The following is a 262986-nucleotide window of genomic DNA, read 5'->3' as shown; positions in this document are numbered from 1 at the left end:
AGGTCACTTCTGATTTGTTTAGTGTATATTTCTCTGGGGCTATTGTAGCCATTTTAGTATTTTGTTCTCTCCTTCATCTCTTCTTCTCTGGAAAGAATGACAAGATGGAAAAACTCACCTCAACAAAGAGAACAAGAGGCAGTACTGACTGCCAGGGACCTAATCAGTATGGACATAAGTAAGATGTCAAAACTAGAGTTCAGAATAACAATAATAAAGATACTAGCTGGACTTGAAAAAAGCACCGAAGACACTAGAGAATCCCTTTCTAGAGAAATAAAAGGACTAAAATCCAATCAAGTCAACATAAAAAAGGCTAATAATGAGATACAATAAAAAAAAAATGGAGGCTCTTGTAGTGCCTGGGTGGCTCAGTTGGTTAAGCGACTGCCTTCAGCTCAGGTCATGATCCCGGAGTCCTAGGATCGAGTCCCACATCAGGCTCCTGGATCAGCGGGGAGCCTGCTTCTCCCTCTGACCCTCTCGCCTCTCATGCTGTTTCTCTCTCTCTCTCTCTAATAAATAAATTAAATAAATAAATAAATAAATAAATAAATAAAATCTTTTAAAAAATGGAGTCTCTAACCACTAGGAAAAATGAGGCCGAAGAGAAAATTAGTGATATAGAAGACCAAATGATGGAGAATAAAGAAGCTGAGAGATAACTAGTGGATCATGAAGAGAGAATTCAAGAGATAAGTGATACCATAAGGTGAAACAATATCAGAATAATTGGGATCCCAGAAGACAATGAAAGAGAGAGGGGGGGCAGAAGTTATATTGAAGCAAATTATAGCACAGAACTTCCCTAATCTGGGGAAGGAAACAGGCCTTTAAGTCCAGGAGGCGCAAAGAACCTCCCTCAAAAAAAAAAAAAATAGGTCAACACCTTGACATATAATAGTGAAGCTTGCAAATCTCAGATACAAGAAAATCCTGAAAGCAGCTTGAGATAAGAGGTCCATAACCCATAAGGATAACATTAAACTGGCAGCAGACCTATCATCAGAGACCTGGCAGGCCATAAAGGATTGGCGTGATATATTCGGGGTGCCAAATGAGAAAAATTTGCAGCCAAGTATACTTTATCCAGCAAGGTTGTCATTCAAAATAGGAGAGATAAAAAGCTACCAGGACAAACAAAAACTAAAAGAATTTGTGATCACTAAACCAGCTCAGCAAGAAATATTAAAAGGGCTCCTTTAAGCAAAGAAAGAGCCCAAAAGAAACACAGACCAGAAAGGAACAGAAACAGTGACTTTATAGGTAATTACAGTGTCACTAAAATCATATCTTTTGATAGTTACTCTGAATGTAAATGGACTAAATGCCCCAATCAAAAGACACAGGGTATAAGATTGGATAAAAAAAGCAAGACCCATCGATATGCTGTCTGCAAGACACTCATTTTATTTCATTTTTATTTTTTAAATTATTTTTTAAACATTATATTTATTTATTTGTCAGAGAGAGACAGAACACAAGCAGGAGGAGTGGCAGGCAGAGAGAGAAGCGGGCTCCCAACTGAGCAAGAAGCCTGACTCGGGACTTGATCCCAGGACCCCAGGATCATGACCTGAGCCAAAGGCAGATGCTTAACTGACTGAGCCACCCACAAAACTCATCTTAGACCCAAAGACACCTCTCGACTGAAAGTGAGTGGGTGGAAAACCATTTACCATGAAAATGGTAAATGACATCAAAAGAAAGCTGGGGTAGCAATCCTTATATCAGAAAAATTAGATTTTAAACCAAAGACTATAGTAAGAGATGAGGAAGGACACTATGTCATAATTAAAGGATCTATCCAGCAAGTAGATCTAACAATTGTAAATATTTATGCCCTAACACAGGAGCAGCCAATTATATAAACCAATTAATAACAAAATTAAAGAAACACATTGATAATAATACAATAATAGTAGGGGACTTTAACACCCGACTCACTGCAATGGACAGATCATCTAAGCAAAAGATCAACAAGGAAACAAGGGCTTTGAATGACACACTGGGCCAGATGGACTTCACAGATATATTCAGAGCATTCCATCCTAAAGCAACAGAATACACATTCTTCTTGAGTGCAGATGGAAAATTCTCCAGAATAGATCACATACTGGTTCATGTATCAGGTCTCATCTGGTACCAAAATATTGGGATCATTCCCTGCATATTTTCAAACCACAATGCTTTAAAACTTGAATTCAATCACAAGAGGAAATCTGGAAAGAACTCAAATACATGGAGGCTAAAGAGCATCCTACTAAAGTATGAATGGATCAACCAGGAAATTAAAAAAGAATTTTAAGAAAATCATGGAAACAAATGAAAATGAAAACACAACTGTTCAAAACCTTTGGGATGCAGCAAAAGTGGTCCTAAGAGGGAAATATATAGCAATACAAGCCTTTCTCAAGAAACAAGAAAGGTCTCAAATACACAACCTAACCTTAAACTTAAAGGAGCTGGAGAAAGAACAGCGAATATAACCTAAACCCAGCAGAAGAGAATTAATAAAGATTAGAGCAGAAATCAATGAAACAGAAACCAAAAGAACAGGAGAACAGATCAATGAAACTAGGAGCTCGTTCTCTGAAAAACATTAAAAAGATCAATAACCCCCGCCCAGACTTATCAAAAAGAAAAGAGACAGGACTCAAATAAATAAAATCATGAATGAAAGAGGAGAGATCACAACCAACACCAAAGAAATGCGAACAATTATAAGAACATATTATGAGCAACTATATGCCAACAAATTAGGCAACCTGGAAGAAATGGTTGTATTCTCAGAGACATATAAACTACCAAAAACGAACCAGGAAAAAAATAGAAAACCTGAACAGACCTACAACCAGCAAGGAAATTGAAGCAGTAATCAAAAATCTTCCAACAAACAAGAGTCCAGGGCTGATGGCTTCCCTGGGGAATCCTACCAAACATTTAAAGAAGAATTAATACCTATTCTTCTGAAGCTGTTTAAAAAAATAGAAATGGAAGGAAAACTTCTAAACTCTTTCTATGAGGCCAGCATTACCTTGATCTCAAAACCAGACAAAGACCCCACCAAAAAGGAGAATTACAGACCAGTATCCCTGATGAACATGGATACAAAAATTCTCACCAAGATACTAGCCAATAGGATCCAACAGTACATTAAAAGGATTATTCACCATGACCAAGTGGGATTTATTCCTGGGCTGCAAGGGTGCTTCAACATCCACAAATCAATCAATGTGATACACTACATTAATAAAAGAAAGAACAAGAACCATATGAGCCTCTCAATAGATGCAGAAAAGCATTTGACAAAGTACAGCAACGTTATTGATTAAAACTCTACACAGTGTAGGGTTAGAGGGAACATACCTCAATATCATAAAAGCCAAATACGAAAAGCCCATAGCCAATATCATTCTGAATAGGGAAACACTAAGAGCTTTTTTCCTAAAGTTAGGAACATGGCAGGGATGTCCACTAACACCACTGCTGTTCACCATAGTACTGGAAGTACTAGCCTCAGCAATCAGACAACAAAAAGAAATAAAAGGCATCTGAATTGGCAAAGAAGAAGTCAAACTCTCACTCTTGGCAGATGACATGGTATTCTATGTGGAAAACCCAAAAGACTCTGTCCCAAAATTGCTAGAACTCATATAAGAATTCAGCAAAGTGGCAGGATATAAAATCAATGCACAGAAATCAGTTGTATTTCTATACACTAGCAATGAGACAGGAGAAAGGGAAATTAGGAGTTGATTGCATTTACAATTGCACCAAAAACCATAAGATACCTAAAAATAAAACCTAACCAAAGAGGCAAAGAATCTGTACTCAGAAAACTATAGAACACCCATGAAAGAAATTGAGGAAGACACAAAGAAATGGAAAAACGTTCCATGCTCATGGATTGGAAGAACAAATATTGTGAAGATGTTAATTCTACCTAGAGCAATCTACACATTGAATGCAGTCCCAATCAAAATACCATCAACTTTTTTCAAAGAAATGGAACAAATAATCCTAAAATTTGTATGGAACCAGAAAAGACCCCAAATAGCCAGAGGAATGTTGAAAAAGAAAAGCAAGCCTGGTGGCATCACAATTTCGGACTTCGAGCTCTATTACAAAGCTGTAATCATCAAAACACTATGGTACTGGCACAAAAACAGATGCATAGATCAATGGAACAGAATAGAGAGCCCAGAAATGGACCCTCAACTCTATGGTCAACTAATCTTCAACGAAGCAGGAAAGAATATCCGATGGAAAAAAAGACAGTCTCTTCAACAAAGGGTGTTGGAAAAAGTGGATAGCCACATGCGAAAGAATGAAACTGGACCAATTTCTTACACCATACACAAAAATAGACTCAAAATGGATGAAAAACCTAATTGTGAGACAGGATTCCATGAAAATCCTAGAGGAGAACACAGGCAGCAACCTCTTCAACCTCAGCCACAACAACTTCTTGCTAGACACGTCTCTAAAGGCAAGGGAAACAAAGGCAAAAATGAACTTTTGGGACTTCATCAAGATAAAAAGCTTTTTTTAAAAATTTTTTATTGCTATGTTAATCACCATACATTACATCATTATTTTTTGAAGATAAAAAGCTTTTGCACAGCAAAGGAAATAGTCGAAAAAAACCAAAAGACAACCAACAGAATGGGAGAAGATATTTGCAAATGACGTATCAGATAAAGGGCTAGTATCCAAGATCTATAAAGAACTTATCAAATTCAACATCCAAAGAACAAATAATCCAATCAAGAAATGGGCAGAAGACTTGCACAGACATTTCTCCAAAGAAGACATCCAAATGGCCAACAGACATGAGAAAGGGCTTAACATTGCTCGGCATCAGGGAAATCCAAATCAAAACGTCAATGAGATACCACCTCACACTGGTCAGAATCGCTAAAATTAACAAGTCAGGAAATGAGAGATGTTGGTGCAGGCTGGTGCAGGCACTCTGGAAAACAGTATGAAGTTTCCTTAAAAAGTTGAAAATAGATCTATCCTACGACCCAGCAATTGCACTACTAGGAATTTACCCCAAAGATACAAATGTAATGATCTGAAGGGGCACCTGCACCCCAATGTTTATAGCAGCAATGTCCACAATAGCCAAACTATGGAAAGAGCCCATCAGCAGATGAATAAATAGAGAAGAGGTGGTGTATATATACAATGGAATATTACTCAGCCATCAGAAAATGAAATCTTGCCATTTGCAATGACATGGATGGAACTAGAGGGTATTATGCTAAGCAAAATAAGTTAATCAGAGAAAGACAATCATCATATGATCTCACTGATATGTGGAATTTAAGAAACAAAACAGAGGATCATATGGGAAGGGGGGAAATAAAACAAGATAAAATCAGAGATGGGGACAAACCATAAGAGACTCTTAATCATAGGAAACAAACTGAGGATTGCTGGAGGGGAGGGGGGTAGAGGGATGGGCGAACTGGGTAACGGGCATTAAGGAGGGCATGTGAAATAATGAGCACTGGGTATTATATAAGACAGAAGAATCACTGAACTCCACCTCTGAAACTAATAATACACTCTATGTTAATTAATTGAATTTAAATAAAAAAACTAAACACAAACAAAAAAATTGTTGAATAAATAATCTGTGGAAAAAAAGAAATCATAGGTATATAGATGATAGATAGATAGATAGATAGATAGATAGATAGATAGATAGATAGATAGATAGATAATAGATAGGGTTATGTACTGCTAAAAGAGACAGGATATGCTGGCCAGCCCAGAACTACTGTGGGGTACAAGAGTATCAGAAGAGTGAAGAATGACTTCAAGATTTTGGACTAAGCAACAGGAGAAGTGTAGCTGTCATTAATTGAGATGATTTAGAGGGAGGAAGGAATCTCAGAAGCTCACTTTCAGAATGTGGAGTTTGAGATGTTACTAAATATTCAATTGGGGGTTGTCAAATAGGTGGTGGATGTATGGTCTGATTCTGGGGAGAGGTTCAGCTTAGAGGTATAAATGTGGGAGTCCTCAGCAGAAACGTGGCATGGAAACCTGCAGGACCTATTGAGATCAGCCAGGCAGTGAAGGTAAGTAGAAAGGAGAAGTCCAAGGCCTGGGCCTCACTGCATGTCAACTTTCAACAGCCTGGGTGATGAGATGAGGTGGAGCCAACAAAAGAGACTGGAAAGGAGCACCAGAAAGGTAGAAGGCAGAGAATGGAAAATCCAGTGAGTGTGGTGTCCTGGAAGTCAAGTAGGGAAAGGATTTCAAGGAAGAGAAATGACTAGGAAATGACCTTCCATTAGCAATAAGGGAGGAAGATATTGGTGACTTGACAGGAGAAATTTCATTATAATGTGTTCCAAAATAAATGGCAGGAGAGAAATTAGAGCATCTGCGTATGGACATTGCTTTTTTCTTTTTCTTTTTTTTTAAGATTTTATTTATTTGAAAGAGAGAGAGCCCAAGCAGGGGGAGGGGCAGAGGGAGAGGGAGAAGCAGGCTCCCTGCCCGCCCCATGTGGGGCTTGATTCCAGGACCCTGAAATCATGACCTGAGCCGAAGGCAGACACTTAACTGACTGAGCCACCCAGGTGCTCCCGGACACTGCTTTTTAAGCATTTGCTGTGACTTCTATACAACATCATGCCTATAGTTAAGGAGGTGGTGCTGTGCACCTTAAAATACAGGAGGCTACCCTTGCCTGTGCCCACCCTACCCAGCGGTTCTCACTTGCATGTACCCAGTGAGATGCACTATGCACAGAGACAGACAGAGCAGGCACAGGCAGAGCGTTGGTGGCCAGCCTGGGACTGGGGCTGCTGTTTCTAACGCTGCTCCTACCCATGCTGATTTCTTCAAACCAAACAATTGTTGTAACACTTTCAAGGAACTCCTCCCAGAATACCTCAACTGCCCCAAATCTGGCTAATGCCACCACCGTGGCAACTGGGAGTGCTCTGCAGTCATCAGCCAGTCTCTCTATGATCTCCATCTTCCTTCTACATCTCTACTGTCAAGAGACTTGGGCCAAGAAACATCTACACTTCCCTGTCTTCTAAACCCAATCCAAATGGCGGCTAGACATCCACTGTGACAGGGGAAAAACAGGTCTTCATTGAATCTGCTAATTCCATACCTTCTTTTATTGACAAAGAAAATACTGAGGATCCCAAATTTGATTGGTTTGAAGAATATGTGAAGGGTGTATTGTCTAGGTGATGTCTATTAAATCTACTGGAGTTTCATGTATAAGATGAAGAGACAAATTCCAAAATTAGTTAAGAGATGATTTCTTTAAATGTGGCTTAAGAAGTATGGACATGTAAAATTCTACCTTGAAAATGAGAATAGATTTTATCTAACCTAGATATAAAGGATGGGATGTGATCCAGTTTTCATTTGGCTCATTAAATCTTTAAGGCCATGAAATAGGCAATACAAAAAGCTTCCATGATTCTATTTATATGTACATTAGAAGGAATTTCCAGATGTTGCTGTAAATCCTCAATGCATTGTTTCAGCAGTCCTAATTTAATGCATATGTACTCCAGATAAAGTTTTATATTGTTAAGCTATCACCGTCTCTTGGGAGCGGAACTCTTTCTTCTGAGACTTTGGATTTGACATTGGATTTGATTTTTTATATAGTAACTGACATGTTCCAGGGCAATGATGGATTGGAATCTACCTCAGATTGAAGTATAATGAGTACATTTTGCTTATATACTGATCACTTATTCCTGTTCAATGAGAGTGCCAGATTCATTTACCTAAACTGATTCCAAAGAGTCGAAGTACATTGACCTCAAGTAATTCCAAAATGCTTTTTATTTATGCATATGTTGAAAAAAATTATCTGTTGTGAAGGTAAAATTGACAAATCTTGAAATTAAAAAGGCAAAATATATGCAGGAACCAAACCATAAATCAAGTATTTGGGAAGTAAAGACTGGAAGCTTGCTTACATTAAATTCCAAAAACTTTTATGCTCTTTCTGTTAACATATGTATTTTTTAACTCTGAATCAGAATAGCCACATTTGGAACACTTTCTGTTAGTCAATATTTTTATATAGAACTAGGTCCTGAGTCTAAGTGGGCTTGATTCCGGTAAGTATATCTTTTCACAACTGCCTCGATGCACAGAAAGTTTTTTTAAAAACAGACACTGTAAGGACTTTTGTTTGCATGGTCACCCACTAATGCTTAGATGTTCCAATATCTTAATATGGCCATAGTAGTCTTGATACCTGAAGTCATTTTTTCCCCATCTTTAGGAACCTACACCAAAACAACCATGTCCAACAGATGTCAAGCTACTGTGTGTGTGAATGAACATTCTGTTTTGTTTCACACCTGAATGCTATACATCTATTTTGGATTATATATTGTGTTTGTGTATTTATGCTTTGATTCATAGTAACTTCTCATGTTATAGAATTGATTTGCATTGAACATAAACTGTAAATAAAAAGAAATGTCTGGAAGAGAAAAAAAAATACAGGAGGGTAGACCTCATGTTAAGTATTCTGATGACCCCCCCCCAAAAAAGAGGGGCACCTGGGTGGCTCAGTCGGTTAACGTCTGCTTTCTGCTCAGGTCATGATTCTGGGGTCTGGGGATCGAGCCCTGCATTGGGCTCCCTCCTCAGCGTGGAATCTGCTTCTCTCTCCCTCTGCTCCTTCCCCCTGTTCATGCTCTCTCTCTCTCTCTCATGCTCCCTCTCTCAAGTAAATAAATAAAATCTTAAAAAAAAAGAAAAAATTAAAGAAAAGGGACATAAGGAAACTTTTGGAGGTAATATATATGCTTATTATATTGATTATGGTGGTGGTATCACAGGTATATTCTCATATAACTCATCCAATTGTGTACATTAAATATGTAAAGTGTTTGTATATTCACTATATAGCAATAAAATGGCAAAAAATAAAAGAAAAAAGAAAAATAAAAGAATTTGCTGTAAAAGGAAGAAAAGAAATGGACAACACCAGTATGAGAAGTGGAGTCAAGGGAGTTTGGGGTTTAGCTGTTTTTTACAGGGGAGAGAAATAACAGCACATCTGCACGTTTATGGGAATGATCCAATCAAGAAGGGAAATTATGAGGCCACAGAAGAGAGAGCTGGGAATGGTAGACCTGTCCTTGAGCATGTGTCACCCCTGACACATGAGACCTAGGCCCTGTGGGCTCAGGCTTCGCCAGCTGCAGAGGCAGCCCATCCACAGGCCAAGGGAAGGCACCACGGATGGGCACAGAGACAGATAGGTAGGTACAGGCGAGAGATGGTGAATGTTCTCTTCTGATTGTTTCAATGATCTCAGCAAAGCCAAAGAGGAAGGAGTGTTGGAAGTTTGAGGAGAGTGGAGAAAGTATGAAATAACCTAGGAGAAAGAGTGAGAGACTGCATTCAGGAAGCACGGTGTGGTTGCTGGACAGAAGGAGACAGTACGAAGATCTGTGGTCCCCAGTTTCACATGAGTCCAGCTAGTGTGGTTGTGTGTTGTTGAGTTGCCTGGGGGCTCGCATAGAATAGGTGGAGTGTTGGAGTTAACTAGGGTTGTGATTTATCTAATGAGTACCACATGAGATGTGAGAAAGAGCAGAGTTGAGAGTATATATAAAACAGTGACCCAACAATGAACATGAGATTTAACTAGGATAGGCATGAGGGACAATACAGCAGGAGTAGGATCAGTGGGTAGAAAGAAGGTCCAGGTAGGGTCAGAGAATGGTGAAGCTGGGGTACCGGAAGGGGAGAGCTCAGAAGTTAGAAGATGACGCTCAAGTATAGAATCCAGAATCTGAGATATGTTAGGCTGCGGTGATTGGTAATGACAAGGCCACGGGTATGGCCATGGCAGTGAGGGACTGTGGGTAGAGGGCTCTAGTAACTATGTAAGCCCAAAGTTTATTTTATTTTTCCAAGAGGAGGGCTCAGATGGCATTTAGTGACTGAGCTATGTGACTTAGGTGCTCTGGGTATATATCTGCCTTGCATATCCTTCCAAAAAAAAGCCCTTTTGAGCGGTTCATGTTTCCAAATTATACACTAGAAAACCAAAGAGAACACATGCAAGTACTTTTTAAATGGAAGAGGTATTTCATTCCTCCCAAATGTGCAATCATGAATACTTGAACTAGAGCCCTATTTAGTTTGCAAGGCAAACATGTTTTTATTTTTCCTGCCTGGCAGGTAAGAATTGGTGTTAGGGTTGTGTTACATAAATATTGCATTCACTTTCTTGTTTTTATGTTATACAAAATGGAATCACTTATTCACCATGACTTTTCCCCCATAAAACTACTCACGAAGTAACTAGCGCACAGAGCTGAATAATAAATCAAACACTCTAAGTAAAACCTGGGTATTCTCCGCTCTCCTAAATCAACAGACTTGGCTTTGACATGTTATAGGAAAAATAAAGCTTCTCAGACAAGAGCTTCTACTCTTGAAAATCAGTAAGCAGGTGTGAAACTGTTACGAAGGTAGAATGATCCTGACCACTATAATATATATCAGCACTGCGTAGGTCCTAAGAGGGAGACATCATTACTTACATCTTTATTAAACTTCTTTCCTCCATTTGTTTATCCATGGTCTATAATACCTTGTTGGGACAAAACTGGGCTAAATTTCCTGACACTCAACAAGGCTTTTTTTTTTTTTAATCAGCAATAACCACAGGGTGCTGAGCTTTATTCTTTTCACCAACCAGGTCAGAAGGTGCTCCCAGGGCACACATGGGATTTCTTGGCATTCTCTGCAGGGACAAGATGAGCCTGAAGTGTGTCTGAAGCCCTGTGGAGTCCCCAAGGCCCCTGCTCCCTTCATGTTACCCTAAATGCCAAACACAGATGCATAGAAGGTGTGTGAAAAAGGAAGAAAAAGAAAACAAAATAGTCTGTGACTTTCACTGTGAAAAATCACAGTAATATATTTTGTTTTATCTTGGAGGGAGCCTCTTTGGGTCAATCTGTTGATGAATTCATTGCTTCTGAGTGCATCAGTTGGGATGGAAGTGTTCATTTATTTGAACAGACAGCCTCCCAAAGAAACACTGTTGACCCTATCTATCATATCTCTGACTTGGGCTTTCTTCCTCTCTTGAAAAATGCCCCTCCTGACAAAATAGGCCGATTTCCCCAGAGTCTGCTAGTTGCTTTTAGTGGGAGTGGGGTGGGTAATTTCATTCCTGTGGATTATGCTTAATAAGGTCAAATTTAGCCTTTCGTGAGGATTTTCAACTTCTCGTCTTGCTCATGTTCCCTCCATCCTGCCCATCAGGGCCCTCTGACTGCACTTGGCTCACTTTTCCTGCCATAATTAAACCACAAGACCTACAATGCAGCACAGTCCTAAAGAGGATGGGCTCAATACCTGGATTGCCGGGGGGTGGGAGGGGGGGTGCTTCTCAAAACTCTGCCTCTTGGACAAGTGACTTAACCTCTCTATGGCACTTTCCTTACCTGAGAATTGTCCATAAACAACAGTATGAGTAACCAGTAAAATACATACACGACTGCCTAGCACCTAGCGGGCATTCTGAGAGTTAGCTATTTTATTGCCAAAAATATATCAGACATAGGTAGTTGTGGCGGTCAGCGTCCCCCAGGGTGAGCAATCCAAGAGAAAGAGAAGACTCCCACACACACATTCTGAGAGGAAGAGAGAGAGAGGCCAAAAATAGTATTGGTCTTTTAAACCTAATTTTGGAGATGACATTCCATCTCTGCCATGCTCTATTCCTTGTCATCAAGTCACTAAATCGAACGCACACTTAGGCTAAGAGATTACACAAAGGCAGGAACCACCGGGGATGGCCTACCATACGGCAGATTGTGAACTGATTTGGAAAGTGTCCCTAAAGTATTTTGCTTCTACATATATAGAGAGAATATTATTTTTATCAATGAGAACCAGTTTCTAACATCTACCATCTTGATACCATACAAACATGAGTTTTGCCAATAAAAGCCCGTATTTAACATCCAATAAGCTAATTGGCCAAGACCCGGTTGATGGAGGAGAGAGGTTAGCAGAGAACCTGGCTTTTTCCAGACAGTGCTGATGACCATTGTGAAATACCTGTGAAACAGCATGTCAACTGATCACCCCTGGAAATACAGTTTAAACGAATTGGCATGTACATAATAATATGCTGACCACACTGAAGTTGTATTTTGTTTTGTTTTGGTTTGGTTTTTTAGAGGGGGGAGGGGCAGAGGGAGAGAAAGAGAGAGAATCCCAAGTAGGCTCCACACCCAGCATGGAGGCCAACACGGGGCTCGATTTCACATGGTGAGATCATGACCTGAGCCGAAATCAAAAGTCGGATGCTTAACTGACTGAGCCACGCAGGCACCCTACACTGAAGTTTTTTAAAGTAAATTATAGACTTTATAACACCTTCCTGTAAGATTTTCTGTAAGCCCTACTAAAGGCCTACATCCACGAAAACCCCTAATTTTAAAAAATATGGCTATAAATAAAAGCATAAAGGAAACAATAAAAAGTAAATGGTAGAACTTACATATTTTTCTAACTTACATGAGTCTCAAAATGGAAAATCCAGACAAGTGGAATGTCTGTGTTGAATCTCACTGCACAGTACCTCAAAGCTGAGAAAGTATTTTGTTGACTTAATAAAGCTCCTTTGGCAGTTCAAACAGCTGTGGTAGCATTTCTGCTTCAGAGAGTTCTGAGGAGTTGGTCTTCCATCAGTTCTCAAATACAACTGAGGAAAAGGGGGACATCCAAAACTGATACAATGGGAGTAGCGTGAAAATAATCTTTAAGTTTAAAAACAAAGCTTTTAAGTAAATAAAAGCATATTATACATGCTATAATCTCAAATATATGGAGAGAAAAGCCTGAGTAATAAAATTTTACCTTTCTTCAATTTTTATTATTTCTGAAACAAAACTAAAATTGGTAGTTTTACCAATTGCTGTTTTACCAATTGCTGAGGCAAAGAGAGGTTAAGCGACTTGCCCAGGGTCACACAGCTGATAAGTAGCATATGGGATTTGAAACCAGGCAGTCTAGCTCCAGTGTCAGCCCTTTTAGCCTCCATCCTCTGCTGCCAAGGAAGAGAGTAACAGAAGGAAGCGAAATAAGGGAATTCTACATGGAAGAGGTGGCCTTTAAACTAAATATTTCCACAAGAATAAAATCCTGTGTAAGAGAGCAATTTCTCGGTCCGGGCTAAGGAAGCTGCTCCAGTTTGCTCTCAGGAGCTTTTGTTCCCTGAGAGCAATTTCTTTTTTCCAAAATGGTGTGAAAATGTCTGCATCAACAGAAGTCCCACATCATTAGTGTTTTCCACTAATGTCACAACTGAGAGGGTTTGTGGGAAATTTGGAAAATCAGTGAAGAGCAAGATAACAGATTACAGCAATTTACCATTATGGTTCTAGACATTATCTTCTCCTGGAAGGCAGTCCCAAAGGTCTTAATCGATACAAATTCCTATTTGTATTCTCAGTTTCAGGAGATAAGAACAACTTTCATATTATGTACACATCTGTGTCAGAAAGTAAGTACCCAGATTTTTCTGATACCAAGCAACCTTTTTATAATCAAATTCAGCACTGTCAAATAGAACTTTCTGTGATGTTGAAAATATTCAGCATTTTGCTCTATTCAATATAGTCGCCACCAGCCCCATGTGGTTATGGGACACTTGAAATTGACTGAAGAACTGAAATTTTTATCTTATTTTAATTAACTTAAATTTAAACAGCCACACATGGCTGCATAGATAGTAATATGAATTCAAATTCTCCCAAAACTTCTGGTGTGGCCCCAGAGGATGAGAGGTGTATAGACTGGTCAGTTGAGTTCTCAAGAATTGTAGCTTTGTGGACTAATGTAACAGGCAGGATTTGCTTTGAAACTGGAAGTGGCTTGCCATAGCAATTTCCTCAAGTTCAGGAAATATAAAGTTGGAAGATAACTGAATTCCAACTTCCAAGCTTTCTAGAGTGAATTTTAACTGCCCTTTGACATTGAAAGTCCAACATGGAAAAGCTCTATGCAGGGGCGCCTGGGTGGCTCAGTTGATTAAGCACCCGACTCTTGATTTTGGCTCAGGTCATGATCTCAGGGTCCTAAGATCGAGCCCCAGGTCAGGCTCTGCACTCAGTGGGTTGTCTGCTTGAGATTCTCACCCTCCCTCTCCCTTTGCCCCTCCTTGTTCTCTCTCTCTCTCTCAAGTGAATAATTTTTTTTTTTTAAGAAAAAGCTCTATTTAGGGACACCCAAGTGGCTCAGTTGGTCAAGCAACTGCTTTCGGCTCGGGTCATGATCCCAGGGTCCTGGGATTGAGTCCTGCATCAGGCTCCCTGCTCAGCGGGGAGTCTGCTTTTTCCTCTCCCTCTGCCCCTCCTCCCTGCTTGTGCTCTCTCTCTCAAATAAATGAATAAAATCTTTAAAAAAGCTCTATTTAAAGCATGTGTATGTGTGTGTACATGCATGCACACATGTAGTTTAATAAACAATTTTTTGAAATTCAATATCCATGTAAGTAGAGGACAAGTTGTACCATAATTTTGAACTTTGGAGTTTGGAAGAGGTGTTCACTAATGGGAAAAATGCATCATTTAAATGCAATCACACTTAGTTCTGAGTGTTATCAGTCCACACCCCAGGATCAGTCTACATCTGAAGCTGTCCTACTCATGTTGATATCACATACAGGTGTAAGCATTAGGCTCCACTGTGCTTTGCTGAAGAGTCATGTCTATGCATTTACATATGGAAACACTGATTATTTTATTATAAATTATTTTCCCTTTAGCTTTCCTTTATCATGTGTGTGTGTTTAAATTATGTGTGTAGGTAGGTCATCTTATCTATGGATTTTATTTTAGGATCGTAAAGGGAGCATTATCAAATATTTGCAATAAAAAGGATACTTAGGGTTTCCAGTCTTGAGAGCTTTTGCCCTGGCATGTGCTGGCCTGCTGCTGGCTTTGCTGGTCCTCATGTCAATACTCCAAGCATGTTGTCATCCTTGGAAACCCTCACTTCCAAGTAGGCACCACTTCCTTAGGAGTTTTCATCCACACAGAGCTGTTGGTTAGTTTAGACCCTCTGTTTCTGCTCAGGGTACAGGCTCTTGGGATGTGTGGGCATTTTCTAATAATATATATATTCCCCACTACCCCCTAAATTTTCTTAAGGACATCCTGTAGTCAGAAGAGATCATAAATTTCATTGTCCACATTTGATTTGATTATTTATAATCAAATCAGTCAAAGATTCACCTGAGGTGACAATGTTTAATTTTTAAAAACATATTCCTAAAGCTCATGTATTCTTTGAGCTCAAAGTATGATAAACACTGGTCTGTGTTTGACTGTTAATAAGAGAGACCTATGAAACTGAGACCAGATAAATCTATGAGGAAAAATAACTATGACTTGATTTTTGTTTATTGTATCCCAATCAATATTCACGTCATTTTAAACTATTTTTCTTTCTTCCTTTCTTTTCTTCCTTTCTTCCTTCCTTCTTTCCATCCTTCTTTCTCTTTATTTCCTCTTCTTTTCTTCTTCTCCTTCTCCTTCTTCTTTTTCTTTTTTTTCTTCTTCCTCCCACTCCCCCTCTTCTTCTTCTCCTTCTTCTTCCTATTATTATTTTGGTCTATGTCAGAATGGATATTTTCCTTCTTTTCTTTCCCAGAGTCCAGTTTGTATTGAACTTTGCCATTGTGGTTCTGCATTCCATCTTTCACTGGCTACAAAATACTTCAGTCTCTACTATACTTCTTTGAATCAGCTCTACTCTCATGTTGGCTCCCTCATTCATGAATTAAGTAAGTTTTTGATTCATGGTTATTCTCTATGTGTGTGGGAGTCATGTTATTAGCTTTTGCAATCTATGCTTGGAAAGTTTGGAAGGTCACTGAGATGTCCAATTGGAGTCACTTGCTGGGACTAACTAAACTGCCTTAGAATTGCACCACATGGGCTGCTTAAGCCTAGTCATGTGTCAGTGGAATTTCCTTCTGCTGACTCTCCTCCTCTGCTTCCTTTTCTTTTCGTTCTGTGTATTTGTTTTTCTTTCTTTTCTTGGCCAAATCTGTTAAAATGTCCACATCTTGTCTAACTCGCATTTGGGGACATTTCTCCTTTCATTACTGCGTCCAGGAACTAGTGGGTAAAGGACAATTGTATGCTGGAAAATGTTTGACAATTGGTTCTTTGAGGTGACATAGGGGCTGATTTTCCAGTGTCTACTGATTTCTACGGTATAAATACTTCCAATATGGCCAATGATAAGCTAGCAACGTGTTGTCAATGAATGCAAAGTTAGGAAGAGCTAAACACAATCTTGTAAGCCAGTGCAGCCAGCTGCAGCACAAAGTGGTCATATTCCTGAGTGTATTCCTGAGTCCTTAGAAAATAGTGGTTGGGCCACATTCTCTTCTACAATATGGTCCAGGAAGTAGTGCATAATGGACTTCGAGCACCCTGTGTATATGTGAGTCTATGACTTACATGGCTGATGATTTACTCCTCATTACTGGCAGTAATTATTATAATAACTGAGAGTCTGGTTTTATCACTTGCTCCCTTGGTAATCTCCCTCATGAAGATGAGGATCAATTTTCTGTGGGGTGAAATGTGACAGACAGAGAATATGGTCTGTTAGCCTGTTTTGTTTCTCTGTTCATCTATTTATGAGCACAAATTGATAAGAAAGTATTTTACACCCACTGAGAAGGAGAACAGCTCTTTGAGATCTGACCAGGGAGTTTTGTGTTTCTGTGTTGGCTGTTGACCTGCACCTGTGAATGAGAACTGAAAGTACAAATTCTCTGATGCCTGTGTGTCTATCACTGAGAAGTCTTTATACCTCTTTTTGATGAAAGGTGAAATATTAATAAATTAGATTATAAAGCATTGATAAATTAGATTATAATGTCCTTAAAAATGGGATCTGGAGCAATTCCTTAAAAGATTCAATCTGCCAAAACTCAATTTGAAGAAATAATGTTGATATTAATAGGCCTATATCTATTGAAAAACTGAATAAATAATTAATAACCTTCCAAAACAGAAAACTACAGGTCCAGATGGGTTCACTGGTAAATTCTAAAAACATTTAAGGAATAAATTATACTAATTCTTTACAATCTCTTTTGGAAGATAGAAACAGAGGGAGTACATCCTAACTCATAGTATAAGGCCAGAATTATCCTACTACCAAAACCAAAGACATTACAAGAAAACTGCAGACCAATATTTCTTATGAAATAGATGCAAAAATTCTCCAAAAATATTAGCAAATCAAATCCAAAAAAAAAAAACATAAAAATAATTATATACCACAACCAAGTGGTATTTATCCCAGGTATGCCAGGCTGGTACAGTATTTGAAGATCAATTGATATAATCCATCATATCAATAGACAAAACAAGAAAAACCATATGATCATGTCAATAGATGCATGAAAAATATTTGACAAAATCCAATACCCATAATAATAATAATAATAATAATAATAAAAACCTGTCAGGAAAGTAGGAATAGAGGGGGAACTTTCTTACCTTGATAAAGACCATCCTACAGATAATATTATACTTTATTTTTCAGATAATATTATACTTAATGGTGAGAAACTTAAAGACTTCTCACCAAAATCAGGTACAAAGCAAGGATGTTGTCTCTCACTATTCCTTTTCAACATTATACTGGAAGACCTTGATAATACAGTTAAGAAAGTAAAATAAAAGGTATACACATTGAGAAAGAAGACAAAATCGTCTTTGTTCATAGATGACATGATCCTCTATGTAGAAAATCCAAAAGCGTCTGAAACTAAGTGATTATAGCAAGGTTTTAGGATACAAGGTTAATATTAAAAAGTCAACTGCTTTGAACCAACTTATACCAGAAATGAGCAAGTAGAATTTGAAATTTAAAAACATAATGCCATTTATATTAGCAACCCAAAATGAAGTACTAAGGTATAAAATTAACAAAATATATACAAGATCTACATAAGGAAAACTACAAAACTCAGATGAATAAAATCAAAGAATTAAAAACAGTTGTCCCCTCTTATCCACAGGGAACACATTCCAAGACTCCCCAGTGGATGTCTCAGACCACAGACAGAACCAAACCCTACAAAGACTACGTTTTTTTTACTATAAATACATATGTATGATAAAGCTGAATTTATAAATTAGGCAGAGTAAAAGATTAACAATAACTAAAAATAAAATAGAATAATTATAACAATATGCTGTAATTAAAGTTATGTGAATGTACACTCTCTCAAAATATCTTATTGTACTGTACTCACCCTTCTTGTGATTATGTCAGATGATAACATGCATACGTGATGAGATACATAAGATGAATACATGGCATTGTGATGTAGCATTAGGCCACTATTAACCTTGTTTTATTTTTTTAAACATTTTTTTAAATTATGTTCTATTAGCCAGCAGATAGTATATCATTAGTTTTTGATGTTATTAAACTTATTTTAATCAAAATTTTAGAGATGTAGTAGCCCTGGGAGATGAGAAAGTCTAGTTCAGTTGTGAAAAAGGGCAGTATGCATACAGTGGCTCAGGCACCTATTAAAATGCAAATGTTGCAGCCTTACCCCTTCACTTCCTTCCTAGCAGTTCTTATTTAGTAGATCTGGGATGCAGCCTGTGGTGAGCATCTTTAAAAGGAGTCAAGGGTATAACTATGTACATGAATGGCTTACTTGGAGTAAAAATAAAGATTATCTAGATCCTAGGGTGTTAGTCCTCATTTGAGGACCTATGGAAATGACAAGATTTTAGAAGGAGAGAAACCTGTGAACCATATAAGGAGGTCTTCAGTTTTGAAATAGAGGGTCTGAGCAAGTGGTAAATGATAGTGTGGAGAAGCCATATAGGAGAGTGACTTGGACCTAACTTGATGTGCCTAAGCAAGATCTTCAGAACTACCAGTAAATTGGTTTGGCTAAAGTAGAGAATATTTGGGCAGTGGTGATTTAGTGAAAAGTGCTTTAGGTTATAGAAAAACATCCTATAGAATAATAACAAAACAAAACAAACATTAGATGGGAGAAATTGAAGGACATAATAATAGCTAATGTTTACTGAACATTTGTTATGTGCCAGTCACATTCTAATTACTTTACGTGTATTAACTCTTTTGGTCCTCATGAAAGCTGTAGGGTGTTTAATCTCCATTTTATAGGTAAAGAAAATAAGGTCAAGACAGTTTAATATATCCAGATGTCACACAGACACCGGTTAAGATGTTAATGTCCAGCCGGGAGATGATGAGGGTTTGAAGTAAAGCATTCTAATGAGTGTTAAGAGCAAAAGACAAATTTGAGAAACAGTAAAGAGAAAAAATTATAGAAATTATAAATGATTAAATTGGTGGAGAGTGAAGGAAAGATAGGATCTGAAGTTGACCAGCAATTGTTTGGGCTACTAGTTAAAGAGTACTGAAAGAGGAGCCTACCAAGCATGCAACATATGGTAGGCCTGTGTGTATGTGTATTTGTTGAGAAAAGGATTTGAGAGTAAATAAAAGTTAATTATACATAGGATAAAAATTTCCTACTGAGGTGGAGATGCTTCTGGATCAAACACATGGGAATGTACATAGGAAATATGAGTGAAGAGTTCTTGAAGCAAGTGGCACTGCAGTATAGGTGTTATTGAAGCCAAGGAATGCTTTCAATGATAGTAATAAAATACCTGACCAACAGTGACAAGACAATAAAGACACTGAATCGTATCATAAAACAGAAGTTTTGAAGGTGGGCAATTCCGGATTTGGCAAGGTGGCTTGATGGCCCAGGCTCCCTCTCTACTTTGCCATCTTCAATATATCGGTTTTTGATCTTGGGTTTGTCACTCATGGTTGCAGGATGGCTGTTGGCAGATCCCTGAAACATACATCTATAAACAAAATTTAAAAGTGGGGGAGGGGATGGCACCAGCATGTTCTCCTTGCCTGACTTTTTTGTTGTTTTCTGATCAGAAAGTACAATCCTTCTTAGAAGCACTTAGATACTTCCCCTTAGGTCTTATTGATTAGAACTTGATTCCTTGCTCCTCCCTAGCTCAAGAGAGTGTGGGAAAACAGGTATATTGAAAAGTAAAATGAGATTGTCATTGCTGCTTTAGATTAATAATCATTCATCCCCCAGGACTAAGCATATTCTATGCCCCCACCCTAGGAAAAAAAAAATCAGGGTTTTGTTAGAAGAAGAAAGCACAGGGAGGATGGTCTGGGTACTTAAACAACAGTATCGGTCAAAGAGTAGATGAACTCACCCACGGACACCATTTAAAATCAATGGGAAAAAAGTTGAGGACAGAGGATGAAGTCCTGAGGGAGAGTAATATCTAAAGAGTAATTAAGAGGTAAAAGAGAACAGGATGAGATCGCAAAGGCATAATCTGAAAATGTCCACTCTCAGTTGAGAACCTCAGGTCTCTATAGCATGTCTTCAGGAAAGCCTGTAAGAGGACAAGCAGTAATTGAAATGGATCTTGAAGACTGGATATCACTGAGGCAAGCAAGCCGGGGGAAAAAGAAATTCCAAGTAGTGTTATGTAAAAGCAACATGGAAGATTTCCTGTGTGCTTAGGTACACAGCATGCACTCTAGTCTGGCTCATGTGAAAGCATTTGAGTATAAGCTACATTCTTTTGAGTAGGGGGAAAATCTGATCAGAACTGAGGGCTAAGAAGATTACTGGCCATCTGTGTGTTGGGTGGATTGGGGTGAGGAGAGATTAAAGACTGTTGGAGAGGGATAACAGTAATTCAGGGGGAAGGCATGACAAAATGACTGAAGTAGGGCAATGAGAGTGCGGACAGAACAGGAAGACTAGGAGACCTTGTGGAGATAGAATTGGGAAGTCTTGGTGATAGTTGAATGTGGGAGGCTCATATCTTTCCCTCCTACTTTAAATGCTATTCATGAAGACATGAACTGTATTAAAGTTTGGAGCCTGGATGACTGGGAGGATGTTGATGGCATCAGCAGAAAGAAGGAAGACAATAGGATGAGCAGGCTTCAGAGGGAAGAGTATGCGCTCGAATTTGGACCAGTTGGGCTTGAAGTAACAGTGATGAACCAGATATGGGCCTTTGGAAATAAAGTTCTGGAGATCAGGAAAAAGATTAGAATTAGAGGCATAGTTTTGTAAATTATCAGACTAGAAATGACAGTTGAAATCACCTAGGGACAGAGTATAAAGCAAGGAAATTTAAGGTCAGATACAGGTGGGATCAGATACAGGTGATCACTATCACTATCACATGCCTACATCTAGAAGGCATGAGAAAAAGAGTTGGGATTATAATTAAGGAAAAAGGACCTGCCAGAGAGACTGGAGAATGTTCAGAATAGCACAGTATCATGGAAAGGAAGGGTTTCGAGGGGAGAGTGGCCAGCTTTATGAGTCAGTTTGGGAGGTGTCCTGAAAGACTATAGAAAACTAGTGGGAAGATTTACAACATCCTTTCAACACAGATGGGAATTAACTTCTTTTTAAAAGAATCTGGAAGAGGCGTGCCTGCTGACTCAGTTAGTAGAGGAAGCAACTCTCAACCTTGGGGTTGTAAGTTTGGGTCCCACGTTGGGTGTAGGGATTATTTAAAAATAAAAATCTTAAAAAAAACAACCTGGAGGAAAGATTCCATAAATTCTCCTCAGATTTTTTCTTTTTTAAAAAATTTTTTAATGTTAAGTAAACTCAATGCTACACGTGGGGCTTGAATTTATGACGGCAAGATCAAGAGTGACATACTCCACTAGGCACTCTAGATTTTTTTCTTGGTTAATAAGTGATGTGTTTTTAATATTCTAGAATATCGTTTGTTGTGCCTTCATTTCCTTTACTTATTACTCACAGAAAATGAACAGCTGGTACTTGTTCTATGGTGACTGAGGTTGAAGGATTTGTAGGAGATGTGTGGGGCATACAAAGGAAGCCTCTAATGTTGGGCACTGTACATGTATTAACTCGTGTCTCTCTTATAACATACTTCCAAATTAGCTACTCCTTTCCTTACATTAGTGATTTAAAAAAAAAAGAAACTCAATCTGAGTTTCAGAGAGATTAAATAACTTGCTAAAGTTTGTACGTTACAAATCAGTGCAACTGGGGATACAAATTCAGATCTGGATCTAAAGCCAGTGCTTTTCCCTAATCTATGTCATTTGTTTGAAGATCATTTATTAATTTTTTTAAAGATTTTTATTTATTTATTTGACAGAGAGAGACACAGCAAGAGAGGGAACACAAGCAGGGGGAGCAGGAGAGGGAGAAGCAGGCTTCCCACGGAGCAGGGAGCCTGATGCAGGTCTCGATCCCAGGACGCTGGGATCATGACCTGAGCCGAAGGCATATGCCTAATGACTGAGCCACCCAGGTGCCCCTGAAGATCATTTATTAAATAGATCCTTGGTCTTCTCTTAACTTAGTTTGGAGATTGCTGTAGGATTAGGCTTGAGTCTGATTTGTTCTTTGAGGGACCTAAACAAAGAATCAAATTAAAAACAAAGTGTGAAAGAATTGTGAAAACACTAATCTTTTTTTCCTCCTCAGCCAGAAATAGTTTACCCAAAGATTGTTAAGTTACTTAGTGGCAGTTAACTTAGTGGAACTTACTACTTCATCCATGGTCATTGGGAAGTATTTGGGTATTTACCCTCTCCCTCCTTGGCTACCACCTCTCCTGGGATCATCAAACTTGATTTTCTCCCATTTTTGGTGGGGTAGCCAATTCTCTCTGATATAGTGAGTCTAATTTTACATGGGGATTAGGTTCTAGAAGAAGTACAATAGGCTAAAAATAAGTCAAATGGGTCCAAAACATCCTGGAAAACTCTACATTTCCCATAAAATACAGTATAAATGATTTTTGAATATTGAACTTGGAGTGTGTATGTGTACATATGTGTACATATATTTCATATGTATATGAAATATAAAAAAAATAAAACTTTGTAGTATTTTTCATTTGAGAAATAAAGAGAAGAATGATTTTGTCCTCCACAATTTGTAGAGTAGAATTTTAGAGTAGACTTCCCCCTACTCTTTCTGACAGAAAGCATCATTGCCTTCTGCTAATTCTCTTTCCCAAGACTGAGGAACTGAGAAAATTTGTGTTTCCCTTCCTCTAGATAAGATTTAGTAGGATTCAGAAGAGAAATTCTGCAAGTAGTTGTTATACAATTTTCATAATGATTACAACAGACTTTGTTCATAACAGTGATGACAAATGGAGCTGAGCTCTCTGCGGCTCTGAAGTCAATCTCAAAGTTAGTGTCTCTGGGGACTGTTAGAAATTCTGTCTTCCTCAAGTGCAGTCACAGGCACTGCTCACTGGTAAAGATATGGAATACATCAAGTTTTGAGAATTCAGCTGCCTTTAATATCTTTTAACTGTGACTTTCTTGAAGTGTAGTGCTGTTAGCACGGTAACAATCTTGGTGGATGATGACCTTCTTCATTGGAAAAAAAGCATTTTTGGTGTCTAGGAGGGAGGCTTTGGGAGAGTTTACATGTAACAGTGAGGGAGACCTGTGGGACCCTCCTCTCAACACTGGAGGGAAAAGGGAGGGCAGACACAGCCAGACTGTTCTCATATTCCTCTGCGGATGTTAATTCCCTAATTCCTCTTTCACTTTTAGCTTCTCTTAAAGCTCTTTTTACCCCTTTTCTCCCTCTGTTGCTAATACTGAGTAAGGGACAGGCAGGGCTAGGTAGGGAGAGATAGGTAGGGGGCTATGTGATCAGGCTCACAAAAATCCCAGAAATGCTGAGGCCTAATGAAACCAGAGATAAGGGAACATAACCAGACCACCTGGTTTGTCTTAAACATCAGAGACAAGATATTCGAAGGAGAAGTAATCATGGTGCTATCAGTGGTAACATCAAGAAGATTTAAGTTCCCCGGTCAGTTTTCTATAAAAGACTGACCATAAAAGCCCTCTGTGGCAACCCACTCGGGACCCCGCTCCCTCTAGAGAGCGTTCTTTCTGTTCTCCCCTTCACTTAATAAACTACCACTTCACCCTTTTGTTTCTGTGAGATTCATTCCTCGACTCCGCAAGACAAGAACCCCGCAACATTCCTGGGGCATTGACCGGGAAAATCATCCCACTTCATCCATCAGAGGATAAGTAACATGGACTCTGTCTTTATGTTCTGAGAGACTTATCTTCCCTGCTTTGCCCTCTTGTCTTATAAAACACAGGCACCTGTCGGCCATGAAGAACAACTAGCATGGCCCCTGGTCTTAAAGACTCTAGTAACAGGCTTCTGGGAACTACTCAGTCAATCCCCCTTCCTTGAGGGAAGGGAATGTTGGTCCCATCCTAACCAGCTCACTTATCCTCTAATTTCATACTTTTTTTTCCTCAAATGGCTTCTCCTTTTCTCTGGGAACTTTACGTTTGTACTAGGGCCTCGTCTACTGCTAGGTCATCAAGTACATAGGAGAAAGGATGCTCGGGCAGTTTACTGTCAAAAATAAACCAAACACTTAATTGGGCTTTTGCTTACAGAGCCTTGGGTGCAAACACAATGAATGAGGGTTCCATATGAGAACTCTGAAGATGCACATGACAGAATTCTCCCTAACTAATTTCAGGCCTCATCTGGGGAGTGCACATAAGGACTGGTCATCCAGTGCTCTGAGCCTGCCCCTGGACATCATAAATGACCATGGGGTTTCTGAGACACATAAAAGGGTGGGGACCAGCCCTGGAGGTCACAGCCCAGGGAAGCCTCCTCCACAAGCAGCACATACCTGCCCACAAATCCCTAGATAACAGTTTGCACCCTTGACTATGGTTGAACTACCTAAAAGATTATATTTCATTCAGTTCTAGTCCAGTGGAGGGGGAGGGTCGGGTGCAGGTCAGAGTGGCTATTCCTGCCGGCCAGACTTTCTGGCGTCCTAGGGTGCTAGGCCACTCTCTCACTTTAGGGCAAGTCACCAAGGGACGCCTTGGCTAAGGGACAAAGAGCTGATATGCAGGGATGCCTTCATAGTCAAGTCTCTATAACAGGTGCAGGGTAGTACCGGAATCGTGAGATGGGAAATAAGCTATCCTTCGCGGGGACTCCTCTGGACTATGTACTGCAAAATTGGGTAATTTCCCCTTGTAAAATTTTTCTAGTGTCTTCCATGGGTTAAAAATGGCAGGTTCTTCAAGGCAAGGTAAAATAAGGCGTGACCTTTGCTGCATGACCTCCAAGGCACGGTCTCTTCTTCAGTTCCCAAGGACTCTCCCTTTGGGATGCATTTTAACCCACGGGAAACAATTTGGATTGCAAAGTTTAGGAAAGGACTAAGCTCTGGTAACACTACATGGCCTCAGTGGGATCCATCAGTTAGATCTCTTCTGCAGAAAACAGGGCTTTACATCAGGACCCTGGCCTAAGAGCCTCTTGCACAAATGTGTTTGCCCAAACATGTCTGGCTAGTAAATGTCCTCCTGACATATTGGCTGATAATTATCCAAATAGGCCTCCTCAGAATAAACCCAGGTTGCTGGAGGAAACACAGGCCCTCCCTAACAAAGGGGACGCTGACTCTCTCTTCCTCACTGTTCCTCCTAATAGATTTGGGGGCTTCTCCCTCATTCATTTCTTGGGTTAATGGCTATAATTGGAGACAACTGTCTCTGGTTAGTCTACCTTAGGATGGGGACTTTACAGAATATTCCCAAGCAGCTGCCGAAATTCCCTTTGTTTTGAGGAAATTCCCTGTTTTCTCCAGCTGGACATGGACTGCCTAATTCCACTTGTTGGTGGAAAAACAAACCAACAAAAATCTTCGTCTGCTCATTTGTCTGAGCTGACAGGCTTTTAGGACCAGGAACCTTCTTTCTCCACCTTCTGGCAGCACTCTGCCTCTTTGGCCTCCCCCTCCTCCTATTTCTGCACCACCTTGGATGCAGCCTGCATACACCGCCCTTCAGATTTCCCCACCACGGTCTCAGGTAAAAATTAACAATGGGGAACAAACTGACTTTTAACAGAGGATCCAGGTCGAATATAGTTTGGTATCTAAACTAACTTAAGTTTATTGGTTTAATTAAGATGATATGTCTTTAAAGTTATCAGTATTAAATATGAAACTTTTATTCTACCAAGATTTACTGAAGGTCAAATAAACTCATGTTGTCTCTGTTGCTGTTTGTTAGCAGAAAGATTAGCAAAATTGTCTGTCCCAAAGTTTTCATAGGTAATTGTTAAGATAGCTTTCAAAGTCTTTGGTAACCTGAAACTTTAAAGGTTTGCTTGGATGATAAGTGGGATTAAATTCACTGGACATCTATGTCTTTTCCAAATAAAATAAAGTGCTAAAGCATTGATTACTGGATGTAGGTTTGTGCTTTTGACTTACTATTGCAAAGAAACTAAGGATATTTGGGTCTGTTGGTAAACATGCTTTGTGCTCAACCAGTTGTAAATTTGCTGTCTAAAGAGTTTTGGTGTAACAGTTCACAATTGGTTACTACTTAGTTTTCACTGAACACTAAGGTTTCTAAGAGTTAAAATTCTGCTAAATGGAATTAAGGCTGATGGAAATAAGGGAAACAACTCTGTATGTAGAAAAGTAGGAGATGTGTAAGAAAAGTATAAGGAATGGGAATGCATTTTTATTGAAGGTAAAAGAAGGTAATTTAATCCTAAATGAGAGCGGTTGTTTGGAAAGAAATGGCTTGGGACAAAACCTGAATGCAAAGGAAAGTTGTAGAAGGTTTGTGAAGGGAGTCTTGGGAAAGGAATTTTAGGTGTGGTCAGGATGGACGAAGATTGAAGTAAATGGATTTTAAAAGTGCATTGCTATAAGATTGGAAGTCTTCTTTTGGTTAAAAGACAAAGTTTTCTTTAATTGTTGGTCTGTTCTTGATACGGAAATGTAAACAAAGTTGTTTTTCTCTTTTCTTTGTCCAGAAAAACCAGTTTCTATATTTTGACTTTATCAGGTCTTTAATGATCCCTAATCCTATTTAGACATGTGCTTTAAAACTTTCTAAGGTGTTGGGGTGCCTGGGTGGCTCAATCGGTTGAGTGTTTGCCTTTGGCTCAGGTCATGTGTTACAGAATTTCTTTTCCTTTAGTGCCAGCCATTCTTGGTCATACTGCTTTGAAAAATGAGGAGGCAGACCAGACGAAGAGTGGTGGGCAGCAAAGCAAAGTTTACTGATGATAGACATTAAGGAGGGCACGAGATGTGGTGAGCACTGTGTATTATATAAGCCTGATGAATCACTGACCTCTACCTCAGAAACCAATAATACATTATATGTTAATTAATTGAATTTAAATATAAAAAATTGGAAAAAAAGAATTTACAAAAAAAAAAACAAAACAAAGTTTATTGAGTGATGGTAAAGTTTATTGAGTCCAAGTACAAAGCTCCCAAAGAAGGAGGAGACCTGAGGGGGTTGCTGATTGCACATTTAAATCTAGGGTTTTTATGGGCTCTTTGGCATGGGCTGCTTTAATCTGATTAACCCCCATGTGCCTGTCACCCAATCAGGTTTTTGTCCATTCACATGGGAAAGGGTGGAGGGCTCCTTCCAGGGTGGTGTAAAATCCCTATAAGGATGGTTTCCTCTTGGGGGGGGTGGGGTGTGCTTGTCTCTGCCTGCCTTTTTTCAGATTGGCATTCATCACTAGGACTGAGCTACCTCAGGCTCCCTGCTCAGTGGAGAGTTGGCTTCTCCCTCTCCGACTGCATCCCCCCACCATGTGCATGCACACCCATGAGCGCATACTCTCTCTCTCAAACAAATAAAATCTTAAAAAAAAAAGTTTTCTAAAGTTTTAACAAACTTCTCCAAGATTTAAATCATAAATCAATTCTTGTTGACTAATTAGGCTTTTTTATTTGGTATGTTGCCTTCTGGTATAAGGTCATCATCACTCGATATTCTGATTACTGAAGTGTTTTGTGTCATGGAAATAACTGAATTTCCTTGTCAATTAAATCACAATGACCTCTGATATCAGATCATTAACAAAGTCAATTTCTGAATTAGTAACATGGTACTAAATGAACTAAAAAGATGATTATAGTTTTGTGACTCTTGTTTGAAACATTACTGGTTCTTTAATGTTTGCTCTTCCAGATTAAGGAAACTTTCTCTTAAGATATCTGTGACTTATAGAAATCTGATAAAGTATTCATTTGTGAACAAATTCAAGCATTTAACTGTTCTCTGTACCTGAACCATCTGAAATTCAAAAGGTATTCTTTCTTCCATGGCAATCATAGTCATTTACATAAGTTCAATAAGAATCTATTCTCCTTATAAAAGGATACCATTGTAAACATTGGTTATTTTACCAAGTCTTTGACTGGAATGTTATATTTGAGAGAGACATGGATAGAATCAGATATGATCAAACACCTTTAAGGAACTAAGGTTTACTTTATGAAACATGGAACCATAAAGCCTCTTGGAAGTGTTGGCCTAATCCCTTGCTTACAGAGTTCCCAGTAGTCTTACCAGGTGAGTAAAGAATGTCACTTCCTGGCAGGTGCAGGAACATCAAGATATATTGGGGACCAGGGGCGGAGCAAGATGGCGGAGGATTAGGAGACCTGGATTTCGTCTGGTCTCGGGAATTCAGCTGAATATGGATCAAACCATTCTGAACACCTACGAACTCAACAGGAGATCAAAGAAGAGAGTAGCAGCAACTCTCTGAACAGAGAAGCGACCACTTACTGGAAGGTAGGACGTGCGGAGAAGTGAATCCGAGGCGATATTCGGGAGGATAGACGGCGGGGGAGGGGACCTCTGTCGGCTGCTTCTGGCAAGTGATAGAGCCGCGGAGCACAAAATCGGACCTTTTAGAAGTTGGCTCCGCTGAGGGACGTCGCTCCAGTGGCTAAGCGGGGGGTGGGACCCTCGCGGGACAGTGTGGTCTCAAGACCCTTGGGGTCACAGAAAGACCGGGGGTGCCGGAGTGCGGCAGAGCTCCCAGGTATCGGAGCGGGGAAGCCAGCTGCAGAGACGGAGCCAAGGCGCAGGCTCTCAGCTCGGGGTTGCCATAAACTGTGATTCACAGCACAGTCGGGCCACTGCTCCTCCAGCAGGGACCCAACAAGTGGCAGATCCGGGGAGACTCCCATTCCTCCCCCAGGAGGAGCGGTGCGGGAGTGCACCGCAGGGATCTGCTGGGTTTGGAGACTCCACACGGGGTCAAGTGCCAGAGATAGAAACGCTCGGTCACAGGCCGGGTGAGCACGGAGTGCAGCCGGAGACCGGGGAGACGGGAGTGAGAGCTTTTCTCTGGGGGCTCACTGAGGAGCGGGGCCCCGAGTTCTCGGCTCCTCCGGGTGGAGATTGGGAGGCCACAATTTTCGCCCTGGTCCTCCAAAGCTGTGCCGAGAGCTTGCAGGGAACAAAAGCTCCTGAGAGCAAACCAGAGCAGCTTGGTTAGCCCAGACGGACAAGGGCGGGGCAATTCCGCCTCCGGCAAAGACATTTGGGAACCACGGCAACAGGCTCCTCTCCCAGAAGATAGGCACGAACAGCCAGCAAGCCAAGACCAAGTTTACCCATCAAGGAGAATGGGACAACTCCAGCGCTAGGGGAATACTGCACATAGAATTCATGGCTTTTTTACCGTGATTCATTAGTTTTTCAAAGTTAATTTTTTTAACTGGTTTTTTTTTTTGAAATTTTCTTTTCCCCTTTTTCAACCAACATCTTATCAATCCCTTTTTTAAAAAAACATTTTTTATTTTTCATTTTTAAAGTCATATTTTATCCCTTCATAGTAGTTACCCTTATTTTTGGCATATATATATAACATGTTCTCTTTAAAATTTTGATATACAGTTTCTTCTAACAGATCAAAATATACCCTAAATCACTAGTGTATGGCTCTGTTCTAGTCTCCTGCCTGATCACACTCTCTCCATTTTTTTCTTTTCTTTTTTTTAATCTTCTTTTTTCAAACAACTTCTTATCAATTCCTTTTATAAAATCTTTATAATTTTCATCTTTACAGTCATCTTCCATCCCTTCATTGTATCAACACTTATTTTGTACATATATAAGTCTTCCTTTAAAATTTAGGAGGCACTTTTTTCTAACAGACCAAAATACACCCAAAACCTAGTGTGTGACACTGATTGATGCACTAGCCTGATCATATTTGATCATATTCTGTTTTTTTTGTATTGTTCTGTTTTTGTTTTTATCTTTTTCTTTTTTCTTTCTTTCCCTTTCTTTTCCCCTGGTTTCAGGTCTTTTCTGATTTGTATAGAGTATATTTGCTGGGGATGTTGTTAACCTGTTAGCATTTTGTTCTCTCATTCATCTATTCTCCTCTGGACAAAATGACAAGATGAAAAATATCACCTCAGCAAAAAGAACAAGAGGTAGTACCGTCTGCCAGGGACGTACTTAATATGGACATTAGTACAATGTCGGACCTAGAGTTCAGAATCATGACTTTAAAGATACTAGCCAGGCTTGAAAAAAGCGTGGAAGTTATTAGAGAAACCCTTTCTGGAGAAATAAAAGAACTAAAATCTAACCAAGTTGAAATCAAAAAGGCTATTAATATGGTACAATCAAAAATGGGGGCACTAACTGTCAGGATAAATGAGGCAGAAGAGAGAATCAGCGATACAGAAGACCAAATGATGGAAAATAAAGAGGCTGAGAAGGAGAGAGAAACAACTACAGGATCACGAGGGCAGAATTCGAGAGATGAGCGATACCATAGGACAAAACAACATTAGAATAATTGGGATCCCAGAAGAAGAAGAAAGAGAGAGAGGGGCAGAAGGTATATTGGAGCAAATAATAGCAGAGAACTTCTCTAATGTGAGGAAGGAAACAGGCATCAAAATCCAGGAGGCACAGAGAACCCCTCTCAAAATCAATAAAAATAGGTCAACACCCCGACATCTAATAGTAAAACTTACGAGTCTCACAGACAAAGAGAAAATCCTGAAAGCAGCTCGGGAGAAGAGATCTGTAACCTACAATGGTAGAAATATTAGATTGGCAACAGACCTATCCACAGAGACCTGGCAGGCCAGAAAGGACTGGCATGATATCTTCAGAGCACTAAACGAGAAAAATATGCAGCCAAGAATACTATATCCAGCTAGGCTGTCATTGAAAATAGGAGAGATAAAAAGCTTCCAGGACAAACAAAAACTAAAGGAATTTGCAAACACGAAACCAGCCCTCCAAGAAATATTGAAAGGGGTCCTCTAAGCAGGAGAGAGCCTAAAAGCAGCATAGATCAGAAAGGAACACAGACAATATACAGTAACAGTCACCTTACAGGCAACACAATGGCACTAAATTCATACCTTTCAATAGTTACCCTGAATGTAAATGGGCTCAATGCCCCAATCAAAAGACACAGGCTATCAGATTGTATTAAAAAACAAGACCCATCAATATGCTGTCTGCAAGAGACTCATTTTAGACCCAAAGACAACCCCAGATTGAAAGTGAAGGGGTGGAAAACCATTTACCATGCTAATGGACACCAAAAGAAAGCTGGGGTGGCAATCCTTATATCAGACAAATTAGATTTTAAAACAAAGACTGTAATAAGAGATGAAGAAGGACACTATATCCTATTTAAAGGGTCTATCCAAGAAGATCTAACAATTGTAAATATCTATGCCCCTAACATGGGAGCAGCCAATTTTATAAGGCAATTAATAACAAAAGCAAAGAAACACATTGACAACAATACAATAATAGTGGGGGACTTTGACACTCCCCTGACTGAAATGGACAGATCATCTAAGCAAAAGATCAACAAGGAAATAAAGACTTTAAATGACACACTGGAACAAATGGACTTCACAGACATATTCAGAACATTCCACCCCAAAGCAACGGAATACACATTCTTCTCTAGTGCCCATGGAACATTCTCCAGAATTGACCACATCCTAGGTCACAAACCAGGTCTCAACCAGTACCAAAAGATTGGGATCATTCCCTGCATATTTTCAGACCACAATGCTTTGAAACTAGAACTCAATCACAAGAGGAAAGTCAGAAAGAACTCAAATACATGGAGGCTAAAGAGCATCCTACTGAAGAATGAATGGGTCAACCAGGAAATTAAAGAAGAATTAAAAAAATTCATGGAAACCAATGAAAATGAAAACACAACTGTTCAAAATCTTTGGGATACAGCAAAGGCAGTCCTAAGAGGAAAGTATATAGCAATACAAGCCTTTGTCAAGAAACAAGAAAGTTCTCAAATATGCAACCTAACCCTACACCTAAAGGAGCTGGAGAAAGAACAGCAAATACAGCCTAAACCCAGCAGGAGAAGAGATATAATAAAGATCAGAGCAGAAATCAATGAACTAGAAACCAAAAGAACAGGAGAACAAATCAACGAAACTAGGAGCTGGTTCTTTGAAAGAATTAACAAGATTGATAAACCCCTGGCCAGACTTATCAAAAAGAAAAGAGAAATGACCGAAATCAACAAAATCATGAATGAAAGAGGAGAGATCACAACCAACACCAAAGAAATACAAACGATTCTAAGAACGTATTATGAGCAACTGTATACCAGCAAATTAGATAACCTGGAAGAAATGGGTGCATTCCTAGAGATGTATCAACTACCAAAATTGAACCAGGAAGAAATAGAAAACCTGAACAGACCTATAACCACTAAGGAAATTGAAGCAGTCATCAAAAATCTCCCAAAAAACAAAAGCCCAGGGCCAGACGGCTTCCCAGGGGAATTCTATCAGATATTTAAAGAAGAATTAATACCTATTCTCCTGAAACTGTTCCAAAAAATAGAAATGGAAGGAAAACTTCCAAACTCATTTTATGAGGCCAGCCTTACCTTGATCCCAAAACCAGAGAAAGACCCCATCAAGAAGGAGAATTACAGACCAATTTCCTTGATGAACATGGATGCAAAAATTCTCACCAAAATACTAGCCAATAGGATCCAACAGTACATTAAAAGGTTTATTCACCATGACCAAGTGGGATTTATCCCTGGGCCGCAAGGTTGGTTCAACATCCGCAAATCAATCAACGTGATACAATACATTAACAAAAGAAAGAACAAGAATCATATGATCCTCTCAATAGATGCAGGAAAAGCATTTGACAAAGTACAGCATCCTTTCTGGATCGAAACTCTTCAGAGTATAGGGATAGAGGGAACATACCTCAATATCATAAAAGCCATCTATGAAAAACCTACAGCGAATATCATTCTCAATGGGGAAAAGCTGAAAGCTTTTCGCCTAAGGTCAGGAACGCGGCAGGGATGTCCACTCTCACCACTGCTAGTCAACGTAGTATTAGAAGTCCTAGCCACAGCAATCAGACAACAAAAAGAAATCAAAGGCATCCAAATCGGCAAAGAGGAAGTCAAACTCTCACTCTTTGCAGATGATATGATACTGGATGTGGAAAACCCAAAAGACTCCACCCCAAAACTGCTAGAACTCATACAGGAATTCAGCAAAGTAGCAGGATATAAAATCAAGGCACAGAAATCAGTGGCATTCCTATACACCAACAAGACAGAAGAGAGACAAATCAAGGAGTCGATCCCATTTACAATTGCACCCAAAACCATAAGATACCTAGGAATAAATTTAGCCAAAGAGGCAAAAGATCTGTACTCAGAAAACTATAAAATACTCATGAAAGAAATTGAAGAAGACACCAAGAAATGGAAAAACGTTCCATGCTCATGGATTGGAAGAACAAACATTGTGAAGATGTCAATGCTACCTAGAGCAATCTACACATTCAATGCAATCCCCATCAAAATACCACCCACTTTTTCCAAAGAAATGGAACAAATAATCCTAAAATTTGTATGGAACCAGAAGAGACCCCGAATAGCCAGAGGAATATTGAAAAAGAAAAGCAAAGCTGGTGGCATCACAAGTCCAGACTTCCAGCTCTATTACAAAGCTGTCATCATCAAGACAGTATGGTACTGGCACAAAAACAGACACAGATCAATGGAACAGAATCGAGAGCCCAGAAATGGACCCTCAACTCTATGGTCAACTCATCTTTGACAAAGCAGGAAAGAATGTCCAATGGAAAAAAGACAGTCTCTTCAACAAATGGTGTTGGGAAGATTGGACAGCCACATGCAGAAGAATGAAACTGGACCATTTCCTTACACCACACACAAAAATAGACTCCAAATGGTTGAAAGACCTAAACGTGAGACAGGCGTCCATCAAAATCCTAAAGGAGAACACAGGTAGCAACCTCTTCGACCTCAGCCGCAGCAACTTCTTCCTAGAAACATCGCCAAAGGCAAGGGAAGCAAGGGCAAAAATGAACTATTGGGATTTCATCAAGATAAAAAGCTTTTGCACAGCAAAAGAAACAGTCCGCAAAACCAAAAGACAACTGACAGAATGGGAGAAAATATTTGCAAATGACATATCAGATAAACGGCTAGTGTCCAAAATCTATAAAGAACTTACCAAACTCAACACCCAAAGAACAAATGATCCAGTCAAGAAATGGGCAGAAGACATGAACAGACATTTTTCCAAAGAAGACATCCAAATGGCCAACAGACACATGAAAAAGTGCTCAACATCGCTCGGCATCAGGGAAATCCAAATCAAAACCTCAATGAGATACCACCTCACACCAGTCAGAATGGCTAAAATTAACAAGTCAGGAAACGACAGATGTTGGCGGGGATGTGGAGAAAGGGGAACCCTCCTCCACTGTTGGTGGGAATGCAAGCTGGTGCAACCACTCTGGAAAACAGTATGGAGGCTCCTCAAACGGTTGAAAATAGAGCTACCCTACGATCCAGCAACTGCACTACTGGGTATTTACCACAAAGATACAAATGTAGGGATCCGAAGGGGTACGTGCACCCTGATGTTTATAGCAGCAATGTCCACAATAGCCAAACTGTGGAAAGAGCCAAGATGTCCATCGACAGATGAATGGATAAAGAAGAAGTGGTATATATACACAATGGAATATTATGCAGCCATCAAAAAGGAGATCTTGCCATTTGCAATGACGTGGATGGAACTGGAGGGTGTTATGCTGAGTGAAATAAGTCAATCAGAGAAAGACATGTATCACATGACCTCACTGATATGAGGAATTCTTAATCTCAGGAAACAAACTGAGTGTTGCTGGAGTGGTGGGGGGGTGGAAGGGATGGGGTGCTGGGTGATAGACATTGAGTAGGGTATGTGCTATGGTGAGCGCTGTGAATTGTGCAAGACTGTTGAATCACAGATCTATACTTCTGAAACAAATAATGCAATATATGTTAAGAAAAAAGAAAAAGCAGAAGATAGCAGGAGGGGAAGAATAAAGGGGAGTTACGTCGGAGGGGGAGACGAACCATGAGAGATGATGGACTCTGAAAAACAAACTGAGGGTTCTAGAGGGGAGGGGGAGGGGGGATGGGTTAGCCTGGTGATGGGTATTAAAGAGGGCACATTCTGTGTGGAGCGCTGGGTGTTATGCACAAACGATGAATCATGGAACACTACATCAAAAGCTAATGATGTAATGTATGGTGATTAACATAACAATAAAAAAAGATATATTGGGGACCTTGTGAAGAAGAATTCCCCCAAGTCTATATGTATTGTAGGCATGTCTGATGGCAAGTACTTGGCTTGGCTTCTGGGCTAGAGACTCTACTAAAAGTTCAATCTAGATTCCTTACAAAAGTTCCAGCAAAGGAGACTTTAAAAGATCTATATGGATGGGGTGCCTGGGTGGCTCAGTCGGCTAAGTGTCTGCCTTCGGCTCAGGTCATGATCCCGGGGTCAGGTTGCAGGATCATGCAGGGCTCCCGACTCAGCGGGGAGTCTGCTTCTCCCTCTGCCCCTCCCCTGCTCATGTTCTTTCTCGCTCTCTTTTTCTCTCTCAAATAAATAAAAGTAAATTTAAAAAGATCTATATGGCCAATTGCTATTCTTGCTGACCTTATGTAAGTAATTAGGCCAGGTTTGTTAAAACTGGACTTGTTTTGCAAACAAATTAGTTCTCATTTGGCTATCTCTGATTAAAAATTAGGGTTACTATAGAGCAAAATTTGTTTTAATAACCCACCTTTGTGGATGTTAAATTCCAGTTCTGTCTTTTTTTTTTTTTTAAAGATTTTATTTATTTATTTGACAGAGAGACACAGAGAGAGAGGGAACACAAGCAGGGGGAGTGGGAGAGGGAGAAGCAGGCTTCCCGCTGAGCAGGGAGCCCGATGCAGGGCTCAATCCCAGGACCCTGGGATCGTGACCTGAGCTGAAGGCAGATGCTTAATGACTGAGCCACCCAGGTGCCCCTCCAGTTCTGATTGTCTTTAAATGATTGTTGTTTGCCTAAACTAGACAACTCGAGGTCCGCTTCAAAAAATTGCCCCAAAACTCATGTAGAGACAGTCTTTGGGCCTGTTGCTCTATGGGCCATTCAAAAGGATCCCTCAACCTCCTTTGAAGATACTTCCACTTTTTTTTTTTTAAAGATTTTATTGATTTATTTGACAGAGAGGTAAGAGAGAGTGAGCACAAGCAGGGGGAGTAGCAGGCAGAGGGAGAGGGAGAAGCAGGCTCCCCATCAAGAAGGGAGAAGTAATCTTGGTGCTATCATGGTGGTAATATCAAGAAGATTTAAGTTCCCTGGTCAGTTTTCTATAAAAGACTGACCATAAAAGCCCACTGTGGCACCCCATTCGAGACCCCTCTCCCTCTAGAGAGCTTTCTTTCTGTTCTCACCTTCCCTTAATAAACTATCACTTTACCCTTTTGTATCCACAAGATGAGATTCATTCTTCCACTCCACCAGACAAGGACCCTGTAACCCTATAACATCAAAAGAATCCTGAGGAAGTCATTGACAGGCATGCTCTAGAATTTACACATTAATTCATTCAGGTCTATTGCCCTATCATGCTCTTTCCCCTTACTTTGCTTTATTTTCTCATAAAATTTACTACTTGCTACTTGATTTTAAAAAATAACATTTTTATGGAGATGTAATTCATATATCATACAATTCATCTATTTAAAGGGTATCATACCCTGGTTTTTAGTGTATTCACAGGGTTGTGCAACGATTACCACAATCCAATTTTAGAACATTTTAATCACCCCAGAAAGAAACTCTGTACCCATTAGCAATCACTCCTCATTACCCCCTCTCCCTAGGTTGGCAACGACCATCCATTTTCTGTCTCTGTGAATCTTTGTATTCTGGACGTTTCAGAAAAATGGAATCATACAATATGTGGTCATTTGTGACTGTGTTATTTCATTTCATGTAGTGTTTTCAAGGTTAAGGTATGTATGTAAGCATGTATCAGTAATTCATTTCTTTTATTGCTAAATAATATTTCATTGTATAAATCCATTCATTAGTACATGGACATTTTGCTACCTGAATTAATGTTTATTTTCTGTTTCCCACACTTAACTATGAATTCTATGAGCATAAGAACATTTTTTTTACCACTTTATGCCTAGAATCTTGCCCAGCATCTGACAATGTCATGAGATCAATACATTTGTTTAATGATCTAATCATTCATTCCCGTAACCAACATTTGCTAAGCAACTCCCCCCCCATTTGTGTTCAACATTGGGATCGTCTTCAAGAATCTCATAATCTAATGAAGTACCACCTGTGCAAACAAATAATTAAAAGAAGATGGATTCTAATAAAGGGTATGGACAAAGCAGGGTGCATAGACAAAAGGTTCAGGTTTGCTTGAGAGACTCAGCAGGACTTCCTAGCAAAGAACTTCATCTGAGATTTACAAAAATAGGACGTTGCCAGAGTGAGCCATCAACCACGAGGGTATTTAAGGGTTTTTAAGCAAAGTCCAGTAGCAGTGCTGGAACTCTTGTGAAGTGGGGAGGCATCCCACAGAGGATGAACTGGGCCAGCAGGCAACGTTCAAATCAGAAAGAATTCTATATGCTCAAAGGATTAAGGATTATTTTTCCAGATCCTGAAGAAACTGGCAAAAATGGTGGTATCTGAGGGTGGGCTGTGGAACTGAAACGAAGAGTGGGAGAAAGAGAGACTGGCAAACTTTTAAAAACCAGACACATGTTCTTTCCATTAAAAAATGCATTTAAAATGTTCTGCTTCTGATGATGGGAATCCACTGTATAATTTTGAACAGGACGTGCGGGAACGTTTCTCCGGGGGTAGCGGGAAGTGAGGCGGGCAGGCAGCCGGCTAAGAAGGGAGTGGCAACCAGGATCGTTTCCTCCTCCTTGGCATCCCCGACACTCGCAGTCAGTAACTGTGGGGTGACATGTGGAAACGTGTTGGAAACACTGACAACCCCCAGGAGTGAGTGGGGAGGGAGGCTAGGGCGGGCGCTGGGTCGGACTCTCAGTGCTGGGAGAGACTCTACCCTCTGGGGGCGGGTTGGGGGAAACACAGCCTCAAGACTCTTCCTGGCTGATGCAATCTGCGAGAGCCCGCGATCTCGGCTGCTAGAGGGCCAGGCTGCCATCCCGCCCGCCACGTGTAGCTGCCGCCACCCCGGCCGCTTCCCCAGGCACTCGTTCCCGCCGCCCCCGCCGCGCGCACCCCACGAGGGCTGGGACGCACCCGGCTTGCCCTCCGCGCAGTTGCCCCGGTCCCCACGGCCCACCGAACCATGAAGGTAACTGCTTACGATTTTGGCTGTATTTTACAAAAAACCGTGTGTGTGGATCGAGCCTGCGATTCCTCAGAGACACAGTTGGCAGAGAGGGGACGGAAGAAAGACTACCGTGGTGTTTCCACGCAAACGTTTTTCGGACTTTCTTTGTCGGTCCTCGTTGGTCGGGACCTTCCATTCTTTTCTTTTCAAACTTGCTCGCAGGATGTGCCTCCTCAGGCTTTTTCCCTACTGCATGGGTGAGCGGAGATGAAAGGCTGCTCGCAGCTCCCTTCCCTACCTGTTTTTTAAGTTTGGAAAGGAAGAGGAAGCTTTTTTTTTTTTTTTTTCAATTGCTAAGATGCACAGGAGGTGGGGGAATTTGGGGGAAGAGGTCTTGGGGTGTTTCTGGCTGTAAACAGGGGTTTCCTGGTGGGTGTATAGAATGAAGGAGGGAGGTGCAGAGCCAGGGGATGAGGGTGGGAGAAGGGAGGGAAAACTGCCTCATCGCTATTAAAAGCAGAAGGTTTAGTCTTTTGCTTGTGGAAATTAAAAGCATCTACGAGTTACAAATCATGTTAGCCTAAGGGCATTCTTTTATTAAACTAAGTGAGCCGCGCTAATGGTTTTCGTTCTTATGCTAATCAAGGATAATTAGCCCATCGGCCTATTCTGATGGTTTAGGTGTAGGAAAAACACGGGTGTCTTCCTGTTCTTACACTTTGGAAAACTGCAATGACGTTAAAAACTGACGAGCAGCTTTTTTAAAGGAAAGTGAAGAGGAACCGGTAGCCCTGCCATCTAACTCTCTTGGGAAGCGGCTCCTGGGCGGCTCAGTCAGTTAAGTGTCTGCCTTCGGCTCAGGTCCTGATCATAGGGTCCTGGATTCGAGCCCCGAGTGGGGCTCCCAGCTCAGCGGGGAGCCTGCTTCTCCCTTTGCCCCTCACCCCGCTGGTGCGCTTTCTCTCGCAAATAAATGAATAAAACTCTTAAAAAAAAAAAAAGTCTTGGGTGGAAGAGGTAGGCAACCTGAACTTTTACGAGAAATAAACCCACGTTTCAGCATTTTGAAGGAGGAAGATTGAAGTAAGGTTCTCAACTGCGCTTATCCACAAGCCATCCCAACCCACAATTTCACTTACAAGAAGTAATATGTAAATGGTGCCTCTTTCACCAAACAAAAATTTCTGCTAAGATTAATCGGGAACTGCGTGAAAACACTGTTTTGTGTTAAAACGAGATCATGCAATTGCACCACAGTGAACAATTTAGCAGCCTTTCCTTCCATAGTCAGATATTCTATTTCTGCCCTGCTCATTCCTGTCTAATTTCAACTGAAAAATACACTCTGATCACATTGAGGGTTAGTGAGTAATAGGAGAGAATTATGAGAATAAACACTCTTGCTTTTCCAGGTTTCCCTGTGCTATGTGAAGTTGTAGTTGATTATACATTTTTGTAAATTCATGGATGCTTTAACATGAGTCCAAAAACCCCTATCCCTTTTACAAGGTACTTTTATAACACAGGAAACTAGAAGATATTTTCAAGTAGTCTCATATCTCTTTTCTGATATTTTACTGAGATTGGGAAAGAAAAGATTGTTTTCTAGGCATTGATGTGGGGAAAAAGACAGAAGAAAAATTATTAAATTTCCTTACTACTTAGAGCTCACTGGCAAGTCCTTGAAACAGGCAGAGTGACATTCCTCTAAGGACTCAAAAGCCTCAATGTTAATACTTTGCTAAGGGCAAAAGGCAATACCGACCCCCCCCCCCGCCCCCAACCAGGATCCTGTAAATCTACTTTAACATATAAAAATTCCTTTAGAAATTTCCTTTATCTCTAAACCCCCCAAGATACGTGTTGGCAATCATCCCCCAACCATATGGCCCACCGATATACATCTGCAGGGTCTCATGACTAAGGTTTTATTAGACGGTAATAAATGACCTCTTCCGCAACAATAGCTAGCCCCCTCAAGGTCCTGGAAACCTTGCTTCCAAAATTCCTTAGAGATTTCCATGATCCCTAACCCCCTCCCAACTTGAAAGTATATAATGGGCCGCTCCCCATGACCCCAGTGCAGCTCTTTCTGCCCACGGGTCCTGTCCCCTGTGCTTTCATACATAAAACCACCTTTTCGTACCAAAGACTTCTCAAGAATTCTTTCTTGTCTTTTTTTTTTTTAGATTTTATTTATTTATTTGACAGAGACACAGCTAGAGAGGGAACACAAGCAGGGGGAGTGGGAGAGGGGGAAGCAGGCTTCCCGCCGAGCAGGGAGCCCGACGCGGGTCTCGGTCCCAGGACCCTGAGGACCCCGAGATCACGACCGGAGCAGAAGGCAGACGCTTAACAACTGAGCCACCCAGGCGCTCCAAGAATTCTTTCTTGTTATGACAAAAACTTTTCTACCTTCCTCTCACCTATTATTATTATTATTTTTTAAAATTTTATTTTGTTATGTTAGTCACCATATAATACATCATTAGTTTTTGATGTAGTGATCCACGATCCATTGTTTTCGTATAACACCCAGTGCTCCGTGCAGTACGTGCCCTCCTTAATACCCATCACCGGGCTAACCCATCCCCCCTCCCCCCTCCCCTCTAGAACCCTGTTTGTTTCTCAGAGTCACCTATTATTATTTTTTAAATGTTATTTGCACTTGGCACCAAGATAGGCTCTGTCCTTGACACATTTTCCAGATGTGGCTCCCTTCCCGGGGGAGCATATATTTTAAGATGGACACATAAAGCATGGGCTACTGAATAAGAAAACTAGCATATACATCAAAGAAAATTTGTATAAGAATAGTAAGTACATATTATGATTGACTAAATTAGGGTGGAGATTGAAAAGAGTCATATATCTAAAGGGACAGAGACAAGAGAAGTCATTGTTAGGGATGTATAGTCAAGTGAAGGAAGTGAGAGAGTTTGACTGGCAGCAAGGGTAGAGAAGGCTGTTTGTGTGTGTGCAGAGGGTAGGACCTGGGGCCTGGCAGGGAGAGTGGTTTACTTTTCAGACCCAGGATGTGGCCCCTCAGGCAAGACTCAGGGATGCATATCTAGTGCAGCAGGCCCAACAAAAGGGCATTGGTAGAAACTGGTGGTGAGAAAAAAGGAAAAAGGGAGGGAAAAATAAAAGACAAGGATTTATTTTGGGCTTATATTTCATTTAGTGAGTTTCCATAATAAATCATTTCATTTGATTTTAAAACTGCAGAGAGAAAGGAAGGAAAGAAAATTTTCCATTTGTGTGCAAGAATTTCTCTTGCCCAGTCAGCTCATTGAACCCCCAAGAAGGTCTAATGATTTGAAATGGGTTTAAAACCTTATGAAAGAAAGTTGAAAACAGTCATTTGATTATTACAGAGATTTATGTTAAGAATGAAAAACAAGTTGTGGTTTCTTTCCGTAGCTGTGTATTTTTTTCATTGTTTTCATAATTTTAGATTTTATCCCTTATTTCAGGTCAGGCCTGTTAGTTCTGTAGGGGAGGAAAAATAATTTTCCCTCTACCCTTCTAGGTTCTTGGCTGAGACCCCCTTGTCATAAAACACAGGTTAACCGGAGAAAAACAAACAAACGTTTAATAAATGTGTACCTCCTGTATACATAGGAGATATCCAGGAAAAGTAACTCCCCAAAATGGCCCAAGCTACCACCTTAAATATCATCTTCAGCTAAAGACAAAGGAAAGAGGTTAGGATGTGGTGAGAGGGGAGCCAGGCTGGGAAATTTTTAGGCAGAGCACAGTAAGCAACGTAAGGTTGCAGATTTAAATCAGTACTTTCTCCACTGATAAGTGTTTTGACACTTAGTTATCCTTCTCTTCAGAGAAGAGACAGCCTGTACAGAGGTGGGGGTCTCCCTGAAAAATGGAGGTTTCCCTTATAAATGTAGATTTCCCTCAGAAAATGGCAACTTCCACTCTGTTTTCAGAGATTGTCCTGTGTCTGAGACCTCTCAAAAATAACCAGTCCAAAATAATTATTATGCCAACGAGGCAAATTTTTGGCATGGCATATTCTACTCCCTTTCAGCTTATTTCTAATATCAAGATATAAACCAGCAAAGTGAACAGCTTGATAGTAGTGTTATTGACCTGAGAGGTCTGGGCTTATGAATAACTATTTCTGTGCGTCAGTGAAAATTTGTTTCCAAACTGGCCATCTTCAGTGTTTGGGTTGGTTATATCTTTTGGGGTTTCATGTTGTCTGCTTCTTCAAATGACCTTTTCTCAGTGTAAGAAGATGGAAATTAAGAGCTTTCTCTTTTTCCCTTTAGGCTTGGCAACCACAATTCCTATAAATAACAGATGCCACCCTAGGGAAACCCAGTGGAATGTTCACCCATCTGCCTAAGGGGATTTGGTTATCATATGATGGAGAGAATCTAAGACCGTCCATGATAGACATTATTATCCCAGGCATCCTCTACTTTCTATATGGTACCATCATTCTTTCTGAGCACAGGAGGAAACTGGTCTGCTCACTTTACAGTTGTTAATGTGGGCAGTCGGTGTTGTAACTTTATTCCCTCAACAGCTGTCCAAATGCACTAAACATTTAACATAACATATGGTAAACATTCCTACTGATAGGCTTTCCGGAGCCTCTGTAGCCCATTTGGTAATGCATGTTAGTGCCCATTCAACTAACACCTCTGACACTGGATTCTGCATAAATCAACTGAGACATAAATGTGAGGTTCAACTCAGGTTTTTTAAGTGTTTTAAAATTAAGCATTCGGGATGCTCTGATTTACAAATATAACTTTGCAAATATTTGCAAACATCTTAATCCTAAGATCTGGTCTGATTCACAGCAGCAGTAGTGAATGCAAAGGCAAAAGCAGAATCGATAACATCAGGGTTCAAGTGCCAATTGCACCTATGCTTCTGATTAGTCCTCTCAAATCCACAAGCTGAAGAATATTACCTCTAGAAATTGAGCATTTTTATTTTATTTATTTATTTTTTTCCTTTTTTTATTATGTTATGTTAATCACCATACATTACATCATTAGTTTTTGATGTAGTGTTCCATGATTCATTGTTTGCATATAACACCCAGTGCTCCATGCAGAACATGACCTCTTTAATACTCATCACCAGGCTAACCCAGCTTCCCACCTCCCTCCCCTCTAGAACCCTCAGTTTGTTTCTCAGAGTCCATAGTCTCTCATGGTTTGTTTCCCCCTCCGATTTCCCCCCTTCGTTCTTCCCCTCCTGCTATCTTCGTCTTCTTTTTTTTTTTTAACATATAATGTATTATTTGCTTCAGAGGTACAGATCTGTGATTCAACAGTCTTGCACAATTCACAGCGCTCACCATAGCACATACCCTCCCCAATGTCTATCACCCAGCCACCCCATCCCTCCCACCCCCTGCCACTCCAGCAACCCTCAGTTTGTTTCCTGAGATTAAGAATTCCTCATATCAGTGAGGTCATATGATACATGTCTTTCTCTGATTGATTTATTTCACTCAGCATAACACCCTCCAGTTCCATCCATGTCGTTGCAGTGTCCACAATAGCCAAACTGTGGAAAGAGCCAAGATGTCCATCAACAGATGAATGGATAAAGAAGATGTGGTATATATATATATACACAATGGAATATTATGCAGCCATCAAAAGGAATGAAATCTTGCCATTTGCAATGAGCATTTTTGTTTTAAAAATAACTTAGAGGGATGCCTGGGTGGCTCAGTCATTAAGCTTCTGCCTTCGGCTCAGGTCATGATCCCAGGGCCCTGGGATGGACCCTGCTCCCCGCCCCCATAGGGCTCCCTGCTCAGTGGGAAGCCTGCTTCTCCCTCTCCCACTCCCCCTGCTTGTGTTCCTTCTCTGGCTGTCTCTCTCTCTCTGTCAAATAAATAAATAAAATCTTAAAAAAAAAAACTTAAATAAAAATAACTTAGAAATTAGATCACCATATTTATCCAGCATAGCCCATCACATAAATGTTTTTCTATTGTCATATTGGCTGTGCCTTTTTTTTTTTGTGAGAAAAGCTATTTTGCAAAAAGTGCTTCTTGTGTTCCGTGATTAATGGGTAAGAGAAAATCTTAAAAAAATATTCATGCTTCAAAAATACAGAAAAAAAGTCAGAGAGGGAAAAGGGAAGACAACTTAAAAAAAATAGAGGAAATTATATTACCAAAAGCAATAATCCAGAGAAGTTGTACCGAAAAACACTTGATTCTTTGTCATTAAAAAATTGTCTAATACTTGTAAAATCCAGCTTGTTCCCTTAACACCTGTCATATTGTTCATCGAAAATGAACCAGTTTATTAGTTCTTTATTTTGATAGGTAGATCTGAATATTTGATCAATTGCATTAATAGTCTATCCTAGCCTGAGAAATACTTTTAACTATTTTAACTGTGGATGGTTATTTGCCTTGAGAAGCACTAAGCACTAAGAAGCCTAGGGTGTAATTAGAAGATTCAAATTCTGATTCCTTAAAAGTCTAGACAGAAGGAGCACCTGTTGGAATGTTCTAGGCCAAACATGCCACAGATAACTCTTATATGACCAACAAAGATTTCAATAGAGTTTGGGCATGAAGCCAAGGATGGATTTGCACAGGGTGATCGCTCAGCTGCTGTTAGCATTCCACCACTACATTAAAGGGTGATTTTGCCTCGTACATTTTATTTTAGCTGATTCATATTCACAGTTATATTGTTTTGATTTTAGTACTAGACGATAGTTCAGGAGTCTGATATCACAGTAAATGTTAATTTGAATTTTGAAGATTAAAAAGTAGAGTTAAAATGGAGCTATAAAGTTTACTGTGAAAGCATAATGCATTCTTCAGGGATTCGATGGTTTTCAACGTTGTGAAACTTGCAAGGTTAATGCTGGTGTTTATAGAAGAAATACCTCCAAGCTTGAAGAAGGACTTCTTTGCTTAACTAAGATAATGATGCTTAGTATTTCTAAATGCCATATAAATTACATAACATTGAATTGTAACCTCAAAACATTTGTATGTTTTGCATTGCAGCTATTATTAACCTTATTTTACAGACAAGGAAAATAAAGATCAGAATACAAGAATTACTTAAGATCACAAAGAGCAGAGCATAATAGAAACCAGCTATTTTGAGTTCTAGTCCAACATGCTATCCACTTTACCAGTGCTTCTAGGATCTCTTGGGTCTGATATCACATGGGAAATCTTATGAAAGGTATAAACAATCTTTCCGGCAAAATGAACAAACATGCATAGGCATACAAGTTTGCATCTCGGTTATTTGTTATTAAAACCAGGACAATAGAGTCCATATAGCATGGGAAACTGAGGGAAAATACTGAAATGATCTAGTTGTTTAGAGCAGTAGAGAGCTATTCGTTCTTGCCTCTATAATCAGCTGAGATATGAAAATATATAAAAGAGCCACACTATCCTTTGAATATTGAAAAACCCCAAATAATCACCTGCCTTTAGCTCAAACAGAAAGGCAGTTTCCTTGTTTTTTTAGCAGCATGTGAGTTGTCAGTTTCTTTATGTTTTATCTCATAAAGATCTAAGGTGTATAGTGTAGGAGAGGAATAAAAACTTTTTATCTGATACCCTCTTAGGTTCTGTACCTGGGGCCATTCAAATTAGACTGACAAAAGATAGATTAAAGAGAGGAGAACAGGTTATTAGTTCATGCAGCATACATGCACATGAGAGAATTTCAGGGATGAATAACTCAAAGGGGTGGCCTGTACTTTAGTGCTTATATTGCATCTTCACGAAAAATGATAAACTTGTAGAAAAGTAACAAGGATAAAGGCACAGGTTTTAGGCTTCCAAGTGCATCAAACTGTGGGCAGGTGAATACATTGGGGGAATAATCTAAGGGGATTAGGTTTGTTTGTGCAGGTCCATCTCACTGCTGACCTTCTGTCTTAATGCTGTCAAACTTTCTAAGAAGTATCTGCTTTTCGTCAGAGAAGGGCAACTCCAGGAAGGCTTCTTTCTGCATCTCTTGGATCTCAGTTGCTGTTAGCTCAAAGTAATCCTTATGTCAAAAGGGCATATTTTGATCCCTATACTATTCACAGAATAGAACTTGATTTATAAAATCTGCACCCTGATAGCTTTGATCTCAATCTAGTTTTGAAGTGCGTGCATGGTTGTTTGGTTAAACAGGGTTAATACATAATTTTTTAGTAGAGTTTAATAGTTTTGGGTGCCTTGTTTTCCCATCTCTTAGATATAATTCCCTACCTGTAGTGCCTGTCAAAGGGGCAGGCCTACAAGGCCATGTTCCTACCAGGTGACCCCACCTCAGCCACAGCTGATTGTAGCAAGGGTGGATATTTGACCCAATGTTGACCACCTTTTACTTCTTTCTTATTCTCTTGTCCTCCCCATTCAATGAAATATCCTACCCTGTGGATTCTCTTTTCTCCCTATCTATATGTTTAGTAAAACATTTTGATTATACTTACCCCAAAGGATGGATCATTAAATTATTTTAAAAGTAAGATCATATTTTTCCTCTGTGTTTGCTGGAAAGTTTTTCCTCAGTTGAAAAGATGGAATTCTTATTTTCCTTGTTATACCAAAATTACTTGAGGCGCTCAATTAAGCTAGTGAATCTCATAAGTCCCAAAACATATCATATAAATATATTAACATATTAACCAAATATTTCAATCCTAAATCAGTTTAATTATACAATTTAATTTAGCTTAAATAGATAATTTAATTTAGCTTAAGTTAAACTGAGTTAGTGTTGAAAAGGATATCAGTTCTTTTTAAAAAATTTTTGCTGTTGTTCATATTTGTTGTCAACTAAATAAATAAGAAATAAATGTAACATTATATATCAGTTATGGTATGTAATAAATTTAACTTGAATTTAAGATACCAATAGTGTGCTCCTATAGACAAAGAATGATGGATCTCTGAGCTGTATTATTTCAAATATTAAATATTAGAAATATTTTAAACTGATATTATTGAAAATAAATGGGTTAATAACAACTAATAATTTCATACTAAAATAATTATCTCATGTAATTAAGTTCCTATGGTTGCAAATGACCCCTCATTCCCAGCTTCAAAGTGTTGTCCTTTGACAGCAAGAGGTAGACTGATGGGCTACTGTAAATAATGTTCTCAGAACATAGGTCAAGAGGAAGGAAGGTGCCTGGTTGACCAGCAGGAATGACGTTAATGTTAAGAGGCATGCATAAAATTATTAAAGGCACATAAAACTCATTGACATCCTTTAGCTACATATTCACAGAATGACTGACATTACTAATAGAATATTCGCCCTAATGTTACAAAAGAAAATGCCAGTTTAGTTAATAATATTGTACTTTATGTGGCACCTGGGTGGCTCAGTCAGTTTAGCATCCAACTCTTCATTTTGCCTCAGGTCATGATCTCAGGGTCTTGGGACAGAGTCTCGTGTTGGGCTCTGCCCCTCCCCCCCAAGTGTGTGCTCTCATGCATGCTCTCTCTCGCTCAAATAGATAAATAAATCTTTAAAAAAAAATAACATTGTACTTTAAAACCAAGCAATGAAAACATACATAATGTTACGTGATATATTTTTAAAAAGCATAAAGACTCGTGGCAAAAAAATAAGCATAAAGACTCGTGGCAAACAAGTCAACATAATCAAGCATAAATGGTTGATGTGTATAACTGAAAGGAAAAAAAATAAATTAATTATCAGGAAACTTTAAATAGTGAATATGCTAGGTGGCAGAACTGCCCACAGAAGATTTGAAAAGTCTTGGTTGTTGAGGTATTTAAGTGGAACAGAATTGAAAGCTAGAAAAATAAACTCGAAAGAACAATCCTTTGGCAGAAGTAAATGCCTAAAATGACCTAATATTTTTCTCTCAAAATTCCAGTATTCAATGAACACTGCCTCTAAGTGCCTCTTTTGTTGGATTTGTTTGTCAGTGTATGCATTCATTAGATTGCTTAAGAACGGCATTGTTCACAACAACAAAAAAAAAACATGTTGAACAGTATTGGAATTGGTTAACATTCCCAGACACATGACTTTTTTTCTATATTCTAAGTCAGTTCCTTGGGCTGTGACAGGGGAGTTTCCCATTACAAACTGTTGAAATATGAAAACAGTAGTGATTTAGCAGAATGGCACTGCTGGGTTTATTTGTTAGGAATTTCGTGGTTTTCAGTTCATATTGCTATGAATTTTCCCAGAAATATTTATAATCTGTTTACGCTTACAGTCTATTTGCAATCTACATAGTTTCACCACTGACATTCTGTAAAAAATCAATCAGGAAATAACAGCTACATAAAATGAGTTTGGCAATAGGCGTTAAAACATGTAAATACTTACTGTTCTCTATGTGTTTATCTTTTGGAAGTCAGTTAAAGTTTTGACTCCAAACAAATCTAGATATGGAAAGATGTAGCTGCTGTTTGAAAATGAAGAGGTGAAAAAACACAATTAATTTGACCTATGAAGCCTAGAAATAGTAGATGATTTAACTCAGCTAATATTTGTGAAACACCAACAATGGTGCAAGGTTCATGCCAGAGGAAAGGAAAGGTGAGTGCAAAGAGATTGGGTATGATCAATTGTATGATATAAGATATAGGATATCCTAACTTCAAAATGTAACCCTACTTTTCCCTTTCCACCTTCCACCAATGTTCATTTCCCTGTGAAAAAAGTCACTGTTCTCAAAAAGTCCCTGGGGAGTGAGCCACATAGTGAAGGGTGTGCCGGAGGGTATAGATGGGGAGAAGCATAAATGGGGAGAAATGGGTTAGGAGCGAATATGTAGAAATGTAAGTGCTCATTCTGAGGTACAGCACCCCCCCAATTATGACTAGAGGAGTGCACAGATTAAAAAAGTGATGGGAGAACAGATTAGGAAAAAGACCTCATGCACTAAGCTAAATTCAGTAGACAATAGGGAAGTCATAGAGGTATTGAAGTGAGGGAATGACATAATTAAAATAGTGCCTTAGGAAAATTCAGGTTGAGGCCAGTTGAGAAACCTGAAATAATTCCAACAAGAGGCAACGAGAGCATAAATCTCTCTCTCAAAATAAATAAATAAATAAAATAAATTAAAAGTAAGATCATATATGGTCTTCTATATTTGCTGGAAAATTTATTTTATTTTATTTACATTCAATTAATTAACATAGAGTGTATTATTAGTTTCAGAGGTAGAGTTCAGTGATTCATCAGTTGCATATAACACCCAGTGCTGATTATATCACGTGCCCGCATGAGATAGGTTTAATGGTTCAACATCATTGTTAATACTTAGTTTAATTGGAAATGCCTGTATTTACTTGTAAATGTGTGAAATGACGTATGAACAAGAGTATTTATTGCAGCAATGTTTATTATAACAAAAGATTAGAACTCACCCACATACTCATCAGGTGTGAAAAAGAATGATGTAGGGGCACCTGGGTGGCTTAGTCCTTAAGTGTCTGCCTTCAGCTCAGGTCATGATCCCAGGGTCCTGGGATCGAGCCCCAAGTTGGGCTCCCTGCTCTGCGGGAAGCCTGCTTCTCTCTCTCCCACTCCCCCTGCTTGTATTCCCTCTCTTGCTGTCTGTCTCTCTGTCAAATAAATAAATAAAATCTTAAAAAAAAAAAAAGAATGAGGTAAAAAAATCAGTGGAGAGAAGAATGAGGCTCTCTATATATACAAGAGGAAAATCTCCATGAGACTTTTCACTGTATCTGTTTATATATTGTTTGATTTTTGACACGAGTTTATTATATTCAAAAATTAAAGAAAAAAAGAAAAGGAAATGCCTTATAGTGGACTTAACTTGACTCTAAAGCCATTATCAAGAAAATCTGAAATTTTGGGAAATTCAGAAATACCAGAAATACTGGGTAATTCAGCATAATTCAGTTAAGACCAAGGATATATATATCTTGACAAAATTTCAAACTGTTGTGTTTAATTTTAACTAACTGAAAATGCTCTATTGAGAAGGCAGGTTAAACATAATGCGCACACCCAAGTTTACGTAACTGTTTTATTAAGAGTATACAAACTCTTCTTTAAACCTAAAATTTATATATTAGCGACCAGCAAACAATGATTGATTCAAGTTTCACTTGGTTAAATACTTATGTAGCTCTTAGTAAGGCTATCAGGCTTTGACCTAGGTTAATAGGCAAATGGAAATGATTCAAGCATTATTTTTACTCTTGAGAAATAACCATTCAGGGAGAGAAATGTGTCCCTGACAACAGAAGTCTGCAAAAGGTACAGAGGTGCCTAATGAAAGATGAGTCAGAGAAATCAGGAAAGGCTTTCCTGTGGAGATGAAGTTGGAGCAGAACCATGAAAGGCGGCCAGATGAATGAGGAAGTGAGCTCCTCTTAGGCACATATATCTTCCACTTTCATCCAACCTCAGACTTCTGGATGTAGGTTCAACCACTCATTTGCTGACCATAGAAGACCGTGAGGAAACATACCAGACCACTGATAAACACAGACAGCCCTGAGTATCCAACATCCTCCAGGAAACAAACGGTTGAAACTCACAACATTGGCAACCTGGCAACCAGTGAAATGTTAGACCTTTGCACAGTGCTCTTATGCACCTTCACTCTCTCTTAATGCTCTGTATTTTCTGCCTTGACTCAACCCTCACTGGAACCTGCCACCCAAATTTGTCCACAGTACCCTTTGCAACTCAATATTAGCACATTCCCTTTCCCTAAATATATGCTGCTCCTCCTGGCCTTAGGTGGGGTCACTTCCCTACCGACCTCTAGGGGATGTTACTCATTTTCTCCACCTTCTTCTCTCAGAATTGGAGGGGTGCTGATCTCCTTTACTGTGCCCAGTGCTGTTTCCACGTCAGGCTCCTGTGAACCCTCTTTCTGCTACTCATACCATCAGTCTGTGATAACTCATCTTTTCCTTGTAACTGTCACTGAAAGACAGCCTGGTCATTTTGCCCCCATTATGCACTGAAGATTTTAGCAGTTGGTTCCTGCTTCTCTCTTCCAACCCAAGTCTTGTTTTTCTATATTATTTCAGGGTGCCTAGATGGCCCATTTTCCTTTCTGGTATCTCAGTCACTTTAATTTCTCATCTCCTTTAACTTGCTTCATTTCCCAGATGCCACCCACATCTATGGCCATACCCTGGACTTTTGAATCACACTAAATTACAAGTCCTGTGGGTTATTTTTGTGCAAGATATAGCTGACATTTGTACAATTCTCTCTATTTTAGCTGCCATGTGCCCAGTTCAAGCCACTGCCTTCTCTTTACTGTGTTTCTTGCTCACTTCCATTTCCCACCCCTAATCTGTTCTCCATGGAGCAGAGTAATGACATCGTTCATCTGCTTAAAAGAATTTCTGAGCCCCTACCTGTTATGCTTTGAATAAAACCCAAAGTCTCCACTTTGCTCTAGAAGTCCCAGAGGGATCTAGCTCCTCTCCCCTTTACAGCCTTACCTTGTTACCACTGTGACCACTTTCCCTCATCCCCTCAAACTGTTTCTTCAAGGCCTTTGCACTTGCTGATCCCTCTGCTCAGAACGTCTTCTCCCTACTCCTCATCTTGCCAGCATCTTATCACACTGCCAGCTTCAGACTGAATGTTGCTACTTCAAAGAGACCCTTATGACCCCCTGTGATTTCCAGTCTTCCAGAGCATAACTGCAATCTACAATTATTCACTGGTATGATGATCATTGTGGTTTTGGGACTGATGTTTGACTCTCCCACTAGATCATACATTTCTTGAGGGGAGGGAACATAATTGCTTCTTACTACTATGCAACTGTATGTATTCCAATGCCTGGTCCATTATATGTGGTTGGTGAGCATGGTAGCCTGCATAATAGCCCCTCAAAGATGTTTATATCCTAATCCTCAGAAACTTCTTATCATAAGGGAGATTTTGCAGATGTGGATAAGTTATGGATCTTGAAATGGGGAGATTATTCTTAATTATCTAGGTGGGCCCAGTGTAATCACAAGGGTCTTTACAAGAGGGAGCAGGATGGTCATGGTCAGAAGGAGATGTGATCATAGAAGTAGAGGGGTGTGTGTGTGTGTGAGAGAGAGAGAAAAAGAGAGAGAGAGTTAGATTTGCATATGCTTCACTGCTTGCTTTGAAGATGGAGGAGGAAGGGGCCATGAACCAAGGAATAGAAGTGGCTTCTATGGCTTCTAGAAGCTGGAAAAGGCCAGGAAATAGATTCTCACCCTGCAGCTTCCAGAAGGAATGCAGATCTACTAACACCTTGACTTAGAACTTGTGACTTCTGAAACTCTAAGATAATAAATTTCTGTTCTTTTAAGCCACAAAATTTGCAGTAATTTGTTACTGCAGCAATAGGAAATGAACACAGATTTTGGTACCTGGAAGTGGGGTGTTGCTGTAACAAATATCAAAAAATGTGGACGAGGTTTTGAATTGAGCTTTGGGCAGAGAATGGAAAAACTTTAAGGAGCATGATAGAAAAAGCCTAGATTGTCTTGAAATGGATTGTTGGTAAAAATATGGAAATTAAAGTTTCTGCTGGTGAGAACTTGGAAGGAAGTGCGGGACATGGTAGAGAAAATATATAGAATCTTACAGAATATCTAGAAAGTCATAGACTATTGGTAGAAACATGGATGTTAGAGCACGGCTGATGAGGGCTCGGATAATATTGAGGAACATGTTCATGGAAACCAGAGGAAAGGGGATCCTTATTATATAGTGGAAGAAAGTGTATTGGAATTGTGTATTACAGTTATATGGAAAGCAGAACTTGTACGTGAGGAAGTTGGATATGTAGTTGAGATTTTCCAAGCAAAATATTGGCTTTTTTTTTTTTTTAAGATTTTATTTATTTATTTGAGAGAGAGATAGCAAGGGGGAGAGGCAGAGGGAGAAGCAGACTCACCACTGAGCAGGGAGCCCGATGTGGGGCTCCATTCTGGAACTCTGGGATCATGACCTGAGCCAAAGGCAGATACTTAACCGACTGGCTTTCAAGCAAAATATTTACCTCCTTCTTTCCATTTCCCTCATAAGGATTACCTCAGAGACTGTAAAGCATTTCCTGAACCAATAATTGAAGAGTGCCCACCATGTAAGCATCAGGCACTGCTGGAGATCTTGAAGCCATGAGGATGAAGAGCTCGCAAAGTCACTACCCTCATGGCCCTTGCAGGGAAATGATGTGTATGGTGGTAGCTGTAAGCACAAACTGGGGCCACCCTGGAGGTGTGTGAGTCCTGGCTTTGCTCTTGAATGACCTCTGTCAAGTTATTTGTGCCTCAATTTCCCCATTTAAAAAATGGTGGTAATAATAATACCTACCTCATAGAGATGTTGTGAGGATTACATAAAATAGCAAGTATAAGTGCCTGATCCAAAATAGTTCTACATAAATATCATAATTTACTCTCATTTGGTACCAAATATTTCAATTAGTGGTGTAATAGGAAGAAATAAAATGAAATGATGTTAAAGTGACACCGTTGAGGGGAACCTGGGACTAATTCATGCTGGCTGGTCAGGGAAATCTTCCCAGAGAAGGTGAACTCTGAGGCAAGAACTGAGTACCACATACACACACACAAAAAACTAGAGGGTGATCTTGAGATAGAGTGTCCCAGGTAGAGGGAGTAAGAAATGAGACCTACTGGGTTCTTAGACTTCTCTATTAGTTTGACATTAGACCTCCAAGATTGATCCTCTAATTTTTTTAAAAGATTTTATTTATTTATTTGTGAGAGAGATAGAGAAATCACAAGCAGGGGAGGAGGGGTAGAGGAGACGGATAGGGAGAAGCAGACTCCCTGCTGAGCAGGAGCACCCGCCCCCTGCTTCCCCGCAAGATCATAACCTGAGCTGAAGGCAGACACTTCACCAACTGAGCCACCCAGGCACCCCTATCCTCTGATTTCTAAATTTTTTCTCTTCTTATGTCCAATTTTTGGGTTGGGATGATTTCATCAGTGTTATATTCCAACCTTTTTTTCTAAAATTTTAGCCTTTATATTTCTAAAATTCTCTAATTATTCTTTTAAAATTTTTTTAAAGATTTATTTGAGAGAGAGATTGAGTGTGCATGCACACAGGGAGGAGGGGCGGGGGAGAGTCTTTTTTTTTTTTAAAGATTCATTTATTTGACAGAGAGATAGAGAGCACAAGTAGGCAGAGCGGCAGGCAGAGGGAAAGGGAGAAGCAGGTTCTTTGCTGAGCAGGGAGCCCGATGCGGGGCTCGATCCCATGACCCTGGGATCATGACCTGAGCCGAAGGCAGCCGCCCAACTGACTGAGCCACCCAGGCGCCCCCAGGGGCAGAGTCTTAAGCAGACTCCTTGCTGAGCACAGAGCCTGATGTGGGGCTCGACCTCACAACCCCGAGATCACAAACTGAGCTGAAACCAAGAGTCGGATGCTTAACTGACTGCACCACCCAGGTGCCCCTCTAATTATTCCTTTTAAAAAATAACATCATGTTCTTGTTTCATGGATGAAATATCTTCCCTATATTTCTGGGAAAATTAACTGAAATTTTTTCTTCTGGTTCCTGCATTGCCTCTCCCTCACAACCATTTTGTTTCTGTGTTTTTTGGTGGGGGTTGGGGGGAGGTTGCCTTTCATGTTAGTAGGCTTTCCTCAAATATCTGGTGACTTGTAGCAATCTATATTTAAGAATGAGGCATGAAGAATCCTATAGGAAGCTCTGTGGTATGCTTGGCACCTTCTCTGGTTGTTTCAGTTATACGACCACATGGAAGTGACCAGGCCATTTTACTGGAGCACTCCAGTCTTACCTCTAGGTATTTTCTCAGGGTGTTTTTGCAAGAAGAATCATGCACAGAATCTGCACAGGACTTCCTGCCAGTGTTCTACAGGCCCACCAGGGGTAGGGAACTAGAGAGAGGTTTCATCATTTTCATCATTAAGTGGGTTTTCACTTAATCCCCTGACAACAGTGTTTAGATTCCCTCAGACCTGGCTCTTTTCTGCTCATGTATCCAGTGAACACCCCTCCCATTTCTTGCTGGAATCTGGAAGGGGTAGTTACCCTGTGGTGCTGGGCGTAGAGACCCAGATGTAGGTGTGTGTGAACCTCCTATGGGTGACACAGGATGCCAAATGAGACAGTGACCTCCATGGAGGTTCCAGTGCTGAGCACGGAGCAACAGGTACCTCCACATTCCAAACAGACATGTTTGGTATACCCAAAGAATTTTCTGAACAATAGCAAAACCAATTCTGCAAACTTTAGCTCCTTACTTATCTCTAAGTTATATTTAAAAGAAGTTTGGAGAGGGGCACCTGGGTGGCTCAGTCAGTTAAGTGTCTGCCTTCCACTCAAGTCATGATCCCGAGGTCCTGGGATTGAGCCCCACGTCAGGCTCTCTGCTCAGCAGGGAGTCTGCTTCTCCCTCTTCTTCTGCCTGCCATTCTCTCTGTCTCTCTCTCTCTCGCTCCCTTAAATAAATAAATAAAATCTTTTAAAAAAAAAAAAAGTCTGGAGATTGAGCAGGTAAGGAAGAAGAGGATTAGTTGGGAAAAAAAATTGTTGGCCAAGCAAGTGTACTTGCCATTTCCCCTTCTTTACCCCAGAGGAGGGAGGGAGTGATTTTTCCATCTCTCCAACACAATACTCACCAAACATTTTATGAGGATTTGTGGGTTCCTTTGCCTTAAGGGCTGGAGTGGAGCCTGGAGACTCTTGAGAGCACTTGATTTGTGTTCCCTGGCCTGTTGGTGTTGGGGGAAATACCAGGCTGTGACTCTCCCCGGGGACAGTCAAGGCTGGCTGATGCTGCCTATGATGATGGGACAGTCAAGAAAGGGTTTGCCATGAGCTATGTGGACATTGAGGAGAAGAGCCATATTGAGATCACCTAGACAGGACTCTGTCCAAGAAGGCTACTTACTGGGGCAAGGGGAGCCCAGCTATCAGAGGCTGTGCAGGGCATAATGCCAGAGCTGGAGCTGAAGGGGCATCATGAGAGGTGAGGCAGAGTGTGCATCATTGCAGTAGGGAACGGTAGGGCAGAGGCCTTCTCTGGTGGTGGGGATGAGGGAAGAAGGGTGTGTGAAGAATCCATAAATGCTCCATGATGGTAAAAAAAAAAAAAAAAAAAAGCATTTGAGCATTTGCCTCTGGAGGGGCGAGGGAGGTAGGATTATAATGGTCCCAGATAAATAAGGCCTTTCCCATTTCCTCTCACTCATGGTCCAAACATGATCCTGGGGGGATCCAGAAGCAGCAGCGGCTGGGGAGAGGAGAGGAAGTAGAACAAGGGTTTATAGTAATAATATCTACCTTTTAAAAAAATTTTTTTATTGTTATGTTAATCACCATATATAACATCATTAGTTTTTGATGTAGTGTTCCATGATTCATTGTTTGTGCATAACACCCAGTGCTCCACGCAGAATGTGCCCTCTTTAATAACCATCACCAGGTTAACCCATTCCCCTACCCTCCTCCCCTCTAGAACCCTCAGTTTGTTTCTCAGAGTCCATCGTCTCTCATGGTTTGTCTCCCCCTCCAACCATCTTCTTTTTCTTTTATCTTAACATATGCTATGTTTGTTTCAGAAGTTCAGATCCGTGATTCATCAGTCTTGCACAATTCACAGCGCTCACCATAGCACATACCCTCTCCAATGTCTATCACCCAGCCACCCCATCCCTCCCACCCCCCACCACTCCAGCAACACTCAGTTTGTTTCCTGAGATTAAGAATTCCTCATATCAGTGAGGTCATATGATACATGTCTTTCTCTGATTGACTTATTTCACTCAGCATAACACCCTCCAGTTCCATCCACGTCGTTGCAAATGGCAAGATCTCTTTCCTTTTGATGGCTGCATAATATTCCATTGTGTATATATACCACTTCTTCTTTATCCATTCATCTGTCGATGGACATCTTGGCTCTCTCCACAGTTTGGCTATTGTGGACATTGCTGCTATAAACATCGGGGTGCACGTACCCCTTTGGATCCCTACATTTGTATCTTTGTGGTAAATACCCAGTAGTGCAATTGCTGGATTGTAGGGTAGCTCTATTTTCAACTGTTTGAGGAACCTCCATACTGTTTTCCAGAGGGGTTGCACCAGCTTGCATTCCCACCAACAGTGGAGGAGGGTTCCCCTTTCTCCACATCCCCGCCAACATCTGTCGTTTCCTGACTTGTTAATTTTAGCCATTCTGACTGGTGTGAGGTGGTATCTCATTGAGGTTTTGATTTGGATTTCCCTGATGCCGAGCGATGTTGAGCACTTTTTCATGTGTCTGTTGGCCATTTGGATGTCTTCTTTGGAAAAATGTCTGTTCATGTCTTCTGCCCATTTCTTGATTGGATCATTTGTTCTTTGGGTGTTGAGTTTGGTAAGTTCTTTATAGATTTTGGACACTAGCCGTTTATCTGATATGTCATTTGCAAATATTTTCTCCCATTCTGTCAGTTGTCTTTTGGTTTTGCGGACTGTTTCTTTTGCTGTGCAAAAGCTTTTTATCTTGATGAAATCCCAATAGTTCATTTTTGCCCTTGCTTCCCTTGCCTTTGGTGATGTTTCTAGGAAGAAGTTGCTGCGGCTGAGGTCGAAGAGGTTGCTACCTGTGTTCTCCTTTAGGATTTTGATGGACGCCTGTCTCACGTTTAGGTCTTTCAACCATTTGGAGTCTATTTTTGTGTGTGGTGTAAGGAAATGGTCCAGTTTCATTCTTCTGCATGTGGCTGTCCAATCTTCCCAACACCATTTGTTGAAGAGACTGTCTTTTTTCCATTGGACATTCTTTCCTGCTTTGTCAAAGATGAGTTGACCATAGAGTTGAGGGTCCATTTCTGGGCTCTCGATTCTGTTCCATTGATCTATGTGTCTGTTTTTGTGCCAGTACCATACTGTCTTGATGATGACAGCTTTGTAATAGAGCTGGAAGTCTGGACTTGTGATGCCACCAGCTTTGCTTTTCTTGTTCAATATTCCTCTGGCTATTCGGGGTCTCTTCTGGTTCCATACAAATTTTAGGATTATTTGTTCCATTTCTTTGGAAAAAGTGGGTGGTATTTTGATGGGGATTGCATTGAATGTGTAGATTGCTCTAGGTAGCATTGACATCTTCACAATGTTTGTTCTTCCAATCCATGAGCATGGAACGTTTTTCCATTTCTTGGTGTCTTCTTCAATTTCTTTCATGAGTATTTTATAGTTTTCTGAGTACAGATCTTTTGCCTCTTTGGTTAAATTTATTCCTAGGTATCTTATGGTTTTGGGTGCAATTGTAAATGGGATCGACTCCTTGATTTGTCTCTCTTCTGTCTTGTTGGTGTATAGGAATGCCACTGATTTCTGTGCCTTGATTTTATATCCTGCTACTTTGCTGAATTCCTGTATGAGTTCTAGCAGTTTTGGGGTGGAGTCTTTTGGGTTTTCCACATCCAGTATCATATCATCTGCAAAGAGTGAGAGTTTGACTTCCTCTTTGCCGATTTGGATGCCTTTGATTTCTTTTTGTTGTCTGATTGCTGTGGCTAGGACTTCTAATACTACGTTGACTAGCAGTGGTGAGAGTGGACATCCCTGCCGCGTTCCTGACCTTAGGCGAAAAGCTTTCAGCTTTTCCCCATTGAGAATGATATTCGCTGTAGGTTTTTCATAGATGGCTTTTATGATATTGAGGTATGTTCCCTCTATCCCTATACTCTGAAGAGTTTTGATCCAGAAAGGATGCTGTACTTTGTCAAATGCTTTTCCTGCATCTATTGAGAGGATCATATGATTCTTGTTCTTTCTTTTGTTAATGTATTGTATCACGTTGATTGATTTGCGGATGTTGAACCAACCTTGCGGCCCAGGGATAAATCCCACTTGGTCATGGTGAATAAACCTTTTAATGTACTGTTGGATCCTATTGGCTAGTATTTTGGTGAGAATTTTTGCATCCATGTTCATCAAGGAAATTGGTCTGTAATTCTCCTTTTTGATGGGGTCTTTCTCTGGTTTTGGGATCAAGGTAAGCCTGGCCTCATAAAATGAGTTTGGAAGTTTTCCTTCCATTTCTATTTTTTGGAACAGTTTCAGGAGAATAGGTATTAATTCTTCTTTAAATGTCTGATAGAGGGCGCCTGGGTGGCTCAGTTGGTTAAGCGACTGCCTTCGGCTCAGGTCATGATCCTGGAGTCCCGGGATCGAGTCCCGCATCGGGCTCCCCGCTCAGCAGGGAGTCTGCTTCTCCCTCTGACCCTCTTCCTTCTCGTGCTCTGTATCTCTCATTCTCTCTCTCTCTCAAATAAATAAATAAAATCTTTAAATGTCTGATAGAATTCCCCTGGGAAGCCGTCTGGTCCTGGGCTTTTGTTTTTTGGGAGATTTTTGATGACTGCTTCAATTTCCTTAGTGGTTATAGGTCTGTTCAGGTTTTCTATTTCTTCCTGGTTCAATTTTGGTAGTTGATACATCTCTAGGAATGCACCCATTTCTTCCAGGTTATCTAATTTGCTGGTATACAGTTGCTCATAATACGTTCTTAGAATCGTTTGTATTTCTTTGGTGTTGGTTGTGATCTCTCCTCTTTCATTCATGATTTTGTTGATTTCGGTCATTTCTCTTTTCTTTTTGATAAGTCTGGCCAGGGGTTTATCAATCTTGTTAATTCTTTCAAAGAACCAGCTCCTAGTTTCGTTGATCTGTTCTCCTGTTCTTTTGGTTTCTAGTTCATTGATTTCTGCTCTGATCTTTATTATTTCTCTTCTCCTGCTGGGTTTAGGCTGTATTTGCTGTTCTTTCTCCAGCTCCTTTAGGTGTAGGGTTAGGTTGCGTATTTGAGAACTTTCTTGTTTCTTGACAAAGGCTTGTATTGCTATATACTTTCCTCTTAGGACTGCCTTTGCTGTATCCCAAAGATTTTGAACAGTTGTGTTTTCATTTTCATTGGTTTCCATGAATTTTTTTAATTCTTCTTTAATTTCCTGGTTGACCCATTCATTCTTCAGTAGGATGCTCTTTAGCCTCCATGTATTTGAGTTCTTTCCGACTTTCCTCTTGTGATGAGTTCTAGTTTCAAAGCATTGTGGTCTGAAAATATGCAGGGAATGATCCCAATCTTTTGGTACCGGTTGAGACCTGATTTGTGACCTAGGATGTGGTCAATTCTGGAGAATGTTCCATGGGCACTAGAGAAGAATGTGTATTCCGTTGCTTTGGGGTGGAATGTTCTGAATATGTCTGTGAAGTCCATTTGTTCCAGTGTGTCATTTGAAGTCTTTATTTCCTTGTTGATCTTTTGCTTAGATGATCTGTCCATTTCAGTCAGGGGAGTGTCAAAGTCCCCCACTATTATTGTATTGTTGTCAATGTGTTTCTTTGCTTTTGTTATTAATTGCCTTATAAAATTGGTTGCTCCCATGTTAGGGGCATAGATATTTACAATTGTTAGATCTTCTTGTTGGATAGACCCTTTAAGTAGGATATAGTGTTCTTCTTCATCTCTTATTACAGTCTTTGTTTTAAAATCTAATTTGTCTGATATAAGGATTGCCACCCCAGCTTTCTTTTGGTGTCCATTAGCATGGTAAATGGTTTTCCACCCCTTCACTTTCAATCTGGGGGTGTCTTTGGGTCTAAAATGAGTCTCTTGCAGACAGCATATTGATGGGTCTTGTTTTTTTTTTTTTAAAGATTTTATTTATTTATTTGACAGAGAGAGATACAGCGAGAGAGGGAACACAAGCAGGGGGAGTGGGAGAGGGAGAAGCAGGCTTCACGCGGAGCAGGGAGCCCGATGTGGGGCTTGATCCCGGGACCCTGAGATCACGACCTGAGCTGAAGGCAGTCGCTCAACCAACTGAGCAACCCAGGCGCCCCAATGGGTCTTGTTTTTTAATCCAATCTGATAGCCTGTGTCTTTTGATTGGGGCGTTTAGTCCATTTACATTCAGGGTAACTATTGAAAGGTATGAATTTAGTGCCATTGTATTGCCTGTAAGGTGACTGTTACTGTATATTGTCTGTGTTCCTTTCTGATCTATGCTGCTTTTAGGCTCTCTCTTTGCTTAGAGGACCCCTTTCAATATTTCTTGGAGGGCTGGTTTCGTGTTTGCAAATTCCTTTAGTTTTTGTTTGTCCTGGAAGCTTTTTATCTCTCCTATTTTCAATGACAGCCTAGCTGGATATAGTATTCTTGGCTGCATATTTTTCTCATTTAGTTCTCTGAAGATATCATTTCAGTCCTTTCTGGCCTGCCAGGTCTCTGTGGATAGGTCTGTTGCCAATCTAATATTTCTACTATTGTAGGTTACAGATCTCTTCTCCCGAGCTGCTTTCAGGATTTTCTCTTTTTCTCTGAGACTCGTAAGTTTTAGTATTAGATGTCGGGGTGTTGACCTATTTTTATTGATATTGAGAGGGGTTCTCTGTGCTTCCTGGATTTTGATGCCTGTTTCCTTCCTCACATTAGGGAAGTTCTCTGCTATTATTTGCTCCAGTAAGCCTTCTGCCCCTCTCTCTCTTTCTTCTTCTTCTGGGATCCCAATTATTCTAATGTTGTTTCGTTTTATCGTATTGCTCATCCTTCGAATTCTGCCCTCGTGATCCTGTAGTTGTTTCTCTCTCTTTTTCTCAGCGTCTTTATTTTCCATCATTTGGTCTTCTATATCACTGATTCTCTCTTCTGCCTCATTTATCCTAGCAGTTAGTGCCCCCATTTTTGACTGCACCTCATTAATAGCCTTTTTGATTTCAACTTGGTTAGATTTTAGTTCTTTTATTTCTCCAGAAAGGGTTTCTCTAATAACTTCCATGCTTTTTTCAAGCCTGGCTAGTATCTTTAAAGTCATGATTCTGAACTCTAGGTCCGACATTGTACTAATGTCCGTATTGAGTAGGTCCCTGGCTGACGGTACTACCTCTTGTTCTTTTTGCTGAGGTGATTTTTTTTGTCTTGTCATTTTGTCCAGAGGAGAATAGATGAATGAGAGAACAAAATGCTAAGAGGTTAACTACGTCCGCAGCAAATATACTCTATACAGATCAGAAAAGACCTGAAACCAGGGGAAAACAAAGGGAAAGAAAGAAAAAAGAAAGAGAAAAAAAAAAAAAAAGATAAAAACAAAAACAGACCAATACAAAAAAACCAGAATATGATCAAATATGATCAGGCTAGTGCATAGATCAGTGTCACACACTAGATTTTGGGCGTATTTTGGTCTGTTGGAAAAAGTGCCTCCTAAAATTTTAAAGGAAGAAAGACATATATGTACAAAATAAGGCTTGATACAGTGAAAGGATGGAAGATGACTGTAAAGATGAAAATTATAAAAGATTTTATAAAAGGAATTGATAGGATAAAAGTTGTTTGAAAAAAGAAAGAAGAAGATTAAAAAAAAAAAGGAAAAAAAGGGAGAGAATCTGATCAGGCAGGAGACTAGAACAAAGCCATACACTAATGATTTAGGGCATATTTTGATCTGTTAGAAGAAACTGTATCTCAAAATTTTAAAGAGAGAACAACTTATATATATATGCCAAAAATAAGGGTAATGACTATTAAGGGATAAAATATGACTCTAAAAATGAAAAATAAAAAATGTTTTTTTAAAAAAGGGATTGATAAGATGTTGGTTGAAAAAGGGAAAAAGAAAAATTAAAAAAAACAGTTAAAAAAATTAACTTTGAAAAACTAATGAATCATGGTAAAAAAAAAAAAAGCCATGAATTCTATGTGCAGTATTCCCCTAGCGCTGGAGTGAAATCTCCCGTTCTCCTTGATCGGTAAACTTGGTCTTGGCTTGCTGGCTGTTCTTGCTGATCTTCTGGGGGAGGGGCCTGTTGCCAAGGTTCTCAAATGTCTTTGCCGGAGGCTGAATTGCCCCGCCCTTGTCGGTCCGGGCCAAGCAAGCTGCTTGTGTTTTCTCCCAGGAGCTGTTGTTCCCTGCAAGCTCTCGGCACAACTTTGGAGGACCAGGGTGAAAATGGTGGCCTCCCAATCTCCGCCCGGAGGAGCTGAGAATTCGGGGCCCTTCTCCTCAGTGCGCCCCCAGAGAAAGCAGTCACTCCCGTCTTCCTGGTCTCTGGCCGCACTCCGTGCTCACCCGGCCTGTGACCGAGCGTTTCTATCTCTGGCACCCAACTCCGTGTGGAGTCTCCGAACCCAGCAGATCCTTGCGGTGCGCTCCCGCGCCGCTCCTCCCCGGGGAGGAAGGGGAGTCTCCCTGGCTCTGCCGCTTGTTGGGTCCCTGTTGCAGGAGCAGTGGCCCGACTGGGCCGCGGATCACAGTTTATGGCAACCCCGAGCTGAGAGCCCGCGCCTCGGCTCCATCTCTGCAGCCGGCTTCCCCGCTCCAATACCTGGGAGCTCTGCTGCACTCAGGCACCCCTAGTCTTTCTGTGACCCCAAGGGTCCTGAGACCACACTGTCCCGCGAGGGTTCCACCCCCCGCTTAGCCACTGGAGCGACGTCCCTCAGCGGAGCCAACTTCTAAAAGGTCCGATTTTGTGCTCCGTGGCTCTGTCACTAGCCGGAATCGGCCTACGGAGGCCCCTCCCCCGCCGTCTATCCTCCCAAACATCGCCTCGGATTCACTTCTCTGCACGTCCTACCTTCCAGTAAGTGGTCGCTTCTCTGTTCAGAGAGTTGTTGCTACTCTCCTCTTCGATCTCCTGTTAAGTTCGTAGGTGTTCAGAATGGTTTGATCCCTATTCAGCTGAATTCCTGAGACCAGACGAAATCCAGGTCTCCTACTCCTCTGCCATCTTGCTCCGCCCCCTAATATCTACCTTTTAGTGTTATGAGTACAACATGTGTGTGGAACTAAGGGCCTGATGGAGGATGCATCTGATAGATGGTGGTTGTTACTACGGAATGTGTTAACTGTTCATATAAAGAGCATCTTGTGTTTGTCAGTGTATGGTCATGTCTTTTTGTCAGGTAACACTGACCTACAAATGAATTAACTCTCAAATCTTTGATGACTCATTTGATGGGAACAACAGGTTCATAAGCTAGTTTATAAGGACTCCTAGTTCTTTCACTAAAATGTGTGTGTGTGTTCATTACCTAACAGGTATTAAATAATTTGGGAATTTTATGGTCTGAATGTGTCTCCCCAAAAATCACATGTTGAATCATCACCTCCAAAGGGGATGATATTAGGAGGTGGGGCCTTTGGGAAGGGACTAATCCTTCATGACTAGGATTAGTGCCTTATCAAAGAGGCTGTAGACAGATCCCTTGCCCCTTCCTTCATGTGAGGACACTGAGAAGTCTGTAATGCAAGAGAGGGCTCTCACCAGCCATGCTGGCGTTGTGATTCTGGATTTCTAGACTCTAGAACTGTGAGAAAGAAATTTCTGTTGTTTATAAGCTTCCAGTCTGTGTATTCTGTTAGAGCAGCCCAGATGGACTAAGACAGTTTTCTTTTTTTTTTTTTTTTTCCCTCTTCTCTTCATGCTTTCCTTTGATGTGTCCCTGGTAAAATGTAAACACACACTACATTCATGGCAGAAGATTACAGAAGTAAGGAAGGGGCATGGAGTGGATTTAGAGAAAACCTCACAGGTTTTCAAGTTGTGACTAATAGGAACCATTAAAACAAAATGTACCAAAGATATAGCATAAATCCACGCCCTCTACAATTATATTTCTTTTTTTAAGATTTTATTTACTTGAGAGAGTGAGAGAATGAGCACGAGGTGGGGGGAGGGGAAAGGGAGAGGGAGAAGCAGACTCCCCACTGAGCAGGGAGCCTGATGTGGGACTCCATCCCAGGACTCTGGGATCATGACCTGAGCCCAAGGCAGATACTTAATTGACTGAGCCACCCACGTGCCCCTACAATTATATTTCTTACACAGTTTGTCCATTGGCTGTCTTGAGTGGATGGAAATGCTGCTGAATGTCTCATTAAATAATCCAGAGATCTCTAAGGTTGGTGATATCTCTTAGGGTCAAGAAAGCAAAGCACTGAGGATGCTTCCCCGCTGGTATGGAACATGCCTCAACACCACAAGCACCACACTGCATGAAAGCTGACTTTGAGGAAGAGTACAAATCATACTCACTAAAGGCAGAATCTTAGGGGATATTGGCTCTTGTCTCTGTGGCTCCAGATTTAGAACAGTCTCATATTGAAAGAGTCCTCCATCCTTGAGAACTGTCCATTCATGCCTACATATGTGAAACATGATGGGGGGAGACTGGAGGCTTTGGAGTGAAAACTGGCCTGCCCTCCCTTGTCTGCCATCTACCATCTGGGCTGTGTGTAGAATCGCTCTGTTCACTGCTCCTTTTTTTTCTGTGTCAGGCCCCAGAGGGCTGGAATATGCTCCCAAAGGGCACCCTTCTTCCAGTTCCTCTTGCTCCAACTGATGCTATACATTCTCAGGAGGATGATATCACCTGTAAATTCTTGAATCAAGTGCCTTAAAAAGATTCTCCATTGCCCATAGAATAAACTATTGGCATAGATGTTCCTTAATAATCCTCACACTACCTCCCCAAAATAATTCTCATTAATCTCCTTTATCTTCTATTTTGCCCAGCTTCCTGTGACTAAACCATACTTCCTTTGTACTGCTATCTGCTTTAAGGATGTATGGTGATGCTGAATTGCAATGTAGACCTGTTATAGGCTATTTGGTCAGAAATAATTTATGACCAATAAGCTATTATTCTGATTATTTGAAGTAGTTGGAATCACCACAGCAAAAAAACACGAGGTAAACATAAAACACACGTATGCTAACACTTTTAAAACTGTCCTTTTTTATGGCAGAAGATAGACTGGCAGAGAGAGTGCAGTTCTTTACTATTGAGCCTATTTTTACACAATAGGTGATTGCATTATTTTAAAGTCATAATTTCTGCTTTTACTTTATAAGCTAATCCCATTCAAATGCACACCGTGAATTGGTATTTAAAAGCCATCAGTGGCAAAACTTTTGCATATTAGAAACCTTATATCTATTTTGTAAATTGAGACTGTCATCATCTATTGGGCTTACTTATAGTGGAAAAAAAAAGTTTGCTGTCATCATTAGTGAGAAAGAGCTTCCATACCAATTTTTTCAAGTAGAGAAATAAGTTAACCAGACTTATTGAGGAAGCAAGTTTTAACTGACTTGAGGACTGTACCAGATCCAAACAGTAAAGGATCTCCAGTAGAAAATTGCTCCAGTAATCTGAAGAAAGGCTAAAAAAACAGTGGGCCTCCTACTACAATGGAAGAAGTTCTGGCCACATGGAGTGGTCAGTTTGCCAAGAGGATTTATGGATCATCTAAGGTCAAATCACCACTTCTCAGCCAGGCAGCAGGGTTCTAAGGAAGCCATGCCACAAGGTTTGGTTTATAGAGAAGTGAAGTATCTACAGGTCCTTTCTTCTAAAATTATAGATAATTCTAGTTTCACAGATGCCAAATTTTCTCTAAATACCTTCAGATTATATTGATGAATCTTCACTGTAATTATTAATTATAACTAACATAAATTGAGAATTCACTAGGTGCCAGCATGGGCTTTATGTGAATTTCTCATTCAGTCTTCATGAATAGCATTTCACAAATGGAGAAAGTTCCAAGGGGACTACCCAAGCAAAATATCTTGTTAATAGATAAAGGCAGTTTTAGTTAAGTAGGGTTCAATATATCTATGACACAGAGCCTGAACAAATCACCTCATTGAAAATCTATTTTTGGGGCACTTGGGTGGCTCATTCGGTTAAGCGTCTGCCTTCGGCTCGGGTCATGATCCCAGGGTCCTGGGATGGAGCCCCGCATCGAACTCCCTGCTGGGCGGGAAGCCTCCTTCTCCCTCTCCCACTCCCCCTGCTTGTGTTCCCTCTCTCACTTTGTCCCTCTCTCTGTCGAATAATCTTTGAAAAGAAGAAAAAAGATTTTTCAAAGTAGAAAACATGACATTAAAGATGTCATATCATTACATTTAAAATAGTTAACTGTTATGGGTTGAATTGAGTCCCCCAAAAAGATATGTTGAATTCCTAAACTCCAGTACCTGTGAATGTGATCTTACTTGAACATAGGGTTTTTGCAGATGTAATCAAGTTAGAGTGAGGTAAAACTGAATTAGGAGGGGCCCTTAATCCAGTATGACTTGTGTCCTTATGAGAAGAGGGAAATAGAGACACCTGTAATCTCCCCCTCGGAGACTGAAGTGCTAGCTGTGAGCCAAGCAACACCTGGGGTTAACAGAAGTTTGAAGAGGGGCAGAGAAGGATTTACACTGCAGATTTTAAAGGAAGCCAGGCCCTGCCCACACCTACCCTCTAGAACTGAAGGACAGTGAGTGAGTGAATGAGTGAGTGAGTGAGTGAGTGAGTGTGTGTGTGTGTGTGTGTTTAAAGATTTATTTATTTATTTTAGGAGGGGTGGGGCAGAGAGGGGGAGAGACACTCAAGCAGACTCCACACGGAGCAAGGAGCCTATTGTGGAGCTCGATCTCGCAACCCATGAGATAAAATCAGGAGTCTGATGCTTAACCAGACTGAGCCACCCAGGTGCCCCTTTGTGGTTTTAAGCCAGTCAGTTTATGGTACTTTGTTACAACAGCCCTAGGAAACTGATACAGTAACTCTCTATATATACTACAAAGATTTATTCATTTTACTTGGTTAAAGGGGCTTGGCATTAAATAGCCCAAGTAATTCTTTTGTCAAGATTTCTTTCTGGTTCATCTTTCCAGAGACATGAGATGGGGCTTTCTCAGGGCAGGTGAAGCTGTAGCTCGTCCATCTGTGCCTTCCCAAAGGCAAGCAGAAATATGTAAATAATAGGTATGCAGTTTGTTTGATGAACCAAACTGGGCCTTTTTAAAATTTTTTGTTAAAAAAAAAAGAAACAATTAGGGCGCGTGGATGGCTTAGTCAGTTGAGCATTGTCTCTTGGTTTTAGCTTAGGTTATGATCTCAGGGTCATGAGACTGAGCCCTGCATCAGGCTCTGCATTCAGTTCGGGGTCTGCTCGAGTTTCTCTCTCCCTCTCCACCCCCCCACCATGCTCTCTCTCTCTAAAATAAATAAATAAATCTTTGGGAAGAAAAAAGCTAGATAGATATTTTTAAGCTTTTCCCCCATATAATATTGTCCTGATCATTAATATACCCAATCAAAGGGCCACCTATCAGTGAAAAAAAATCATTTTTAAACTTATAAAATAGAAATATAACAATAGCTAACATTTATTGAGCAATACCAAGATGCTAAGTACTGCTGAGTCCTTTATACATAGCTTCATGCTGTATCTCATCACTGCCTTATTACTTACTCTGATTTTAAATATGAGACTCAAAATAGGTAATTTGCCAAAGGTCATGGAGATGATAATTGATAGAGCCAGGGTACCAACCCTCCACTAGGACCAAATATATGACAATGCTCAAATCTGCACCGGGACCAGAGCCACATGTGGCTATTAAAGTATAAAAGAAAATTAATTAAAATTAAATAAATTAAAAATTCAGTTCCTTAGGCACACCACCCACGTTTCAATGCTCAGTAGCCACATGTGGCTTGGTGCAGGTACAGAACATTTTCATCACTGTAGAGAGTTCTATTAGAAAGCACTGGTCCAATCCCTTAACAGAATACATTGAAAACCCATGTTACAGCCAGTTAAGGGAAGAGAAGGAATAGTAGAAGGAAGAGAACAGAGGAGAAGGAAAGAGAAAGATTTAGGGTTGAGGGAGAACCTTTCAGTGAAGAAAGAAGCCTACCTCTAGGGGTAGGGTGGGCTCTGAGAACATTTTTAGTCTGTTACATTGTAAATGTTGGCAGTGGAAATTCCAAAGCATATTAAATATAGACTTTTTAAAAATTAGAGAGCTACAATTTAACAGATAAATCTCAACTGTGTGCCTGGCATTGAGTGAGGGCGGACTGCTAGGTCAACAAACAGGCCTAAGTTACCATCATAAAAATTAGAGAACTATTAATCCAATAATTAGAATAAAGTATGACAGTTATTTTGAAGTGGAAAAAATTCTATGGAAATAAATAGCAGAGGGGCCCATGGTAGCCTTGATAGGGTTCAGGAGTGCATCCCCGAAGACAAAGTGCCACATAAACTGAGAAAGGAAGGATGAGACAACCATCCAGTGGCAGAGGGGTGTTTCAGGCAGATGGCCAGCTATGAGAAGGCCTGATTCTAAGAAGGACTGAAACAGTTACATGTGTGGCTGCAGACGGGGAGAGCAGCAAAAGGTGAGCCAGGGCGTCTGGGCAGGAATCAGAATTTGGGATGGGTGGGGGAGCTTGCTAACATATTTTGTCATAAGGGTCGTGTAAAGCTTTGAGGATTTTTTAGCCAAGAAGGGGTACGTTCAGATTTGCATTTGGAGAAGATCTGTCTGGTTGCCATGCTAAGGATGGTTTAAAAGGAAGCAAGGCTGAAGATGGGGAGGCTACTTGGAAGCTGCTTGGTACTCGGATGGCAGTAATGCCTGGAGAAATGGTGACTGTCAGGATATTTGGAGCTAGAATGTGTAGACATTGGTGATCACTGGGTTGTGTTTGAAGGACAACCTTTAGGTTTCTAGTTAGGGCAACTGCGTGGAGTAGGCATGGAGTAGGCATCTGCAACCTACAGCCGACTGGCCAAATCTGCTCTGTCTTGTTTTTGTAAATACAGTTTTATGGGAACCCAGCCATGCACGTTCTTTTGCATACTGTCCTTGGCTGCTTTGAAATATATTGACAGAGCTGAGTAATTGCAGCACAGACCACATAGCCCTAAAGGCTAAAACATTTACTATTTGGCCCTTTAAGAAAATGCCAACTGGGATAAATTGTCATTGCTTTCATTTATTGAGGGATTAACACTTACCAGACAATGTTCTAAATAATTTTCATACGGTATGTATGTTATGATACTCCATCCCAATTGGCAAACATGAAGTGTTGCTATTGTCCCATTTTAGAGGCACAGATGTGACATTCTTACTCACACCCGTAGCTTGTTACCACCCCCATAACAGGGACTCATTAAATGTTGACTTCTAAACCAGACCTCTTGTTTGAACTTCGGATAGGCATATCTCTAACAGCCAGTCTCAGAGACAGCCCCAAACTCAATATGCCCCAAACCAGACTCCTGCTTGTCCCCCCAAACCACATCATCTTTCAGTGTTCCATTTTTCTTAGCGAATATCACCAACCAGAAGAGCAAGCCAGACTCGAAGGAGCCCTTCTTGGCCCTTCTCTCTCCCTGTCCCTTCTCTTGTCCATTCTATCTAAAGATTGCTGAAATCTGAAATCTGGCTGCTTCTCTTCATTTGGATCACCTACCACCCGCCAGGTCCATCTTATTAATATGATCATCATTTATGTGGGTTCTGTAACAGCTTTCTCATAAACCCATCTCACTCCACCCAGACCCTCCTCTAGTCTTCAAACTGCAGCCAGAGTGCACTTTCAGTCCTGTCAACCTCCACGTCCATTCCCCACCTAACCTACCCTTTCGACGGCTTTTCTTGTTCTTAGGATTCCCATCCGTTTTTTCATTGTGTTTTTATGTTGTTTCATTGTTTTTTAATTACTCTACAGATAACTGATAGGAAGGCAAAATAATTCTTGTCAATATACATGAAATAAATGCTGAAGGTCAGGGTTCAGTGAATTTAGCTTCCCAGTTGTAGAAGAAGCGAGTTTTATGTCCATTACTAATTCATGTCACTGTTTCTGACCCAGAAATGTGTCTGTTCTTCGAGCAAGTTTTAACATCTGCCTGGTAACTTCGTTATAGGAGTTAATACAAGACTAAAGGCTATAATACAAGTTCATTTTATATGCATATGACAGTCATGCTGTCATATGCATATAAAATGCATTCCCTTTATCAGGGAAATTATCTTCTAACAACCCTAACAAGAGTGGTTGGCTCTCTACCAATGCTCCCAGTCTCACCCTGGACCAAGCACCCTCTGTTTGTCTCCACTCCAGCCCGGGCTTTCTCTTGTCTCCTGTAAGCACCACGTTCCTTCCCTTCTCAGAAATGTCCTTTCCTGGAATTCACTTTCGGCCCACATGTTTTTCATCCCTTCTTGTAGTAAATACTTTTTTATCCTCCAGGTCTCTAGTTAAGGATCCCTTGCTGGAAAGCTTTTCCAGACCTTTCCGAGCAGGATGCATTCTATTGTTAGAGGCTGGTAAAACACAGGTAGTGCTTGTTACTTTTGCAATTTTACATTTGCAGGATTAGTTGATGCTTTTTAACACAAGTAACATTTTTCTATATGACTAAAGGCAAAGCATGATAATAGGATGGAGGTATGCTCACACTGCCTCCTCATCACCTAGCCCAATGCCTTCGCCTTTGCAAATGTTACATACACAATAAAGATTTTAGACAGATTTTTGGCTGTAAGTACTTACTGCTCAAGAGAGAGGTGGACTGAAAAAGTATGTATTTGGGAGCCATCACCATATAGGGTTAGCCATGAAGATGCACAGGAAGCAAAACCATTGGGCCGAGCAAAATGAAGGCTATTAGGAACCTGGTTCAGGTGGAATAACTGGACTGGAGTCCAACTGTAGCCACTTGAAGTGGGAGAACTAGAAGCAGTTAATACAGATGGCACTTGCACAAAGTTGGCTCTGAAGAGATGAGAGGTATAAGTGACATGGTGGTAATTCTTTAATAACCTCATTCTTGTATTATATGTGCTTTCTCGACTGAAAAGCAAGGATTTACAAGTGACATTTAAAATAGCAAGAAAATTGGAGCTGTGTAGTATCTACCTTTAAAACAAAAACAGGCTTATAATGCAATCTGGTGTAGTCAGTTAAACGTAGCTTTTGAATGCAAATAAATTGTTAATAATTCTTCAACTAAGGGTTTCTTATTTTTAGGCATGGGGACAAGGTTGGGAAAATGGCAGCGCTAGAGTTTACTTAGTCTGTACTTTTTAAAAAATTCGATTTTAAATTTCTTCAAAGAGACTGGTTTCCAGAGACCTGTGACCTGCCTGGGCTGTATGGTCTTTGGAGCTTCAGACTCCACCCAAGCATAAGAGGCTTTTCTGTGCCTTTTATGAAAGGAAGGGAGGAAGGGAGAAATGAATGTTGCTTTCTGAGTTGATAAGATTAGAGCTATATTGTCGTTAAGGCTGTATGAAATCAATTCTAAAACCAGACCAGATTTAACCGCTCTTACCCAGAGTAAAGGGCCCTCCCCCTTTCCAAGAACAAATCAGCCCAAGTCACCACTTCCTATTAATTCTAAAGCCCAGAAAAGCTCATAGTTTAGGCTGACGTTGCCCTGGGAGAACACAGCAAAGGAGGCAGTCGCTTCCCTTTCCCTTTCAAAGGTCGCTTTATCAGCTCTTTCTAAATATTGCTTTCACCGGCTTACATCAGAAAACTGTCAGTTCGATTGGGAGCTCTTGATAGACTATTTTGCCTTAAAACACTAAATGGGTGGGTGGATCTAAGTAGCATCGAGGTCTCTGGGCAGAAGGAGCTCTTAGAGATGTGAGCCTGGTAGCCCTGCACCACCCCGCAACAAATCCAACTTGAGTAGGTGGCGCAAAGAAATCTAAGACCCAGATTCACGTTCTTCCTCATCAGTTTGCGCGTGGGGGTCGGTGGCAGAGGAGAGCCAGTGCACAACTGCCAGTCCTGGGCTGCAAACTGCCTTTAGTCGGTTCGTCCAAGGAAACTCTCCCCTAATGTAAATTAATTTACCCCAAGGTTGCGTTCACCTTGGCGGAGAGGCGTTTCCGGGCCGGTTCACCCAGGGGTTGTTTGGTAAATAAGGATGTTCACGAAGTGCCTGCATTTGGAAAGGCGCTGGCCTGCGGCGCGCATTCCCGTGCCCCAGCCCGGGGCCAGGTGGCGGGGACGAGGGCTCTGGTTTTACCCACAGAAGAGTGAGAAGGACCAGACGGGTGGAGGCTCCTCCTCCAGGGATGCTGGAGGGACTGCGTCGTTCCCTGCGCCTCGCCCTGGCGCGGGGCCCCCGGCGGTGGCAGCCCGCGCCGCGCAGTCAGTGCGCGGGGTCTTGGCCGCGCCGCCTGCTTTCGCGTCCAGCCGCGCGCCGCGTGCCGCCGCCGCTCTCCGCAGCCCCGCGCTCCCGGAGCCTCCCCATGGCCAGCCCGACCCGTGCCGCTGCGGCCCTCGCCCGCCAGGTACCCGAACCCGGGTGTTTGTGGAAGGGGGGCGGATTGGACCCGGGGTCTCCGAAGCCAGCCGGCCTGGTGGGGCGCATCGCTGGCGTTTCCTTCAGAATCCTGCTTCGCCGCTCATCGCCGTTCCGTCTCCACCCAGGCGTTTCCTCTCTCCCCAACCCTAACCGAAATATAGACCTCCAGCCGGCGAACTCCGCTTTGGGGAGGCCCCTGCCGGCCCGGTCTAACGCCCAGCCAGTGACCCGCTCCGGAGCTCGGCGCGGACAGCCACGGGGAACGTGAGGGTCGCCATGGAAGCCGCCTTGGGGGAGGAGGGAGAAGCGGAATTTCTGGGCTGCCACAACTGACAGCCACATACTGCGTGCTTTGGCTACCCCCAAAAATTTTGACCGCAGCCTTCTGCCTCCTTGGATCCCCGCCCCCCCGCACGTAGCTATATAGCAGATTAGGCTTTTTTTCTATTTTATTTTATTTTTAAAGGTCTGCGCCGTTTCCCAATTCGTCCCACTTCCACTGTGTCCCTAAGTATCTTTTAAATTACTTCCTAATTCCCTGAGGTTTTGTCCTTAACCCGTGAGGTTTGGTGTCGATGCGCCTGCATTGCAGGACCCTGCCCTTGGAGAAAATGGTTCATTCTCGTCCTCATCCCTTTTCCAGTCTTGCTATTGTGCGCCAGTGATTGACAGGACCACGAGGCTGAGCGCGCCCAGGAGATTTTGCGATAAATGGCTGAAAACCCTAGTCTAGACTATTTACTCGGATATAAGGGGGACAATTACCTTCTTGTTCTTTGCTGGTGAACCCTGGCTCTGTAGGGCGACCCTGGAATTTAACCAGCCTGCCCTAAGCCAGCGGTGGAGGACGGAAACAGCTGGGTAGAAAGTGAAGGACAGCACTCCCAGGACGCTCTCCTTTGGGGCTGGTGCCTGGGTGCTTGATCCTCCTGCTCCTGTTTGCTTGGGTACCTGAGCGGAACCCGCGGTGTGATGGTGAGTGATACTGATTACCCCAGGCCGCAGTTACCCACCTGGTTGTACTTAATGAATTTAATTCTTCTTTAAGGACTGCAATAACGGATGCTCCCCAGAATGTACAGGAGAAGCGGGATCAAAGGAGGTGGTGGGGACGTTCAAGGTAAGTTATTTGCCGGAGGTTAAGTGAAACAACAATCAACTGAATGAATCTATTTCCTGTTGAGATTTGGGCAGTTTTCACCCGGTGCGTTATATAGCATATTTAGATATGGTGCCATACATTTTAAATTCCATTCTTGTTGGGGGAGGATCATTTGGGGATCATGTGAAGTATGGGGATCATCACTGGGAGGATCATGTGAAGTGATATCTTCACATCTAAAATTACCTAACGGTTGTTTATTTCATTTCATGAATCGTAACTTTTTCTTGGAAAACAATTAATTTGTAAATATTCACCTAGAGGTTTATCTGATTGTATAAATAAGGATAACCCTTCACTAGTGGAAAAAGTTACACTTATAATTTTTCTCTTTTAAGGCAACACCTAACATTATGCCGTAAATGTGTTGTGTTTCCTTACTTTCTTTCTGAATTATGGGTTTTATACATTAAATAACCTCATAACTTCCCAGGCGACTAATAAGCAAAGGAGAATCTTGTAAAAGCACTTTGAAAATCATAAAAATGCAACTGTAAGGTGTATTATTATTTTCTCTATGAATCTTTATCTCCACCCCACCCCACTGCTTCCCACCAACCGTGGAGGGTTTTGCGTCTCTTTCAAGTCTCCCTCCTCTCCTGCCTATTTCAGTCACTCACTGTCAATTGTCATCCATAGCACAGAGTGTCCTAATGATCTCACATCCTGGCAGGGTTCAGAGAGGGAGTGGAAACTTGACTCATCAATTTCCCACACACCCAGCTCTTACTATGTGGTAGGCATTGGAAATCTGAGGATAAATTCAAGGTAAGGTCTCTGCTCTCAAGATTAAAAAAAGAAGAAGAAATAGATAGATTCAAATATAGTAATTTCCTTACTAAAATAAGTCATTGAGTTTTTATTTGTCCATAATATTCCTGGTCCTTTAAAGATAATATCCTCTGTAGCCTTATAGCTGATCTAATCTACTCTGCTAGTCTATGAAGACTAAGTTTTAATACATTCTGGGGACGTAGGTATTGAGATATAGATTCTAGAAAGAATGAGATAAAATGGACTATTTGTACACTCTCAGGGTTATTTTATATAGTAGGTATATTCCTCAAAGGGTATATAGACAAATGCGATTTTTCCCTGAAAGGCCTTTATATTTTTATACGTAGAGAATTTTTACAAAGTTAAAATTAATTCATAATGTTGGGGCCCCTGCGTGGCACAGTTGGTTGAGCATCCAACTCTTCGTTTCAGCTCAGATCATGATCTCAGGGTCAGGGGATTGAGCCCTGCGTGGCGCAGAGCTCAGCGAGGAGTCTGCAGGAGTTTCTTCCTACACCCCCCCACCCTTCCCTGTGCTCGAGCTCTCTCTCTCTCTCTCTCTCAAATAAATACATCTTTTAAAAAATTCATAATATAAATAATCTATTTGTTGAATTTAGATTTCTGTATACTAGGTTTTAGTTAAAAGGGGGTGTACTGACATTCTATGCTTGTATTTACATATTAAAACATGAGTTGTAATGGTTGTATTCACAGTGCATATATAATGAGGAAATGAAAAGTGAGATTGATAATTTGGGGGGGAATGGTGGGTTTTATAGGACCATTTTTGCTTTTGACAAAAAGCAAAGATATTTTTTCTTTATTTACTCCATTTGTATTTTTAAATTGCCTTTTGAGTTTCTTATGGGTAATTTTCATATTGCATCCCTTCCCCCATTTTGATGCAGTCATTTTAAAGTGTGGGTGCAGTTTCCCAACAAGGCCCAGAAATGAGGTACCTTATTACTGGGGAATCCTACAGAATCTTTCTATGAACTCCAGAGCCTTCTTTGTTTCAAAGATCAGCTGTCTATTTCTTCACTTTCCCCTGCTTTATAGATCTCCACAGAATGTGACACTCCAAATCTGTAATTCTCTTCTTCATACCTTTCTACTAGATTTGATTTGATTTTTTAAAGGATTTATTTATTTATTTGAGAGAGAGTGAGCAAGCAAGCTGGGTGAGGGGCAAAGGGAAGGGAGAGAGAGAATCCACAAGCAGACCCCCTGCCCTGCTGAGCACGGGGCCTCATGCAGGGCTCAGTTCCAGGACCCTGAGATCATGACGTGAGCCAAAACCAAGAGTCGGCCGCTCAACCTACTGAGCCACACAGGCACTCCTCTATTAGATTTTAAAAGAATATCTCTAAAAGATAATGAACATAGCACCTAAGGCTTTCCAAATAGATTAAGAAAAATGCACTTACTGTAGAACAAAGTTATGCATTTCCTGATGTAATGCAGAGAGAGCTTTTAAACATTTAAGTATTGTGTCCAATGCAGAGAAGTACGGATATGATATTGAGTGGTGAACAAGAGATGTGGCCTGAATGCTGGCTAATACAGTGCTCAGGTGCAACCAGGTTGCATTAGCCTGCTCCGGGCTTTCCCATTTCAGAGCAGATGGTTACCCAAACATGAATTTTGAGTTAGGAAGTTGTTGTTTTTAATATGCTTTGTTTTTGTCAATATTTCTTGTCATCTCACAATCTAGTCATTGTGGCCTTCCAAATTCTTCCACAAGCATCTGGCCTGAAACATCCTGACTTTGAAGTCATCAGAGAACATGGAGCACTGGAAGGAGACAGATTAATTATGCAGGAGAAAGTATCATTTTACAAAGACTGTTATTTTTATCCATCTTTGGAAAGGAAATGTAGAAAAAGGTTTCTAAACAGTGATAAAAACTGTTTGCAAAATTTGTTTCTTTATGCCAAAGATTTTTTTCCCCTTAGAACTAGATTTCACATCTACTCAAAACCGGTCACGAACCTTCAGGTAGTATTGGTTATTTTTGAATTTCATTCATTTTACTAATTGCTTTGATTTAATATTCTTAGGTAATTTCTCTTGGAGTTTAGGTTAAAAGCCATTAGTGTTAGTTTCCAGAATTACAGAATTTTTTTTTTTTTTTTTTGAGAGAGAGAGAGCACACGCACATGGGCGGAGGGTTGCCTGGATGGGCAAAGAGAGACGGGGAGAGAAAATCTTAAGCAGGCTCCACACTCAGCATGGAGCCCTCCCTGGGGCTCCATCACATGATCCCGAGATCATGACCCGAGCCGAAATCAAGAGTCGGATGTTTAACCGAGTCACCCAGGCACCCCAGAAATTGTTTTAAGTGAAGGAAAGATGAAATTCTGAAGGCACTCAGTTGTGTATTACTTTAAAAAAACTGCATGTAGGGCAATCCTTATTTACAAATTAGAAAGTTAGAGGGTTGCTATTCCTATCATTAATAAGTCACATCTTACAAAAGCATGTAGTCACTAAAATAGAATACCTGGTAATTTAATCATTTGTATTCAGTTTCCAGGAACTTAACTAGTAGTATCAAGTTATAATTACAAGAGCACTAAGTCCAGCATAAAAACACCTTATTCTATATCTTTGCCATTAACTAACTTGATCTCACAGGGCCAGTGGATCACTGTAGGTTGTCCTGGAGATATTTTAAGGACAGAGTTCAGAAAAGTAAAAATTATATATTGGGCCATGGTCATTCTTAAAGTTGGTTCTTTAAGGATTTGTAATAACAAAAGGGTCTTTTATGAAATACAGCAAGCACACATGATTTTTTTTAAAAGATTTTATTTATTTATTTGACAGATAGAGACATAGCGAGAGAGGGAACACAAGCAGGGGGAATGGGAGAAGGAGAAGCAGGCTTCCCACTGAGCAGGGAGCCTGATGCGGGGCTCGATCCCAGGACCCTGGGATCATGACCTGAGCCAAAGGCATTCACTTAATGACTGAGCCACCCAGGCACCCCAGCACCCACAATTTTTATAAAAACTATAGCAGTCTGTTATGTTGAGATATCCAAAACCATGAAGATCAATGCATGTTTAGTGAAATTTAGAACAGAATTATTAGCACATATTTGATATGTATAATAGTTACTGTGCTAAATGAGAGTCCAACATAATCTAAAGAAATGACTCCCTTTTCCAATTGTTCAAATTATTTAAAAGATTTTATAGAGCGAAACCACACATTTTGGGGGTTGGGATGTCCAAATAGAGGGGTTGTATGGACAACTGCTAGGTAGTTTGAAAAGCTGAGGATACCACCAGACTGCCGGGCCAGATGGGATGCTCCAAACTTCCTTCTGGAGGAAGTTTCCACACTTCCTCCTGGAGGAAGAAAGGAGTTGGGATAAACTGGCTACACCACGTGTCCAGTGTTACAGATGGAGGAAATTATGGGGAGAAAAAAGAGGTGAGGATGGGAAGGCATCTGTAGCCAAGTGTAGTCCTTCCATGTTAAACAGAAGCATATAGACAAGAATGCTTAAGAGCTGGTCAGTGTTCAGGCGCTGGTCAGAGTGTACTCCCAGTACAGCCCACCCATGTTTCTTGTTGACAGATGCTGTTTGCAGTTCTCTGACCTGCACTGCTAGCCCTCCTTGCAGCTAGATAGATCAGTGTGACACTTTTCTGACCAATAACACATATGGAAACTCCTGGGAAAATTTTGCTCTTGTGATCAGAGGAAACAGACTTGTCTGCTGTTACCCTTTCCTCCCCTGTCTGTGGACCTTGGAAATCACTAAAGCTGAAGCTACAGCCATAATGAGCTTTCTTTTGACTCTGATGAGAAGGCTCAGAAAATCACAGGGCCTTGAGATTATGGGGTACTGCCAGGCCTGGCTCCTCCAAACTTACATGAGAAAACCAATTCCTATTTGTGTGTTTGACTTACTTGCAGCTGAATGCATTGCTAAGTGATAAGTAAAAGGTTAATGCAGGACGTTAGTGAGAGGTAGAATTGAACAAAGAAGTTAGTGCCATACTTGGGATACTTGATTTTGCAGCTAAAATATTTGGGCTTATCTGTGGCCATTATTCTATTCATGGACATTGAAGATTATGATCAAGCATGTGATTATGTTCAGAAAGAGTAGGGAAAGGGAACTTCATGCTATAATGACCAAGAGATACAGGATAGTTGCTACTGAGAGGGTAGTAGAAATTGAGGAATCAGACTTATTAAAGAGATTCTTGAAAGTCCAGGTGTCTCAATTACTGATAGGGGAAACTGAGGGCTGGGAGAATGTTGTTGAGAATGGTAAATTATCTTGAAAGTAATGAAGATGTAAAGAAAATATAGGAAAACATGCACAATGAATTTGTTAATGGAGGTCATGTCTGGGAAGTGGGAACATGGTGGCCAGGGTACTAGTTGGAAATGTTATTGACATTTATTTTTTGAAAGTTGGGAATTTTATACTTTTATACTTTTCATTTTTCTTCCCTTTATGGTAGAATTTTAAATAATAAACATGCATTCCTTTTATTAGATGAAGGATTAAGAAGTAAAGTAGAATGTAATACGGTGTCAGAAATAGGGATCAAATTTTGGAGGAAATATGTGCTCTATTTTAGATACGTTCAGTTTGAGATAACCAAGGTCCTGTGATTACAAAATAATGTATGGCTTTTGATAAGAATTCACAAATTAGACTTGAATCTCTTACTTAAGTGGTTCTCAGCACTTCCAGTGCCTTGGAATCTCCTGGAGAGCCTTCAGTGAAAATTGATGTGAAGTCCCACTCCTGAGTTTCTTTTTTTCCGGAGTTTTTGTGCATCTTGGGTACAGCATGAGCAGTGGTATTTCCTTAAGAAAAAAAAAAAAATCTTCCCAGGAGAACCAATTCAGTAGCCAGTGTTGGAAACCATTGCTCTTCAGGTTGCTGAAATCTTCAAGGGAGATAGTGTGGTGTGGTTCTGAGCCCCGAGTGCCCAGTTAGAATCACTTGGGTAAGTTTGAATAACCAACCAACCACTTCCCTGCCCTATCCCTCTGAGATTCTGGTTCAGTTCTGGAATGGACTGTGGTTTAGTGTTTTTAAAAAGCTTTGTAGTTAAATCCAATGTGTAGCCAGGGCTGAGGATCTCTGATGCGGAGGAGGAAATGTAGAGGCTTAAGGAAAGAGCTCAGTGTTACCCAGATTTTTGTATTTTACCACCATTAAACATCTCCCCCTTCCTGCTTTGCTCCTTCATATTTTTAAAAAATTAAGGAAGCATGGTAGCCATGTCTCTAGTATTATCCCTGATGACTACTTCAAATTGCCTGGAGTAAAGGGGTAAACTGGGGTTATTTTAATTGCTAGCAGCCTCTTTGGTGAAGATTCCTGGGGAAATAAGATGGGGTACAGTCTTTTTTTTTTCCCCAAAGATTCACTTATTTAAGAATGAGAGCATGTGTGAGTGGGGGGAGGGGGAGAGGGCAAGGGAGAGGGAGAGAGGGAATCCTCAAGCAGACTCCCTGTGGAAACCAACGTGGGGCTTGATCCCAGCGCCCCGAGATCATGACCTGAGCTGAAATCCAGTCAGACTCTCAACTGACTAAGCCACCCAGGTGCCCCAGACAGGGTACACTCTTGATTGCGCAGAGTCAGAACCCATGGAGAACTGGAATCTTGGTCATTATAGCATGAAGTTCCCTTTCCCTACTCCAGCAGCCACAGTGCCTCTGTGACATCTTGTGCCCCTCCATTTCCCGCACATTTCCTGAATTCCTGCCACACTGAGCCTTTCCTGTTCCTTGAACATGCCAAGTCCATCCCCGTCTCGGGACCTGGGCCCTTGCTTCCTCTGCCTCAAATACTTTGCCTCTACATATCTTCATGGCCTTCCTTCTTTCTTCATTCAAATCTCCGCTCAAAGGACACCTCATCAGGGAGGTCATTCCCAACCTTTCCACGAAAAATAAGCTTTTTCTTCCCCACTCTATCCTTTTAAGCAGCTTTCAGTTTCTTCATAGCACTAATCACCTCCTGACCTCTTTTTATCCACTTATTTCTTTATGCTGTTTTCCCTGCACTAAGAGAACAGGACTTGTTTTATTCCCGGAGATTCCTTTGGGCCCATAGCAATAGGTGCACAGTAGCTCAACAGATACTAGGTTGAATGAGTAATACTTGCTCACAGTGGCTACTTCTGTCCATGGCTGATGGTGAACTTGCCTGAAAAGGAGGGGCTGGGCCACAAGGCATTTTTTTTTTTTAATCTCTTGTGCGTGCTTACTGCAGTGCCTGTGAACAATTGTGCTGGTACTGAGTGAATAAAAAGGCAAAATACTAAGAATAATAAAGCAGATAAGAAAGAGCAAGGGAAGGAAAAATAAAAAAAGATCACCCTACAGTTGTTTGATATGAGGGGAGTCTTGTTTTTAAATATTATGTAGATTGTTATTGATATACAATATATATTCCAAGGCCTATTGTTTTCATGGCAGGTGGTTATTTATTGGAAAGCTTAGAAATCCTGAACGGTATAAGGATCATGTGTAGTTGATTTCTTGTTGATTAGCTCATGGGAGAATTGGTTTGCTAATGATAGAAATAACGGGGAAGGTGATTTTTATTTTACTTTTGAAGAACCATGCAGAGTAATGGTTCTGTCATTGGGGGGAAAGGCTAAGGTCTGTTGCCTTTGCAATATTGAAGATGTACCCCAATTCAACAAGTAGAAAAAACTCACGTCTTCTACTCACACTCTCACTTCTCCATTTTTACCTACTCTCATCTTTCTGTTTTGGGTCTTACTACCCGCCCCTGTTATTGAGAAACTTTTATTAATAGTCTTAATAGGTGAAAATTTGCATTGTTTGTGTTACTGTATTGATATGGTTACAGATTTTTCTTAGCCCAGGACTAAGAAAAGCCACTTAAAAAAAGCTAACTAAAGCAAAGTCCTAAGTGCTTCATTGTGCAAGAATACTGTGAAATCATTCATGTAATGAAAAGTTTATGTTAGAATTTTACTCACTTTAAATCCTGGCCATCTTCTGCAGATGAGTGTGTCATCTATAGGGAGTACATCTGAAATCAGCTGAATGTTATTTTGAGTATTTAAGATAACTTGTACTGTATTTTGTGTGTGTGAGGCACTGCGCTAGGGTCGGAGATTTAACTGGAATATCTACTCAGTTCTTGTCTAAACAGTCTCGAGGGACTGGCAAACTTTTTAATGGGTCAGATAATAAACAGTTTAGGCTTGAGGGCCATAAGGTTTCTGTCATTATTAGTGGACTATGCCATCATTAAAACTAAAAGAACAGTTTAGACTGTGTTCCAATAAAACTTTTATTTACAAAACAGACCGGAAGGCTGCATTTGGCCTGCAGGTGAAATTTGCCCAAATCCTACTTGAGGGATGAGGTCTAGAAGATAAAGGGAGAGAAATGGGATTCAAGGAGCAAAATAATTGAGCTGGAGTATATCCCTTTAAATAAATTATATTTTTGCACTCCATGAAAGGTTTTAAGTTAAGTTACTTACTTGAATTAAATAGTGGTAGAAGAAAGTCCATTTGCCCACAAATTTGGCATTTTATTGGCATATTCCAAACTAGCATTACTAAATCTAAAAATTACAGTAATATATTGTCTTTAGTGCCTTAGGCTTCCCTGTAATGTGAGCTTTCTTGTTGTTTTAGAATACATTCAGGTGAATATTATTATAAAAATAAAACTGATTATCATTTATAATATATCAAATGACTAAGGCATGTGTAAGGCAGTGAATTAATCAGAAGGAATTGGATTTTTTTTTTTTTTAAGAGAGCGTGTGCATGAGGCTGGGAGTGGGAGGGGCAGAGGGAGAAAGGGTATCTTAAGGAGGCTCCATGCCTAGCATGGAGCTGACGCGGGGCTTGATCTCATGACCCGAGATCATGACCTGAACTGAAATCAAGAGTCAGATGCTTAACTAAGTGACTTGAACCACCCAGGCGCCCCTGGATCAGCTTAAATATAAGGATAAGAGCTGATGATCTAAAGGGAACTCCTGTACTTGATTTTGGGGGACAATGAGTACTTTTGTAGAGTTTGACCTTCCTTACATCCTGCTAACAAGTTGAACCTGTCCCTGGTTAATATTGTCTTTTAACTGATCAAAAAGCTCCTTCCCCCCGTGGTTTTGTCAGCAGTCTACAGCTGTCGTGAAGTTAGAGATGGTGCTCTGATTCGTGTGTGTGTGTGTGTGTGTGTGTGTGTGTGTGTGTGTGTGTGTGTGTGTGTGTGTTGGGCCATTTCTAATGGGCTTTGTGGAGAGTTGGTGTAATGCTGTGTGAAGTTGTTCCCTATTACTCTTATTTATCTTTCTCTCAAGAAGAGGCCCTTTGTTCACTGTTTCCTCAACACAGAATAGAGGATTTATATCTTGGTGTTCATTCTCTACTTCTCTGTTTTCAAAGAGGAAAACATTTGTTTCATTCTGCTCCTTTCTTCAATGATGCACCCAGGGGGTTTTGAAGCCTTATGCCAAGAATTCTTTGAGGGAGTTGGAGTACAGCACCAAGAGATTCAATTCTTAATGACTTGAATTTTAGTTTAACAAATCATTATGAGTGTTGCTATCATTGTTCTGGAAGACACCCCTAAGCTCATTCCTCAGTGCTCAATAGGAGTCCTGTAGTGAGAGCAAAGAAGGCATGTGTTCTCCTTTTTCCATTATTTTACCCCATCTGCTATTTTGTCCCTGTTTCTAAATATCGTTGAATTTGGTTCTGGTCTTTATTAGGCAGTGTATAGCACAGAGATTTCAAACAACAAGCCAAATTCTGAATGCCAACATGACTTGTTTGGCTCATGTAGTGTTGTTAAATTTCTGAGTTCATTGCCAGCATTTAAATGTCAAATGATTTCACTTTTTAGTGGCCGGTGGCCTAAATTTTGTCTTTTCACCCTCTGTATCATCCAGCTAGTGGATGTTCATTAACTTTTCTCTAATGGTGTCGATTTTTCTTCCCCAGGCTAAAGATCTAATAATCACACCAGCCACCATTTTAAAGGAAAAACCAGACCCCAGCACTCTGGTTTTTGGAACTGTTTTCACGGATCACATGTTGACGGTGGAGTGGTCCTCAGAGTTTGGATGGGAGAAACCGTGTATCAGGCCTCTTCAAAACCTGTCATTGCACCCTGGCTCATCAGCTTTCCACTACGCAGTGGAAGTGAGTACATGGGAATCAGTGATGGTGATGTATGAGATCTTCACTGTGAGTAGGGAGTAGCTCTTCCCGCTAAAATAGATTTTGGACAGAATGGGCTTTATCATAGTGACTTGAGGAAATCATAACTGTCTTTAAAACTTTTCCCATAGACAGTTGGATTGAAGGTAAGTCTTAACAACTAATCTTTTAGATAATCTTGAACTTTCCATAATGTCAATTAAAAAATCATTTGCAGCAAATGCAAGGACAGTAGGTAAGAAAATTTGCAAGCAAAAATCCAGCACTGTTAATATTTTACTAGTCACGTCTCAGATCTTCTAATGACCGAGAAGGTGTCATTGAGTACCGTATTATAGTTAGATTTTAGTGCTTACTGCATGTTTTTATGACCAGCATTAACTTGTAGGTATACGTGTTAAGAGACATGTAATTAAATGTCATCCTTCAGGCATGAGTGGAGTAATTGTGAGCATAAAATATTAAATATGTGGAGAATGCTTTCTCTAGTCCTTGTCAGGATACACACTGAGATCCATGAGACACTCCTCATTCCCTTGACCCGCATTTTATTTTACTCATTTTTAATGTGTTGGACATCTTTCCCAGAATATTGGGGTGCTGGAAATAAGCAGTGGCCTACCTATTAAGGGAGTAAAAGTAGTAGATATTCATAACAGTAATGATAAAAATTACTTGTGTTTATTCAATTCCGGCACTGTGCTCTGCACCTTATATGGGTCATCACGTTTAATTATTTTAAGTGAGAAAACAGTTAAGCATTCAGGGTCTACAGTCAGACTTCCTGGCTCAGATTCGGTGTCTGTTGCTCCCTAGGGAGCTCTATGACTTGGGAAGCTTATTTAAAATCACTCTGTGCTTCCGATTTCTTTACCTATAAAATTGAGGTAGGGATAATACTTACCTCATAGTGCTAGTAAAAGGATAAGGTAAGGTAATTTTGTGTAAGCGTATACAGCTATGCCTGGTGCATAATGAGAGCCCAGTTGTTAGCTGTTGTTGTTAATCCTTACAGAGCCTTATCTGTTGTAGGAGCATGTTCAGAAAAGTGAACTTTCTCAGCCAAGATTACACAGTATTAAGGGAGGACACAGGGTTCAAATGCTGAGTTCCTACTCCCTGCGACATCACTCCTAAACATATATACTAAAATTCCGAAGAGGCCTGTCCAGTTAACGTGGTCAAAATTATAAATTTGAATAATTTGGAAACCTGTTCGATGCCCAGATGTATTCACGGGCTGTTGCATCTTTAGTTTCTATTCCCAGCTGTGTGTCTTCAGCGTTGGTGGTATAGTGGTGAGCATAGCTGCCTTCCAGCTGTGTGTCTTCACTGTATCAACTTGGATGAGTTCTTTGATTATTTGCTCCAAGCCGCAGTTTCAACTATAAAATAAGAGTGGGTATATGCCTGTGTCATAGGGTATAATAAAGAGCAAATGAAATAAAGGAAGGGCCTAAAAAATCGAAAGAAGGAATATGGCAAATCTTAGGGCAGTGGTCTCAAACATAGTACATGTCCTACCCTCAGAGTTTCTGATTTCCCCTGAATTCCCAGGCCATGTTCATGCCACTGCTCCAGGGGCCACACTTTGAGAACTGGTGGCCTATGGGAAGTACATGAGAAAGGATTAATGTGATTTTTGAAAGCTAAAAACAATTTTGATGGCCACTGGCTTTTGACAACTTGTTGGAAATCTAATCAGAGGAGTTAGAAAGCTAGTTTGCTTATTAGTTTTGCCAGTTTACATTTTTGTGACCAGGAGAGTTTAAAACATTTTTTTTTTAATTACCATTATCCTTTGTCAAATGAAAATTGAAAACTTTTCTATATTATTACTGTTCCACTTACAATGTAGATACAAGAAATGTTTTGCGTGAAGAAGTGGATTGTATATTACATCAGTTGTCGATTGCAGTGTAACAGATTAATGGCTTAAAACAACGACCATCATTTTGTTTTTATCTTCCATGATTCTGGGGGTTGATGACTAGGATGGGGTAGGTGGTTCTTGCTTGGGGTCTCACTTGCAGTTTCTGTCAGATAGTGACTGAGGTTGGAGTCAGTTCAAAGGCTTCCTGAGTCCTGTCTGGTGCCTGGGTGGGGAAACTCAGAAGGATAGGGATGAAAAGCTGAGGCTCTGCCAGCATCCCTCTTTCTCCATGTGGCCTGTCAAGTATGGTGGCTTCAGAGTAGTCAGACTGGGTACATGGTGCCACGGGCTCTAAGCTGTGTGTCTCAAGACACTGAGCCCAGATGGAAGCTTCTAGTTCTTTTTATGTCCTAACCCCCAAATCACACAGCATGACTTCTGTCATAACTATCATCCTGGCCATCACAAAGTCCTGCTCAAGTTCAAAAAAAGGAGATACACCTTTCTTGATGAGGAATGTTGAGGTTCCAGAAGATCATGTAGGACTGAAAATATTGTGTGGCTATGTTTTGGAAATACAACCTGTGATATGTATCAGCGATAAATGGGGAGGTAGAGGAACGCATTTAGTTTGCTTTTTGTCAGATTGGGCTCTTAGGTTTAGCAGGCAAAATATTAGGACATTGTCATAGGGATTTAGGAAATGTGATTGCCTTGTGCAGAGAAACTGGATCCTGGAATTTTCTGAAGCATTTCAGTCGATTTCCTATTTATTTACTTGTGCAATGGATGCCGAGGGTCTACTTTGTTCCCTGGGACTGTGCGGTGTGCTTAGGATAGGATGACAAGCAAACTGCCATGATGTTGCCCTCAGCATATATTTTTTTAATCTTTTAACCCCCACTAACAGGCAGATACTTTATTACAAAAATTTTCTTCCCAAATGTGTTTGAAACATTTATGTTTCAGGCTTTTTCACAGGTATGACTGTTTCTCTTATACTGACCCACTTATGGACACTACAGTATTGGATGCCAACCTGATTTTGAAGTTCAAAAATAGTTGTAGTTGTATTTTTTAACCCCAAAGCGAATATATGAGCAGTCTTCTTAAATATCGTTCTCCTCCATTCATCAGCCCTATTGATTTTAGAATCCATTTTATTTTGAGACCTGCAACTACATGTGGTTTTTATTAATTATGAGAGTATTCTTTATTTTTATTTTTTAAAGATTTTATTTATTTGATAGAGTGAGCACAAGCAGGGAGAGCCACAGCCAGAGGGAGAAGAAGTTGACTCCCTGCTGAGCAGGGAGCCCGATACGGGGCTCCATCCAGGACCCCGGGATCATGACCTGAGCCGAAGACAGATGCTTAACTGACTGAGCCACCCAGGCGTCCCATGAAAGTATTTTTTAATAGATACATATGTGAAGATTTCAAATAGCGAAATATGAAACATGAGTAGGGAACTTGGACAAAATATGAAACTTGATAATAGTTCATTTTCAGGTTGAAACAGTCAAAACATAGTTTGACAAAAAAATGGGTAACATGTACTGTTATTTAATGAATACTTAACAAATGAGTGCTTTAGATTGTATATATCTCTAATACTATAATTTTGCCTTTTTTTAGTCTTTTTTTTAAAGATTTTTTAATTTACTTATTTGACAGAGAGAGAAAGAGCACAAGCAGGGGGAGCAGCAGAGGGAGAGGGAGAAGCAGGCTCCCTGCTGAGCAAGGAGCCCGATGCGGGGCTTGATCCCAGGACCCTGGGATCATGACCCGAACTGAAGGCAGACACCTAACCAACTGAGCCACCCAGGTGCCCCTAGTTTTGCCTCTTTTTGAAACTTTATGTAAATGGAAATATAAAGTGTGTGTGTGTGTGTGTGTGTGTGTGTGTGTGTGTGTGTGTGTGTCTATTGTTTGAGCTCAATATTATGTAAGATTTATTCATCCATGACCCACACGAACATCAGTGGGGCCTGGGACAAAAGTGCAAACAGAAACCTGGTGGTTCACCCACTATCTCTTCCTGTCCTGGCTCCATCCTGTGCCACAAGGAGCCTCACACACATATGTGTAGATACCTATACTATGTGCAAATGGATGAGCCTTGGCCATCCGTTGGTCTTAGGCATGGGCACACCAGTGGTGCTACCAGTTTTCAGTAGGATGAACCTAAGGAGAGTCATTCAGGCTCTGAAAATGGGATCAGGGCCATTTGGGCAGGGAATTCCAGGGAAGTGGGTACTTGGAGCCTGGTCTGAAAAAGGAACTCAGGGTCCAGATGATGACCTGCCCCAAGCAAAGGTCACAGCTGGAGGAAGGCAGAGATGAGAAGCCCTCTAAAGTATGGGGCTCCTTTCAAGAGGTTGCCAAGGTAAAACACTTCACATTAACACCAAGACCATATTTTTCTTTTTCACTGTGTGTTGACATTTGCAGTAAGACTCTGACACCAGCTTCTGCTAGTTAGCCATTATATTCTTTACTGCCAACTGTTAAAGTATAAAGAACATCAGCTTTACCTAAGAATGTTCTTGGTGAAGTGGCAATAATTATTAATTTATTAAATTTTGACTTGAGTAAATGTCATTTCAATCTGTGTGATGAAATAGAAACTTTGCCTAAAGCACTTCTACATCCTTAAATACTACTACGGTTGTCTTAAGGAAAAGTAATTGTGTGATTTGTGTGTGTGTGTGTGTGTTGTGAGCTGAATCAGCTGCTTTTTTCAACTTAGAACCATTTTACTTGAAAGAACAAAGTATAATTATACAGAATTGGGCATTTTGCAGGTGTCTTCTTGAAAATGAACAAAGTGAGTCTGCCACTTCAAGCAAAACAATGGACTATATTTGTTGCCATTGATAAAATTCTAGCTTACAAGTAAAAATTAGGATTTTGGAAAATTTGTATCCACCACCACAAGCTTGAGCCTTTCCACCACTAAAGAGTTTTTTGATGATGTTAGTAGTAAAATTAACAGATTTTTAAAAAATGCGTTGTATGAAAAAGGTGTTAACCTTTGGAAGATCTGCATAACTTGAACTAACGTTTTCCAAATAACCATTGCATGACATTACAAATTTATGTATGACTTAAGATCCATTCAAAACACAAGATAGACTGTGATGGCTTTTGATGTGTCAGTTTGGCTAGTCTGCACTGCAGTCCCCAGAATTTGATTTTTAGTTTCCTTCTAGTTAGAATACCTACAAGACATTCTCTTGTGAGTGATGGAGGACAGAGGGAGGCATGACCATTGTATTGCATACACATAACCACCTTCTAGGTATTCAATCAAACACCCATCTAGGTGCTGTAGTGAAGGAATTCTGTAGATGTGATTGAAGTCCCTAAAAATCTGACTTAAAGTTAATCAAAAGGGAAATTATTCTGGGTGAGCCCGACCTTAGGACTTCTGTGAGGTAAGAGACTCCACACATAGCTAGACCTAGCTTTCTTTTCCTTTGTCTCTCCCTTTCTGATAGCCTGAGCGTCCCAGCCTGCTTGTCATCTTCTCTCCCTGATGGCCTGTCTTACAGATTTGGGATTTGCTTAGCCAGCCACCACAGTCGCGTTGGCCAATTTCTTATAATAAATCTGGTAATAATATAGGTATCTCCTGTTCTGCTTCTTTAGTTGAACTCTGATACACTATTGGATTCTAATAAGTTAGCAGAGTATGAAAACTTCATTGATAGGGTTTCAAATTCCACATTGCAACTAACCTTCAAGGAACCACCACAGGTCAACTTTTGAAGTGGTATCAGAGAAGAATAACCACAGGTATCTGAAAAGGCTATCAAAAATACTTCTCCCTTTCTCAAGTGCGTATCTGTGAGATTGGAATTTTCTTTGTATACTTCAACCAAAACAATATATTGCAAGAGCAAAAGCAGGTATAAGAATCTAGTTGTCTTTCATTAAGCCACCCATTAAAGATTTACAGTAATGAAAAACTGCCACACTTAACAATAATCCTTTTGGAAAATATGGGTAGTCTTCATTAAAATATGTTAAACATGTCATGGTTTATTGTTAAATAAATTTAAATGGCTCACTTCTAATTTCTCATATGATAATTATTGATAGAATAACTGCATATATAAAAGCTTTTGGGGGCCTTCATAATTTTTAAAAGTTTACACTTGATCTTAGCCAAAAGGCCGAGAAGCAATAATAATTTTTAAAAGTTTAAAGACCTCCTGATGCCAAAAGATTTGAGAAATACTGTGTAAGCTTATACCGAGGAATAGTGCTGCTAAGTCATCGGATGTATCTTTAATTTTATAAGAAAAGGGAAACTATTTTCTGTAGTGGTTTTACCAATATTTATACCCACCAGCCATGAATAAGCATTCTTACTGTTCCAAAACCTTGTCAACTCCTAATATGGTCAGATTTTAAAATTTTAGCTACTTCTGTGTAATGGCATCTCATTATTGTGATACTAATTTCCACTACTCTAAGAGGTTGAACATCTTTTCATAGGTTTATTGGGCAATTGGATATCTTATTTAAAGTGCCTATTCAGATCTTTTGCTCACTTTTCTATCATGTCTTTTTGATTTGTGGAAGTACTTTTTGCATCTGTGTTGCTTAATGAGATTATCATATAATTTTTTTTAAGACTTTTATTTATTTTTTGACAGAGAGAGAGAGAGAGCGAGAGAGGGAACACAAGCAGGGGGAGTGGGAGAGGGAGAAGCAGGCTTCCCACTGAGCAGGGAGCCTGATGTAGGGCTCGGTTCAGGACCCCGGGATCATGATCTGAGCTGAAGGCAGATGCTTAACGACTGAGCCACCCAGGTGCCCGAGATTATCATATAATTTTAACGTATATTTGAACCTACATCAGGTGCATACAATTTTAAAATTAAGGTGAAGTAAATGGAACCCTATGAAGTTATTTTCTTTATGCTCCAGTTAAATTTAAGTTAAAAAGTTATTTTGTTTTGAATGTACTAATTAAAATTTATTAATTTTCTTAAAATTAGATAAAATTTAATTTTGTTTTGTATTTGCTAACAATATAACCTCACCAGCTTTACTTTAGAAAGAATTTGTATGACATTTTGCTTACTATGTCTTTTTGTTTCAGGTGTGTTTCAGATGTTCTCAGCCGAGTCCAAAATCTGACAACCTTGTCTTTTAACTGAAGCTTTACTCCTATTCCATTTAATAAGTTACATATTTGCATTTAAATCTAATTTAGTGCTTTGAATTGTGCTACATGATTTAGATTTCTTTTCTCACGTGAGCTGAGCTTTAAGGCTAAAAGCTTCTAAGGGCCCAACTATCCTTCCATTCAACAAATTTTCTAAATTCCCTTATTTTTCTTCTTTGACTCGTACTTTATTTGGTGATGAGTTTCTTCCTTTCCAAAATGTTGACATTTTGTCGTCCTCTTTCTGATCCTGATTTCTGGTTAATGGTTGGAAGTGTGTGAAAAGAGCATGCATTCTGCAGGTGGTGTGTGCAGGATTCTGTTTGTCCGCTAGGTTAGTTTGCTGTTCCTGTTGTTCAAATCTTCCATATCTTTGCCGAGTTTCAGCCTGTTTGTTCTGTCAGTTATTTAGAGAATGAGTGTTAAAATTTCCCACTAAAATTATAGATTTTTCTCTTTTCTCTGCGTTTATCAGTATGTAGCTACTTCAGAAGAGTCTTTTAACATCCCTGCCCAGTGATTTGTCTGGCGTGGCATTTTGAGAAAGGTGGCCTGGCCCTACCACGGGATGGTCTTGGGCTGCTTGGCTTCTGTGATTGGGGTACTAAACCAGCCCTGGTCATATTTAGATTATCTACTATCCAGAGTCTGTATGAGCCAGATTAAATGAAAGGATGCATGTGTGTTTAGGGCGGCAGGAATGAGTTCTTTGCGTCCATTTTCATTGACTGGGCTGTTAGCTCATGTTGCGTGATTGGAGATGTATTCTCCCCACCTCCATGGAGCTGTTATTTGGCAATATGGCTCCTGCTAAGGAAAGGATGACTTTGAATTCCTATCAGATTTTGGTACTAAAAGAATTTCTTTTTAACCCAGCTATAGTAACCAGACTGTCAACTGTTGGCTTCTCTAGATTTGGAGATCTTTGGTCTATGTCAACAGCTTGGCATGATGAAGAATATGAGTGCCCATAGAAAAGTCAGTCTTTTAAACACAGAGATTGTTTTCATTTAGTTATCCCCTAAGATTTATTTCTCTTTTTCTCTTTAGTTGTTTGAGGGATTGAAGGCATTTCGAGGAGTAGATAATAAGATTCGACTGTTTCGGCCAAACCTCAACATGGATAGAATGCACCGATCTGCTGTGAGGGCCACTTTGCCGGTATGTAAATTTAGGAGTTTCTTTTTTGTTTCTCTCGATGTAATGGGTCACTGTGAATTTACCACAAAACAAATCATTTCTGAATACAGTTGACCCTTGAACAATGCAGGGGTTAGGAGCACTCACCCCCAGGCAGTTGAAAATACCCCCAAAACTTAACCAGGATCCTACTGTTGACTGGAAGTCTTAACCAAAACATAAACAGTTGATTAACACATATTTTGTATATATTATAGACTTGATTCTTATAACAAAGTAAGCTAGAGAAAAGGAAGTGTTATTAAGAAAATCACAAGGAAGAGAAAATACGTTTACAGTACTGTACTATATGAAAAAAAATACACATGCAGATGGACCTATGCAGTTCAAGTCCATGTTGTTCAAGGGTCAACTGTAGTTAGATCAATATTCGGTACAAACCACATGAACACTTAAGTTACTTCTGATCTACTTTGTAATCAGTGAGGTAAAAATACAAGCAAATAAGCAATACCACTTGGCAGTTCCACAGTCCGTTTCTTCGTAAATGTCCATGGGGTGTTAGTGTGTATGTAAGAGATAATAGGATAAGGAAGAAAAATATACGTTAAACTAAATTCAATAAAATTTGAAGACCCTATGAAATTATAATATGTGAAATGGAAAATAGGGTGTGCCACACAGATATTTTGGGAATATTTTGCCTAATTGCTTGGGAAACTAGCAAGTTTGCAATGATTTAATTATTTAATTTACCCCAAGCTTTATTTTTTTTTAAGAAAATGATACCGAATGGTTTGTCATGGCCATTGGTGACTGTCTATAACATTGTTTTGTAAAGAGCAGAATTCATTACTTGGTGGGTTGGATTTAGATCCTAAGGCTCATGTCTAGGTAGGAGGTGTCTTAGATTACTTCTCTTCCCTGAGACGTGACCAGGCTGCCTTTCTGAACTGAAGGAGTCCTTTTCTGCTTTTACAAATTCTGTGTGCCTAACTTTTAGGAGCCTAGCCCTAGCTGTGCTTTGAAGAAGCCCAACTAACTACTCCTTTTTAGCCGGGCTCTTCCTTCTCTTCCCTATTTTTGTAACCCATGCTCACCCACCTCCTTCAGAGGCCATAATATAGTGCCAAAAGGGAAATGAAGGTAAGTTCTTTGGACTAGTTTCACTCTTGTGCCATTACAGACAAATTACCAGGAAATACTTTAAAGTGGGGACAGAAGGAAAGGGAAGTAACATCTTTTGGACCACAGATCTGCCATAAACTGTGTAATGTGGGTATACATTCCTTCTCTGTTTAATCATAACAGTGAACCTCAAGAAGGTATGGGTTTAAAAAAAAAAAGGTATGTGTTGTACATTTTAGTAGCACCTTTGTACCTCACTCAAGCCTCTAGAGCATAAACGACTTGCCTAAAGTCACAGAGTAAAGGGACAGGGCAAGAAATTGGGTGCAAGTCTTTAATTCCTAGTCAAGTTCTATTTCCACTAAATTCTCTGTGACTCAGGGTGATGATGTGTCCTATATGATTGGCAGTCCCGATTTCCTATATTATTGTGCTGTGATTGCTGTTCTAAGTTCTCATTTAAGTAGCCAATTCTTGGTATCATGGGTTCTACTTGGATGTGTGTTTCTGACTCATTTCAACCTTGCACAACCCATGACATACATCTCTGAAAGTATGTTTCTTTGCCCTGTTAAGTGAGTAGAAACTACTTATTTTACAAACTGTCGCCCATCTAGTATATGAAAAGCTTTTTCTCCTTAGAAATAAACTGCTCTTTGCCTTTGCCCATTTTCCTATTGGATCATTTGTGTCTTTCTTACTCATTTTCAGACTATCTTAACATATTCAAGTTATCATTGGTTAATTATGGGTTATGAATAACTTCACCAAATTTGTTGCTCCTCAGCATGGAGTCTGCTTAAGGACTCTCTCCCTTCTCTCTGTCCCTTCCCTCCACTCTTGTGCATGTGTTCTCTCACTCTCAAATAAAAAAATCTTAAAAAAACAAACCAATGCTTTTCTACCTTAAGGTTACAGAGGTATTTTTAATTTTTACTTTGTAAAAGTCTTAATGTTTTATCGCATTTAAATGTATAATCCAACTGTAGTTGATATTTACTATGGTAGGAGGTAGGGATCCACTGTTTTATCTCCTCCACGTAGATAATCCATCATCCCATCACAATTTTGGGGTAAAAAAATGACAGAAAAAGATTCTTGTTTGGTTTTATTATTACTTTTTTTTTTTAACAGTTTAAAGCTTTCATGAGGATCATTACTTATTGCTACAGTGGAGGAAAATCCCACTCTTCATTATGTTTTCCATTCCTTCAGGTATTTGACAAGGAAGAGCTTTTAGAGTGTATTGAACAGCTTGTGAAATTGGATCAAGAATGGGTCCCCTATTCAACATCTGCTAGTCTGTATATTCGTCCTACATTCATCGGAACTGAGGTACAAACTGACTCCCTGTTTCTGGGTGGGCAACTTATCATCATTTATTCATGTGTGACACTTCTAGTATATGGTTTGAAATAGCCCCCCAAAACGTCATAAATGACTCCTTTCTTCTGGTTATCAAGACCAGGTGTCAGCAAACATTTTCTTTCTTTTTTTTTTAAGATTTTATTTATTTATTTGACAGAGAGAGAGATAGCGACAGCAGGAACACAAGCAGGGGGAATGGGAGAGGGAGAGGAAGGCTTCCCGTGGAGCAGGGAGCCTGATGCAGGGCTTGATCCCAGGACCCTGGGATCATGACCTGAGCCAAAGGCAGATGCTTAACAACTGAGCCACCCAGGCACCCCAGCAGACATTTTCTTTAAAGGGCCAGGTGGTAAATATTTCAGGCTTTGTGGGCCTTATGGTTTCTGTTGCAACTCAGTTCCACCATTGTGGTACAGAAGCCGCCACAGTTACCAGTGTAAATGAGTCAGGAATGAGCAATGAGCAAGGCTGTTTGCCCTTCCTTAATCAAGATTCACCAATATTTCCTCATATTTTCCCGAGTGTCCTCAGAGGCATTCCTCAGTGTAATGTCTCTTGTCTTGGCAACAGTTCTCCAAGGCAGAAGTGGTAATGGTTTTGAAATTTGGAGGAGGGAGAGCTGCTGCTTTTTATTTTCATTTTCCTGAAGTCTTGGGATTACCAAGGAGTGAGAGTGGAAAACTCTTCCCCCACAGGAAATATTGAAAATGAAGTTCACAGTGGGAGTTAAGGAAGGAACTTGAGAGCTAGAGTTGTAGCTTTACACATCATGCCCATAAGATCTGCTGGTAGGTCCCAGTCTACTGGTGGGTGCCCTTGCCAAAGAAGGGCATGCCGGGAGTAGCTAAGGCCGTTTGTGTGGGTTGAGGATGCCTTTTAAAGACCCTTTCACTTGTCTCCTTCCTCTTCTAGGCAGCTGTGGTTTTATGGAGAGTGGGTGGTATGGAGGGATAATTGAGGCGGGGAGATTGAGTGTGGGTGGGCGATGAAGGGGCTGTGGCATATGGAGATTTTTAGGAATAGGGAGAATGAGATGGCACTCTTGCTATAGTCTAGCCATTCTGCTTTCTACTAGGTAATTGTATGCTTACCAGGTTCTCTACTCTGTCATCTGAATGCAAGAAGTACGGAAATACATAAGGCCATAGAATAAATACCCAAGTGGTCCTTTGGCATCCTTTTGATGCCTTTTGAAAGACTATTAAGAATCTAGATAATGAATTTCATGAATTGCAGTCTCCCTAACAAATTTGGAAGAATTGGGACAATTAAAAAAGTTATCTACTCCTTATGTCTCTGACATTTTAATATTAATGAAGTTTTAGTTTTTAATTTTATATTTTTATTTATATATTTTTAGTTTTTATATTTTAGGATAGGAAGAAGCAATTTTTAAAGTTTGTTGAAACATTGTTACTACTCTGGAAGCACTGTCTTGCATTTATTCTGAAGTATTTTCCCCCTCTAAGATCAGATTCTTCTATTCCAAGTTTGTTGAGAGTTTTTTTTATGAATGGATATTGAATATTGTTGATGCTTTTTCTAAACGTCTTGACATGATTATGTGGTTTTGTCCTTTATTCTATAGTTATGCTTGTTATATTCATTTTTTGGTGTTAAAACAACCTTGCATTCCTGGACTAAAATCCTACTTGGTTACAGTGAATAATTCATATTAGATCTTGTACCAGTTTGCAGGTATTTTGTTAAGAATTTATGTCAATTCTCCTAAAAGGTATGGGTCTGTAGTTTCCTAGCATATTTTGTTCTGTGAGTTAGTAAATTGTTCTGATTCCTGGAATCCTTTAATCTAGAGTTAGACAAGCTTTTAAACCTGATTTTATAGTCTAGCATGTTGTCACAATAATCCTCTCTATTGGTGGTCTTCAGCTTTTTGCATTTGAATCACCCAGGTTTGTTTGATTAATTGATTGATTATTTGATTGGGGGGGCAGAGGGAGAGGGAGAAACAGAATCTTAAGCAGGCTCTACCCCTAGCATGGAGCCTGATGCGGGGCTCGATCTCACAACCCTGAGACCATGACGAAATCAAGAGTTGGATACTTAACTGACTACTGACTGAGCCACCCAGGTGCCCCCACCCAGGTATTTTTTTTAAATACACATATTGACCCCTATTCCCAGAGATTCTTGTTGAGTAGGTCAGAATGGTGATTCTGATGCATGCCCAAATTTAAGAATCTCAGTGACAAAAGCCTTGCCAACTAGTTCTCTCCAACTACACTCTTTCAACTTACCTATTTGATTATGGTTTGGAATCAAAAATTTTTTTAAATCTGCTTTACAAGCAGTAAGTTAAGAATCAAAGGAAATAACTGATATCATTTGGTAAGTCAACATTATTTATATTTGGTACATTTATATCAACTAGAATTTTTCTAATTAAAGGTACAGGCAGAAACCAATCACCTATAATTCAGAAACAAGCATAATGCAAATAATGTTCAATAAACCATATGGATTTAAACATTTGTACACCACACAGATGTTCTACAATCTAGTCTGGTAAATTATCAGGCACTGTCTTTTCATGGTGGCTGCATTTGATAAGTGAGGTGCTGGCTGGAGGATTAGGCCCAGTGGCTTCCAGTCTACTGGGCCCCTTTCATCAGGGGTGGCTAACTTTGGCTGGCCTTTTTATGTTACTTGGGTTCATGATGGCTCTGTCTTGTCACTGGCTTCACAGAATAGTTGCAGGTTCACCTTTGTATCAGTTGTCTGATGTTTTGGTCTTGTCTACTGCTGGCTAACATCCACATTTTTCTTTCATGTTCTTTTTATGTTTAGATTAATTGATTAAGTGGGTCTTCGATCCAAGAGGTATTTTGACTTCTTTGAATGAGCAAATAAATATATGTCGGGGTAATTTATTAAGTGATATCACCCCCTCCTTGATCTCATGTGCCCAGTTTCTATTCTTGGGAGTGATACTCCCTTGTGTGTATAGAATATTCCGTATTCTACAACAAACTCATTTGTACTGAGCTCCAGTCCAGATCCAAATAATCTAAATCTGTGGAGCCAGGATCAGAGACTCTGCATTTAACCAAACTCTCCAAGGATTTCTTAACTACTTTCAAGGGTATCACCATCTTAAGCCTTGTGAAAGAATTAAGTATATGTCTAGCAGTCTTTAATGCTTTATTTGCTCCTGGGTTTGCAAACTGGCACCTGGTAGAAATATTTATATCTTTGAAAGCTCAACTTCATCCCATGGGCAGGGTGTTGTTTTCACTTTTAGGGGCCATGATATAACAGTCTAATATTAATTATTCCTTGTCACGCCCAGTATGATTTGGTAGCAGCCATGTAATAAGAGAGTGGTTCTACTCTCAACCTACGAATTTCATTGTTTGTAAAGTATTCTGCTTCTTCACATGTTTTATAATTAACACCCTTCATTTTGATTAATTTACATAGGTAATACTTATGTATGAATGTTTTTATGCAATTCTTCATATGTCTTCCAGCTTTCTTTGATAATAATTGGATCCATTGCTAAAATCCTTTTAGATTTAGGATTATAGTAAACAGAATAGTATTTTATTGGAACATTTGTAATTAGCTATTAATATATAACCAGTGGGTAGCGCTTGCCAATAAAAAATACCAGGCTGCCAGTGGGTGAAAATTAAAAAAAAATTTTTTTTCCTATATGGTTCATATTATTAAACAAAATACTAAACATTAATACATAAACCTCTTGTAAAAAGTTTAAAGAGTAAAATCATTCATGTTACCAAAAGATTTCTCATTAAAAAAAGAATTTCCGTATCCCTTTAGTATCTTCTGAAATTTTTATTTAAAAGCTTTTTTTTTTTTAAGATTTTATTTATTTATTTGACAGAGAGGGAGAGCGAGAGAGGGAACACAAGCAGGGGGAGTGGGAGAGGGAGAAGCAGGCTTCCTGCTGAGCAGGGAGCCCAACTGAGGGGCTCCAGCCCAGGACCCTGGGGTCATGACCTGCCCGAAGGCAGTCGCTTAACGACTGAGCCACCCAGGCGCCCCGAGGTAGTTAAAAACTTAAAGAGAAACTAAAAGCTGGAGTGCTTCAGACTACTGCTGATTATGTGTCAATTGGAAATTAAGATAAAATCTGAAAGCCTAATATTTAAATAAAGAACATTTACATGAACAGTTTCTAGATTTTCCCTTTATCAGACAAAAAGTAAAATTACATGACTGTCAGTTTCAATACTGGATACCAAACAGCCTTACATCTGAAGAAGCTGGGTTTTGCTGATTTTAACATCTGTTTTATCCAACTTCACTCTCTTTAGTAACTCTAAGCAGGTACAGCTATATGAACGTACAGACACAGGCTTTATTTCCTTAGTGATTCTAATAAGTGTACAAGTGCTTTGTCCTCAATCTATACCAAAATAGGCACGAGCATGAATTCTGAAATCCCGTGTGATCATGGCGTTTAGCCTTTCACTTTTCCAGTTTTTCTCAGTATCCTCTCGTCCCACTGGAGGTGATTGGAGAGATGGTGGAATGAGGCAGCACTGAATAGCAGCAGGGCTGAGAATCTGTGTCACGGAGAAGGGTCAAGTCTGATGGTCGAGAGTCAGCCCACTCAGCCCCTTTGACCAGGTCCCAGGCTGATGCCACAGATCTGCAAGCTACCAGCAGATTGGGCTTTTCCAGCTGTACGCCTAGACAGATTGACCTTGGCTCATGTGGAAGGTGAGGAATCCCTTATATTCCGTTAACTCATACTTCTACATTCAGAGCGCCCCTAAATAAATTTCTGGAGATGAGCTCCACTAGTGAAGCAGTCTGCTTTTGGTTAATTCCAGGCTCGGATGCACAGAATACAATCTGAACAGTGCAGAACATTTTCATTCACTTCACATAAACAACTTTCCCCATTCACAACTTCTGGAAATCTTTCAGTATGACATTTTCATTAAAGCTCGCATTTATAAAACTCCTGCTGCCAAATGGTCCACTCCTTGTTTTCTGGTTCACTGCACAGGGAGCTTAAGGACATAAATTTCATAGACATATCTTTCTTTTCCTTTTATCACCTTGTAAAATCTTTATATTACACATATAATGTAACCTATAATCATAACAGTTCCCATGAAAAGAATTCCCTTTACTCACTGCCTTTATTTATGCTTATATAGCTTGTATCTTACCATCATTTCTCTTCACAATTAGCCTCTATAAATGAAAGAATCTGAAAAGATTTGAAAACTAAGTATAGCAGCAATTTGTGATCATATAACTTGTGTTTTGTCCACACTTTTAATGTACTCTTTTGCAATCCTATTTGAGATATACACACATATACATATATATAGTCATTCATTCATTCCACTGCTTATAAACAATATTAAATTCTCATTTACATAATGCTTAACATGCTTCAGATGAACAGCCCCATCTAAGTATCTTCAAACCTTGATTTTTAAGGTTATTTGCATTGATTGTAACCTGTGATAATCAGCTTGTTGTTATCAGCTACCGTTCACTCCTACCAATGGACAGCCTCATGAGGCTGTTCTTGTCCATTTCATCATTACCACAGGAGATGATTGTTGTTGTTGTCTTCATTTTTACTCTTGCACTTGTAGTGCAGCTGGTTACTGCCTCTTGGTTCATGGCACTTCCCATCATGGGCACTGAGGTCTCGCTCTTATTCCCTTCCATCTTCATTCCCTACTCTCATCTCATCTCCTCCCCACCCTTCCCCCCAACCCCGGCAATCATCAATCATCTCATGTATTGAATGAATATTCTTTTAGTTTGTGTGTTTTTAAGTATTTCTTATTACTTTGTATGCCTGGCATTTTAATTTCTAGAAATGGTTTTGTTCTACAGGTCTCCTATTTCTGAACGTTTTCCCAAGGCATGTTGTTTTTGTTTCTGCACAGGTTACTGTGTGTCTATCCAGTCCATCACTTCTGAGTGCTGGAAAGTTCTCCATGCCAGACACCTGCCACACCTATCCCAGTTCCCTTACCGGGATTCCATTCCCCTGTTACCTTACATAATACTGCAGGGAGAGTTTGACAATATACAACCCAGGGAATTCTTGAAAGAGTGTTTCCCAGCAAGATGCCCTTGGCCCATCTTACTTTTGCAATCCAGGAAAGTTCTGCTGCTTTTCAGGGAAGTCCTGGTTCTTTTTGTTGAAATACAGTGACTTGTCTGATACTGTCACCAACCCCTGGCATTATGAAGCTCTCCTAAGTATCAGGCATGGTACTTGGTGCTTTCCGTGCACTGACGACAACCCTGTGAGTAGGAGCTGCTGGTGTCATTTTTGAGATGAGGAAACTGAGCCCCAGAGAGATGAAATAAGAAACCTGCACTCTTGGGGGTGACTGGGTGGCTCAGTAGTTAAGCGTCTGCCTTCGGCTCAGGTCATGATCCCAGGGTTCTGGGATCGAGCCCCGCATGGGGCTCCCTGCTTGGCGGGAAGCCTGCTTCTCCCTCCCCCAACCCCCCTGCTTGTGTTCCCTCTCTGGCTGTGTCTCTCTCTGTCAAATAAATAAAAAAAATCTTAAAAAGAAAAAAAAAAGAACCCTGTGCTCTTAGCCTCTCTGCCACGGGGCTGGGTTTAGGGAAACAGTGATGAGCAAAAGCCACATTTCTGCTCTCAGGGAGCTAGCTCAGTGTCTGGTGCAGCAGTCACTTTTCATAATAGAAACCCACGAAATGAATGTGTATGGACAGAGGGAGGTCTGTGCTGTGGAGAAATGGGCTGTGGCTCAATAACAGTGGTTAGTGTGGAAATATAACAGGGCCACCAAGATCTTCCCCATCTTGTTCTAGTATCAGTTCACCTTGTGTCTATTTCCTTGCCTTCTCTGAGCTAACAGCTTTCCTGCTCTGAATTACATTTGACCTAATCACTCCAGGTATTACAATATGTTATATATTCTGTACTACATAACATACACTATCATACAATACACACACGTGTTACATAACACACTCCTACATCTTACGTTCAGTTACAATACTTTCAAGTTTAGGAATATCAGTTCTCACATGCAAACTTGCCCATCTGTTCCTGGGACTTTATTTTTATTTAAAATAATTTTTTTTAGCCTGGGTGGCTTAGTGGGTTAAGCGTCTGCCTTTGGCTCAGGTCATGATCCCAGGGTTCTGGGATTGAGTCCCGCATCAGGCTCCCTGCTCAGTGGGGAGTCTGCTTCTCCTTCCCCCTGCTTGTGCGCTCTCTCTGTCTCTCTCTCTGACAAATAAATAAGTCAATCAAAAAAAAATTGTTTTAATTCAGGTTTAACTGTCAGATGGAGAGCATAATGATCTAATACTTGCATATATTGCAAATTGATCGCCACAATAAGTCTGGTTAACAAATACATACTTAGTTACAAATTTTTTTTCTTATGATGAGAACTTGAAAGATTTACTCTCTTAGCAACTTTCAAATGTACAATACAGTATTATTGACTATTGTCACCATGCTGTACGTTACATTCCCAGGACTGATTTATTTTGTACCTGGAAGTTTGTACATTGTGACCCCCTTCCACCCATTTCTCCCACCCCCTGCCTCTGGCGACCACCAATCTGTTCTCTGCATCTATGAGCTTGTTTTATGTGTGTTTTCATTTTTATTTTAGATTCTAAATATAAATGATATCATTCAGTATTTGTCTTTCTCTGTCTGACTTATTTTCACTGAGCATAATGCCCTCGGGGTCCATCCATGTTTTGTTTTGCAAGGCTGGATTCCTTTTTTCATGGCTGAGTAGTAGTCCATTATATATACACACCACATTTTCTTTATCCATTCATCTATCAGTGGACACTTAGGTTGTTTCTGTGTCTTGGCTACTGTAAATAATGTGCGGTAAGCACAGAGTTGCTTCTGTCTTTTTGAGTTAGTGTTTTTGTTTTCTTTGGATAAGTACCCAGAAGTGGAATCACTGGATCATATGGTATTTCTACTTTTAATTTGTCCGGGAGTCTCTGTACTGTTTTCCAGAGTGGCTGCACCAATTTACATTCATACCAACAGTGCACAAGGGTATTTTTCTGGGATGTTAAAGGAGTGATTTGGAGGAGGGAAAACTATCTGGCAACAAACTCAAATAGTACCAAAGGTATATAAGGGTAAAGAAGCTTCCTTTCCATTCTCGTCCTGATCCAGAGTTCCACAGTGTGCCTCCTTTCAAATAATTCCTGTGGCCAGCTTTTCTTATATCCTTCGAGAGGTGTACATAGTCATACCTCTACCTGCATACATGTGTTTATACATTAACTATTATCTTTCTTTTTATAAAATTTGTTTTGCTCAGGTTCCGAAACTCAAAGATTTTTACACACACATTCACACACACACACACAGACAGTTTAAAGAAAAGAATTAAATATTAAAATCTATGCACACAACACCTAGTTAACATTAATATGGCTAATACAGTTGGGATTAGAAAGTAACTAGTACAATTGAAACCTTTTGTATACGTTTCTCTGTTGATTCCCTTTCCTTCCCCAGAATCAACTAACCATGGTTAGCTATGTAGTAGTTCATTCTTTTTTATTTTTTTTAATTTTTTTTAAAAGATTTTACTTATTTATTTGAGAGAGAGAATGAGATAGAGAGAGAGAGCACGAGAGGGGGGAGTCAGAGGGAGGAGCAGACTCCCTGCTGAGCAGGGAGCCCGATGTGGGACTCGATCCCGGGACTCCAGGATCATGACCTGAGCCGAAGGCAGTCGCTTAACGAACTGAGCCACCCAGACTCCCTGTAGTTCATTCTTTATTTTCTCCTCCTTTTACCTCCTGCCCCGAAATATGGGATTGTTTTACTATGGATGGACAATTGGCATATTTCTAACTTTTGGCTATTATAAATAAAGCTTCTGTGCACATCCTTGTACATGTCTTAGGATGGACATATGTACTTGCTTCTCTTTGCTATTTACTTAGGAGTTAAGTTGAATAGAAGGATATTCGCATGTTCTGCTTTACTAGATACTGCAAAACAGAGTTCCAGAATGCTTATACCAGTCTATTCTCCCACCAGCAATGTATGAGAATTCTATTTGCTTCCTATCCTTGTTAACACTGGTAGTATCTTGGGGTGCCTGGGTGGCTCAGTCATTAAGCGTCTGCCTTCGGCTCAGGTTGTGATCCCAGGGTCCTGGGATTGAGCCTCACATCGGGTTCCCTGCTCCGCGGGGAAGCCTGCTTCTCCCTCTCCTACTCCCCCTGCTTGTGTTCCTTCTCTTGCTATGCCTCTCTCTGTCAAATAAATAAATAAAATCTTAAAAAAAATAATGCTTGGATTATTAAAAAAAAAAAAACCAACACTGGTAGTATCTTGTTAATTTTACCCATTCCGATTTATGTAGTCTTTGTGTGGTTTTAATTTTTATTTCCCTGAGGACAAATTATGTTGAGTACCTTTTCATATGTTTATTGTGTATTGAAAATTCTTTGGGGAAGTACCTGTGCAAGTCTTTTGCCATTAAAAAAATTGATTTGTCTTTTTAATTTTTTAAGAGTCTTTATATATTCTAGGTATAAACCCTTTGTCAGGGATATATTTCACAAGTACTAATTTTCCATTCTGTGACACATCCTTTGTCAGATAAATGTATTGCAAAGAGTGTTCTAGCCTGTGGCTTGATTTTGTGTCTAGTCTTGCTTTTTCACTCTCTTACTGGTATATTTTTAGAAAACAGCAGTATTGGGGCACCTGGGTGGCTCAGTTGGTTAAGCATCCGGCTCTTGGTTTCGGCTCAGGTCATGATGTCAGGGTCGTAGGGTCAAGCCCCACATTGTGTTCTGTGCTCAGCACGGAGTCTGTTTGAGGTTGTCTCTTTCTCTGCCCCTTCCCCGCTTTCTAAAATAAATAAATAAATCTTTTTAAAAAAGAAGTATTTTTCATGTAATTATACTTTTTTTTTCTATGTATTTTGTGGCTTTTATGTGTTCTAAAGAAATCCTTCCTTACTCCAAGGTCATACTTATGTTTTAGAGTTTTGCTTTTCCATTTAAATGAAATCCATTTGGAAGTGAACTTTGTATGAAGGACTCAATTTTATTTTTCTCCATATGGATACCACATTATTCCATTACTGTTTACTGAGTGGTCTGTCCTTTCTTTCCTGATTTACAGTGCCGGCTGTTGATATGTTAAGTTTCCATAGAAGAAGGCTATTTTTGGCTCCCCAGCTGTACTTTCTCTCTCTCTCTCTTTCTCTCTCTCTCTCTATATATATATAGATTTGTGTTTTTGTCTCTCAGTCTCTTTTTTACATAAATGGCAGGCATCCTATGAACAATTTTGTTTGTATTACTGTTTTTGCATTTACAATTTGTCTTAGAGATTCTTCTGCATCAGTACATATGGATCTACCTCTATTTTACCCATTTTCTTAGCTGGAAGGTATTCCATCGTACATATATATCACTTAATTGAATACAGGATGCCATAAATTATAAGTCACCCATTATTTTAATCATTGAAATGGAAAAACATTGCTAAACTATGATGCAGTATTTTCCTGACAATCCTGGCTGATTCATGAATTAATCATACCATCGTTTTATTTATTTATTTTGTAATGTGTGTTTCCAGGGGACATCTGCAATTCTTCCTGCCGTCATTTGTACCGCTTGGCTTGTGATAGGCATTTTTATTTTTGCATGTAGCTTAATAACAAAAACTAACACAGCTTTATCTTCATGTGGATTTCTTCCTACCAGAGGTCCCATGAGAAGACTGGCTGTTGCCTTGCAGGAAAATACTCAATTGCACTTGTTCCATGTTACTTACTACAAATATTTGTTTGACCAACATCAAATATATGTCCAGCTCCTGTTTTTGCACTTTCTATTCAGTAATTTTTCTTTTCAGTGCCAGATCATACTGTATCTTTCTAAAGACATTTTAAATGGCAAACTCAACATGTATGGTATTTCCCATGCCAGCTTTTCCATGAGTGCTACTTCGTCAATAGCAGTTGTAAAATGCTGAGTCTGGATTGCAGACACATTAAATGTGAGGAAAAATGGACATCTTAGAATCAATGAAATATGGTAGCGTAATTTATGCAACCAGGGTCCTGTTCATCAACCGTCATGTTGATAGAGCAAACATAAGAACTATTATTAGTAAATTGAATAAAATGAGACAGTTAAATTTGGGAAACTTAAAAGTGCAGGCTTCCTTCAAGGAATTTATGTTGTAAGCCTATCCCCTAGTTCATATCAAGACATATATTCAAGGATATTTATTGCAACTCACAAAATTTTCTGACAGATTGGATGTGAATATGAAAGAAAGGTCAAGTTTTCCTTTGGGCCAGAGCAACTGGGTAGTGACCATTTGTTGGGATGGGGAAGAGTGAGGGAAGAGGTTTTTCTTGTGTATTTTGTTGGAGCAATGATGGTTAGAATCTAGAGTTCAGTTTTGAGCATGATAACTTAAGCTCAAGTTATCAAGTAAGTGGGCAGATCTATAAGTCTGGAATTTGGGGGGAGAGTTTGGAATTTAAGTAATACATTCTAGTGTTTAACATATAACAGCTTTAGAGTCAAGGGTCTAAGTGAAGTTATTAAGAAATCTAGATACTGATGAAAAGAAGGTGAGGACTAAGCCCTGGGGCAGGCCAACATTTAGAAGAAAGGGAGATAAAAAGGAATCAACTAACTAAGAAGTCTGAGAAGTAGCAGCTTGTAAGGTAGAAAGAAAAAACAAGAGGGCTTGGTATACCAGAAGCCAGTGAGGGACATGGAAGCAGTGATCAGTTGTGGCAAATCCTGCCCACAGGACCAGAGAGGTGGGGCCCAGGAACTGACTATTGGATTTGACAACATGAAAGTCCTCGGTGAGATATGGTTGTCCTGGAGTGGGACATGTGATAAAGGGAGTGTGTTTGTTTTAGATGGGAGACACTACGACATATATCTAAGCTGATGGAATGATCCAGAGGAAAAGGAAAATGGATTGTTAAAATATTGAAAAGATTTCCCAAGCTTTTCTTCTGTCTTGGTTCAACTTCTAAGGGTGATGGTACAGGCAAGCAGCGCTGTGTGACTAGATGACGGGGACAGAAGTAAAGTGCATCTGTTTCTCTGCTCCACTGTGATGCAGAACGCCCCACAAGATTTGTACATAGTCGCCATCACAACCTCCTTTCCCCTCCTTCTTTCTTGAATCCACAACATTCAGACTTTTGACCCCCTCCACCCCAACTCCCACTGAAATATGCTTGTCAAGATCACCAAGGACCTCCATGTTGCCAAATCCAATAGTCAGTTCTTGGGGCTCCCTTGAGTGTAGCATCCTTTCCCTTGCTCCAGCCCATTCAGGATCTCACTTGGTTGGCTGGCTTGGGACTGGCCTATTTGGGGAGCAACTTCATTGCAGTTGTCAGCCCCCTGTGCTGGCCTAAGGTGTCTCTCTGTTCCAGGCCCATTGTGCGCTTGGCCCAGTCAATTGAAACAAACTTGATGGAATCACAAAGTCAAAGTCTGAGCGCTGAGGCTAGGTCAGTGAAGAGATCCTGGTTTTAAGGCCATTCTTGATACAAGGAAAATGCTCCTGTAGCATTTTCCTGTCCTCTAGAGAAGGGGTCAGCAAACTTTTCCTGTGAAGTCAGGCAGCTACTCATCTCTGCCTTTGTGGCACAAAAACCTCAATAGGCAACGCATATATGCATGAGTGCCTGTATTCCAATAAGACTTTAAAAAACAGGAAGCAGGCTGAAGTTTGCTGACCCCTGATCTAGTCATTTCAGAAAGGGAAATGAAGCATGGTTTTTCTAAGAATGACTCATTCTGGCTCTTCCTGGGTACTTCCCTATCAAGTTTTCTTGAACAGTTGTTTAACAATCCATGCTAAAATTTCAATGTAGGGTTGATTTCAGATATACTAAGCTGTATTTCCCGGGATGTTGGTATAATAACCCTGTGTTTTCCCCAAGTGCTCATTCTCCACAATTTCAACATTGAGTGTTGAATGTAGTTCCATGGTCCCATCTACAGTCATCTTAATGTCACCTTCATGCTTTGCATATTGGTACATACTGAATTTCTATACCACAATTACTGTTATAAATGAGTATTTTTAAAAACAAAAATAATTGCTGTTTGTTGGATACTTGAAAAAGAGGAGGTTCTGGGTGCTTTCCACAGTTTATCTAATTTAACTCTTACACTGATGCTATAAGCAGTCACTATCACTGCATTTCTGTAACCTTTGACGGGTAGGTGTTCTTTTTCCCTTATCTTAAGTTTTCTTTTAACTATGTGCTTTCTAAATTTTAAGTTTATTCTTATTTAAAAACTGAAAAAGAATGCTAGCCTTCTTTTTTCAAGTGTTAAATATATACTATCTCTCTCTTTGAACAGGCCTGAGATTCCCCTACCCATTTTATAGCAAGCCTCAGAAACTTCTGGACTTTAGCTTCCCTCATAGTATTCTTTGAATGTCTACATATGAATTCTGTTAGTTTAGAGGTCAGCACTAAAGGAATTAAGGCAGGGGACAAAGGAACATTTTCTCTTTGGTGTCAATGCAACATAGGAGGACTAGCGTCAGTAGTTCAGATATGGCAAACAAATCATCTAGGTTGTTTTCAGAGCTCCTTTCTATAAACAACTTCTTATAAGATGAAGAGTCATTCAACAGATATATAGTAAACCTGGTATAACAAGGCACAATGCTCTGTAGGGGATGAAGATGGCCTTGCCCTTCACCGAGTGTGCAGATTAGCTAGAGGTAGAGAATTAAAGAGCTATTTGTAAGCAGGTGCAATGGACATTTTATCTAAATGCACAGAAGTGCAGGGTGCTGTAGTAGCATGTAACACAAGTACCTAACTTTGTGAAGGGGGCTCATTTTCTGAAATGACATTGGAATTGAGATTGAAGGGTTTGTATTACTTAGGAAAGAGAGGGGATGTCTTAGTCGGCTCTGGCTGCCATAACAGAATACCAGATTGAATGTCTTAAACACTAGAATTTAATTTTCTCACAGTTCTGGAGATGATCTGGAAGTTCAAGAACAAAGTGCCAGCAGGGTTAGTTTCTGGTAAGGTCTCCCCATAGACATCCACCTCGCTGTGTCCTCACAGAGCCTTCTGTGTGTGTGGAGGGAGTGGGTTGGAGAGGGAGTGCAGAGCTCATGCTCTAATGTCTCTTCCACTTCTTAGAAGGATACCAGCCCTGTTGGATTTAGGGCCTCACCCCTTCTCAACCGCATTGGACCATAATGACCTCCTTAAAAGCCTTAGCTCCAAATGTAGTCACACTGGGAGCTGGGGCTTCAAATTGGGGGTAGACATGTTTCAGTCCATAACAGGGGAGGGGGAGAGTGTTCCAGGTAGGGCGAGTAGTTCAGGAAGACATGTAGAGGCAAGAAAGTGAGGAGGTTTGAGCATGAGATGCATAGAGTGTGAGGGCCGTGCTGAAGGCTGAGGTAGCAGGAAGTGACGCCCTGTCTTGAACTCTTTCCAGAGCAAGAAATCTTGTGTACTTCACTTATCGTTTTAAACTTTGATATTATAAAAAGAAGTCTGGATTAAGAGTAAAAGATCTAGAGCATAATAACTGAGACCTTGGGCAAATCATTTGTTTGGAGCCTCAGTTTCTTCAACATAAAGACAGGAGTTATAACCCTTAACTTCCTGGCTTGTTGGATTAGATGAGGCATTAACTGTGAAATGTCTTAGAAAACAAAAACTGTATAATTATTGAGGATTTTTAAATCATTCACCAAATCAACTAGTTTTTCCTACAAAAACTGCATAAATTTGTTAGCCCTCCGTTTTGTAACTCACACACTCAAGGCCTTGCGTGGACCCGTGGTCCTCTCCATATCTTTATAGCACCCCTCAGTCCAATATTTACTGTTTTCCCCTCTAAAACAAATTAGGCTCTTCTTGGAGTTAAAAAAAAAAAAAGTCATGCCACTCTTTTTGAAAAAATGTTCCTGTTGTTCCCACTTATCTTATTTCTTCTGTCCCGTATTTGTCCTGCTTAAACAGAATTATTTTCTGCTGTGCTTCTCTACCTCCCACACCACAACAAGGACTAACTAGTACCTTTTCTCAGCTCCTGGGACACTTCCTGCCATCATTCATATAAGCTCTGAAATTCTGCCTTTATACACTAATTTTCTAACTCACAAGTGGTGATTTTCACTGGAACACATCACTTTATTTTTCATCACACCCAAGTATCTTGTTATTTTGTGCAAAATATACAGGTACTTAATACCTTTATATATGTATTTGTGAGGTAGTATGATGAGTATCTTTTTTGTACACATCAGAATTTTGACTTAAGTCAGTATGGTCCCTTGAGAAGTTATATAATTTGCATCTGTGAGATTTTATATTCCTCATTTCCCATGACTTTTATTTTTTTAAAGCCCTCTTCAATTCCTTATATATTGAAATAATCCAGGAAACTAGAAAAAAGAATAAAAAAATGTTCATAAGGAAATGAGACTTATTGAAACATTTACACAATTTATCAGGTGTTCATATTTTCTCTTTATGTGGCTTTTGCTTTATTTGAACAGAAGCCTGACTAGGTCATCATAGAAGTATGTTTCCTAGCATTTAATTCATATTATAGAAGAAGTTGCTCTTAATTGTAGCAGTAGCACAGAATTTAAATTGCTTTCCAGGATAGAAGGGAGAATTAAGACAAAACAGATAATGGTTCCTGAGGCTAGAAACAGACCCAGTCCCCAAGCTCCTCCCAGTTACCTTTTATTTATTTTCAATCTTGCAGCAGTATGACCATTTGTAGTAAAGTCACAGAGTTCTTTTCATGAGAAGATGATCAATATAAGTAATTATTTAAGGATGAAGGTGGCCAAACTGTGATCGACACTAGTACTTGAAATGCTTGTAAAAAAAACATGAGTTGGCTTTGCTTAAATTTCAGAAAATAAAAGCTTAGTACACATAAACATGTTATCTCTCAGCATCGAAAACTTCTCATCTATAATTTATCTGCTTGCTAAGAATAAGTGTTACTTAAAGGTTTATTGATTTTTTTTTTTCCAGAAAGAGATTTAATGCATAAGATTATTCCGTTTTTCCATCTGTGCTCTCTACACCACCATCTAGTGGAGTAAATGCAAGTTGACCTGTCAATTAAAGTCAGGGGAAGGAAATGAGTAAGATGAAATGTATCCCACAACAAAATTTCCATGATGATGTTAAATTGCTTTTGGTAAAATGCAGGTTGTGAAAAATACATGAGTTTAGAGTGAAAAAAGTCCAGACATTTGTGTGGTATCTAATAAAATGCTTATCAGTTTGTCCACAAATAAGCTATTTTATTCAGAAACTTAGAAGCTAGATAAATCACTGAGGCTTTGTGCTGCAGATTGCATTTCTAAGTTATGTTGGGAAGCTTCTCTTTATTACTCAATATGAGGGTCCAGAAACATTTTCTTTTAAGTATTAAACTTCAGAGCTCCTCTGATAAGAATCATTGTGTTTACTTAACTAATAGGGTTCATAAAAGTGTAGAGGTAAGTTAGTCAATTTTTATCAAAGCTGGGAAGAAAGACAGGTATGTATTATTATTCTGAAGGTTTTTCTCCCAAACAATGAAATTAAAAAAAAAAAAAAAAGGCAAATGAATCTTTAAGGCTTTTCACTCTTTACTGGTAGGGGAGTCCTGTTTAGCCCCAACTAAGAACAAATCCAAACAAGTAAAAAACCAGAACCTGTTGTTTCTTGCTGACTGTGGCCATCCAGGCCTTTCTTGGTCTCATGTTCACATGGAATGCAAATGGAATCATCTTCCCATTTTCTGAGGGTTGCGTGCCTTTCAGATGGCATCAATGTGCACATATACAAATACATTTTTTATGCCCATGAATATTTTACCTACCTGATTTTTGATGATCTGGGCATAGGTAGTGAGTGAGGGCCTTGGGCCAATGGGTAGTAGAAGGGAGATAGAATGAACTTCAGAAAAAAAAAAAAATCCTCAGACCCACTTTAGCCAGTTCATCAAACAAAACAAAAGCCACACAATCAGCTGGAGTTGAGTCTCTTCTTATTCTTACCATGACAGACTCTTACCACCATCTAGTCAGACAGGACTCTGCTGAAGACTGGACATAAGCACTTTATATCCTGAGACTGTCATTGTAATAGTTCTGGACTTGTTTTCTTATTCCTGATGGTCTTGAATCGCATAGAATAGCACAGTGACCTTTTTTGCTTTTATAATACACAACCCTCAAAGCTTTCAGTCTTTCAGTTTTCCTCCTTAGTAAACAACTGAGTAATTACTTATAGCTGTTTTGTGCTGGAGACAACATAGTTTTGCATGGTTAGCTTATGATTTCACAGTGTTTGTGGGGAAAGACCATGTTCCGTCGTTGTCATTCATGACACAAATTCCTGCGTCCTTCATCCTCTGGCTTTTTGGGAGAATATTGATCTCATCTGGTATCTTTGCCTCTAGTAACGCTCCGCTCTTGCTGTCTGCTGTCTGTGACCAGGAGGTATAGTAATGGCACACTCACCTATACTCGCCACCTGCGGGAGGCCCTGGCATGTCTTGAAGTGGTTAGTAATCTGTGAACACAGAAGGGGAAGTTAGAAAAGCAAATATTTCATTTCCTCTCCAAAGATGAAGATCATGTCTGGGTTCTTCCCTTTTTCAATTCCCAATCAATGCAAGGTGTTATATAGGTGGTTGTCAAAAATATATTTCTCCCCTCGCCCTCCTCACAAAAAATTGTGACAAATTTGCTTTTCCCCTAAAATCATAACTCAGAAGGCAAAGCAAGATGAATCCTCAGCACTCCTTTCTTTGTGTTTTCTTCTTAAAAGACCATCTGGCTTTGTGTAACTCAGCTTGAGAAGGAACAGCTCCTGTGCTTTAGACAGCGCCTCTGGGAGATAGTTACAGATCTATTCTAGACTTGAAGACTGGTGTCTACATTTAAATTAACAGTTGTATGTACTTTTACTCTATTGCAGCCTTCTCTTGGAGTCAAGAAGCCTACCAAAGCCCTGCTCTTTGTAATCTTGAGCCCAGTGGGACCTTATTTTTCAAGTGGAACCTTTAAGCCAGTGTCCCTGTGGGCCAATCCAAAGTACGTGAGAGCCTGGAAAGGTGGGACTGGGGACTGCAAGATGGGAGGGTAAGTAATATTAGTTTCTGTCTAAAGGAAAGAGTCCCTCACAACCATTGAGTTATGGCCATCTCAAATCAGTCCAAGTACATATGTTAATATTCAAGTTGAAATGCCCTTTTTTTGTTTTGTGTTTACTCTTCAGTGTTAAATTGTGCTAGTTCAGGTGCACCTGGGTGGCTCAGTCAGTTAAGCATCTGCCGTCGGCTTGGGTCATGATCTCAGGGTCCTGGGATCTAGCACTGCATCAGGCTCCCTGTTCAGCAGGCGGAGTCTGCTTCTCCCTCTGCCTCTGCCCCTCCCCCCGCTCGTGCTGTGTCTCTCTCTCTCTCTCTCTCTCTAATAAAATCTTTAAAAAAAATTGTGCTAGTTCAAAGGATAACCTGTGACCCTTTGAAGGGAGAACCATCGAATGTGATGGAGAGGCAAGAACTGAAATAAGTAACTAAAGCAGGAATAACATTAGTGCTTTGAATTCACAGCCTCTGGAGCCTGGTGCTCTGGCTGCAGGCAGACAGGGGGCCTTAAAGAGCATCTGCTGCTGGGGCCGAGGCTCTCTGTTGGCTCCAAGGAGTCCTGCCTGGGGAAGGTGCCCGCTTCACTCAAGCGCTGTCTTCATTGCCACAGATTGTAGGCATACCTGCTGCCAGCTGGCTGAGGGACAGCCCTGCTTTGGCTCTGTCAGGCTGGTCTCATTGGCCATATGTAGCTGGCTGGAAATAAAAGAGCATTTGAAAAGTGTTAGACAATTTCAGCGGTGGACTTGGCCATGATAGGAGAATGCCCCTATGGGTGAGCAGGAATAGCCACATTAACCAGGGGGCTCTTCCTTCGTGTACCTCAAGCACTGATATGTATCACATATGCAGGCAGCTTACTGGGAGGTGACGCGGTGGCAGCTTCTGGGCTTGGGGAACACGTGCAGATTCAGGGAGCCCTGGGAGTATCGGGGGACATGCCTCTAGGGTGTAGGAGAGACGCTGACAGCTGGCTTTGAACCCTCTGGAGTCCTTCTGTATTTTCTTTTTCTTTTCTACCCCCTCCCCCCTGCCAAAAAAAGGTTAGAACATTCTGGGTCCTGTCCTCACTGCATTTGTAGCAGCCGCATTCTCTCAGTAGCTAGAGAAATCCTAATGAAGTCCATTAAACCAAGAAGTCCCTTTCTTTCCCTTTTGGCGTGGAGCACTCCCTCCTGACTATGTGCTGTGCTCGTCAGGTTGAAATGACTACTCTTGTGCATTCTCTTGATATCTTTTTCACCTGTTCAGACTTCTTCCAGAGCATATGCACTCCTGACACCATATGTATCACTTTGTTAGAACTTCCCCTAGAGTTCACGTTCCAGTAAATCAGTCTTGATGAAGAGGTCATAATAAGCTAGTTTTTCCTCTCAATCTTACGTTCCAACTCCCCGCTACATGCCCAGGGTAAAGATCACATGAGGACATTGAGAAATTGGAGGGAAATCTTTAGTTTTAGTGTTGGGGATAGGTTGTTACTTATTATAAAGATGATATAATGCAGTATCAACGGAATACATGGTCACTAGAGGCCAATTAAAAACCGTTCTTTTCTGTACAACACAAAGAGTGAACCCTAATGTTACTATGGACTTCAGTTAATAGTAGCGTGTCAGTGTTGGCTCATCAGTCATGACAAGTGAACACTAACGTGAGAGGTTCATAGGGGAAACTGAAGCGGGAGATAGGGCATAGGGGAACTCTTTTTGCTTACTTCTGTAAACCTAAAACTGCTTTAAAACAATAAAGTCTATTATAAAAAAATTAATACTTTGACTCATTAGGCTCAGGTGGACCATGATCAATGGAAGTTGGTGTGAAGTCTCTTAGAGAAGAGAATATAGGATCTTATAAATAAAAGCAGAAATGACAATTGGGAAGGCTGTAACCCGAAGGGTGGATTTTAGCCAAAGAAGTGCAAGGGAAACACAAGATTCTTCATTTAGTATCAACCTATTTAGTTGGCAAAGACATTTGGCAGCCCCCTTAGATTTTATTATTGCTTCTTCTCTAAAGCAATTAATTCAATGATTACCTTCCAAGTTTTTTAGGACCTTTATAGTCAACTGGCATTTATTAAATAGCTATTGATTCTCCTCAGCTCAAGGAGATTTAACTGCTTTCTCAGTAAATCTGAGGAAGAGAGAGAAGGATTTTCTTTTTTATTCTCAGATTATTCCACTTTTTTGAAAGCCATCAGAGAGAATATTATTCTGTTATATCTAAATATGCATAAGTGAGAAAAGTAATACAATGGCACACAGCTGAAGGAGAGTTCTAGCACAGTGGGTCTCACCTGTGGTTACAAATTGAAATCAGCTTTACCAACTACTCCTCTTCTCTGGGTTCCACGGCGAGAGCCTAAGCATCAGAATTTTAAAAAAATTTTTATTTAAATTCAAGTTAGTTAACATAGAGTGTATTATTGGTTTCAGGGGTAGAATTTAGTGCTTCATCAATTGTGTATAACACCCAGTGCTCACTTTGTCAAGTGCCCTCCTTAACGTCCATCACCCAATTACCACATCTCCCCACCCACCTCCGCTCCAGCAACAATTTGTTCTCTATAGTTGAGTCTCTTATGGTTTGCCTCCCTCTCTGTTTTTATCTTATTTTATTTTTTCTTCCCTTCCCCTGTGTTCATCAGTTTTGTTTCTTAAATTCCACATAAGAGTGAAATCTTACGATATTTGTCTTTTCTACCTAACTTATTTCATTTAGCATAATACCCTCCACATCGTTGCAAATGGCAAGATTTCATTCTTTTTAATGGCTGTGTAATATTCCATTGTATTTATATACCACATCTTCTTTATCCATTCATCAGCCAGTGGACATCTGGGGTCTTTCCATATTTTGGCTATTGTGGCCATTGCGGCTATAAACATTAGGGTTCATGTGCCCCTTCGAATCACTATTTTTGTATCCTTTGGATAAATACCTAGTAGTGCAGTTGCTGGGTCATAGGGTAGTTCTATGAGCATCGGAATTTTTTAATGTGAAGCCAAAGTTGAGAAGCACTGAGTTAGAAGAAGGTCTTTCATCATCTTAACATCTTTATTCCCAATTTGTTAGTTTCATTATTAATATGGAAAGAATTGGCCCTGCCCCCACTCTATCTTAATTAATTAATTAATTTTTACTCTCATTGTGTACTTGGAATACAAGCTTTGAAGTCAGATAGACCTCGCTTAAAAACCTTACTGTCCTGGGATGTTACTTAACTGCTTTAAGCCTCAGTTTCTTCATTTATGAAGTTAGGGCAGTAATACCCAGCTCACCTATGAGGATGAGCAGGATAATATAAAGTGCCTAGGACCGTGTGGTTGGCCTATAGAAAGCTGCCAATACATGTGGTGCTATAACCTAGCAGTTAACAGCATGGGCTTGGCAGTCAGAGACATCTGAGAGTCCTACACTTATATCTATGTGATCTTACATAATTTAGTACCCTCTTTCTCTAAGTCCTCCAAAGTAGAATAAAGTCTAGTGTTGTTTTAAGATGATTCAGTGAAATAATGGACTTAAGTACTCAGTACCCTGCCTGGCAAGTACTGAGTATCCTCTCAGGAGACAACAGTTGATACTGTGAGGCTTGCTTGCTTTCTCATTTCATCTCCTGGACACCCTGCCTTAGGAGCAATCAGTTGGACTTCACACAGTAGAATTTACTCTTTTGGACAGATGTATTTAATATATCTTCTCCCAGATTTTTATTCCATGTACAATTAAAATTTTTCTGTGTAGACAGTTGTCAAAATTTTTCATTTTTCTCTTTCTCCCAAGGACATGTGTTTCTTTTCTGAATATTGGTGGCACTTGGGAGGGAACCCCAATATATTATCAAAATATTAATGACCCTGGGGATGTTAATAATACAGTTTACGCCTGGGGGAGAATTTTGAGGAAAAACTCATTGAGGGAAAAACACCATCTATAGAATGTAGTAATCAATCAATCAGATAAGCACCAAACAAATAAAAACCCTTTTTCTTTCAATGTATTGAAACGGTTGAGGTCTTTAATTCTTTCTTGCCCAAATAGCTTCATGATGCTAAGGAATCATGGTTTTAATTCAGCTAACATTCTCAAAAGTGTGTATGTGTGTGTTTTTAGAAACTTCTTGGAAAGGCTAGTTATTCATGCTGTGAAAATTTTCTTTTTAATAAAGAGCATTTTATGAGAGAAATCATTTATTTTCACATCTGGTAAAATCTCAATGGCTATGTCTATGAACTAGGCAAAAGTCAATTGAAATTGAATAGTTATTTTTTAAGGATTTATTTATTTATTTATTTGAGAAAGAATGAGAGCATGGGGGGTAGGGTCAGAGGGAGAAGCAGACTCCCTGCTGAGCTGGGAGCCCCATGTGGGACTTGATCCTGGGACTCCAGGATCATGACCTGAGCAGAGGGCAGTCTCTTTTTAAATTTAATTTTATTATGTTATGTTAATCACCATACATTACATCATTAGTTTTGGATGTAGTGTTCCATGATTCATTGTTTGCATATAACACCCAGTGCTCCATTCAATACGTGCCCTCTTTAATACCCATCACCAGGCTAACCCACCCCCCCAACCCCTTCCCCTCTAGAACCCTCAGTTTGTTTCTCAGAGTCCATAGTCTCTCATGGTTCGTCTCCCCCTCCAATTCCCCCCGCTTCAAACAATACATTATATGTTAAAAAAAAAAAAAAAAAAGCAGAAGGCAGTCTCTTAACCAACTGAGCCACCCAGGTGCCCTAGAATAGTTATTATTTTTTAAAAAAACTTAATTTTATTAGGATATAAGAGGCTCACATACACTGTTTCTTAGCTTTTATTGTTATTGTTTCATTTTTTCCAAATAGCCCTATGTAGTGTATAAAGCAAGTATTTGTATTTGCCAGATGAATTCGTTAAGGCAAAAATATGAACTGACTTATTTAAGTGCACACATAGCCAAATAGTAGAAGCTCAAGAGCTGTACTTCGGTCTGCTGGCCCCAAACCCATGCTCTTTCTATTGGACTTTCCCCTGAAGTCTCATTTATCCTCATTATTAAAAGTATTCATAATTTTAACTCCATTATTGCTTATTTAACATTAATTCTTAATCTGGGCGGTCCAACTTTTTATGGTCATCAAACAAAAGCCTCCTATATAAAGAATTGTATCCTCTCTAGATTGTCTGATAATTTAGATTTTATTATCTGCATTTTGAAGGTCTTTTTTTTAAGATTTATTTATTTTAGCGAGAGAGAGTGCGCACGAGCAGGGGGGAGAGGCAGAGGGAGAGAGAATCCAAGCAGACTCTGCACTGAGTTTGGAGCCTGACGTGGGGCTCGATCCCACGACCCTGAGATCACGACCTGAGCCGAAATCAAGAGTCGGACACTCAACTGACTGGGCCAACTAGGTGCTCCGTTTTGAAGGTCTTTTAATGAATCTTACGTTACCTTGATGTGAATAAACTCAAGACCCATGTTGCTATAGCCATATAATATAATGCCTCTTTCCCATAGTTTTTCTAGAATGTTTTAGTTATTAGTCAATATTCTTTGAGTTGCAAGTCAGAAAACCAACTCAAGGGGTGCCTGGTTCACTCAGTCAGTGGAACGTGTGACTCTTGATCTTGGGCTTGTGGGTTCAACCCCACACTGGGTGTAGAGATTACTTAACAATTAAAAAGATATTTAAAAAAAGAAACCAACTCAAACCATCTTAAGCAGAAAATGAATTGAGTGGTTCATGTAAGTAGGAAGGTAGCGATGGGCCCTCTAGGGGCTCAAATCATTGTTGCTAAGTTTCTTTTGCCCTTGTGTATGTCCTGCTCATGCGCTATCCTTCTCCCCAATCTGTTTCTCTCTCTCTTGCCCTTCCCTTTCTGCTTCCCTCCTCCCTCCATCTCTTGGGGTAGCTTCTGCCTGTGCATTAGCCTAGGGCTCTCCTCCTCCAGATGCTTTCTCCTGTGAAGGGTGGTGATCATGAACACAATAGACCTCAGGCTTATGTCATAGCAAACAGGCTGCCACTACCCCCAGAGGGTAAAATAACATCTTTCAGGTTCCCTACATTAAAATGAATGAGTGAATCATTCAAAGAAGGGCTTATATGAGCAGCTTAGGTTACATGCCCACCCTTTATTTCAGTTGTGTAGGGCAAGGTATAATGACTGTCAACCCAAGCAGAATGACTTGGCTCCAAAGGAAGGGCCAAAGAGAATATAGTGGGACCGGGAAGCTGTGCAAAAGAAAATGGCAGACAGCCACGGTGAGTGAATGTGGCTCTAGTGCTTAACTGATATTTTTAATTAGACATTCTGATCTTGACCAGATGTAAAATCTTGACCTTTAAAAGGCCTAGGTGCGTATTTTGTGGAAGCTGACATTAATGCTTTGTTGTAGTTATTGTCGTATGTTTGATTGTTTCTGCATGTTTGTTTGGGGGCATCATAATCAAGGGCGGGTTTGGGGTTTCTTTCCAAGCCCTCGATTTTCATTTGGTAGTGCTTCTCAAACGTGTTTGCTAATGTCCTGTGAAAACCGGGGAAAGTGAATTATACAACCAGGGGCTTAGGGAGGCTAGCAAACATATTTATTTGAGGATTCTTATGTTTTATCTAAAACATTCATCCATATTTTGTAATATATGCTATAATTTTCTCATTCAAGTTTAATAAAAGATGACAAATTTAAAATATTAAACTAAACTGTTATTCTAGGAAGATGTACTATCTTCCCTTAATTTTGAATAATCTAGGATGAATAGTGCAGGTTGAGAAAAATGGGCTTTTGGAATACTTTTGGTTAAAATCAGGATTTTTAACATTTTGTCCCACCTTTTGGAGAATTTAGACATTGGGCATTTGCTGTCTCTTGGATATATTGAAAGGTCTCAGCTAAGAGAGCACAGCTTGGTGCTCTGCTACTTCATGTAATTTGATACATGTTTGGCTTAGAGTATTGGTGTAAGTTTAAATGAAATAATTCTTGGACGATTGCTTGGAAAGTGAAAAAATACCTAAGAAATTTTAACTGTTATCATTAACTTAGCTACTCATCTTTGTACTCATTATCTCTACTTTTCAATTTAGGATTCCACAATTTTGCTGTGTTCTCTCTCTCTCTCTCACATGAGTGCAGTTAGATCATTTAGTTTGTCTAATGAGTTTCCTTTAATGTTATGCAGTTAACTAGTGTACATACACACACACAGACACACACACACACACATGTGCATGGTGCATTGACTACATCCACATACAAATTAAAGACCTGAGGATTTTAGTATGGAAGGTGGCAGAGGAGGGGTAGTATATTCATAGTCAATATGTTTCCTCTTTCTTAAAAGGAATTACGGCTCATCACTTTTTGCCCAATGCGAAGCAGCAGACCATGGCTGTCAGCAGGTTCTGTGGCTCTATGGAGAGGATAATCAGATAACCGAAGTTGGAACTATGAATCTTTTTCTTTACTGGATAAATGAAGATGGAGGTAATTCACTCAGATTTCAGCTCTTTGCAATTTGTCAATCATTTTCAATAGGGCTAGAGAAAAAAGAACGAGGACCTTAGAATAAGGAATAAGTAGCATGAGCCCAAAGGCTAAGAACTACTGTGCTTTTGTTGTTAAAGTAGAAATGAGTTTAAATTCACAGAATTTGTAAAGGTTTTGTTTTGGGGTTTGGGCTCAAGATGTGCTTATTACTGAGATGTCAGCTTAAGGAATTTAAGACTCTGTGATTTGAAGATTTGTTGCCTTATCCCCTCTGCCATCTTCTCACCCATTTTCCTGTCCAAAATCCCTTTCATTTAGAGATAGGTCTCAGATCAATTCAGTGGTCATTCACCATATGCTGCATGTATAAAATGCTGCAGTGATAAGCATAGTCTACTTATTCTACTGATATGAAATTTACTGTATTCTCTTGCTAAAAGTTGTATAACAGCTGTTGCCCTTTCTACATATTTTGATAATACATCAGAAATCTTCCAGATTTACACTGGAGCTCAATTTGATTAAAACACACTCCTTTTAAGGGCAGATTGGTCCATTTTGGGATTGTACTTAGATCCTGGTTCATTCAAACCTGTTAATATGTGTCTACTATAAAAATCTGTTTTTCTTCATTGCCTTAAATATCCTGAATGCTCATTATCTTTCTTTTCTATTTCTCAATTAGTTGGCAGAGACCATAGAGGTTTAGCAAAGTGTTGACAATGTCTATGGTATTGGATGAAATGACCAATAATGGGGAACAATACAGATATATGCATTTATTTCCATTAGAATTTTAATAGTCATAAAAGTTTAAAAACATCTTTTTAGGCTTGTTTATGTTCTTAGGCTGTTCATTTCACAGTACTGAGTCTAGAGACTAGAAATATAAGTTTCCAAATGCTTATAAGGTCTGAGTATTCATTTCAATTAAAATTTTAAGTGAAATTTTTATTTTAAAATAGCTACAGTAACTTATTGCTCTTTTGTTTTTTTGGCTACTAATAGAGGAAAATGGTGATTCAGATGTGGCTGACTTCAGAGCTATGCACTAATTTGAGCATTAGTTGCAGAGACTAATAAGATGAGCCTTATATTCCAGTCAGATGTAGAATAAACAGGTGTGGTGAGTACACCTTGTCCTTGGGTTGACCGTTGGTAATCCTTGGCATTTGAAAAGCCAGGTGCAGATCATGCTGATTCTTTCATTCCTGTTGTTTGTACTTGACACAGTTTAGAAACAAAATTTATACTGGAATATTTGTGATTGCTAAATTTGAGTCATTGCATATGACGTATATTGAAAGCTATGCTTGAAAGATGACAGCCAGTGTTGCACTCTGTATTTAGTAGGAGATAATATATTGATTCAACTCCTTCTTTCCACCTGCCCACTCCTACCCCCAACCTCGATCCCCCCCCAAAAAACCACACAACCCTAAACAAAAACAATTACGTCATACAGAAGTGGTATCATCATTATTTATGGATGGGAGATGTCAGGATTATAAGTACAGTCTGAATCAGAGCTACACGATTTAACCAGAAACAGGAGAAACTTGCCTGCTGAAAAATTACCCCTTATCCAAAGAACAATCATGAACCATTTCTACCATGACTTTTAAAGGTCAGAATAGACACGAGTGAATTTGTCTTTTGACTCTTACAAAATATATCTGATCTTTGTTTTGTTTTGTTTTTTGGGTTTTTTAATTTTATTTATTTTTTCTTTTTTTAAATTTTATTTTATTATGTTAATCACCATACATTACATCATTAATTTTTGACGTAGTGTTCCATGAGTCATTGTTTGTGCATAACACCCAGTGCTCCATTCAATACGTGCCCTCTAAGAGTTACTATTCAGATTATGGTTGCCTGAGATAGCTTTAGTTTTAATGCTTTTTCAACTTGTGCATGTTCACCTAACAGAGCAAATGAAATTTTAAGTAAAGGGAAAGGAAGTGCAATAAATGTTTGGACTGTACCATGAGAGAAGTCAATAGAATGTCAGGAATAACCTTTGGGCTAAAAGCAAAAGACATTGAGGGAACTCTACAGTAAGGTAGAGTTCCAGAAAGGAATGGCTGCTCCAGAAAGGTATATAAAGTAAATAATCTGTTTTCACAGCACGGTGCCGTGCACCATAGCTGTCTGTGGCACTTGGCCTGTAACTCGTGTGGTTTTGATCCTAGTAACAGTGACCCTGGGAGTAAGATCTCACAGCACTGATTCTCTGCTATACTGTGGTGCTGAGTAATTTATCATACATGCTTCCTAGTCACAGCTGGAACAAACCATTTTACCTTGCACTGGACTCCGGAACTACTCTGAGAATAAGACCCAGTTGTGTGGCTGAGTTTAGAGTTAGTTTGGGAGAATGATCATGGCAATGAATGTTGATGTTGCTCAGTCTGGGCTCGGGCCCCATGAGCCTTCTCAGACATCAGGCATTTATAGACTTTGTTTGGAGCAGTCTTCTCTCAGATGTGTGCATGCCTTGCTCCTTGCTTTCAAGTCTTTGCCCACATATCCATTTCTCAGTAAGGCTTTCCTCAAACATCTTAATAAATTGCAGACTCCCTCTCCTATCACTTCTAGCATTTCCCTTTGCCTTCCCTCTTTTCTTTCTTTTTTTTCTCCATAGTCTAACATACTATTTAACATAATAATTGTTTGCCTCAACCTATTAGAAAGTAGACAGGAGTTATATCAGGTTTGCTCACTGCTATATGCATAATGCAGAGATAAGCCAACTGTACATGGTAGGCACTCAATATATTGTTGAATAAATAATAATTGTGCTGACGGTGGGCACTTATACAAACCCACATTCCTGGTTTTTTTAAGAAAGTGACTTTGGGATGTCACAGATGACTTCTGCCGTTACTGCTTCTAAATTCTTCATCTCCTACAAATGATTTCTTTGTCAAAAACAAGTTGTATTTGTAGGCTCTGTTTTCCTCATGTTGGGCAATCTGGAGCTAGTTCTGGCTCTTGTAAGCATGTTTGTGGTTGCAGAGGAAAATGAATATTTCTCACCCAAATGTTGTCATGTCATCATCTCTGTCTGGCAACCAGAGAAACAGATGTTCTGTGCCTTGACCTTAGGCTAGTGGTTACGGTTTTGGGTGTTAAGTATATTTCACAAAACTGCACTTGCACATGCGAGGCCTCTGTTTTTATTTAATTTTATGTAGTCTTAGAGCTCAGCAGGCTTTAGGAAAGGTCCAGTTTGGAGGCACTGGAAGTATGTTTGTCTCTGCACACATACACACACATAGATCCCTACATTTATGTGTCCAGCTAGCTAGCTATTGCAAAACACAGGTTTATTTTGAGATCAACACTTCTAAACACGACAAAGAGTAGCCCTAAGAACATTGCCAAGAACAAATTTTCTCCTTTCCAGAAAGTGGTTTTCAGCCGATGATTTTTAGAAACAAACTTCAAAAAAAAAAAAAAAAATCATGCTGCTGTCTCCTAGCAAAAAGCATTATTCATTCATTTATTTATTTATTTTTAAATTCAGAAACACTTATTACGTACCACACTGGGCCAGGCACAACACCAAGTTTGGGGGACACAGGCATGAATATAGAGTTTTGGTCTTCCAGACAGCTTGGCTGTTGGGGACATCTGGTGGAACCACAGTGGAGTAGGGGAGCCCTGACCACAGGATACTAAAAGAAAGGACAGTGGCCCCAGTGTTGGGACACATAAGTTCTGATCTGACTCTCCCCTAGTGTTACCAGTCTTGCAAGTCATTTATGTTTAGAGAGCCTCTTTTTTTTTCCTGAAAAGTAAGGATTGCATGAGGTGATTTCTCAAGTCCTTTTTAGCTGCTTAAAATGGCTTGGGGGAGCTTAAAGATACCAGCGTGATTTCTACAGTTCTTGCTACCTGGTGATCCTTTCAAGCATACCTTGTTTATTGCTCTACAAACACATGATAAGCAACACGTCTGTTACAAGGTTCAACATCTTTATAAAGTGATGATTTAAGGCTTAAATTTCTCCCTAGATTTAGACTCCTGGATGCCAGATGTGGGGAGGAGAAGGGGATGTTGAGTACTAGAGACTTTTCCTGTAAGGAGAGCTTATGTGGTTGTTGGATCACGCTGACTCTTGTAGACAGATCATCATACTGGCCCTTGTGTTGGTTAGGAATGCATGTGATAATTCATTGCATCTACATGATAATGCATGTAGACCAGTGTCTCAGCCTTGGCTCTCCATAAATCACCCATGGAATTTTGTTTTGATTCTTCAGATTTCTTTTTTTCTTTCTTTTTTCTTTGTTAGCCACGTACATGCTTGAGCCTACCCTGAGTCCGTTAACATTTGAATTGCAGAGGGTGAAGTCAGTATCCCCATATTTGATGTGGATACTCCTCCAGGTTTGGAAATCACTATAGATAGGTATATCTACAAAGGGTGGTGTAGAAGCAGTGACCAACCTGAATAGGCAAACATACTTCCTGAGGCTGGGTTCCTCCACAGGATTCTTAGATGTTTTGGTAATGACCAGTGTTCCTGCATCCGGTCTATCTACATGATTCTAATTACTAACCAGTGTTAATCCACGGAGGTAAATTTTGACTTCAGAATGTTCCTCTTACTGTTTGTTAGTGGAACATCATCTCGGTTTTTACTAGGTAAAGATAAATTGAGGATAATTCGATGAATGGCTTTATTTCCTTTTTCTTCTTCCTCCTCCTCCTCCTTTTTTTAATAAAGAGTTACCTGAAGTGTGAATTGATTTGGGAAGTTAGATAATGCGGAACAGTAACATCATCTTCATGTTTATTACTAGCAAAGTTGCGAGAAACAGTTTTTAAAAATAGCTGTTAATATAAGGCATGGCTAATGTAGTTAAAGTTTGAAAATATTCCAATTTCTAATTGACAGAAGAAGAGCTGGCAACTCCTCCGCTAGATGGCATCATTCTTCCAGGAGTGACAAGGCAGAGCATCCTGGACCTGGCACACAAGTGGGTGGGTGCCTTTGACACGAACAACTTTATAAGCATGAAACAGAAAGTAATCGAAATAAGCCCGGCTTCATGTTGAAATAATATTCTGTGGTTCCACCCAGTGTTATCTAATCTTTAAATCCTGACTTGAGTGGAAATAGCTCTTCCAGAAGGACTGTCTTGGCAACCCCACTAAATAAGTATTGTTTATAGGAAGGGCAGAGAGAAAACAGTTTGGGGAGTTATCCTCGTGGAAGTATTCTAGTACTAATCTCACGCTCTTTACCAGGTGTCTCCTACCAACTCACCTGGTTTATACTTCATGTGCTACTGTTTTGCCCGTCCTGAACTTTTCCAATCTAAGTGTGTTGTTTCCAACTGGCGGTGATTCCTTTCCTCTATTTATTCCAGTGTAACCATGGTAGTCAGAGAAATTAAAGAATTTTACTGACATATAAATGTTTGCTAACATCACATTATTAGTTTGGCTGCCTTTTTTCTCCCTCCTTCCTGCCCCCTGTCCTCCCCAATTCACATACATGCTTATTTTAAAGTCAAAACACTCAGGCAAATGTAGTTGTTTTCAGTGGAGTTTCTGATCCATGTGACACGGGCAAGCATGTTAAACCATTTGGTATTGAAATGACATTTATAACATACTCAAGATGAATGTTGGATGAGTTGGTTATCTGGCAGAGATTCTTGGATGGAACTTTTGACCCATGTGTTAAAATGATCTCCAAGGGACATGAAAAGACTTTGAGCACACTGTGGTCAAACAGTATTAATAGGACAAATGTTTAGAAACGCACATATTATCTAGGAGAGGACTAGCATAGTTTCTCTGGAAAAGGCTTTGGAAATAAAGGAAATGTGCTATAAATAATTCTACAAAACCCTGAAGTAGACAAGACCCAACTGCCACATGCTGGCTGGCACATTGGGCATGACATTTACAAACTGTTGGTATAATTTCAAACAGCTTGCCCTGTCCTAAATATGTTTGCAGTTGGAAAGATGTATTTTCGAAGCTCAGTAATTTTTGTTTTATTAAAGAAAAAAAATCAACCAAGTACAGAAGGTTTGATGACAAGTTGCAAGTGGAAATGCTTTCCCACACTAATGATTTGCTAGCTTGAAAAATAGGTTATTATGGAGGAAGTTTTTCCTTGACTCCTTAGCTGTAATTTATTTTAAAAGCTATTTTAAAACAGTGAGACATAAATGCCAAGAGGCATGTGGGGGGTTACCATTACTTGCCAGACAGGGGAAATTGTCCAAAGATAAGTAAGGGTGAGCAGAGTAAAAACAATTCTGTTTATTTACAAGAGATTTTTTTTTTCTTTTCCAGAACACAGAGCTCATCTTGTTTTCAGTTAACTTGGCTGATTTTCTGGAATTTTATTTATTTATTTATTTATTTACCTTTGAACAGCATAATTGCAACTGCAGGCTGAGATAAATTGAAACTTGCAAAAAGCCGTATTTCTATTGTAGGCATATTTCCCTACCCTTCCAAATCATACTTACAGCATGATGCCTTCTTCTTCTAATGTTTTAAATCTTGCCAAGGGCTGTGATTTTCATTTTTATCTATTGTGGATCTGTAAGTTTTAAAAAATACTCTCATCTTAATAAAAAAAAGGCAACAAAGAATGGATAGTTTTTTTTTAAATAAGATGAGACAGACTTTGAGCTTTAACCATTAACATAAAAGAATGAGAATGAAACAGATTGAAGAATGAGTATTAAACAGATTGTTTAAGCAGATAGCTTAAAAACATCAAATTTTTTTTTTTTATTTCCTATCTTCAAGCAAATAAGTTCGAATGGTTCAGCAGAAGTCGATGAGGTTATACCAGTAATTCTGGGATGAAATTTGACCTAGTGGGATACTAAAGAGAAGGAAGAGGATTTCTGCTATAAAGTCAACTGAATCAGTGAATTTAGGAAGAAAAGAAATATACAGTGCAATTTCTCAAAGTCCAAATATATTTTCTATGTTTTAAAATGATGAAATATTTCAGATAGTGAAACTCAGTCTATGTTTTCACTCCATGGAAGACCTAGTAGAGGAGGAAATTTGGAGCCAGTCAGATCAGACCTGAGTTCAAGTTCAGTTTCTGCCATTTAACTAGCTGTGTGGATTTAGGGATGTCACCCAGCCTCCCTTTGAACCTTAATTTCCTCATCCGTGAAATGGGGATGATAATACCCACCTTAAAAGTGAGAGAACTTTGCATGCAATGGGTGCTTAATAAATGGTAGCTATAATTATTAATATTATTTGATATATTCTTTTATGATAAATAGGGTTCAAGACACTGTTAACATAGAGCATACCTTAATTAGCACTGGGGGTGCCTTATCTTGTGAGACCTCAGACTTGGCAATAAATAAAGGCTAAAAAAGCTGGTCTGTCTGATAATATACCATGTATTTTACAGTGACCGTCTTATATTCTCTGATCATCTCATTCAGAGATGCTATGACCTCATATGAGGAATTTGAGAAACAAGACAGGATCATGGGGGAGGGAGGGAAAAATGAAACAAGATGAAACCAGAGAGGGAGACAAACCATAAGAAACTCTTAATCTCAGGAAGCAAATTGAGGGTTGCTGGAGTGGAGGGGGTAGGAGGAATGGGGTGACTGGGTGATGAGCATCGGGGGGTAAGTACTGTGGTGAGTGCTGTGAATTGTGTAAGACTGATGAATCACAGATCTGTACCCCTGAAACAAATAATACCTTATATGTTAATCTAAAAAAATTAAATAAAATAAAGCAATAGAGATGCCGTGACCTCGAGTAGGTAGCTTAACACCTCCATGTGTTTACCCATAAGATGGTGGTGCTCTCCTCAGCTTTCCCTCAGAGGATGATTCTCACATTACCTGAGTTCAATCAGAATGTAAAGTAAGAAGGTAAGTACTGCAGGGGTTCTTTTTTTGCATGCCTTTCCCTTGAAAATATTAATATTTTTATTTTTTATATTCCAAACAGGGTGAATTTAAGGTGTCGGAGAGGTACCTCACCATGTATGACTTGACAACAGCCCTTGAGGGGAACCGGGTGAGGGAGATGTTTGGCTCTGGTACAGCCTGCGTTGTTTGCCCAGTTTCTGATATACTGTACAAGGGTGAGGTAAGACTATTTCTTCACCTCCTGTCATTTCCAAGCATTTGCCTATAATTTAATTCTTTAAATGTGTATATGAAATGCTAGTTGGACCCAAGATGCAAAGGATTTTTTTTTTTTTTTAAATATAACTTGGCAGTTTGTCCCAATGAACCTGTATTACCAAATTACTTACTCTCATCTTTCCAGTGATTTTGTGTAAGCTCCAATCTTGGGGGGGAATCAGCTTTGTCCTCGGACAAGTATCACATCTACCTTATGTCAGTTTAGGGACTGGAGATGTGCCAATAACTTTCCACCCTTATTTCTTTCTACTAGCTCACTAAAAGGTTCTACAGGTAGTTAGGTTTCAGTTTCTGGTTTCCAAAAGGACTCCTAACCTACTGGAGTAGTAATGGCAGTAAAACAGCTATAGGAAACTCATCTGAATGATCAACTCCTACATTTATTGTTGTTATTATTGCTGCTGTTGTTATTATTCCTTAGACCATTTTATGAAAAAATTTTCATTTGGCAAAGTTGATACACCTGCTAAAATCCTCCAAAAGAAATTCAGTCATTTGGTTGGAAGAAATTTTCTTCTTCCAGTAAATTAATCTGATTTTATATGTGCTGTATTTCCATTCCTTGGGGGGTGGGGGGTTGTGGGTTTTTTTTTTAATTAATTAATTAATTAATTTTTTTTTAAAGATTTTATTAGAGAGAGAGAGAGAGAGAGAGAGCACGAGCAGGGTGAGGGACAGAGGGAGAAGCAGACTCCCTGTTGATCAGGGAGTGCAATGTGGGGCTTGAAACTGGGACCCCAGGATCATGACCCGAGCCAAAGGCAGACGCTTAACCGACTGAGCCACTCAGGCGCCCCAAGCTCTGATACTTAACATCATTGTCTAACTTCATAGCTTAAAGTCATGTGGGTATAATTCTTACAGTGTGAATTGGCTTAAATTAATCATATTAAATATAAATTTGATTGGTTTTTAAATTTAACATAATTATTTTTCCTCAGTAAACCTTTTCTGATTTTAATGGTGGCTGCTTCATTGCTTGAAATTTTCAAACTTGATTGTAAGGAATGACTTTTGACATGATTCCATCTAGAGATTTATCATTTCAAAGGAGAAGAACTAAATTATTATGTATCAATATTTATACTGATTACAAAGCAACTGTTTCACATTTTATTATGGTAATATCTAGGTAAGTGCATTATTGGTCCACTTTTTTAATTAACTAAAGTTGCCATTAGGTCAGATTTTTTTAAGTCCAATTATTTCACCTCTAGAAATAAGTTGATAAAGTCCAATGCATTTTTAATAGTCTTGTTTCACAGGGTATTCAGAGCTAACAGGTACATCTAATTATCCTGTTATCACAAAGAGTGTAAGAAGAAAAGTGACAGCATGGGCTGTATCTGCTAAAATCAGACTACCAAAAGCCTGCAAGCCAGTGAGGCAGGAATGGGCATGACTCAAATGTAAATTAGGGGCATGAAATCTCTCAGCACCCAATGTAACCACGCTATCCAGCATTGTGGAGGTTGTAGCCCCCGCAGGTCTGACTTTGAACAGACATAGGTTTAGTTGCCCCTTTTATGAAGGCATAGACTTGCTTTAATTTATGTTCCTGCAATGACTTGCTTTAATTTGTGGCAAAATGTTTTTGAGTTCTCATTCCTTGCCAGAAGGATTAGGTACAGAGGCCAATCATTCATCCTGTAGATTCTCCGAATCCTGAAAGGGGTAAGATTCTTTATGTCTCGCCACTCTTTTTGGTTCCCATAGCTTCTGTTTGGTTCCTCACATCAGCCTAAAGACTGACATGTAAACCAGTTGTGCCCTCAAATCAGTTGGTAGACAAGAAACAACCTGTCATTGGCTAGTTTGTTTTTATTCAAATTCAGAATAGAAAAGAGTCTTTGGCATAAGGAGCTGGTGTACATAATCAGGTTATCATAGTGCCATTCCTTATCTCCATCGAATTGCCTTGATACACCAGAATTGCTGAGTGTCTTACTTACTGTCACCATCTACATGGATATCCTCAAATTATACTGCATGTGGTTTTCTTTCGTAGACTATACACATCCCAACTATGGAGAATGGTCCGAAGCTTGCAAGTCGGATCTTGGACAAATTGACTGATATTCAGGTAAGGGCTTCTTTCTTTGAAAATGTCATCTTATTTCAATCAGAACTTACAGCCAAATCATATTTCAACGGAGAGAAGAGAGTAGTAAGCACTGCCATTTGGGGTTAACAAATTAGATTTATAGAATAAAGCACAGAAGAAAACTGTTACCTGTGATTTCAATGCTGAAATATAACCATCATTAATTTTTGATGTCTCAACTTTCAATATTTTCTGTTTATATACTTTTCGATAATTTTTTCTAACAAAATAGGGTCATACATGATTTTGTTACCTTTTTTTTTCACCTAGTAAATCATTTGCTTTTTCATATCAATAAATTTCTTAATTCCATGTAATTGAATTCCATTATATGGAAGCACCACAACTTTTAAAGAGATATTATTATTGAACATTTATGCTGTTGGCAATTTTTTAACTGTTATGAACAGTGCAATCTTTGATTATTTCCTTACGATAAGTTCCTGAGATTATTAACTGTTGGGTCAAAGACTGTGCATACCTATTTTTTTTTTTTTATACTGTTACCCTTGTTCTGCTTATGTTTTCCTGAGCAACAGTTTACAGTAGTGTCTCATCACGCAGTTAAGCATATTTCTAGGCAGACATATCAAGTACCAGGTATTGAATGCTGGGTCATATAAAAGAGACTGTTCTATAATTTGCAAACACCTTACAAGTTGTTGAAAGTTTTTGTTGAGCCCAGATATCATCATTACCACTCACTGAACATAGCCAGGGGAAGCTGAGATTCATACTGAAATGTGAAATAAAGTCTGATAGTTTGGGTGATAGCCAACAGTGCCAGGTTTAAAAGCTAAAAAAGTTGGTTGGCAAAGCAGCAGCCCCCTCCAGAGTGACTGAGGTCCTAGGATAGTGATAAAAATGGTATTTTTGGAAGACTTACTCTGCAACATTTATGCAAAATTAATAATAAAAGGTAAGAATGATTGTGGTTTTTGAATCAATGAACTATCGATCTTCCCCTCTTCAGTGAAGGTTTTCTATAAAGGAATCTTCCATAAATGAAATAAAGGAATTTCTTAATATTAGAAGACATATAATTTACTGAGTTGTTTTGTACATAGAAACAATTTGGAATACATTAAGTAAAACTTTAATGAAAAATATTGGGATGTTTTAGTCATCTTAAATTTTTTTACAGTTAGCTGAGTAAATCTGATGAAAGTAGTAACTTATTAGTGTTTTGGTCAAATAAAAAGTGTAAATAGAACAAAATATATAATTGGCTAGATTATGAAAGCCTTTATCCAAAACAGAAGTTGAAAGATTTTTAAGGGGAGGGGGTATGTCGTTATGGTGATAAGAAAAGATCACTTTGGAAAATTTTCTGGAACAAGTTGTACAGAAGAGAGAAGAGAATGTTTCATTCTATTGAAAGTCAATACACAAAACGAGATTTCAGAGTCACCTCTTAGAGATTAGATAAAATAAGAAAATTTACACTTAATTTGATTTGGTTGTAAAGGATTAGAAGAAAAGGAATAGAAGTCAAGTAGGCTGAGGGGAGAAATCAAACTGTATTAAATTTGAATTGGAAGAAAGATCTAAGTAGAGGTGTTTGATGGACATAATCATGAAGCTTTGGCTAAGACAGGCAAAAGCAGAAATGTGTGTCATTCCCAGTGAGATAGTGACAAAATATATGCATCAGAACCCTAAAGTATAAATAAAAGAGAAGCCCAAAGACGTATTTTTGGGGCAAGGTGGCAAGCCAGTACAAAAATTCTCAGAGCGTTTTTAAAGTAAGATTAGGACTGCAAGGGATGTTTTTGACTAATTCATTCAATAAATATGTGTGGAGCACAAACAGTATGCAAGAGGCTTTTCTAGGTGCTGGTGATAGTGATAAAAGGGATAAAAAAATTAGAGATGTCAAAGCTATAGAAAGACAAAATAAATATTCAACTTAAATGTGAGACCACATGAATATGTTTAAAAATAAAAGATATGTATGAAGCAGAGAATGAGAAGAAACAATATTTTTTTCTTACCTGTATATAGTCTCTAGAGTGCCTGTAGCTAAGAAGAAATTAATAATTTCTCTTTTTACCCTAGGTAGTCAAGTATAATGGTAGTAACACTGAAAATTAATGATACATTCAGAGCTCCCTAGGAACAAGGAAACAAAGGGATAGTCACAGGATACATGATTCTGAATTAAACCCCAAACCAGAAGGACCAACCCTCCTCCAAATTGTTAAGTAACAAAGGACCATCCATTCAGAATCTAAGACCACATCCTTTTTCAATTATTTTATGCCTGTGGGCATGGAACCTAAAGTTTCAAAATTACTCTCTTACAAGATGGCAAATTGGTGCTGTCAACGAAGCTACGGGTGTCTGTTTCTCTCCAAGAAAAATAACTTAGGCGATTGTTGAGAAAAGCATAGGATTGCATCATGTTTTACGTTTGATCTCTTTGACATTACATGGAAACATGGATATTTCCTACAAAGTGCTCTGGTAAATTGAAGAAGAGGAGAGAGACAACAACCAAAAAACCCTCAAGATTCTTGCCACCGTGACCTGGGGGGGAAATTCCTTCTTAACCACAGATTTGCTTTTCATTTAACTTGTGTATTTCTGTATCTGAGTAAGAACCTCTGAGGTTAAGCATTCATTCCGTTTGGCTAATTTTCCATATAATTCCATGGGTTTGAGATTGCCCTACAAATACCTCTTAGGAGGGGAGCATTTCAAATGACAGTCTCTTTTTCTTTTTTTAAGCAACAAACAAAAACACGTCTATGTTACTTAACCAAATTGAAACTTGGAGAACATTAGCCATATTGCCAATGTTTCTTTTCTCTCCCATTCCTCTTTGCTAATCTGATTACTCACCATCATACTCACCTATGTGCCTGCCATTTGGGGTCTTCTCTGTTCTCCAGTATGCTCTGCTCTCTGCTGCTTCTTCCTGCCTTTCTGTACCTTGTAAACCTTGTATGGTTTGCCCACTTGAAAAGTTATTGGTTGTCCTTCAAGGCACATCTCCTTGAGGAATCTTTAAAATCTGTTTTGAACAACATCCCTTTCCCCCAGTACAAACACCTATTCATTCATTCAAATGCTAGTTCTTCCTCCAGCGTCCATAGCACCTGGAATGATCACATATGGCCTTTAAATTGTATTTAATTAGTCACACACTTGTCTTTGTTCCAGGTGATTTGAATGTAAGGATTGGTTTATTCCCTTCTCGTAACCCCAATATTCCGTGCAGGGCCTGGTCTATAGTACGTACTCAGTGATGTTTCTTGCATAAATGAAAAAGGAATGAATAAGTGAGGGATATACCAGACAAATACTGAAGAACAGAAACGTGTTGCTCTTATATATTAACACATTCTGAGGAGAGGTGGGAGGAAGGTCTTGAATAACGTCAAATTACTTTGCAAGAAAACTTTCAGAGGACCTGATTTTTCACTTAAAAAGAAAAGTGAAATACACACACCAAGACTGCTATCAGGATCAGATAAAAGCTGGAATCCAGGTCTCAGATACCAGGACAGTATGTTTGTGTAAATAGCAGTGCTGCTGTTGAGGTTTTAGAAAGTGGGAAGTAGTGATTGCAGAGACTTGAGAGGTCTTAAGTAGGTTAGGGCAAGGAAATCCCAGTGAGCTAGGAGCAGGATCTGTATTGATTGCAGGCTACCAGATGTAATTTCTTTCAAAAATCTGTTTTCCCCACTAGCGGCTACAGCTTTGTGAGAATAAATGACCATTAGTGGTCTTGCATTTTTCTTGTTTTCAGTGGAACCACTTGATGGTTTTTAGTTACATAAGTTAAAGAGCCCCACCACTTTCCCCTGCTGATGTCCTGAGTTATCCTTCTCTTTGTGTGCATACTAAGTGAACATTGCCAGATTGCCTTGATGACACAGTCCCTTGACCAGCTTCCCAGCCCCTCCTTGTTCCCTAATACACACTTCTCCACGTTACAGGATTACAGAGCTTTGCAGGCCATTGAATAGGATTTAGAACAAGAATAACAAATTGTTACCTGGTGGACAGCACTGATTATATTTTTACTGGCATCATAGAGAGTAAGTGCATGACACGTAGATTGCCCTTTATGTTGCTAAGATCTTTCTACTGAAGGTAAAAGGCATTTTAGCAAAGGCCATGTAAAATTATTTGCCATATGTGCATTGAATGGGAAGTAATGAACTTGTCATTATTCGTGTTTTGGTATAGCGTTCTTCCTGGAATTCATGAAAGGTGAAATTTCTGCACATCACACTGTTAGGCTCAGAGTATCACACCACGGGCTCAGTCTGATCTGCCATGTTGCTTTAACTTCGTCTTTGATTCCAGCGAACAACATCAAGTCAATGTGACTTAGAGTGCACCTGCCAAAGGCTGAAGGTGTGGGCCTGCTGCTGTGGTTTTGTAATCACCCTGACGATGGGATAAGGACAGCCTCACCCAGGCAGACATTGTTCTTTCCCCTCCTCTGGACACCTGCTCCTGAGGAAAGAAGATAATTTCTTTTTCTACTAAAATTTCTATTTCTACTAAAATCTGTCATCTCTGCTTTTGAATTATTTTGCTTTGAAAAATTAAATCGAATTACCTATCATCCAAATGAAAAGTTTGATTGCTAACTGCCTAGGTGTAGGTATTATAAACGACCTGTATTATCACATCTCTTGGATGCATCTCAGAATGCTATAATTTTACATAAAAGCATAAATTACAGGATGTGAGGGGTAAATCTTAATATATATTATGCAGGTTCTTAGATGGCCTATGACTGTCATTGTAATCAAAATTGATTTTTGACTGTTTATAAAACTAAAACAACTAATTGGAAGCAAATTTACTTTAACTGATGAGATTCAAGATGAAATTATGGTGGGTGTGAATCACAATAATGTAGATCTGCTAAAATGTCAGTGTGATGACACTCAATTATTAATGGCGTAAGTGTCTAATGTATTAATGGGAATCCAGGCACAAGAAATAAAACACGTATTTTGATCTTAGCTTAAGTCATGTCGGCACCATACATAAATCAAGCAGAATTTGGGAATGTTTTATCCAGCATTCATCATGAATCAACAACTGTAGTTGTAGTGGGAAGCCACACTCTTTAGATAACTCTTTCTGATATGGATTCAGCAAGTCACTTATAGTCATTGGGCTTCCTTCATTCTCCTTTTTCTATAAACCTGAAGGTTGTAAGTAGACCCCTTCTTGGCTTCCAGTATTTTTTACCAATTTTGATAGATTCTGCTCTCTCAGGTCTTTAAAGCTCTTTAAGAGGAACACAGCACACGGACAGTGTAACATAGGAGAAATGGCATCAAACAGAGGCAAGAGCCCTGGGCTTATGATTTAAGAGTTTTCTAGAGCCTTAATGTCCTTATATGTAAAATGAGAAGCTTGGCTTACAAAGTTCATTGCTCTTCACACTTGCTTTTAAAAAAATTTTTTTTTTAAGATTTTATTCATTTGAGAGAAAGAGAGAGCACAAGCGGTTGAAATGGCAGGCAGAGGGAGAGGGAGAAGCAGGCCTCCCAATGAACAGGGAGCCCGATGAAGGGCTCGATCCCAGGACCCCGGGATCATGACCTGAGCCAAAGGCAGACGCTTAACCGACTGAGCCACCCAGGTGCCCCTTGATTTTTTTTTTTAAAGATTTTATTTTTATTTATTTGTGAGAGAGAAAGAGAGAGAGAAGAGTGTTGAGTGTGAGTGGGAGAGGAGCGGAGGGAGAGGGAAACACAGACTCCCGCACTGAACACAGAGCCTGACACGGGGCTCAATCCCACAACCCTGAGATCATGACCTGAGCCGAAATCAAGAGTCAGATACTTAACTGACTGAGCCACCCAGGCACCCCACACTTGATTTTGAAGGAGCAGAACTTTCTACAAAAGAAATCTTTCCTGGAATCCCAATATAGACAACCAATCAAAGTGGAATTGTTCTGGAGTAAAAATCCAGAGCCCCACTATTTGACTCATCCCCTGCATTTTATTTATTTATTTTTAAAGGTTTCACTTTCAAGTTATCTCTACAACCAACATGGGGCTTATGACCCCGAGATCAAGAGTCACATGCTCTACTGACTGAGCCAGGCGCCCTGAATCTCCTACATTTTAGATGATCATTAAAGTTCTTTCCAATTCAGAACTCTTATGTTTTATATGAATTTCAACTGAAGTTCTATTAGCACTGAAAGGCCAGTTCATGTGAAAAGGGGACATCATCTGAGTGATTTAGGCAAGCACATAGTGGCAGACATAATGGCATGCTGCTCTGGGTGGTAGAGGAGATATGTTCCAAGTCTGTCTCCACACACATGGCTATGTGAACACGTGGCAGGAATTTCAGATAGCAAAGAACATGTAATTTGGTGTGAGAGAGACCTTTGGCTAGAGTCTGGGCTCTACCATTTACTAATTGAGTAAGTTTTTTAATGTCCCTAATACAGTTTTCTCATCCATAAAATAAGATTGATAATGGCACCCACTATCTGGGGTTACCGTGAGGATAAATTTAGTAATGAGTCTGTAAAGCACTTGGCACCATGGCCTTAACATGCAGTACTTGCTCAAAGAGTGAGAGCTCATTTACACACAGAGATGTTTGTTAAATGAATGAATGAATGAATCAAAACTAGCTTTCTACTTCTGACATCTGGAATATCTTTATTTCATTTAATTCAGTTTTAAGTATGGAAATTCTGCTTTGTAAAAGCGAATCACTTGATGCAAATAAATTCTGATTATGATATAGTTCCATAACTTTTGAAAGAATAAGAAAAATTGGGATGCTAACATCACAGAACAACTTTAGAGAACAGAACTGCTGTTCAGAGCCACAGGGCTTGTCCATTTAATATTTTTGTCCACAAACACAAAACACTCCTGAGAAGGGGGCTTTTAGAGCAGTGACTCTCAACCTTAGCGTCACAATCACCCAGAAGTGTTGGTTGATGCATGGTTGCCTGGACCCATCCCCAGGCTTTCCTGATTCAGTGAAGTCTGAGCTAGGGCTTGAGAATTTGCATTTGAAACAAGTTGCCTAGTGATGCTGATGCTCCTGGTCTGGGGGATACACTTTGAACATCACTTCTTTAGAGTAAAGATGACAATAATTAAATTTAACTCAGTTACTTTATTTGGACAGCAGATGCTAAATATAGAATGGCAATAAAAAGGCATTACTTCAAGACTATACCAGCCATAAATTTGAGCTCAACCATAATTATGAAATTTGTGGTTCTTTCCAGGTATTTGATTCTTTCTCTCTAATCATATTTTTAATGTGAATATGCTTTTAATGTTCAAAACAGGAGCATACCTTTTGTACAATGTTGGTTGTATTACTGAGTTTAGAAAAGATTCCTCCACTGTTAGGTTTTGCACTTAAATATGTTTTCTTGCTTTTTTTGTTGTAGTATGGAAAAGAAGAGAGCGACTGGACAATCATAGTGTCCTGAATGGAAAATACAGGATATCACCTGTGTGCTGTTGAGACAGACCGTTGCGGTTGAATTATGATAGATTTCTTTGGCTACCTGTTTTTAGTTGTGCATAATGTAGTTTGTATTATCAGTGTTACTGGGGTGATTGTTTCTTCATGCCAGAGAAAATGAATTGCAATCAAGTGCTATTTTGTAAACTTGGTAGTAGAAGCTTACTTTACCTTCTCTTGGAAAGATGATCATGTAAGCCATATAGCATAGAATTTTCCTCAATAATCTTAGTGCCTCCCTTAATACTTTACTCAGATACAGAAGTGTTTGTTTATTCCTTAGCTTAAGTTATAGTCTCCTCAACCAAATGAGTTTGTGTTTGAAAACTGATCTGGGTAAATTTCATAGGTAACATTTCCTGTGATGTACCTTCATCTTCAGAAAATAGTTGGATTTTGTTTGTTTTTTTATAATTAAGCCTTTCAAAAACTGGTTTTCTTCCCTTCACTTTTTTTTTTGCAGCCCCCCCCATGTCCATCTTAAGGTAAATCTCTCCCCTTCTTCCTGTTGTTGTCACAGCCTGCTCCAAGTTCTCCTTGTGCATCAGCAAGACCTGTGCACATTTCCACCATTGTCCTTTCTGCAGTGTATTGTATTTGGCTGTTTGTCAGGCCCTAATACAAGACTGAAGGTCTTGTGCCTTAGACATCTTTGTAGCCCCCTGCCTGGCACATAAGAGATACTCATTAAATAATGAATGATCGATCATTTAGCTTCTATAGAAGTGTACCACCTTTGTTTCTATATTATGAAACCTCTTTATTAGAATTTGTGGTTGATTCTGACATTGTGCACATGTACCTCATATTGTCTTAATTTTCCAGGGACTGCTAAGTCATTAGAGATACTCAAAGGCATAGCTTGTTGGAGGGATTATTTTGTATTTAAAGACCGTCTTGGAATTGAAATAACGGCTCTAGTGAGGTCGTGATATCATACCAACCAAATGGAAATGACATTTGTTAAGTGTTAAATACAAAATAAATCCTCATATCTAGCTTTTTGGTAGAAAGCAAAGGGGTATACTTTGCTTTTGTAGGTGTTCATTTCTTTTGAATGTGGATTGGATGATCACGTGGTTAGGATACAGGGAGAGCAATTCTAGATGTTATTTTCCTCATTTAGGAGCTGTGAGTTAAAATTGAATCCTGGTTTATCTAGGGGAAAGTCAGATCTTGCTAGAAAACATTTACCCTTGGAAGGTCAACTCTCAGACATTATATTTTGGTTTCCCTCAGTTCTAATAACTTTCATCTTGCTGATCATATTTCATTCTCTTTTCAGAGCAAGGAAAAAAATTTCTAAAAGTTTGATGTGTTAGAAAAATTTCCTTAAGGCATTTAGCAGCACATAGCAAATGGGGCTTTGATTCTTTTCCAAGACTTTTGACCATAGGGTCCTTTTAGATAGGGATGGTAAAATGAAAATTAGGGAAGTATAAGATGAAAAGGAATAGTAAAAATATCTCTTAGGGGGCTTTTAATTGGTGATCTGAAGTCTTGGAAGAGTCTGTTCTTTTCAGGCCTCAAGTACTTTAACTGTCCTCTACACACATTCACCAAGTAGTATTCTAAGGGTGTGCATTTGCCTTGGCTAAATCCCGTGACCTCGTTTTTAATATAGTAGTCTAGAAAAGACTTAAAGGTAATTCCAATCTGTCAAGTAGCACTTAATAACTAGACTCACATTTCTATGAGAAACGGAAATCATTTGTTTGCCATAAATACATTTTATACTTTGCATCTCTAAATTTAGTATGGCAACACATGTCCGTTGTAGAAGTTAGAGAACAATATGTCTTGACATTATGTCTCTATGATTTCTTTGATCAAATCTTAAGAGCATTTTAAGCCCTTTCTACCAGATGGAGTGAAAACTAAGGATATACATTTTAAAAAACTGGAGGTCTCCTAAAACAGAGAACACAGTCTGCCATTCTCTTTTAAGTAATAAGACAGAAAATTGACCTTGACACTAACTTGTTAAATAGATTTAAAAGGAACATCTGCACATCTTTTTTCCTTGTGCACTATTTGTTTAATTGCAGTGGATTAATACAGCAAGAGTGACACATTATAACTAGGCAATTATCCATTCTTCAAGACTTAGTTATCCTAACACTAATTGATCATTTATGGCGTAAGATAGTCTAGCATTAGGAACATGTGAGGCTAATCTGCTCAAAAGGATCAACAAATTAATATTGTTGCTGATATTTGCATAATTGGCTGCAATTATTTAATGTTTAATTGGGTTGATCAAATGAGATTCAACAATTCACATGTGCATGAATATAAACAGAACTGGTGGCACTTAGAATGATAATGATTAACTTATTTTGCATGTTCTCTTCCTCCCACTTTTTTTTTCAGTTTTTACATTTCAGACCAAGTTTGTCAGCTTTTTCCTAAACACATGGGTAGAAACCAGGATTTTTAAAATCAAGTGTTCAGACATAAACAAAACTTGGGCATTTCCTAAAGATATTGGCTATTAGAAATTTTCTCGGTTACAGTCATTTATTAAGGATTCCATTCATGATGTCCCAAAAGAAGCATCAGCTGCAGGAGTGTACAGCATATTCTCTAGGACCTGCAACTGGCAGGAATGAATACACTAATACCTGTTTTTACCTTTGCTTTCAAAAGTACAAAGGAAGAGTGAAAGGGAAAGAGAAATAAGGGAAGAGAAAAATTGTTAGGGAATCATGGTTTTTTTTTTCTACTTGGTAAATACTCTCTATTCTTTTCTCAAAATATTACCATAAGGAAAAAAAAAAAGGTCACCGACGGTAGCAGCAAGAAAGCACAGCGTAACACCACCTACATGACATGCAGGGTCAGCCCTCCTGGAGTTAGGGGAAGCCTACGTTAGACGCCATAGGTTAAAATTCTTCATCATATCCAGTTTATTGCTTGATGTAATTGTACCTAAACAAGGGGTCTTGCTTTCCTCGCATCAGCAGTCTTAAAAGCTTGAGGCAATTAATGAGTATATCTTGGTCAAAAGAATTGTAGGAGCCTTTTTACTAAGGTGGTAGAATCAGCTCCCTCTACTTTAGGGACATTGTGCTATAAAATCAGCTGCCAGTAAGTTTACTTATTCTCCCCTTTCCCACTCAGAGCTCAGTCACTGTATTCTTTTTCTTTAAAAAAGTTCCTGTTTAAAAAAGTGTATGTTCAGTTTATCATAATGATTGGGAAAATATATTTTAAGCAGAAAATGACAACACTTGTTCACTTTATCTTTTCTAAAATATTTAGGGCAATCAGTTTTCATCAGATGGACTAAAAGCAAAGGGCTTGGGGTTAGAGAACCATTGTAAGGATTCCCTATTTCATGTTCTGATGCTAAATGTGATCCAAGAATTCTTTGTGATGTGGATTTCTTATGTGGATATGCAGAAACTTAGGTTATAAATAGTAATGCTCACAAATAGTTTTAGTGGACACTTTATAACACCTGTCACTTTGTTTTACCACAAGTAGGATTTGTTCACCTCTTTTCCAGATGTCTCCCCCCAAGGGAGACAAAGAGTACCAGCTTTTTGATAAGCATTACCTATGACAAAGGTCATAAAGATTATAGTTCCCTTTGTCATTTAATTTGATAAATGTTGAGTACCCACAAATTTGTATCTAACATAACTAGCAGTAGGGATTAGGAAGTTAGTTTTAGAAAATAAATAGTACATAGACATTATATTCATGGAGTTGATACTCTACTATGTAAGCAAATTTTTAGATAAAAAGGGAAATATTTAATGTAATTAGATGATGAGATCTGACAGCGAGAACACATCTCTTATCAAAAAGTCACAATGAATATTGTCATCTCATTTTTTAAAGGAAATTTGTCCCTTTTTTCATTCCTTCCGTCTAGTGCAAAACTACTCAGTGGGGTTAGCATTTAGAGGTTATTCAGCCACTGTCTACATGGTGTGAATTCCCTCTTGGTTTACCGCTTACTGCCAACCTACCTAGTGTACTTGTTAACTACATCCTTTGGAGCAATGTTAACTTGTCATGGTTCATCTAACAAAAGATCACCTTAAATTACAGCATCCTTGCTGATCTTAAACTCAAAGTCAGGTATTATTGAAATAAAATGTTCTTAGGGTACATTTTTCTGGAAAATATAATAAATCAAACTGTTTAGAGTGTTAGCTTGAAAATGATGGATCCAGCTACTCAGAAAAATCAGATGGAAGACATATAACAATGATTTTTCATGGTTTGAGGTTTTGAAAGAAAGGCCATTTAAAGTATTGCAATGAGATTATCGTATTCATCATTGCCAAAACACATTTTAAATAATTCAAAGGTAGAAGAAAGTGATTTTTCTCTTCAACATACATACTCTATGACAAGACTTCTCAGATATTAATTTGGGGGGCTTGATAAAAAAAAGTCAACAGGATATAATAGCATTTGTGGGTAAATAATTCCCTGGGATCAGATATAAGTAAATATATTTGCTTTAGTGAATGGTAAAGGCATGAAATTCGGTATTAGAAATGAAGCAGTCTTTAAAACCTGCTGCATACAGTGACTGAAGTCTTAAGTAATTGTATTCTGTCTGGAGCTATATTTTTCATAGCACTGTAGACCCTACTAATAAGGTCTGAAACTTGAGTTGCATAATGTCCAACTTACAGAATCCACTGCTGGGATGGTAAGAATTGACGATACGCGGTGGTATGAGAATGAATTGAAATACAGTTTCATTGACAGATTTCTCTGCACACCCACTTCACAATGGCTAGGTTTCTTGTTGCCCATTATTAAATTATGGGGAAAGAAACTTTTAATTAGAGATGTCAGAAGAAGAACAACTGAAGGTAGAGGAAGGAATAGAGGGAAAAAATCAAATTTGCTTCTGTATTGTCCAGAGAAGTCTTTTCCTTATTCTGCCAGCCATAGGCACCATTAGCTTTCAACATAGGTACCAAACACAAATAGTGCCAATTAGGAAGGGGCTAAATAGAGTGGTCAGTTCATCAGACATTAGAATTCAGCTTTGATCTTGAGGTAATAATCTGATAGTCTTGTTACATGGAAAACACTTTACTACGAATTTAGGTAAGACTTTATTTTATAATTGCAATAGTCTGTAAGGTCTATTGTGTCATTTCTTCAACCATTTAAGATTTGTGAAGCTTCTTGAGGCTGAAAAAATAAGTGATGAAGAGTAGATTGTGACTTTTGCCCCACCCCATCCCCCCTTAGAAAAACAATTTACCACCATCCCCTTTTCCTTGGTGAAGGTTAACTGATTTGGAAATTAGTTGAATATTGACATTTAGTCTTAAACTAAAATCATGCTGCAGTTTCCCCAAGTTGATTTCACAGTGGTCATTAAAGTCATCCTCAGGGTTAGTGCGGGAATGCAAATATCTGCCTCAATTTTTACTTCATTGATAAGTTTTTGAAGAGTGCAGGAATTCTCTCAAGTGTATGGCTATAAGTAGATTTTGAATGAGGTCTTAGAAATAAGCTAGCTAATCTGTAAGTATCTATAAATTCTGCAGATGTTTCCCTGGTGACTTCTGAGAATGAATGATGGTTCTGTAGTGGACTCAAGTAGCTAATAAACAGAGCCTAACCCACTGTTGTGAAGAATTTGCACTTACTTGGTAATGGTGGCTGAGAGAAAATAAGTAGTTTGGGGAAGCAGTTTTTAAATCAGAGTTTACAGACAGAAACCGGAGAATATCAGCTTAACTATGGAATTTTTAGAATGTGTTCTCTTGCATCTAAATCTAATTGCAATGAAAAAGCCCAGCCATTGAGTCTCTCAAATTTCTCTAGTTGTGTAGTAATTCTTGAAATTCTCTTTAGGAAAAATCAAGTAGAAACACTTTGTAAATAAGTCTTGGCCTTCTGGAAAAGTTGTTTACAGGTTATGTGAAAGGATTCAAGATCATTGAAAGTGTAGTGGAAATGTGGAGAACAACGTGGGTAAAGGAAACTACCTCACTCTTTGAAGGTTTTGTAGAAGCACAATTAAACCTCCTAAAATGGCTTTGTCACAGATGAACCTTCTGTTGTGAAAGAACTCTATATTTGTAGTGTCTAAAGGACCTGGAATAATTGTATTTTGCCGGCAATAGACACATTCTTTATTGTTTGCAGATTCCTCATCAAATCTTTATGCACTTGTTTCTGTCATCAATAAAACAACTCAAAAGAATCCTGTTTGTGTAGTCTCTTGAAATCGGCATTTGTTGGATGCATGAAATACAACGTTTAATTGCCATTTTCATGGTGTTCCAAGGCTTTTGGTCATAGGATGTAAAGGTAGTGTATTTTTTAAACCAAAATGACATTGGGAGCAGGAGAAGAATTGAGCACACCAGAAAGACCCGAAACCATACACCTGGATAGAATCTAAATAGATCTATTTTCAAACATTTGGATATAAATACAGTGGGCTTTTAAGAATTGTCCTTTCCTCTGAGTATGGATCTGTCTTCAGTAAAATTTAGCTTTGTCTTAAATTTCACACAGAATAAGGGGAATAGATTGCTTCTTCCTACTCACTGCCCTAATGAATCTACCTCACTGATACAATACACCCGTAAGGGGCTAACTAGCTTTAGAATTAAAAACCCAATATAAAGTGAAAGGCATTCCATCGAAACTCAGAGAACATCAATGATGTGTCCTTTTGGTCAAACCAGACCTTGTATAAACGGCCCTCGTATGCACATATCTGAGAGAATGAAGCCAAATGCACTCTGAGGGTCACATATATTCATTTTCTTGTCATTTGTCCCAGTGATTGCCAAGTACAGCAAAACCCAACGTTTTTCATCAAGTTACTATAAACTGACTTAAAAGTGTCAAAGTGCTCAGTGACCCTCTTCTCCCAACCCTGTCAACCTGTGAAAATATTAGCCTTTACCAAGGCGTTACGTGCAGAGTTTGGAAGGTCCAGGTGAAGGTTATTAGTCAAGTTCTCTTACAGCATCAATGCTCAAATCCCACAAGAGTGACAAAGATAGACCTGTCATTCCTGAGGGTGATGACATACATTCACTGGAGCTTATATGATTTATCAGTTGAGACAGCAGTCTCCTTCAGGGGAGAAAGTGTCTCTTCGACATCAGTTTACTAACAAGCCAAAAAAAAAAAAAAAAAGCCTTGGAGGAACGGGGAATTTTCAATCTTTATAATTATTTTTCTGCTAAGCTGATTCAATTTGATTGTAAGCATATTTTTAAAATCAAGAATCTGATTCCACAACATGGCATATCATAGTTGCCTTCCACCATGATAACTTACCTTTAGATGAAATGTTCTATCGTAGCCTGACTTTATTTATAATGGTGATGACTTGCAGGATCACATTCTTGTAACCAAAAAAACCCACAGCCATGATGTAGATGCTTCTTATGTGTATGTAGAACAATCACTGGGCTTAATTCTCTAGTCATGTCTGTATGCAACAGGGACAGTATTGACTGAAATCCATGGTCATTCTCTCCAAAGTCACTAAGTCTCTGTGGTTATACTACGTGGATAGGATTTTTGAAAAATCTATGAGAGTAACTCATAAAAAAATTTTAGGGTTACAAGAATCAGGCAGAAAGTATCCCAAGTGTAGTGTAGCTATTTTTAAACTGAACTGATTCAAGGGAGAAGAGGCAATTAAACTGCATTTGTTTTATTTTTTATTTTTAAAGATTATTTACGTGAGAGAGAGCGTGAGTAGGGGTAAGGGGAGAGGGAGAATCTCATACAGACTCCCCGCTGAGCACAGAGCCTGACTTGGGGCTCGATCCCAGCAGCCTGGGATCATGACCTGAGCCAAAACCCAGAGTTGGACACTCAACTGACTAAGCCACCCAAGTTCCCCTAACCTGCATTTGTTTTAAAGATATCTACAATAATCTAGTAAACATTTCTTAATATTCATGATAATGATAAACAGAGGTGGTAGATACTTTTAATCTCTGGCTTCTTTCAAACCATGGCTGGAGGTAACAAAACCTCTTTCTTTTTTTTTTTTTTTAAGGTTTTATTTATTTGACGGGAGAGAGAGCACAAGGAGGGAGAGAGACAGGGAGAGGGAGAAGCTCAGCAGGGAGCCCAACATGGGGCTCGATCCCAGGACCCTGGGATCATGACCTAAGCCAAAGGCAGATGCCCAACGGACTGAGTCACCCAGGCTCCCCACAAAACCTTTTTCTTAATATACAGATTGCTTAATAATTAAGAGAATGGTTAAGGGCCATCAACTGACCCTGTGATTTTAAACCAGTTACTTAAATTCATGAAAAAAAAAATGTAGATCATAGTAGCAGCCTCATGGGTTATAAGGATTAATGAGTTAATGTTATAAAGAGTTTATAACAGTTCATGTGTAAAGTGTGAGCTAATGGAATTTTACTAAAAATAGATGAATGAACCCAAAGACAGAGAGGAGCTAATAGATACTTCACAAAAATGTACAAAGAGGTGCGGTGATCAGTTCTTCCTTCCATGCCTGGGGGAGGTGGTGAAAGTTCCTAGCTCCAGACCAGTGGCACAGGACTAGAGGTGTAATCTAGCTTCCCCAGGCTGCTTAGGGTGAGTTAGAAATGTGTGATCTAGTCAAGCCTGGAGGTAAAATCCAGGGCTAGACCAAGCAATGATTGATAAAAAAATTGAGAAGTATTTAGATGGTTTTAGTTTTTAGAAGTAAAGTTTAGTTCAGTGTTCTATACGAATACAACTATGATGGTTAATTTTATGTGTCAACTTGACTAAGCTATCATGCCTGATTATTTGGCCAAACACCAGCCTAGATGTTGCTGGGCAGAAGATATTTTTCAGATGTGATTAACATCTAAACTGGTAAAATTTGAGTAAAGTAGAATACTCTCCACCATGTGGGTGGGTCTCATCCATTTGGAAAGCCTTACAAGCAAACATAGGTTTCCCAAAGAAGAAGGAATTCAGTCTTAAGACTGCAACATAGAAACCGTGCCTGAGTCACCAGCCTGACTGGTCTGCCGTGCTGATTTCAGACTCAAGACGGAAACAATGACTCTTACCTGAGTTTTCTCCCTAACAGCTTGTCCTACAGATTTTTGACTTGCCAGACCCCACAACTGCTTGAGCCAATTCCTTAAAATAAATAGCTCATGAGATACATATCTCTTAAAATATATAATATATATTGCATATTATACATATATATTATACAGGTTCTCTCTCTCTCTCTCTATATATATATATATTGGTTCTGATTCTCTATAGAACCCTGAATAATATAAAACAAATAACATTCTTAGAGTTTCCTCTTTTTTGTGTGTATGTCATTTATTTGAGGGAGGGAGAGTGAGAGAGAGCATGAGCAGGGGCAGGGGCAGAGGGACAAGCAGACTCCTTGCTCATCGAGGATTCTGTCACAGGGCTCAATCCCAGGACCCCGAGATCATGACCTGAGCCTAAGTCTGACGCTTAACCGACTGAGCCACCCAGGCACCCCTAGAAGCTTCCTCTTCTAAGAAAGAAAATCATGTGTCATATTTTTCCCTTTTGACTCAGGTATCTAATCTAAGGCATGCCTAGCATTCAGAAAATTGTTAATTGCGTGAGGCATCAACATTAGCCTGCTCTAATTGCAAACAGTGCTTAGGAGAAAGTAAGAATTTCAGGACAGCAATGTTGCACAACACGAACCAACTAAATGAAGGCAGATATCACAAGTGAAATTTCAGATACCAGTGAGGGAAGTATTTGAGTGTTTGGCCATCAAATGCCCCATAAAATATTGTTAGCTTAGGGTTTCTGGCCTGAATCTATGCCCTGAGAATGCAATGTGGCCAAAAGTAGATGGAAAGAATTCCCTCTCTGGTATAATTGAAGGATGGGGTTATTTTGACAGGTAAACGGCCTTCTCATGATAGAAATCAGCTTCATGGATTTTCTAGATGTATGACTACAGCGATCATCACAAGAGCCATCTGGACCCTGCTGACTTCACACAGCATGACAACCAGGTTCAACCCAATACTTACTGATGCTTTCACTACCGTGCTTAATTTAAGAGTCATCTTTTATAGTTATTTGGACTTTTATTTACCTATCTTCCCAATATATTTAAGTTATATTTTGCAAGACAGTTTCTGTAAACCCCTGAATAAAGAGAATAAATAGGTCTGCTTCTCCAGTGAGATTTGACAAGGCAATTTAAAAGGCAATAAGAAGCCAAATGTGGTTAAGTGATGGGGGCAGAGATCATCCAAAATAGCTCCTCACCAGTTTGGTTGTTCTCACAGAGGAGAAGGTGATTTCATATTTCGTATGAGAAGGAACAGTATTTTTCTTGGACTTTAGTCATAATCTTGAGGTTAATGTTTGCATTTTTTACAAGGGTATCGCCACCCTCCAACCTCCAAGTCTAAAGCAAAACTTTCTTTAATGGCAATAGTCCTCCTCGTCCTGATACTATTTAACAATTATTCTTGCTAATCATTTGAATGCATAGCCTTTAGTCAAGTGTATGAAGGCCACAGACAGCTCTGCATTTAAGCTTCCCCTTTCATCTAGGTGGCTTTGAGAATTTGTAATTATTTATGCCAATGTTTGCCTCTCCCACTTGACTAGTAACTCTTCAAAGGATTACAACACATTATCCTATCTTCCCAGAGAAAAAAATCTTTAATCATACATAAGCAGTATGTACTAAGCACCTTGCTTAGTGCCTAGCATCCAGTAGGCAGCTTCACACCTTCCTTTCTCAAAGCACCGCTTAGCTCCAAGTATTGAAGACTTCTTGTCTGAAGGCTAAATCTTACCCAATTCCTGAGGTCACTGGGAATAGGTGTGATAGTGCATTAACAGCTGAGGTTCAGAGGCATGAAATTAGCTTTGCTGCCCTAATCCCAGCATCAGGTGTCTCTTGGATGAGCCCCTGATCCCACCCAACTTTCTTCCTAACTCTCAACGTGCATGTCCATTCATTCTGATTAACCGGATTTCTGCCCTGGTATAGTTCTTCTCTGTGGTAGTTATGCTGCTTACAAGGCCTCAGCCTGTTTGACCGGGCCCAGCTACCATCTCAAGCCTGGACTTTGTCTCTTCCCATCCCAACACACACGAATCCAGTTTTGATAGAGATTGACACCTTTGGAACAAAATCACTGCCTCTTGGCTCAATTATGGTTATTGCTGGACCCTGTCAACCAGACTAACTCTTTGTTATGAAAAATGGCCTTGATTAGCCCTGAGTTTGCCATAACCCCTTGGGCATGGTGATTTGGGCTGATCCCTACTTCCTCCACAGGCTAGAGGCTTGCCTGGCACTGCTTTGTCTGCCAGCTTGCTCTTGAGGTCTCAACTTGCAAAAGCTCCCTTCTTGCCCTGAAGAGACATAACCATTTAGCATTGAAAATCATCCTAGCTTCCTGTTGCCTGGGCTTAATTTAATCTAATTTAATTTAATTTTTTCAGAGAGTGTCTTGTAAAATCTAAAATAGCAACTGCCAGATGAGTTTAGAAGTTATCTAAAGCCTTGCTACTCAAAGCATCATTACCAGACTACCAGCAGCATCAGCATTTCCAAGGCCCTTGTTAGAAATGCAGAATCTCAGGCCCCTCTGTAGACCTACTGAATCAGAAGCTGCATCTTAACAGAATGATTCATCTGCACATTCCAAATTTGAATGCACCGATCTAAACACTTCTCAGTGAACAGAGCCACATCAAATGGAGGTACCACTAAGAAATCATTGTGAGGTTAGAAACAAGACTCATTTAAAAGGCAGAATCAAGGGGCACCTGGGTGGCTCAGTCATTAAGCGTCTGCCTTCGGCTCAGGTCATGATCCCAGGGTCCTGGGATCAAGCCCCGCATGGGGCTCCCTGCTCCGCGGGGAGCCTGCTTCTCCCTCTCCCACTCCCCCTGCTTGTGTTCCCTCTCTTGCTGTCTCTCTCTCTGTCAAATAAATAAATAAAATCTTAAAAAAAAGGCAGAATCAATTTTATAAAGAAATTCATTCTGAAGAAGTGATTTTTCCATCCCTATACTCAAGGTAGCCTTGAGTTTGCTCAAAACCCAACATATGCAGGTCTGATTATGAAATGTGCCTCCTAAATTGCTAATTCCTTCTGACTTTTTTCCTGGCACTTCCTTTCTGTCTCGGCCTCAAGTGAGTAAATTATCATGGTGGTCTCTGTGAAAATTACCACACAGGAAACAACAGGAGACTCTTAATTACTGAATTCCTCCACACTATTTATTCTTTATATTTAGAGCCATTGGAGAGCCTCTGGGCATATATACACAATTAAAAAGATAAACAAGATTCCCAGCCAAGTTGCAGCTGTTCTTAAGTTTCTTGGAATACTAAGCTAGATAAGTGCTTCCTTTTATATTAAAGTGAGTTCTCTGCCAATGACGGCTGATAACCCGAGGGACTCAAGTGTTCTTGCAAGGTACCGTAGGTACAGCACTTGGCCCAAGTGATCCCAGGGAGTTATCCTTCCCCAGTTTTGAGTCTAGGTTTCCTAGAATCTGCAATTAGGATGTTGAGGATCAAGTCAGTTAGGGTTAGCTCTTACCAGAAACATGGTTCCTTGTTACATTTGTAGACCAGAAGTAATTCTTAGATTGGGCTGGACTGCATCTAAATCAGCAAGATATGAAGAATTTATTCCTTTATAGTTATCTCCAGAACAGGAAAAGCAGCTGGCCCTTTTTGGAGACCATTCTAATGTCTAAAGTGTTAAGATTTTTTTCTCTCTCAAGTCTAAGTCCTTTTTGATGCCAAAGACATTTTCATATTCTATCTACAGACAGGCATCTACAAACTGAAGAAAATCTAAGTTTCCCCATATAACATTCTCCCATATGATATAATATTATTATTCAGCTATCAACAATTTTTGCTTCCCTAGGTGAGATTCTAATTTCCTCTTTGCGTCTCATTTTTTCTCTTCAACTTTTGTGCCTATTCTATTAAGCCTCTGAAAGCTCTCTGCTTCTTTCACCCTTCAGACTCTGCACCTGGACAATGAGCTTTAGTTACATTCTTGTCAGTGGAAAGGACACAGTCCTTTTAAGTGGCATTCCTGTTGTACTTCCTGATATGATGCTCCTCTTCCTACATTGCTTTGCTTCTTCTAGGTAACCAATTGCATTTATTTCTTCAGTGACTTTTTCTTTTTGGCCATGGTGGTTATCTGAATCACTGTCCATTAGCATCCTGGTTTAAGATACGTCCTCCAGTTTGCCAATAAATATCATTTTGAGGTGTACTTCTAACTCACAGATGATCTTTTGTCACAAAAATGAAATTTGATGCTACCAGTGACTAAACAAAAAGGAAACTCAAAGAAGTTGTGTAATGCTGAGCACAGACGGAAGTCGGGTGTTCTGGATTTGAGATTCTTACTCCTGTGTCCTCCACCAGCTCCACTGGCTACATGATCTCAAACAGATTAATTCTTCTAAAAAGAAGGCCTTCCACTTGTGGGCCCCTAAAGTCCTTTCTTGCTCTCAGCCCCCTCAATTCTGAGAAATCTGTCATTAAAGGACTCAGTCTTTTCCATGATCTTTTCCATCCCTTCCCTCCTCCTTAATTTCCTTGTTTTAAGAGCTTACTTGTTGGAAAAATGAGTCTTAGGAGAGACTCTGAAGGTAATCATCCACTTAAAAAAACTCTTAAGAAATACACAAAATCCAAAACATTATAGACATGAATCCTTTATCATTCTTGCGTCCACATCACATCTTCAATAAATAAGATATTACCTTGAAAGTTTAATCTTCTGGATATCCTCTCATCTATAGCAATTCCCTCTCTACCACTAGGAGGTCCCCTCTTCAAGATCATCACATAGTTTTTAATATAAGTTTAAGTCATAATGTTACTCCTACAAGAAATATTATCTTCAAGTCTAATCTCTAATAATAAAATAAATAGGTTGTATATACCTGTAGCAGAATTTTTGGCAGATGGAAAACATGTGGGAAGCAAGATGTCCTTCCCACTAGTAAGAGCTAGCTCTGAGAATCATAATATACTTATGTTTTGTCCTTTGTATTATCAACAAATGGATTTCCCCTGTTGCTGGTGCTTTATTTACATACATAGGACTCTACCAACCGTACTAATTCCAGGAAAAGTATTGTTTCTAAACAAAGTGATGGGGTTTTGTTTAGTTTTGTTTTGTTTTCAAAAAAAATTCATTCCCAATCTCTTTCACCAAAAGGCCTGGGGTCGTTTATAACAAGGACAAATATAATGCCATTATTTTAAAATTAATTACAAAGGAGAAAACAAGTTTAAAGGCAAATACGAAAACATATTAGCTCTTGGGGTTAATTCAAAGTTTGTGACCTGATTCTGTGCAAAATCAACAGATTCTAACTGATTTACAACTGGAAACATACCAACACTTCAGAGGAAGACAAAGACTTTTTTAGTTCCTAAAACAATAAAAGTTTTCATAAAGGACAACCAAGTATGCTTATAAGAGATACAGTTTTAATCACCTTCCCCGAATTACAGTGACTGTAACAAGTAGAGAATCACAAAGCTAAGTCATTGGCTGAATTGTTCCCTCATACGATGTTAGAGCTTGTCCTAGACCTTCAGGGTCACTTACATGTAGTTGAAACACTCAATGCTAAATTCTCGAATGTCACCAAAGTACATTGTATTCTTAAAATCCTATGTGTCAGTCACAGGAAATAGGCAGAATGGTAATAATTAGAACTATTCACAAATATTCTGGTTTTCCTCCTTCTGGACCCCTGTTAAGATTGCAATTTCCTGCCCCACTGAAGTTAAACTTGGTCAGTGACTTGCTTCAGCCCATAAAATGTGAGTGGAAGTGACACAAGTCACTTCCAAGTGGAAGCATTTAATTGGTGGTGCTCAACTGCAAACTTCCTTTTTCCTACTTCAGTGATTATGGAATCATGAGTTAGCATGTGGCCTCTGTCATCCTGGCTCCCTGGCAGATCAAAGTAAGCACAGACCCCTGCCAACCCATGTTGGACATGTTGCACGAATGAGAAATAAACCTGGATGGAGTCATTGAGATTTGAGGGTTGTATATTATCATAGTTTAACAACCTCCCTCTTGGTTGTTACAGAACAAAGAAATCTCTTAAAATACATTTATATGATTATTCTGTCAAGTCAGGTTTTATTTCTTGAGGCTAGTTATGCCCAATTCCTCCTATTGATGAGTGCAAAAAAGGCTGGTTACAGTGTCTGTGAAGGGATATATATCACCACCAGTTTAGCCATAAATATGATTTACTCCTTGTTTCCTGTGAAAATAATCCACGCATGAACTCTACCTGAAAATAGCTCTAGCATACACTGACACTTTGGGAAGATCTCATGACTAGTCCTATGGAAACTAGTTGACAAGTTAAGGGAGAATAGCAGATTGTTAAATCCCAAGTCTAGAGGGTCAAGTGACAAAGGAAGTTGGCTGTGTCTGCCTCTGACACACCTGGCATCTGCCATGGATGTGGACCGCTTCCTGCATGTCATCCTTATAGGCACTGAGGACTCTTTGGTGATAAAAGAAAGGTGGCGGGGGAAAGGTACTCACATGAAGCATTTTTAATTATTTGTTAATTGGATGAAATGGCAACTAAAGTGCCTAAAGGCCATATGCATATTCATAGATTATCTTCAAAAGGTACAATTACCAAAGATGATGAAACAGATTATGAGTTAATATTGGATTGTGATTTGGGGCAGAGGAGGGTGAGGCATGTTCAGATATCTTCCTCCAAATAGCTGCTAAGATTAATTTGTCTCTCTGGTTTTATATGATAATATATGGTGGTACAATTTGCCTGAGAGCATAGCATGTTTGTCAAAGGAACAAGTTCCAGAGTGGGCAGTCACTAGCAATTTTCCTGAATGCTGTATGCGTACAATCCTTTTGAGGTGCAAGGTAAGTATCTTAACCCATATAAAAGTTTAGATAATATTTTCCATGATGGTCCTGTCTAATATTATTTCCACCAGAAATAACTATTTCTGCTTGTGGTAAGGATTAAATATAATATTCACTTTGTGAATTTCCACAGGAACATAAAAACAATATTTTTGAAAGCAGTAGCAAAATTTTCTTTCAGAGCTCCCAAAAAAGAGTATGGAAAAGAGATCTGGGGATACCATGGTGAAGTCCTCCCTCTGCCTTGAGGAATATTTTGACACTTAAGATTTAATGTTCAAGTGACAATGCAGGAAGCAGAAGTTCAAATTCCACAGGGCCCAGGAATGGATGGGAATTGCAGACACATTATTCTGTCTGCCCTTGTTCTGCTCAGCTGCTGAGGTTGGTGCAGGGGGAAGAAGTGGAAGGGAGAAAAAGCCACCCGTATCCCCAAGGCACCCTCTAAGTGCCTGAGTTTTTGTCACTATTTTCCTGCCACTTCGGATAACGTAAGGCAGCTGGTGAAATATAAAAGGCTCAGTGACCACAGTTTGGAGACTTCCAACAATAAAGTATTTTCACTTACTTTGTTGAGTCCATTGGAAAGAGCCATCGACTTTCTAAAAACTGTATTTTAAATTAGCAGACTTTCTTTTTTAGAGCTGTATTGAGTTTACAGAAAAATTAAGTAAAGGTCCAAAGAGTTCCCATGTACTTCTTCATCCCCCCATTCTCCTATTTTTTTTTAAAGATTTATTTATTTATTTTTGAGAGAGTGCGAATTAGAGAGAGAGAAAGAGTACATGAGAGTGGGGAGGGTTAGAGGGAGAAGCAGGCCCCTCGCCAAGCAGGGAGCCTGATGCGGGACTCGATCCTGGGACTCCAGGATCATGACCTGAGCTGAAGGCAGTTGCTTAACCAACTGAGCCACCCAGGCGCAGTAGTGTGGTACATTTGTTACAACAGACACGAATATTGATACATTATTATGAACTAAAGTCTACTTGGTGTTCACTTTCTGTGTTGTATGGTTTTAGGGGTTTGACGAGTACATTATGTCATGTATCCACCACAGAGTATTATAAGGAATACTTTCACAGTTCTAAAAATCTGCTATGAGGGACAGTGATAATATGGCTATTTTAGAAGCATGTTCCCAGTCTCGTTCCCCTTGTAACAGTCTAGTTCCACCAGGTTGTATGTTGTGTACAAAGAAGTGCTCTGAAATTAGGAGACATGTGGCACGACAGTCAAGTAAATTGGCCCTGTTCTGCCACTGCCGAGTCATTCAGCCTTTCTCATCTGTAAAGTGGGGATAAGAACTGTACTTAATGAGTATTGAATGAGATTACACATGCAAAGCACTTAGAACAGTGCCAGACAGATAGCAGGCACTCCATACATTTTAGCCGAAATGACTATTTAAAAATGAATATAGGTACACAACCAAAACACACACACACACACACACACAGGTACAAGTTAAAGTAGGGAAATCTGAATAAGCTTAGTGGATTGTATCAATATCCTGGTTATGATAGAATCCTCCAGTTTTGTAACATAGTATTTCTAAAACTGGGTCAAGTATAACCAGGATGTCTCTGTATTATTTCTTACATGTAATATGTGACTCTACAATCATTTCAATAATAATAATAATAATAATAATAATAATTTCAGTTTAGAATAATTAAAGCAGGGACAGGGGGCGGTGTTGAGGTGTTGCTGAAGATTTATAAGGATATTAGAGATAAATCAACAGCCATGTGGGATGATCAATCACACTCTGGCTGGGAACCAAAACCGGCTGTCAAGACCTTTGGGAAAAGTTGGAGAAATCTGAATATGGAATGGAAATTAAATGCTCTTAGGGAACTTTCTTCTTTATTTTTGTTAGGAGTGGTCCAGGTGTTGTGGTTATAGAAGGGGGAAAAAATGAATTTAGCTCCTCAACTCTCCATGGCCTTAAGCTGCAGTCTGTGACAAGCTGATTATTAGGAAACCTCCTAACATAACTCTTCACTTTAAGGTTATAACCACTGCCACACTTGCGGTGTCTGCTTGAATTTTCTAGGAGAGAGACTCAATAAGCCACAGCAGGCCATTATTTTGCCCAAGACCTAAGCCTTTAGATACAGCAAACAAAAAGTCTTTCTCTAAGAGGGTCACCAGCTCTCCAGGACACATTCTCAACAAGGGATTATTAATCATACATCATGTGCAGGCTTTCTCCCAAAATGAACTACCCAGATATGAAACAGAACAACAGGCTCTACTGAGCATTCGGCTTCCTTGAATTTAAATGCCACCGATGTATTGCCAACAAGAGAAATGAATGAGTAATTATTGCTCAGCACAGCGATGGCCTGTGTATTTTAGACAGCTTCCTTTCAACTTGACTTTAGCAGAGGTGTTTAATGTCCCTGTTTGTAAAACACTTTGTTCACATCAACAGCTGTATCTTGGGTGTTTCCTTATTGTCCAGCTTTCTAGTTCTTGCAATTCATGTGAGCATTTCCAAGTATGGAAGTTTGGGGAATGCCTTTCCACTTGCTGAAGTTACACTGCTTAGAAGTTTCAGATAATGAACTGCTCTATGTCTGCTTCAAAGAACTGTAAAAACATATGCATTTTTTCACTAAACAGCTTTTGTCCACTAGGCTCCTCTCTCCTTGATCATTTCTGACAGAAAGTTACCAGCATGAACATGCTTGTGGTATTCCTGCAACTGTTACATTAAACCAAAATTTTAAGAGTCTTTTGAATTCAAATATGAGAATAAGCTCCTATGAGATTTGTTCCCTGAGTATAAATATATATATATATATATTTCTATTCCTATTATATAAATTATAATATATGTTTTTAAATGTGTGCTTTACAGATCAGATATTTATGATAGTAACCACCCCCCTGTCACCCCAGTAGTAGCTCTGAATGCTCTTGGAGTCACTTTTAATAGAGTAAATAGTAAATCACAGACAAGTAACATAAGCCACTGAATTTAGTTTTTCTCTTGATTGGTATTATTTCTTTCATTAGCTTTAAGTATATATTATGGGTTGTTCCTCCTTTGTTCTCAATGATAAAATTGTCTCATGCATTAAAGTTGGTTGTTTTGTTTTGTTTTGTTTTGTTTTGCTTTACATCTTGAGAATGGGGAGGTCTTTGTTTAGGTGATAGTTTAGCCATCACAATTTTCCTTCTTGCAACAAAAAGTGGGGAGAGTAGGGAGTTTAAGCAAGTAATCTCTAAGTCTTCTTCAGATTCCATGTTCTACGAATCAACTCAGTGCTAGTCCAGAAGAATACCCAGAAAACTATCACATCTAATATCTGTTTGAAAATTATAATTTCTATTTTCCAAACTACCTTTCTCAACTTGAAACGTCCCAGTTGGTTTAGCCTTCCCCAGATTTAGATTTTTCCTGGCATGAAGTTAAAGTAATTTTGGTAAATTGTAGCTTGTTTTACCTTGATACCCATTGGAGCTTGAAGGCAAATATTTTCCAATAAATAAAATATCATTTTTCCTATAAGTAAGTGGACATGAAACATTACTGTGAGAGAGGGAAAAGGTACAACTTACAACTATATCGAGTCAAAAAAGATTTTAATAAATTGCCAAATGAGAACAGCAGCATTAGTTATGCTAAGAAAAATATGGCTCTTTAAGGTAAATCTATCTTTGGAAGATGAAACTAAGCAAAATAGTGCTATAGCTTTCACTTAGATCCTTTCATTGGGGGCATTTAATTTGAGCACTTTCCCTCCATATGTGCACACACACACGCACACACACACACACACCCCTCCTGTAGTATCACTTAGAAACCAAATACCTGGATTAAATTGTATGAATAGAGAGACAGACACATAGATAGATGGTAGATAGATAGATATAACCTAATAAGAGTGTCACTTTTATAGTTTTAATTATGCACCAAGGCAGTTATACCTCCATATAAACAAACAAACAAATAAACAATATCTTAAAAATATATAAACCAGTTTGTTTCTCTGTGTTTAATATTGACCCTTACGGCTTTAAATGCTCACTCTCATTTATCCTTTGTTATAGCTGTATGAAAGTTGGTCATACATGAGTGTCCCCCCTCCATTAAGTGTCACTTAAACCCCCCCCCCCTTAAGTGTTACTAGATTTGTTTAGTTTGGTTTGGGATGTAAGCTCCTAAAAGCTTGTACTTTTCAGCATGGTCTAAAAAAGTACCATGTTTAGTACTGCTGTAGCTTATCTCACAGCTCAGTATTTTGGGCTTTTTAAAGGTAAAAGAGTAACTTTGTTCTCTTCAAAGAGCAAAATCTGTCCTTTAATAGAGAAATCGGCATTCTTCAATGTGAAGAAGATGATGAACAATTTTATGGAGTATAGTTTCTGTACCTTCCTCCAGTAAGAGTTGAAATTAATATTTTATTTTGAAGCCTTTCCAGGCAACCTCTGTTATTTTCACTTTTATCTTGTCCTTATTTTGGCTTTTCTAAAATAATCTAATTTTCATTGCCTGAGCAGCTTGAGCATACATTTCCTGATAAAATGCACTTTCCAACTCCTACTCATTTCACTTAACGTCTAAAACTTGTCTTATCTCCAGGTATTAAAGTGGTCCTCATTGATTTTGGCTGCCAGAATCACTCAGGGTTATTCTTTACAACAGACTTTGCATAGGGTTTTTTGTTGTTGTTGAAGTAGACATAAATTACTTTTTTACTTTCAAAAAGCCATGTAGGCATTTCTTTCTTAAATTAGCTTTGAGGTCTGACTTGTTTCTACCCAATACAAAGCAATATTGCTCCTGCTGTATATTTTCACACCTCCTAATCAGTGACTTCTCTCTACATCCTTTCTCTATCTTTCAAGCCCCAGTCCTTGACAGTAAGTCTCTGAGAATTCTTACAGTCTAGTAAACAGAAAATGATGTCTTTTCCTCAAGAAACTAATAATTTTATGCAGGAAAGAAGCCTAAGGAAAGTCAAACATTACCTGAGCTTGTTAAGAATGGGTAGAATTAATTTGGGAATGCTTCTTAGATTATGTGGCTCCACTGCTGTAGTTTAGGAGTATAGTTGGACAGACAACTTCCCAGAGATTTCTCACTTCCTCTTAACATTAGAATACACCTTTAGCCAATTTCTTATATTTGTCAATTTTGACTTTATAGCCCTACTATGGCACTGGAGGGAACTGATACGTTTATAGCTGTGGATTGCATACAGGGACCCTCTAGTTTAACAGATGTGCGTATTTTTTCCTCCTTTAGGAAAAGCAGAGAGGTTCAGAAGATGGAATTTTATCAATGTGATTTTGTAAGTTCGTGTGAGTTGAGATGAACTCTCTTCTTTCTAGGTTTGAATGAAAGGTGATTAAGACAGAAAGGAACTGAACATCTGAGCAACAGATGCTCCACATGAAATTCTCAGCAGTAAACCAGGGAACACAGAAGGTGTCACATGCAACACACATAGGTGGTGAGAATGAACGAATGGATACCAGGGTGGGCAGAAGAGGAATGAAGAAATAGGCAACAAAGAGGCAGGGCCAAGTGTGTGAAAAGAATGTTTCAATAAAGTGGTTGATGGATTGTGAAGAGGAAGTACATTTTATTTTTACTTAATTTAGGCTATGTTTAGGTGTTAACCTAATTACTGTTTACTTCCACACAAAATGAAAGAGTACATCTTTGCACAGAATGTTTGCCTAAGGCCCATAAGTCACAAGTTTTGTGGATAAATATTGCAAAAAGAAAGTATTTTCTCCAATGGGCTTTCACTAAGGCACTGTTTGAGATATTTAGGGGTTCACTTATAAAAATTAAAATATTCTTTCTTTGGCATTCTTCTCTCCTTGTGTCTCCTAAGGCCCATACCGATTTCTTGACTTGCTTTTGAGTACCTTTTGCATACCAGGTAGCAAACAAGTATAGGGCTTATCAATGTATTATCTCTGTCCTCATGGCCTTAATTTTGCCTTATTTTTATTTATTTATTAAATTTTTAAAAAAGATTTTATTTTATTTATTCAACAGAGAGAGATAGCGAGAGAGAGAACACAAGCACAGGGGAGCTGGAAAGGGAGAAGCAGGTTCCCCACTCAGCAGGGAGCCCGATGCGGGGCTCGATCCCAGGACGCTGGGATCATGACCTGAGCAGAAGGCAGACGCTTAAAAACTGAGCCACCCAGTCGCCCCACCTTATTTTTATTTTTATGAGGAATTGGTTTATGAGGGAGTTTTAGAAGTATTTCAACTAAACACCAAGAGCATTGATTATTTTCTAGAGGCAGAAAAATGGGACCCATTTGACTATTGTTAAGGAAAGATTAAGGATTCCTCTTTGTTACCAAGAAGTATTCAGTTTGATCATTGCAATGTAATAGCCATTGTCCTATTACATAGAAATAAATGGAAAATCATTCAAACTTGAAATATTGTGTTACATAAATAATTTTACTTATTTAGATTTAGTAGTTGATTATTTTTAAACTAAGTTTGGTGATAAGCATACAAACTTGCATAATATTGTTCAGCTTATAGAAAAAGAAGAAAAAAAACCAAATTCTCAAAGGATGTGATCGTTCTTCTCAAGTGACTTGATAATGCTTAACCTTTGTGATGGAAACAAGGACAACTTGACCAAAGAAAATGCAATCACCAATCACTTTTGAAGCAACCAATGATTAAATGCAAAAAAAGCTTTTTTTTTTTGCATTTGACTGAAGAATAAGCTGCAATGTTTCTTGCTCTAAGAAGTTAAACATCTAAAAAATAACATAGAGTGTTTCTCACAAATAAGAATTACATTCTCTGAATCCTTCTCTCACTAGCTAGTTTTTAAGAGAGGTGTGTTCTCTTTTATTGTTTCCTTATTAGCATTTAAATTATCTTGAAGTTACTATAAAATCTTTTATTTTTATTTATTTGTTTATTTATTTATTTTTTGAGAGAGAGAGAGAGCGCGAGTGTGTGTTTGCAGGTGCCCAAGGCAGGGGGAGGGACAGAGGGAGAGGGAGAATCTCAAGCAGGCTCCATGCCCAGCACAGAGCCTGATGCAGGGCTCAGTCTCAGGACCTTGAGATCATGACCTGAGCCAAAATCAAGAGTCAGATGCTTAACTGACTGAGCCACCCAGGTGCCCCACTATTAAATCTTTTACATTAGATGTAACAATTTGAAACACCTCATATGACTTTATAATTATTTTTGATAGTTTTATTACTCAGGCTTTGTGTGCACATGTCTCTAGAAGTGCTTCTATATTTTAACTATTTAGTGAAAATCTTAGAAATTTTTATATGGACATTTTGTGCATTTAGGTTCCTAAGTATATTTGAAACTCTCCCTAATGCTGACATGGTTTGGTTTATCCTTTTGTATGGTTTTTATTTCTGTCTATACTTTACAATATGTACAGGGAATTTGTCATTTCTCAAGAGGATTTAATTGCCAATTAACTTAATTACCAATTTAACATGGCTTTGTGAGTTCTGGATATATTTCTAAAATGTACACAGTACTATGTATTGGTTAAGTACATCAGTCCTCTTCTAAAGGGGATGGGATGTCAGTTTAATTCTAACTTGATTTTATTTAGAATATGGACCCAGAGACAGATAAGGATTTGGACTTACTTTAAAAAATCATGGTATAAGGGCACCTGGGTGGCTCAGTCATTAAGTGTCTGCCTTTGGCTCAGGTCATGATCCCAGAGTCCTGGGATCGTGCCCACATTGGGCTCCCTTCTCAGTGGGGAGCCTGCTTCTCCTTCTCCCTCTGCAGATCTCCCTGCTCTCTCTCTCTCTCTCTCAAATAAATAAATAAATAAAATCTTAAAAAAAAATCATGGTATAATGTCTCTCTTGTTTCCAAACATGACTGTTTTGGTGTGTATTTGTGTAATGATGGTGCAGAGTTATATTGGTAGGGCATAGAGTTATATTGGTACCAATTACACACGGTCAAGAACCATCAACTCATATCTCAAGTGGCCTGAGGCAATGTTGCTATAACATTTTTCTCAAAATGGACTTCTCTTTGCCTGAGAAGGGTAAAATAATATAGTGTAAGTTAGCTGAGGAAATTACTATGTGCTCATGAGCCTGAGAGAAATAAGGTCATCTTCTCACTACAGAAATCGGGTAGTAAGCCCTTATGAAACTTAGTATGGTATTTCTTGCTTTTCAGTTATTTTCTTGCCAGACTTTTGTGGCTTTCATATTTGTGGTAGGCAAAGTGTAAATATTCGGCTATGGCAAATTCTGGACTCTTAATAGCCTGGTAAGAACCAGCAGGAGGAGAGAACACGGTGGGTGACTGAGCAGAGTCAGAGACAGTGAAATGTGGGAAACAGACATGGGTACACTGGATTGTCTGTTTAGCAATCAGCCCCACCACTGTCTGCTTTTCCATTCTTCTCCTGCAAGGGAGAACTCTGAAAATAAAATACTCAGAATCCCTTTCCAATATGTTTCTAGGTTAAATTCTGCTAAATGACAGATATTTACATGAGATTTGAAGGGTGTAGAAAGGGAGAGCCATTATTCTCAGGTGGCAGCTGAGATCAACCACGGTGGCTTCTGGGGTCCCCCTAGGAGTTACCCACTGTTCCTGTGACTCCTGTACTTCCTTGTGTCTCAATTAAAAAACTTGACCAAGGCCAAACAGCTAAGTTAACGAGCATGAATTCACATGAATTCAAGCCCAGGAATGGAACTCTGGGGCCCTTGAGTTTTTTGTTTGTTTGTTTCTTTTTTGAGAGCAAGTGAGAGACTGAGAGAGAGAGAGAGAGAACACGAGCAGGGGGAGGGTCAGAGGCAGAGGGAGTGGGGATCCCGTGGCAGGACTCGATCCCAGGACCCTGAGATCATGACCTGAGCTGAAGGCAGATGCTTAACCAACTGAGCCACCCAGGCACCCAAGGGGCCCTTGTTTTTAGCCACTCTCTGTGGTGACTGCCGCACAGGGGAGAGGGGATGCTACTCTGTTCTCTTCCAGGGCACCTGTGTTTTCTTTTCATTTTACCAAATCCTCAGGCCAAGTTTTGATCACCCTTTAACTGTAAACCTTTAACCTTTTTTGATTGCCTCTATTTATCACATCAACCTATAGCACGATCTACTTTATTAAACACCTGTAGAGGTACATTATTTGTAGAATTTATCCAATACCCTGAGCTTAGAGAACTTGTACTGGGTAGCTTTATTAGCACTTCTCAAACCTTGTTATGCATCACAATCCCTGAGGGCATTTCAATAATAAATATTCCCACATCCTATATCAGACCTACTGAATGGGAGTTTCTGGGGTTGGGACCTGGACATCTGCATTTTCAACAAGCATCCCCAGGTGATAAGCATGCATTCAGATAGGTATGATCTCCAAACTGTGGTCTGAGGAAACTCGGGTTTCAACAGAGGAGAAATTTATTAGATGAAGTTCTCCATGCCTGCTTCAACACAGCAACTCATTTTTAGCTTGTTTATACATTGAGGTTCCACTGGATTTTATTCCCTAAAAGAGTTCCACTGCTTTTTTCTTTCTTTTTTCTTTCAAATAGCTCTCCTCAATTGTGTATATTTTCCTGTCTAATTTCTCAGCAGCCACATGAAGTTCCAAATGCTTTTCTTTTGCAGCTCACCAGGACACTTTTTTCCATTTTGCATTCCATCTCTTCCTGATTCTCATAGACAACTAGAATTGAGCTGTAAATACTCTCAATTAGACCTACGCTCCTGTACTTTTCCCTCAGTACTAAAATCATTGCTTGCATATAATTACAAAATGGAAACACTGAAAAAAAAAACTCCCTCGTTTTTCTTTGAACAGATTTCCATATATCTATGTGACCTTATTTGTTTGTCATTTATATTAATATATTCTGAAAGCAAAAGGAGTATTTAATTTTCTTGACATAATATTCATGATCTGAGTCAGGTGTACTTAAAAGCTGTGATCACTATGCTAAAGTAATGGTTTCTGCCATTTAATGAAACTATTAGGTGTTATCCTTCCTTGTTGAATGATTATGGACCATACCCCTAAGATTCTATGTTGTTACTCTAAGGAATTAAGGAGGGGAGGAGACTGAATAATACCAAGTACCAATTCCTGATGATGGCTAGAGGTGTATTTCAAAGCACACACCAATAACATCATATTCATATACAATGCACAGGATATTTCAGAATTTTTGCCTAAGGAGAATTATACTAACTTGAAATAAAATATGTACTATTTTGAAATTATAATATGTATTTGTATCACTTTCATCTCTCTCTATACGTCTCTGAGAAACTGCAGACGCCCTGAAGTGTTCTAACTTCTCCAATGTTGCACCTATTGCCACCCTCCTTTTCTCTGTGTACCAAATCTATACCTGGTACCCGATATCTGTGAACCATCATGCAAGGCACTTGATGTGCATCATCTCAGACTATCCTCAATAAAATGACAGGATGTATCTATCTTTCCCCATTGTACAGATAAGGAAGCTGAGGCCTAAAGATGTTAAGAAACTTTCTCAAGGCCACACTGCTAGGAAGCAAAGAAAGTTGGATGTCAATCCCAGCTTCTAACTCTAGAAGCCACATGTCTACTAGGATGCTATTTTGCCCAGCCCTCTAGGGAAAGGAATGTCAAATGTCAGCTGTCTTTTCCTTTTTCCTCTTTTCAAAGTTCAGAAGGGGGCATGCTCTGTGGGGTAAGCACTGCCTCTGTCATTTTGGCAGATAAATGAATTTGGCAGATATATCAGTTATTTTAACTCTCCAAGCTTCAAGTCTTCTGAAAAAATGGGCACACCAACTCTTCAGGGTCGTAGTGAAAATTAAATTAAGTAATATGTATGGATGTGTTATACCTGGGGCCTCATCAATGGATGTGCAATGAATGCTAGCTTGTCTTCTTGCCTACCTTCCTCTTTTTATCTTTATTATTAGCTCTGCAAGGCAAACACACAGACACAAAAACCCTAAGCTGCTTTTTATTCCATGTTCCTTGACTCTCCATAATTGGAGGTGTCTAAGTTAGAAACGAATGACTCCTTGACTGAATGTTGTGACTAGAATTCCAGCCATCTGGGCAACTGGCTTAACCAAGACTTAATTTATCTCAACTGTCCAATTCTATGATTCCATGGCAAATAACTGAGCAAAATGCGTCATTTTATTTTTTATTGGAGTATAGTTGACACACAATGTTGCATTAGTCTCAGGTGTAAGAGCATATGGATTCAACAATTCTTTAGGTCATGCTGCACTCACCACAAGTGTAGTCACGATCTATCACCATACAGCACTATTATAATACCATCGACTATATTCCCTATGCTGCCTTTTATCGTTCTGACTTGTTTATCCCATAGTTGGAAGCCCGTAGCTCCCACACCCCTTCAGCCATTTTGCCCATTCCCCATCCTCCTCCTTTCTGACCCCGTCAGTTTGTTCTGGGTCTGTTTCTGCTTTTTGTTTGTTCATTTGTTTTGTTTTTTACATTCCACATACACGTGAGCTGATACGGTATTTGTCTTTTACTTATTTCACTGACTACAATACCCTCTAAGTCCATCCATGTTGTCACAAATGGCATTTTATATTTGTTTTTATTTTTAAAATTTATTTAAAAATCTAACTATATTTTTTATACTGGGAGGGAGGGAGTAGAAAAGAAAGCAGCCCCTGTACTGGGCCCTATTTGGCGGTAGTTTCCTGTTCCATAGGCTTAAGAAAGACTGAGGCGGAAAAAAGTTGTTTGGAAAAATCTTTGTGTAGCTGCTTTGTATGTTATGATGGGTAGAGGGATGAAGTGAAGTGTGAAGGTCCCTCACACCCTCCATCTTGCCACAGACTTTGTCGGGGAACCTGGGGCGGGGAAAGCGCCATTTGTATTCCCGCTTCTCGGGAGAGCTGAGGGCCACACAGGGATAGAGCAGGACAAACAAGAAGAGCTACACCCCCGCCCAGCAAGTCCACAAAGATGGCAGGCAGCAGCCTGTGGTCGTCTGGTCAGCGGGAGGCCGCTCTGAGGCGGTCTGCGGGCAAGCTCCCGGTAGGAGACTTCAGATGGGATTTTATGGTGTGTGTGTGTTTTTTAAGATTTTATTTATTTATTTGAGAGAGAGAGAGCACAAGCCAGAGGGGAGAGGCAAAGGGAGAGGGAGAAGCAGGCTCCCCGCTGAGCAGGGAGCTCGATGTGGGGCTGGATCCCAGGACCCTGAGATCACGACCTGAGCCAAAGGCAGAGGCTTAACGGACTGAGCCACCCAGGCGTCCCCTATCCTTGTTTTGTTTTTTTTTTTTAAGATTTACGAGAGCGAGAGCGAGCGAGAGCGCGTGCACGAGAGCGTGAGCATGCGCACAAGGGCAGGAGGGTGGGGGAGGGGCTGAGGGGAAAAGGAGAGGGAGTCTCAAGCCGACTCCTGGCAGGGGGCTGGGGTGGGGGGGTGGGTTGCTCTATGGCACCACCTGAGCCAAAACCCAAGAGTTGTCACTTAAGCGGTTGCGCCATCTAGGCGCCCCTCCTCTAGGACTTTTATTATCATTTAGGGCTTTGGCTTTCTTCCCTGGATTCTTTGTATCTCCCCAATGTCAGGATAAGAGAACATGGAGGATCAGTCGGGAAGTATTTAAGGACTAGAACCTGAAGCTGTTTGTATCACTTCTACCCACATTTCATCACCCAGAATGTAGTCCCATAATCATCTCTATCTGGAGAAGAGGCTAGGAAATGTAATCCAGCTGTGTGTCCGAGAAGCAGAAGAAACAGATTTTGCTGAATATCCAGCAGTTTTTGCCATAGGTTATTTCCAGTTTTTTGCTGTCATAAACAACTGTGCGATGAATACCACTTTATTTCAATCTTGGTTCACATTCTTAAACTTTTCCTTAGGATACGTTATTTACAATGTAAATTTTGGGTCAAAGATATATTTAAGACATGTTTTAGCGTTTGTTATATAGTCAACTGCCCTTCTGAAAAGCCGGATTAATTTGCTGGACATTAGAATTACTTAGGGAGCTTTTATTTATTTATTTTTTTATAATAATTTTTTATTGTTATGTTAATCACCATACATTACATCATTAGTTTTTGATGTAGTGTTCCATGATTCATTGTTTGTGCATAACACCCAGTGCTCCATGCAGAATGTGCCCTCTTTAATACCCACCACCGGGCTAACCCATTCCCCCCACCCCCCTCCCCTCTAGAACCCTCAGTTTGTTTTTCAGAGTCCATCGTCTCTAATGGTTCATCTCCCCCTCCACCTTACTCCCCTTCATTCTTCCCCTCCTGCTATCTTCTTTTTTTTCTTAACATATATTGCATTATTTGTTTCAGAAGTACAGATCCGTGATTCATCAGTCTTGTACAATTCACAGTGCTCACCATAGCACATACCCTCCTCAATGTCTATCACCCAGCCACCCCATCCCTCCCACCCCCCACCACTCCAGCAATCCTCAGTTTGTTTCCTGAGATTAAGAATTCCTCATATCAGTGAGGTCATATGATACATGTCTTTCTCTGATTGACTTATTTCACTCAGCATAACACCCTCCAGTTCCATCCACGTCGTTGCAAATGGCAAGATCTCATTCCTTTTGATGGCTGCATAATATTCCATTGTGTATATATACCACCTCTTCTTCATCCATCTGTCAATGGACATCTTGGCTCTTTCCACAGTTTGGCTGTTGTGGACATTGCTGCTATAAACATTGGGGTGCACGTACCCCTTCGGATCCCTACATTTGTATCTTTGGGGTAAATACACTTAGGGAGCTTTTTAAAAATCCCAGTGCCCAAGGTTGCACTGCAGGGCAATCAAAGAATTTCTGGGGGTGGGAGCTGGACATGAGTGTTTTAAAAAATCTCCAAGTGGTTCCAGTGAATAGCAAAGTTTGGAAACCACTGCCTTAAGGATTTCAGAGAAGAACATTTAAGTTGCCTACATTGCTGACAGAATGCCAGTCCAGGACCAACTACAACAGGGCCATCACATGTCAGAGAAATAGACTTCTAGCTTGCATAAGCCTATTATTTGGAGTCTCAGTTATATCCACTAAACCTATATATTAACTAATAAAAGTGGGTCACGGTCATTAAAACTGACTATATTTAACAGAAATAAAGAATCTTTTATTCCCACTTGTGTTATATAATTGAGATCATTTCTCCATATCCGTGTCAACAAGTATGCTGTTTAGAATCCTAGTCAATTAGACATGAGCATTAGTTTCTTCAACTGTAAAATGGTATCTGTCCTACAGGGTTGATGTCATTATCAAGTTAGATGGTTGTGAACTTTTAAGTTATAATTTCTGTGTACATTCTAGTTATTTTGCAGATCTGATAGACCTTGAAGTTACATTAGTTTTCAAGTCCTTTTAAAAACAATGCCTTTGTTTTATTACCAAATTTGAGAAATTATAAAAAGAAACTGCTATATTCCAAAATGTTTATTCTCCCTATCCCAAAGTGAGGAACATCGAACACATCCCAGAGGGAGTGTAGCTAGAACAAACTATTTTTTAGGTATTTCCTCCCTGCCAGAGATCTTAGAGTGGTCAGCACTAGTTACAAATCAGTGAGGACTATGAACAATGTTGTCAGCCAAAAACTGTCTTCTGTTTCCAACTGCCACCAGTGTCTCTGGTCAGAGAGGGAATGGGTTTAAGATGGAGCATATCTTCTGAGCATTCCTCTAGCACCTGAACTTTGCTTCTTCCAGATTAGTCACGAAATGCCAGCAGCATCCTGAGCATCCACCAGCTCGTGTGTCTCTATTACTGTTATAAATACAGTAAAGCTGAATGCTCAGTACTCATCATCAAAGTTGTCTATCACTAGCCTATAAATAGCATTACTATAGAAAATAAATAGTAATCACAAATGGCATTGCAGTATTGTAAGGTAGATTAAATGGGAAAGTTATCTATACATTCTAAAAGAGACATTCCAAATAGAACCCCTCAGTAGAACAGAAATCAATCGTTGAAAATTAGTGACATTTATTGAAAATGTTAATATTTGTAGATGTGTGTATGCCTCTGTGTACACACATGCATTGGTGACCAGATCAAAGGGTGGGATGGAGTGAAAGGCAAAGGCTGGGTGTTGGAAGAATGGACAAAATAAGGACTGACCGTTCCCCTAAGGAATATTAAGCTTAGTTGGAATGTTCTTAAAAGATGGCCATTTTAAGAATGCCTACCTAATAAGCATTAGTAAGAGAAAATGAACAATTATAGCCTGGGTTCACAAACACAAAAATGATAACAATGACAAATGTTGCAAACATTAGAATGCAGCCTTCCTCCTCTCTGCCCCCAACGTAAATAGCAGTATACCATTGCCAACATACTGATTCCACCCAAAGTCAAAATACTTAAATTTTGGATGTTTGCACAAGGATTTAATTAATGCTCTATAAGACCTTGTGGTAAGCAGAATAATGGTCCCCCAAAGATGTCTGGGTCCTAATACCTGGAACCTGTGAATATATTATTTTGCATAAAAAATGGAAAATATGCAGATGTTGTTAAGGTTAAGGACCTTGAAGTATGGAGATTATTGTGGATAGATTGGGTGGGTGCCTCCAGTTTACTCACATGAGTCCTTAAAAGTAGAGAATGTTTCCCAGTTGAGGTCAGAATCCAAGGATGCTGTGACTACAAAAGAATGGGCAGAATGAATGGAAGAACGCTGGCTTTGATGATGAAGGAAGGGGGTTATGAGCCAAGGGATGTTGGTGCCTCTAAAAGCTCTATCCTCTACAATCTAGAACAGGCAACGAAATGGGGAGATTCTCCCTTAGGAAGAAATGTTATCCTGCTAACCTGTTGATTTTTAGCCCAGTGAGACCTGTTGCAGACTCCTAACCTACAAAATGCAAAGATTAAATTTGTGTTGTTTTGAGCCAATACATTTATGATAATTTGTTACAGCAGTAATAAAAAACTAAAACAAACCCTCTTTTTAAGAACCCCACCTCAAGAATGATTTTCCCCTTTATTTATCATACAGTTGTTTTGTTCTTGAGCAATAGATGGTGCTAAGTATCCATGTTTCTAGTGTTGTCAGCCAGCTCCTCCAATTTAAAATAATTAGGACCATATGATAACAGTTGAAACAGTTACTTGTGAAAGTCTACAAATCACATTGTTTCACATTCAGAAAACCTTCAACAGAGTAGCGATGAACACCAGGATGTTGGAGACTTGGTTGCTATAATTCAAAAATAACTACTTATTAAAAAGCAGAAGAACAATGAAACATTTTCTTTTTGCCATAGCCAACTGCTTACATCCCCTTAAAAATATTAAGATGTGAACTCCACCTCCCCCCCTTCAAAAACAGTGAACCCCCTGAGGCCACAGAGTATATGAAAGTGAATTGGAGATTAGAAACTACAGGGACAAGATGTCCACGAAAGGAGTTATGTGGCTGTTTGTTTTCTCATATGTGGTGTGGTACAACACCTAAGGAAAGGCCGTGAAAGATGCCATTCACATTTTTTCTCACAAATTATTCCACTAAAATGTATGAGTGCCAACTCTGAACAAATGCAACATTATTTATATTTAGCTCCTAGTGGACAAGATTATATCTGTTTGACTATTTTTTAATAGAATAAAGTATGTGGCTTTGTAGATTTTTGATATTTGCTTATTATAATTCTTAAAAGCATGATCTGTGCTACAATAATATTTTGGACCACAGTTCTATACTCAATTATCTTCAGTCTAATTGGATGCAATGGGTGGTTGACATTTTGGATTTGATGATGAGTGTTGTAGAATCTGGCTTTTCAGCACTCGAGGAAACCCATTATAAGAGGGAAAGGGTGCATTCTGAGGTGTTCAAGGAGCCATGTGTGTGGAAAAGATTTAGGAGCACTCAGTGATCTCAGTATCAATACAATCACTACTTTCATCCCTTTCCTTTTCTAAACAGTAAATTAAATATACTCATTTTCTGAAGATAAGCAAACACATCCCTGACGGATGAATATCTTTCAACTGAGAGTGAAAGCAGGAAATATATACTCTCTCAGAAAAACCACAAATTCATGGGATCTGAATGTTGAATGCTCTGAAATTCTGAGACCATCGACCAGAAACGTGGATAATGACAGAAATGTCAAGGAGACAGCACACAATGTCAAGGAGACATCTCATTTCTGTTTAGGTAAATAACTTCTTAATCTTCTCTAAGCACAGTTCAAGACTTTATCTATTTGAAAGCCTCTTCCATCACTCAAGAGCCAGTCCCAGGAAGGCTTCTCTCCTACTTTAGGTAAAACTGAGGAGCCAAGGGAATGACAGTACATTTGTACAAGCCACTGTTTATTCTGAGTACAATAGTTTTCTGCTTGGGCTCTTGAATTAGCAAAATCAAAGAAGTGTTTAAAGGGACTAAATCAGGTAATTGGAAAGAAATACAAGTCATCAAGGGCAATGTAAATGAAAATATTCTTTAAAAATTAAAGTTAATTTTAAAAAAATCTAAGGAAGAAAAAAAAGAGAGAGGGGAGAAAAAAAAGAAAATAAGGAAGGGAGAAGCCAGAGCTGTGATTTGCAGTTGAGGAGCCAGGGAATTGGCCGTAGTTTTTTAACTTTTAGCAGTGTCATAAAACATAAGAGCATTTTATTGTAAATCCAATGTCATGGGCAAAAGATTCTCACAACCTAATATTAGGAACTTATAGAAATTATTCATATTGTATTGATATACTTCTTAGGAATGGGGTGAGTAATTGCATGTGGCAAGGAGGAGGGGTGGCCTAGAGTGGGTGGGGTTGGGGGTACAGAGATAAGAAGGTGGATGTTGAGGCTGGTGGCTAAGAGGGGTTTTGAGAAATCTGTTTCAGTTAAGACTGATTTAAATGACCGCCAGAGGGACTCCAAAGTTCACTCATCGAACTGTACTTCAGGCAAGAACTGCTTTAGAAGATTTGGATTTATGAAATCATCATGCTAAATAGTTAAAATGTAGATAAAATACAGCAATAAGTGTTAGCCATTAATTCAGAGGAAGAAACTCAGATGCTTAAAATTGAGAGCTTTCCAAGACCTTCAGTGGGGATAAAAAAGACCCTAGTAATTGATATGAAAGATTTGTTAAGTAGCCAAATTTAGTCCGTGTTCCCTCCTGACAGTTTAAGACACTGGTAGGCAGGCACTGTTGTATTTCCCTACATTTCCAGTGTCTCTGTTCTGCCAGAAGGTGTTGCTATAATATAGCTGGGCTTGGAGGACAAAGTAATGTCGAATGAAATGTGGTCAGACTGGATAAAAATGTAAACCATATAAGTATATAGAATTCAGGCACAAAGATATCCATTATATGGGGAAAAGAGGGCTTTACTGTAGTATGTGTCCCCGCTATAAATAGTTCGGCAAAATGTAAACACGAAATATTTCCCCAGTGATATTTGCAGCCGTATAAACAGTAGCCCTACTTTTCATTAACTCTCATTTCTTAATAAAGGGACTTCTGTAGGGTGAAATTTGGGCAAAAATAGCAATGATCTGTAACTTTTTTATAACAGGGTATAGCATACATGGAATAAAAACTGGAATTTAAAACCAGTAGGTTTTTTTTTTTTTTTTTTTTACAAACACAGCTTTGCTTTAATGTATAAAGTCCCATATGTTACAGAAACAAGCACAGTGGGTGCATGAAGGAAGACAAATTAACAAAGGATTGAAGAAACTGGAATATAGTCCTCTTTTTTTTTAAAAAAGAAGTTAGGATTTCTTCCAATATTGGTAAACAAAACTCAAACTGAATACTCCTTCTAAAAATCTCGTGCAGTCAAAACTGATTTTTTAAAGTTTTAAAACTGATTATTAAAAAAAAACTGATTACTAAAATGAATTTTTAACTGAGTTAAAATGTATTTTTACTCAGACTTAATCCAGAATATATTAATTTTACTCTCAAAATTCAGACCAGTGCAACTAATTTCTTTTAGGAAGACATTTATGCCATGCAAGGTGAAATAAATCAAGCATTTTAAATATGGGACTGCAGTTAACCCCAGGTTAACTCGGCAAAGGTGAACACACCAAAAATAAACTAAGACACATGGATAATCCAGCCTCTTTTAAAAGACTGGGTATCAACTTTCCTCCTCTCTGATTGTTTTTTAACAAAATTGGTAAAATGGATCAATGGAATTTGTTGTGAATACCCTTTCCACCTTGTTTTACTCAGTTTATACTCCACTTGTATTGAAATTCAGCCAGTGTATGATTCTGTCCAGAAAGTTTCCCTGAATCCTAGGGCCAGACAAGGTACCTTGTTTGTATTACAGAGCACCCTGTACCTAATACCACCATTGCACTTACTGTGTTAAAAGCGAGGCCAGGCCTTCTTGGTCTAATGATTACTTAGCACTGTGCCTGCCAATTGGATAAAGGTCTATGGGACTGAACTGAAATGAATTAAGACTAGATAATCCAAAAATAGTTTTTCGGCAGTCAGTTTTGGGTTTCCTTCAATCCCCAATTGTAAGGGCCTCTGCAGAGCTTGTGGGAAATTGAGACTCCTGTTCCTTAAAAAGAAGCGAGCCTGCAGGGATAGGCCGGAATGAGGAGGTCTGCATCCAGATGTGTTTGAGTATCGTACTGTGAATCAAGCGGCTGCCAAAGAAGAGTTCAGCAGGATTGTGTCTAGGGTTGGGGATTTCCTTACTGATTTCTTCCTTAAAGGGGAATGGCAAGGGGGAAAGTATCAGGACCAATCACCAGATTTCCAAGTTCTAAGAGTTCTGTGGAAGAACTTTGGAAGTGCAAAACACATTCTGAGAATAAATTTATTATGTTTTTAAATCTCAGGTATGTAAGTGACAGGAGATATAGGGAGGTACTCACATTATGAACACAATTCAAGAATGTTAAGCAAAATACCCGTAAAATTGCCATAACAGTTTTTGGTAGAGTCAAATAAAGTAATTATGAGACTTCAGTTACAATATCTTTTCCAAATAAAAATCAGAGATGTCATCTATTATTTTAAATGTTTTACTTTTTCCATCTTTTTTTTTTGTCTAAGGTACATTAGTTTTCCCTCTCATATGGCTATATTTGAGCACCCTTTTTTTAAATTGGGGTATAATTGACATATAACATTATATCAGTTTCAATACAAATAATGGTTCAATATATGTATATATTGCAGAATATTCAACACAATAAGATGGGCCCCTTGTTTTTTTCATCACCTCTGATATATAATGGAAAGACTCTTGATTAATACAGAGAAAGTTTTAGTCCAATTAATAAGTCATAAAGCATTTTAAAAGTAATATTTGTTTCTTTTTCATAAGTAACCATTTTCTATTTTATATGAGTGAGTTAAAAATTATTGAATTATTGTATGTTCTCATGATAGCTTTCATTGATCCAAAAAGAAACTCAGTAGTAGATTTGATTCTATTTGGGAAGAAATAAACTGTTTATTTTAAGGTTATTTCCCAACTATTTCCAGTCACTTAAGTAGTGGTGAACCAATAATCTGAAAAATAAGCAAGCAATATTTCCCTCCATGTCAAGATTGGATCCTTAAACTGAGGCAGCAGTCAATGGAGCAGCTTTTTTATATATGAAGATATTACCAACCAGTTAAGTCTGTGCAGTACCTAGTGAGATGGAGTTTTATCGTATCTTTATTTATTTAAGTGAGACCTATATTCAGTAATTCAGATTGTGATGTCATCTGGTGGAACACTATAGATTAATTAGATTAAGTAAAAACCAAAAAGCAAAAGATTAAGGCAAATCTGCACCTAACTTTATATTAGGCAGTCATGGATTATGCTTTCATCAATTACATACTGAATGCCTAGTATGTATCAGGCACTGTTCCAGGCCTTTGTGATACATGTGTGAACCAAACAAACAAACCTGACTTTGTGGCGCTCACATTCTAGCAGACGAGTCAGGGGTAGAAGCCCATGTGGCAAGAGCTGGGTGAGCCACAGGGAGGGAAATAGGACATAAGGTCAAAGGGGTTTGTGGGGGCCTGATCAGGTGGTAAGAAGTATTTGGATTCTGGGGGCGCCTGGGTGGCTCAGTGGGTTAGGCGTCCGACTCTTGATTTCGGCTCAGGTCGTGATCTCAGGGTGGTGAGATCGAGCCCCGTATTGGGCTCCACTGGGAGCCTGCTTATCTCTCTCTCCCTCTCCTTCTGCCACTACCCCACATCCCCGCTCATGCATACACTCTATCTCTCTTAAAAGAAAAAAAGTGTTTGGATTCTGTATATATTTTGAAGGTAGAGCTAATAAGATTTCCTGCCAAATTAGATAAGGTCTGAGAGAGAGAGAGTGAAGGGTAATGCTAAGGTTTTCATCCTGATCAGCTGGAATAGAAAGAATATGTTGAATAGGAAGAAAAGAGTTGGTGACAGTAAGTACAAACAATTCTTCTGAGTAGTGTTAGTAAAGAGAGGAGCAAAGAAGTGGCATGCTAATCACAGGAGATACGCAGTCCGGAGAGCATTATTCTGGATGGGTGAAATAACATTTTGATAGTCTCATGGGGATGATACAGTAGGGAGAGAAATTTTAATGATGCAGGAGAGAGGGAAGAATTCCTGCAATAATGTCCTTAGTAGGCTAGAGGGACTGGGATCCAGAGTCCAAGCGGAGGGTTTGGCTTTACTGGGAGAGCAGACAGTGCATCTATGGGGACTGGCAGGAAGATAGCAGATGTGACTGAAGCAGGACTGGAACTCAAATAAAGGTCTGTCGGACTCAGAGTTCAAGCTTTATCCACTATGCTACAAGGAAGGAAGAAAAAAAGTAGAGCTAATCATGGCATTAAACCACTTGCTCAGATGATTTGTACCCTTTATAATCAGAGAAACACAGGGAAACATCATGTTGTGTTAGAAAGTGTAGGCATCATAAGACCTTGTCTGACCCTCCATTGGGTGTGTGATTTATCGTTTGGAGGGTGAGGATAATATTACCTGCAGTACCCTTATTCCAGGGTTGTTGTGAAGATCAAATGAAATTATATACAGGAAAGTGCTCCAAGCTATAAAGAACGGTACAATACATGTTCTGATATTCAAGGGTATTAACTGTCCCATGTCCTTTGCACTTCCTGTCCCCTCTGTCTGGAATACTCTTTCCTTATTTCTTTGCATATCTCCCTTCATTTTATCCTTCTTCTCTTAGCTTAGAGAGGTCTTCTTTGACCACACTAAGGTCTTCTTCGCAGACCCCACATTGACTCAGTCATTCTCTATCCCATTGTTGTATTTTAGTATCTTCTAGCACTTATACATATTTTTAAATCATCTTATGTTGTTATTTGTTTTATGTATCCATGTATATTGATTGTCTGTCTTTCCCTGCTGAAACAGACTCCAGAGGAGGGCAGTCTTGTTCACCATTTTTTCCCCAGAGCCTAGAATGGTGCTTTGCACATAGTGAGTCCTCAAGACATATCTATTTGAATGAATGATTGAATGGTATCAGTCCAGTTAGAGATAACTTTCCAAAATAAAATATCAATTTAAAGAAAACACTGAAGAGTTGTTACCATTTTAAGTTTCATTATTTAGCTGTACAGCAACAATGAATGACTCCAATTTAGTGTAAGCTTCCAAAATAGTTTCCTGACAATTCTATACTGTGATTTCCCTCCAGGAGAAGAATCTTATTTGATGTGCTTAACAACTGTATTAATTCCTCACTGTGATGAATGTGAGAGAGTTTTAGCAAATTGCATGTCTTAGGAAATATTCAATAAATATTAAGCAAAGAAAGGAGAGCTGTCTCTTATTTTAATAGAGTTTGAATCTCCTTTCTTAGAGTATGTCAATGCCCTTTAGTTGTTTTACTTGATTATAGTAAAGAAATGCTAAGATGTAAGAGAATGTCTAAGAAGGGAGACGTACTCAGAGCCTGGGCCCAAGACACAGTGGGCTGTCTCCTTTCTGAAAGGGCTTTCAGAGCTAGTCTTTGGACCTCTTACTCCTTACCAAGAGTTCATGTGATTGTGTATAACTTTAACTGTCTATGTGAATTGTACTTTCCAGAATGGGAGGATTATATGCTATGGTCATTAGGCTTTGTTTTCAAAGATCCAGTTATTTTTCCAGTGGGGCTAGTATGTACCACACATCAGAAGTGGCTGCAGAAAAATTAACACACAGCTCTTGCTAAAGGTAGGCAAGGTAGGAATTGACCCAGGATATTTAATAATAGATGACTGTCCAGTGACAAATTTGAATTATGAAAGGACTGTGGGCTAGCTTTTATTTTGCAACATTTCTTTACTTCTTATATTAATTGATGTTGTGTGACTTGTGGTTATTTTTTGTAGCAGAAAAAAAAATTCTCTTATTCCAAATACTATAGCTCTCTTGCATGCTTTTATTTCTTCTTCTCTTCCACCCTTATTCTTTTCTTTCCTTCCTTTCTCCCTTTTTTCCCTTCTTCTCTCCCTTCTAGTCTTTCTCAAATGCTCTTTCAGCATAATGAGGCCTTTCAAGGAATCTGTAGTCCATCCTTCCTAGAGCTTGCCAAAAAAAGAGAGAATACATCTAAAGTAATAGAAAGCTCATTTTGCCTACATTTCTGTTAGAAAAGGATTTCCATCATCTGTTTGCTTCTCTGTGTGAGCATTCAGAGCCCTGTGTGCAGCTGCAGAGATAAGCACTGTGAGTTACGCTGCAGAGTAGACTCTGTCCATGATGATGACCCATCAAGCAGCCATGTGAGCAAAAATCGATCATTTTCTTTTTCTTTCCTACCTAGGGCATCAGAGTCTAAAAAGGTAGAAATTCTCATTGAATTATCTTAATTTACCAAGAAGATATTTGCAGGGAAGTCCATGTGGACTTGAACCAATGAAAATCAAGTTCACTTCCTCTAGGAACTATAAAATACAACTGCCTCATCGTCCATCATCCATATTTCTCGCCCTTTGCACACCCTATATGAACCCTATCTCTCGGGTTATAACGGTTTGCCCACCTTCCTCACTAGACTGTGAGTTCTTAGAGTAAGGTATCTTAGTTGCTTTTTGAATTTCAAGGGCTTACATAGGGTGGATCATATAATAGGTGGTGAGTAAATGTTTGAGCAATGAATGAATCAGTGAATCATGAATGAGTTACATTAGAATATACCTCTTACTGAATTCTGTTAAATTCCATGCTTTTTTTTTTTTTAATTAAACCTCAGTCTGTCCCTGTGCCTTAAGATTGCTTGACCTGGAAAACTCTGTACTCCTCTTTAGCAGAGGGTGGTATATGAAGGGTATAAGTTACAGACCAGTTCACATCAAAAAGGCTTCCAAGAAACTTAGATGTATGACCACCAACACTTAGTGAAAAATTCTAGAAACTTACAAGTACATTTACATAGAACTTTACTATTTTCACACCTGCTTTTACTCTCAAAGAAAAGGGTTTATGTATTTTCAAGTGTCTGTCAATATGAATGACATATTCTTGTGTAAGCCCTGAGCTCCTGATGACTTCTCCTTCATTTTAAAGAAGGAAAAGTAAAGTCAAAACAATTTATGTAATTCTTCCTGGACCAATCAGTTGTAGTTGATGCCAAGGACACGTGGTTTCTGCTGATGGAGTCAAACTGTTAGAACATAGAATAGGTGTGATTCAGTAGAGTTTACCATGTCACCATTTCTGTTTCATCCTACGGGTTGGAGAAGGGTCATTACTTGCACACTGCATGAAACCAGGGCATGCTGGAAGAAACTGGTGGATGAATGGCAGTAGTATGGCTGTGCTTTTTCTTGTCATTAAATAGCAGTTTAGGTACAGACTGTGTATTTTAAAAGAGAGGGGGCAAAAACAAATCTAAGACTAATTTATAACAAAGTCACAGAACACACACAATACATTCATAACTGGACCATGAATGTGTTGCCTGATCTTGGCAACAGGAGGCTAATCTGTTTCACCACTAGGGCTTTCACATTCAGAGGATGTAGGGGTAGACACATCACTGGCCATATAAGGAATAAGAGTAATGATGTTAAATTTTTAAAAGAGAATATATTGTAAACTGTGACTTCCTCATTGCTTTTGATAGAGGTTTTTGTTTATTTATCACCCCTGTCCAAACAAAACAAAATCCAAGCCGGTGAGGCTGAGGCTGGAAGGCTTGCACAAACAGTACAGTTTTTCTTGAACTTCAATAGGCCAAAGCAATTTAGGTCTCCCCGTCAAAGTCCGTACTTATGTCTTTCTCATAAAACTTAGAGAAGACCCTAATTCATGCAGTGCAGATTATAAGATTAATTGAAAGATGATGATTCATAGAATCTGGTACAGTGCATCCTGGGGAATAGATTAATGAGTGTAAATTAAAATTCTATCACATGACTAAGAGTTAAAAATCAGCTGCTAATTTCTGTTTATTCTCTTCCTTTTTTCAGTTTTACCTTGAAATAGCAGCAACAATGTTTATATCCACCTTTTCTGAGGACAAATGATCAGTAAGGGAAAGAGTGTTCAAATATATATATTTATCCAGTCTGGATATGAGTACTTTTTTATCTTTAGGAAGAGCCTTAATTATGATGGTAGTTTTTTAAGCAATGGTTTCGGAAGTCCTCTAGGGCGACATACCCTGTGTACCCACAGAGTTTTGATCAGATTTGCAGGGAAGATAATTTTATGTTAATGTGGCTCATATAGCCACAGTTATCCAGGTTACTGAATGAGCCTTCCATTTTCTTCTGCCTGAGAAGTAGGGCAGAGTGTCTTTGTTATACAGCTCCCCTTGAGTCTCACGGTGAGTGGAGTAACTCAGTGAGCTAAACAGTTAAGCATCCCCTAAGCCCCGTCTGCTGAAATATAGTTTTGTGGGCCTTGGCAGTGGCATTCATTTATAGTCAACTCCTGATTGGTCATGTGAGTTGGGAGTATTGATGATTAACATGAGAATTATTATATTTTTCCCACTCAAGGTCCTTTTTTTAATTAAAGATTTTATTTTTATTTATTTATTTGACAGAGAGCTAGAGAGAGCCAGAGAGCACAAGTGTGGGGTGGGGGGGAGCAGATAGGGAGTAGGAGAAGCAGACTCCCTGCTGAGCAAGGTGCCTGATGAGGGGCTCAATCCCAGGACCCTGGGATCATGACCTGAGTTGAAGGCAGACACTTAACTGACTTAGCCACCCAGGTGCCCCTCCACTCAAGATCCTTAATCAGAGAGACAAATAGATTGAAGTCTAGAGCATGGTCCAAAATAGCTACCAAAAGAGAAAATTTTTTGACACTTTTTTTTTTTTTTTTGCTTAATACATGAGAATTGTGCTTTTCAGTCTATCATACATCTGTTGGCAGTTCAATGTCTAAGCGGATAATTAGGTTCTCTAATTTATGTAAAGTGCTGTGCAAATGCAGCTCAAGTCCATTACAACCAGATAGCTTTCCTTAAGTCCAAAAGCAGAGCCTGAGACAAGGATTTGGGCACAGGTAGTTTATTTGGTAGGCAAAAGGGTAGGGAGAGTGAGAAAGGAAGGAGAAAAGCTGCTTGCTCCTCAGAATTGTTCCTCTGAAGGACAGGGAGCTGGGGCACTTGGCCCTTATTAGTTGCAGATTCTTCCCATGGGCATTAACTTCCCTGCACTTCTGGGTCTGCCCTGCTTGCAGCTTGATCAAGCTCCTGAGGCTTGGAAAAGGGCCTGAGACATAAAATTGAGAGATGTAGTGGGCCCTTAGGCCGGGATGCCATTAGCTTGCGTGAGTCCTGTTGTTGTTGGGGGTGAAATCCAAGGTGAGTTTGGATACTGTGAAATAGCAAAAGCATGTACTTCATCTTCCTGTGTAGAATTTTTGAGCCACAGTTCAGAAATAAAATAAATTTTAACATATTTTTCTCAATGAACATTCTAGTAAAATTGGTGCTCCATGGAGCATGTTTATTGTGTGGTGTTGAGTAGTAGTGACATACCTATATAGAAGCCCAGCAATAAATGCTAATTTGGGAATCATGGTAGGAGATACACAACTTGTCTAGTTGGGGACGGGCAGCACTCCATGGCTTCAAGAGAAGGTAGCTTCGCACGTCTTTTTCATCTGTTTCCCTAGCTTCTCCAGATTTCATTAATCTCTCTGTATTAGCTCCTACTATAGAATGGAGTCATTATATTTTCTTTATGTAGTTATCACTGAGAACTCTGAGGTGCTTGAGACACAACTGTGCATCACACAGCTCATAGAACAGCAGAAGATTGGCCCACACTTTCTAATTCCAAACCCAGTGCATTTTCTGTTAACCAGAGTAATCCCAGAGAAGCAAAAATTGGTTGAAAGTTGTGTCCAGATGAAGATCTGTTGGATCAAATAGTGTGTTACACACATTACAATTTACTCACAGGCTGCAGAGCTATGCCAAGAATAAAGGACCCAGGGCACCTGGGTGGCTCAGTCAGTTAGGCGTGTGCCTTCGGCTCAGGTCATGATCCCAGGGTTCTGGGATTGAGTCCCACATTGAGCTCCCTGCTCAGTGGAAATCTGCTTCTTTTTCTGACCCTCCCCTCTCTTGTGCTCTCTCTCTCTCTCTCAAATAAATAAATAAATAAAATCCTTAAAAAAATTAAAAAAAAAAAGAATAAAGAACCCAGGAAATGAGTCCGAAGAAGGGAGTTGGGTCTGATCTCTATCACTTAAGGTTAGAAGAAAAAACATTTGCTGAGTACTTGCTCTACAGAAGCATTAGCCTAAGTCTTTTATATGCAGTTGATCCTTGTTATCTGCAGCAGTTAAGTTTTATAAAGTTGCCATGAACATTGAATTTGTGAATATTGAATAATTGCTCCTAGGGGAAATACAAGGTGAGGTTCCTGAAAGCCTCTGGTCACAATATTTTTGTCAACTGGTAAATATATAACCTTGTTTTATGTGTGTTTCTGTTTAAAGATGTCTTATTTAATATATATTGTTGATTCACTAATGTGGAACTCATGGTCAATAGCACTATAACTCAGGCCTGAATGAAGCTTATCTAACACATGTATTTTCTCTGTGAGGCACATCAGAGCCTTCTTGTGTTTAGGAACACTAGATAGCACTTTAGCACTACACTTGGGTAGGAGAGAGTTATAAATGGTGAAATCACCAACAAAAGCCACACAAATGCAAAACGACACGACGTTAAATAGGCCATGAAAAGGACAGTGGTTTATAGTAAGAGAGCAAAAAAGGAGAAGGCAGAGCATTGCTGTTTTGCATCTCAACTAGGAACACATGCTTCAGTTGACTTAAAATTTGTTCTGCTTTGTGCATGTCTGTAAATGATCACAGAAGCACCATGAGTATTGATTTTGGTGTTATAAATACATTTTAATGAGTAGGGAAAGTCACAAATAATGAGGATTCACAAATAGTGAATCTACAAGTAATGAGGATCGATTATGCACATCTCATTTAATCTTTACAAAAACTCTGGGCAATATATTGCCTTTCCCCAGGTTTATAGGAGAATAAAGTCCATTAACTGGCCCCCAAACACAAAGCTAGTATGCAGACAATAGGAATATTATATCTATTGTATGTTTTCTTTCAGCTCAATAATTCAATATGTATTTTAAAGATAGTATCGCTTTCAAAAACATAAACACAATCCTACTATCACACCTAAAGTACTTAGCAGTTCCTTAATATACAAAAAAGGTGAGTGTTAAAATTTCTCTAATTGTTTTATAAATCATTTTTTACATTTGGCTTGTTTGAGTCAGGATCCAGTAGGTTCCACGTGTTGCATTTGGGTGACATGTCTCTTAATTGTCTTTTATCCCATAAGTTCTACCTCTTTCTTTTTTTTCCTCCCTTGCGATTTAGTAATCGAAAAAGTGTTATATTTCTGCTTCCATTTTTTTCACTAATAGCCACAAAGCTCATAAAAGATTGGAGCCTCAACTTTAGTAATTATGAAAGATCTTAACATAGTTAACATGCATACCTGTTTTCTGATTTGCTGTTTGTTTTCAGCTTTCCATTCTACTCCTATTGCCCCTTCATTAAGCTTCTTTCAATCCATTTATATTTTTTCACCTTATTTTATATATTGCATGTTTTATTGTAAACACCTCAAAAAATTTTTTTTGCATGTGCAAGGATATTCCTATCAGGATATATATACGGAAACAAACCCGAGTCTGCTTTGCTCTAAAGCCTGTTTTTCTATTCTGCTTATTCTGTATTGCTGAGCTTTATTTTCCCCCCAAACTCATCTGGTAAACAGGTATGCTAATAATATTTGCTCTCTTCTCAGAGTTGCTTTGGAGAGAGAGGAGATGATATATGGGCCTGACACACATAATTAAATAATAAATGCTTGCTGAATGAATGAGTAAATGAATGATTAAATACAAATGCTTCTGAAACTGTAAAAATGCTATATAAATGTTGTTAAAAATTATAAATGACTGGATGAAGCAGCCTGAATAGAGGAAAGAGAATTCTCTCTCAGGCTAAGATTTTTATTGCTCACTTGTAAAGCTAACTTTATTAATGGAGTGGATTATTTAAGGCTTTGGGTTCTTTCCTCTCTCTTTCTACCTCTCTGGCCATTTCCCTGCCTATTAGTACCAACAGGAGAGGATGAACAGAGAAAGGAGGTGAAAGCTCAACTTGCTTTGACTTTTTGTTTGAGGACCTGGAAGTTTTATCAGGGAAAACGTATGAATGTATTGAGATTGTTGTTGCTCTTATTGAATTTCAATTATTTATTTTTTTTCTGTCCTGTACACTAAAATGTGAACTCCATCAAGGCAGGAGTTTTGCCATTTTGTTTACTGTTCTATTCCCTTACCTAGAATAAGACCTAGTTAATGATGTATAATAAATATTTGTTAAATAAATACCTACATATCACTGATACATTGACTAGAATTAGACCTGGTTCATAAATGCTGTCTTAGCCAGTCCAGGCTATTACAAATTACCATAGACTGTGTGGCTTAAACAAAATACATTTATTTCTCATAGTTCTGGAGTCTAGGAAGTCCAAGATGAAGGTATGGCAGATTCAGTGTCTAGTGGGAGTCTCTTCTTCCTGATTTGTGGATGGCCATCTTATTGTATCCTCATATGGTAGAGAGCAGAGAGAGGAATAAGCTCTTGGGTCTCTTCTTATCAGGGCACTAATCCCATTCATGAGGGCTGCACCCTCATGACCTCATTACCCCCAAGGGTCTTGTCTTCTAATACCATCACATTGGGGGTTAGGATTTCAATATATGAATTTGGGGAGACACAAACATTCAGTCCATAACATGCAATGGACAGGCTAGTCACAGTGCCAGTCAAGTCTACCTTCCCTGCTAAGAGAAATGGTCACATTCATGGTTCTCTCTACTGAGAAAAATGCTTTGAACTTTTTCTTAAGCCGGGGTCGCCATATTTTATGCCTTAGATCTTCTCCATCTTCCATCTAGACAAACCAGAGTTAGGTACCTGAACCCAAATTAGCCAAATCCAGTATTGCCAGTGACACAGGAGATGGTTGTCTGGCACAAAATCTCTGCCTAAAGGGGATTGATGGTAGGCAAACCATGAAGGACCAAGAGAAAACTAAAGCTGTGTGTAAATCAGTTAGGTGTATGCAGAAGCCATCAAAAATTGGAGCCATGATATAGGGAAAAAAACAGTATTTATTCAGGGGTGATAATTTAGGTTGGTAATGACAAGCAGAAGAAGCAAAGGCAGAGGAGGGTTGAGTGAATTACAGCAAGGCTTTGATAAACCTCTGTGCTTTAGAGGGGGTCTTAGGTCAGATTCCCTGGAAACAGACTCTGAGATGATTTGTGTACAGGAGGTTTACTGAAGACAGTTGTCTGGGAAATCAGCTGTAAGGGAGAAAGGAAAGGAGTTAGTAGGTAGAAGGAGAGACTGAACTCAGATGCAGTGGCACCAGGGCCCCTTCTGATCCAGTGGAAGCTCTGGAGCTGGGATGGTGCATCAAAGTTGTGACTAAGTGAGGTAGGAGGGAGAGCCTTTGACCCCTCCCATGAAGGGCTCCTTGCATGGGGGCTGCTTCCTAGGAGGGTGTGTAACTTTGAACAAGGTGGCTCCCTTTTGCCAAGAGCGATTCCTGGGGAGGGACTCAGTTATCAGCTGTCAACAGCCAACGCAGAGGGGGTGTGGGAATGAAAACCTCAGTCCTAAAAGGGGGGACTTGGCAGTGAATGCTGGTATCTGCAATAAGAAGTGATATTGGGGAGGGTATGTGCTACGGTGAGCGCTGTGAATTGTGCAAGACTGTTGAATCACAGATCTGTACTTCTGAAACAAATAATGCAACATATTTTAAGAAAAAAGAAAAAGAAGAAGATAACAGGAGAGGAAGAAAAGGGGCGTATGTCAGAGGGGGAGCCGAACCATGAGAGATGATGGACTCTGAAAAACAAACTGAGGGTTCTAGAGGGGAGGGGGTAGGGGGATGGGTTAGCCTGGTGATGGGTATTGAGGAGGGCACGTTCTGCATGGAGCACTGGGTGTTATGAACAAACAATGAATCATGGAACACTGCACCAAAAGCTAATGATGTAATATATGGTGATTAACATAACAATAAAAATTAAAAAAAAAAAAGAAGTGATAAAATAATTCAGTTTCTAGAGCTGTCTATGACCCTTTTTGTTTTTAAATTGTGCTTTCATCTCTGTGAAGCCCAGGTACATGATTGTTTTCAGATCCCCCAAAGATTCAGGTTTTGAATATATATATCCCTATAACATCTCCTCCCATTTCTTCAGGTAACTTATCTCTTACCTAACATAAGGAGAGAATGCAATCTATTAAGCACTAAGGGGAAGAGCATGGACATTAAAGCCTTAAGGCTGGAAGAATACAATTAATCAGCTTTAATATTAATAGACCCTAATGTTAAATCAATATTGAACTTTCCTGTTTATGAATGAATTCACTGAAATCTATGAATCCGGTACCTACATAATGGATATTGATTCTTTCTTTATGAGAATTTCAGAGTGTGGAATATCCATGAGGGCAAGGTTTGGATTAATTTCTGTGAGTAAAAGGGATCTTTCTGAGACAGTTGCCAAGTCCCTGAAGGTACAAAGACTGAAGCAACAAAATAATTTTAGGAGAAGACTGTCAGCATGGCTTCTTGGCACAGGGATGACCTTTGGATCTGGGAAGGCCCAGATGTGACTTCTGGCTCTGCCACTATGTTACCATGGGTAAGCCCTTGAACCCCTGTAAGTCCCCAGTCTTCGTTTCTAAAATCGAGATTGCAACACATTACTCCGAGCACTGTTGTGAGAGCTAAATGAAATCACATGTAAGTCTCCCAAGATAGTGGTTCCCCTGTAGTAGCCAGTGTCTACATGGTAGCCATCCTTTTGTGTTTCTTGCTGTCAGTCCTTACTGACTGCCTGGAATCCTGATTCATCTTGTTAGCAGTTGAATGCAGTTAATACTCATGGAATTGATTCTTATCCTGTAACCAGATTCCAGGGGGCTCTAAAGTTGCTTTGGGAATATATGGTGGGAGGGGACTCAGACCCAACTAGAGTCTTGACTTAAGCCATAGCCTTCCTGTAAATCAAACCCAGCCCAGGAATTTCCTTGTCTGGAGCAATCTCTTATAAGTGGATCAGACTGAGGGCCTCTCCCAATGCCTCAACTGCAGGAGGATTTGGTTAATTTAGCATCACGTATGGCATATGCTAGGTGTTCAGTACATACTGGATCTCCTTTTCCTCTTTTAGTACAGGTACATTTCTTGAACTCTTCAGAATCCCGGGAAGATTCCTTGAAATTTCACTGAACTCACAGAGAGTTCTTCAAAGCAGGGTACCGATGATTGATGGAAATTCCATAAATTGTCGGCGTCTAAAGTTTCCCTGCTGGGCCCTCCAGGTGCTAAATTATTACAGTACCATAGTCAGAGCTGGATCCCAAGGAGTGGGAACTTCTGTCGCAAGTTCAGCCCCAGGGAATACTATTTCTGGTTTTAGGTCAGTCCTCTAACAAAAACTGTAACACCCCCAGCGGAATGTGGTGGCAAACAGCAGCACCCTGGGGGGCCATTACAACTGCCTGCATTCAGGTCTGGAGTCTCCAAGCACAAAAAATAATCCTGAATTAGATGTGTTCTTATAATCTAGGGAAGGCCTTTAAAAAATGTTGGAACAAATAGTGTCCCAAATTGGTTCCGTAATTAAGGTATGCAGAGCTGGGCTTCAAAGATCCCTTACGTCTGTTTTAAGGGATGCTGTTAGTGAGCAGATAATTGTATATAGTAGCTGTAGAGCTGTTAGAGGAGCTAAAGCTTTGGATATTAGGTGCTTCTGGGACATTGCTCTACAGTAATGTCTCATCTGCAGATATTACCCCAAATGTGCACTTTTCTCCATTATAGTTTATTTTTTAAAGCCAGAGAGTTTGCATTTGGGTACAGTTTTGTAACAGGATGAATAGGTACCCAAAAGATACTTTGATTGCTACAAAAGGTAAAAACATAATGAGAAAACTAATAAAGATTGCAAGGATACAATTCTCCCGACCTGTTAAACTTATGTGTGGGGCGGAGAAGCAGTCCCAGGACGGCCCAGAGAGGGGGCGTTATATTTGGTTTAAAGTCAACCACGTGTCAGCCACTGTTTTAGGGCCCATATCTTATCCTCAAGAAGTCAGGACAGTAGGAGGTGCAAAATTCAAAATGAGTCTAGGAGTTTTGTTTTTGCTGAGGGTTTTGGTGGAGAACAGATTAAACAAACATGGGACTATGGCTAAGAGAAAAAGATGGAGGACAAGTATTCCTTCTGGACAGTCAGCTTCCTGTTTGTATCAACCAAAAATCTTTCTTCCCGATTTGTAATAAATATGCTCTTGTAAGTAATAATTTTCAAGGAGTAAAACCAAACCACCTCAAACAGGTTTAATGAGAAAAATAATCCAAATTCTTTGTTCAGCCGCTTTAAGTAGTATAGGAATTATTATTATTATTATTATTGTTGTTAATTATTATTTTTAGTGTCTGCTCATGTTCAGGTTCCCCTCACCCTCAACGCACATACACATTTTCAACTTTTATGGTCTAATCTCTTGCATAACGGGTCACATACAAAGACTTGGTTAAAAAAACCTCCTCCCAGCCTATGGCAATATTTATAAAGCCCTTGCTTTTTAACACACTGTGAGAAGGGCTTAGTAAAACAAAGGGCATCATAATTTATTGTTTTAAGAGTATTGATTCAATAAATTAACAATAATTTCCATGAAGGGTAGGAACCCCAGTGCCATAAAAGTTTATTTATTCCTACTTCAACTAGCATTGATCAGAGTATTCAAATCATGCCGGTGCTCTATAATCACTCTTTAGAGGTGAAATGCCCTGCGCGGTGCAGGAGACAGTAAAATAAACATTCAACCAGAAGTGACAATGGCTCCTTTAAAAACCAGAAACACTAGATTTTTTTTTCAAGAGGGAAGGAATAGTTCAGATAGTGCTTTTAATACGTGCTGTGTGCATGGTGGGCCCTGTTCCCTGATCAATTGCAAGGACATAGTTTTAAGAGGGTATTGCAATTGTTAGCAAACAGATCGGACCTAAATGGTGATATTCACATTCCATGCTTCAAACAAAGAGATCGTTTTGTTGTTGTTGTTTGGGTTTAAAGTATCATTATATATTGTGTTTAAGAACTATGTGGATTTTTTTTTTTTTTCCAGGTATTGTTTCAGTGCTTTTGTTCCTCAAGCAGTGACTAAACATCTAGGGTGACTTGGTGAGGGCATTGTAAAACTGTTAATGACTTGAACAAACAGGTACTGCCTTTTATTCCACAGCCACAGGGCAGATTAGTTTGAAATAACTCTCTGAATAGACGAGAACAATGGGCAGGCTCCCTCCTCAGGCACCATAGACCTGCACTTGGGTTTCTCCTGTCCTCAGGATCGATTCTTCTTTATAGCACACCGATAGGGTAGGGTCATGTTTCCCTTTCACATAGTCACCCCTGCTGTTTCTCTCCTCTCTTTGACATCTGTTTAACATGTTTTATTTTTGAACTTTCATGCTATATTTTCCTATGGAATTTCTTTTCTTTTCCACCAACAAGAAATCTCTAACTGCAATATGATTTAGAACCAGGCATTTGCAGTAATTAATACAATGAAATGAAATAAAATACAGTAAAGCTCTTAGTAACCAAAGGCTTATGATTTACATAGGCTTGAAATGATTGTTGGTGTTAAATTGTTTCTCAGAATGCAACTCAGGAATTTGAAGTTGTCAGATTAACTGCTCTATTTACTGGTCTGTTTGATTAGGTGAGCATAGTTTATATTCCCTCTTGGAAACCTAAATAGCAACCATTTCCTACCAAAACAGCCCTGAGAACAAAGGCCCCATTCACAGGGCAGTGGGCATTGCTCTATAGGCCTTTGTATCTGAAACAACATGGTTACTAAGCACTTCGAAAGGAAAAGGTGCAACTAATTTTTTAAATGTACATGTAATAGGCAGAAGAAGAATTGCATAGCACACCAAACACATATATTCTTTCAAAAATGAATGGAGTGTTTTTTCTACTTCTAGCCTTCTCTCCAAGGCCGTAATAAAAAAAGTACTGTGGTCATTTTTGAAGGACAACAGAAAAGCAACATTGGCAGGGGTAATCTGGTCTCATCATTTTAAACACTCTCAGGATTGATTAACGTTCTTGTAGTCCATAACCATCTCTTTGAGAACCTTCCACAGGCCAGGCTCTGTACTGGGCGTTGGGGGCATAAAAGCCAGTAAGTTCCCTTTCTTCCCTTCTCCTTAGTCCTGTAGCTCACATTTTAGAATTTGGACACTCTCATGATATTGATTATTTCAATGACAAAGATGGAGGATAGAAGAGGGATGGCCTCTTGGAGATGATGACCCCTAAGCTGGGTCCTAAAGGCAGGGGTTGGGGCAGCAATTACAGGTAGAGGTGACTATACCAGCAAAGGGTGGGGAATATAGGATTTTCTACAGGAAGGTTTCCATAGGAAGCTACAGGAGGTTCCTGATACTGAATCATCAACAGTAGGTTAGGACTGAAAGAAGATGAAGGGGAAGGAGAAATTTGGATCCGCATGTGTGCTGAATAGTTTGGAATTGATCCTGTAGGAGACTGTGAGCCTTTGAAGAGCAGGGAGGAAGATAAAGCTGGCCAGTCTGTACAAGTTCAACTCCAAATTGATTAACTGGTCAGTTGTATGTTTAGGGTCCCAAAGCCAATCTCATCACACTGATAATATATATTTTCTTGACCTGCCTTTCCTCCCCCCGTCATTGTCTACAGTGTTTGAGTTCACCAGATAGCCACTCAGTATTTCACTTGTCTTGGAAAGTTAATGCATCATTCGTTGAGAGAACTCATTTGTCATCCACAAAGATACACACCAGTCATTTTATCAAAAGACTTTCAAAAGGATAAATATGTGATAACTCCAAGTCCTTACTTAGCATCTGGAGAATGTAGCTATGTGGAGTTTAAAGGAAACTCAGAAGCAACCCTCAGGGTCATGGAGGTACTGCAAATTTGCATAATGAAAGTTTTCCCAAATGAGTTAAACACAGCCTAGCCTCCTCCATTGCAGCTGCAGTATTTTGGCTGTTATTTTCCCTTTCAGCTGTATTGAGATGAAGGTGATATTTTGAGTGAAGCAAATGGTCTTGCAGCTACATATATTGGAAAAACACATTTCCTTCACATATCGGCTGTGTAATTCAGATGTAAAGTGTTTAACTTTTGATCCCAAACTGATGACACCCGCTATGGGCATTTGCCAAGACTCCCAAGTTTTTAACCTCTTGAGTTGAATCGTCCCTCTACAATAAGAGAACTACACAAAGGGTAGAATGGGAAATTGGCATATTAATCGGGATGGACACGATTTACCTCTATCTCATGGTACTCGCCACTTCCATGAGGATAAAGATGATCCCAGGGGCTCATTAGGTATGCAGATTATTAGACATGCCCTCTGTAAATTTTGGTTCCGTGGGGTCTGGTTTTGGGTCCAGGAATCTGTTTTTGTCAAGAGTTCCGGGTGTTCCTGATCTTCAGGGAACTGTGGGAAACATTGCAAAAATGATTAAGTAAATTGGGTAAAACAGCATTCTTCAGCTTACCATCTATTTTTTAAGCTTTAAGAGGAACGCTATAATATAGAACCTTACTGAGCATCAAAATAATGAGGAAATAGTTGGGGTTGCACATTCTATAATTTTGCAAGCCACTTTAGTAGGAGGAATGACGACAATATAAAAAGCAACCGTGCCAAATTTTTTATTGGGTCTCCAGATTGCTTTACTAAAGTTAGTACCACCAATTAGGTTGGGATAAAAAAGGTGTGGGTCAGGCTATATTTTCCTTTCATTACAAAGTGAAATAAATTTGTTATTGGTACTATACTTAAGAAAAATAAATCCTTTGTTCCTTCCAAATACACTTTATTACGTGCTTATGACAATGAAGGTCCTCTTTTGGGCCTGTGGTACCCATCATGTAATCTTCCTCACTTATGCCATCTCTCCAGACAGTCCTATAAAAATCAGACTCATTTAAGGCAGAAAAACATGCTTTCCAGGAATGGTTTTCAAACTGTTATTCTAGCCGCTGGACATTTTGCCCAAACCCCAGTATATAAATGAGTAGAAGCAGCTATGTTTTCAGCAGGGGCTGGAGGGGTGGGGGGCTGGGAGAGGTCTACAGTGTCTTCCCACCTCTCAATCAGCACTTCACAAAGGCACCAGCCTCCCATGGTAGGAGAGGAGAGTTCAAGGCATTAGGATAACAAAGAGTTGATGTTACGTGAAAAACAACGAGGCTTCTGACACACCTCCACAGACAGGGCAGAATTTTTCCTCAAGGGTGGTAGCCTTGGTTCACTCAGTCAACACAGTGCCTACCACATGCCAGATACTAATGAAAGGTCTATGGTAGCGCATTGTCAGCATATGCTATCAGAGAAAATTTTCAGAGTTCATCCTTTCATAAAGAATGATTACGATTTTAATAAAGCACATAGGATCTGTGGATGGGAATGGAAGAGAATGTTTCTGCTCAATTAATAAAATGTGCATGCACTTTCAGAATCATGTCCCACCAGTAACGGTGATAACCTAACTTGGTGTGTGGGCAGCCTCTGGTGTGCAGCAAGATGGACTGGGATTAGAAGGCAGGACTGTTTCTGTTTAACTTGCTTTGCACAGGGCTGTCTGCAGGTGGGCACTCAGCAAAAGCTGCCAGTCTTAGCATCCAGAGATGTGGTTGTGATCAGTCATTATATTATTAAATCATTCATCTCATATTAAGTGACCACAATTTCAACCTTGGCTTCTCTTGATAGATGGACAATTCATGTAGACCGTTGGAACTGTATTCAGGGCGTGCTGTGATTTCATTTGCAATGCCACTCATAGTGGAAAAAATATGCCACACTTTTTTAAGCAAACAGGCTTCTTTTCACAGTGGATAGAGAATACTGTTCAACAGAGGAAACACAATATCCCTTTTCATAGCAAGAGATCAAATGTCTGCAGAAGAGTTTAATTTATACTTCTCCATGTGCCAGACCCTAGTCTGAGACATAGCAGCATTTCAGTACTTTCAATCAGGTCATAGTTTCCACCCTGAATGACTTCATCCCTTTTAAAGTAGAATAAATGGAATTCCACATTATACTATGGGTAGGGATTATAAGAAATTAAAAGACGTATAGTGCTCAGCACACTAAATAATTGTGACATTGAGCTGGGAAAATAACACTTATGCAGCAAGTTCTTCTTGGGTGTTATTTGTTAGATTTTGCTCCAGCTTTCCAGGAGAGCAGAAGTATTGCAGTGTGGGCCAGGAAGTAAATTCTGTGCTGTGCTTTCTCAAAGTTTTTCCTTTTGAAAATATATGTGAGCATTAAGTTAGATCAGAGGTGTGACTTGATTTCATTGTCCACCAGCCCTGCTGTCTGACTCTCTCTAGATTTAGTTTTTTGGTTTTGGTGTGTTGGCCATGAGGACTATGCTGAATGAAGCTCAGCAGCCTGCAGCTTGGGTTGGATGCAGTTAAAGACGGTGGGAGGAGTCCTGCTCAGCCAAAAGAAAGCTCTGAAGTTAAAATATGATAGTGTACTCTGCGAATGCCCTAAAATGTAATTACCCTAGATGAGCTGAGTGGTTATTATAAAAACTAGAATTTGTCGGTTTATATACAAACTCCCTAGAAGAGAAAGCTGTGACAGTCAGAAGTAAGAGGGAGGCAGAGTCCTCTCTGGAGGTCTTTTTCTTCACAACGTACTTTTTGGCTGAGTTTTGACCTTATTTAATATGGTTCTGTAAGTGAAGTAATTTGATGTGTTTCCTGAACAAATGAATATACACACTAGACCCGCCTGCAACGGGTGTATTCCACATAAGCCTTCTGTTGATGAGTGATGAAAATACAATATTTTCATTCTGTTGTGCTCTCTTTACAATCACGTTTGTGGCATTAAATGGTTGCGGTGTTGAGATTTGCACGCCTTTTTAAAAAGAGCCCAGTGAGCAGGCCTTCCCTTTGGGAAGATTACTGCTGGAAAAATGGGGGTTCTGAGAGAGAGTGAGTACAAATCCATTGCAGGTGAGCCAGCACAATTTAATCACATAATATATTTATAATATATCCCTAGGAATTCATGTTTGCTTTGAATCTGCCTACCAGATAGGCCACAAGGAGATAGAAATGACTTAGAGTGGTTTCTAGTGCCTAGAGCTGAGCGTATGCTATGTTTCTGTTCACACATAATCAACAAACAAAGGAGGAGGTGCAGCTGCTCAAGAGAGTTTAAGGGAGGGCGATGTACAGGTGGGAGTTTTTAAATCTTGACATACTGATAAGATTTCAGCATGGCTTCAAAGCTTGTTCAGAAAAATGACCTACATTGCCAGTATTTCTTTGAAAATCCTAATCTGTTGCTAAAACAGAGCAAACCAAGTTCTCTTTTGTGAACTTGAGTAAACACATTCTTCATCACCATCAAAGATGTGGCAAGAAGAGGGAAGGACCTGCCTTTGTGATTCAAGAGTCCTCAGCAAGTATTCTGTGCATATTTGTGGGTACAGTCATATCTTTCAAAGAACAACCCAAACCAAATACTTCTGGTAATCTCCAGGCTTTTAATATGTGACAAAGCAGGGTAATGGGTTCAGGCATGTTATTTGGAGCCTTTCTGTGAGTGCAGTACCAGATCAATAGCTACACTTGCTCTTCTGGGGCACCTGCTTATGGAAGGAGTTCAGAATATTGGGGAAATAAGCATTACACAAACAGATGGGGAAACGAAAGCAATGAAAAGCTCTTGACCTGGCCAAAGTCAATATGAATGGTCAATAGAGTGGAGAGCAGAGAGCTTGCATTGTGGAGCTCTTTGTTAGGATACCGTTTACAGAATCTAATGCCTTTGAGTTGGTGAGAAGGGTGATCAGGGTGAGTTTTAAGGCCATAGAGACTAATGTGTTCTGCCTCAGAGAACAGAGTCTCTCCATTTACCCATATTACAGTCATTCTTACTCTTTGTGCAAGTTTAAAACAGGAAAAATGAGCCTCAGTCTTGTTAGTAGTTTCTATGGTACTCTTAAAAAAATGGGAAGCAAGTTGAAAATGGGTTGGTGATGGAAGCGGTGTTAGTCAGAGTTCTCCAGAGAAAGAGAATGAATAAGATGAGTGTGTGTGTGTGTGTGTGTGTGTGTGTGTGTATAGTAAGAGAGAGAGAAAGAGATTTGTTTTCAGAAATTTGCTCATGCAGTTGTGGAGGCTGACAAGTCCAAAATTGGCAAGTAGGCTAGCATGCTGGAGACCCAGAAAGAGGTGATCCTGCACTTTGAGTCCAAAGGTAGTCTGCTGTCAGAACCCCCTTTTCTTTGGGTGTCTGTCTTTTTCTGTTAAAGCCTTTAACTGATTGGAGGAGGCCCATCCACATTATGGAGGGTAATCTGCTTTACTCAAAGTCTACTAATTTAAATGTTACTCTCATTTTAAAAAACTTCCATGGAAACATTTAGAATAATGTGTGGCCACATATCTGAGCATGATGGCCCAGCCAAGTTGACACATAAAGTTAACAATCACAGAAACAGGGTGATTATTGAGATGGGAGATGCCGTAGGAATGTGGGGTGCCAGAGACCAGGCTGCAGGGACAGCACCCTGATCTGATCACACAGGACATAGGCAGATATATTCTCTGATGGCAATAGATACTTTTCCTCTTTATCAATGATGGTGGGAAGTTTTCTGAAAGTCATTTTGTGTAAATTTCATACCCAAAAGGAAGTAATATCATGGGGAAAAGGAATGCTGTAAAATTATCATCAAAGAATGTTGACATACTCATACATGTATAAATCCACAAAGCACTGACCCAAAATTTGAAGTAAGTAAACCATATCCAAATGAAACCAGACAAGTGAAAAAAATAAAATTCAAATAAATATTCAAGACATGTAAAAATCCATTAACAAATATATAATTGAGCTTATGTAATGTGACACATTATCAGGTTTTGATTAATCATTCCCTTTGATAAGGCTGGCAAATTTTCAAATATGTTTTCTAGTGTTGTAAGTAGAAAGATGAACTTTGGAGATCATTATTTCAACAAATCTCACAGCTAAGTAACTAACCCTAAGTCAGAGTATCAATGTATGTATGTTATCTATCACCTTTACACCAAAAGATGCATATGCCACAGCCACCACCATCTCATTGTGTCTGTTGTACATGCTCACACAGATATGTACTTTTCTTTTCCCTGTACACATATACATCCATATACATATACAAATGCATGAGGATATGTACTTGATTTCTATTGTGATAATACCAATCGATCAGCAGATTTCTTTTGTAGTGCCTACTATGTGCTAGGCCCTGTACTAATCTCTAGGAATGCAATAAGGCATGTGATGGCCATGATTTATTTTGTGTACAAATTGGAGCTTATACTCTGGTGAGGGAGGGAGACAGAAGCGGAGAGGATGAGAGTATTCCAGGCAGAGAAAACAGTCATTTGAAGCATTGACAGAAGGAAAGACCTGGTGCATTAAAAAAGGTAGCTACAAACGGAGGGTTCTAGAGGGAGGAGGGTGGGGGATGGGTTAGCCTGGTGATGGGTATTAAAGAGGGCACGTACTGAATGGAGCACTGGGTGTTATATGCAAACAATGAATCATGGAACACTACAGCAAAAACTAATGATGTAATGTATGGTGATTAACATAACATAATAAAAAAATTTAAAAAAAACCCAATGATGTATGGTGACTAACATAACACAATAAAATAAAATTAAATTTAAAAAAAAAGGTAGTTACTAGAGTGGTCCGTTCGTACTAAGAGCAGTGGCAGTTATATGAGTTGAGACTGGGAAGGTCAACAGAACCTCAAGCCAAGATAAGAACTTTGGATTTTATTCTAAGAGCTATGGGAAGACACCAAAGCAGTGGGCAGGGACATGAGACAAAATTTACATTTTAATAAGATGACCTATTGCTGCTGTATAGAGCATGGCTTGGTAAGGGCTAAGTATGGAAGAGGTGAGATCAATTGAACTTCAAGTAGTCCATTTAATGAGATGACAGTGTACTACTCTAAAGTGAGGGCAGAAAAGATGTAGAAAAACAACTGATTAATATGTATTTTGGAGATAGATTTGGCAAGACTTGCTGTTGTATGGGTGTGGGGCATGAGGAAATGGAAAAATCAAAGATGACACCTACATTTCTCACTAGAGCAGCTGACTGATTGGTGGTGCCATTTAAGGAGAAGACTGGAACATATGATGAGGCAACAGGTTTGAGGAGGAAATCAAGAATTCCATTTTGGATTTATTAAGTTTGAAATGTCTATAGAAGTGAGGTATCATTTTAAAGTCATCAGAATTAAAATGGTATTTAAACCCACGGAAATGATGAAATATCTGAGTAGATTAGAGAAGATAAGAGGCTTCCCATTTCAGTCTTGGGAGTTTTATTTAGAGATTAGTTATAGGAGACGAATCCAGCAAAAGAGAATAGGAAGGAATAGCCAGAGGAAAAAAGGCAAATCAGAACAATGTGATATTTCAAAAACTAAGAAAAGAGGTCATTTCAAGACAATTGCAGTATTTACCTGTAACAAATACTGCTGCAAAATTGCATATATTAAGGATAGTTAAGAGTCTATTGAACTGGGACTCAAGGAGGTCATTGATGATGTTGACAAGTGGTCATGCCCCTCCTTCAAAAGTACTTGGAGCAGGAATCGGTTTGCAGAGAATTAAAGTATAAATGTGAGGTGAGGAAATAGAGAGCAATGTATGTAGGTCATTATTTTGAGAGATTCAGATATTCAGGAGAACAGAAAAATGGGGGATGATTGCAGGAAAGAGGTGATTTCATTAATGGTAGATACCAAGCATCTATATTTTACGATAGCATTGATTTCTAATGCATAAAAGTGTATAGCCGAAAGAACCAAGAAGTAACACTTGAGATTAAAGAAGAGAAAGAAGCAAGAGCACACAAAGATAAATTGAATGGCAATATGTGATATGGGAAAAACCTAGAGTAAACACTCTAATATACTTTTCCCTTTCTAACTCAAAGCCATTCTAATCAGATGGTTCAAAGCTTAATAGAATAACTCAACCCATGAAATGATTTAATGTCATTGTAGTGTAACTCTTCAGGGAAAGAGAGACCATTGTTAAGAAAGTAACTCAACTATAGTATTTCTTTTTGTAAAAAATGTAAACGTATCTTTAATTTCCTGATTCTTTCCTTCTGAGTCTGGAATACCCAGTTGATCTGCCTCAAGAGGCATAGAGGGCAGAAAAATCTCTCTCCATCCTCTGTAAAAACCAGCCCACTGTAGCTTGTAGCATTCTGGATCTGAGGCTTTCATGATTTCATATGCTGATTTTAAAAGAACTGTATTAGACAAAATTTCAATCTCTAAACTCGGTTCAATTGATGTAACTTATTTCTTTGTTTAAAACTGAACTTGATCCTTCATTGGGATAAAAGGCAAAAAACATACTCAAGTCAATTCAGGGTCTCCTTCATTTGCCTTGGGACTGTCTTTAAGATCAGGAAGGATTATGTAGTACCAAAATGTGGGCATGGAAGTGGACACATGTTCCTCTTGTTTGCAGTTTACTCATGTGGCCTTCTCCTGAGGCACCCTCATTGCTATTTGGCTTTTGGTCATTAGTTCACAAAGATTACTGCTCTAAACCTCACGTCCCTTTTAGGCCCTGGGCTTTTGGTGCAATATCTGAGCTTCTCTTGGATACGAGGAAATATTCCACAAATACCATATAACTCTGCGCTACACCAAACTCAGTGAGACTGTCTCATTGCCAAGTTCCTGGATACCTGTATAGGACTTTCTGTACTGGAGTCTTGGGCTGTAGGAAACAGAAAACAGATTTGTCTCTGTTCTCACATTCCTCAAATCTAGCTGGGAATTTCAACCCACTTCCTCCTAAGAGTTGACCTGTGTTTAGGAGGTAGACAAACCAGGAGGCCCGTTTATCAAATACTCTACATTGTAAGCCCTGCATTTCAGATTCCTCTCTTTTCTGAGTCAGAATTAGTTTGAGTGCAGCGTAGCCTGGTTCTTTCTCTTCCAAGCTGTATGGTTTATGGCCTAATCTAAACTTTGTAACTATTTACAAACAACTTTATTGAGATGTGATTCTGAGACCATACAACTCATTCAGTTTCAATGGACAGTTCGGTGGTTTTTAGTATATTTATAGAGTTATACAACCACCACCACAATTTATAACCTAGATGTTTGAAACTTCCCAAAGCCAAGGGTTTGATTCCTTTTTAAAGTCTTTAAATTACCTTTCCTGAGGCATTGGAAAGGTGCCTGAATGAGGAAAAGAATAAGCAGTAAAAGAAACTGAGTGGGGAAACCTTGATTAATATGTGAGAATATTAACCTGCCATAGTACGCATGGGTGTTGAAGGTCCACAGTCGGACTTCGTGGTGTTCTTCAGTGTGGTGGAGCTCTCTGTGTAACAAGCATATAGACTGCTACATACAGCATGGTTTGGCTTGTTTGCAGAAGATCTTCACCTTTTTCTACCTTTGCGCCTTCCATTTTTAAGTTCATAGATTTTTTTATATGAGTCATCTAAATTCAGAAAATGAAACAGCATAATGAAGCTATCATTAGGACATTTTTTCCACCTGCATATTTCTATAGCCTCAGCCCCAGTTGTATCTCATATTGCGCTTATTCCAAATTCAAATTTAGCTGTGTGGTTTTTTTTTTTTTCCTACATCCAGGTGTTGCCACCATGTTAGAAGAGCGTTTTGGCTTGGGGCAAGTTTTGCCTCTGTGATAAGGATTTCTGAGAGTACACTGATTCAAGGCACAGTCAGATTTCAGGAGCGCATGAGTCATGAACCCACACAAGTGTTGCAAGATATGCCTGAAAATGTAACGCAGTGTTTTTCAGCTAAGCAATTTCATGCCATGTCTCAATCATGAAGAGCCATAGCAGAAAATCTTGGCCCTACGTCTACAATTTGTTAATTTTCATAGATATAGGCCCTATAGCTCAGGGGTTAGAGCACTGGTCTTATAATTTTCATAGATACAGGCAAATCCGAGTGTATGGTATATCTAGGTCTCTTGATGATATAAACCAAAAAACTGAAATCTTGTCACAAAATCTTGCTTACCTGGTCTCCCATCAATATGTGGCCAACAGAAAGAAAGAAAAAAGCAACTCTCTTTTCATGGAACTTTGATGCTTACATTTCTTATTTTACTTGAGAAAGGGAGATGGAGAAAGAAGTAAAAATAAATCTTGAAAAACCTGTCAGTCTATCGATTAGCATTTTCTTGGATCATAAAGAAACTTCTGGCTACATTCCGTTTTTTGTTTTTGTTTTGCTTTTGTCAAAGGTGGAGGCCAGCATTGCAGGTAAAATATTTTGCTCTGTGTTTTGCCAATATTTATTCCTTATGCCTGTTGTGACCTCTCTGTCATATCTCAGGATAGAAATTCCCTTATGAGTAACATGATTAGAAATGCAATGAGCACTATTAAATGTATTTAAATACGGGCAGCAAAATTGCCATGCAGCCCATCTCAGGAGACTGTCCAAAATATTATGTGTGCTCACGAACGAATCCTGCGCATACATAGTCCCTTCATTTGGACTCCGATTGTGTCCTGCCTTTCACATCTAACTCCTTCCACGTAAGTTTAGCTCCTTGGTCCCCCAGCACCCTGACTCCTAAACTTACGCCAACATCAGGGAGCAAGCAGAGATGGGAAAAGTGAGGGGTGAGAGTGAAGAATAAGAGAGAACAAGAGGAACGGAATGAGAAACAAAGGGGAAGCGGATGTGTGAAACGCTTCTTCCCTGTGGTCTGTTTGGTGACAGGCTCCAACATACTACTCTGCCACAGTGGCTCTGACACCGAAGGTTCAGCTTGCACCAGTGAACACAATTCCCAGGGTACCTGTGGTTATTTGAAGATTATATATGATATTTGATGACCTTCTAATATGGGCAGCCAGGATTCCATTTGTTATAAGCCCCATGCCATGGAAAAATCTAGATATGAAGTTGAAAACTTTTCAAGAGCAATAATCTAATAGCAACGATATCTAACATTTACTGGTTGTTGACTGTGCTTCGTGCCAGAATAGAATGACCTGCTAACCTTACTGTTATCTCATTTAATCCTTACAACAATTATATAAGGACTGCTCTATTATCACCTCCATTTCACAGCTAAGAAGCTAAGGCTCCTAGAGATGGAGCCCAAGGTCACACAGTCATTTAGAGGCTGTCGCACCTCTACTCTTTTCTCATTGCCCCTTCGCCACTTCATAGGTTGCTGCTTCTCATTCTGAAGAATTAAAAAAAAAAAAAGAAAAAAGGAATATTCCTTTCAGATTTTTTATTTATTTTATTTTATTTTATTTTATTTTATTTATTCGAGAGAGAGAAAATGAGAGACAGAGAGCACGAGAGGGAAGAGGGTCAGAGGGAGAAGCAGACTCCCCGCTGAGCAGGGAGCCCGATGCAGGACTTGATCCCGGGACTCCAGGACCGTGACCTGAGCCAAAGGCAGTCGCCTAACCGACTGAGCCACCCAGGCGCCCAGGAATATTCCTTTCAGTTAAGAGTGTTATAGAATGAACAGTATAAGCTCCTGGAATGGAATATTTTTAAAAAGATTGTATTTATTTATTTGTCAGAGAGAGAGAGAGAATGCACAAGCAGGGGGAGAGGCAGAGGGAGAGGGAGAAGCAGGCTCCCTGCTGAGCAGGGAGTCCGATGCGGGGCTCAATCCCAAGACCCTGGGATCATGACCTGAGCCAAAGGCAGATGCTTAACCCACTGAGCCACCCAGGCATCCCTGGAATGGAATATTTTTTAAAGTTCCCAATTTTCCATTTATTTATCCAACCCTCGAGTGCCACACGGAAACCCATGAGCATGACAAGCGGAAGTCTTCTGTTGGGAGAGCCAGCAGAGCCACTGTCCCACGTCTGTGAGCACAGCACAGTCCCATGGGAGGCTGTGGGTGGCCAGGGACAAGCCTTTTGAAATCAAAGCCCTCTTCCCTGCCTATATTTGGCCCTCTTGTGAGATATTAGCACCACATAGCTTCATTATGTATTTAAAAATTGCTCCTCGTTCCCCACCAGCAAAATCCCAGACTTCAGTAGTTTTTGGGCAGCTGAAAACTAGATACGTACCTCCAAAGATACCATAAAAATGTGGGTAACTGAGGTTGGAAGTGTGTACACATGTGCACGCATACTTCACCTTATGAAAGTAATCTCTTGTGAGTGTCAAATGGTTGCTGGCCAAGAGAAACAGAAATGAGGAAGTATCCAGGATAGATAAAACTGAGTTGATTACAATGGAAACATTTATAGGTATTTACTGAAAAATGCTCAGGACACTGAGTATTTTTTCCTTTTCATTAAAGTATGATATCATGCAAAAAAAGTGTATAAATCATGAACGTACAGCTTGACAAACTTTCACAAAGTGAACATACCAATGTAGCTGGTGCCCAGATTAAGAAAGTAACAGGGCCCAGAACCCTCCATCTTCCCCCTCCCAGTCACTGTCCACCCCAAGGTAATCACTCTCTTGACTTCTAACCCGTAGACTAGTTCTGTTTATTCTTTAACTCTACCTAAATGGAATCATGCAGTATATATACTTTTTGTGTGTGCCTGCCTTCTTTGGCTCAACATTATGTCTATATATTTGTATGTAGCAGTGTTTGTTCGTTCTCATTATATAGTATTTCATTTTGTAAGTACACCTCAACTTTTTTTATCTATTCTATTGCTGGTAGACCCTTGGAGAGTTTTCAGTTTGAGGCTATTATGAATAGGGCTCCTATGACATTCTTGTACATGTCTTTTGGTAAACATATGTTTCCACTTCTGCAAGGAAAGTCATAAATGTTAAAAACAGATTTCTTACCTGTTTTATACTATTTTCTGGGTAATATTTATCGCATGCGTTTCTGACTCTATTACTAAAGCAATACAGTTATATTCTTCTCTTTTTAATCTTGCCTCCTTCTGAACTTTGTTTTCCCTCTTCCTGAACTTTCTTTCTTCCTAAAACAAAATTGACCTCAGACACTGGAAAAATCTAAAATGCATAGCTCCAAGCTCATCATCTGAGGATGTAATAATGAGTGTGTTGTTTTAAATTACTTTTCATCATGGTCCATGCTGCCTTCAAAGGTCAGGCCTTCATCCCTTGTGTGTGTTCTGTGGGAGTATACGGTGCATGTGACCAAAAGTAGAGTCGTTTCCAACAAAATTCAAAAACATTTCTCATCTTCTAACAAAAGTTTTTTTCTAAGGTAAAAATCTACATTTGATTCTCTGAATCTAGCTCATTTTAATATGAGCCATTTTTGTATGCAAAGGACTGCTGACACGAGCAAGTTTTATAGTACTGATTACTATGGAAACATTTATCTATAAATAAAAAATCCTTTAAAGCTTAGCCTTTTATCTTTATAGAAAAAGGCCTGTTTATGTCACTTCTAAGATTCCAGCTTTAATGTAGACTTGAGCTATTCTAATGCCAAACAAGATAACCTCAGTGTTGGAGCCGTGTGAGCTTTAAAAAGTGGAATTTGTGCTAAAACTATTATTTTTTGATAAAACATTAATAGTGAAATAAAAATATTTAAAGAAGCTTACTTAAACCTATAGCTCTGATTTATTAAATTCTCTTATTGAATTTAATATTGTGAATATGTCTCCTATTTCTTTCTCTTCTAATGTGTTATTCCCCTTCATTCTTTGGGCATGTGTATGTGGGTTTATGTGTATGTGTTTGTTGTAATGACGGCCAACATGGAAGTAATTCATTCATTAACCTTTTCCTTTGACACATTTATGGATTTTTCTTCCTCAAAGTTCATGTACAATCAGACATGATGATGTAATATCTTTGTGTTATTATCACTTCCTTTCTTTTTCTTCTTTTATTAAAAAATATCACTTTAAATAACTAGAGGTTTACAAGAGGAAAATGCTGCAAAATGAGGGGGGGGGGAGCAATTTCCATATAACCCAAGGCAGGGCATTCTGTGTTTCCTTCTTCATTTTGGGAGTGAGTAAGTGAATTGAGATGGAAGTAGGAGATCCTTGGGTCTGTCTCCTTCCAGGTACATCTTCACCTGAATGAGGTAATTACTGTCTTCACATTTCTTTCCATACAAATTGGAAAGTCCAGGAATTCTGAGTCTTGCCCATAAAAAACATCTCTCTCTCTCTACCCCCACACAAATATCTAAATTTACCATCATTATTTCTCATATCTCTTCATGCCTCAATTCTGCCTCTATTCCAACAATTTCAAGTTATGCCAAAATAATAGCAGTCCAATTAGTTAAAACCTTCTGAGATACTTTACAATCTCCATTCTCTAACTGTAACCCTTATTCTTAAAAAGTTATAATACAACAAAATATATAATTGTCAAGCTTTCAAGCAGTGCTTTATCAATGCAGTTGTGCAGAACCCTAGAAATGACAGAAATAAAGAGGAGAGGGGGAGAGAGACGCCGAGGTGCAGGAGAAAGGCGTGTTCTGCAATCTTGCATGCCTACCAGCTCTCACTGAGGAGTTAAAGTGCTACATGACAGACTCCAGAGGAGCTGCTTCTCATCATGGCTCCCAGGATGGGAACGAGATGCCAAAAGAGTGTGGCCATCACAACTGACCCAGTTAACTTTTTAATTGCCAAATTCCTACTTATTTATCTTGGCGGCGTATAAATATGGGTTTAAAATTTTTCTTTGAGACGCCATCAGTTTAGGCATTTTCGGTGTTGTCAGGATTGTCTTCATTGCTAGGTAGATCTTCAGTCTGAAGGAAGTAGGAGCCCATTGACAGAATCTAGGAGAAATTATTATGGCAACATGGAATTGTAGAATCACAGGGCTGGAAGAGGGCCAGAGACTTATCTATTCTGACCACCCATGTCTTAGCTGTAATGTTTTAGACACAAAGGGAAAGAACATATTTAATAGATACTAAACAATGAGGGCCACAGAGTCAAATCTCTTTTCATCATTTTCCTTTGATCTTCTATTTTCTAGTTCCTTTGAGCACCAGGAAAAGGGATTCCACTATGGAATATTTGTCTCATGCTGCAGATAACAACACATATGTGCTATGTGTTGCTATGAAGGGGCACAGAAGGGGCTGACTCTGAAGGAATTGTGACCTAAAGAATGCTCGTTGGCCCCCCCACCTTCCCTATACCTCTTTGACCTTCCCCTCCACTCCCCACCACTCCCCCCTTTTCCTATTCCACACCAAGATTTGCATTGCCCCAGGCTTAATCTATCCCTGAGACCTCCACCTATTATATTGAAATAATAATTTTATGCACTTCCCAGTGTTGAGATTACATGAAATAATGGCTATGATGTTTTTAGTCCCACATCCGGCATCTATTAAGGCCCCAACGAGGGATAGTTTTTATTATTTTTGTTCACTGCTGAAGAGGTAACCCCCGTAAGGGTGTGTAGAACGTATACTAGGACTTGAGGACAGGAAAAGCCAGTGATGGATGGGATGAAAACTTGTCAGCAATGAGCTGCTTAATTCAACAGTCATTCATGGGGCATCTACTGGGTACCAAGCCTTTTGCTTCAGGGCTGGGAATAGAGGATTAAAAAACATTCACTTTTCTTCACTTCCTGGAGCAAATGGCCTAATGAAGGAAACCAACCATGAGTGATAACCACCCAAGTATTTGTATAATTACAACTGTAATAAGGGCAATGAAGGGAAATATAAAGGGGGACATGAGTATACATCATATAGTATACATCACTGTTTTCAAAAGTGAAGATCAGAGAAGCCTTTCCAACAAGCGCCATTTAAGTTGACTTAGGCAAAGAATAGGGGGTGGGGTGGGAGCAGATGCTCCCTGGCAGCAGAAATGGGTGTGCTCCTTGGGAGACTGGCCTTGGGTAAAGTGGAAGGAATCGTGAAGAGAAGAAATTGGCCTGTGTGGGGTTGCTGACCAGCTTCCCTCCTCTATCCAGCCTCCACTGTCTATACTTCCATGACCAGGAGCTCCAGTTTCATGCTACAGTGACTCTCAGGTTGAATTGCAGAGGACTGGGGCACTTTTCCTCCTCACACAGCAGACAGCTGGTCCCCCTTCGATCCCTCACTTTAAGAGACACAGGATGCTGTCTCCTAGTATGGGCCCACCCCAGTGCCTCCTGGGCTTCTGAGGCCAAAATTTGACCTGAAAACACCTCTCAATCCCAAACCATGAGAAACTGCAGGGTTTGCTAAACCTGATATGAACCTGACTTTCTTGTTATTTTTTAACTGAACTGTGAACTGAAATTAAACCATTGAAAGAAAACCTAGGGAACTTGTTTGAGCCAGACCTAAGCTCATGTGGTTTTTTTCAAAAACTAATAAACCAGAACTAAATCAGAACAATGAAATATTTTATAACCTGAACCTAAACAATTATTTCATTTAGTTTGAGCACCCATCCTGAAGAAATATCAATTATGGGGCAATTGAAAGATTTTTATGGTTGGATTCATTGCAATCAGAATCATGCTACTAGTTGTTTGGGAAGTTTGGGAATTAACTTTCATTTTTCTGAAGAAATTTTTGGCAAGGAATATGTATATTTTGTTGTCAGGCTAGGAATTCTGCAGTTCCCTCCATAATTTTCAAAAGCCTCTAATTCCTCTAGAACCCAAACATCAAGATTTATTTATTAAAAAATAAAAACTTAAGTTTTGATTCCTTCTTGGTGCACCTTCTTGCTTTCCATAAGAATTGTGGTTTGTTTCAGATCTGGCAAAGAAAAAAGGATTTGCGAGTATTTTATTTTTAGTCAAAAGATTCTTTTATGTGTGGAGACATGGAAAAATCAGATATGTGGTAGCCTAGTGATATGCAGAAAAATTTACTGAAAACATGAAGTCCATTTGAGAAAGCAATGACTGACAGTGACCACTCTCTGGCTATAGATACTACAATGAGTAGCATCTTCTCCCTTGGGCGCCGTAAGAGCTAGTTCTATAGGGTCAGTGGTTTCCACTTAGTGTTTCATCATTTGCGAGGCATTTCATAACTTGCCTTCAGGTTTTACACTCTGAGTCCTGGGTAAAAGCATGCAGTTTCCCCTTCATTTGAGCTTCAGTTGACTGGGCCATAGGGCTTAATGATAACCTCTCAATTAGTAATGCTAACAAAGAAATTTCAAGTTGAGTTACTCTGCATTCCTAATGATCTAAACTAGTTTTTGACTTTTGAACTAAGTGGAGTTCTGTGAGGGATCTTTCACAGATTAATTTGGATTCAATTGCAAACAACGAAACCAGTTACACAAACACAACTCTGCCAAACCCTCTCCCCAGAAAAGTCTCTTATGTTGAAAGGAAAAACAATGTTTTTGAGTCCATTAAATTCTAGAATTTTAAAATATTTTACCATTTAATCCTAATAATAATGCTGTGACATGAATTTTATTATCCCAATTTTTCAGATAAGGAAACAGAACTTTCTTTGGGTGTAGTAACTCTTTCTATATCACACAGCTCGTAGGGGGAAGAGCCAAGATTTGGCCTGTTTTTCTGATTCCACAGTTTATTTTTTATGATGCCATATACACAGATAACACCAGTACAAAGTAAACAGCATAGAATGCCTTTTGTCACGATTGGTGCCTCCATCTGGAGAATGTGGTGTTCACACACCACATTGTGTCAACTTGGTTTGGAGTGCTGGTAAGGTTGGACTCAGATTTGCTCTGTCATTATCTTCTATACTAGAGAGGCCCAGACTGCTAAGGCTTATTCCAAAAAAGTGTCCTCCTTACTTCCTCACTCCAGTTTGAACTCTTAAATTGGTGGCAGTGACACAGGAGTGGCTACTTAGAAGAGACATCTGTGTCCTGGGGCAGAGAACTCTGAGGCTTCTCCCCCTTTGTTCCCAGGCATCTCTGAACTATGGCACCTGCTTATTGTCAAACCTGATGAGCCATCACTTTCTGGTTCTCTTTTTCTCTATCTCTTAAATGAGGGCCATACTTCTTAGGTCTTATTGCATCTCAGTGATGTGGTGAGCTTTAGTTAGCCAATCTCTGAAGTCTTTGAACATCCTACATGGGAACAAAGTGCCAAATACATCTAACATTTTATTTAAAAATTTCTCTGGGAAGTTAGTTAAATGCTTAACTCTTAACATAATAATCTCATGGCAATCTTTGTTCACTTACATTAATGAATTGAAAATTTTTACAGATGATTTTTTAAAAAGACTTTATTTGAAAGAGAAAGAGACAGAGAGCACAAGCAGGGTGGAGGAGCAGAGGGAGAGGGAGAAGCAGGCTCCCTGCTGAGCAGAGAGCCCCACTTGGGGGCCTGATCCCAGGGCCCCGGGGATCATGACCTGAGCCGAAGGCAGACGCCCAACCAGCTGAGCCACCCAGGCGCCCCAATATAGATGATTAATGTCAATTTCACAAACTTAAAACTAAAAGAACTTTAATATTTTCATTTCTAGCCTTTGTTGTTTATATTTGTATATCCAAATTATAGTGACTGCAAATGCAAAGTTCCCAGCCTTAGTCATGTTTGGGTTAAATCTTTCTTCAGAGACTTTAAAGTTACTACCTATTTGAAATGAGTAAACTGGGAAGACCATTTATGCTCCTGCTAGTATAAAGGTGGGGACATTTACATTAAACCATCTTGAAGGATTTTCTGCATACGTTGATATGAAGTGATTATCATTTCTTTAAGTATTTTATTTGTTAAATTTTTTTATTTTTTAAAAGATTTTATTTTTTTAAGTTATCTCCACACTCAATGTGGGGCTTGAACTCACAATCCCCAAATTAAGAGTCATATTCTCTACCAACTAAGCCAGCCAGGTGCCCCTCTCTTTAAGTATTCTAGATGTAGCTTTTGAACTATAGCTCTGAGGCAACCAAGAGAATAGGCTACCCCCCAACCACTGCTCACACACATGCATACATATTAATCCCACTGGAACATGGAGGAGGCAAGGTCTCATTAACTCAGTAAAATGTAATATAAGTAATAGCATTGCCTTTCATTTGGAGTTGCCAGATACTTTTCTAACATCACGTCCCCATAAAGAACAAGCCAGTTGAGAAAGTACCAAGAGTTGAGTTTTTAAGTGATGAATATAGTCCTGAATTCCAATTTACATACCCTGCCCCCTCCCATTCAACGGACTTCTAAAGTTCAGAGGTGTGTGGTAATGAGACAGGAAAATAAAAAAAAGGTAGTGACTTACACATATCACATACTCAATAAAACTTTTTTTGAATTAAATTGAATTAAACAGTGACCAAACTAATCCAGATTAAGACATTCCATCCTTCAGCAGTTTCATTTTTTGTTGTTGTTGATTTTGGACTCACTTCAGAGAAAAAGAACAAAGTATCCTTTTAGGAACTTATTTTTTAAAGTCTATTATGGTTTTTTTTTTTTTTTAAATCAAATGTGGAGGCTGGAAGGGTTTGAAATTATGCTTCTATTGCCTTCAGCTCAACAAATGACAAATCACCCGATGAGAAATTGATCAAAACCACCAAAAAAAAATCCCCTCTCTTCATCATACTTCCTCTTTCTACGTCTTTCTCCTTCACTGCAACATATCACTTCTAGTCTTTATGGAAAAAAACTTCTTTCCTTTGAAATAAGCTTGGTGGTTTTGACTCCTATCTTAAGTAGGAGAACCATAAAACCCTTGATATTTTCCAGGGAAGTTATCTTCAAGAGATGAAAATGTAGTGGCCAACTTTGCTGGAATGGGTGGTGGTGCAGGGTAGGTAATGAGTCCTTGAGCCTCAATTTCCTCATCTGTAAAATAAAGGCCTTAGAATAAAGTCTGTTCATGCCCTAGCATTCAGTGAGGTTAGCTCAAGACTGAAACCCCAAAAGGCTGAAGTTCAAAGGCCTCCCCAGGGAAAAATATGCAGAGGAAATGCCACTTAGTATCCACAGACGCTGCCCTCCTAGAAGGGGAAAGAAGATTGTGAGACTTGAGGAATCTGAGAGATCCTAGGTCATTCCCATACACATAGCTGTGTATTTTAAATAGCAGAATAGGGGTTTTTTGTTGTTGTTAGTATGTTTTTTTTGTAGTGCCATTGGTCTACTATGTAACAGCAAATCTATTTGGCTGACATGTTCATTTTTCAACTGATTAGATGACATTGTGTGAACATAACCTTAGACCTACCTATTAAGGTTTGCTTTATACAAAAAACTGAACTTTTAGTTTATCCTTCTCATCACGTAAAAATCTTAGACTGAAGGAACTGAAATGTACCCTAGAGATTTAGTCCACTCCAATCATTTCCTAGTTGAGGAACCTGTCAAGAAAGAGAAATAGAACTTAGATTTCCTTTTGCACCAGTTTTATACTTCATTTGGCTTTTTTGTAAAAAGATTTATTTATTTATTTTAGAGCAAGAGAGCGAGCAAGGGGGAGGGGGAGGGGCAAAGGGAGAGGGAGAATCCTGAAGCAGACTCCCCATTGAGTGTGGAGCCCAGCTTGGGGCTTGATTCCAGGGACCCTGAGGTCATGACTTAAGCTGAAATCAAGAGTTGGCTGCTTAACCGACTGAGTCACCCAGGTACCCCTAGTTTTATACTTGATTTTGTAGGTGACTCTGGCATCATGTCTTAAGTTTATGTGACTATAATAGTGGGAGATTTTTTTATATTCACAAAACTGTCAGATTGAAAACAAACATCCTTGCTTTAGAAAAATTAAATTCTCCATGGTAAGAAGTTTCAGTTGAAGCTTTCTGATATTTTATTCTAATAATTAACTTTATCTACATATCATCTATCTATCATTTATCATCTCTTGCACTTTGAAAATGAAATATCACATTTTTTAAGATGTCTGCTAGTAGGCACCCAACACGTGTAAGTTCCCTCTTTCATGCAGCCCACTCATGCCCTGTCATCTACAAATGAGTGTGTTCTGTCCCTGCCTTCAGTTGAGAGCACAAAGAGATCTGGTTCTTAGCCATCATCATAAAGACAGCAGTAAATGTTTAGAAAATACTTTAGTGGTAGTGGGCAGAGAAATGTATTGTGAATTGATCATATTTCTCAGATATCATAGGGTTTCATTTTGCCTTGTTTGTGTGTGCAGTGATTGTGGCTTGCACACAATTTAGCATATGTTTCTTGATTCAACGGTTAGTTGCAGAGTTGGGGTATACATAAAAAACTGTTTTATTTTGCCAAACTTTGCCTTTCACTGTACTATAGCAATTTCCCCTTTCCTGTTCCTAATAGCAGCCTGGACATACTGTATAATTTACCAATCGATTATAGGTGTTAAAATTTGTTCAGACCTATTTAAGATTCCAACCTCATACCAATTCAAAGTTCTTTCCCTCCTCATTGCAGCCTAGATTCTGAAGTAAGGAGTTTGAAGTAGAGAGGAATGCATAGTGTGGTACTGGAGAGCTCTCTCCTCCCTCTTCCAAGTTAGTTCCTGAGATTTGCATGCAGTAGAGAGGAAGAAGCAGGGGAAGAAGTAACTTCACCACCGTGCTCTCTCCATGAGGTTTACTGTCCATTTTGATATGACATGATCTTCAGTCATTTTCCTGTATTGACTGTGGGAGGAGGGGTTGTAGGGTGATTGCTGGTGAGAGGGCCAGATCTGTCTCTCCCAATATACCTGACTCTAATTGTTAGGAACCGAATAGCAGCTATGTCTGGACTGAAGGGCGTTTTACAGTCTTACCCTGAGCTTTGAACCTTAGCTACAATTCTGTACAACAAAAAAATCTGTCTCACTCAACATTCTATTAGAAGAGCAAAGTAATTCCTGAGACAAATTTATGTTTATGTGTACCCTGTGTGTCTGTGTGTGTGTTTGCAGTGGATCATCTGTAGGATAAAAGGATGTAACTGAAATGCTTGATGAGAATCTGTTACTGAGGAATTTATTGCATATGAGGGCAAGTACAAGCTCTGCACATTCATTGGGTTTCCTTAGCAGAGTATTTCCTATAGTACTTAACCTTTGATTCTCTATCTCTCTTTCTCTCTCACACATACATGCTCACTCCAAACTGTTCTTTCCCTAGTTTTTCCCTAATGCCACCATGCACTGTGAATGACCATAGCCACAGGTTTTTAGAGGTAGAGCAGTAACATCAAGTTCATTGAACTTAAAGAGCATTCCATGGCCATATTTGATGCCCACTCCATTGGCTACTTAGATTTGGTTGTTTTATCATAATGGATAAGAGAGACATATATATATATCACCATTTGATATATCACCATTTGTCTTTGAATAGATATTCACATTTTGTATTAAAAATAGACTTTCTGAAAATCAAGAGAATAGCCAGTGTAGTTAACATACAGTGTTATATTAGTTTCAGGTGTACAATAGAGTGATTCAGCAGTTCCATATATTACTCAGTGCTTTTCAAGATAAGTGTGCTTTTAATCCCCTTCACTGTTTCACCCATCCCCCACCCACCTCCCCTCTGGTAACCATCTGTTTGTTCTCTATAGTTAAGAGTCTGTTTTTTGGTTTGTCTCTCTTTTTTGTCGTTGTTCATTTTTTGTTCATTCGTTTTGTTTGAGAATAGCCATTTTCAGTTATTGATATGGCAGGCATCAAATCCACAGGAATGCTAAAGGTCCCAGGTGACAAAACTATTACAGGTAGGCTCAAGGAAACCATTGATTAAAGATACTTTGTGTTGTTTTATTTTAGTAGAACAAACATTAAAAGAAAGTGTGTGTTTAAGAGATAGTTTGAACATAGAACTCAAGCTAATATATCCTCTCTACCATATTGAATTCAATTTGAATCAGTAGATATTAACTAAATTCTATTATGGGCAAAGCTCTATTGCTTAAACTGTGGGAAAAATAAGTTATTAGGCTTAAAGATAATTTTACAGACTGTCTTTTTTGATTGTCTGAAAGAAATATATCTTTGTTTTAACTCAGTTATGGAAAATGATAAGATTTGTATGAGAGATCTAGAAACCTATTTCTTCTATAATATTTTCAAAATCTCTAAGCAATACTGTGTTTTATTTCTATTTCTGCTGGGAAAAAGTTAAGTGACTCAATTAGCAATTGTACTAATAGACTTAATTTCAATGAAATTTCAGCTACCTTAACTTTGTCAGAGTATGCTTCTTAAGATTGGTTTTTCAAATAAAAACAAATATTTATTGAAACTTTTCTTAAAATTGGACCCCTAGATTATTATGTCAGTACATTAACAGTGTAGTCGAAGGTGATAAAAAATGCTTGGACTGTCCATATTTACTACAAAACTCATCTTCAAAACCTGGTCAAGAGTGGTTCTTAGGCGTACAGTTGAGAATTCAGCCTCACTGAATCTTTCAGCCACTTTATGCCTATGGTTTCTGCATCTCTAGGGATGTAGAAGCAGTTTGTCTCTAGTGACTATCCACTATCATTTTTGTTGTGCTTTTTCTGGGCATTTTCCTCTAAGTATATCTTACAGTCATACTGCATTATGGCTGCTAAAACCAGGTGGGATAATGCAGGCTAAATATTACTCTATTATTACTCTTTCTTTTCCTTTTGTTCTGCCTCCCTTTACTTATCCCTCTATAAACACATTAAGTTGTCATTATTTCTGGGTAATGATTCTAATTGGATGGAGAGAAGGAATTGTTTTGATTACCTTGAAGTATGAATGACCACTAGTTGCCTAGTGTATTCCATTTCCGGGAGCACTTTTGTTTACAAGTCAGTCTTTTAAACCTAAACTGAGGAAGCTCAAATGGTGAGTTCTCAGGCAATAGAACAAGAAAAGCTTTAAATCTAATTTCAAGAGAAAAGCTGTATTTCATTGGCATTTTTTCCTTTGCCATTTTACTTACATTAATGAAATGTTTCTTTCTATCTTAAAAGTTTTTCTAGACATCAACAGAAAACACACAATAAGTGTACCTCTATTCAAATTCTTACCTCCTTACAGAATGTCTTAAATGTGTTGGGTGTCAAGAACTGTGAAGAATCTGAGTTCATCTTTTTTTTTTAAGGTTTTATTTATTTTACAGAGAGAGAGAGAGAACACAAGCAGGCAGAGGGGCAGGCAGAGGGAGAAGCAGGCTCCCCATTGAGCAAAGAGCCAGATGCAGGGTTCCATCCCAGGACCCTGGGATCATGACCTGGGCTGAAGGCAGAAGCTTAACTGACTGAGCCACCCAGGTGCCCCGAATCTGAGTTTACCTTACTTGCAAGCTAACAAATTAACCTGTCATAGTTTCATGGATGCTGGTAGAAGACACAAGACTCGGGTTAGAGACAAACGACAGTTAATATTCACAGCAACAACAGAAGCCGGAGCATCAACATTTTTGCATTAGCTTCCTGAGCCCCAGTTCCATAGAGTGATGCAAAGAGGGCCACATGACACCTTCAGGTCAGTGGGTTGTGTTATAGGAGAGGAACCTGCACATGGAAAACTTAGATCTTTTAAAATGGGCAGTAAATATTTATGCTCTTTGTTCTGGAGGGAGACATTAACTTTCTTATACAGAGCTCATGGCTCCAGTAAACAAATTTCTTATGTTTTTTTTGCTATACCAAAAGCCCTATGTCAAGTGGCAAGGACATTTACATCATTACTGGTACCTTCTCTTTCAACTTTAGGCACCCCTTGACTCTGCCACAGACACATTGCTCTCCAGCTGGGACTGCAAGGTTTACATTCTCTGGGTGATTCGGGCTTGACTTGCTGTACACCATCAGCCTTCTTTGAGGATTCACCTTACTCTGGGGAAATGGCTGGATGTTACTAAGAAAACATCTTAAATTCTTGCTCATATTCATTCTAAGGGCTAGGGGAATTTTCCAAAGCAACAATATTGACCACAAGAATTTGTGTAGATTTCTTGGGTCAGTTTTACCCTCTCCAGTGGATCATCTTCAACAGCAATGTAAAGTCAACTGCAGCAAAAAGAACCCAGTTCTCCTAGGAGTCTGTCTCAGGGGAAATCTCCCTGAAAAAGCCAAAGGTCCCTTTTATCAGTCAGAACCTATCACAAAAAACGCTGAGACATTGACTGTCATTTCCAAATGGTTTTAATGTTGTCATGGTAGAACAGTGTGGAACATCCAATGGCCAACTGTTGCCATTCTTCCTTAACAGATTTTCTGCAACCTGCCCCCCTAGATCCTAAGCATAGTAGGCCAGGTTTTAATGATGTGCCTGGCTTCTATCTCTATGATCAGAAGTTTTCCTCCTTCCATGCCCAGTGTAGGTGCTATGTCTCTACGATGTTTGTCTGAAAGGGGGCACACTGGGATGAGTCTTACTGCTGTTTGTTAGAATATGGAGGATCTGAGGCTGACCACTAAATAAGAAAATAAGTCCTCTCCCACCCGCAACCTAGAGGAGAGTTAACAATAAGCAGAGGAGCATTTGGGCAGCTCTTTTTGAACTACTTCCTGTATGCAGCCTTCAATCACTTTCCAAATGCCTCCTCATTTACAGGCAATAAAGAGAAGGAACACTTATTGCCCCATACACCATACAATTTGGCAACATATTCACTAGTGAGCATATGGACTCCTTTGGGTCCATTTGCTTGGTCTGTGACACCCCCCACCCTCCCTCTTCTGTGAAGCCACCCCTCGGCATCCCACCCTCATCTCTGAAACTGCCAAACATTGTGAAGGGCCTGGGATTTTACCCCACTTGCAAGTGAACAAATTAGCCTGCCATTGTATCAGAGACAGAGAACAATTTGTTACTCATCTTAATAGAAGTAGCCAGAGTACTGGCTTTTTTATGCCAGTTCCTCTAGCTCCAGTTTGCACAGGTTGATGTGCAGAAGGTCAGATGATACCTGTATTCACAGTAGGTTATGTCACAGGAGAGGAATTCTGGGCTTAGGGAACCAAAATGTTTTACAATAGTCAGTAAGCAAACCTGCTCTTTGCTCTGAAGAGAAATACTGTTTTTTTTTTTTTTTAAAGATTGATTTATTTATTTGAGAGAGAGAGAGAGAGAGCGTGTGTGCAGGGGGAGGGGCAGAGGAGAGAGAGAGAGAGAGAATCTCAGGCAGACTTCCCACCAAGCAGGGAGCCTGACTCAGGGCTCAGTCTCACGACCCTGAGATCATGACCTGAGCCAAAATCAAGAGTTGAACGTAACTGACTGTGCCATACAGGTGCCCTAAGAAACACTGTTTCTATATTCAAAGCCTGTTTGGGATGCAAACTTCCTTGAAAAGATAGTGTGGAACAAAAGTCAGTCAATGCTTCTCTTCCAAGATATGCAGAAATACAATAGGCCTGTATTGTTTCTCTATACTTGGAAAGAAGGGGAAATAGTGCAACCACAAGTAACCCTTGTTTCATGATTATAAAGACCCAACTGAAAACAATAGCACAGGAAAACAAGCCTTAGAAACATCAATAATTGAGTTTTTCTTTCTTTTTTGATAGTTGGAAAGTGTATTTTGATAAACAATGTATTTAGCAGTTTATCAATTATTTATGTTATAATTACAGGTTTACAAAAGATATGCACTGAGATTTCTTCTGACAGTTTTCACATGACACATTCTCACCAACTGTCAGTCTTCCTAATGAGGGAGACAAGATCATAACATTTTAGTGAATGAGCCTGGACTCAACCCATTTTAGTGTATTACTTAGATTGCAAAGAACCATTGAGCTTCACAACAAAAGTGCAGTCGGTAGATGTGCATTGAAGTATTGAATTGGGTCTCTAGGGCAGTGGTGGCAATCTGACTCTTTTATTTTTCTCTTAAGAAACACAATAGGTTACAATTTTATTTGTCAATTATACCTTAATAAAACTGAAAAAAAAGAAACATGATAGAATTTTGCCTTACTCATAAAAAGGAGCAACACCTTTTTCCTCACCCTGAGACCTCAACGTGTATATGTTTCCATTCAGAAGGGGCTTCCCAATAGCTGGATAAATTGTGTAAGATTTGGATAATGGCTAAGTGTACAGCAGTCACTTGTTTGCTGGGTAGGTAGATTTCATGCACACTCTAGCCATGTTGATTATAGGGAATTTTCCATTGCTGGGGTAAATTGAGTCTTACAGTACTAATGTCTTTGGGACTTTCAAATTTGGACACTCCTTGTTACAGTGCAAACTTGGGCAAGTTATGTAAGCTCTGAGACTTTGGGTTTTTTTCTGTAAAAACAGAGGGTAGAAAACTCACTATGAGCAAACTTATGAGGTCTCCTGGGATAAAATTAAATAAAATATTTTTTAAAATCCGTGTACAGTGCATAGTATATAATAAGTTCTCAATTACAGGTCTGTCCCCTTCTTTCTGATGGGGTTTGACTACATATGGACAGAAGTTCCTTGTTCTTCATTGTCATGTTATTCATTGGTTTGCAGATTTCTCATTGATCCAGGAAAAGAAATTAATTCTCTCTGGAAGGACCTTGCCTTCTACCAGAGAACAGACTTCTCTACTCACTTACTTGATATTCTGTTGTTTATCATGACCCCCCCCAGGATTGTAACCATGTTGAATAATGAAGACTCACTATGTAGACACCAGACAAGTCCTGGGATTGAGTCCATGTGAGAGCTCCTAACAGAGGGGAGTGTGTCAAAAAGCTAAAGAACAGATTTGAAAAGCCTAAAATCCTTAGAATCACAGCTTCAGATCCTGGCAAGATTGAATTTGCTTTTTTTCCTCTGGAGTAGTTAAACTTAGTTTCATGTGTTTTGTCTGAGTACTGCGTGTGGGAGTAGGAATCTATATCATTCAGATGGAAGCTTTCATCTGTTTCAAGCCTGTATGTATATTAAAACAGCCATGAAATTTTATATGTGCTCAAAGCCTAAAAATATCAGCACAGACCTTAAGAGAATCAGACAGTGGGCTGAAGAAAGATTTAATATTCAGTACTTCTCCTTTCTATTTCTTTTTGCATCATTTTTATAAAAAGTTAGGTTGACAGGAGCCCTAAAAATATACTTTGAAAACTGGCAATTGTTCACTTAATGCATTGCATTAAGATGACAATTACAAACACTTTAAAGTAAAACAGTCAGAACCTTTTCCTCAATAGCAGGGTTTTAGGGCCCAATTTGTCCAGATGAGAGCCTTAAGTCTCTTTTTTTTTAGTTTTTTTAAAAAAAAACAACACCCAAAACCTGTTCCAGTAGTGTTATCAACATAATCTTGAGTTCCTTTAGTCTAAACACACGGAGAGCACAAAGAGGAAGTAAGGATGTTTCAGAGGGACAAACGGCCTCTGCGGATGAGAGTCTATCCTGAAAATGGGTATATTGGAGTCTTAACATTCAGGTCATGTCCTAGTTCCCAGGAATCTGTATCATTGGTACTTCAGGTAATTTATCAAGTTCAGGCTGCTTTTTTTTTTCTTTGCTACAGAGCAATGTAAACATCTGTCAATCTCCTAAAGCAATAAATACTGCTTTATTAAGTACAGCTGAATGCATGTTTTCATCAGAACAGGATTCCAGTATGCTGGAGAGCTACTTTTTCCACCCAAGACATCCTAAACCCAACTCTACCTGAATCTTGTGCTCCCAGGCCAATGCCTCATGCAGAAGGAACTATAGATATGTCACTGAACACATCTACCTCTTTGCCCCATGATCTTGGGAAAAACATGCCTTTGCTGCACTCAACCCCATAACCCCCACATCTTCCCCTTCTATATCTACTCCTCCCCATGAAAGTAAGAGCTAGAGCATATGAATACCTATTTTTGGTAAATGTCATGGTTTTTCACATCACTAAGCATGAAAATTTTCTCTAAATATTTGAATTACTCCATTTATAGTCAAGGACACTTTCTCAAAATGAACATTTTAAAGCCAACCAATTTGACTATACATCTGGGTTTGAACCCAAGAGAGGCAGAAACACTATAGTTAATCAAACTAATTTGTATTACTATTCTTATCTGGTGGTCTCACTTTGAGGAAACCACAAGGATGTCATTTTGGGAAGTCGAAGCTTTCAGGGAGGGGCCAAGTGAGAGGTGTTGGATCTTTTGGTGGTCAATGATTGTATAAAACACAACATAAAGTTGTGATTAAAGATATTTAGTGCACTTTTTTTTTTCTTAACACGTTTGCCTTTTCAGAGCAGTAATTTTGAATTATGACAATCTGGAAAGAATCAGTTCAGTGTGACATCATTCCCCGCCCCCCCCAAAAAAAACCCCACTAAATTTAGGGATTAGGAAAAACTGGGACCTAGGCCTGTCTATGAAATTTTTTAGTTTTGTTGTGTTGAGCAAATTAAATACCAATATGGTCTCAATTCCTTCTCTATAAAATAAGGAATTGGCTTAAATCAGAGTTCTCAAAATTTGTACTTTAGACTTGTGAATTATCTGAAGAAGTAAAATTATAAAATAAAATAAATGCATACTATATCTTCCAAATTAATACTAGCATATTAAGGGGTATGAAAGTGTCTTCAGTTAAAGACCCTAGCTTAACTTTGATTCAGTATTTTCCAAAAATTTTTTTCTAGTGGCATATCATAGTATCTTTTGGGAATAGAGTATAACAAATATCTTTTGGAAATTCTGGATTCAATAGTCTCGAAAACCCTTTCCAGCTAGCGTTTAATTATACTACTCTGCTTTTGTTATTTTTTGTATTTTGTCAGTAAGAGAGTGTTTTCTTTGTTGAATTTTAGTAATACTCAGATAAAGAATAACAAGAGATGAAATAATTTGGTTGCCTAAGGATTCATTAGAATGAGTCATTGGTCCCTCTGCTTCATTTAAGGTACTTTCCAGTATTAAAGTTTATGATTCTAAGATTCTAATTTGAGACCAGGGACAATTCTTCCTATAGGAAAAATTAATTTTATTTTTTTACCTTCTCAATAGCCTTATGGTCCTATGTCCATTAGCCTGCGCAAATGTTTATTTTTCCCATAAATTATTATTTCAAGACAATGATAGATTTATCTATGAGCAATGGAGACATTTTGTAGTCTCATGACTAGTACTTTTAATGTTTCTGAAAAATTATGTTTCTTATTACCTAATATCTTTAAATTTTAAGCTACGTGTTGGTACAAGTTCACACAGGCCTTATAATTTCTTAGGACATTACATTAGAGTCTGTGTGTGGTTGATTTTATTTATTTATTGTTTGAGTGCATTTTTGTCTAAACAATCTATATCTTTTGTTCAGACAAATGAAAAGGAAAGAGTGCATGTCTGCATCCTTAAGATGTTCGAGTTCATTTATAAAGAAGATGATCTTTGTTTTAAAACATATCCTCATCACCTACAGTTTATTTCTTTAATCAAAGTCGTTCAAGATGCATTGCATTTTGGTATCAAAAGCTTCCAACAGTTCCTGCATCAAAAAGTGAGGACCATGTGTTTTATTTACGGTTAAAAAAATTGCTGAAAATCTTTCTAATTACTGCTTCTCTAATTGGTCACTCTTTCTCTAGTTATATATTGAGGATGGTAAAATACTCCCAGTACCCACAAGGTGGCATGGCCTTCTTGTGGAATTCAGTTTCATTTGGTTTATTACTGCTTTAGCTGCTGCTATATTTTAGATTCTACTCTTTTATTAAAGTTTTGAATTGCACTTTATGGTTTTATTTTTCCTCACTTGCAGCCAATGTACAGGGCTTGAATTTTTAGAGTGAGACATATTTTTCACAAACAGAGATATTCAAGTAAAATTCTCCAGACTTTTCTATTGTTTTAGTACACTTTGGAGCTGAATTTAAATTATTTGACTTTGTATAATGCCTCGTGCCTGATAAATACTAGGCACTCAATAAATTTTTGCTGTGGAATTTAATGACTTGTCTTATTGAAAAAAGTATTCAGATACTCGGTATTATCAGAATAATTTATGGATACTTTTTATCATTCTACTTGCGGAAAAAAGATCTGCCTCCACTCTCCAGGAAACACTGTTATTTTATAGTATTACAAAAATATGTTACAGATTAGGGTAAAATTTCCATCCTTTCTCAATTGCAAAAAAAGTCATGGCTAATTCAGTTTATCCATCTACTCTTCCTTGGTAAATATTAGTGGATGCACCCAGCCCTGTCCTAAGGGGTAAAGAACATATGAGAATGAGTAGGGCATAGATAAGTGGGTAGATATATAATTCAATAATGCTGTGCACCAAAGAGAAACAATAAAACAGAGAAAGAGCTAGTGGGATTAAGAGTCATTATACTCTTAATTTTTTTTAAAGATTTGATTTATTTATTTGAGAGAGCGAGGAGAGAGAGGGAGCATGAGCGGGGAAGAGGGGAGAGGGACAAACAGACTCGCTGCTGAACAGGGAGCTGATGACGTGGGGCTGATCTCAGGACCCTAGGATCATGACCTGAGCTGAAGGCAGACGCTGAACTGACTGAGCCACCCACGCGCCCCTATACTCTTAATTTGAGTAGTCAGATAAGGCCTCTCTCAGACAGTAGACTTTGCAAAAAGACCTGCAGAAGGTACAGAAGTGCAAAGACTCCAAGGTGGGAGTAGGCTGCTACTTTAATGTGTACCACCACAGAGCCTTGTGTGAAATGACATGGGGGCACAGGGGAATGAGGGGCTCCTCAGGGCACGTGAAAGAGGATTTTGTAGAGGAAGGCAAATTCACCCCAAAGTGGAGAGAAAGGCACTCCGGGCGGAGAGAACAGCAGGAGCACAGTCATAGAGGTGTGAAAGCGAAAGACGTGTTTGCGTGGGAAGCAAGAGAACACAACAATGAATGGGACCGACGGGCAACGGTCATATATGTACAACTCTATTTTATATCTACTTGGGAGGAAAAGCCATGATTTTACCAGACTTATTTTGGGAAAAATAAGATGGCTCCAAGTTTTAATTGAGGCAAATCTTGAAAAAAAAATAAACTGACAATATACATGCAGGGTAATCTTAACCTATAATTTGGATCTGTTCTTTGCTCCAAAAAATTTATGTTCCTTGTCATTGGGATCAGGAAACTTTGAGTTCAGAATGCCTAAGAGGACAGATAGTAGAAGTTTTGAGCACCCTATATTTTTTAGATGTCAGTTTTCCTTTTGAGATAAGGCCCCCAGGATGCAGTGTCTACCTTGGAATGCACTAAATTTTATACATCTCAGATCTCTACAATAGATAGTGTAAGTCTCTTTTATGAGAGGTTTCACCAGAGGGAGAGCTCAAGTGATTATATCTGATGGCTTCTTCTAGGTTTTAAACCTTTAGCAGGGATCGGATATGGGGATGGAAAAATATCCCTTGCTTGTTTTAGAGAAACAGAATCTGACACATGCAACTGTAACACCTATAGTTTTAAATGAATGTATGTGAATGTTCTAAATGAATGTATATATCTACTACTGCCATTATGTTTCCTTTCCTTTTTTTGAAAGTATAAATGTTTTTATTTTTACTTATTTATTTTTTAAAGTTTTTATTTAATTTTATTAAATTCCAATTAGTTAACATACAGTGTAATACTAGTTTCAGGTGTACGATATAGTGAGTCAACACTTCCATACATCACCCAGTGCTCATTACAAGTGCCCTCCTTAATCCCCATCACCTATTTAACCCACCTCTCTGGTCCACCTCCCCTCTGGTAACCATCAGTTTGTTCTCTATAGTTAAGAGTTTCTTGGGGCGCCTGGGTGGCTCAGTTGGTTAAGCATCTGTCTTCGGCTCAGGTCATGATCTCAGGGTCCTGGGATTGAGCCCGGCATCACATTGGGCTCCCTGCTCAGTGGGGAGTCTGCTTCTCCCTCTCCCTCTGCCCCTCCCCCTGCTTGTGCTTTCTCTTGCTCTCTCTCCCGCTCTCTAGCAAATAAATAAATAAAATCTTTTTTTTTTAAAGGAGCCTGTTTCTTGGTTTGCCCCCCTCTCTCCCTTTCTTTTTTCTCCCTTTGTTCATTTGTTTTGTTTCTTTTTTTATTATGTTATGTTTGTCACCATACATACATCATTAGTTTTTGATGTAGTGTTCCATGATTCATTGTTTGCATATAACACCCAGTGCTCCATACAATACGTGTTTTGTTTCTTAAATTCCACATATGAGTGAGATCATAAGGTATTTGTCTTTCTCTGACTGACTTTAGCATAATACTAGCATAATACATAGCATACAATACATAGCATAATACTCTCTAGCTCCATCCATGTCACTGCAAACGAAAAATTTTCATTCTTTTCTATGGCTGAGCAATGTTCCATTGTATATCTATATACCACATCATCAGTGGACAGTTGGGCTGTTTCCATAACTTGGCTATTGCAGATAATGCCGCTAGAAAGAGTTGAGTGCATATATCCCTTTGAATTAGTATTTTTGTATTCTTTGGGTAAATCTAGTAATGTGATCCTGGATCCTAAGGTAGTCCTATTGTTAACTTTTTGAGGAATCTCCATACTGTTTTCCAGAGTGGCTGCACCCGTTTGCATTCCCACCAACAGTGCAAGAGGATTCCCCTTTCTCTACATCCTCACCAACACCTGTTGTTTCTTGTATAATTGATTTCCTTTCTTTTCTTTTTTTTTTGAGATACAACAATAGGTTTAAATCTCAGTTGTTCAAGCTACATTTATTTTTCTAAAATTCAATTTAATTTCTACTTTCAGACATTATTTGGCTGGCATGGCAGAAAACTTCGGGACTTTTGGTGGTACCCTTCCTTCCTGAAGTTGTGGTAAGTGTTTGAAGGTCATGATGAAGTTTAAGGCCCTAGTGGGGTGGGATCTGCTCCACACAGACTGCCATCGAGAAACTGCCAACCATCTATTCATATGGCACCTGCAGGCCTGTGGCTCACTTGCTGGTTTGGTGACACCTCTGGAGGTAAGAACTTGTTGCTGCTTCCCTAGCATAGTAGAGCCATGGGTCCTTGCTAGGCCACCCTTTGTCCCATGTGCGTGAATGTAGATTTCCTGCTGAGGTTGATGTTATCTCTCCTGGGCTCTGCTCTAGACATTCTCAGCCACTATCTTCTGAATAGGGCCAACTTGTCTGTTCTGCCTCTTCTCCCCGCAATCCAGAAGAAACTATTTTGAAGTCTAGAAGGGAAATCTTTCTGCCTTTGTGTTTTCTCCACTAGCTGGCCTATGCCACAAATCATCAATATTCTTCCAAGAGTTAGGCTCTTGGAAACCAGGTATAGGAAAATCTGAGGATGTTTTCTGCCCCACCCCCCAAGCAGTTCTGAGCCAGTGGCGGAGATTGATTCTCTGCTCTAACCAGTGAAGGGAAAGAGGGAAATACCACAGGAAGAAAAAAGTTATTATTTCACAAATATTCACATGATTTCATACACATAGAGGCCGTGTGTTCATAGTCAAAGTATTTATTCATATCTGGATGTGTTGTTTTTTGTGGGAAGGCAAGGTTACTGCTCTCTGCTGGGCAATCTCAGGCAACTCCTTCAACATTTTAGAGCATTCGTTTCCTAATAGATAAACAGTGGATGCTAAGGCTGCAATTCCTAACTGGGAGATTGTTGTGAGGAGTAAATGAGGCAATTGTATGAACATGGTTAATCATTATGCACGTATACACACATCTACAGCACCAAGAGCACATTTCTGGCTTTAGTTCAAAATTTTGTGTTTTGAATCTCAAGTGACCTATGTCCTCAAAAGTAGTAAACCTAGTGATGAAACAAAACAAAATTATTAGACTTACCAGATAAGATATTAGTTTACCTTCTTTTTTTCTAGGAAGAGTAGGAAATCTCCCTATTGCTATAGATCCTCCTCTTTGCCCAAACCATAAATCTTTTCCATTCTGCCCATTTAAGTAGCAGCTTTGTGAGGGCATTGTTTTGTCCTCATCTCTGAGAATGTTGTAGCATGCTCAGGGCTGAAGAATACGATGATGTGTGGAGGTTTCTGTGCCAACCTTGGTTGAGTAGAGGAGATGGAACCAGGGGCTTGCACCTGCCTTGCGACTTAGCCCAGCACTGAGTACTAGCCAGCTTCCACATTACTGTTCCTCATATGATAAGACCCTGGAAAGTGAGGTCCAGTCATCTGAATGGGTGCCCACACAAAGAAGCAGTAGGAGTCGGGCAACAGAAGAGAGCCTGGCATCCCAGGGATGCTGGGTGCTGCTTTCCTTCCTGGCCCTATCCCTGTCTATGTTTCCCGTGTCCCCCCAACAGATCCATGTGCACATACATAGGGCCCAAGTCCCGTGACCTAGAACAAACAAATGAGCGTTTTCAGGGACTGTTACCCCCACGCTTATGAACATGGTACATTTCAATTTAATCTTATTTTTTTTTCTCCTGACACTACTTAATCATTTCTCCCTTACACCATTTCTCTGAGAAAGATAGACGTCAGATTTAGTTATGTTATTTTCCCATAGAAAAATAACAGTCATTTATTGAGCACTTACTATATGCCCAGGAGTGTGCTAAGCACTTTACATTCATTATGTCATTTGATCCCTATGACAAACCTCTGAGGTAAGAATGGTCATTTCCTTCTTTTGTTAATAGGTAAGGAAACTAAGGCTTAGCCAAATGTGGCTTGCCCCGAGATCACACAGTAAGTGCCGGAATTACCACTCTGAACCCAGATGGTGTGACTCTAGGGTTTCTGCTCTTAAACACAACAGTATCTGGATAAGGGAACTGAGGCACTGAAGGTTCCAGGAACTCACTCAAGTTCTCAAGGGAAGATCTGATCATAAAAACTCTTTTCTCTTGATCTTCCATCCAGTATTCCAAATGCAAAGCAAACCAGGAAGAACCAACTCTGTTCAGGTGCACATTGCACAATCACCTTCCAGCAGATCACGGAGACCTGGTTTCTCAGTGGTGAGTAAGGTCATGCTGCCCGCTTTGCCTGATCAAATGCCTTTACTCTTATTCTACTTGCTGTCCTACAGGGCTGACTTCATGGGACCTAAAGCTTACACTCTTTGGAGGAACCACTTTTAAAGATACACAATTATGGGTACAAAGTTATGAACATTTGTGTATTTATTATGAGAAATAAAATCATATCAAATAATAAACTTGTCAGGAAGCTGACAAGTACCACAAATACCCTAAAATCGATAGACATAATATTTTTCTCAATTAAGTGCCTGATAATCTCTATAATACTTTGTCTCCCTATATTTTTCCCTATGTAAGTGGATTATTTTCAAATAACAACCAAAAAATAAGTCTGTTATTTCTTTAGGATGGTTGATTGATTTTTTAAAAAAATTAATAGTTGAGATGCACAAAACATCAGTGACTTTATAGATGTACTCTGGTTGGTGTCACTACAGGTTTGTTCCATATAAGCACAGGAATTTTAACATTGTTTCATGAAATTCATATCAAAAATGAAGAGATGTGTAGTGCATTTGTAATTGTATACACAACGTTATCAAGTATGTTCTTGACATGAGAGAACTTCTGTTAGGATTAAGTTCTGCTATCAAGGAGAGCTCAATATCCTACTTAAATTTACATGTTACAGAATTGTTCACAGACTAACTTCTGATTCCATATATTTGAAACATTGGCTATCCTTTCCTTTCCGTGTATTTCCAGGGCTGGGTGTGATGGGACATGTTTGTATCATAATATAACCTCTGACCTTGTACCTTCATGGTACAACACCAGGGAAGTCAGCCCAGTGGGCAGGAGGAAGCCTGGAATCCAACACTACACTATTTCTGGCAGGACCTCAACTATGCACGAATGTGCAAACTACATTAGTATATCCTACTGAACCAAAAAACATGCGTCCACAACCCAACCGCACCTTAGCCAGATCTGAGAAACACCTGTGGCTATACCAACACCATCTGAGTGGAGGAAAGTGGGATAGAAAATTAGAGTGCAAAGAGACAGCTCCCTTAATCAAAATGACTTTGGTTAATATCTTATTTTTTCAAATGTTAGAAGAATTCATGGCCATGTAAACATTCTTCTAGAGCCTCTTCCAGAACCTTGGACGTAAGCTGCATATGTACATAAAGGACGCTGAAGCTTGTGCTTTGTCAGCCTTGGGCAAAGGAAGGCTTTCCATTATATATTTTTATATATATATTTCCATATAATCTCTTTTTCTGTGTATGAAAAACACATGAACATACTTCATTTTGGATCATATATAATTATCATTGTCTCAAGGTCCTTTGTAACAAAAGCCTTGACTGCTTAAGATTTTTTTTAAGAAGTTTTTTTTTTAAGATTTTATTTATTTATTTGACAGAGAGAGAGCATAATTAGGTAGAGTGGCAGGCAGAGGGAGAGGGAAAAGCAGGCTCTCCGTTGAGCAGGGAGCCGGACGTGGGGCTTGATCCCAGGACCCCAGGATCATGACCCGAGCCGAAGGCAGCCGCTTAACCGACTGAGCCACCCAGGTGCCCCTGCTTAAGATTTATTTACACTTAGTCTACCATTAGCTATAGAAGTATCTTTTGCATATCTTGAGGTTATGAACATAGATAGCTTCACAAGAATTAAGTAAAGAATCACCAGACCTTTAAGATTCTCAATTTATTTCTCTGACCCTAGGTTTTAAAAAAAGCAGAGGCAGAGTTGGAACTTTTCAAGCAGACAACGGTAGTCACAGTTACAATACAGTTTAATTATGACATAAAAATGCAATGAGTCACAGTGGGATACCAACCTAACTTATTAAAAAGTGAAAAAATTGTTAACCAGTTGTTTTGTTTTTCTACACAGACAACTCGTTTAATTTTCACATTGGATAAATCCATAGTTTTCTCATCTGTAAGGAACATAATCCTACCTCCTTCTAGATTGCAAGTTTAATGGAACAGAAATCATGTCTATTTAGCTTACTCCTATATCCTTGATTCCCAGAGTATCAACAAACATGTGGTAGCATGGAAATATTTGGTAAATGAATCAACTTAAAAGGTATCAATTATTCAATTTCTGCTATGGCATATAGTGATACAAATTTCCTGTTACTGTTGTAACAAGTTACTACAAATTCTGGCTTAAGACAACACAAATTTGTTATCTTATAATTCTGGAAGTCAGGTCCAAAATGAGTTTTATGGAGGCAAAATCAAGGTGTCAGCTGGGGTGCATTCCTTCTGGAGCTTCCAGGGAAGAATTACTGCCTTTTCCAGCTTCTCGAGGCCTCTTGCTTTCCTTGGCTCGTGGCTTCTTCCTTCATCTTCAAAGCACACCACTCCAGCCTATGATTCTCTTGTCCAGTCTCCTTTTTCTGACTTTGATCCTATTGTCTCCCTCTTACAAGGATTCTTGTGATCTCATTAGGCCCACTGACATAATTCAGGAAAATCTCCCCATCTCAAAATCTTTAATCCCATCTGCAAGGTTCTTTTTGCCATGTATGTAAAAGATTCACAGGTTCCGGAGATTAGGATGTAGACACCTCTGGAAGATTATTTTGCCTACCACATGTACAAAGTAGAATATTTGTTTTTAGGAGTAATTACTGGAACCCACAGAGTTTAGACTTTCTGACTTCTGGGCTAGTGTGCTTCATTGAAATAATACCTTTATTAAAGTGGAAATTTTTAAAAAGCTTTTTAGTGTGCTGGTGATGGGTATTAAGGAGGGCACGTTCTGCATGGAGCACTGGGTGTTACGCACAAACAATGAATCACAGAACACTACATCAAGAACTAATGGTGTAATGTATGGTGATTAACATAACATAATAATAATAAAAAATAAATAAAAAGCTTTTTAGTGTCCAGAGAGATTTACTGGACACAAAGACCACAAAAAGGTTTATGTTCATACCAAGAAGTAGTACAGATGTTGGGAAATTCGCTCTGGTGTGGGGGGCGCTCTCTATATTAGCAATTTATAGTCCAGATGAATGGATGAATCATACATACTTGATTCTCACACCACTCTACCCTATGAGTTCTTTCCTTGTTGCTTATTCAATTCTGGGAGAAACTCAATATGCTCTATTACTAAGGACTTACTCCCTTTTCTCCATTGTGTCTCCTCTTCTCTATATGAGTTACACAGAAACTAACTTGACCCAAGTGATAAGATTAAGATATTTGTTTAATGATGCTTCTTAGAGAGCTAATAGCAACTTAATTTAAAAGGGCATATGATAATAACTGAAAATGTTTTCAGAATATGGGTTGCAGACTGCCTCAACATGAACTAATAAGCAGCAGAATTCTTGACACATTCTAGGTGCTTGATAAATATTTCTGAACTAATTACATATTTATAGATAATGAGGGGTATATGAGGATGACTTCAGTTCCATAGAGCAGCTGACTGCTTGTAGATAGCCTGGCTGGGGGATGTAGCAGTGACTCCGAAGGTACAAATTCCACAATTAAATGGTGAAAAGGTAGAAACAAGAAGGAAGTGGTCTGAGAGTCTAGTGAGCACCTTGTGGACAATGGACATGAAAAAACTTTTTTGAAACGTGGTATCTACCATCGCACATCGAAACATCACAGTATCAGTTCCCAAGCCTGACTCAACAAAGCGCCACCATTGAGTCATCTGACCGCTTCCTGGGTTTTCCCCCTTGAAGCCTTCACACCCAGGGTCTGCTTGTACCCCACCCTGATGGGCTATGATCTCAACAGCGTTCATTAACTAAGGCCTTGACAGACCCAGCTTATGTAATGGTCCCTGTGGAGACCAGCGTCCCATCTCTGGAGACAGACATTGAGGAAGATTTAAACAGCAGCAATTAGTTGGGAATTTTCTCCTACATGTCATCTGTGAGAACCATCTGACCTCACAAGCAGGACTGTCTGTGGTGAGGAAGGGTGGTATGTGCCTTACAGGAAATGCAAAAATGACTTCAGGGTGTTACATAGATGAGTAGCCAGAGAGTAAGGCCTAGCACTGGAATCTTGCTTCAGATTTTTAGAGTAGAAAGAAATGTGGGGAAGTCGAGGGGAAGACAGGTCACTGACAAAGGGTAGAGTTGATGGTACATTCTAAGGGAAAAAGTGCTCCTGTGGCCTTGTTCCTGCAGCACTTGTTAGGGGGCAAGCCAACATTCTGGCCCTTCCTCCTCACCCCTCTGTTTCCTGCTGCCAGCTCTCTTTTTGTTGTTCCCAATTTGAATATTTTTTCATACTCAGAGCTGTATAAACTTCTCTTCATCACCAGATTCTTTGATCTATGAACAATAGCAGCCCTTTGAATAGCAGAATAGGAATATTTGTTTCATAATTTTACTTTTTCCAAAACTTTGAACATAACCAAGTCAGGAGAATTTAAAGTTAAGGGTTCCCATGGTTTGACCACACCCTGACCTCTTTTTGGTTCTCTTATTTCCTTTTCATAGTGTTTTTATTTTTTACCCAATTTGGTCACACTCTTTTGAGGCTAATTATATACTGGCCTTGCAATCTTCACAAGATTTGCACATGACAAGTTCTGATTTGCTTGTTAGTCAGTGAAGGCAATCTTCAAAATGAAGCTTCATAAATAACCAAAAGGAAGATTTTATACTCAACAGTAAAGCTAATTTATACTTACAAGGATTTTTCCATGATGCATTATACAGTGTTAGGCATAATATTTTAATCTCTTACACTTTAACACACATTTCAGCCATCCTGACTTTGATTGACCTATGGCATCTGGATGCTTCATACTGTATTGTGAGGCATGCAGCACTACATCATATTATGGGCTGTAACGTGTTATTATGCAATCTCTTAAGACTCTCCCTCTTTCCCTTACACACACTTACATGTGTGCACACACACATGCATGCGCAGACACACTTAGGTGTTAATATTCAGTGGTCCCCAAACTTAAGTGATATTTCTCCCTCTTCTATTATCCACGAGTTATTCTGTTAGTGGAACAAAAGCAACTCCTTTCATTTCTGAGAAACTCTGAAGATGTGTTTATATAGATAGCAACACATGCCACCAACCTAAATATAGACAAATTTTTCCTAGGGTTCTCTCAGCACTCATCATAAAGTTCCACAAATGACTGGACCACTAAGTAACCTATTAGGAGAAAACGTGTTGCAATAAACAAGGTGCATAGTGATCTGGGTTATAGAAATAGTTCAACTACTAATTACTATTGTGACCTTCAGGAGATCATTTAACCTTTCTGAACTTCTTAAATAGACTATTCACTATTCTACCTACTACCTACCCAGGTTATGGGGACAAAATAGAGCAATGCATGTGAAAGCTGTTTGGACAATTTAATCTTCTGCACAGACAACTTTTATTTATCTTATTTTTTTAATAATCTTTTTAAAAAATATTTTATTTTTAAGCAATCTCTACACCCAACGTGGGGCTTGAACTCACAACCCAGAGATCAAGAGTCACATGCTCTACTGACAGAACCATCCAGGCACCTCAGTGTGGATAACTTTTAAAGTCAACTTTATCTATGGACCACACCTTCTTTATCCACTCATCTGTTGAAGGGCATCTTGGCTCTTTCCACAGTTTGGCTATTGTGGACATTGCTGCTATGAACATTGGGGTGCATATGGCCCTTCTTTTCACTACATCTGTGTCTTTGGGGTAAATACCCAGGAATATTACTCAGGAATATTACTCAGCCATCAGAAAGGATGAATACCCAACATTTACATCAACATGGTTGGGACTGGAGGAGATTATGCTAAGTGAAGTAAGTCAAGCAGAGAAAGTCAATTATCATATGGTTTCACTTATTTGTGGAACATAAGGAAGAGCATGGAGGACATTAGGAGAAGGAAGGGAAAAATGAAGGGGGAGAAATTGGAGGGAGAGATGAACCATAAGACACTATGGACTCTGAGAAACAAACTGAGGGCTCTAGAGGGGAGCGGGGTGGGGTGATGGGTTAGCCTGGTGATGGGTATTAAGTATGGCATGTACTGCATGGAGCCCTGGGCGTTATAAAAAAACAATGAATTGTGGACCACCACATCAAAAACTAATGATGTATTGTATGGTGACTAACATAAGAAAATGTAATAAAAAAAAAGTCAACTTTATCTTAGTTTGTAGAGCTGCTTTTGAATGAAAACTGTTTATTCTGTGCTTAAATATATCTGTTGCAAAACCGTTTTAAAAAAGAGGATTGATAAACTTTTAAGACAATCATGCTTATTAAAAGAAACTATATGAGCCTTGCTATATTCAGCACTACAAAATCTTTTGTTTATATTCCAAGATGCAAATTCAGGCCCCTTGTATAACACTCAAAACTCTTCACCTCCACACCTAATCAGACTTGGACATTTTACAAAATACTGACAACTTGCGATGGATCTAAGTATAACTATCCTTCAAAAATCCAGGTGGACAGAGCCTTAGCTTTTCATCTGATTTCCTGCATACAGAACCAATTAAGAGATTAAAAGGACATACCAATTTTAAAATGTGTTATTTACTGACACTGGCAGTGTGTTGGCACTATGTTTTGACTGCACTGACAGGAGCATATTTATAGGGAAGAATTCTACCTAGATTCTTTTGTTCAGCTCATTACAATTGATTTGTTACTGGTGTAAACTCAGGGTTATTATAATAATTAGCACAGACATTAATGTAAGAAAATAGTGTTTTCCAGCTAAAGTAATCTCCAAATGCAAGCCTGGTTTTCCTCCTCTGTTAAGTGAAGTTCTTACAATGCCCTGATACCAAGGAGGTTCTTGATGCTCTATGTCAAGCTGGGGTCCCTTTACTTTTATTCTTTTTTTGGTTTCCCTATTGAATCTTTCCAGGTCACACTGGCGCATAGTTTGTATCATTCAATGCCAATGAAGTGACAAACACTCTCACATAAGTCAAAGGCAGGATTTGAAGAGTGCAGGTGTTCAGAAGATTGCACGCCATGCCCTGTTTGACTGTGGGATTCGTTATGGCTTATGGAAGGATAGCAGCACTTGAAGGACTCACGTGGCAGAAACACATTTGCAGCTTGCTGCCAAACCATACAGATGTGGAGGGAATGTTTAAATTCATCTAAGAGAGACATGTTCAAGACCACCCGAGCCACCTTTGTGGCTCTTGTCCCTGGTTTGTTAGAGCCACAGGCTTACATACCTGCCGAGAAGAGTGCACACCCCTCTAGGCCTTTGTAAAATGCATCTATGTGCAACTTTTGATAGCTTTTACAAAACATGCAATTACTGCTCAGAGTAAGCTCCCTTCAGCTGTTTTCTAGTCAAGGGAAGTAGGTGTAAACATTTCTCAGCGGGCTGGAAATTCCAAATGCCACTTGGATCCCGAGCTTCAGGCCTTTTTATATTGTCTGTGCATGTATTCCAGGCATGCTCCAGCTGAGATGGTTAGGGTTCAAAGGATGGGAAGTTTAGCAAAATCGGCTTTGTGTTAAAAATTCACCTCTGTAATAATTCGGGGAATGGTGATTTGAAGTAAGCAATAATAAATCGTTCAGTTGTGGTGAACCAAATATGGCAATATGCTTTGATATTCCTATTAAGCAATATCAATTGCCTTTTTATGTACAAAAGTCATAAATAAAGAGATTTTTGGGGAAATTGGAATGATATGTTGAGCTGCAAACTCATTCACACTTGGCTTTTGAAATGGAAGGAAATGGTGTTGAAGTGGTTGCAGCAGTCTTCCGGGCGAAGAGAATGACAAGACTTCACACAAGCTCTTTCTCTTGTTGCCTGAGGCCTGAGACCCTGGAACACCAATACCATTATTCCAGGGCAGTCTCCTGCCAGGCTGGCCTTCAGAGCTGAGGGATTCTCCTCCTTTCAGACAGTCAGAGATTTTAGAGTTGCAAATCGAATTCTTCACACTCGGCCATCTCAGAAACATTCATCATTTTCAGAAAAGTTGAGCAGGAACAATGGGGACTATTTTATGTTAATTTATTTTGGTCTGTGGTCAATTAATTCTCTGCCAGCTTCCCTTAGTATTGGAGTCTTTTAGGTCCATGAATTCTTTTTTCTGTTGCGTAAACCCTTTTTTGTCCTTCACCCTCCAGATCAGGCTCTGCCTTTTCTCAGATGCCCCCGCGTGGAACTTCCTGCTCTGTGGTCCACCAGAGTTATATTTGCACTCAGGCCAGAGGGTACAAAGTGCTTTCTTAAGGTTACGGTCTTCCCTCTTCTCTTCCCATACTTCCAGGAGGTCAGAGTCCTCCCAGTGCAGTTTTCACAAATCACTCTCTTGGAAACAGTAAAGAGCAATGACAGTACTCACTAGCCATAGTAAAGGATCACAAATGTAAGAAGTGCTCAGGGAATCCAGCTCAGGAAAGACCTTATGTAGAGATGCTATTGTTTACTCTTTCCCTTCCCTTCATTCCCTCTTTACTTCCTTCCTCTATTCTTTTCTCCTTTCCTTGCAAAATGGTGATTAAGTTACTTCTATGTGCTGGTAAATCAGAGTGCATTTAAATGAAGTGATTTGCCTTGAGTTTAATAAAGAGGAAATTTGCAAAGGTGTGGGCTGGGGTAAGGACACTCACAAGGTGGAGTTCAAAACTCTAGGTCTTGGTAACAGTGGGGCACCATTACCACTCCCAGGCCCAAAGAGGCAACAGTCCAAAGGGGCTACTACAACCCAGAAAGGAAGGCTGGATGGAGAGGACCTCCTGAGAGGGACCATGGCTCCAGAGAGAGGGGCACAACCAGTTCACAGCAACCTGGTTTATTTCCAGATCTTATTCTCTTCTCACTTCCAGTCCCAGCAGGGGCCTCCCATCGGCCTACACTACTGGCAGCCGAATACAAGAAAACCTGCACTGTGGCCTCTGAAGACACAAAGCTAGGAGGGGGTGAAAAGTGGAGGTGTGGGGACAAGCTGAGGATACGCAGCCCTGCTGGTCACTGGAGAACACCCGGTGACATAAACATGACAGAGGGAAAGCTCTGCTACTCGGGAATTTTACATCCTTGGTGGGAGCAATAGAAGATGTAATGGGGGATGACAGTATGGGCACAGAGAAGAGAGGGGGATTTAAACCAGATTGAAAACTGCAGTGGTGGAGCAGGGGCAGTGGGGGGAGACTGAGGAGCATTGTCATCAAAGGCTTCTCAGACGAAGCATGGTCTTGGCTAAGTCTTTAGTAGAATGTAGGTAGAGAAGGATGGGAAAACATTAGAACTAATGGGGGAGCAGCATGCATGAAGGCCAAGAATTGAGACTAATGATATGTTGCAAACACTGAACCACGTCATAGAAATGACAAGAGGTTGTAGATGAAGCTGGAAAAGAGGACAAGGCCCAGGTCCTGGAGCTCGAACTTTAGACAATAGACATCCATTGCCATTGTCTTCGAGGCAAGAGACACAACCAAATGTCACTTAAGAAGATGACACTCTGGGCAGTGAAGCAATGTATGTGCTGTTTGAAGTGAGTTAGACTGAAGCCTGGAGCCAAGTTAGGAGTGTAACATGGAAAATTAGGGCAGTGGCTCTCAAAGAGAGGAGTGTTCAGAGCATGTTTGTCCAAAAGCCCCAGTCCAGCTCCATCCACTCTGGCTTCCTTTTTCTGCGTACCCAAAATGCACATATTCCTTCCCTAGTCTAAACTCTCTTATTCCTGACCCTGCTAAGAAGGAATGTGCCTTTCCAACTGCAGAGTCTTCTGAACTTAACTTCTTCTTGCTTTCTGTCATGCTTCTTTCTCTGTAAAGGCTGGGCAGACACCTTCCTCTGGGGGTCCCAAAGGACTGAGTCAACACCTATCTTGTAACGTTTATTTTGTTACAATGAAATAGCCTGTTTATGTCTCTATCTTACCCACTGCAAAGTAAGTTTCTTGGAGACTGAGAACTCATCCTATTTACTTTTGTATCTGTAGTCTTTGACCCACAGTAGGTTTTCAATATGTATTTACTAAATTGAGTTGAACTGAACTTCTGACCTCCTTCTTGTCTAAGCTTCCAGTTTTTGGAAGAATGGAGTTGGGAAAGAAAAAGCATAGCCTCCTGATTGGCCAGATTTACTGACTCTATACTGGGGCTCAGAGTTGTGACAGATGGTACAACAAGGTCACCATCACATCTGAATTTCCACCCAGGTATCTGGCTTCTCTAAAATTCTCTTTACCCTAGAGTTTTTTGGTTTTTTTTTTTTTTTTTTCCCTTACAAAGACCCAAGAGCTGCATTGAGTGAAATGGTATTTTGGAGAAATTTGTAAGCTGTAGAACGCATACAACAATAATTTCATGTATACCTAGCTATATGTAATTAATAAGTTATTGTTATAAGTTATGTTATAAGTTAAAATCAGTCTACATACAAAAATAGGAAATACTTTGAAAACATACCAATGAGGTCAAGCAAAGTCTCCGGCAAAGCCTGAAGGCTAGGGATATGTATCTGTCACGTGCATTCTCCTACTCTTCTATCCTAAGTAGTCCTTAAAAGATGAAAGAATCCAAATTGCAGAGACTGGCAATCCTAAGGGACATAGAAGATAGTAGTAGAAGTTGTAGAAGGATGCATCCCAAGGAGGGAAATGCTAGGAGGGTAAAGGAAAATGACAACAGTCACAATGTGTTGGGCTAGATAATTTATCTATACTACGTTTAATGCTCATGATAATCCTGTAGGATAGGTGTAATTCTTACCTTCATTTCATAGATAGGTTCACTGATGTTCAAAGCAGTTCTTTTGTGCAGCAGACATTTACTGCCTCCCGACTAGGTGCCAGGCACTGTTTCCAAAGCTACCCAGCAGATCTGGCTTCTGAACCCTCATCTGTCTTGAGTCAAAAGACTGCTCTTTTAACTACACAGTGTTCCTTTTCCAACTCACTTGGTTGTAGCTTTGGAGCAACACTTCCCTGAATCTATTGTATTAGTTTTGGAGCAACATTTCCTTAATGTTGTATTAGCACAACAGTTACTTTTTGGAGCTCTGTGTTGCTGTAATATGTGTGCTGTAATAAAGTTCAGACTTCTAGGGTTCGGATAGCATCTAACCTAAACATTTTACCATCATGCTTGCTTAACCTGCATACAATCCATTGCAGCCTTGAGTGCAGTTTTCTCTGTGGGTAGAATGCATATGCAAAGGCTTTCAGTGGGAGACATTGAATTCTCAACACTTTTAGTTCTGTTGTTATTGGGATTTTAATATGTCTTGAGTTTTGATAGAGAGATTATAAAATGCATGGGAGTTATTTCTTTAACAAATGCAGGCACAATGGGTGCCTGAATAAGGTTTTCTTCCCTTCATACTGTAAAACCCCAAGTCTCCCCTTCATGGCTGTCTGTGGTTTGCTTCAAGGCAATTCATAAGAAAAATATATTTTCTTTTCACATGTCCCACAGGTTTTTGCTTGAATGGGGGACTCCCATGACTGGAGGCCACTAGCTTCAAATAATACTCCATGCTATTTTCCAAGGATGGTTGCGGAAAGTGTTGGGAAAGGTCACAATGCTGACCACTGCATTCTTAGCATCAGGCCAGTTGCAGGCCATACTAGAAAGAACATTTTAAAAGCAGAGAGTAACATATTGGGTTTGATGGCATCAAAAATGCCTCTCCTTCCTGTGGGTCTCCATCGTCACCCACCCCTATTCCACCCACAAAGAGAGCTGTGCAGTTAACAATGCAAGGTCTTTTTTTGAAGCCATAGTTGGAGAATTGTATTAATAACTGTGTTTGTTAAAAGTGATGGGGGATGAAGAACTGATTGTCAGGAAAATTAAGTAGTTGGCAGAATGTGTGTTCAGTAACCCAGCTGTCTTAGGATGTCCCTGTGCACCTGGCTTCAGACACCCTTTTACCCTAGAATTAATATCCTGGACCAGTGCTTCAGGAACTCCATATCTTGTCACCACTGTTTTGCTTCTTTTTCTCTCCCTTTCTAACTTGTGATCTCTTATCTTACTCAGAAAGTTAACTATTCTCAAATGTACGCCTTTATGTTGTCACATTTTCTATGGAGTTCCTTGATCAAAAAAATCTACTTATAAAAAATAACAGCTATATATTTTTTGCTTTGTTATGGGTATTTTTGAGTATTTGCTATGTGGTAGACAGCATGGTAAACAGCTTACATGCATCATCTCATTTAGTCCTCAGAACAACTCCTATACTGTAACAAAATTCAGCCATTCATTCATTCAATCGGTTACTCAAACAATATGCCCTGAGTATCTACTATATGTGAGATAGTTTTCTGGGCCCTGGAAATACGGTATTTAATAAAACACTGGTTTGATTCAGCTTACAGTCTATATAAGGAGACAGATGACAAACAAAAAGATAAATAAGATCATTTCAGATAGTGATAAGTGGCATCAAGAAAGTAGGCTAGTGCAATAAAGATGGACATTCAATAGAATGATGAGGGAAAACTTCTCCGGGCCTGTAATTTTTAAGTTCAGACCTAGATGATAGAAAAGTCAGACATACAAATATCCGGGAGAAGAACATTCAAGAGAAAGGGAACAATGCAAATATATAAACTAAGAAAACAGGAAGAATGTGGCTGGACCATAGTGAGCAAAGGAGAGAGTATCAGATTTGGGGATGAGATTATAGCTGGGGTGAGCATCTATAAAACCCTGTGGGCAATAGAAGGGGTTTGTATTAAATTCTGAGGATTAGAATAAGGGAATGGCATGGTTTGATTTATAATTTTAAAAGATCATCATAGAGAATGGATTGTAGGGGCCCAAGATTATAAATAGAAATTGTAACAGGACAAATTGAAACAGGACAATTTAATAGTCCAGAAGAAAGATGATGGTGGTGGCTTAGATGTTAGTGGTAGACATGAAAATCATTCAGTATTCAGGACAGATGCAAGAGAAGTTTTCCTAATACTGAGTATTAGGATGAAGGTGGGCGAAGATGATGAGAAGAGAAATGAAAGATGACTCATAGTTTTTAGTTTGGGCAGTTACGTTATAGAATGACTAAGATGGGGATGAGTGGGGGCAAGAGTTGGAGCTTTTTTGTTTTTTTGGTTGGTGGGTATTTTTTATTGTTGTTGTTGGTCTTTTGGGTTTTCTTGGATGGGGGACTGAGTTGAGGAAGATCCAGAGTTTTGCTTGGCATGCCTTTTAGACATCCAACAAAGGTGCCAATTTGGATATGAGTCTAAAACCCAGGACAGTAGTCAGAGTTGGACATACAAATTTGGGAGTTGTTAGCCAGGATCAATACACGTTGGAATTTGCTGGTCAGTAGAAGTGTTATAGGATTCAAAGAAGAAATTCTTTAATTTGCTATGAAAGAGGTAAGATGGCTTCATAGAAGTACTGCCAGATTGGCTTGGTAGATTCTAAAGTACAAGGTTAGGAACAAGGAAGGGCAAGTGTTACAAGATATTTAGGATAGATTCTTCAGACAGGAGTGAAATGAGGAAGGGCATGGAAGGGTGAAACAATAATTGGTATGCTTGTGAAATTGCAATTAGCAAGGCATGGCTGCACACAGTTTAGAGACAGAGAATGGGTAAAGTGAGAAATGAGATTACCTAGGCATTAGTAATAGCTAATTATTACATACAAGAATTATTTCTTTGAAATTTCAGAAAACCCAATGATATGCATACTAATATCTCATATTACAGATATGGGAATTGAGGCATAAGTAATTTGCTGAAGATCACAGAGTTGGTTGAATTGGAGTTTGATTCCAGCAAACTGGATTCAAATCCAGGAAAAATTATTGCCATTCCTAGCCCTCCAAGTGCCACATTGGGTGCCTCTTATGCAATTCTGAAATGTCTGGGCTTCGATTTCTGGGAAATGGAGACCCGATGAAACTCAAATATCATCACTTCCATAGAATCTCATAGTTCCTGGGGTACAATTTAGCCATAGATCAAAGGATCTATGAATCTGGATGGAAAAAAAGTTACACAAATGTCTAACTGTACTGTAGCACTTCCTCAAATTATGAATTAGGTAACAAGCCTCAATAACACTTGTGGTTGAGATGTTTTCACGTCGCATCAGATTTGTTGCAGGTATCCTGAAATATCATTTACACCCATTGATATTCAAAATTACCATAGTTATTAGACCTGCTGTTAGATCTTACTATTTAATGCATTAATGAAGACACACATTTTATCACAAACGTTTTTTAAATTTTGATAACTGCCTTTTGATATCCTTAGAGTTAGTTTTGTAATCTTTTGCACTTAAAATCATTTTTAAGAGAAGGGATCCAATCAGGCTTCTCCAGACTGCCAAAGAAATCAAGGTACACACATTTTAAAAAGGTTTAAAAACTGATCTAGTCCAAATTCCCATCTAATGTAGGAAATCTCCTTGGTTCTGTTACTCAGAGGTAATTGTGGAGAATTTATTTAATATTTCCAGTGATTGGGGAGTTCACTCTCCAATAAATGAGTATTTTTTGTTTCTTTAAAGCTCAGTTTAGAAAAAAAAGATATTGGAAGTAATAACTGCATAGTTAAGCTTTCTCCCCCTCCCTCTTTTTAGAACGGCCCTTCCCTCCTGAACTATGTTCCTTTAAAAAATGTGAACTATTTCTGTCTGGTTTCTTTGAAATCTGTTTTCCTGAAGGCCAGGGTATATTTCTACCTCTTCCCAGAATTCCCACCCCTCACTCTTACAAATCTCTAAAATATCGGGGTAACCATCTCACAATTTCCTATCACTGACACATCCCCATCTAGTCCTTCCCTGAAATTCATAATTAAATTGAGTTGCAGTTCTCCTTATTGCTTCCTCAGCCATCTGAAAGATGAAACTATGAGTAGAGCAAGTCAAGAATTTATCAGATACATGCTTTTAGCAAAATGGAACTTTCAGCAGCTGTCTCGATAAAGCCCTACCTCCGTCACTTCTGGATGCTGTGTCTTTGCCAGCATTATTGGCTGCATTCGGGAAACACCACACATCTCCTGTCTTTGGCCATTTAGCATAAAGCTTACTCCCACAACAATATCAATTCTGTTTCTCTCCTTGCTCATCAATGGCCACATGGTCTCCACCATATTCCTACACTTCGCTTCATGAATTTTCATACAGGTGCATGCCTTCCTGACAAGTTAGATCTATTTCTTTTGAAAAAGTAGATCTTTCCACTGCCACCTTCCAGTTGGCAATTGTCTCCTTCTTCCCATCAAGTCACAGTGATTTCTGTTTTTCTTGGCTGCCACTGTAAATTTGCAGAAAGGAAAGAATTTGCAGTTCCTGGGGACTATCTGTGCTGCATTGGGTGTAACCGCAGAGTTAGAAAGGACTGCTGCAGGCACCACTCAAAGGAAACTTGGCAACAGAAATCCACTTCCCATCCCCTTACCACAGCTGTGAATGCCATTGTCAAGCAATTTATATTGAACTTTAAAAAAGTGTTTAAAGACAGAAAACTAGTGGGAGTTGGTACAGTCAGTGCTGTTTTTACACTTCTCATTTGTTCTTTGGTGTCTGAGATATAAGTTCACTTAAAAGAAAATGTTAAGAACCAGTTTTACTCCAAATGCCAAAAGAACAGCACTCTTAGTTATTTTCTGACTATAGAGGACTAGAATATTACATAAAAAGAATTCATCAATACTACTTCTTTCTCTTTCCCAAATCTTTTGTTTCCATTTCTAAGGCTGGAATCAAATCTTTCAGGAAAAAAATAAGAAAATTACGATGCCTGGGTGTCTCAGGCAGTTAAGCGGCTGCCTTTGGCTCAGGTCATGAGCTCAGGGTCCTGGAATCGCGTCCCACATCGGGCTCCCTGCTCAGTGGCAGGGAGTCTGCTTCTCCCTCTGCATGCTGCTCCCCCTGCTTGTGCACTCTCTTTCTCTCTCTCTCTGACAAATAAATAGAATCTTAAAAAAAATAAGAAAATTGAAGGGTAAAAATTCAAAGTACCCAGTTCTGGAGTCTCTCACCCTAGGTATATATACATTTTTTTTCATAGTAGTAATAGTATTTCATAATTTTTTTTTTTAAGAGCCCAACACGGGGCTTGAACTCATGACCCTGAGATCAGACCTGAGCTGAGATCAAGAGTCAGACGCTTAGTGATTGAGCCACCCAGGTGCCCCATATTTCATAATATTTTTGAAGTTATATTTCCAGAGAATAAATCCATTATAATATAATTATATGCATTTTTTGCAGAGACCAGGATAAAACCAGTATAATTTTTAGACGTTAGGAGCCAAAAGCAATAAGAGCTTTGAGTGGCTGAGAATGTCTATGTGGCTGGGATGTTTGAGCATAGAAGGTAAATAAAGATGTTGCAGTGCTTACTGTCACTATTGAATAAAACTTTGTGATAGCCCATTTGAAGGTCAGGGCAATAGGAAGTAGAAGCCCAGTAATGATCACAGAATGATTGTTGAATAAGCTATTACTCTGATGTAACATCTCTCCTTCTTGGGATTCCTCTTGTCTTCTGGCCATTCCCTTTATATCTCAGGCATTATTTCTTCAACCATATAATTTTGCTTTCTTAAATGTTCACACTGTCCAAATTTCCACCTCCGGGTTTCTTCTCTTTTCAGCTGACACGCTCCTCATCGGCATGCTTGTCTCACTGCTATTGCTTCATTTATCAAGGGGGATGGGGAAAGTGAGCAACTGCATCAACTACAGCAGAAAGATTCTCTAAGGATGAGAAATAGCCCCAAAATTTGGCAGATGGGGAGTTATTTATGACCAGATTTCAGTAGAGTTGTGGGTCAGAAGATCCAGTGATTAAGGAAAATGGGGGGAGAGCAAATGTGGGTTATTTTCAATTTAGAGAGATTTGGAAGAGAGAAATATGTCAGTCTATTGAAAGAGGAGATTTTTTTTGTTTGTTTCATTTTTAGGATGGGAGGTATTTGAGCATATTTATAGGCTGAATGTAGGAGCCAATTATGGGGGAGGCTAAGCATGAGAGAGTGAGAGAATTGATGGAGTGAAGTCCCAGAGGAGTTACATCCCCAGGACCAGGGGACAGATGGAGGGGTGGGCCTTGAACAATAGGGGCCCCTCATCCTCTGAGAGTAGAGAAAAGAGATCAAGATGTGTGAATGTAAGTATATTTATACATGTGTAGGGGGACAATTGGGACAACTATGCCAGGCTATTTCCATTTTATAAATAAGAGTCATGGTTTTTCTGCTGAAAGCGAAAGGAACCTCAGCCCCCATATTTGAAAGAGAGTGGTATTTGAAATAAAGAGGCCATAACTAATAATATGCAGAGTTCATACATGGCACTGAGGAACCAGTTGAAGCTAGGAAGAGTAAATTTGTAGTGGCTCAAATCTGCATGCTGATTTCCTTTTCCCCCCTCCAGAAGAGCTTTTTGACTAAATATAGGAGAAAAAGAAAAAACTTAAGTTATTGATCTAGCACTTTCCTAAGAAGAATTTGGTACAAAGGAAGTGGACTAAAAGAGACACATTTAAGTGATTATCACATATCCAAGGAGTAAACTTGAAAAGCATTTATATTCCATGAAATGCACTCACTTAAGCACCTACTTTATAGTTTGATGAGTTTTACCAAATGTTTACTCTCATGTAATATTCACCACACCCAAGATATAAAGCAGTATCAGTCCAAAATTATTATTTTTGCATTTACCCACATATTTATTACTTATAGCGCTCTTCATTCATTTATGTAGATACATTACCATGTGGTGTTTTCCTTCCGCTTAAAGAACTATCTGTAACCTTTCTTGTAGTACATTTCTATTTATGACAAAATCTCTCAGGTTTTCCTTTGCTGAAAATATTTTTATTTTGCCTTCACTTTTTGAAGAGTATTTTCACTGGATGTAGAATACTGGGAGGGCAGTCTTTTGGGACGCTGTTTTCCTTTCAACACTCCAGAGATATTGTTTCATTATCTTCTGGCTTGCAAAATTCTGCCAAGAAATTCATGGTCAGTCTTAATCTTCATTCCTTTATTCAGACTCCCTTTATGTCACAAAACACAAATAGTGTCTTGGTCTTTAGCTGCTTTTAAGATTTTCCTTTTTTCCCTGGATTTCAGCAATTTGATTGTGATGTTCCTTGGTGTGCTTTCTTTGTGTTTACAATATCTGGGACTCTTTATACTTCCCAAACCTGTGAGTTTATAGTTTTCACCAAATATGAAAAATCTGGCTGTTCTTTTTGCAAATACTTTTCTGTTCCTTCCACCCAACACACACACTTCTGAGATTCTAATTGCACGTAGGTTAGACCACTTGATATCATCCTACAGGTCACTGAGTCTCTGTTAAAATTTTTTCAGCTTTTTTTTTTCTTTTCATGTTTCATTCTGAATTGTTTCTGTTGATTTGTCTTCTGGCTCACTGGCTTCTTATTCTGTAGTTCCTAATCTGTTAATTTTTTGGCTGTAAATTTTTCATTTCAGGTACTGTATTTTTCATCTCTAGATGTTTTATTTCATTCTTTTAATATCATCCATTGCTGTGTTATATTTATGTTTTCCTTTAAATATTGTAATATTTGTAATAGCTTTTTGAACATCCTTGTCTCTAATTTCATCATATTGGCCAGTTCTGGGAATGTTTCTATTGACTAGTTTTTCTTCTGGTTGTGGGTCACATTTTCCTATAGCTTCATGTGGCGAGTACTTTTAGGTACTGACTATTTTGAACTCAATATTGTTGCATTTCTAGATTGTTTTCTTCCTTTAAAGAGTGTTGGACTTTGTTCAGTCACGTAGCTAGGTTCTTGCTGGTGAGACTGATCCTTCCAAGATTTCATCTTTCTCTGTTTTAGAGTTGCCTCTTCTCTAGGGCTAGAATACTCCTACATCTGTTCTGAGATCTCTGAAAATCCTGAGTTTCAACTCCATTTGAGTACTGAGAATTGCTTTTCTTTGTTTGTTTTTGTTTTCCCAGCCTTATGGAGTTTCACCCTAAGCATCCATAGCTTATATTCAGCAACAGACTCAAGGAGACTCACAAAGATTTCTGTAACGATTTCTTGATATTCTCTTTTACTGTCTGGTTCTCTAATTCACATGTACCACTTGCCTCAGCCTGCTCGAACTCCAATGTCTATCTTCTCAGCTCAGCAAGACCACTGTGCTCTGTTTGGATTTGCCTTCCCTGCCTACATCATTGTGCAGAAAGTATCTTTAGGCAGAAAGCCAAGGCAATCACTGGGCTCATCCCATTTGTTTCCCTTCTCTCAATGATCACAATTTTGACCTGCCTATTATCCAGTGTTTAAAAACTGTTTTTTCATAGATTTGTCCATAGTTGCTCAGGATGGAAGAGTATATCTGGTCTCATGACCAGCAAAAGAAGTCTCAGTACATGACATTTTTGAAGAACCTATTTTGACACAGTTCTTTGGACATGACAAACTATTGTTATCAAAATTATACTTGTTGCAATTACCTAAATATTACCAACAGGAAGAAACAAACATCTCCCCATCCTGGACATTCTCCTACCATATGATTTATTGTTGAAGAGTAGAATGCCAATGCCTTGAAAAATGGAGTTGTTGGGGGTGCCTGGGTTGCTCAGTTGGTCAAACATCTGACTCTTGGTTTCAGCTCAGGTCATGATTTCGTGGTTATGAAATCGAGCCCTGCACTGGGGTCCCCCATTCAGTGTGGAGTCTGCTTCAGATTCTTTCTCCCTCTCTATCCCCCTCTGCTCCTACCTGCTTATACTCTCTCTCTCTTTCTCAAATAAATAAATAAATGAAATCTAAAAGAGAAAAGAAAAATGAAGTGGGGACCATAGATAGTGTGAACAATGGAGTAGGATTTAAGCAACATCTAGCAGATGAATCAGATTTAACCAAGTTATTTCTTTTCCAGTTTTGCTCATTTAAGGAAGTGTCATCAGTCTCTCTAAGCCTTTTTTTAAATTTAAAATATAATAACATACCATAAAATTTATCTTTTTAAAGTGTGCAATTCATTGGTTTTTAATATATTCACAAAGCTATTCAGCCATCACCACTATCTAATTATAGAACATTTATCACCCCAAAAGTAAACCCCATACCCATTAGTAGTCATTTCCTATTTTTCCTCCTTTCCCAGCCCCTAGAAACTACCAATCTACTTTCCATCTTTTTTTTTTTAATTAACATATAATGTATTATTTGTTTCATGGGTACAGGTCTGTGATTCATGAGTCTTACACAATTCACATTGCTCACCATAGCACATACCCTCCCCAATGTCCATCACCCAGCCACCCCATCCCTCCCACCCACCTCCACTCCAGCAACCCTGTTTGTTTCCTGAGATTAAGAGTCTCTTATGGTTTGTCTCCCTCTCTGGTTTCATCTTGTTTCTTTTTTCCCTCCCTTCCCCTATGATCCTCTGTCTTGTTTCTCAAATTCCTCATATCAGTGAGATCATATGATAATTGTCTTTCTCTGATTGACTTATTTCACTTAGCATACCTTCTGGTTCCATCCACGTCATTGCAAATGGCAAGATTTCATTTTTTGATGGCTGCATAATATTCCAGTGTGTGTGTGTGTGTGTGTGTGTGTGTGTGTGTGTGTGTGTGTGTCACATCTTCTTTATCCATTCATCTGTTGATGGACATTTAGGCTCTTTCCATAGTTTGGCTATTGTGGACATTGCTGCTATATCTACTTGCCATCTTTATGGATTTGCCTATACTGGGCTTTTCAAATAAATGGAATCATATAGTATCTGACCTTTTATGCCTGGATTTTTTCATTTATCACAATGTTTTCAGGGTTCGTCCATGTTGTAGGATGTAAAAATACTTCAATCCTTCTTATGGCTGAAAAATATTCCATTATATGGATATACCACATTTTGTTTATACATTTATCTATTGATAGACCTTTGGATTGTTCCCACTTTTTATTTTGAACAATGTTGCTCTAAACTTTCATGTACAAGTCTGTGTGGTCATCAGCTTTCATTTCTCTTAGGAATGGAATTGCTCAGTCATATGGTAACTCCATGTTTAATTTTTGAGAAGCTGCCAAACTGTTTTCCAAAGTGGTTGCCCAATTTTGTATTTCTATCAGCAATGTATGAGAGTTCCAGTTTCTCTAAATCCTTTCCAACACTTGTTATTGTCCATCTTACCATTTATAGCCATTCTGGTGCATGTGAAGTGGTATCTCATGAATGTTTTGATTTACATTTCACTAATGACTAATGATGTTGGACATCTTTTCATTGGCCCTTTCTATATCTTCTTTGGAGAAAGGTCCATTTAAATTCATTGCCAATTTTTTAATTGGGTTATTTGTCTTTTTATTGTTGAGTTGTAAAAACACTTTATGTGTTCTGTATACTAGTTACTTATCAGATATAGGATTTGTAAATATTTTCTCCCATTCTGTGATTGTCTTTTCACTTTATTAGTGGTGTCCTCTTACACACAAAAGTTTTCCATTTTAGTGAAATCTGATTTATCTAATTGTTTTTCTTTGTTGCTTGTATTTTTGTGCCAGATTTAAGAAACTATTGCCTAAGTGAAGGTAATGAAGATTCGTGCCTAGGTTTCCTTCTAAGAATTTTATACTTTTAGCTCTTACATGTTAGTTTTTGACCCATTTTAAGTTACTTTTTATATGTGATGTGAGGTATTCTAAGAATTTTATATGTGATGTGAGGTATTCTCAGAATTTTGAATGTTCTACATTGCTATAAGTATTTTGAATGGTCTACATCTTAAATACTCTGACTTATCTCATAAAGTTATGAAGATGATATTACTTTACTTTCAGTTAATACATAGAGCTATCTGTGTAATAGTCAATTTTATTCTCCTCTCTCTTAAAAATATAGAGAATAAACAGCTCTGTATTTTTTAAGCTTTCCCTTTTTGGCATTTTTCTTTTTTGCATATATACTAAATAGGAGATCTGGCCATAATATGTTTCTTAGTCTCTGCTATAGGAAATCCTCAATTAAATTTTAAATAGCTCTCTTAGTACTCTATTGGAAGACAGATTTGATAATATTTTTAGAACCTAGCTCTAGAAGATCATTACCAAATATATTTTTTCTAGATATGAAGGTTATTTATATACCTATAAGAGTCATATAATTGAAATGGAAACCCCAGACCTCCTTTAGTCAGGGTAGATGCTAAGGATAAACAGGGTCATTAGTGTCTACTGGAGATTTTTTAAAGAATGAATTATTTTAAATTTGCTCTTTTGCCATAGTTACATCAATATGACTTTGTGGAAATATCTGTCATTAGCAATAAGACTTTCTTTAAATTTTTTTAATGAAGCTCACTTTAAATGACTTCAGTGTATTCCAAAAATGGACATATCATTCTATACTTATTTTCTTTTTGTTTTAAAATTTTATGCTTTAAGTGTGTTCTAAATTGATTTATCTTATCTTGCATGAGTATGTCTAATATTTGGGTTAGCTCTAGCTCAGCTTATTGGCTCAATCTATAATTGGCTAAATCAATTGTGTATTTTCTCTCTCTTGTGGTCAATTTGTAATGCTCTGTATAATAAGTAACTATTATATACCGAAATGATATTTGGTTATATTAAAAGAGCCATTTATAAAAAGTTATTTCTCTAAATGTGAGTTTCTATATGGTTTCGTTTAATCATTTGTATTCTCACTTTCCAAAGTTAATGAACCAAATGGAAAATTTTTTTTAAAAGTGGGTCTTTTAGCCTAAAAGAACAAAAAATTATTTGAGTACTTAGCAAAGAGACATAGAGATATTATTTATCTGGATGAGGCAGCAACTGGTGAATGTAAAATAGTGATTTTTTGAAAGTTTTACCAACATGACATTCATTGGTCTCTCATACTTTCTGTCAGGCTCTCCTGTGACATTGACCTTCACACTGGTCTCTGGTCCACAATGCAAATCATAGGTGCTTGGACAGATTGCCCTGTGAAACTACCACAGTAGAAAGAAAGTAATGTAAATGCCTAATAGATGGAAAGGAAAGAGTAAAGAAATACTTAAGCTCTCAACTTAAAATGTGCAGGACATTTGCTTATTTGCTTTGTCAATATTAGAGAATTTCATGTTACAGGATATTAGCTGAGGTTGAGAAGCCTTAAAAGGCCCAAGTAAGATATTAAAATCAGTTAACATTTAAAAATCTCTGAGAGGCTTTTTTCCTTATTTTTCAAGGCATATGCTAATCATCAGCTGGAATCAAGAATTTCCTCTCATGGAGTACTATTCCATAGTTAAGTAAAGATAGGATTTCCTTTGAAGTGTATGATCACTGCTTATTATAGAAGAACTGACAAGGCATTCATTATTTTTTTTACCATATAGAAACTTGATTTAATTGTTCATAAAGATGACATTTTTAAGCTATTGTATTGAATATAATATTTCCCTAGGACTGTATTTTCCTTCACTCTTGGTATAGCATCCATTATTTTACTTAACCAGTCAACTCTTTAATTTAATTCAAATTCCTCACTCACTCAAGAAATTTGCTCAGTGAGCATTTATTGAGTAGTAAAACCAGCAGCAGGACTGGGGTCCATGTTACTCTCTGAGAGAGAGAAACCCTTGGGTTATTTCGGGACTTAACAAGGAATTTGATAAGGGCATAATGGGCCACTGTATTCAAAACATAGATTTTCATGAACTCCTATACTCTATCTTTGTATCTCCAGGTATACTGTAGGCATTCAATTACATTTTTTATTACATTTTTTATTATGTTAATCACCATACATCATTAGTTTTTGATGTAGTGTTCCATGATTCACTGTTTGCGTATAACACCCAGTGCTCCATTCAGTACGTGCCCTCTTTTTTTTTTTCCAGAGCAGATTTTTTATTGTTATGTTAATCACCATACATTACGTCATTAGTTCTTGATGTAGTGTTCCATGATTCATTGTTTGTGCATAACACCCAGTGCTCCACGCAGAATGTGCCCTCTTTAATACCCATCACCAGGCTAACCCATCCCCCACCCCCCTCCCCTCTAGAACCCCCAGTTTGTTTCTCAGAGTCCATAGTCTCTCATGGTTCGTCTCCCCCTCCGATTTCCCCCTCTTTCATTTTTCCCTTCCTACTATCTTTTTTTTTTTTTAACATATAATGTATTACTTGTTTCAGAGGTACAGGTCTGTGATTCAACAGTCTTGCACAATTCACAGCGCTCACCATAGCACATACCCTCCCCAGTGTCTATCACCCAGCCACCCCATCCCTTCCAACCCCCACCACTCCAGCAACCCTCAGTTTGTTTCCTGAGATTAAGAATTCCTCATATCAGTTAGATCATATGATACATGTCTTTCTCTGATTGACTTATTTCGCTCAGCATAATACCCTCCAGCACCATCCACGTCATTGCAAATGGCAAGATTTCATTCCTTTTGATGGCTGCACATATCTTCTTTATCCATTCATCTGTCGATGGACATCTTGGCTCTTTCCACAGTTTGGCTATTGTGGACATTGCTGCTATAAACATCGGGGTGCACGTACCCCTTCGGATCCCTACATTTGTATCTTTAGTATAAATGCCTAGTAGTGCAATTGCTGGGTCATAGGGCAGCTCTATTTTCAACTTTTTGAGGAACCTCCATACTGTTTTCCAGAGTGGCTGCACCAGCTTGCATTCCCACCAACAGTGTAGGAGGGTTCCCCTTTCTCTGCATCCTCGCCAACATCTGTCGTTTCCTGACTTGTTAATTTTAGCCATTCTGACTGGTGTGAGGTGGTATCTCATTGAGATTTTGATTTGGATTTCTCTGATGCCAAGCGATGCTGAGCACTTTTTCATGTGTCTGTTGGCCATTTGGATGTCTTCTTTGGAAAAATGTCTGTTCATGTTTTCTGCCCATTTCTTGATTGGATCATTTGTTCCTTGGGTGTTGAGTTTGATAAGTTCTTTATAGATTTTGGATACTAGCCCTTTATCTGATATGTCATTTGCAAATATCTTCTCCCATTCTGTCGGTTGTCTTTTGGTTTTGTGGACTGTTTCTTTTGCTGTGCAAAAGCTTTTTATCTTGTTGAAGTCCCAATAGTTCATTTCTGCCCTTGCTTCCCTTGTCTTTGGCGATGTTTCTAGGAAGATGTTGCTGTGGCTGAGGTCAAAGAGGTTGCTGCCTGTGTTCTCCTTTAGGATTTTGGTGGACTCCTGTCTCACATTGAGGCCTTTCAACCATTTGAGTCTATTTTTGTGTGTGGTGTAAGGAAACGGTCCAGGTTCATTCTTCTGCATGTGGCTATCCAATTTTCCCAACACCACTTGTTGAAGAGACTGTCTTTTTTCCATTGGACATTCCTGCTTTGTTGAAGATGAGTTGACCATAGAGTCATAGAGTTGAGGGTCCATTTCTGGGCTCTCTATTCTGTTCCATTGATCTATGTGTCTGTTTTTGTGCCAGTACCATACTGTCTTGATGATGACAGCTTTGTAATAGAGCTGGAAGTCTGGAATTATGATGCCGCCAGCTTTGCTTTTCTTTTTCAACATTCCTCTGGCTATTCGGTGCCTTTTCTAGTTACATACAGATTTTAGGATTATTTGTTCCATTTCTTTGAAAAAAGTGGATGGTATTTTGATAGGGACTGCATTAAATGTGTAGATTGCTCTAGGTAGCATTGACATCTTCACAATGTTTGTTCTTCCAATCCATGAGCATGGAACATTTTTTCCATTTCTTTGTGTCTTCCTCAATTACTTTCATGAGAATTTTACAGTTTTCTGAGTACAGATTCTTTGCCTCTTTGGTTAGATTTATTCCCAGCTACCTTATGGTTTTGGGTGCAATTGTAAATGGGATCGACTCCTTAATTTCTCTTTCTTCTGTCTTGTTGTTGGTGTATAGGAATGCCACTGATTTCTGTGCCTTGATTTTATATCCTGCCACTTTACTGAATTCCTGTATGAGTTCTAGCAGTTTTGGGGTGGAGTGTTTTGGGTTTTCCACATAAAGTATCATATCATCTGCAAACTGAGAGTTTGACTTCTTCTTTGCTGATTCAGATGCCTTTGATTTCTTTTTGTTGTCTGATTGCTGTGGCTAGGACTTCTAATACTATGTTGAATAACAGTGATGATAGTGGACATCCCTACCATGTTCCTGACCTTAGGGGGAAAGCTCTCAGTTTTTCCCCATTGAGAATGATATTCACTGTGGGTTTTTCATAGATGGCTTTTATGATATTGACGTATGTACCCTCTATCCCTATACTCTGAAGAGCTTTGATCAAGATAGGATGCTGCACTTTGTCAAATGCTTTTCCTGCATCTATTGAGAGGATCATATGGTTCTTGTTCTTTCTTTTATTAATGTATTGTATCATGTCGATTGATTTGCAGATGTTCAACCAACCTTGCAGCCCAGGGATAAATCTCACTTGGTCATGGTGAATAATCCTTTTAATGTACTGTTGGATCCTATTGGCTAGTATTTTGGTGAGAATTTTTGCATCCATGTTCATCAGGGATATTGGTCTGTAATTCTTTCTGATGGGGTCTTTGGTTTGGGGATCAAGGTAATGGTGGCCTTATAAAACGAGTTTGGAAGTTTTCCTTCCATTTCTATTTTTTGGAACAGTTTCAGAAGAATAGGTATTAATTCTTCTTGAAATGTTTGGTAGAATTCCCCTGGGAAGCCATCTGGAGGCCCTGATCTCTTGTTTGTTGGGAGATTTTTGATGACTGCTTCAATTTCCTTAGTGGTTATAGGTCTGTTCAGGTTTTCTATTTCTTCCTGGTTCAGTTTTGGTAGTTTATACATCTCTAGGAATGCATCCATTTCTTCCAAATTATCTAATTTGCTGGCATACAGTTGCTAATAATATGTTCTTATAATTGTTTGTATTTCTTTGATGTTGGTTGTGATCCCTCCTCTTTCATTCATGATTTTACTTACTTGGGTCATTTCTCTTTTCTTTTTGGTAAGTCTGGCCAGGGGTTTATCAATCTTATTAATTATTTCAAAGAACCAGCTCCTAATTTCGTTGATGTGTTCTGTTGTTCTTTTGGTTTCTATTTCATTGATTTCTGTTCTGATCTTTATTATTTCTCTTTTCCTGCTGGGTTTAGGCTTTATTTGCTATTCTTTCTCCAGCTCCTTTAGGTGTATGGTTAGGTTATGTATTTGAGATCTTTCTTGTTTCTTGAGAAAGGCTTGTATTGCTATATAGTTTCCTCTTAGGGCTGCCTTTGCTGCATCCCAAAGATTTTGAACAGTTGTGTTTTCATTTTCCTTGGTTTCCATGAATTTTTTTAATTCTTCTTTAATTTCCTGGTTGACCCATTCATTCTTTAGTAGGATGCTCTTTAGCCTCCATGTATTTGAGTTCTATCTGACTTTCTTCTTTTGATTGAGTTCTAGTTTCAAAGCATTGTGGTCTGAAAATATGCAGGGAATGATCCCAATCTTTTGGTACTGGTTGAGACCTGATTTGTGACCTAGGATGTGATCTATTCTGGAGAATGTTCCATGGGCACTAGAGAAGAATGTGTATTCTGTTGCTTTGGGATGGAATGTTCTGAATATATCTGTGGAGTCCATTTGGTCCAGTGTGTCATTTAAAGTCTTTATTTCCTTGTTGATCTTTTGCTTAGATGATCTGTCCATTTCAGTGGGGAGGGGGGTGTTAAAGTCCCCTACTATTATTGTATTGTTGTCGATGTGTTTCTTTGCTTTTGTTATTAATTGACATATATAATTGACTCCTCCCATGTTAGAGGAATAGATATTTACAATTGTTAGATGTTCTTGTTGGATAGAGCCTTTAGGTATGATATAGTGTCCTTCCTCATCTCTTATTATAGTCTTTGGCTTAAAATCTAATTTGTCTGATATAAGGATTGCCACCCCAGCTTTCTTTTGGTGCCCGTTAGCATGGTAAATGGTTTTCCACCCCTTCACTTTCAATCTGGGGGTGTCTTTGGGTCTAAAATGAGTCTCTTGCAGACAGCATGTCGATGGGTCTTGTTTTTTTATCCAATCTGATAGCCTGTGTGTTTTGATTGGGACATTTAGCCCATTTACATTCAGGGTAACTATTGAAAGATATGAATTTAGTGCCATTGTATTGCCTGTAAGGTGACTGTTAACTGTGTATTGTCTGTGTTCCTTTCTGGTCTTTGTTACTTTTAGGCTCTCTCTTTGCTTAGAGGACCCCTTTCAATATTTCTTGTAGGGCTGGTTTCATGTTTGCAAATTCCTTTAGTTTTTGTTTGTCCTGGAAGCTTTTTTTTTTTTTTAAGATTTTATTTATTTATTTGAGAGAGAGAGAGAATGAGAGATAGAAAGCATGAGAGGGAAGAGGGTCAGAGGGAGAAGCAGACTCCCTGCTGAGCAGGAAGCCCGATGCAGGACTCGATCCCGGGACTCCAGGATCATGACCTGAGCCAAAGGCAGTCGCTTAACCAACTGAGCCACCCAGGCGCCCTGTCCTGGAAGCTTTTTATTTGTCCTATTTTCAATGACAGCCTAGGTGGATATAGTATTCTTAGCTGCATATTCTTCTCATTTAGTGCTCTGAATTTATCATGCTGGTCCTCTCTGGCCTGCCAGGTCTCTGTGGGTAGGTCTGTTGCCAATCTGATGTTTGTACTATTGTAGGTTACAGATCTCTTGTCCCCAGCTGCTTTCAGGATTTTCTCTTTGTCTCTGAGACTCTTAAGTTTTACTATTAGATGTCGGGGTGTTGACCTATTTTTATTGATTTTGAGGGGGGTTCTCTGTGCATCCTGGATTTTGATGCCTGTTTGCTTCCCCAAATTAGGGAAGTTCTCTGCTATATTTTGCTCCAGTATACCTTCTGCCCCTCTCTTTCTTCTTCCCCTGGGATCCCAATTATTCTGATATTGTTTCGTCTTATGGTATCACTTATCTCTCGAATTCAGCTCTCTTGATCCAGTAGTTGTTTATGTCTCTTTTTCTCAGCGTCTTTGTTTTCCATCATTTGGTCTTCTATATCACTAATTCTCTCTTCTGCCTCATTTATCCTAGCAGTTAGAGCCTCCATTTTTTATTGCACCTCACTAATAGCCTTTTTGATTTTGCCATGGTTAGATTTTAGTTCTTTTGTTTCTCCAGAAAGGGTTTCTCTCATATCTGCCATGCTTTTTTCAAGCTCAGCTAGTATCTTTAAAATTGTTGTTCTGAACTCTAGTTCTGACATCTTACTAGTGTCCATATTGATTAGGTCCCTGGCAGTCGGTACTGCCTCTTGTTCTTTTTTTTGAGGTGTTTTTTTTTTTTCCATCTTGTCATTTTGTCCAGAGGAGAATAGATGAATGAGAGAACAGAAAGCTAACAGGGTAACAACGACCCCAGAAAAATATACACTAAAGAAATCAGAAGAGACCTTCCAGAAAGTGGTTGCTTTTCTGTTCAGAGAGTTGCTGCTATTCTTTTCTTCGATCTCCTGTTGAGTTCGCAGGTATTCAGAATGGTTTGATCCCTATCTAGCTGAATTCCTGGGACCAGACAAAATTTAAGTCTCCTATTCCTCTGCCATCTTGCTCCTCCCCCTCAATTACATTTTTGTCAAATGGAATAAAATAGAATCCTAGTGTTGGACTTGGGAATGTGTCTACATGGTTAATAGAGGTGCCCCAGGGATTGCCAAAAGGTAGGTGATGAGGCAGATTCCTGGACGTTCCCTATTTATATTTTACTAGACTATCCCCCCCTTTATCTATTGGGCTTCTATATAAAGTTTCATTTTATAAAAATGTGTCTACTGCTAAAAAATATTGGAAAGTCATTGATAATTCAATTGCCTCATTTACAAATGAGGCTGCAAATATTTTTCAGTAATCTACATGAATTACAAATTATTTAATCTTTCTAAACAACAGATATGGTTCAGATCATGTCCCCTGCCCTTTTTTTTCCATGGGATGTGTGTTTTGGAGGGCTGATTGTTTAAAAGAGAAAAAGTGGGGGAGCTCAACAGCCTAAAAATAATTTTCTCAAGAAATGATGAAGCAATAAAATACAAAAGCCTTTGAAGATCTCTAGCAAGCTATGTCAGTGTCTGTAATGTGAAACTGCTTGAGGTCTCTTCAGCACTGTGTGCCCTCACACTGTGAGTGAATTCATTAAAACAATGCAGAATTCATCTGGGGCAAGAAAATAAGGAAACTAATATTTAAATGACTAAAGACTGAGAATACGATTCTCTCTTAATTTCTCTGGCTTAATGGAGAACACATACATATGCTATCAACTCATCTCTAACATTAAAAATAAGTTAGAACTGACAACATGCACAATCGCATCAAGGCTTGTCAATTAAAAATCAACCCAAGAAAGATGTTTTGGGTATTACTGAGACTGTCAGCTCCCATCAAAAGTGAGAGGAGTTCCAGAGAGCAAAGCATTGGTTAATGTTGAAATCTCTGTTATAAAGAAAGCAAAGTTGCCTCCTCCAGGTAACTTGGCATTGATATCAGCTGTCTTGAGAGGATACTTCTAGATGATCAATCTGATTATGTGTCATACAATTAAACTTCGGGTACTCTAGGTTGAGTACCCAAAGTAAGCCCACAAGACTGATTCAGAAATATGAGAGCTAAATGTCATGAGAGGTATATCCCTCCTTTTCAAAGCAGAAAATTATAGAAAACACTGGAATAAGTGTTTTTCCTACAACTGAGGTTGTGGATTTTTTTTTTAAGTTCAGAGAATGGAATGCAACTCTCTGATGGACTTTCATCTTGAATTTTTGAAACTGTTTCCTAAGCTGAAAATTTCAAAGGCATGATTGGGAATAAATGTGATTTACAAATTCCGGAAGCCTGTGAACTACATTTCTTTACAAAATGACCATATTGACCCCAACTGAATATTTTGAGCTCATGTGTCTATCAAAAATGTAGGTGAAATAAATTTCTAAGGGGTCAGCTGAGGCCACATGATGGGTTAAAAACACAATACAGATGTAATGAAATGAAGGCAGTCTTCATGATACATTGTGACATGATAGGCCAACCATGCCATTTTAGTATTAAAAAGTCAGGACGATGATGAAGGAAATGGTTGGGTAGCCTACCAGACCAGAGGAGGTGGCAGCACAAGCAAATGTCATTAGTCTTCTGTAGATGGAAAGAGAATGGCTGCAAAATTGGCAAGGAAGGAGTAAATAGGGAGCGAGGGAAGGATGGCACATTGCAGCCACAGAACGAGGCATTGTGAGACAGGGTGCAGAGAAAGGCGAAGAATGGGCACATGGCCAAGGATGGGGAAGCTGAACTGTGAAATGAGGGATCAGAATATATAAGACACAGAGCATTTATCCAGATGGAACTGAGTACCAGAAGCAATTGGTAGAAGAGGAAGGGGATGAGTCAGTGTAGACCCTCTCCCTGTATTGCGTTCTGTCACAGGAGAGGGGAAAATGTTATGAGTGAATTGTTTTATACAATGAAAAAGAAATGACTACCTATGCAAGGTGTTTGTTTGCTTGAGTGTCTCAAATGTGTGCTGTACATGTCTTGGTAAGAAAAGCTATCTTGTCCTTGTTTCTTAAATACATTCTAATTCTTTTTATTGCATAAATATTCCCCAAAGAACAATGCACCTTTGGTTGCAGAACCATAATCTTTAAATTTCTTGGTAAGATTAGTTTGAGTTTTATTTTGTATCCTCCTCTAAGGGGATCATTTTGTAAAAATAAATTTTTGTGCTTTACAACATTGCATAGGCCTATAATAAAGCCTAAAGCAAAACAAAGCAAAACAATGTTTACTGTACGCTTTCAGACTCTGCTTTCTACAGAGGCAGCTACTTTCAACAGAGTTTTCCTCTCCATTCCTAAATCCCATGCTTATACTCTCTTGTACTTCTGTTGCACACACACACACACACACACACACACACATGCACACACACACACGTTTGCCTGGAACAGGTATAGGGAGTTTTTCCCATGTGAACTGTAGACTTGCTCTTAGAGCTCTCGCTGGATGGTGTTCCAATTGAACAACTAGAAAGAACTCTACCCTGGTTTCTCCAAGAGTTCTTTTGATATGTGTGGCACTGGCCCAAATAGATCCGAAAATCAGTTTGAGCAGAATTTAATGCTCATAAACCTAGACTCTGGACACAGTCTCCAGCTTTTCTGGGAGAAATTTTAGACGCAACTTGCTAATTTGGATGGTGTTTTGTTATTCAGAGTTCATCCTTCTAATTTGAGTCACATCTGTGACTGCTTAGCTGAACTGGGAGCCTCAGCATTAAGCTCTATCTTCATTTGCTCAGGGGACACATGGTCTGTGTAGGAGCCATCATGCTTTGTTTTTACAAATCAAACTCTTAATTAATTACTGAACATACTGCAATTCACTAATCAAGCTGTATTTTTTGAGACATTTCTGACTGATAAATATCTAGTCATCTGGCTCTGTAATATATCCTCTTGTCCTTGCTTTAGACAAAAATGGTGGGAGTCATCGGAAATGTTTCTTTTTATATGTGATTTGTTCATCCTTGTGCATGAGCTTGGAAGAAAACAATTTCCCATAGAACTTTGTATTCTTCTGGTCCACATTAAGGGGCAGTGTTTTCAAGTCAGAGGGGGCACTGTATGCAAAATCATAAAAGACTCAGGTTCAAATGCTGGCTTTCCCATTTCCATTTGATGGAGCTTTAAATCTCAGTTTCTTATTTGTAATATTTGTTTTGAAAATTAAATGAGAAAAACATAAAGCACCTACTACTGTACTAGCAGTGATGTTTCCAATCATTCACTCACTCCCACAAATATTTATGGAGTACCTACAATTTCCTAGGCTCTTAGCCTGGAGAAGACAATCAAGGGCAAGATAGACATAGCACCTTTTCACGTGAAGCTTATACTCTGGGGGAGGGGCTGCATGATAAACCAGAAACAAGTGACATAATTGCATGTATATTATAATAGCTCTCTATTTTTTATAAATAATTGTGTTCATATTTCATTTTCCATTAGATGGAAAGTTTTGTGAGGACATTATCTTACACCCTTTTCTGTATCACAGTCACTACTGCACATATTAGGAAACATATGTCTGTTGAGTCAATAAGTGTACAAGTGTAAACAAATAATAGTGCAGAACAAAGGCTAAGAACAATGAATGCCCTGCACTCATATTTCCTGGGTTCAAATCATGGTGCAGCCAGGTAAGCTCTCTGTGCCTCACTTCTCCCACAGAAAAAATGTGGATAAAAAATACCTGTATAATATCATGTTCATGTAGAGTCAAGGAGTTGTTTCACACAGAACATTTAAGGACAATGGCATATGGCAAGCACTCAATAAATGTTAGCTATTTTTCTTTAACTAGAGAGCTACTTCTCAAACTGAACTCTATAAACAAATGGGAGTTCTTGGGAATATACTCAGAAGTCTTCTATTTGGTATAAGAATTTTAGATTTTGTACTTTCATTTTGACAAAAAAAGTTTTAAATATTAAAGTTAGCTTATTTTGGAATAGCTGCCAAGCAATTTCAGTGCCTGTTTGCCCTTACACTTAAAATTATTTAAAGTAATCATGTGACATGACTGTGTTTAACTTTTAGTTTCTCAAACTGGGATACCATATTTTGGGGAGTTTAAAATTTCTCAATATTGAAAAATACTATTCTTTTTAAAGATTTCATTTATTTATATGTCAGAAAGAGAGAGAGCACAAGCAGGGGGAGTGTCAGGCAGAGGGAGAAGCAGGCTCCCCACTGAGCAAGGAGCCTGATGTGGGACTCGGGACTCAATCCCAGGACTCTGGGATCATGACCTAAGCAAAAGGCAGGTGCTTAACTGACTGAGCAATCCAGGGGTCCCTGAAGAATACTATTTTAGAGCATCAGACATTTGTGTATCATAGACCATAACATAAATGTTTACAATGTACAAAACATGTCATTGAACACATACTTATTACAGTCATCATTCATGATGCTTCCCAATTCTTTTGGGTTCTCTGTCTTCAGGGCAAATGGTACATGGTAGGATTTCATTTCTTGGCCTTGTTTGTGTTTGGATGATGAGGGGGACCTGTGGCTCCTTCTGCCCAGTGAATGGTGAGCAGAATTGACATGGGTTACTTCTTTTTTGTTTTGACATGTGTTACTTCTGTGCCAGGGTGTTTAATTACTGGTTCAAGACCTTCCAGAACCCACTTTTTCAAGTTTTAGTTGTTCATTGGCTGCAACCCTGAGCCTCCCTGCCAACTTACGTTGGACATATAACATGCATAAGAAATGAGGTATTTGTTGATTTAAACTATTGAGATTTGCACATTGTCACCATCACGTTCTGACTAGTAGGTACCCTAATTGCACCTATTGTGTCTAAGACATGATGATAGTTGCTTAATAAATCAAAAGTCAGCCGGTTTCTCGGCACAAACTTTCCTCTCAGTTTATCCCCTGCCAGATGATATTCTGAGAGCTCAGATAATGTAAGCCTTCTATTATCTTAAACTTTCACTCAACTTGTAGTTCCTTCAGGTTCGGGTTACTCTCCTTCATCAGTGAAGACAATAATAAAATACTTAAAATATCTACCCTTCTCACCAGATGCTATGTAAATAGTAAAGATTTAGACTTCATTTCCCCCAAAGGCACAGAATGCTGCTACAGAAAAAATACATATTGCTTGGCAAGATCGTCTCTCTCAGCCTGATGTGCTACCCCTGGTCTGGATCTCTGTGGAGTTGCCTAGCAGTGGTTCCCAGCAGCAGCTTGAGCCAGATCCAGAGAGCAGTGGTTTCTGTTGATAGTGATTCCTTGACGCTCCATTTCCTGCTCGTGGTTCTCAGTAAAGGCTCAGAGATCCTTCAGAAGTCATATTTGCTTCTATTGCTCTCAGTCAGTCATAAGACCCAACTGAGTCCACTGGGGCCAATTTGATGTCCTTTAAAAGATCTTTTAAAGAATTACCTATAGTGTTGCTGTGGCAGCAAGCTTAGGTCCAGCGAGCTACTGGGAAAAGCAAATGGTTTTTTTGCTTTTATTATCATGCAGTCTAATAACGTGTCTGCTCTGCCCTAAAATGAAACAAGGGCCCAATGTCCTATAGGCTCTTCTTTGTCTCCAAGTTAATTGTCTAATTCCCTCTGAGATATTCTTCCAAGGGGCTGGAGTTTATATCCCAACATTTTCTTGTGGCAGGACCTGAAATCAAAGAAAGAGATTTGATCACAACCAGAAAATGTACTTCATAAACCACCCCCTCCCATATGTTCAGTCCAGATTAGGTACTTTAAAAAATTTCCCCCAAGACATAAATAAAAAGAAGTCTAGCTCATATTTAAAACTCCAAAGCATGAATTTTGAAGTGAGATACTTTCTCTTTTAGCAACATTTAGACCTTATGCAACATTGATTAATACATTCAAGCATTTTTTTCAGTATATGCAAATAAGCCACCATATTGAACAAAAGGGGGAAAGTGGAAAGAAATAAGGCTGGAGCATTTTATGGGAACATGATCATGAAGGACTTGTAAGATATGTCAAAAAGTTTGAATCTATTCTAAGGGCAATGGGAAGCCATTGAAAGATTTGGGGGTGGGTAACATGGTAAGATTTGAATTTTCAAATAATCGCTCTGGCTATAGCAAGATGGTGGGGTCAAGACTGGGAGTAAAGATAGAAATAAGGATGTTTCAGACATCTAGATGAGAGAGGATGGTGGCTTATGACTTGAAGACCAAGAAGGAGATTTTGTATGGAGGCATGAATTCGGCAGTTAGCATAGACATGGGCATTGAAGCCCCATAAGTGGTTGATAACACGAGGAGTGTATGGAGAGAACAGGATTAAAAACAGAAGCAAGAGGAACATTGATCCTTAAGGGCCTGGCAGGAAAAAGAACTGTGAAGGAGACTAAGAAGTATCAGAAAACAGATATAATAGGAGAATGTGGTATCACAGAGCATAAGGAAGAGTTTATTTCAAAAACTAGTGTTATTAAAAGCTTACATATACTGGGGACCAAAATCTTTCTATTAGATTTAATAACTAGAAGGTTTCTGTTGGAAGAAACAGTGTCAATGGACCATGGTAGAAAAAACTCATGTTGTGGTAAGTTGATGAATAAAAGAAAAGTAAGTAAATGAAGAGAATAAATATAAATAATTCTTTCAAGAAATTTACCTTTGAAAGAAAAGAAAGAGAGAATAGCTGGAAGGAGATAGAGGCTAAAGGAAATTTTCTTTGGTTTTAAAGCTAATATTAAGGAGACTACAAAAAAGGAAAGGTAGAAGACCAAGAGAAAGCAGTTAGAAGGGTTTTTTTATTTTTATTTTCTTATTTTTTAAAGTTTTTATTTAAATTTCAGTTAGTTAACATAAAGTATAATGTTAGTTGCAGGTGTACAATTTAGTGACTCAACACTTTCATACAACACCCAGGCTCATCTTGACAAGTGCCCTCCTTACTCCCCATCACCTATTTCCCCCGTCCTCCTCCCCTCCTCCCCTCTGGTAACCAGCAGTTCTCTGTAGTTGAGTCTGTCTCTTGACTTGTCTCTTTCTCTCTCTCTTTTTCCCTTTGCCTCATTTGTTTTGTTTCTTAAGTTCCACATATGAGTGAAATCATATGGCATTTGTCTTCTCTGACCGACTTATTTCACTTAGCATAATGCTCTCTAGC

General features: G+C 39.2%; 1 protein-coding gene across 3 annotated transcripts; it reads left to right on the top strand.

Annotated features, from left to right (window-relative positions):
- Positions 1–38495: 38495 nt before the first annotated feature.
- On the top strand, positions 38496–145226 carry BCAT1 (branched chain amino acid transaminase 1). 3 transcript variants are annotated; one of them, XM_088025984.1, is made up of 11 exons: positions 38496–38692; positions 74852–74923; positions 84730–84930; positions 93054–93164; positions 95487–95606; positions 113624–113739; positions 121133–121275; positions 126189–126274; positions 129257–129397; positions 131465–131539; positions 138972–145226. In XM_088025984.1, exons 1-11 carry the CDS (start codon positions 38687–38689, stop codon positions 139011–139013), a joined length of 1113 nt encoding a protein of 370 aa, XP_087882110.1. In that variant the 5' UTR covers positions 38496–38686; the 3' UTR covers positions 139014–145226. The 3 variants fall into 3 exon arrangements, with proteins under 3 accessions (XP_087882110.1, XP_027969088.1, XP_027969086.1); XM_028113287.2 differs by having other exon boundaries at positions 113624–113787; positions 129257–129392; XM_028113285.2 differs by having other exon boundaries at positions 113624–113787.
- Positions 145227–262986: the final 117760 nt, after the last annotated feature.

The sequence above is a fragment of the Eumetopias jubatus genome, unplaced genomic scaffold, assembly GCF_037043125.1.
Source record: "Eumetopias jubatus isolate StellerSeaLion01/CBP00866 unplaced genomic scaffold, mEumJub1_p1.0 scaffold_8, whole genome shotgun sequence".
NCBI lineage: Eukaryota > Metazoa > Chordata > Mammalia > Carnivora > Otariidae > Eumetopias > Eumetopias jubatus.
Note: the sequence above shows the minus strand (reverse complement) of the source record. Positions and strands in the feature narration are given on the sequence as shown.

Coding starts and splice junctions, on each gene's coding strand:
- BCAT1 (XM_028113285.2), top strand. Junction 93,165..95,486: donor CTGTGAGGGCCACTTTGCCG/GTATGTAAATTT, acceptor CCATTCCTTCAG/GTATTTGACAAGGAAGAGCT. Junction 95,607..113,623: donor CTACATTCATCGGAACTGAG/GTACAAACTGAC, acceptor ACTCTATTGCAG/CCTTCTCTTGGAGTCAAGAA.